Source organism: Haliotis rufescens, unplaced genomic scaffold (assembly GCF_023055435.1).
Source record: "Haliotis rufescens isolate VD_foot unplaced genomic scaffold, xgHalRufe1.0.p SCAF_16, whole genome shotgun sequence".
NCBI lineage: Eukaryota > Metazoa > Mollusca > Gastropoda > Lepetellida > Haliotidae > Haliotis > Haliotis rufescens.
In genome coordinates, this window is record NW_025963846.1 from 28459383 (window position 1) to 28747740 (window position 288358).

Consider the following 288358-nt stretch of genomic DNA (forward strand, 5'->3'; position numbering starts at 1 on the left):
AAGATCCCTGCTCCCTGTCGAATAACACGCCTGTACCCTATAGAATAACATTCCTGCACCCTGTCGAATAACATCCCTGCACCACATAGAATAACACTTATGCATGCACCCTGTGTCATAACATCCCTGCTCCCTGTAGTATAACACGCCTGTACACTATAGAATAACATCCCCGCTCCCTGTCGAATAACATCCCTGCACCCTGTAGAATAATACTTATGTATGCACCCTGTGCCATAACATCCCCGTCCCTGTCGTATAACATCCCTGCACCCTGTAGAACAACATCCCTACACCCTGTTGAATAACATCCCTGCACCCTGTAGAGAAGTCACCACACACTGTTGAATGGGGCCACTGCACCGTGCAAAATAGTCACCGCACCTTGTAATTTAACATCCCTGCACACCATAGAATAGTAACTGCACCCTGTCGCTTCACACAGTAGTATAAAATCCCTGCATCCTGTAGCATAACATCCCTGCACCCTGTAGAATAACATGTATGCGTGCATCCTGTACCATAAGATCCCAACTCCCTGTCGAATAACACGCCTGTACCCTATAGAATAACATTCCTGCACCCTGTCGAATAACATCCCTGCACCACATAGAATAACACTTATGCATGCACCCTGTGTCATAACATCCCTGCTCCCTGTAGTATAACACGCCTGTACCCTATAGAATAACTTCCCCGCTCCCTGTAGTATAACACGCCTGTACCCTATAGAATAACATCCCCGCTTCCTGTAGTATAACACGCCTGTACCCTATAGAATAAACAGCCCTGCTTCCTGCAGAATAACACGCCTGTACCCTATAGAATAACATCCCTGCTCCCTGTAGTATAACACGCCTGTACCCTATAGAATAACATCCCCGCTCCCTGTAGTATAACACGCCTGTACCCTATAGAATAACATCCCCGCTTCCTGTAGTATAACACGCCTGTACCCTATAGAATAACATCCCCGCTCCCTGTAGTATAACACGCCTGTACCCTATAGAATAACATCCCCGCTCCCTGTAGTATAACACGCCTGTACCCTATAGAATAAACAGCCCTGCTCCCTGCAGAATAACACGCCTGTACCCTATAGAATAAACATCCCTGCTCCCTGCAGAATAACACGCCTGTACACTATAGAATAACATCCCCGCTCCCTGTCGAATAACATCCCTGCACCCTGTAGAATAACACTTATGTATGCACCCTGTGCCATAACATCCCCGTCCCTGTCGTATAACATCCCTGCACCCTGTAGAACAACATCCCTACACCCTGTCGAACAACATCCCTGCACCCTGTAGAATAGAGCCATTGCACCCTGTAGAATAGAGCCATTGCACCCTGTAGAATAGAGCCATTGCACCTTGTAGTTTTACATCCCTGCACCCTGTAGAATAGTCACCACACACTGTTGAATGGAGCCACTGCACCCTGCAAAATAGTCACCGCATCTAGTAGTTTAACATCCCTGCACACTATAGAATAGTAACTGTACCCTGTAGAACTGAATCACTTTTCTGGGTCCCTGAGATACGTAGGTACATGTCTATCACGTGGTCCCTCTGCATGGCTCTCCTATTCTACATCAACACGACAGGCAAGAACATTTCAGCAACGTGAAACCAACGGCCTCCCATTAATCCATCTGTGGATTTCATACAAATGCTGTAATTTGTTTAGCGTGCGTTTAAAAATGCTGTGACCTTTCAAAGCCCTCAAGACCGTGCTATTTCAGTCCCTGCTATCGATTAATGTCATTCATAGACAGCTTGTCATCGGGATGAACCACTGATGACGTCACAGTGGCCCACATGATTGACGGACACGCGCACACATGGGCTAGCGTGGGTTGCGAGACACGTGAGTATGAGCTGAGGTGCTGATGTCGACTATTGTCGACAACGCTGCCACTCGACTGCCACACGCGTATATCACTCTATCATTACTACAGATGTTTACATGAATAGTGTGCCTCTTTGTCTCATTTCCTTAAAACAATCCAGTTATTTGTAAATTACAAATTCAGTGAGTGTGTGAGTGAGTGAGTGAGTGAGTGAGTGAGTGAGTGAGTGAGTGAGTGAGTGAGTGAGTGAGTGAGTGAGTGAGTGGGTGGGTGGGTGAGTGAGTGAGTGAGTGAGTGAGTGAGTGAGTGAGTGAGTGAGTGAGTGAGTGAGTGAAAGGAGGACCATATTATCTGAAACTGAGACATTGTTTTCGAGTAAGCCAGGCACAGGTGGCCCAGTCGTTTAATTCACTGAATAACAGTTTGGTCCCTCAGAAGTGCAACCAACCACTTGCTGGAGAGAAACCATCAGCGATGGGTCCGACTCCTAGATCTGCCTGCTTATGTTTCTAGGTTTGTCAGCATCTATCCGTGATGGTCGGTTTCACAAAAGTGGTAAAACACCTCCATCACTTTGGGAAAAATTCAACCGTTAATGGGGTTTTTCAAAGCATGATCGGGAGTAAACAACTGATCTGTAAAACATGAAATTTCACATTATTGGAGCAATGAACTTTGTTTATATGATGTTCTGGATGAACACCCGGATGTCGTGCAGATGGTCAGTGGTGACGTCAAGTTCAATATATGTTATGACCATAACCGCACGGAACCGTCTAGGCATTGACGGTGTTAGTCTCTGAATTCTGGCCTGGGGAATCCTTCTCCATTCCTCCTGCAGTGTTCGATACAGTTCATGAAGTGCCGCAGGCTGTGGTTGACGCTGTCGTAGACGTCGGCCGACTTCATCCCCAAGGTGCTCAATTGGGTTGAAATCTGTCGATCTCGATGGCCAAGGGAGAACATTTACGTTGTTATTGGCTAGCGTTATCATGTTGGAAAATCTCACGCTGGACGTCAATGGCAGAAAGGTGTTGCTGCAAAATTTCTTCCATGTAGCGTGAAGCCGTCAGATTACTCTCTACGGGAATAAGATTCGAACCTAGTGTGTAGGATATTGCTCTCTTCACCAAATATGTCCACTTGACGTACACAATAACGGGCAAAACGTTCGTTAACACGTCTGTACACGAGAACTCGGTCAGCACGTCTTTGTCAAAGAAAACGGGATTCATCACTAGACCAATGTCGCAGATTCCAGATCTAAATATTAGAACACCAACAAACGAGCTAAAGTCGGTGATGACGTAGTAAGACGTCGCCAAAGTAAGGTCTCCTGGCTCTCAATTCAACCTGGCGAAGACGATTCCGTACAGTCTGGTCGAATATCCTTCGTAGTCCTGGCACGTTGCCAGCTGTGTGTTCGACCGTCCGATCACGTAAATGTAGCACCCGGATGTACCGCTCTTGGGAACGCGCAGTGACTCGTGGTCGGCCGGAACGTGGACAGTCATTCGTTGACCAAGAATGTTGAAATCGTATAACGAGACGTGAAATTGTATTTTCGTTGACACTTAGACGACGGGCAACTGATGCATGAGACTCTCCAGCTTGATTTATTTGTTTGTTTGTTGTTTAACGCCGCACTCAGCAATATTCCAGCTATATGACGGCGGTCTGTAAAATAATCGAGTCTGGACCAGACAATCCAGTGATTGACATCATGAGCATCGATCCACGCAATTGGGATCGATGACATGTATCAACCAAGTCAGCGAGCCTGACCACCCGGTCCCGTTAGTCGCCTTTTACGACAAGCAACGTCGCCTTTTACGGCAAGTATGGGTTGCTGAAGACCTATTCTACCCCGGAATCTTCACGGGTCTCTCCAGCTTGAAGTCGGCCTATGGCGATATTGCGTGCTGCAGTCGAGCCGCGGCATAGTTTCAGTAAAAATTGAAATACCATATAACAAATCTGTGTTATAGCCAGGTAGAGCCTGTACGTTTTCCATGATTTGCACGTGTGAAACGTTCAAGGTGGCGTTTTGGCGACATGTTTTAGCAGGTTGTGAACAACGCACCAAAAGTAATTTCAAAACCAAATTGAACAATTTCCTGTACCAAATACTCATATCCGTATATGTAGATGATCCATTTCGTATGTCAACAAATTTGAAGCCACTTTGGTGAAAGAAACAATATTCATTGTAATACAATCGGTTATGCGTTACTGTTTTTGGAGAGTATATATCAACAATAAGACACGAGGGTCAAATTATATTTATCTCTCCTCGCCACCCCCCCCCCCCCCCCCCCCCCCCCCCCCCGCTCCCCCCCCCCCCAAACTTTTCAGTTTGTAAACACTAGCAGTGCCTTGAGTGTCAAAAGTACAGGTAACATCTTCAGCGTCAGAGAGATTATTGACGTCATTTGATTGTGACGTCACGTCACAATGGTCTACAAAGCGCCGCGATTCAAATGTATTGGAGCAATATCACCTGGTAGTGGATGATAAAATAAATATCTTTCTATATAGAACAAATACAATCACTTCCAAGTATCTTGTTTTTGCTGACTCGCTGGATCTCTGACTGTTAAACACACAGCTTGGAGGTGTTATCCGAGCATGACCAAAACTTGCAACAAAAGTTCCTAAATAATTCATCTTTGTACTGCCGGTCATGGGAAAAAAACATTTGAAAAAAATACTCGACTTGAAGTAATGATTCATCTATCTGGGTCAATGAATAATTGAACTTCTCAGTCAACGGATCGCGCATTGAGCCCCATAACACTAAATAAATCGTGTGAGTCAACCCTATCGATCGCATTGTATGACTAAGCCCAAAGCCATGAATAATTAGATTTTCGAATTCCATTCGGTTACATGCATTGCGTGTATGGAACAAGGGAGGTAACTGCTCGGGGGTAACGTTTGAGGGGTTTTTTTCGGTGACATATCCACAACAAAACTTACCCATTGACAAAATATCCACTAGGTATGTAATTGACAAGTTTGAAAGGATGAAATGCATTGAAGGGCTTTAAGGAACGCCTTGAGCCTGAGTGTACTGATGGATACGATGTATAGTGATCGAATTGGTTTCGGATAAATACCGAACTGGTGTACTTGCGATGTGTCACCTATTATTCAATATTCGCTGTTGCCGGTCGTTAATTCTGTTAAGTATGACTTCCCCTCGAAAACGTTTTAGTACCGACGCGAAAGAGATTTTTCTCTTGATCTCAAACTAGAAATAACAAATTTAAAACATTTTGCCAAAGTAGATGATTAAAGAAAATGCAATGTAATACGTAAAAAAAGTACGGGAATTTGTACTTTATTGAGAAAGTGCAATGACAAATATAGTAGACTACGGTTATAACGAACACGCTTATAACGAACTGACGGATATAACGAACATACTTTTTTGGTCCCTACTACTTGCTGAAGTTATGCTGTATATGTGTTTATAATGAACTACGGTTAGAACGAAATAAAATTTGTAGTCCCTTTGAGTTCGTTATAACCGTAGTTAATGCTTTAAAGTAATAAATGGTCCCGAGTGGCGTGGATCGTTGATCACATGGACAATCATTGGATTGTCTGGTACAACTCGAACAGGCCACGTTCATGTGGATGGAATATTGAGTGCGGCAAACTCACCATCTATTAAATTTGTGGTCTGTTCTCAACCGCAGATAAATATATCAGTCAACTCATAGGTGTGCATGTCGTAAACTATCCTCCATGTTGTTGAGAGGAAGTTGACCTTTACGGACACTCCCTCCGGGGATATTTGTGTATGTCGGATAATTCATGTCAGGCCCACTGCAGAACATTGACGTGGATTACTTTGAAAGAATTGTAAACACCTGTTGGGGCAGAACCACTAGCGGTATGCAAGTAGTCGGCGTAGGAATACATGTACCAGGTGCTGGCAAGGTGATTAGGTACCGCACGTGTAACCTAGCACTGTAGGTCAGTGTGTCTGATTTTGTTGGCGCAGGAACAATGGTCGTCTGCCATGTGGTTGTGGTGGCGTCACAACAGCAGATAAAGCTCGGGAAATGGTCACTTTTTTTAAATACGAGACCGGTAATTACTCAGCGGGACTGATAAGGAACACTGTTGTTCGAACCATTTAACCTGCCGCACTAGCAGTGCATGGCAAGGGAGGTGGCGTCTATTATAGGATTATGCCTCGTCTAAACATACGCTTAACGTAGGACGTGGAGTGGTACAGCGTGTTCTTGCCCGCATCTAGTCTTGCAATTTGGGATTCTACAATTTTCTGGGAGTTTTAATACACTACCGTGTTTCCTCCGCATGCTAAGCAACTTTCCGTTGATGTACAAAGTGCACACGAAGCTGCGGCATGAACGTTGGTACACGACTCAAGAAATAATTCCTAACCAAAACTGATAATCTTTCGGATATTTTAAATTAAGCTGTAAATATAACGCATAAATTTTTTTTTTCCTGAGGCATTTTTTTCAACTAGTCAAGGGAAACTGGTTTTATCCAAACGTGTTTAATCAAACTTGACACGTGCGACGTTTAAGTTAAAGTTTTTAAGCTGCGTATTTCTAAAAATGTGTTTGAAGCCGAATGTGTTGTCATGGCTACGTCATGCACTATGTGGTCATGTGTCTGCGATACCTGACAGGTTTGGGAAAAATAGTTTGTGAGTGAGACGGGTTTTACGACACTGCAACAGTGCAACAGTGCAACAGTGCAACAATATCAACCCTGAAAGGAAATCCGGGGAATAAGTAGGTTCCAGCATCTGCTCATGATATCAATCACTTGGTTGTCTGACCCAGACAAGATTATTTCCAAGCCGCCATGATAGGGTTGACACATTGTTGAATGCGGTGTTAAACCACATTCACCTTTTCACGGTGGTGAAAACTAAGAATGGACTTCACACAATGTACCATTGTACGGAAACGAAATCGTGCCTCCGCGTGACAAGTGAACGCTTCAACAACGAGGCTATCTCGCTGCCTACTCTACAAGCTGAATCTAATGTTGTACCATGTGCCACACGAAGTGATATTGCACAACTCATTGTAGCTAAAACATTGAAATGTCAGGGCCATCATGTTTTCACATCCATTAGAACATATTCTCCTAATCGTCCTGCGGTGGTGGATGGTTTCGCATAACAGTCGCTGCGACATCGCTGTGTCACTAAGATAGGAATGTTGGCATCATCTCATGTCTGACTTACAACTGCTTTGATAGCATAGTATGCACTATGCTAGCTAATATATGCTCTACTATATTCGTAGCGTTAGGGTGACTGAGTGAGTTTGGTTTAGCGCCGCTTTTAACAATATTCCAGTTATATCGCGGCGTGTCAGCTTAATGTGGGAGGAAAGCCCGAAGTGATGCAGGTCTCAGACGTTTACCACTTCGATGAAACCCACGAGCACGGGTATGGTGCTGACAAACCTAGAAACATAATCGTGGCGAACCGTGATTCGAACCCACAATCATAGGTTTCTGGCGTGCCCAAGGGACGCAACTCTGCACAGCGAATCGCGCTTTAGAGGACTGGGCCACCCGTGCCCCCCGTAGCGTTAGGGAAATGCTATGATCAGCGACGCATGCGCAGAGATCGAAAAGAAAGTTACAGGGGAAAACAAAAAGTCACAACTATTTTGAAAAGAAATATTGTTGGTCTTAAGAACGTCCATGTCGGTAGTGTAATGGTCAAAAACTAGAAAGCTCTATATACCATATTATTTAGAAGCCGATCCGGGGTGGAACAGGTCTTCAGAACCCATGCTTGCCGTAAAAGGTGACTATGCTTGTCGCAAGAGGCGACTAAAGGGATCGGGTTGTCAGCCTCACTGAATTGTAATCTTATCCTAATTGCATAGATTGATGCTCATGATGTCAATCACTGGACTGTCTGGTCCAGACTCGATTATTTACAGACCGCTGTCATATAGCTGGAATATTGCTGAGTGGGGCGTTATACAAACAAACTACCTGAATGTGTTAATGTGAACCTGCTAGCCCACTAAGATACCATGCCACAGATTAACATGAATACCCCACTGAGAAACAGCATATTGATTCCGAGCCTTGATCTTGTTTAAGCCCCTTAATGCCCAGCGCCAGGCAGGGTAACAAGTCTGTAACGGAATTGGGTGGTCAGGATCTCTGACTTTGTTGATGCATGTCATCGTATCCAAATTGTGTGGATCGATGCTCATAGTGTCAATCACTGGATTGTCTGGACCGCCGTCATACAGCTGGAATATTGCTGAGGGCGGCGTTAAACAACAAACAAACTTAGAAGCCAGTTTCACAAGGAGAAATTATCAGAAAACATAACATCAGCTGACTTAGGTTACCAAATTGTGACCCTATTATCAACAATTATTGTGTTTTTATAAGACAAAACAGATCAAATGTCCACAGGCAATTGGTGTTTGTAGAGCACGAGAGAGGCTATGTACTCAATTAACCAATACGAATCAGAGGCCATGTACTCTCAGAGGCCATACTCTCCTAATTAATTATATAAACACCTTTGTGCAATAATACAAACATGGTATGTATTCTACAAACTAAACTTATATGTCTGTTAATTAGCTGATAAATGTAAGTTACATATATTTTGTTCTTCCTACATTCATGTCCACCATGGTCTCAGAATAGGTCTTCAGCAACCCATACTTGCCGTAAAAGGCGGCTATGCTTGTTGTAAAAGGCGACTAACGGGATCGGGTGGTCAGGCTCGCTGACTTGGTTGATGCATGTCATCGATTCCAATTGCGTGGATCGATGCTCATGATATTAATCACTGGATTGTCTGGTCCTGACTCGATTATTTACAGACCGCCGTCATATATTGCTGAGGGCGGCGTTAAACAACAAACCAACCAACCCAGAACCTCGTCCTGTTCCATCCCATTCTCAGCTCTGGACAGCAGCCTGTGTTCATCGCCCTTTCAACTCAATCAAGCAATATGTGAGTTCCTTAAAACGTGAGGGTTTCCCACATGGGTACATTGTGTGAAGCCCATTTCTGGTGTCCAACGCCGTGATATTGCTGAAATATTGCGAAAAAGCGGCGTAAAACCATACTCACTCACTACTTCTCGAGTATTCACAACTTGTATATATATAGGCCCCGAATAAGTTGTGTATAAGGCTGAATATAATATTCCAGATGAAATTTTAAATGTAACGGTATATATATGTAATAATAACTGTTTGTTTGTTTGTTTGTTTTTTGTTCTTTAACGCCGCACTCAGCAATATTCCAGCTGTGACGGCGGTCTGTAAATAATCGAATCTGGACCAGACTATCCAGTTCGATTGCCTACATTGTACAATGTGTGAAGCCCATTTCTGCTGTTCCCCGCCGTGATATTGCTGGAGTATTCCTAAAAAGGGCGTAAAACCATACTCACTCACTCACTCGATGTAAGATCGCCTCCGTTGTTAAGTGGTAGAGTGTCCGCCCGGAGAGCGGCAGCTCGGGGTTCGATCCCCGGCCGCCTCATACCAAAAGACGTTAGAAGATGGTACTTGATGTTTCCCTGCCCTGCGTTCGGCATTAAGGGGCTAAAACTAGGACTGGTCGACTCGGAACCAGTATTCTGTGTCTGAGTGGGGTATTCATGTTAAACTGTGGTATGGTATCTCAGTAGGCTAGCATTACAAATTTGGCATTAGTCCGGACTAGTACAAGCACGCACGCACGCACGCACGCACACACACACACACACATGTGCATTCACCCGCTATATAAGTGCAATAATCGTTCGATAAAACTGAAATACCGTTTGTTTTAGAAGGCGTTAAACAAAACACAGTGATGTCATAGTTTCAAATCAATCGGGTAACACATATTTTTGAATAACAAAAATGATGTTATAATCAATATGAATGTGCAACCGTTCCATAATGAACGACTCGTTATTAATATATTTTGTTTACTGGTTGAACTGTCGACAGCACTGAGTCCAGCGCGTCGCCATCAGTCACCCGCCACGGTCTACACGAGAACAGTGTCACAGTGCGAGTCAATGCATAATGAACACTCTGCTAGATTGTCATAATTCCCCAGAGACCGTGTTTGTGCAGTGAAGCCTGCTGTCTCAGAAGGTGCAAACCTCTGACTGGTAAGTGTTCTAGTGTAGCATCCCTGGGTGACTGGTCGTCGAGACCTGCTTGACACCTGGTCGACTGGAAGCACCGCCCGGCGGGTATGCACGCACATGCACGCGCAGGTGCAATGAGTGCACGTGTCATGCATCTGTGTATACATGCACTGTGTATTCCGCCTGTAATTCTGCTGTTGAGTGTGTGATGTGTGATCTGGAAGTTTTAGACAATGACATGATGAAGTTGATTAATGTCTACTGTTGGTGTGAGTGAGTAAATCTTGTTTATCGATAGCTGTGCAGCTGTTAGCTACGAACGATTAGTGATGGCGACTCCAGGTAGAGGTGGTCCTAAAAGTGATGGTGGAGACTCCAGGTAGAGGTGGTCCTGAGAGATTGTGGAGACTCCAGGTAGAGGTGGTCCTGAGTGATGGAGACTCAGTGTAGAGGTGGTCCTGAGAGATGGTGGAGACTCCAGGTAGAGGTGGTCCTGAGTGATGGAGACTCAGTGTAGAGGTGGTCCTGAGTGATGGAGACTCAGTTTAGAGGTGGTCCTGAGAGATGGAGACTCAGTGTAGAGGTGGTCCTGAGAGATGGTGGAGACTCCAGGTAGAGGTGGTCCTGAGTGATGGAGACTCAGTGTAGAGGTGGTCCTGAGTGATGGTGGAGACTTCAGGTAGAGGTGGTCCTGAGTGATGGAGACTCAGTGTAGAGGTGGTCCTGAGAGATGGTGGAGACTTCAGGTAGAGGTGGTCCTGAGTGATGGAGACTCAGTGTAGAGGTGGTCCTGAGAGATGGTGGAGACTTCAGGTAGAGGTGGTCCTGAGAGATGGTGGAGACTCCAGGTAGAGGTGGTCCTGAGAGATGGTGGAGACTCAGTGTAGAGGTGGTCCTGAGTGATGAAGGAGGCTCCAGGTAGAGGTGGTCCTGAGTGATGGTGAAGACTCAGTGTAGAGGTGGTCCTGAGTGGTGGTGGAGACTCCAGGTAGAGGTGGTCCTGAGAGATGGTGGAGACTCCAGGTAGAGGTGGTCCTGAGTGATGGAGACTCAGGTAGAGGTGGTCCTGAGTGATGGTGGAGACTTCAGGTAGAGGTGGTCCTGAGTGATGGAGACTCAGTGTAGAGGTGGTCCTGAGAGATGGTGGAGACTCCAGGTAGAGGTGGTCCTGAGAGATGGTGGAGACTCCAGGTAGAGGCGGTCCTGAGAGATGGTGGAGACTCCAGGTAGAGGTGGTCCTGAGTGATGGTGGAGACTCCAGGTAGAGGTGGTCCTGAGAGATGGTGGAGACTCCAGGTAGAGGTGGTCCTGAGAGATGGTGGAGACTCCAGGTAGAGGCGGTCCTGAGTGATGGTGGAGACTTCAGGTAGAGGTGGTCCTGAGTGATGGTGGAGACTCCAGGTAGAGGTGGTCCTGAGAGATGGTGGAGACTCCAGGTAGAGGTGGTCCTGAGTGATGGTGAAGACTCCAATTAGAGGTAGTCCTGAGTGACGAAGGAGACTCGAGGTAGATGTCGTCCAGGGTAATGATGGAGAGCCAGGCATGAGGCATTGGGCCTTCAGTATCCCTACATCCCGATCTCGAGAGGTATGTGTTGTGATGTTCCCTGTGTGAGAGCCAGTGCACCCCGACCGCCAGGCGTACACACAGGGCACATCACACCTTATACCCCTCGAGATCGGGATGCAGGGATCCTGAAGGCATAAACATCGGTTCATTTGAGCTCAACGATACTTATGCGAGATAACAAGTTGCCGAAGGTGGGTAACGATTGATTTCTTAGCGGGGTAAATGAGCGGGCAACATGGAAAATTATTGCCCGCTCCTCTACCAATCAGAAGCTAGTATTTTAATGTAAGGTGTGATAAGAGATCTTCTCAGCCCTGGAATCCCAGGTATTGGGGGCCTACTCTGCCCTGGAATCCAAAGAGGCAGACAAGCACGGAGACGGGGGATCTACTCTGCCCTAGAATCCCAACAGGCAGACAAGCATGATGTACTGGGGATCTACTCTGCCCTGGAATCCCAACAGGAAGGCAAATATGAGATATCAGGTATTTATTCACTCTGCCCTTGAATCCCAACAGGAAGGCAAGTATGAAATACCAGGGATTTACTCTGCCCTTGAATCCCAACAGGAAGGCAAGTAGGAAATACCAGGGATTTACTCTGCCCTTGAATCCCAACAAGAAGGCAAGTATGAAATACCAGGGATTTACTCTGCCCTTGAATCCCAACAGGAAGGCAAGTATGAAATACCAGGGATTTACTCTGCCCTAGAATCCCAACAGGAAGGCAAGCTTGAGATACCAGGGATTTACTCTGCCCTTGAATCCCAACAGGAAGGCAAGTATGAGATATCAGGGATTTACTCTGCCCTAGAATCCCAACAGGAAGGCAAGTATGAAATACCAGGGATTTACTCTGCCCTTGAATCCCAACAGGAAGGCAAGTATGAGATACCAGGGATTTACTCTGCCCTGGAATCCCAACAGGAAGGCAAGTATGAAATACCAGGGATTTACTCTGCCCTAGAATCCCAACAGGAAGGCAAGTATGAGATACCAGGGATTTACTCTGCCCTAGAATCCCAACAGGAAGGCAAGTATGAGATACCAGGGATTTACTCTGCCCTTGAATCCCAACAGGAAGACAAGTATGAAATACCAGGGATTTACTGTGCCCTAGAATCCCAACAGGAAGGCAAGTATGAGATACCAGGGATTTACTCTGCCCTTGAATCCAAACAGGAAGGCAAGCTTGAGATACCAGGGATTTACTCTGCCCTAGAATCCCAACAGGAAGGCAAGTATGAAATACCAGGGATTTACTCTGCCCTAGAATCCCAACAGGAAGGCAAGTATGAGATACCAGGGATTTACTCTGCCCTAGAATCCCAACAGGAAGGCAAGCTTGAGATACCAGGGATTTACTCTGCCCTTGAATCCCAACAGGAAGGCAAGTATGAAATACCAGGGATTTACTCTGCCCTAGAATCCCAACAGGAAGGCAAGTATGAAATACCAGGGATTTACTCTGCCCTAGAATCCCAACAGGAAGGCAAGTATGAAATACCAGGGATTTACTCTGCCCTAGAATCCCAACAGGAAGGCAAGTATGAGATACCAGGGATTTACTCTGCCCTAGAATCCCAACAGGAAAGCAAGTATGAAATACCAGGGATTTACTCTGCCCTAGAATCCCAACAGGAAGGCAAGTATGAAATACCAGGGATTTACTCTGCCCTAGAATCCCAACAGGAAGGCAAGTATGAAATACCAGGGATTTACTCTGCCCTTGTATCCCAACAGGAAGGCAAGTATGAGATACCAGGGATTTACTCTGCCCTAGAATCCCAACAGGAAGGCAAGTATGAAATACCAGGGATTTACTCTGCCCTAGAATCCCAACAGGAAGGCAAGTACGAAATACCAGGGATTTACTCTGCCCTAGAATCCCAACAGGAAGGCAAGTATGAAATACCAGGGATTTACTCTGCCCTAGAATCCCAACAGGAAGGCAAGTATGAAATACCAGGGATTTACTGTGCCCTAGAACCCCAACAGGAAGACAAGCATGGAGTACGGGGATCTATTCAGCCCTGGAGTCCCAGAGGCAAGCATGAGATACTGAGGTTTTGGTTTTGTACTGAAATGTTTCAATGTTTGATGCTTCATGTTGCGCTATGTGTGAGTCACCGCGAGTGTGCCAGGTCTATCCCATCCCACGTGTGGTATACTGAATACTGTTCAGGTAGACGAGATTACAAGTCTGTTAGTGATATGTGATTACCTAGACCGCTTCGGGATTAAAAAGCTGTCAATCAATTATATACGTAATACGATGCAATGAATACTGCCGTCGGTATCGCCCTGGGTTATGAAACGTTTATGAAACTCCAAACACCCCAGACACACATCCCGATTACAATGCTGGTTTCATTATCTGGGTTGTTGAATGCAGATATGCCCCATTCACTCAGGGAAACAGCTTATTCCGTTATTCACATAACACGTCGGAACTACTCGGGTCAACTCGGCTTATTCCGTTATACACGGAAATGGACGTCGAGCTGCACACATTTTCATCGTTAAAGACGCACTTATACCACTGTGAAACTGTTTCACAGAAGTACCGTATGAAGTGATAATAATGACTGATGAATAGCAGTTCTTTGTGTAGAGGTGAGTGGTGGCCTGTAAATATTGAATTGAGACCAGGAAAAACAGAGACGATCCACGCCATTGGGGTGTAATGGCACACATTGACCCAAGACACCAAGCATCCTCTTTTGTCAGCTGTTAAAACAAGAAGGGGTGCTCGGGGATTTTTGGTAGCCGTTATCCCCACGGGAACCTGTTTGGAAGGGGAGAGGTGAGGTGAAATGGGGTTTAACGTCGCGTCCAAGATTATTGCACTTATATAGCGACGTGAGGCACTTGTGTGTGTGTGTGTGTGTGAGTGTGTGTGTGTGTGTGTGTGTGTGTGTGTGTGTGTGTGTGTGTGTGTGTGTGTGTGTGTGTGTGTGTGTGTGTGTGTGTGTGTGTGTGTGTGAGTGAGTGAGTGTGTGTGTGTGTGTGTGAGTGTGTGTGTGTGTGTGTGTGTGTGTGTGTCTGCTTGTACTAGTCCGGACTGATGCCGATTTATAGTGCCAGCACACTGAGATACTATGCCGCAGTTTAACATGAATACCCCACTCAGACACAGTAGACTGAGCCGGCCAGTCCTTGTTTCAGCCCCTTAATGCCGAGCGCCAGACAGGGTAACAATAAGTACCATCTTTTAACCGTCTTTTGGTGTGACACGGCCGGGGATCGAACAACCGGCCTTCCGCTCTCCGGGCGGACGCTCTACCACTAGACCACGGAGGCGGTCGGGTAATGATTGGCCTCTCTGGTGACACCAGCACAAGTCCCGTGAGGATTCGGGATTCGAACTCACAATCCGCGGATCCTGGCACAGAGGTGGAGGGAGGTGATAGGGGCACCTCCGGGTTCACTCGCACACAAAGGTGGACGTTTTCTAAAATATATGTTTGTTAAAGCCCTGATAATCAAGCACCGATCAAAGGACCGCGAATACCATACATGTTGGTTAAATATACGAAGATTTTCTCATATTCAAGAGATTTTAGATTGGTTCTATACATAAACGAACATACCGACGCCCATGAATGCATCACGTGTGACGTCAGAGATCCATGACTCTAGATGCACCATTTGTCTTGTGCAGGATTAGCGTGTAAAGTTTGGAAATCCCGTGCAGCATATCGTGATAAGAATAAAGTCACTCTGTGGTAGTGAGTGAGTGAGTGAGTTGGGTTTAACGCCGCTTTTAACAGTATTCCAATCATATCACGGCGCGTTAGCTTAATGTGGGAGGAAAGCCCGAAGTGATGCAGGTCTCAGAGGTTTACCACTTCGGCACGGGTATGGTGCTGACAAACCTAGAAACATAATCGGGGCGAACCGGGATTCGAACCCACAATCATGTGTTTCTGGCGTGCCCAAGGGACGCAACTCTGCACAGCGAATGGCGGCACCTAAGACGACTGGGACATCCGTGCCCACAACTTTGTGGTAACACTTGATTGATTGTTAGTTTTGTCATTAATTGGTACACACTGGAAACATCTCTTCTTAACGTACATACTTCTCTATATGCCTCCATGGTTCGCATTTCTTTTGGCGGTGAGTATGTCACGTGAGTGACAATAATTCCAACATGGCTTCCGATCAGCGCCTACCGAGATATCGATGTATCTGATTGAGGCCAGCTGAATGCTCAAATGTTTGTTTGAAATATATATTGAAAATAGTTCAGTCATTTCAAGTGACCAGAAGCAATTGTTAAGCTCTCCACTCAGTTGGCTTATAAAATTCTATGGTATATTCACGTGATTATGTGATCCTTTATATTCAGTGAACACTTGTTAACTCGAAGTCCTATACATTCAGTAAACACTCGTTAACCCGAAGTCCTTTGCATTCAGGGAACACTCGTTAACCCGAAGTCCTGTACATTCAGTGAACACCCGTTAACCCGAAGTCCTTTGCATTCAGGGAACACTCGTTAACCCGAAGTCCTTTGCATTCAGGGAACACTCGTTAACCCGAAGTCCTGTACATTCAGTGAACACTCGTTAACCCGAAGTCCTTTGCATTCAGGGAACACTCGTTAACCCGAAGTCCAGTACATTCAGTGAACACTCGTTAATTCGAAGTCCTGTGCATTCAGGGAACACTCGATCCTTAACCCGAAGTCATATACAATCAGTCAAAATTCGTTAACCTGAAGTCCTGTGCATTCAGTGAACACTCGTTAACTCGATGTCCTGTACATTCAGTGAACAATCGTCAATTCGAAGTTCTGTGCATTCAGTGAACACTCGTTAACTCGAAGTTCTGTGCATTCAGTGAACACTCGTTAACTCGAAATCCTGTGAATTCAGTGAACACTCGTTAACTCGATGTCCTGTACATTCAGTGAACAATCGTTGACTCGAAGTCCTGTACATTCAGTGAACACTCGTTTACCCGAAGTCCTGTACATTCAGTGAACACTCGTTAACCCGAAGTCCTGTACATTCAGTGAACGTAAGTTAACCCGAAGTCCTGTACATTTAGTAAACACTCGTTAACCCGAAGTCCTGTACATTCAGTGAACACTCGTTAACCCGAAGTCCTTTGCATTCAGGGAACACTCGTTAACCCGAAGTCCAGTACATTCAGTGAACACTCGTTAACTCGAAGTCCTGTGCATTCAGGGAACACTCGATCCTTAACCCGAAGTCATATACAATCAGTCAAAATTCGTTAACCTGAAGTCCTGTGCATTCAGTGAACACTCGTTAACTCGATGTCCTGTACATTCAGTGAACAATCGTCAATTCGAAGTTCTGTGCATTCAGTGAACACTCGTTAACTCGAAGTTCTGTGCATTCAGTGAACACTCGTTAACTCGAAATCCTGTGAATTCAGTGAACACTCGTTAACTCGATGTCCTGTACATTCAGTGAACAATCGTTGACTCGAAGTCCTGTACATTCAGTGAACACTCGTTTACCTGAAGTCCTGTACATTCAGTGAACATAAGTTAACTCGAAATCCTGTGAATTCAGTGAACGTAAGTTAACCCGAAGTCCTGTACATTCAGTGAACACCCGTTAACCCGAAGTCCTGTACATTCAGTAAACACTCGTTAACCCGAAGTCCTGTACATTCAGTGAACATAAGTTAACCCGAAGTCCTGTACATTTAGTAAACACTCGTTAACCCGAAGTCCTGTACATTCAGTGAACACTCGCTAACCCGAAGTCCTGTACATTCAGTAAACACTCGTTAACCCGAAGTCCTATACATTCAGTTAACACTCGTTAACTCAAGGTCCTGTGCATTCAGGGAACACTCGTTAACTCGAAGTCCTGTACATTCAGTGAACACTCGTTTACCCGAAGTCCTGTACATTCAGTGAACACCCGTTAACCCGAAGTCCTGTACATTCAGTAAACACTCGTTAACCCGATGTCCTATACATACAGTGAACACTCGTTAACTTCATGTCCTGTGCATTCAGATAACACTCGTTAACCCGAAGTCCTGTACATTCAGTGAACACTCGTTAACTCAAGGTCCTGTGCATTCAGATAACACTCGTTATTCCGAAGTCCTGTACATCAGTGAACACTCGTTAACCCGAAGTCCTGTACATTCAGCGAACACTCGTTAACCCGAAGTCCTGAATATTTAGTGAACCGCGACAGTTTATTCATTAAAAGATGTTATATTCTTCTGTTAAAAAACTAAACCGTCATACTATCAGATAAATCATGTCGACATTATACACGGCATGTACAGCCTGTTATTGACAGAAATCCAAACATTTCTTCACAATCTGCTGTCGTTTAGAAACTCACTAATACACCTGCCACTCGGCTTATGCCACACTATTAACAAAATCAATACTGGCGGACATTCGGAGAATTTGTTTTATTCGATGGCAATATGAGATAGAAACGTATTCAGGTGCCACCTGTCAAAACACGAGCTGAAAATATCAGCATGCATCACAGCATAGCAGAAGTACATATCAATGTTTGTATTGTGTTTATTGACGTGACACCGACACTATCTTAGTGGGTGAACAAACAGCGCGTCAACAGGAGACAGCTCTTCCATTGTAGTGTAAGTGATGGGTTTGGTAATAACTACTTGAATATGAACTCCTAAGCTTAAATTCGCTAATGACTTGGTGTTCTGTGTTATATGAACACGACCTAACCGTGTTCTGCGTTATATGAACATGCCCTGAAAGTGTTCTGTGTTAAATGAACCTGAAGGTGTTCTGTGTTATATGAACATGACCTAACCGTGTTCTGCGTTATATGAACACGACCTGCAGGTGTTCTGCGTTATATGAACATGCCCTGAAGGTGTTCTGCGTTATATGAACATGCCCTGAAGGTGTTCTGTGTTAAATGAACCTGAAGGTGTTCTGTGTTATATGAACATGACCTTAAGGTGTTCTGTGTTATATGAACATGACCTGACGATGTTCTGTGTTATATGAACATGCCCTGAAGGTGTTCTGTGTTATATGAACAGGCCCTGACGGTGTTCTGTGTTATATGAACACGACCTGACGGTGTTGTGTGTTATATGAACATGACCTGAAGGTGTTCTGTGTTAAATGAACCTGAAGGTGTTCTGTGTTATATGAACATGACCTTAAGGTGTTCTGTGTTATGTGAACATGACCTGACGATGTTCTGTGTTCTATGAACATGCCCTGAAGGTGTTCTGCGTTATATGAACATGCCCTGAAGGTGTTCTATGTTATATGAACCTGAAGGTGTTCTGTGTTATATGAACATGACCTGAAGGTGTTCTGTGTTATATGAACATGCCCTGAAGGTTTTCTGCGTTAAATGAACCTGAAGGTGTTCTGTGTTATATGAACCTGACCTAACCGTGCTCTGCGTTATATGAACATGCCCTGAAAGTGTTCTGTGTTAAATGAACCTGAAGGTGTTTTGTGTTATATGAACATGACCTGACGATGTTCTGTGTTATATGAACATGCCCTGAAGGTGTTCTGCGTTATATGAACATGCCCTGAAGGTGTTCTGCGTTATATGAACATGCCCTGAAGGTGTTCTATGTTATATGAACCTGAAGGTGTTCTGTGTTATATGAACATGACCTGAAGGTGTTCTGTGTTATATGAACATGACCTGAAGGTTTTCTGCGTTATATGAACATGCCCTGAAGTTGTTCTGTGTTAAATGAACCTGAAGGTGTTCTGTGTTATATGAACATGACCTAACCGTGTTCTGTGTTATATGAACACGACATGCAGGTGTTCTGCGTTATATGAACATGCCCTGAAGGTGTTCTGCGTTATATGAACATGCCCTGAAGGTGTTCTGTGTTAAATGAACCTGAAGGTGTTCTGTGTTATATGAACATGACCTTTAGGTGTTCTGTGTTATATGAACATGACCTGACGATGTTCTGTGTTATATGAACATGCCCTGAATGTGTTCTGTGTTATATGAACAGGCCCTGACGGTGTTCTGTGTTATATGAACATGACCTGAAGGTGTTCTGTGTTAAATGAACCTGAAGGTGTTCTGTGTTATATGAACATGACCTTAAGGTGTTCTGTTATATGAACATGCCCTGAAGGTGTTTTGTGTGACATGAACACGACCTGAAGGTGTTCTGTGTTATATGAACATGTCCCGAAGGTGTTCTGTGTTATATGAACCTGGAGGTGTTCTGTGTTATATGAACATGACCTGAAGGTTCTGTGTTAAATTAACATGACCTGGAGGTGTTCTCTGTTATATGAACATGACCTGAAGGTGTTCTGTGTTATATGAACCCGAAGGTGTTCTGTGCCTTATATGAACATGACCTGTAGGTGTTCTGTGTTATATGAACCCGAAAGTGTTCTGTGTTATATGAACATGCCCTGAAGGTGTTCTGTGTTATATGAACATGCCCTGAAGGTGTTCTGTGTCATATTAACATGAACTGAAGGTGTTCTGTGTTATATGAACATGACCTTAAGGTGTTCTATGTTATATGAACAGGACCTGAAGGTGTTCTGTGTTATATGAACACTACCTGACGGTGTTCTGTGTTATATGAACATGCCCTGACGGTGTTCAGTGTTATATGAACATGACCTGAAGGTGTTCTGTGTTATGTGAACATGACCTGACGGTGTTCTGTGTTAAATGAACATGACCTGACAGGGTCCTGTGTTATATGAACATGACTTGAAGGTGTTCTGTGTTGAATGAACATGACCTGAAGGTGTTCTGTGTTATGTGAATATGACCTGACGAGGTTCTGAGTTATATGAACATGCCCTGAAGGTGTCCTGTGTTAAATGAACAAGACCTGACGGTGTTCTATGTTATATGAACCTGAAGGTGTTCTGTGTTATGTGAAGATGACCTGACGGGGTTCTGGGTTATATGAACATGACCTGACGATGTTCTGTGTTATATGAACATGACCTGACGGTGTTCTGTTATATGAACATGCCCTGAAGGTATTCTGTGTTATATGAACATGACCTGAAGGTGTTCTGGGTTAAATGAACATGACCTGAAAGTGTTCTGTGTTATATGAACATGACCTGGCGGTGTTCTGTGTTATATGAACATGCCCTGAAGGTGTTCAGTGTTATATGAACATGACCTGACGGTGTTCTGTGTTATATGAACACGACCTGAAGGTGTTCTGTGATATATGAACATGCCCTGAAGGTGTTCAGTGTTATATGAACATGAGCTGAAGGTGTTCTGTGTTATATGAAGATGACCTGACGGTGTTCTGTGATATATGAAAATGACCTGTAGGTGTTCTGGGTTAAATGAACATTACCCGAAGGTGTTCTGTAATATGAACATGACCTGACGGTGTTCTGTGTTATATGAACATGACCTGAAGGTATTCTGTGATATATGAACATGACCTGAAGGTGTTCTGTGTTATATGAACATGACCTGAAGGTGTTCAGTGTTATATGAACATGACCTGGAGGTGTTCTGTGATATATGAACATGCCCTAAAGGTGTTCAGTGTTATATGAACATGACCTGGCGGTGTTCTGTGTTAAATGAACATGACCTGACGGTGTTCTGTGTCATATGGACATGACCTGAAGGTGTTCTGTTATATGAACATGCCCTGAAGGTGTTTTGTGTGACATGAACATGACCTGAAGGTGTTTGTATCAAACGAACACATCTTCCCGGGACAAGGGAGTTAACTGACTATAAAAGTAGATGCAAAGCCAGGGCACAATGAGTTCCTTGATCGCAACATGCAAACTGGACTTTTATAGTCAGTTAACGCCCTTGCCTCGGGAAGATGTATGAACATGATCTTAATTTATTTTTTTAATTATATGTACCTGAGCGAAGGTGTTACGTATTGTATGAATGACCGAACCCTGGCCAGTATGTGACAGCATCGTCTACAACGCCGCCGGACTGCTAGCACGCCATGTAACCACCTAACTTTCATTTGTCGACGCCCACGACAAGCACGGGGTATTGGCGATCCAGTCTGTCCCATATCCCCTAGGGGTTAAAGACCCCGACCCAAGAGAGAAAACATCATTTTAGAATGGTTTGGCAAGTCTAGAAATTAAGCATTGTTCCGGGCGCCATTTGGATTTTATGTTTTTCTTCATTTTGTAGATATGTATTTTAAAAAAGGACATTATTTCTGGGACTAGTATGTTATCATAATGTCTTATCTAATTACCCTGCGCCAGATGACGGCCACGCCCCCCACCCCTCCCCCTTTGCTCTACAGCGTCGCCCAGAACATACTGCACGAGGGTGGGGTCGTGTGCCGTACATGCACTATATGCGAGTATATATACCTGTATACCGTCACTTGCCAATATCACAGACAAATACTCCTCCGAAACCCGTCTTTGTATTTCTCCACACGAACATATCGCTGGGCCCCGTGCCCTTGACGTCAACGGATAAACATCCACACAAGCTCTAGTTTATTTTGGCACAACTTGTGTGATTTCCAGAACCATTTCATATCGATAAACCGTATGTGTTACGTCAGAGACCGCTGTCTGTGTGCTGATCCCTCCGTTCGCCGAGTCAGTCGATCGTATTGCTCAGAGCTGCTTGCGTAGTACCTTCATACGAGCTTTGAGGAGAGAATATCTGGGGATGTAAATGAACGTTTTGAATTCCGGACCGTGTGAATCATTATTAAGTCTGAAGAGCAGTTTGATATCCAGAACAGCCTGTGTCGCAAATATAAAGTCTTCCTGCTTGTAAGAGGCGATTAACGGGATCGGGTGGTCAGACTCGCTGACTTGGTTGATACATGTTATCGTATCCCAATTGCGTGGATTGATGCTCATGGTGTCAATCACTGGATTATCTGGTCCAGATTCGATTATTTACAGACCGCCGTCATATAGCTGGAATATTGCTGAGTGCGGCGTTAACATCAAACAAACAAATAATCAAACCACCACATCTACCTCCATATATACCTATCTATATTTTTTTCTTCTCATACCACCCCGTCTACCTCGATATATACCCGTATATGTCTTTATCTTCTCATACCACCCCGTCTACCTCGATATATACCCATCTATGTCTTTATATTCTCATACCACCCCGTCTACCTCGATATATACCCATCTATGTCTTTATCTTCTCATACCACCCCGTCTACCTCGATATATACCCGTATATGTCTTTATCTTCTTATACCACCCCGTCTACCTCGATATATACCCATCTATGTCTTTATATTCTCATACCACCCCGTCTACCTCGATATATACCCATCTATGTCTTTAGCTTCTCATACCACTCCGTCTACCTCGATATATACCCATCTATGTCTTTATCGTCACATACCACCCCGTCTACCTCGATATATACCCATATATATCTTTATCGTCACATACCACCCCGTCTATACCTCGATATATACACATATATATCTCTATCTTCTCATACAACCCCGTCTACCTCGATATATACCCATCTAAATCTTTATATCTCATACCACCCCGTCTACCTCGATATATACCCATCTATATCTTTATATCTCATACCACCCCGTCTATACCTCGATATATACCCATCTATATCTCTATCTTCTCATACCACCCCGTCTACCTCGATATATACCCATATATATCTTTATCGTCACATACCACCCCGTGTACCTCCATATTAAACGAGAGACCACCCGGCTCTGTATTTTACGATGCCGAGTATATCGGTTATAAGTGGATGTGATTACAAATTAGTTAACCCACATGTCGAAGTTCTGGGTGAGAAATGAAACTGTTCACAAACTATAACCTACTTCTGTCACCTCCCTTCACGCTGACGTCATTATCACCGCTGCACTACAAGCGATGCCTCATTACCTTTAGTAAAAGCACAGACACGCCGTGACATCAAACAGTTTCAACACTACTCCTCTCCCCCTCCCTTTGACGTCAGATCCAGGTTTCCTGCAGACCATTTTCCGTTACATGTGAGACTTGGAGTCGTTGTAACATTCCACCAAACCAAGGATTATCTGAAGCGCTTTTGATGAGATCTCGCCATGTGCCAAACATATCTCGCGATATTTGCGTGAAAGCTCAACCGGTTTGTACTGGGTAGCATATGCGACACATGGTACTTTGGCGCAACAGGTACTTGGCATGTGGCTTTTAGAAATAACTGCAGGAAACCCCGTTGTTTTGACATATGATAGTCCAATGTTCTCGGGAGATAGCGCCAACTGATTCAATGTCAAAGAGATCGCACCCTGACATTCGCTCGCACACACAGGCTCCGGCGCAGTGATGACTTCGCATTTCGCCATTGCCACAAGCTAATTTGCATATCACGTGACTTTCCTCTTTCGTAAACAAACGCTGCTCATCGGATATCAGAGCAGTTAGGTTTAATAAAAAGCCTTTCAGTGCGTTTTTCATGTTTTGCATACTTTTATAGACATGCATCTACAACTGCTGCAGTGAGGACTTTATATGGCACCATACCTTTTTTTATAAATTATAGGGGGCGGTCGGGTAGCCTTGTGGTTAAAGCGTTCGCTCGTCACGCCGAAGACCCGGGTTCAATTCCCGACATGGGTACAATGTGTGAAGCCCATTTCTGGTGTCCCCCGCTGTGATATTGCTGAAATATTGCTAAAAGCGGCGTTAAACCATACTCACTCACTCACTCTAAATTAAAGTAACCGTACCATTACCTCTCCCGTAGGGCGTCGATGACAGCACGTGTCGTACAACCAATGTGCTAAATACACAAATGGAAAAAAAAGTTTCACATTTCAAGAATTTTTCAATGAAACTTAATCATTCCTGACATATGTTTGTCAGCGTGTAGACTTTTCATTAATAAAATAATGGAACACATGTTATTTGTTGAATGGACCGTGAATCACGCTGGCCTGTGGCAGAGGGTGACCGCATGGAACTCTGGGTATATACGCTGTTCCACGTTGTGGCGGAACGATGACGTCAGGGATCCTACTCGGAGCGTTCTCGTTTCTGTGCAGCGGTTGAACCTTCTCCCACCCACTTCCGGGTTGTGGAGCACTCGACTTAAATACATTTCCCTTTATTAATTTGAAGCAGCTGATCATAAGTCTCCACATCGCTGCAGGGTCAGTTTACTTCTTAAATCATGTCCCTTAGTCGCAGTTTCAATATTGAAAAGATGAAATAAAAAAATATGTTAAATTCAGTTATCATTCAGACTCGTATATTGTAATGAAATGTACATATTGAAAGCCCCTGACATTAATGAGAGCATCAGTTCGTCCCAAAGATGGAGCTGATTGTCAGAGTGTCTACATCAAGCAATATCCACTTTTGACAGGGTTAAATAACCTACTTACTTCCCAAGCCAAAAACCCAACAAAAAAACAAACAATTGCCAATATTCTTTTCTATCATGTAACACTAGATTCATCGCGGTGTGTTTTTTAATATCTAGTCGATCTTTTTCTTCTAAATATTGATTTTGCTGTTTCGTTTGCTGTTCGCTTTGATAGGTTAATTAGCAAGGATTATATTACAGACTGCGTCCGTCAATTAGATAAAATAACTCGAGATTGTTGTGCTAAGTATTGAATTTTATATAAACATCGTCTGTGCCCAATCATAAACGTATAACCTATTAATCCGCTCTAAATATATGCTCGTAAAAGGTTTTCTTCCCATAAAATAACGTGGGTAATAGATTAAAAAGACACCGTTCGTGTCGTATTGAATCCACAAGTCTATAAAAAACACAAAATCCGATACGGCCGAGATTTTATGAATTGTATTAACTTGAGTTTGTGTATTTTTGATATTACAAGACACTCGGGGAGATGTGTAAATTCGTCAAACAACTCAAACAAGTAAGATGCAACACCTTCCTATAACACTTACTGCTCTGGGAGTATGATAGGGGGAAGCACTACCTTCGGATCGTGGATCGATGCTCATGATGTCAATCACTGGATTGTCTGGTCCAGACTCGATTATTTACAGACCGTCGTCATATAGCTGGAATATTGCTGAGTGCGGCGTTAAACAACAACTAAACAGACAAACTACCCCTTAGTTGTCCATTGTTGCAATTCATACTTTCTTTAGAGTTTTAGGAGGGCCAAAAGTTGAGATGCACTAGAACACAACAATCTCTGGAATTGACTTCGTGATAGTTGTCTTCCAAGGATGATATCACACGGACTTCTTCAGTTTAACCTACTACAGTGACCTAGGGAATATTTTCCGTAATGAATTTCTTAAAATCGATTCTTTTATCATTTCAGATCAGACGATATACAGTATTGTCCTGTTGTGGCCAACAGGAGAGTTTATCTCCAACTGTATTTACAATTAATAAAGCGACAAAACCCCTTCCATATCCAATAGAAATCTGAACCAAAAGCAGAGTCGATTTATGATTCCGACTATATCATGAGCATGTGTTTATGAATCACTATCAAATAGTAATGATACCAGGTGTGCGCGAAAATGTGAGTGCATCCTGCCCCACCGGTGGCACTCGTCACAAACACATGCAAAGACAAGTCAAATCTTCACCTTAAAAAGCACGGGAAGTTATGGTACAAGTCAAAATAGGGAATTGCATTGGACATCATTTTAGTCACTAAATGCCCACCACATGTTACCATAAAACCTTTGGAAAGCTTCACTGAGGTCTTGAATGTTGTAACCTTGATCAAACAACTTCGGAGCAAGAGTTGAAAGACAGACCACAGTGTGTGACTGACACTTGTCTGGTGCAGAAAATCAATCATGCTGGATCAAGCAGTGGCAAACTATTTCCCATTTTTAACAGGAACATTTGCGCTGCCTTCGTAAAGTTGACTATATAGGACTTAATCAACAATACGGGGGATCAAATAGACCCCCACAACATGCCCTGGAGGCCATGTGTTGTTTTGAAATATTTTTTTTCTAACTGACGAAACTAGAGCATGTCGAGTTATGTAGAGGCCTGGGACGCCCGGATCAGTGACACCAACTTGTGAATGGAAGAAAACCTTCGTCTTAGGTTTTTCAAAACTTCGTCACGACGTCGCCTAAACAGGACGAGAGAGAATCTGCTTGCCCGCTGCCATCCAAAACAAGCTTTATTTTCAGAAAATCAACAACATGACCTTCGAAATAACAAAATATTGACCCAACCTGTGTCGTCGTGTCGTCGTGTCACAGGATGACGATGGGGGTCGGGGTGACACGGACGCAGCTACAACCGCGGTGGAATCACGTTGACATGTTCGTCTGCCTGCATATCGACCGCCAAGGGTTGGTGCAAGAAACTCGGCAAACCTCTTGACGATTTGTTTGAGAAAAAAAGTGCGACAAACTCACGGATTCCCCCTAAATTTATTTTGTCGTCCATGGTGATAAATACGCCCCCCCCCCCCCCCCCACCCCCCCCCAGGGTCCGTGACTCGATGGTGTCCTGTGACATCTGGCATAGGGCTGACTTCTAGCAATTCATCCGCCGGCGTTGAAATACAAACAGGAAGAGGAAATTAGTTTGGGACTATTTTTTTAAAAGATCTGCTGCGGATATCTTCGTAACATCCTTCGTGGTTTGATTATTAGGTCTTTTTTAATAGTTTTTTGAAAAAGTAACTAATATGTCAATCAGGATATTGCGTGAAATTCTTTTCAATTTTGACATGATATTTTCATTTTTTTGGTATCTTAGAATTTTCTTTTGATTAACTGTGGCTGTCAATAAATATGAGTTTAATATTGTGTTCGGCTGGGAATCAATAATAGCCCAATCTTTGAAGCCGCAGAAATCACATTCTGTAATATCAAGGATAATGTCGAGTGAAAAAAGAAACGTCGGTACATGTAGTTGAAGGAAATAATGATGTCTTGTTTTTGCTTGTTGATCAACGTCTCACTCAGCAATATTCCAGCTATATGACGGCGGTTTGTAAATAATCGAATCTGGAACAGACAATCCAGTGATTGATACCATGAGCATCGTTTTCGCAATTGGGATACGATGACATGCAACAACCAGGTCAGCGAACCTGACCACCCGATCCCGTTAGTCGCCTCTTACGACGAGCCAAAGTCGCAAATGATGACATGAGGTGAGGTGAAATGGGGTTTAACGTCGCGTCCAAGATTATTGCACTTATATAGCGACGTGCATGGACGTGTATGTGTGTATGTGTGTGTGTGGCTGCTTGTGCTGGTCCGGACTGATGCCGATTTATAGTGCTAACACACTGATATACCATGACGCAGTTTAATATGAATACCCCGCTCAGACACAGTATACTGACTCCGAGCCGATCAGTCCTTGTTTTAGCCCCTTAATGCCGAGCGCCAGACAGGGTAACAACAAGTACCATCCTTTAACGTCTTTTGGTATGACGCGGCCTGGGATCGAACCCCGGACCTTCTGCTCTCCGGGCGGACGCTCTACCACTAGACCACCAACACCATGTTGACCTGTAGATGATCTGCAGGCATGCTTGCCGGGTGATTGATACAAAGAGAGCAAGTATCAGTTGTACACGTGACAGTCACTTTTAGAGCTGAGGGTCAACATCCGGTCACATGTAGAGCTGAGGGTCAACATCCGGTCATGAGCGCTGAGGGTCAACATCCGGTCACATGTAAAGCTGAGGGTCAACATCCGGTCACATGTAGAGCTGAGGGTCAACATCCGGTCACATGTAGAGCTGAGGGTCAACATCCGGTCATGAGCGCTGAGGGTAAAAAATCCGGTCACATGTAGAGCTGAGGGTCAACATCCGGTCATGAGCGCTGAGGGTAAAAAATCCGGTCACATGTAGAGCTGAGGGTCAACATCCGGCCACATGAAGAGCTGAGGGTCAACATCCGGCCACATGAAGAGCTGAGGGTCAACATCCGGCCACATGTAGAGCTGGGGGTCAACATCCGGTCACATGAAGAGCTGAGGGTCAACATCCGGCCACATGAAGAGCTGAGGGTCAACATCCGGCCACATGAAGAGCTGAGGGTCAACATCCGGCCACATGAAGAGCTGAGGGTCAACATCCGGCCACATGAAGAGCTGAGGGTCAACATCCGGCCACATGAAGAGCTGAGGGTCAACATCCGGCCACATGAAGAGCTGAGGGTCAACATCCGGCCACATGTAGAGCTGGGGGTCAACATCCGGTCATGAGCGCTGAGGGTAAAAAATCCGGTCACATGTAGAGCTGAGGGTCAACATCCGGCCACATGAAGAGCTGAGGGTCAACATCCGGCCACATGAAGAGCTGAGGGTCAACATCCGGCCACATGTAGAGCTGGGGGTCAACATCCGGTCACATGAAGAGCTGAGGGTCAACGTCCGGTCATATAAAGAGCTAAGGGTAAACATCCGGTCAAGAGAAGAGCTGAGGGTCAATATCCGGTCATATAAAGAGCTGAGGGTCAACATCCGGTCACATGTAGAGCTGAGGTTAACATCCGGTCACATGTAGAGCTGAGGTTTATATCCGGTCACATGTTAAGCTGAGGGTCAACATCCGGTCACATGTAGAGCTGAGGTTAACATCAGGTCACATGTAGAGCTGAGCGTCAACATCCGGTCACATGAAGAGCTGAGGGTTCACATCCGGTCACATGTAGAGCTGAGGGTCAACATCCGGTCTATAAAGAGCTGAGGGTCAACATCCGGTAAAGCTGTAAAAGCTCGAAATGAAATTGATCTTAGACGAAAGAGTCCAACGAGCACTGGTATGGTGCTTACAAACCTAGATTCAGAGATTCGAACCCACGATCACATTCTGGTATGTACAAACTCTTCCCAGTGTATTGCAGCCCCTACAACGACTGGACAATCCACGACCTGTAAGGAGCTCTTATATATTAGGAAGTTGGCATGGTGATATAAATATTGTTTATGTCATGTATGTGACTAACGTTTTCACGGTTTGATTAATGTTCACCTACTATTACAACCGTCAAAGTTGCCATGGAGCCTTCGCTGCTTGTGTGGGATCGGGTGAGTAAATTAGGTTTCCATCCATTTGCGGAATACGTTCGGTTCGGGAAAAGTCAAATCAGTGTTCTATAACGAGGAATCGGTCCACGCTGTCGGGGTACAATGACACACAATCACCCAGGCTACATTCCCAGATAGCACACACCAGAAGCCATTTTGGACAACCAATCTACATTAACAGTTGGTTGTTTGAAGCTTACTTACATTTTTATTGCTGCACCCGTGAAGGTCCGGGGTAGAATATGTCTTCAGCAACCCATGCATGCCGTAAAAGGCAACTATGCTTGTCGTAAGAGGTGCCTTACAGGTCAGGCTCGCTAAATTGGTTGATGCATGTCATCATATCCCAATTGCATGGATCGTTGCTCATGCTGCCAATCACTGGCTTGTCTGGTCCAGACTCGGTCATTTCAAGACCGCCATCATATGGCTGTAATATTGCTGAGTGCGGCGTTAAACAACAAACAAACAAATATAATTGATGTTGATACAGATCGCTGATTTAAATAATTATCTTATGAGTATGGTTTTGACCTCTTTTACCAAAGGTTCATCCAAACACGGCGGTGGATGGTTGCATACATTGTACCCACGTGGAGAATCAAAACCCGGACCTTTTTCGTGACGAGCGAACCCTTTAACCACAAGACCACCCCACCGCCCCCTACAATCTAATGAATCCCAGTAACCTAAGCTTACCGTAAGGGGCGATGGATAGATCGATTTTTTAGGTTCGATCACTCGCTTGATTCCGTGCAATCGGACCCCGACGGCGTGAGATGGTGTTCTTGATATCAGTCACTGGTATAACTCGTTAAGTTACAGGTCACAGGTCACTTAGCTATAATTGCAATAATGCTGACTGTGAAGTAAACTAACAAACAACCAAACAAAATACAAATAATCTAAAGAAATGAATTCATTTTAAATGTCCTTGCTTTGCCTATACCAACCGTCCAAATGAGATTACCAAGGCTAAATAACAAGCGATGTCTCACGATCAGAGATATAATTGGATTAACTAACCTAGATTCCAGGAGATTAGATTACACGTGATTCCTATGTGGTTGGTTCGGCCCTTTTAACAATTAGTGGTGTACTGTTATAGAAAGTCGTTTAATTACGGATGAGACAATGGCCCGACTGGCTGGCGATGGTGGGGAGAGTATTGACTGCCCACTGTAATTACATTGCTACAATTTCTGGACAGGCTGACACTCGCTCGCTGCTGCCCGGGGCGGCATCTGCTGGGTCAGTGTACCAGGGGTCAGGGGTCACTCACTGTGACCTGTGGAGAATCTGTGCCAGCAAATGATACCGTGTGCCCTTTAGTCTGTCTCACAGTCGCTGATCCATATTATTTTCCCTTCCGAAAGGCAGTTAATGTATTGATTACACTTTGTTATTTAGAAAGTGGTCAAAAGTCCCATCCGGGATTCGAACCCACAATGGCAGAGTAAGGCAGTACATAAATCGCCAGTAGATAAAGTCAGCGATGACTAGAATCTCGTTACTCAGAAAGAGTTATCCCAAACATAACATTTATTACTTTACTGTATTTTTATAGATATAAATGAAGCAAGTCTAAATTTTTCAGGTTCAGGTTCTGAATCCCCCATCTCACTGTGACTCTTATTTACTCTAAAAGCAGGCGCAGCTCTATGGAATGCACTGCCCATTGATGTCAGTGGATCTGAAGATGTCAACACCTTCAGATCAAAACTCAAGACCATGCTCTTCAAAAGAGCATACGACTGGGCGCTCTTGAGCAGCGAGTATATCTGGATAAGTAGCGCTATATAAATGCTTAATTTAATTTAATTAGCTGCTTGTTTGTGTCAAAATTACATATTTTCAAAGACTAAAGGTAGGTCTAGGTGCCAGTGACAGACTAGGTGTAAGTCTAGGTCACTGTAATCATGTGTTCGGACTGACGTAGCTGCATGTTCTCAGAATGAGTTCAATCAAGTGGCACTGTACTCGTGTGTTCGATCTCTTCAACCTAACGATCACCGTCCCTTAAAGAAAGTATCATTTTCACAAAGTGCTCTAATTGCAAGGCCCGGTTGCACAAACCCATTTAATGCTAAGACTATCGTCACGTCCATAAGATGTACTTACAACATTGTAGAACTAAGGTCACTTGGTACAATCATGAACCACAGCGGTCATGACACTGCTGTAACAAACAAAGGCCTTAACGTAGAGCAAAGGTCACTTGGTACAACTATGAACCACAGCGGTCATGACACTGCTGTAACAAACAAAGGCCTTAACGTAGAGCAAAGGTCACTTGGTACAACTATGAACCACAGCGGTCATGACACTGCTGTAACAAACAAGGGCCTTAACGTAGAACTAAGGTCACTTGGTACAACTATGAACCATAGCGGCCATTATACTGCTGTAACAAACAAGGGCCTTAACGTAGAACTAAGGTCACTTGGTACAACTATGAACCATAGCGGCCATTATACTGCTGTAACAAACAAGGGCCATAACGTAGAACTAAGGTCACTTGGTACAACGATGAACCACAGCGGTCATTGCACTGCTGTAACAAACACGGGCCATAACGTATCCACACTGTCTCGGAAAATATAGGACTTGTATAGAAACAAGTCACCACATTCAAACTGAAAAGGAGTCCCAGTGAGATGGGAACCTGTGGAAAATCTGACCACCCGATCCCCTTTGTCGACAAGCATTGTCGCCTTTTACGGAAAGCATGGGTTGCTGAAGACCAATTCTACCCCGGATCTTCATGGGTTGATTCAGTAAGAATCAATATAGATGTGCCTACAATTTGCCACATGTCAGAATGTTGGTCCTCGTTGCGCATGGCGTGAATCGTTGCCTATGCTTATCAACCACGAGCGTTTGCATGGCCAAGATTTGATTAGTCGCTGTGCAAAGAATTGCGCCCCTTGGACACGCCGGAAACCTATAATAGCGGGTTCGAATCCCGGTTCGCCCCGATTCTAGCTTTGGCAGCACCATACCCTTGCTCGTGGGTTCACCGAAGTGGTAAACGTCCGAGACCTGCATCACTTCGCCCCCCCCCCACACACACACACATTTTTGACACGCAGAGATATAACTGGAATACAGTTCAAAGCAGCGTTATACCCAACTCACTCACTCACATAGCAGGAATATTTCTGACTGCGGCGTAAAACAACATCCACCCCCCTCTCTACGATCCGGCAATGTACATGGCCAGTGCTGTTTTCTCAGACAGTGGGTAATGCGAACTGAAGGCAGAATTAGATTCTTTCCAAAGCCGGGCCCGAGGAAGCAAGTGTCACCGTAATGAGTCTAAGAAGTACATTACTTCTCGACATAAATCGATTTAAAGTCAATAACACTTCCCGGCCGCTTGAGGGCAAAGGTACTCCAGTGGCAACCAGACCTTTGATGTTCTGAAATAAAAGTTGAAAGACTTGAGTGAAATGGTAGATAGTGCTCCCTGAAATGGTAGATAGAGCGGCCTGAAATGGTAGATAGTGCGGCCTGAAATGGTAGATAGTGCGGCCTGAAGTGGTAGATGGTGCGGCCTGAAATGGTAGATAGTGCGGCCTGAAATGGTAGATAATGCGGCCTGAAATGGTAGATAGTGCAGCCTGAAGTGGTAGATGGTGCAGCCTGAAGTGGTAGATGGTGCGGCCTGAAATGGTAGATAGTGCAGCCTTAAATGGTAGATAGTGCAGCCTGAAATAGTAGATAGAGTGGCCTGAAATGGTAGATAGTGCGGCCTGAAGTGGTAGATAGTGCGGCCTGAAATGGCAAATAGTGGGGCCTGAAATGGTAGATAGTGCGGCCTGAAATGGTAGATAGTGCAGCCTGAAGTGGTAGATGGTGCGGCCTGAACTGGTAGATAGTGCGGCCTGAAATGGTAGATAGTGCGGCCTGAAATGGTAGATAGTGCGGCCTGAAGTGGTAGATGGTGCGGCCTGAAATGGTAGATAGTGCGGCCTGAAATGGTAGATAGTGCAGCCTGAAGTGGTAGATGGTGCGGCCTGAAATGGTAGATAGTGCAGCCTTAAATGGTAGATAGTGCAGCCTGAAATGGTAGATAGAGTGGCCTGAAATGGTAGATAGTGCGGCCTGAAGTGGTAGATAGTGCGGCCTGAAATGGCAAATAGTGGGGCCTGAAATGGTAGATAGTGCGGCCTGAAATGGTAGATAGTGCAGCCTGAAGTGGTAGATGGTGCGGCCTGAAATGGTAGATAGAGTGGCCTGAAATGGTAGATAGTGCAGCCTGAAGTGGTAGATAGAGTGGCCTGAAGTGGTAGATAGTGCAGCCTGAAGTGGTAGATGGTGCGGCCTGAAATGGTAGATGGTGCGGCCTGAAATGGTAGATAATGCAGCCTGATATGGTAGATAGTGCAGCCTGATATGGTAGATAGTGCAGCCTGAAATGGTAGATAGTGCAGCCTGAAATGGTAGATAGTGCAGCCTGAAATGGTAGATAGTGCAGCCTGAAATGGTAGATAGAGTGGCCTGAAATGGTAGATAGTGCAGCCTGAAGTGGTAGATGGTGCGGCCTGAAATGGTAGATAGTTCAGCCTGAAATGGTAGATAGTGCAGCCTGAAATGGTAGATAGAGTGGCCTGAAATGGTAGATAGTGCAGCCTGAAATGGTAGATAGTGCAGCCTGAAATGGTAGATAGTGCAGCCTGAAATGGTAGATAGAGTGGCCTGAAATGGTAGATAGAGCTGCCTTAGATGGAAGAAAGAGAGGCCTGAAATGGTAGATAGTGCGGCCTGAAATGGTAGATAGTGCAGCCTGAAATGGTAGATAGTGCAGCCTGATATGGTAGATAGTGCAGCCTGAAATGGTAGATAGTGCAGCCTGAAATGGTAGATAGAGTGGCCTGAAATGGTAGATAGAGCTGCCTTAGATGGAAGAAAGAGAGGCCTGAAATGGTAGATAGTGCAGCCTGAAATGGTAGATAGTGCAGCCTGAAATGGTAGATAGTGCAGCCTGAAATGGTAGATAGAGTGGGTGGTTGGTCGAGTGAGTGAGTGACAGAGTGAGTGACATGGGGACTAAGTGTGTGAGGGTGGGTTTGTTGGTGGATGTTTTGGTGGATGTGCGTTGGTGGATATGATTTGAAGGAGTGCGTGAGCGAGCGAGTGAGTGGATTTCAGGATGGTTTTGAGTGAGTGTTATATTCAGCAATATCCCAGCTATGTCCCCGAGCTGTAAATATTCGAGTGTTAACAAGACAAACAAGTTGCTGCAAGTATGGACGACATCGCCATGGTGCCAGAGTGACAGGCAATCAGCCGAGTCACCGAGCTTGACCAGACGGACGGGACACTGGGGACTGGTCATCTGCCATCACCGTAATAGTTCTTGACCATGGTAAGTCATGTGTTCATCTAGGTTTAAAGGCCCGAGTATTCTCCCATGGGAGACAAATATTAACATAAGCCATTCCCACCAACGGAGAGGAGACTGAAATATGAGCCGGATAGCGTCTCTGCTTTGACCGCGTGGCTGTGAGGGCTTTCTCTTGTGACACCTTGGTAGAGTGGTTAAAGTGATTGCTCGTCACGCAAAAGGTCCGAGTTCTATTCTGTAAAATGTGTCTACAAGTGCTTCGTGGGTATATGTGTACTAGTATTGTCATGGTTAACCCCTTTGTATGTGATTTAAGGTAAGAATGGAGATGTGTCGTCAAGGGTAAATCAAGATTTGAATGTGTTTTATTGCTTAAGCTGAGGTTGATGTACGGGCAGTATATACAGCGAATCTAATCTGTAAGGTATGGTGAGTGTATTTCATAAATTATCTATTTTATATATATGCTTTGTGATTGTGGTCTAAGGTGAACAGTTTTATAAGTGAGGTCTAAGGTGAACAGTTGTGTAAGTGAGGTCAAAGGTGAACAGATGTTTTAAGTAAGATCTAAGGTGAACAGATGTTTTGTAAGTGTGGTCTGAGGTAAACAGATGTTTTGTAAGTGTGGTCGAAGGTGAACAGGTGTTTTGTAAGTGTGGTCGAAGGTGAACAGATGTTTTGTAAGTGTGGTCTGAGGTGAACAGATGTTTTGTAAGTGTGGTCTGAGGTAAACAGATGTTTTGTAAGTGTGGTCGAAGGTGAACAGATGTTTTGTAAGTGTGGTCTGAGGTGAACAGATGTTTTGTAAGTGTGGTCGAAGGTGAACAGATGTTTTGTAAGTGAGATCTAAGGTGAACAGATGTTTTGTAAGTGAGATCTAAGGTGAACAGATGTTGTGTAAGTGTGGTCTAAGGTGAACAGTTTTGTAAGTGTGGTCTGAGGTGAACAGCTGTCTTGTAAGTGTGGTCTGAGGTGAACAGATGTATTGTTAGTGTGGTCTAAGGTGAACAGATGTATTGTTAGTGTGGTCTAAGGTGAACAGTTTTGTAAGTGTGGTCTGAGGTAAACACATGTTTTGTAAGTGTGGTCTAGGGTGAACCGATGTTTTGTGCTTTTGATCTAAGGTGAACCGATGTTGTGAAAGTGTGGTATACGGTGTACAGATGTTTTGTAAGTGTGGTCTAGGGTGAACCGATGTTTTGTGCTTATGATCTAAGGTAAACCGATGTTGTGAAAGTGTGGTCTAAAGTGAACAGATGTTTTAAGTAAGATCTAAGGTGAACAGATGTTGTGTAGTGTGGTATAAGGTGACGCGATGTTCTGTAAGTGTGGTCTAAGGTGAACAGATGTTTTGCGCTTGTGATCGATGGTGAGCAGATGTTTCATAAGGGTGGTTTAAGGTGAAAAGATGTGTTGTAAGTGTGATTTAAGGTGAACAATTGTATTGTAAGTGTGGTTTAAGGTGAACAAATGTTTTTATTGTGGTCTGAGGTAAAACGATGTGTTGTAAGTGTGGTATAAGGTGAAGCGATGTTCTGTAAGTGTGGTCTAAGGTGAACAGATGTTTTGTGTGATCGAAGGTAAACAAATGTTTTGAAATTGTAGTCTAAGGTGAACAAATGTTTTTTAATTGTAGTCTAAGGTGAACAAATATTTTGTAAATGTGGTCTGAGGTGAAAAGATGTTTTGTAAGGGTGGTTTAGGGTGAATAAATGCTTTGTAAATGTGATCTAAGGTGAAAAGATGTTTTTCATCTGTTGTATTTCAGTTATCAGAGATGAAGACGGCACAAGTCAAAGGGGGAGATGAAGGGGAGGTAACCCTGTCTTCATGCACTGGACATGCAGACATGTGATGTGTTCTCATTGAGGACTTGTGAGTACACATGCAAGATGTATGAGAATATGATCGACTGACGCTTAGTCTCTATAAATATATGATATTGATAGGAAGGAACAACTCCATTTAATTTCAAAAGGAGTCCCAGGAGTCTAGACTTGCTTTATTTCGGTGGTAGTGCACAGTCTGTCATACAAACCCAGATACAAATATATCCAATACAGCCCTTGCAAGTCTATAGTAATGGAAAAGTCCAGATTACTGCAGTATCAGAAAATAAGATAATTTATAAACTTTTTTTTCTATAGAATATGTTCATTTCAGAGAATAGATGTTAGGCTGGGTAGGGCATAACAGGGGGAGATGTGTGGAAGGGAAACCAATGTGGTTCAGGGATTGTGAGACAGACTTGAGATCAGGACTACATGCGAATACGCTGGGGGCATTTACACGTGAGTGCTCAACAACACAATATTACACTCATGGTCTAGTAGGGTTGTTTGAGGCGGTGCAATTCTTTGTGCAGAGTTGCGTCCCTTTGATTGGTGGGTTCGAATCCCGGTTTGCCACGATTATGTTTCTAGGTTTGTCAGCACCATACCCGTGCTCGTGGGTTTCACTAAAGTGGTAAACGTCTGAGACCTGCATCACTTCGGGCTTTCCTCCCACATTAAGCTGACACGCCGAGATATAACTGGAATACTGTTAAAAGCGGCGTTAAACCCAACTCACTCACTCACCCAATAGTGTAGTCTAATATACGTTAAGCATCGGGTTTGGGAACAACATCCATTGATGTAAAGGTTTAGGATAATGATAAAGATAAGTTTTATTCCATCCTGAAAGACATCAGGCCCATAGTACAATTCTGTTTTCGGGAGTGGTTGCCGATATGTTTAACAGGTCATATTCTAATTAACATAGCATGATACATGAACATTGATAGTTTTTTAGAGAATCTTTATCAATTGTTGACATGATCGATATATATATATTTTTTGAGTGGGATGCACATAAAAAGGCAGTTCTATATATTTACTTTTCGATGGTCGTATTTCGGACAGACTAACAGAAAATGAAACTCATCTTTAAGCACATTTAAACCACATTGCTCACATATTCTCAATTCTCTGGCTCTGTTTCGTGTCTGCCTACTTCGATCCTAAGAAAATGAGAGCTACATCTAAAGGTCTAAAGGTTTAGGAATAACATTCATTGATGTAAAATTTGTAGTATAAACTGAACCGCTTGACCAAAATGCTTCGTCCTTATAGAGCTAGTTATCAAGACCAGACACAACACAGCAATAAATAAATTATAAGAACCAGTTCCCATGGCGGTGGCAACAACTTGACATTTGCGTGTGGTGCGTGCAATATTTCATAATGTTAATGAAGCAAGCGCTCTTGAGTCAATTGTAGAACGTATTGCAGCGCCGACACGTGACCGCTGTCTCCCTGTCACATGACACGGCTCAGTGGCTTGGATCACACGCTGCAGCCAGACCAGAACCCATTAAATAACACACGTAATGGGCAGCCCTGGCCAATCAATCTAATCTCTTAAAACCACTTTCTGATACACGAATTATCAGTCGAGTAGGCTAACAAACGTAACGATTGTATCGACAGGGGGCGTCCATCTTGTCGTCCAATCAGAATGGCAGAACATCATTTTCATCCAATCAACTGAACGCATCAATTTTGTCTGCCTCGGCTTTTCAGACAGTGATCAATGTTATTGTTTGAATTCAACCAGATAAATTAATACTCCTGGCACCAATTGTCTAGAGAAATATCACACTTGACTTGCTGTTTTCTTCTATTAATCGAATCACAACCAGCCGAAGAAGCAATAAAAGCATCCACACTTATTACCTCCTGAATGGCTGCGACCTACTCGAGACACGACCAACTTGTCGAAACATACTTGTTGAGCACATAGAAATCCTCATTTCGGGCAAAACATGTTAGCCCTGACGCCCCGATCAAGCATTCGGAGAGTTTCGACGCATGCTTGATGTGATGCTCATATATACACTAACTAAGGGCCAGCCTTGTCAACATGGGCCCCTCATCGAGTATTAACATCGTTGTTAGGTCAGAGCGACTGAGTTAAATATTCGCCAAAGTCAGCAGCCTATTTTGGTAGTCTCAAATGTCAAATTCCTTCGTGCGAGGTGCAAGGGTCTAACAGTGTGAAGTGGTGTCGGGGAACTCGCGCTGCCTTTTACGCTCCTACATCATACGCCAGATGTCTTTTGAAAAAAATACCCATATTTCAAAATATCCTTTTAAGGGAATCCTAATTACGTTTTACAAGCTTCAAAGGTTAAATGTTTTCTAAAATAGGCATCCCTCTTAACCAGACAACAGGGTCGAGTCATGATGTCTGAAAGCCTTTTAATGTCAATTTATTTCCCATGATTCCTTGCTCCAACTCTCACGTTGAGTGACGCGCATGCGTAGAGTTGCACTCAATCTTAATTATCAGAACATCATTTACATTCGTGACCAACTCGTGTTATTCCGGGACAAGCCGAATAGCGACTCGTGCCCCTCATATGGCCATTTTTGCGACCGGGTTCCGTCTTAGCGCAAACGGGCATACCTAAAACAATTGTCAACTCGTTGCGTAATGGTTCACGTACATTTCCCAATATTTTTTATATGTTTCAGATGCAATTTAAATCATATTTTGACATGCGGAATTATACAGTATGATTGAACACATTTAACTGTGTCTTAGATGCAACACATATGTAAAATCAAAAATTATTTCTGTGGGATTCTTTGACGAAGAACTTGAAATCATACGCGCATTCTGATTGGTTTGTCGTATTTTCGCACATAACATTCATCGATAGGTGGACGAGTCTTCTTGCAGGTTACGGAAAGGGGCGAGCGGTGACGAATGCATCACTTAGTGTTGAAGTTTAAACCAAAGCACCTTAACAGACACAGAGGGACTTAAAGGGGTACGTCACAGCCATCGATCAGACAATCAATATGTGTTTATAACGCCGTGATAATGTTCCACGCGTATTTAATTTAATAATTTGTCACGAGTTTACGTTATGGAACATCTATTTGACTCAGCTTGTTAGCGACAACCTCTATGCAGCAAAACCCCGTTAATCCGGACGGAGCCGTCCCTTGTGATCTCGTCGGGAATAACACATTCCAAACTGTAAGTGTCCGGGTTGCGGGGATTCCGGATTACCGGGGTCTAGACTGTCGTCAATTTGTAAATTTCTTTTAAAGGCGTATAATACCCAGTACAATTACTTCACATTACTGTTGGCTTAACAAAGCATTTAATTCCATCTGGAGAGACGGTCTACGTTGCAAGATACTGCAACAAAGTATGTAAGGCAAGGTTTACCATCTACTCAGTAATATGTACTCAAATAAACATTCTGTAATACAAACTTCAAAAGGGATATCACATATTGGTATTAAACAAGGAACTACTTCGTTCACTATTTATGTGAATGACTTACAAGATTACCTTGAAGCAACAAGGCACAGTGACCTTCCAACACTATCTGGCAAAACCATCACCTACTTACTGTTGGCACGAGACGATATATTCATATCGCTTTCTCGTCTCGTGCAATCGCTTTTTCGTCTCGCGTTATCGGTGTCTCGTCTTGTGTTATCGCTGTCTAGTCTTGTGTTATCGCTGTCTCGTCTCGTGTTTTCGCTGTCTCGTCTCGTGTTTTCGCTGTCACGCCTCGTGTTATCGCTGTCTCGTCTCGTGTTTTCGCTGTCTCGCCTCGTGTTATCGCTGTCTCGTCTCGTGTTATCGCACTCTCGTCTTGTGTTATCGCTTTCTCGTCTCGTGCTATCGCTTTCTCGTCTCGTGCTATCGCTTTCTCGTCTTGTGTTATTGCTTTCTCGTCTTGTGTTATAGCTACATCGCATTCTCGCGGCCGTAACTGAAGGCGAGAAAGCGATGTCCCCTCTCGGCCCCCACGATGTCGTGGACCGCCGCACTCAGGACTATTCCAACCAAATCACGTCTGTAAATAATCGACTCTTGACAAAGCAAACAAGTGACAGAGAACACGAATGAGCCAATCCACCAGGACAGAGAGACACGCAATGTCAGCCAGGTCATCGGACCCGAACGCTTCATCAAGTCGCCTCTAACAAGTGCTAGCGACCTCAAACTCGTGTCCACAAAGTGTGGGTCAGTTTCCATGTGTGTACTCTCCAGACTCTTACACTGCATCCCCCGCGAGGACCCCGACAGACATGCGTGTCCAGTGAGGACCGGGGACACATTGTGTGACCTGGATGTTTGTGTGACCTGACTGGTTGTGTGACCTGGCTAATTGCATGACCTGGCTGAGTGTATGACCTGGCTGGTTGTGTGACCTGGTTGAATGTATGACCTGACTGGTTGTGTGACCTGGCTGAGTGTATGACCTGGCTGAGTGCATGACCTGGCTGGTTGTGTGACTTGGCTGAGTGTATGACCTGACTGGTTGTGTGACCTGGCTGGTTGTGTGACTTGGCTGAGTGTATGACCTGGCTGGTTGTGTGACCTGGCTGAGTGCATGACCTGGCTGGTTGTGTGACCTGGCTGAGTGCATGACCTGGCTGGTTGTATGACCTGGCTGAGTGTATGACCTGACTGGTTGTGTGACCTGGCTGGTTGTGTGACTTGGCTGAGTGTATGACCTGGATGTTTGTGTGACCTGGCTGAGTGCATGACCTGGCTGGTTGTGTGACCTGGCTGAGTGCATGACCTGGCTGGTTGTGTGACCTGGCTGAGTGTATGACCTGACTGGTTGTGTGACCTGGCTGGTTGTGTGACTTGGCTGAGTGTATGACCTGGCTGGTTGTATGACCTGGCTGAGTGTATGACCTGACTGGTTGTGTGACCTGGCTGGTTGTGTGACTTGGCTGAGTGCATGACCTGGCTGGTTGTGTGACTTGGCTGAGTGTATGACCTGGCTGAGTGTATGACCTGGCTGGTCGTGTGACCTGGCTGAGTGCATGACCTGGCTGGTTGTGTGACCTGGCTGAGTGTATGACCTGGCTGAGTGCATGACCTGGCTGGTTGTGTGACTTGGCTGAGTGTATGACCTGACTGGTTGTGTGACCTGGCTGAGTGCATGACCTGGCTGGTTGTGTGACCTGGCTGAGTGCATGACCTGGCTGGTTGTGTGACCTGGCTGAGTGCATGACCTGGCTGGTTGTGTGACCTGGCTGAGTGCATGACCTGGCTGGTTGTGTGACCTGGCTGAATGCATGACCTGACTGGTTGTGTGACCTGGCTGAGTGTATGACCTGGCTGAGTGCATGACCTGGCTGGTTGTGTGACCTGGCTGAGTGCATGACCTGGCTGGTTGTGTGACCTGGCTGAGTGCATGACCTGGCTGGTTGTGTGACCTGGCTGAGTGTATGACCTGGCTGAGTGCATGACCTGGCTGGTTGTGTGACCTGGCTGAGTGCATGACCTGGCTGGTTGTGTGACCTGGCTGAGTGCATGACCTGGCTGGTTGTGTGACCTGGCTGAGTGCATGACCTGGCTGGTTGTGTGACCTGGCTGAATGTATGACCTGGCTGGTTGTATGACCTGGCTGAGTGTATGACCTGGCTGGTTGTGTGACCTGGCTGAGTGCATGACCTGGCTGGTTGTGTGACCTGGCTGAGTGTATGACCTGGCTGAGTGTATGACCTGGCTGAGTGCATGACCTGGCTGGTTGTGTGACCTGGCTGAGTGCATGACCTGGCTGGTTGTGTGACCTGGCTGAATGTATGACCTGGCTGGTTGTGTGACCTGGCTGAGTGCATGACCTGGCTGGTTGTGTGACCTGGCTGAGTGTATGACCTGGCTGAGTGTATGACCTGGCTGGTTGCATGACCTGGCTGGTTGTGTGACCTGGCTGGTTGTGTGACCTGGCTGAGTGCATGACCTGGCCTGTTGTGTGACCTGGCTGAGTGCATGACCTGGCTGGTTGTTTGACCTGGCTGAGTGCATGACCTGGCTGGTTGTGTGACCTGGCTGAGTGCATGACCTGGCTGGTTGTGTGACCTGGCTGAGTATATGACCTGGCTGAGTGCATGACCTGGCTGGTTGTGTGACCTGGCTGAGTGCATGACCTGGCTGGTTGTGTGACCTGGCTGAGTGTATGACCTGGCTGGTTGTGTGACCTGGCTGAGTGCATGACCTGGCTGGTTGTGTGACCTGGCTGAATGTATGACCTGGCTGGTTGTGTGACCTGGCTGAGACTGTGTTACTACGTGGGCCGATGCTCATGCGCTCAACCACTAGATTGCCCGCGTCCAGTTGTTGTACACAAAGTGATCTGCAATACTTCTGCATGCCTTAACTCCCATTTGTTAACTCAGACATTCGATAGTCGTAGAGCTTCAATCGGTCATCTTCCCGAGGCAAGGGCGTTAACTGTCTATGAACTTCCAGTTTCCACCCTTGTCGAACTAGGCTGGAATTATGGAGTAATATTATGACTGGATTAACGAGTTCATGCATAGTCCAATCAAAATCGCGTAGCGAAATCGACATCCGGTTCGTAAACTGCCATGAAGATTTCGGTCGATTGCAGGATTTGCAAAGCATGTGTACCGCCAACTCGGTACCAGCAGATGTTTTCCAAATCTTTTCATGTATTTAGTCAAGGTGCTCACGTGCTTTGATGCACTTCGCGAAGTAAGACCCGTTTTATTACAATATAGTATTGATTATCGGTCAGATAGTCTTGACTGGGCGCCGCCATTTTGTTTGAAGCAAATGCAAGTGATATGAGAGGTGGAATCTGATTGGTCAATAGGAGGGTCATAGAGAGGCAGGGACCAAGGCATTTACATACCCAGCGTGTACTCCATTTGGCTTTAACCCTATCATTGACCAGATGTACATCGTCATTGTCTTATTGTTAGTGTTGGGACAATGCAGATGTCCATCTGCGGTTAATGATGTAAGAATAGGTCTTCAGCAGCCCATGTATATCTTAAGAGGCAACGAACGGGTCGGGTGGTCAGACTGGCTGACTTGGTTGATGCATGTCATCGTATCCCAATTACGTAAACCGATGCTCATGATATCAATCACTGGATTGTCTGGTCCAGACTCGATTATTTACAGACCGCCGTTATATAGCTGGAATATTATCGAGTGCGGCGTTAAACAACAAATAAACTATTGTTGGTGTTACCATTGTCAGCTCATCGGCTTCCTCGTTATATTGTTATCTTTGTACATCCTACCTCGTGTAAACACATCAGCATGCGTATACTAACTCAATACGCTTACGGCATTTCTCAGAAGGCCGCAAAACACCAATCCAGTATGCTGATGATATATCCCACCTTAATTGAATTCTGACATAATCATGATGTTATTGTTGTAAGAGTGAGTGAGTCGGGTTTAACGCCGCTTTTAACACGCCAGTTATATCGCGGCGTGTCGAACTATTCACCTGATGAAGGAGCAAGAAGTAACCCTGAAAAGCCGTTACAAAAAAAAAAAGAACAATGCTGAATATTTTATCCATAAACGTGTCCTGCTTTCAGGTCCTTCACGGGGAAGTCGGTACTTGTTTCCCCCGGCTCAGCAGGAAGTGTTGGTGCAGCTAGGAGCGTGCGTCATGTCTACAGCGTGTTGTGTTTGTTGTTTCTCACTGCCACAGTCAGCAATACTGCAGCAATACGTCGGCGGCCTGTAAATAACCCGGGCCAGGACAAGCAGTTATTGACACGAGATGTCATTTGCTGATTACAAATATACATAACTTCCCATTATACAGGACAAACAACACAAGCCAGTCACGCACTTAACGAGTTCTGTACAAGTTACACGTCTGTGCTTATAGGACATATGACACATTTCCTATGTTCAACCAGTAACCAGACTTTCAGATTACATTGCCATCGAGTCCAAAAAAATAGTTCCCGGTCATGTGATCAAAGCTTGACATCTTACAGGAAGTTCGTCATAATAGACAATGAATTTCCTGATTGGTCCAAAACAGGGTTCGTGAATATTGATTAGGTTTCACGAAACGTTTTAAAGTAAGTTCTGATCGAATTTGAAACGAAGCAAACGATAAAATGTTGATCGATTATTAGCCATGCTAAGTAAATAAATAGCTGATAAGGATAAAACTCTTTTTGATAATAAAACAAACACATATACAAATGAATACACAATGCCATTTAGAAAGTGGTCAAATGTAACAAATGTTATATTTGGGATAACACTTTCTTAGTAAAGCACAGATTCTCGTACTTTTTGGGGTTGAGTCCCGCCCGCTTTCGGCCATTGGAGCCGTGCCAATTTACACTTGTCAGAGGGGTACTCAAAGTACGTGATCTAGACTACCAGTTGTCGGACTTTCATTTTTGTGGAAGCCTCGGTGGCTGAGTGGGAAAGATCGCTGACTTTGTGTGCTGGCGATTAGGTGCTTCACTCTGGCAAGTGTGGGTTCGAATCCCGAAAAAAAAAAAAAAATAGCAAAAGTACGAGAATCTGTACTTTACTAAGAATACACAAATATACATATTATTTGCTGAAAAACGGAGGTACAATTGCAAATGTACTGTACCAAAATTTAATGTAAAATACCACCAAGCTATCAAGAGGTGAGGTGAGGTGAAATGGGGTTTAACGTCGCGTCCAAGATTATTGCACTTATATAGCGACGTGCATGTACGTGTGTGTGTTTGTGCGGACTGATGTCGATTAATAGTGCTAGCTCACTGAGATACCATGCCGCAGTTTAACATGAATATCCCACTCAGACACAGTATACTGACTCCGAGCCGACCAGTCCTTGTTTTAGCCCCTTAATGCCGAGCGCCAGACAGGGTAACAACAAGAACCATGTTTTAACGTCTTTTTGTATGACGCGGCCGAGGATCGAACCCCGGACCTTCCGCTCTCCGGGCGGACACTCTACCACTAGACCACGGAGGCGGTCTACCAAGATATCAAGAAATATCCAGCCAATTTCTATAATCATGCGTAGCAGGAAGATATTTGCCAGGTCTCCAAGCACGTTCGTTAGCTGTATAATACACAAGTTTGTGAAAAAAAATGAAGCAACACTATTTGTAAACGTCACTCGGTGTTTTTTTATATATATTTTTTTCCATTATAGTACAAACATGACATAAATATGAGATATCTTTGTAAGTTAAATGTTTTCAAGAAGTACGTAAAGACTGTTTGGTATTTTAATTACGTTTTATACTGATTACAACTACCTCGTTTGTAAAAAAAACCAACAAACAATACAATATTCAGATCTAGAGTTTGCACCTTACAGTGGAGTATTATCCCCATGAGATTGTTCTCATGGTTTGGTTTCGTCACTTCAACTTGAGCTTTATAAAGTATTAAGAGAAGTGAAAGTGAAAATATTATTTACATTGTACAGACTGCAAATTGATTTCTGATATAACTGTGGGCGAACAGGAAAACAATTAGAAGAAAAAACATTGATTTTTGCAGTATTTTATGGCTACATATTATAGCTTGCACAGCAAGAATCTGAAAAGGGGCTTTAAGCAGAGCAAATATTTAAGCAAAGGACCAAATTAAGGCTGACATTGTTTACGTACAGTACTGCGCATGTTTCTTTACCATTGTATTTTATAAACTCCTCATTTAAATCGTTTCACAGAACAGTTTGTTCGGTTTTTTTAGTTTTCACCAATTTCCTCTTGTTTATTATTAAGCTAGAACCGAGAACTAAGATGCATATGGTTTTACTCGACTTACACCCGTTTACTCCACGATGATGTGGAAATATAATTTTCAAGTAATATATATACCCACGTAGATCTATATGAATAACTGATACGTTTCAGTAAAATTGTCAAACCTTCTAACAATCTACATGATCGTAATTATTTTGATTGGCCACGTGCGTTACAAAAATAATGCACTGAATAGGTCATTGACACTCTTAGTGTGTCAATTAGATCTATCCAACTAAAGTCTTTTCTTGTCCCAAGTTGAGTTTCTAAAAATGTAGAAGCAGTTGTACTGAAATATGACCTTGTGAGACCTTCAAAGATGATAAGAACACGGCAAAGTGGTCCAAGGGAGATCACTCTAAAGTATAGGTCAATGCTGCCTTGGTGGAGTTCCTGCTTGTGTCGGTGGTGGAATTGAAATAGCATACTCAGGTACAATTAATGCACTTTTTGCGATATGGATAATTATTGCAGCATGTTGTTGTTGCATAGTGTGATTCTCAAGTTAGGGTTGAATAAAAAGTGCTTAGTGTTTGGACTTAGAATACTGTCTACTCAACCGTGTAAGGGTTGTCCAGTTTTCGATCAAATGATCTTTTTTACTACAAGAGTAGTAAGACTTAAAGAGATTACTGCCAACAACTTGATAATTTAGTAGCGATTATTAGGTCTAGCACTAAAGAAATATACAACTACCGTATATGTCCCCTGTCTTCTCTTAATGATCTACTAATGAGTAAATATGAAAGTTAGTTTTTATGTCTGTATGTATGTGTGCGTGCGTGCGTGCTTGCGTGCTTGCGTGTGTGTGATTGTGGATTACAGTCAACTTTCACTAAATTTTAAGGTAGTCGAACACTTATTTAAATTAGACAGGAGCATAATAACTATTCATCATAAATCCTATTCAGCGGTAGAAACTAACATTTTTAGTCCACTAGTCCTTATAATGATAACATGTAACCATACTCTTAAAAATGGAAAATTTCTACGTATCCTTATGATACCTTAACTATTGGGCAGTTTGGCAAGGACTACAGGACTAGTGCCGATTTCTAACGCTGCTTGTTGATATTTTTGTTCTGGAGAGTAGACGACACTCACTAGAATCTACACATTACCGTATTTCCTCTATTAGACGCCTGGGCTTCTATTTATTTCGGACAAGCCTTTGACCCGGCGTCTATTGGAGGCCTGGCTTCTATTAATACCCCCATTTCACTATGACCTTTTTCAAATGTTAAGTCAAAGCCACGCACTCGTGACATATCGGATCGAGGACCGTTTTCCGACAAACGTGGAGAAAGGGGGTCCTCATTATGTAATATAGGTCCCAAAAAGAGATCATTAATTGTATCAGTTGATCGATCCGGCGTCTATTAGAGGCCCGGCTTCTATTTTTTGCACTGAACAATTGACCCGGCATCTATTAGAGGCCCGGCGTCTAATAGAGGAAATACAGTTATCAGAGTTGAGTCAGCATTATTCAGTGTCCTTGTTGTGTTGCAGAGAGAGTTTGCCATGATGTCGGTGTTGGCCGGGAGACAGCTGGCAGGTCACTCCAGGGTGCTGTCCTGTCTCCTCCCTGTCACTGCTCAGGGCACCTGCTATCACTGGTCAAGCTGCCAGGGACATTCTGACCAATGGGCATCAACAAGAGGACAGGTCAAAGACTGGAAGCATGCCCCCAAGAACCATCTAATTCCAAACTATGTAAATGTCCACACATCAAGTAACTCTCTCATATCAAGACATTTTGAACATGGGAAACATCCATTAAGACGAATTCCTTATCAAGACTTGAAGAACAGTTTATCAGTGGAGCATGGATCAAAGATGCAACTGAAAAAGTTTAGGGCGATGTCACCAGCCTTGGGACAAGATGTCTCAACCTCTTCTCCATCGCGGGCGTTTCATTCCCTGCGCCGCCCACAGCAAGTGTTCCAGCCCCATCCACTCCTGAACACACGACACGGATTGGTCAGTACAAGACGTCCAATCAGCTTCACCACCTCCATCCTCGAGTCCTCGCCGCAGTCGGTAAAACCTTACCTGAGGCTCATCCGCTTTGATAAGCCTATAGGTAGGGCATCAGGTCATACTAAGCTGATACTTCTGGTTACTTAGTGAGTGATATATTACATGTGACAAGTCAGTCATCAGTTATCAGTGGATCATTCCCAATATTGATGGACCCATGAAGATCCGGAGTAGAATAGGTCTTCAGGAACCCATGCTTGCCGTAAAAGGCAACTATGCTTGTTGTAAGAGGCGAATAACGGGAACGGGTGGTCAGGCTCACTGACTTGGTTGATGCATGTCATCGTATCTCAATTGCATGGATTGATGCTCATGATGTCAATCACTGGGTTGTCTGGTCCAGACTTGATTATTTACAGACCACCATCATAAAGCTGAAATATTGCTGAGTGCAGCGTTAAACAACAAACAAACAAACAAACACAATATCAAGCACTGGGTTGTCTGGTCCAGAATCGATTATTTACAGGCTCGCCGTCATGTAGCTGAAAAGTTGCTGAGTGTGGCATTACCATGATTAAACAACAAACAATCAAATCCTCAAGTATCCATTGTATTATACAGAGATCTCCGTTCTTGTTTGATTTATACCCTGGACCCAATTGCTACCGCTGCTTTGTTTTTTTACTGACTCGAACAGCACAACACTAAATATAGCCATCCAATCAAGTTACGCTTATGAGCGAAAGAAATTGAGTATGAAGTTATACATAGTAGTGATGAAGGTGGCGACGTGACTTCCAAGACGAAGCTATGGTGGGAAATGGAGTATTTATCATAATAGAATGGAGGAATATGATACAGAGGATAATTGAGGATGCAGTGTTATGTGTTTTGTGAGCTTTACAAAACCAATAATGACCAACTTTACTCCTGTTTACACTCAATATAGACTTACAATGGTCTTACACTATAATTGTCGTAACTCGATCAGTGTCCGGAATAACTGCCTGTCTGCGGCTGGTGACTTTTCTGTCAGGCTGCATGAAATTTCCCTCCACCTGCCCGAGTGTCTGTCAGATAATTTTGGAACTAATTACATATTCAGTATTCCTTGTAGATTCTCTAGTAAGTGTTTGAATTATTTCAACTACCGTATTCAACGAAAATAAGCGCCCTGCTCGAATAAGTGCCCACAATCCCAATTAGCACCCCTTTCGATTGATCAATGTACACAAGACTTAATTATGGGAAATTAAATTCTGGAAAAATATATCTGTCGTATATAAACATTTCAGGCTGTCAGCATAAACCACAAAATTTACGATCTTTCAACTCTGTTGTTTTTCACCAAAATAATATTCTAATATGAGCTTCCTATTTCAAATTATTATGTTGAATACGGTAAATCAAGATGCAGTTAATAGTGGATGAAACTACGCTTTCATTGGTCAATCTAGTTTTAATTTAAGTGTATTGGGATTGATATTAAGACACATAATCAGAAATACTTCTTAGGGTCTCTATGCATTTAAATTCATTAATGTCTGAATGCGGGCAGGGAATTGAACATGGGCATATAACATTGATGGGTCACCTGCCCGAATATCTTTTTTTGTTTTATTATTATTTCGAACACTGAACTCTATACTTTCCACAAAGCGATCCTAGCTCTAAGACCATCATTGGTCCGATTCTTTAGCTGAGACTTGCAGTAACTCCAGCAGCTTCTACAGTTGTTGGGCTCTGGGGTGGCCTAGTGGTTAAAGTGTTCGCTCATCACGCCGAAGACCTGGGTTTGATTCCCCATATCTGTACAATGTGTGAAGCCCATTTCTGGTGTTCCCCCGCCGTGTTATTGATGGAATATTGCTAAAAGTGGCATAATACTATACTCACTCACAGTTGCCAGTGTCTGTGAAAAGAATGCCTCTGTCCCATGCAGAAACCTTAGACTTATTATTATGAAAACAGCAGGTACCTATCTCAACCCATATTTGAACCCAGGACCAAGTTGTCCATCTTCCCGAGGCAAGGGAGTTAACTGACTGTAAAAGTGCAGTTTCCACCCTTGCGGAACTAGGCCAAAATTTATGGGTTCGATCCTAGCGCCACTAGTGGCTATTATGAGTTATGTCCCTTCTGTGTCCCTCCTATTGACCAATCAGATTCCACTTCTCATATCACTTGCATTTGCTTCAAACAATATGGCAGCGCCCAGTCAAGACAATCTGATCGAGAATCGAGATCTATATTGTAATGTAACGATCTTCCTTGGCGAAGTGCATCAAATCACGTGAGCACCTTGATTAAAATCATGAAGAGATTTGGAAAATACCTGTTGACGCTAAGTTGACGGTACACCTGCTTTCCTAATCCTGCAATCGACCGAAATCTGCCTGGCAGTTTACGAACTAGATGGTAATTTCCCAATGCAGTTAGATTGGACTATAACTCATTACTCCAGCTAAAATATACCTCCGTAATTCCAGCCTATTTCAGCAAGGGGGGAAAGTGGACTTTTATGGTCTGTTCACTCCCTTGCCTCGGCAAGATGGGGTGTCGGGCAGGGCCATCTTTGTAATGGACGTGTCTGTGTGCCTGCAGGGACCTACCTGCTGTACTGGCCGTGTACGTGGAGCATCGCTATGGCTGCTGACCCTGGTCACCTCCCTGACCCCTACTTCCTGGTCATGTTCGGAGCAGGGTCCTTCCTCATGCGGGGCGCGGGCTGCATCATCAATGACATGTGGGACAAAGACTTTGACAAGATGGCGAGTTGTGTTGTCTTATTATTCTTAATAATAATCACATTATTATTGATCTCTTGAATTGGGGTGGTGGGGTAGCCTAGTGGTTACAGTGTTCGCTCGTCACACCGTGGACTTGGGTTCGATTCCCAAAATGGGTACAATGTGTGAACCCATTTCTGGTGTTCCCGCTGTGATATTGCTGAAATATTCCTAAAAGCGGCGTAAAACAGTACTCACAAATGCCATGAAGAATCCTAGGGTAGCATCTGCTGGTCTGGGTTCAAATCCCAGCTTCCACACTTGGACTGTCAGCACCATTCTCATATGGTCATATGAGTTTATGCTTTTTTCTCACACCGAGCTGACAACATCGTTTCAAAACCTAACTCACTCACAGATTTTTTAAATAGCACATTCAACACAATTAGCAAAAAATGTTGATGTTTATTTAGGATTAACAAGTAATTCCTGAGGACCCAATCTTGCACATGAATAAAATTTTCATAATGCTAGAAGAAGCTATAAAAGGAAAACATATAAAAAAATAAGTAAATGAATCGACTTTTGATTAATGTTTGCAGGTTGAAAGGACAAAGACTCGCCCTTTGGCATCAGGAGAGCTAAGTTCTTTCCAGGCGTTAGCATTGCTTGGAACTCAGCTTGGTCTGGCCCTTGGTATCCTGCTACAGTTCAACACATACAGGTAATGTTCACATTGAAGCATAAGACTGCCTCCGTTGCCTCCGTTGTCTAGTGGTAGAACGTCAATCTGGAGAGCGGAAGGTCGGGGTTTGATCCCCGGCCTCGTCATACCTAAAGACTTGTTACCCTGCCTGGCGCTGGGCATTAAGGGGCTAAAACAAGATCAAGGCTCGGAATCAATATGCTGTTTCTCAGTGGGGTATTCATGTTAATCTGTGGCATGGTATCTTAGTGGGCTAGCAGGTTCACATCAACACATTCAGGCATGTTCAGGTAGTTTCTTTGTACAATGCCGCACTCAGCAATATTCCAGCTATATGACAGCGGTCTGTAAATAATCGAGTCTGGACCAGACAATCCAGTGATTGACATCATGAGCATCAATCTATGCAATTAGGATAAGATAACAATTCAGTGAGCCTGACGACCCGATCCCTTTAGTCGCCTCTTACAACAAGCATAGTTGCCTTTTACGGCAAGCATGGGTTGCTGAAGACCTATTCTACCCCGGATCTTCATGGGTCACATACAGGTAGTGTTCACATTAACACATACAAATGAGGTTCACATTAACACATACAAATGAGTAAACTGACTGGTGGGGGCTTCACCAGTAGATATGTAGCTATAGGAAGCAATAGTAATAGTAACTAGTTTCGTGCGGCTTGCGCTCATCAGACTGATTGCTTAGGGGCGTGTGCGTCCTTAAATACCTGAATATACCGGCGAGGTCGTTTATTGCATGATGTGTAAGCCTGTCATTGGTTGTTATGACGGATAAGCGGTGTGTTATAGTGACATGCCGTTAGTGGGTCGCCGGTGGTGTGGCGTAAAATGTAGTTGCCGGTATTGGCGATTGACGTGTGCTCCCGCGAATAGTGGTCACCGGTGGTTGTATGTGGCTTTGTAACTGTATAATGTGTTTAAAGACTGGTGGGTCGCCGGTGTAAGTATGCTTGTCGTACCAAATTGATGTTTTGGTCGCCGGTGTTATTGCCGGGTAAATGAAGGTGGCCTGGGTAGGTCGCCGGTGGCGGTCGTAAGTGGTCGCCAGTTTTGTGAAGAAGTGACCGGTGGCTTGCCGTTTTTTTTATCAGACGCCAATTTGGTTGTGAGGGTAGTTAGTAGAACACTGATTTGTTCTAAGCGACACAGTTATTTATTAGCAAAGCTATTATTAGGCAAGGATACGAGATTGTATCCTTGGTGAACATAATGAATATTAATTGTTCGACATAGTATGTTGTAAGTGTCATACTGGTGATAAGGAAAACGAAACATTTGAATAAAAGGTGAAATAAACAATGTACAAATAATGAGTCCCGAATTGGGGTAAGAAGGACATCGGTGGGGCACACTGAGTGAGTCTCAAACATGTGGTTGAGTATGCTGGTCACTGGTAGCTGGAACCGACAGTGTCAGTAACATGCTAGTGTTAATAATGTCCGTGTGGGTGGCTCCGGGTTGGAGTTCCCTAAATTCTTCTAAAATAGTATCTAGTTCGGCAGCTATGTCACCGGTTTGGCTTTTTGAGGTGTTCCCGGTTCTGTTGAGGGAACACCTTCCACGGTTCTGTGTCCAGGTCGCCCCCTGCAATCACATAATTGTCCCATTTAGTGAATGGTGGCACCGGTATCCAGGGAAATGGAAAGCGATGGGTAGTTGTGTAGGAATTTTCACTCACGTTATTGTTGTGGCAGGACTGTCCTCTGGATTTCTTGATTAGAAAATCACCCGTAGTGTAATTGGCCTCCAGGTAGGGTCCATGTATACGCTTGACGTGTGCCCTGGCATCGTCGGGCCTCTTGAAGGTTTTGGTGCAGATTGTGCACTGGATACGTATGGAAGAGTGGGTGGCGCTAAAATGGCGGCGCAAACTATCCCTTCAGGTGTAGTTTTTTCCACATGCAGCGCAAGAGTGTATGACCGACATCTTATTAGGCTGATTGTTTACAGACGATAGACTGTTCGTCATGATGTGATGACGTCACGTAGCCTGGGTGTGTTGGTGTAATTGTGACGTCACAATGCGTGATTGGCATTGTTGTGTGACCGGCTTGTGCTAGAATTGTCGACTGAGAATGGGGCTGATTTATCAGAAAGTAAAACAACAAGTTGACCAAAGGGGGGAATTAATCAGCCAACCATTCTGTCATTGAGACCGTGCGGGTGGAACGTTTTTAGCTCAAATATCCAGCTCAGTTCGAGTGCTCTCCTCTAAACTGTGGTGTCAGTAGACTCAGGGTTTTCCTTGAGCTGTGCTATGATGTTATATCTAACATCTTTGGTGCTGTGATCATCACTATTGAAGTGATAAGCTACAGGTTTGTCTCTCTTGTAGCTGATGTCTGCAAAGTGTTCTTTCAGTCTAGTCTGAAATTCTCTTTTGGATTCTCCAACGTATTGTTTCTTGCATTTGTTACAAGTAAGCAAGTAAACTATCTTTTTACTTGTACATTTAAACTTGTGGGTTTTGAAATTTTTGCCTAATGTCGATCTGCGAAACATATGTGTTTTGCTTAAGGAGTTGCAGATTTTGCATCCTTCTCTTTTGCAACTCGCATTTACGAAGTTGACTACCTTGCCGCTAATCTGCGGTTTGGTGGTGGGTAGTGTAGTACTGTCCTGACTAGGTAATCCTTTATGGTAGGGTTCCTTCTGTAGGCCGAGACATGGGGAATTGAGAAGCAACTTTTGCAAGTGTCAGAACCGGTGAGTAAATGCCACCGGTTTCTGATGATCCTGTTGAGCTCCATGTTCAATGGATTGTAATCGCTAATGAGCACCTGTTTCCTGATTGGAGCAGGTTTGGGTTTGGTTGCTAAGAGTGATTCTCTTTTGCAAGCGTCTGCCCGGCATTTATTTTGTTGTAGTGTTTTATTAGGGTAACCCCTTTTGAGGTAGTAGTTGATAAGATTTCTACTATGTGTATCATAATCTGATTCAGAAGAGCAGATTCTCTTGGGTCTCAGGAATTGGCTGAATGGCCCGTTCGTTTTGATATGACTGGGGTGACAAGACGTGTACAACAGATAGGAGTGTGTGTCCGTGGGTTTGTTATATAAAGTGAACTGCAGTTTGCATTCCTTTTGGTTGAAAGAAACCCACATGTCCAAGAAGGCCACTTTATTCCTGGAAAATTCTGCGGTGAATTTAATGGAATGGTGTGCATTATTAAGAAAGTTAATAAATGCAGCTAGGCGGGTTTCCCCTAGTGTCCAAATAATGAAAATGTCGTCAATAAATCGGGCGTAGAAGTCCGGCTTATCATGGTGCCCAGATAGGAGTTGAGTTTCCAATTCTCCCATAAAAATATTGGCATAGGACGTGGCGACTTTCGTCCCCCATAGCTGTGCCTCCAACTTGTAGATAATGTTGGTTATTGAACACAAAATTGTTATTGTGTAAAACGATTTTTAGTAGAGAGAGTAAACCGGTTTGGCGAAATTTGCCAATCTGGTTTAAACTTACGAATGGCTTGTGCAACGGCTCTAAGGCCTTTGCCGTTTGGAATGTTGTTGTACAGCGAGGTGACATCCATGAAAATGTCGTCAATATATCGGGCGTAAAAGTCCGGCTTATCATGGTGCCCAGATAGGAGTTGAGTTTCCAATTCTTCTTACCCCAATTCGGGACTCATTATTTGTACATTCTTTCTCCTTTGTCAAATAATAAAACACAACACGTGTTTATTTCACCTTTTATTCAAATGTTTCGTTTTCCTTATCACCAGTATGACACTTACAACATACTATGTCGAACAATTAATATTCATTATGTTCACCAAGGATACAATCTCGTATCCTTGCCTAATAATAGCTTTGCTAATAAATAACTGTGTCGCTTAGAACAAATCAGTGTTCTACTAACTACCCTCACAACCAAATTGGCGTCTGATAAAAAAACCAGCGAGCCGCCGGTCACTTCTTCACAAAACCGGCGACCACTTACGACCGCCACCGGCGACCTACCCAGGCCACCTTCATTTAACCGGCAATAACACCGGCGACCAAAACATCAATTTGGTACGACAAGCATACTTACACCGGCGACCCACCGGTCTATAAACACATTATACAGTTACAAAGCCACATACAACCACCGGTGACCACTATTCGCGGGAGCACACGTCAATCGCCAATACCGGCGACTACATTTTACGCCACACCACCGGCGACCCACTAACGGCGTGTCACTATAACACACCGCTTATCCGTCATAACAACCAATGACAGGCTTACACATCATGGAATAAACGACCTCGCTGGTATATTCAGGTATTTAAGGACGCACACGCCCCTAAGCAATCAGTCTGATGAGCGCAAGCCGCGCGAAACTAGTTACTATTACTATTGCTTCCTATAGCTACATATCTACTGGTGAAGCACCCACCAGTCAGTTTATCTATTTATTTCTGCGACACCTTTAGGTATGTCGACCCTTATCACGCCGGCCCCGTCCATCTCGAATTTCGAGAGCTCTACTTCCATCACCACGGAAATAGAAGTTGATGTCCATCTAGACCAAGATGGAGGCAATCCTTTAAAAAGGAAACGGATCACATTCGGTAACATCCCCGCCAACACCGGCGTTGGGACCAAAGCAGTGTCTTTACCCCCGGATCTTATGCAATCATACAAAGATCATCTTAACGCAGTCAGCAAACGTGCACGCACCCAAGTACAGTCAGAATACTTAGGTGCTTGTATCACAGGTGGACTGGTACCAGACCAGTTTCTTCATCATACCACCGGCTACACAAACCACGTACCCCATGGATCTCGCCCTTCAGCGCAGCAATGCTGTTAAGACTTGTTGTACCACACTCATGAGTACACAAAAAGAACTTTTAGAACGCCAGCTTGTTTCCGTCAACGAATCAGTGAAACTCTTGGAAGATAAAATTATCTCCAAAGCGGATCAACACTCTCAAAACATCATCAACACTGCTTGTCAAGCAGTCAAAGACAGAGAGCACAAGTCCACACATGAAAAATTCAACACCAGATTTGTTAGCCTACAACAGGCGGCAATCAAATCTGACCCCTTCGCCGCCAAACTATACATGCAAGGGACCCGACCCAGAAACGGGCCAAATCTCCCAAGTTTCGCCGCTCGAGACAACCATGACGTGATCGAGCTCGTGGACTACGCAGACCACGACAGAACTTCCGCCCCGACAGGGGCAACCAAGGAAACAATTCTCGTGACCTCAAACAGGCCCTAGAGTTGTTGTCGAAACACCTCAACTTCAACAACAACAGTTTGTGCAATAAACTTTCTAACCTGAATCTGAACAACAACTCAGATAATAAAACTGGTGAATCTTATCAGGACAACTTTGTTATCAATCTTTCCGATTATGACCTTAATCCATCTGAATTAGAGGTTCTTAACAAGGGACTCACTTTTAGCCCCACCCCTAGATTTACTGACAAAAGTAAAACCTTTTCCGACCTGAAACAATTTTTCCCAAAATTACGTCTCACTCACTTTTTCCATGATTCTTCCATTAATGGCACTTCACACCCGCTCCAAAATACACTGGATCGCAAATTCGGTCCCAAAAGCACTTGGACCCCTAGACCTTATACCGACCCAACACTAGAGTCGTTTATCAAAGCCGTCTCCAATGATTTTTACAAACTTGGTAATATAAAATTCAGACGCCAAAACATTACCGGCGCGCAAAGAACTGCACTAAAACAGCTCAAATTTAATAGTGAAATCATCATTAAAAAAGCTGACAAAGGTTCTGCAGTAGTAATACAGAACACTACTGATTACATCAAAGAGACAGAAAGACAGCTCTCTGACACTAAGTTCTATGTCAAATCAGACTATGATCTCACAGAAAGATTTTCTGAAATCGTTGCCGAAGAACTAACCAATCTGTTCCTCAAAGAAGAACAATCACACAAATGTTTTACGGGACTTTTACCGCAAAACGCAAAAGCAGGAAGATTTTACCTGCTCCCCAAAATACACAAATGTTTATTACCAGGAAAAATACCGGGCCGTCCCATCATCAGTGGGAATGGTACACCTACTAAAAACATCAGTAGCTTTGTAGACGAACACGTCAAAGCATTTGTCAGCAGATATCCCAGTTACCTCAGGGATACAACACACTTCATACAGAGATTAGAATCACTGAATCTCCCCAACAACCGAGACATCATGCTTGTTACTATGGATGTCACCTCGCTGTACACCAACATTCCAAACGGCGAAGGCCTTAGAGCCGTTGCACAAGCCATTCGTAAGTTTAAACCAGACTGGCAAATTTCGCCCACCGGTTTACTCTCTCTCCTAAAAATCGTCTTACACAATAACAATTTTGTGTTCAGTAACCAACATTATCTACAAGTTGGAGGCACAGCTATGGGGACGAAAGTCGCCCCATCCTATGCCAATATTTTTATGGGAGAATTGGAAACTCAACTCCTATCTGGGCACCATGATAAGCCGGACTTCTACGCCCGATTTATTGACGACATTTTCATTATTTGGACACTAGGGGAAACCCGCCTAGCTGCATTTATTAACTTTCTTAATAATGCACACCATTCCATTAAATTCACCGCAGAATTTTCCAGGAATAAAGTGGCTTCTTGGATACGTGGGTTTCTTTCAACCAAAAGGAATGCAAACTGCAGTTCACTTTATATAACAAACCCACGGACACACACTCCTATCTGTTGTACACGTCTTGTCACCCCAGTCATATCAAAAGGAAAGGGCCATTCAGCAAATTCCTGAGACCCAAGAGAATTTGCTCTTCTGAATCAGATTATGATACACATAGTAGAAATCGTATCAACTACTACCTCAAAAGAGGTTACCCTAATAAAACACTACAACAAAATAAATGCCGGGCAGACGCTTGCAAAAGAGAATCACTCTTAGCAACCAAACCCAAACCTGCTCCAATCAGGAAACAGGTGCTCATTAGCGATTACAATCCATTGAACATGGAGCTCAACAGGATCATCAGAAACCGGTGGCATTTACTCACCGGTTCTGACACTTGCAAAAGTTGCTTCTCAATTCCCCATGTCTCAGCCTACAGAAGGAACCCTACCATAAAGGATTACCTAGTCAGGACAGTACTACACTACCCACCACCAAACCGCAGATTAGCGGCAAGGTAGTCAACTTCGTAAATGCGAGTTGCAAAAGAGAAGGATGCAAAATCTGCAACTCCTTAAGCAAAACACATATGTTTCGCAGATCGACATTAGGCAAAACATTCAAAACCCACAAGTTTAAATGTACAAGTAAAAAGATAGTTTACTTGCTTACTTGTAACAAATGCAAGAAACAATACGTTGGAGAATCCAAAAGAGAATTTCAGACTAGACTGAAAGAACACTTTGCAGACATCAGCTACAAGAGAGACAAACCTGTAGCCAATCACTTCAATAGTGATGATCACAGCACCAAAGATGTTAGATATAACATCATAGCACAGCTCAAGGAAACCCTGAGTCTACTGACACCACAGTTAAGAGGAGATCACTCGAACTGAGGTGGATATTTGAGCTAAAAACTTTCCACCCGCACGGTCTCAATGACAGAATGGTTGGCTGATTAATTCCCCCCTTTGGTCAACTTGCACATACAAATGAGGTTCACATTAACACATAGAAATGAGGTTCACATTAACACATAGAAATGAGGGTCACATTAACACATACAAATGAGGTTCACATTAACACATACAAATGAGGGTCACATTAACACATACAAATGAGGTTCACATCAACACATACAAATGAGGTTCACATTAACACATACAAATGAGGTTCACATTAACACATACAAATGAGGTTCACATTAACACATACAAATGAGGGTCACATTAACACATACAAATGAGGTTCACATTAACACATACAAATGAGGGTCACATTAACACATACAAATGAGGTTCACATTAACACATACAAATGAGGTTAGCATTAACACATACAAATGAGGTTCACATTAACACATACAAATGAGGGTCACATTAACACATACAAATGAGGTTCACATTAACACATACAAATGAGGGTCACATTAACACATACAAATGAGGTTCACATTAACACATAGAAATGAGGTTCACATTAACACATACAAATGAGGGTCACATTAACACATACAAATGAGGTTGACATTAACACATACAAATGAGGGTCACATTAACACATACAAATGAGGTTCACATTAACACATACAAATGAGGTTAGCATTAACACATACAAATGAGGTTCACATTAACACATACAAATGAGGGTCACATTAACACATACAAATGAGGTTCACATTAACACATACAAATGAGGGTCACATTAACACATACAAATGAGGTTAGCATTAACACATACAAATGAGGGTCACATTAACACATACAAATGAGGTTCACATTTAACACATACAAATGAGGTTCACATTAACACATACAAATGAGGGTCACATTAACACATACAAATGAGGTTCACATTAACACATACAAATGAGGGTCACATTAACACATACAAATGAGGTTCACATTAACACATACAAATGAGGTTAGCATTAACACATACAAATGAGGTTCACATTAACACATACAAATGAGGGTCACATTAACACATACAAATGAGGTTCACATTAACACATACAAATGAGGGTCACATTAACACATACAAATGAGGTTAGCATTAACACATACAAATGAGGGTCACATTAACACATACAAATGAGGTTCACATTTAACACATACAAATGAGGTTCAGTTTTAACACATTCAAATGAGGTTCACATTAACACGTACAAATGAGGTTCACATTTAACACATACAAATGAGGTTCAGTTTTAACACATACAAATAAGGTTCAGTTTTAACACATACAAATAAGGTTCAGTTTTAACACATACAAATGAGGTTCACATTTAACACATACAAATGAGGTTCACATCAACACATACAAATGAGGGTCACATTAACACATAAAAATGAGGTTCGCATTAACACATACAAATGAGGTTCAGGTTTAACACATACAAATGAGGTTCAGTTTGAACACATACAAATAAGGTTCAGTTTTAACACATACAAATAAGGTTCAGTTTTAACACATACAAATGAGGTTCACATTTAACACATACAAATGAGGTTCACATTAACACATACAAATGAGGTTCACATTAACACATACAAATGAGGTTCACATTAACACATTCAAATGAGGTTCACATTAACACATACAAATGAGGTTCATGTTTAACACATACAAATGAGGTTCAGTTTTAACACATACAAATGAGGTTCACATTAACACATACAAATGAGGTTCAGGTTTAACACATACAAATGAGGTTCAGTTTTAACACATACAAATGAGGTTCACATTAAAACATACAAATGAGGTTCACATTAACACATACAAATGAGGTTCACATTAACACATTCAAATGAGATTCACATTAACACATACAAATGAGGTTCAGGTTTAACACATACAAATGAGGTTCAGTTTTAACACATTCAAATAAGGTTCAGTTTTAACACATACAAATGAGGTTCAGGTTTAACACATACAAATGAGGTTCAGTTTTAACACATACAAATAAGGTTCAGTTTTAACACATACAAATAAGGTTCAGTTTTAACAGATACAAATGCGGTTCACATTTAACACATACAAATGAGGTTCACATCAACACATAAAAATGAGGTTCGCATTAACACATACAAATGAGGTTCAGGTTTAACACATACAAATGAGGTTCAGTTTTAACACATACAAATGAGGTTCACATTAACACATACAAATGAGGTTCACATTAACACATTCAAATGAGGTTCACATTAACACATACAAATGAGGTTCATGTTTAACACATACAAATAAGGTTCAGTTTTAACACATACAAATGAGGTTCACATTAACACATACAAATGAGGTTCAGGTTTAACACATACAAATGAGGTTCAGTTTTAACACATACAAATGAGGTTCACATTAACACATACAAATGAGGTTCAGGTTTAACACATACAAATGAGGTTCAGTTTTAACACATACAAATAAGGTTCAGTTTTAACACATACAAATGATGTTCAGGTTTAACACATACAGGGCAAGTAAATATCTATTTTAGGCTACTTCAAAAGTTAGTCTACACCTTCTTCTCCCCAGCATCCTCCTCGGGGCGGCGTCCATGGGCCTGGTGATCACCTACCCCCTGGCCAAGCGGTACACGTACTGGCCACAGCTGATGCTGGGTGAGAACCTTCAGCCTTCATGCGGATGTAGTCCACGTTTTACCGTTACACTATCCATACTATTGATCGGGGGATTTGTTTGTGCAAAGTAAAAAAAATAAATTATATTTCATAATAAAAGATCAACATTAGTTTGATTGTTTGTATGATTTGTAATAATCCAATGTTGGTTAAAGCAATATTTAACAGTTTTCATATGTAACAACTCAGTGTATCTGTCGTAAATTGTTTGCAGTATTTTGTGACGTTAGTCTGTGTCATTGTGGATATAATCTGCCAGAAACTGCCAATACGGTATATAAGCCTACCGTTATCTACTATTAGATGTTAATACTGTATGTAAGCCTACTGAATTTCACTTTGTAGAGTTATGTCCCTTTGTTGTGTTAGGGTCTGCTGATCATTGGATCAAATCATACTTTAGCAATTTTAAGGTAAATTGTAATTATGTTAATCAGCACATCGTTTAAGGTTTGAATTCTGTGTGTGCAAACGTCCTGTAAGTTTGGGTTATTTTTCAATATTCATAGTATTGATATTGATGTTAGCAATGATTCATCAGGTTTATACTCTTATGTCCACTGTAATGGCATTAGCTAGACTAACCTCACTATGGCTTCAGGCATCAATACACAGGGTGGACATCCCAGTCATCTAATGTATACTTCTCAACTCTTGATAGGGATATTTGTATTGTCACAGGCTGTGGAGGAATGCTCGACGAGAGTATTCAAGATTGCCATTGAACTGGCACATTTTCCATTTCACCTCATAAAATGCATTATAAATTATTATACATCACTAATTGTTGACCTCAGGATGTTGATTTTTTTTTTCACTTTTTCAGAATTTATTATTGGTTCATTCATAAAAGAAATGGTTTGGCCTAATGAGTTGGTTGGTCGGTTGGTTTGTTGTGTAATGCCGCGCTCAGCAATATTCCAGCTATATGACGGCGGTCTGTAAATAATCGAGTCTGGACCAGACAATCCAGTGATATAATATCATGAGCATTGATCCACGCAATTGGGATCGATGACATGCATCAACCAAGTCAGCGAGCCTGACCAACCGATCCCGTTAGTCGCCTCTTACGACAAGCATAGTCGCCTTTTACGGCAAGCATGGGTTGCTGAAGACCTATTCTACCCCGGATCTTCATGGGTCCCTAATGAGTTGGAAGTAACATGTTTAAGATGTTGGAGGATGTTTGTTTGCAAGTAAGCAACGGCCAGCCACTCTCATTCCTTGTGTTTCAAGTCTGACTTTTACCTTTTAGCCTTTTGAAAACAATGTAACAGGAATAATTGTGTCTTGTAACCATTTATCTCAAAATTTACAAAGTTACATTGACAAAGTCATCACCTGAAGCTAAAGAACAGAATTTTTGCCCAACCAGATGGCTGCTAAAATGCTAGTGTGTGGAAAACAAAAAAAATAAAATATTGTAATAGATGCAATACAATAACAAATTTAGCCATTTTGATTAAAATATGGTTTTAATTCGTGTTTTCCACATTGTAAGTCCTTAAGACAAGAATTAAATTGGACTGGCCTAAAATGAAGTTTTACTGATTCAAAATTTGGTCCTGTTAGAGAAATGTGTGTGCCGGTCTGGGACGTCCATTAGTATCCCTGCTTTCCTTGTGTGACAGGTTACCATGGTTACTGGTGTTGTAGTCTAGGCAACCTGCAGAGTGTACCACACCTTCCTGTGTGCATGAGTAGACCAACACACTGATAACACTAACAGTACAATACAGCTTATTTGGCTGTGCAGGTGTCTGTGCATCTTCCTGAGGCAAGGGAGTTAGTTGACCCTAAAAGTCCAGTTTCCATCCTTGCTTGACTTATGGAGTTATGGAGTCTATGCATAGTCCAATCAATATTGCTTTATGAAATCGACATCCGGTTTGTAAACTGCCGTGGAGATTTCGATCGATTGTCGGAATGCAAAGCATTTCTACTGTCATCTTAATGTCAACAGATATTTTCCAAATCTTTTCATGTTTTTGATCAAGGTGCTCACGTGATTTGATGCACTTCGCAAAGTAATACCTGTTTTAATACAATATTGATCTTCATTACTGATCAGATCGTCTTGACTGGGCGCCCCCATTTTGTTTGAAGCAAATGCAATCTGATTGGTCAACAGGAGGGACATGGAAGGGACATAACTCGTAATAGCCTCTGGTGGCGCTACAATCAAGCCCAGAAAATCCAGCCTAGTTTGACAAGGGTGGAAACTGGACTTTTGTCGTCAGTTAATTCCCTTGCCTCAGGAAGATGGTATCTGTGTCAGAATGAAAGTGTATTGAGCAGGAAGATGAAACTAAGGGAAACATGTTCAGTCAATGTTGGGAAGTGTATTTGATGACTGGCTATTCAGTGGAATCTGTCCAATTCGGACTCGGTTGGGACTTGTAAAAAGGTCCATACACAGATTACAAAAAGACAAAACGAAATGCAACGATCATTGATCTTTATTCGCAAACATTGTTGTTGGTTTGTTGTCTAACGAGTGCCGCACTCCGCAATATTCCAGCTATATGACGGCGGTCTGTAAATAATCGACAATGCAGTGATTGACATCATGAGCATCGATACACACAATTGGGATATGGTGAAATGCATCAGCCAAGTCAGCGAGTCTGACCACCCAATCCTGTTAGTTACCTCTTATGACAGGCATAGTCACCTTTTACGGCAAGAATGGGTTGCTGAAGACCTATTCTAACCCGAACGTTCACAGGTCTTATTCGCGTACACATTCATTGTAATGAAATATTAACATGAGCAGCATTAAATGCACTTTAGTAATTATAATTTGTTAAGGAACTGAGGGGACCGGAGTCTGCTTCACCGAAATCCAAATTTGACAGAGTCCGATTTGGACAGATTCCACTGTATAATATTGGTTGGTTTGATTAATGTATTGCTTATCATTATGGTAGTTGATGTTTATATCGGATTTCACATATTTTAAATAATGAATGAAGTGTGGGGATGGTCGTATGTTTTCAGGTGTAACATTAAACTGGGGTGTCCTCCTGGCGTGGTCGGCACTCCGCAGCACTCTGGACCCCACCATAGTGCCGCTATACCTGGCGTGCGTTGTGTACACTGTATTCTATGACACAATCTATTCGCACCAGGTACTTGCAGACCATCTCGTTACTTATTTATGTTGTCTCCGTGATGGCCTCGTTGGAAGGTGGTTGAGAATATTTGGTAGATTGTGTTTCTTTTCTTTATTATATCTTATATATTTTGTATATTTTATATATATATATATTTTTTTAGAAATAGAAATTGTAGATGCCGTTTTTTGCCTTCTCATCTATCATGTATGTGAAAAGGAAATGAACTACATTTTGGTACTCAGGAACTACTTTTTGGTAGTAAAGAACTACTTTTTGGTACTAAAGAACTACTTTTTGGTACGTACTCAGGAACTACTTTTTGGTACGCAGGAACTACTTTTGGGTGGTAAAGAACTACTTTTGGGTAGTAAGGAACTACTTTTTGTAGTAGAGAACTACTTTTTGGTAGTGAAAAAATACTTTTGTGTCATTGGGATGTCAAGGCCTGAAAAATTATTATACTCTATATTTTTTAATGCCTGAACTTGTATTATTGTGTTGATATTTATAGATGGTTTCCTTTTTTGCAATAGAGGTATTCTAATTTAATTTTTTAGAAATTATATGTGTTTCCACATATCACTCCTACCAAACATTCTTAATGACCCTTCAAGCCTACACCCAGGGACTGACTGCATCATTAGATGGATCTGCCAAACTTGAATAACAATCCAAACAATAGGAACAGTTGAACTGTAAGGCCTGGAAGCTGTGCTCGGAGTACGCTGCCATCCCGCTCTGCTTGTCTGCTTCCTGCATGCTCCGCACCCACACACCAGCCCGGGTCGTCATGGTTACTGATCCCTGATTTGTTCGTTGATACTGACTTTTTGAACCGAGATGGCAGACCCCACAAAACTGTCACACTGGTGTTGTGTTTGTTTTGTTCAGAATACTTATCCATTTACTTCTCCCGCTTGGTATGTGATCCTACTTCCATTGAACTCAATGTAGGAAACAGAATGACATGCGACAGGTCAGGTCAACCGACGTTGATTGTTTTAGTTCCAAGTGTTACACAAGTCAGATCTTAAACTCGCATTAACATTTTCAGTTTTTGGTTTATATTTTTCGAAAGATTTGTCTTGAGATGTAGAAGTGCGTCTTAAATCCGTAAAGCACAAATAGGCAGACTTTTGTAACGGGTCGAACGGTAGCCCCTGCTAGTGATGTAGAGATCGGCTGATGATGATGCACAAATGAGGGGATCGGTAACCACGGCTACTACTCGGGGAGTCCATTGTTCCTTCCCTTCTCTGCACTCGTCTCTTCTGCGTGTTTTGTGTCTCAACCTGTCAGTCTCACATGTTTGTGCTTCGACCTGGTGCATGTAGTGTACTTCTGTGTCGGTGAGTTCACATTCAGTTGCTATATTTACGAATGAAAATATGTGATTCAAGTAGTAGATTAGAAATGCATGAAAATCGTATGTAGCACTTTGCCATGGTTTCGATGGAATGAGCTGTTACCTTGGTTACTTTGTTGTCAGTTCTATTTTTAGACATGCGAGGACACAGATGCATTAAGTACAGATAGAGAGGGTTGTCGTCAAAAAAATAAGATCAGATTGACAAAAAAGTTGAAGAATTCAATCAGTTATTGGGAAAGTCAGAACAATTATCCATTGTCTATAGTTTTATAAATGATGAGGCTTCAATCAATTCAGTTATGTTTCCTCATCTTTAAGGGACATTGTGGACAATGAGATGATGTTAGAGTACTGTTTGGTGGTGAGGCAGGCAGGTTGAAAAATTAATTAATTTATTGTGAAGAAGAGATTTTGTTTAGGAAACTAGTATTTGGGGGGGGGGGGGGGGGGGATCTCATGGCTGTAATATGTTTCCAGTGTGAGCTGGTTGTGGTACATCAGGGAACAGACCTGATTCAGCTGCACTCGGCATCTTCATAGGCGGCCATTGACTGCATGGAGGTGTAGGTGTCACCCTATCTCATTAAAATCAGATCTTAGTTCTCGCTACCGCTAAACAAAGATCTGAGGACATCCCATTACGGGTCACGTCAGACTGACCTTGCGCCGCGAATTTGACCGACTAATGGAATGACCAATCAGAAGGCAGCTTCCTCGTGCCTTACGGCAGTAATTTCAAATTGGCGACTACGCCTTGAAACTTATTTTGACAAATTCTCGATTACAAATTTGAAACCTGAACAAAAGAACATTCTGGAATGACTAATAGATGGTCTAGATTGTATGGATTCAGTCGTTAAACTCTTAACTATCGTTCAGAGTTAAAGTTTTCGAGGTTACATGATCAGAAATCACATTCCAACTGTCTCTTTCATAATCTGGTAAGCGATGCTCTGATTGGTCGGATGAAAGGTCGTTCTGACGTGACCCCTAATGGGATGTCCTCAGATCTTTGTTTAGCGGTAGCGAGAACTAAGGTTTGATTTTAATGAGATTGAGGTGTCACCTTGGTCGTATTATTTCATGAACGGAAACTTATTACAACTAGTAACTGATCAACTGACATCTCTGATCATTGATATAAGTACAAGTCTGTGTATCGTTATGAAGCAATGATTGGAGAACGCCTAGCACTAGCAACATGCATGCTAACATACTTACTAGAATATAATGGTACTTGTTTTTTTGTACAGATTTACGCACAGCTTGTCTTTGAGTTTACAACTAACATCACCCCATCTCTACCCAGAATTTACAGTTTGTGTTTCAGATGAAAATTTTACATCATTTAGAAGAGGCAGTTACATCTTTTGTGCTGGTCTGCAGCCAATCACTCACAAGGGTTATGTCCCTTTGGTTCTGACTGCAAGACGACACTTTGAATTTAACATTCATGGAGTATCAAATTCTCAACTCTTTGAAACTAATAATCAATGTAAACATTTAGCATTTTGTTTAATTGTAGCATTCCAAATAAGGATGTGACTTGATGATTCAGAAAATAGGTCTACCGGTATATCTGTATCGCCATGGACACTTAATACTCTATATTAAGGGTCCATGGTATCTCCAAACAGTTAATCCCCAAGTGTTGTCTTGTGAAGACACCCAAATGGATGTTACCCACCTTCAGTGTGAATATAGCTTTTCCTATTTCACAGACAATTTTTGGTGTCCCCGCTAGGTTTCACCTTCAACTACGGCGTGCTGTTTGGGTGGTCCGCAGTGAAGGGCTATACCGATTGGTCGGTTTTAGTGCCCATGTACGCAGGCAGTATAGCATGGACACTTATATATGACACCATCTATGCTCACCAAGTGAGTATTGGTACTTGCAACGATCACCGGGTGTGGGGACTCGGGGGGGATGGGGGTGCCAATAGCTTTGGGTTGCAGTAGTTGGTTTAGTTGTGATTTCCTCTTCCACTTTTGTCAAGAGCAGCAACAAGTCAGGGTTAGTGATTAGGTCTGTTTGTCCAAAATAAAATTTAGGAAGAACTTTCCTTTTGGACTATTACCTTTGATTAGGTAGATGGCCTCTCTGTAGCAGATTAATTTTTGGGGACAGGTTGCCTGAATACATTCAGTGACCAGTCTTGGACTGGCAAATAAAAATATGCATTAAACTGCCATGCAGGTTTAGAAATTATTTTATATTTTATATTTTCAATATAAAATAATTTAATCTAAAATAACCCCTGCAGGGTTAAAAATTATTTTTTATTTAATATTTTCAATATGAAATAATTTAATTTAAAATAACCCATGCAGGGTTAAAAATTATTTTATATTTTGTATTTTCAATATAAAATAATTTAATCTAAAATAACCCCTGCAGGGTTAAAAATTATTTTTTATTTAATATTTTCAATATAAAATAATTTAATCTAAAATAACCCAAGCAGGGTTAAAAATTATTTTATATTTTGTATTTTCAATATAAAATATTTTAATTTAAAATAACCCATGCAGGGTTTGAAATTATTTTATATTTTCAATAAATAATAATTTCTGACCATGTATGGCAATTAAATGCAATTCTTTTATTTGCCAGTTTAAGACTGGTCATAGAATGTATTTAGGCAACAGCGCAAGTCACAAAGTTGAATAATGCAAGAAAACGAGGTAGTTCTGAAATTCTGCAATCATTCAGTTGAAGTCAGTTGGGACTTGTTATTCAGGACTTGGCAGCTCAGTACCTACCTATTATTGCTCAGATATTCTGGAAATGTTGGATAGCAATCTTCAGGCCAAGACTGTTGTAACCCCTATTAACCCCAGGAACACTGTTGATTCATTAAGACAGACTCTGCTTTAACTTGACTAAGACTGTGTTCCTTCTTATACTAAGACAGTTATGATTCTGCTGCTTTCTATTCTTGTTGTCCTCATCTTCCCGAGGCTCAGGATTCCACTAGCCTATATCAAAGCCTAGTTTCTACCCTTGCCACATCAAGCCCACGCCACATCAAGCCCACTTTTCCTGGCCCCACCCTTGTGCAGCCACGTAGATAAAGAGTTGGGGGGGCACGGGTGGCCCAGTCGTCTAAGGCGCCGCGATTCTCTGTGCAGAGTTGCGTACCTTCGGCACGCCAGAAACCTATGATTGTGGGTTCGAATCCCGGTTCGCCTCGATTATGTTTCTAGGTTTGTCGTCACCATACCCGTGCTCGTGGGTTTCATGAAAGTGGTAAATGTCTGAGACCTGCATCACTTCGGGCTTTCCTCCCACATTAAGCTGACACGCCGCAATATAACTGGAATAATGTTAAAAACGGCGTTAAACCCAACTCACTCACTCACTCACTCACTCACTCACTCACTCACTAGATCATGAGTTGTGACCCTTGTAATGAAAACACGATATCCAATCAGATCACTGTTCTTATCTCATATAGCTTCACAAAGATGGCGACTGCCGTAAGCGACAACCTAGTCGATCAGATTACGAAAACATTCCCAATTTTATCCCTGACACAAAAACATAGGCAATCATTGGTAGGTTTAGAAGAAAAAAAAAGACATATTCGTGTCAAAAAAGGCATCCAGCGGTAAATCACTTTCATACGAAGGTGTACCAGTCGTGGATGTTGATTTTGTGAAACATTCTCTGATTGGACTATCGATTTGTGCCATAGTCCAATCATATTTAGCACAGGAAAGTGGGCTTGATGTGGCACGGGGGGAAACAAGACTTTGATAAAAAGGCTAGTGGACGCTCTTGCCTCAGGAAGATGTATTGTCTGATGCATGAAAAACTTCGATATCATGTGTTTCCACTAATATTAAGTGAGGCTTGTATCAAAAGGGGAGGTAATTATGGAAGACTCATTTTGATATTTCATTGCATTAATACAAAACATTTAATGGCGAAATTATTTCCCAGTTTATCATATAAAAAATCAGTTGCCTCTTTCAGATAGTGACAAAAGCTCTTTGACACAATTTCAAAATTCATCTGTTGGGGTGTAAGGTGCTGCAATTTACTGTGCAAAGTTATGTCCCTTAGACATGCCAGGATCTTCTTGTTTTAGTCCAGATTTGTCTGCTCTGTCAGCACCATACCATACGTGTTGGTCTACAATCCACCAGCAGACAATTCACACCTGGTGATATAACTGAAATACTGTTCCAAGTTGCATCAAATCACACACTCACTCTCTCTCTCTCTCTCTCTCTTCTTGATAATGACCAAGTGAAAGAGCAGAGCCAAAGAACTAAAACTGATTGGGGAAAAATGATGATTACATAGTTTGCTTCACTGTTACCATGGTTACCCTGTTATCATAAACTAACAACATTTCTCAAATGTTCATGTACCAACACTTCTTGTCAAAATTAATTAATTTAATACCGTATTCGATGTAATAAGCGCGCACAGCGATATTTGCTAATATATTGGCTAGTTAACAATCCCAATTAGCACCCCTTCTGATTGATCAATGTACACAAGACTTATTTATGCACCTTTAATTATGGGCAATTAAATTCTGGAAAAATACATCTGTCGTATATAAACCTTTCAGGCTGTCAGCATAAACCACGAAATTTATCTTTCAACCCTTTTTTTTTCACCAAAATAATATTCTAATAAGAGCCCCCTATACCTAATTTTGAGAGCGCCCTGGGCGCTTATTACGTCGAATACGGTAATATCTTGTAAATTTGCTAACATGCTGAATTTCAATGACCAGAAACCTGAGCACAGCTCAAGTTTAATCAACAAGTTTTACTTTGGCATTCTTTTGATTATAGTTGTATTCTTCAATTTCTGCATGCATTTTGTTGACTTTTGATTTATTTCAAAAAGGTTGTATTTCTTACATGTATTTGTAATTTTACAAGTTTTCTTGACGCAAGCTTTCTAGAATGACTAGATTAGTTCTGGAGTCTTAGCAGTGCTTACAGCAAGCTATGCAAAACATGGTGCAGGAACACCCACTGACATTCCCCACATTCCCCGCATTTTGAAAAGAATAAATTTGATGTTACCAGTGATTAGTTTCTTCATGGTAGGTGTAGCATCCCTTACATATGTTGTCATCCTGTCCCCCCTCCCCCCAAGTGACGTGTCAGAGGAAGTCCTCATTCCTCTGTGCCAGCTAGGGGAACGGGTGGCCCAGTCGCTAAGGCGCCGCGATTCGCTGTGCAGAGTTGTGTCCCTTAGGCACGCCAGAAACCTATGATTGTGGGTTCAAATCCCGGTTCGGCCTGATTATGTTTCTAGGTTTGTCAGCACCATACCCGTGCTCGTGGGTTTCACCGAACTGGTAAACGTCTGAGACCTGCATCACTTCGGGCTTTCCTCCCACATTAAGCTGACACGCCACGATATAACTGGAATACTGTTAAAAGTGGCGTTAAACCCAACTCACTCACTCTGTGCCAGCTAGACATATTGCTTCGTCAGCAATTTTGTAAAGGGCCCTGTACTAAATTTAACTGAAAATGTAATGGAGAAAAATAATAATGGGTCATGTTACATATTTGAAATCTGTGGGAAATTCATAATGGCCATGTGTGAGGGTGAATCATCAGGCATTTAGGACATTGGTTAAAAGTAATCTGAAAATCTTGTGAACACATCAAATACTACAAACTTATCAGAGTAGGAAAATTGTTGGACTTGCCATATGTCATCCCCGTTTCTGTTGTATTCCTTTCCAAATCTAACTAAGCTCTTCATTCTTGTAACATATCCCAGCACAAAGAAATTACATATATATTAGTTGACTGCCTCCGTGTTCTAGTGGTAGAACGTCTGCCTGGAGAGCAAAAGGCCGCGTCATACCTAAAGACGTTAAAAGATGGTACTTGTTACCCTGCGTGGCTTTCTGCATTAAGGGCTAAAACAAGGACTGGTCGGCTCGGAGTATACTGTATCTGAGTGGGGTATTCAGGTTAACTCAGCGGGCGATAAAAATTAACATTAGCCCAGACTAGTACAAGCAGCTCCCCACACACACACGTGCATGCATGTCGCTATATAAGTGCAATAATCTTGGACGCGATGTTAAACCCCATTTCACCTCACCTCATATATATTATTGAAGTTCTCAAAAAACGTGTGTTGTCAGGATATAACAATATGATGTAAGTCGGTAAAGCATCTTTAAGATTAGTGATCACGTTTCAATATTGTATTCTTGCATGGCCATCACCTCTCGACATTCTTGATGTAAATCGTTGTTGTTTCTGTGTAGGACAAGTATGATGATATGTTGATCGGCGTGAAGTCGTCGGCCCTGAAGCTGGGGGATCAGACCAAGCCGTGGCTGGCGGGGTTCTCCAGCCTGATGGTCAGTGGCCTGACTCTGTCCGGCTACCTGTGTGACCAGACCTGGCCCTTCTATGTGGGCGTGGCAGCCACAGCAGCCCATCTCACGCACCAGGTGGGTACTGACAGGTGTCCGCGGGCGTCATTGGAAGCCCGCGTGGAACAAGAAAGCAACGCTATCACTATCCCCTGCCATTGGGCACTTAGACCTTGAGGTGTTTACCTTAAAGCTGATTATCTAAAAGCTTGCACTGCAAACAGGATGCACAAAATCTAAAGCATGGATAAAGGGAAGATAGCTCCGGAAAAAAACAATAACTATGGCATTTGTTTCTTAATTCTGTCTTGACAAGTAAGTCTTAGATAAGCATGCAAAGATTCAACTTCAGAAGTTTGTGAGAAAACTTGTCCACAATGCAGCCTCTATGCACTAAGTAAAACAAAGAAACACGAAAAATAGAAAACATTTAGAAATACAAAAACAGTTCAGCATGTGTTTGATACATATGCATAGTTTCATAATAAAACAATGTTTTTCGGAGTTATGCTCGGGAAACGAAACCTGACGTAAGAACAGCGGCCATTCCTATATCCCCTTCCCACCTTGTGATGGGGGATAATAACGTGTGCACAGCTAGCATCTCTGTAGACCCTGGACATGCAGATGGGAATAGATGGCTCAGTGGTCCAAGATGTCTTTATGGGCGAGGCAGAGTTGTTTTCCTACTGAGCTACCGGGGCAGGTCATGTCATGACTCCAGCTAGTCGATGCTTGTACATGGTTTTTCTCGCACGCTTTGAACAAATTCCTTATATACCCAATGCACTGTTTTATTTTACTATAAGGTATGTTGATGTTTCCTTATTTTTTATTTTTTTAACCGCCACCGTGGTCTAATGGTAGAGCGTCCGCCCGGAGAGCGGAAGGTCCGGGGTTCGATCCCCGGCTGCGTCATACCAAAGACGATTAAAGATGGTACTTGTTGTTACCCTGTCTGGCGCTCGGCATTAAGGGGCTAAAACAAGGGCTGGTCGGCTTGGAGTCAGTATACTGTGTCTGAGTGGGGTATTCATGTTAAACTGAGGCATGGTATCTCAGTGAGCTAGCACTATAAATCGGCATCAGTCCGGATTAGTACAAGCAGCCACACAAACACACACACGTACATGCACGTCGCTATATAAGTGCAATAATCTTGGACGCAACGTTAAACCCGATTTCACCTCACCTCACCTTATTTTTTTTAGGTTTTTCTTGCATTTAGCCGGTTCATAAGTTTGATAAAACACGCCTCCATGGTTTTGGTTGGAAGTGTTAAACCTTGAAAAGCCCTCGGGCGTTCCCTTGCTTGCGGTTTTACATTTTCAACCAAGACCTTGGAGACGTGCTTTATCCTACACATCAGCCCCTGCCTTTGTTCCAGCTGTACACAGTGGATCTCGATAACCCTGACGACTGTGCCGCCAAGTTCCGCTCCAACACCCAGATCGGTGTCATCATGTTCATCGCCATCATGTGTGGGACGCTGCTCAGAGAAGACAAGGCTAAACTAGCCCAGACTGACACACGCGCTGGGATGACACCGTGACACATCTTTCAGAATCTACTTGGTGTGCTTTCTTGTTGATGAGTCTATTGCACTTAGCGATGTTAGAAAAGATGAAAAGATTCCATGGTCTTTCAATTTTTTTGAAGACTTTTTTTTATATGTATGAAACTATAAAATGTCTTGCTTACAATGACATATTTGTCAAATGTCACCTGCATGTTTTTTTGTATAAGACATATTGATGCAATAAAATATGATGCATTTACAAAAAGTTGTTGTTTTTCAACCTTGGGAAAACAAAGATAACCAGTTAAATCTGGAGTGATGAGTGTCTCACTTAGCATATTATATGCTCTGAAAACTGAGCAGTTTTTGCAGAATATGAGATTACGCAATCATACAATTCAGATCAATTCTTTATTATATCTTATATTTGTGATGTACCGGTTAGAGCAGATCCCCATTTTTAGAGGCGACTTGGTTGTCAAAACTACTGGTGCACCGATGATCAGGACCAAAGTTCTTCATAAACGTGAGATATGACAAAAAAACTACTGGTAATGTTTTGGTCAATATTTTATTATTTCCCTCTGCACTGGTGACAGCCAGATGCAACTGTACACTGATAAATATGTTGCCATTATATGGTGGCCCCCCAGTCATTTGTACATATTTACATACATACAGCCTCAACAAACAGGATATAGAAAACAACTGTGTCAAAAGTTACATTCACACTGACACAAATGAACAGGGTGTACAGGTACCTTCATGAGTGAGTGAGTGAGTTTGCTTTTACGCCGCTTTTAGCGATATTCCAGCAATATCATGTCAGGGAACACCAGAAATGGACTTCACACATTGTACCCATGTAAGGAATCGAACCCGGGTCTTCGGCGTGACGAACCATTAGGCTTTAACCACTTCGAACCACGACGAACCACTTCGGCTTTAACCACTAGGCTACCCAACCTTCATGAAGATATACAAGCACATATACCAAAACACTGCATTGAGAGAGAAAAGAAGTTGAAACCCATGAGCTAACTCTGTCTTCATTGATACTACAGCTTCGAATGCCAGACAACTGACAATATGGTCCTAAATAGAACTTGGATGTCAACAGTCTGTCTGCCTGCCTGACAATGTCATTGATAAAGGTAGTTCCATACACTTGGAATAATTTACACCAATATAGAGGACCTACATTGTAATTCAAAACTTGATAAAATTGACATGTATACAATAATTTTATGTTAACACCCAGGAACTGTCACTACGGTCCTGTTTCACAAAGTGCTCACACTGATAGGACACTGTAACTTCTCCCACTTGTAGACGGGACATCACGTCGTCCCACATTGTCCGATGGCCCCTGATCTTGGTATCACCGCTCATGGAACTTAATCCCGAATATTGCCCAACATTATGATCCCGTCAACGTCCCCATCTGATCCCCGGTCTGCAGGGCGGGGTCATGACCCGGCCCCATGCTGCAGGCCCCGTTGTAACAAGTCGACCATCACCGGGTAGATGGGGGCGTACTCCTTGCTCTGTCTCTGCCGAACAAGCTTGGTGTAGGCTTCTAATGTACCCCTGGGAAGAAAAACACAAAATACTTTGGTGAAATCCTGTTATTACAACGATTTTAGAATTAGTGAGTTAAAATTTTACATTGGATCGGCAATATTGCAGCCATATCGCAATGTTTAGAATTAGAGAGAAACCATACCTCTTGTACTCTGTTGTTGATACGGAACCCATTAGGACCTTATCATTTAAGTTTTTTCTTGAAAATTCACAATACCGTGTTTGTACTTGAAATTTGAAATTATTATATTGATATTTCAACATAGTATCATGAACTTTCAACATAATATCTTGTAAGGATAAGATATATGGATGAACAACTTCTTTATTACAATTGCGAGCGAGTTTCGGTGTAGGTTCTAACACCGTTATTAAGCAAGTGACACCGAGAACCTACACCAAAATGTTGCTCCCAATTGTAATAAAGAAGTTGTTCATCCATATATCTTATCCCTACTTAGTAGTTCAACTTCTAAATGCCTCTCAAAGAAGTTATAATATCTTGTAATTTCAACATGTCATCTTGAATATTCAAGGATGTTCAAGAAAAAAGAAAAAAAGTATATGGGCCTAAGGAGCTTCCATCTGTTAAGGCGTTTGTTCGTCACAAGTCATTACATTAGCAACTTGGCCCTTGTCATGGCCCTAAGATGGTGCTTATGTATAGAGAATCTCACCCTCATGTCTTCATATGAAATATATCTTCAGTGTAAAAACTACAGGGAACCAACTTCAGCAATCTCAGTAAAATCAGATCTTAGTTCTCACTACCGCTAAACAAAGATCTGAAGACATCCCATTAGGGGTCACGTCAGAACGACCTTTACATCCGACCAATCAGTGCGTCGCTTACCAGATTGTGAAAGTGACAGTCGGAATGTGATTTCTAATCATGCAATCTCGAAAACTCTAACATGGGGTATTCCGAACGATAGTTACGGGTTTAACGACTGAATCCTTACAATCTAGACCATCTATTAGCCATTCCAGAATGGTTTTTTTGTTCAGGTTTCAAATTTGTAATCGAGAATTTGTCAAAATATGTTTTGAAGCATGTCTCCAATTTGAAATTTGAGCAGTAAAGCACGAAAAAGCTGCCTTCTGATTGGTCAGTCTAAGTTCACGCAAGGTGGGTCTGACGTGACCCGTAATGGGATGTCCTCAGATCTTTGTTTAGCGGAAGCGAGAACTAAGATCTGATTTTAATGAGATAGGGTGAATCTCACCCTCATGTCTTTTCACATGAAATATCTTCAGTATGAAAACTACAGGGAACCAACTTCAGTGGCAGAGATATTTGTGATGTAATTTCATAGGGACATCTTGGCAACCAATGACATCACAATGGTCTGCAGAGCACTGTGATGCAGTTTCATTGTTGATCTCGCCCAATTATATCTCTTGTGGAGCCAGTATTGGATGATAAATAGGCCTTAAATCCCACTCAGATATTCCAAATCCCAATGACAATTCCTGCTCTACATATTCATATAGAATGTCCCCTTACAACTGGAAGCGATGCAAAGTACTTGTGACCATGCAAAACGGAGCATTTTCCTAGTGTTTATATTGTTGACAGACTGCCTACTTACTTGATGAACTTCAGTCTGTCGGCCTCGTCAGGGTGGTCATCCAGCCACTGTGAGTACCGGCTCAGTGACCAGTCGGACGCCTGCAACACAGCATTGTGGGATACTACAGGTTTTGGTTTGTTTGTTGTTTAATGCCGCACTCAGCAATATTCCAGCTATATGACGGCAGTATGTAAATAATCGAGTCTAGACCAGAAAATCCAGTGATTGACATGAGCATCCATCCATCGGAAAATGACATGCATCAACCTTAGTCAGCCAGCCTGACCACGCAATCCTGTTAGTCGCCTCTTACAGTTACAACAAGCATAGTCGCCATTTACGGCAAGCATGGGTTGCTGAAGACCTGTTCTACTCTTTATCTTCGGGATACGGCAGGAGGAACAGGTATATGTGTGGGAGGACTACAGTATTTGGGTCCCCAAACCTGAACAAACGTTTTCATGTTATACGGAAGTTGATGAATGAAAAACGTTCAACTCATGCACATTTCGTTATGTACATTCGAAGCGAGAGGATTTGTAGGGGTTCTGTTAGGGATGATAGACCACCCATTTTTAAGTTGGGTTGGTTTGGACGAGGCCTGGATTAGGTAGAATGCACAGGAACTTGATGATAGTGTGTATAACATAATATACTCGTTTAGAAAAAAATCACACCCCTCTATATACGTAGAGACATTAGTTATCCGTGATTGACATCATAATCTGTGGATGACATTAGTTATCCGTGATTGACATCATAATCTGCGGATGACATTAGTTATCCGTGATTGACATCATAATCTGTGGATGACATGAGTTATCCGTGATTGACATCATAATCTGTGGATGACATTAGTTATCCGTGATTGACATTAGTAATCTGTGGATGACATTATTACCTGATGTGGAGATTTGAGTTCCTGGGGTGCCCGTGCAAACAGGAAGTGTATGGCCGTGCTGTACGGGATTATCTCCCCTAGAGCTGGACTCTGAGCAATATGCTCTTTGGTTTGGAACAACAATGGCCTGTGGGGAAAAAAACCACTTCTAATTAAAACATGTCCTTCCAAAATATAAATTAATGATAACGTAAAAGGCATGTAACAGTGACCTATGGCAAAATAACCAAACAGCTTTCTGAACAAAACAATTTCCACAACATGACTCAAAAGACTACGTCTAGGTATGAGAGTTATAGGTGCATAGACCGGTGTTGCTGAATATAATCGGGCCCCAATGTGATGCAGTTGCTACAGCGACAAAGCAGGGCTCATCATCAGTGGGATCTTGGGTATCGAACCCACAGTGCATGCACACGTAGATGAAAATGACAACACCTTACGCAAAATTAGTCAAAACGACTCACGAGCCAATTACTCTGCTTCCACTCTGGCAATCGGGGGCCCATTCCACAAAGCGGCCTTAGGTCTAAGGTGATCCAACTCCTATACTTCAACCACAGCTTACAACAGCATAGGGTGTGCCCAGCACCTTACTCTAATCCATATTGGGTTGTGTTCCTACCTGAAAGACCGGAGTAGTTTGTATGCCTTGCCGAGATCGGACACCCTTCTGCAGAATGGTGAGATCGCTAGCTCCATCTGTGCGAAGTCGGCAGCTAGTCGCAGCTTTCCCCCCTCACCGAGAGGTCGCGTGAGACTGGCGTGCCGGATAAACAGGTCAGCACACCGACAGGCAACAGGGTGGATGCTGGACGGATAGAATATACAAGGATTCTTAATTTATGATAAAACATAATAAACAGGGATTCCATAGCGTGAATGAAAAGAAATAGGTATTGTCCAACAATTCTATTTAGACTCTCTGAACAAAGTAGGCTATGACGACTAGTGTTCCCGTTTACCGTAATTACCTGTTTTTTTAAATTTAGGCTTGGATTGGTAAATCATGTAACTGCCAGTCCCTGTGGACTGGCAAATAAAGTACTTTATAAATCTTTGTTGTTGAACAAAACATCAGTGATAATGAGTAAAGTGGTCTCAAATCAAAGTGAAATATTCCGGGGAAAAGTGAAAATTGTGACTGAAGTTGTGTGAATGACAAGTAAGTCTCACAAAGTTACTTCAGAGATGACGTCATTGAATTTTTTAGCCATGAATGTTCACAGCATTGTTGATGATGTTGAAAGAATGAAAACTAGGTAACAGACGGACCTTATTCTAGTTGTACTGCTGTGTGACTCACCTGTCCATTATGAAGTCTCGACACCGGAACTGTGAGAGGTAGTCGCCCTGGCATCGTAACACGAAGCCCTGCAATTCCCGCATGTACAGAGAACACTGAGCCTCAGTCTGATTGTCACTGGGGGCGGGGCTACAAGACAGAAATAGAGAGGACAATATATAGAGAACACAGTATCTCAATCTGGTTGTCAGTGGGGGCGGGGCTACAAGACTGACATACAGGACAATATATAGAGAACACTGAGCCTCAGTCTGGTTGTCACTGGGGCCGGGGCTACAAGACAGAAATAGACAAGACAATATGTAGAGAACACAGTATCTCAATCTGGTTGTCAGTGGGGGCGGGGCTACAAGACTGACATACAAGACAATATATAGAGAACACTGAGCCTCAGTCTGGTTGTCACTGGGGGCGGGGCTACAAGACAGAAATAGACAAGACAATATGTAGAGAACACAGTATGTCAATCTGGTTGTCAGTGGGGGCGGGGCTACAAGACTGACATACAGGACAATATATAGAGAACACTGAGCCTCAGTCTGGTTGTCACTGGGGGCGGGGCTACAAGACAGAAATAGACAAGACAATATGTAGAGAACACAGTATCTCAATCTGGTTGTCAGTGGGGGCGGGGCTACAAGACTGACATACAGGACAATATATAGAGAACACTGAGCCTCAGTCTGGTTGTCAGTGGGGGTGGGGCTACAAGACAGAAATAGACAGGACAATATGTAGAGAACACTGAGCCTCAGTCTGGTTGTCAGTTGGGGCGGGGCTACAAGACAGAAATAGACAAGACAATATGTAGAGAACACAGTATCTCAATCTGGTTGTCAGTGGGGGCGGGGCTACAAGAGTGACATACAGGACAATATATAGAGAACACAGTATCTCAATCTGGTTGTCAGTGGGGGCGGGGCTACAAGACTGACATACAGGACAATATATAGAGAACACTGAGCCTCAGTCTGGTTGTCACTGGGGGCGGGGCTACAAGACAGAAATAGACAAGACAATATGTAGAGAACACAGTATCTCAATCTGGTTGTCAGTGGGGGCGGGGCTACAAGACTGACATACAGGACAATATATAGAGAACACTGAGCCTCAGTCTGGTTGTCACTGGGGGCGGGGCTACAAGACAGAAATAGACAAGACAATATGTAGAGAACACAGTATCTCAATCTGGTTGTCAGTGGGGGCGGGGCTACAAGACTGACATACAGGACAATATATAGAGAACACTGAGCCTCAGTCTGGTTGTCAGTGGGGGCAGGGCTACAAGACAGAAATAGACAGGACAATATGTAGAGAACACAGTATCTCAATCTGGTTGTCAGTGGGGGCGGGGCTACAAGACTGACATACAGGACAATATTTAGATAACACTGAGCCTCAGTCTGGTTGTCAGTGGGGGCGGGGCTACAAGACAGAAATAGACAGGACAATATTTAGATAACACTGAGCCTCAGTCTGGTTGTCAGTGGGGGCGGGGCTACAAGACAGAAATAGACAGGACAATATGTAGAGAACACTGAGCCTCAGTCTGGTTGTCAGTGGGGGCGGGGCTACAAGACAGAAATAGACAGGACAATATTTAGATAACACTGAGCCTCAGTCTGGTTGTCAGTGGGGGCGGGGCTACAAGACAGAAATAGACAGGACAATATTTAGATAACACTGAGCCTCAGTCTGGTTGTCAGTGGGGGCGGGGCTACAAGACAGAAATAGACAGGACAATATGTAGAGAACACTGAGCCTCAGTCTGGTTGTCACTGGGGGCGGGGCTACAAGTCTGACATACAGGACAAACATGATGTGCCACCTACCCGGAGAAATCCTCCTGGTGTATGGTGAGGATGATGGCCTCTAGGGCGTCCGAGATGGAAGACAGCAGCGGGTTGATGGCGGCACCCATCAGGGCCACGACTCCCTGAAACAACAGACGCCTTCTACAACACCCAGTAGCACTGAAGATGTGGCGCTAACGAGACGTACCTGTACAGCTGAATTGTGACACTAACGAGACGTACCTGTACAACTGAAGATGTGACACTTGCAGGACATACCTGTACAACTGAAAATGTGACACTTGCAGGACATACCTGTACAACTGAAGATGTGACACTAGCAGGACATACCTGTACAACTGAAGATGTGACACTAACGAGACATACCTGTACAACTGAAGATGTGACACTAACGAGACATACCTGTACAACTGAAGATGTGACACTAACGAGACATACCTGTACAACTGAAGATGTGAGGCTAATGAGACATACCTGTACAACTGAAGATGTGACACTAACGAGACATACCTGTACAGCTGAAGATGTGACACTAACGAGACATACCTGTACAACTGAAGATGTGACACTAACGAGACGTACCAGTAGCACTGAAGATGTGACACTAACGAGACATACCTGTACAACTGAAGATGTGACACTAACGAGACATACCTGTACAACTGAAGATGTGACACTAACGAGACATACCTGTACAACTGAAGATGTGACACTAACGAGACATACCTGTACAACTGAAGATGTGACACTAACGAGACATACCTGTACAACTGAAGATGTGAGGCTAATGAGACATACCTGTACAACTGAAGATGTGACACTAACGAGACATACCTGTACAGCTGAAGATGTGACACTAACGAGACATACCTGTACAACTGAAGATGTGACACTAACGAGACGTACCAGTACAACTGAAGATGTGACACTAACAGGACATACCTGTACAACTGAAGATGTGACACTTGCAGGACATACCTGTACAACTGAAGATGTGACCCTAGCAGGACATACCTGTACAGTTGAAGATGTGACACTAACGAGACGTACCTGTACAGCTGAAGATGTGACACTAACAGGACATACCTGTACAACTGAAGATGTGACACTAACGAGACATACCTGTACAACTGAAGATGTGACCCTAGCAGGAACTACCTGTACAGTTGACGGATGACAAGGTAGACACAATTTTTATGGATAACAACTTCTTTAATACTGTAAAAAGCGACGTTTTGGTATAGGTTCCCTTGTCAAGATTGTGTCTACCCTTTACAGCTGAAGATGTGGCGCTAACGAGACATACCTGTACAGCTGAAGATGTGACACCAACAAGACTTACCTGTAGAGCTGACTCTATGCTGTTCATGGCCTCCTTTGGGTAGGCATCCATTCCACTCATCACCTGGAAGTAGGTACAGGTGTTTACTCGAACACTTCAGGGCTCAAATTGTATATAAGATAGAATTACATATACGAGTGAGAGAGCAAGTGATATTTCTTGCCACTTTATTCATTACCAAGCAATAAGAATGGGCTTCACACATTATATGGAGATAGGCAACTGAACCCGGCTCCTATGATAAGCAAACACCTCAACAACTGGGCTATTATACCCCAACCTGTAGTAATATGATTCAGTTTACTTGTTTGTTTGTTTGCCACATTCTGCAATATTACAGCAATATGACGGCAAATACGGCAGCAAATAATCTCATCAAACCAGACAATACAGTGAATGATATGTGCAAACATCGATGCTATCAGGGTACAATGACATGCAATTGTAGCAGCCATAACATTTCCGAGTCCTGTGATGGGATTCGAACCACGGACTTTCTGATCCAAGGTCGGACGCCTTGTCCACATGACCAAAGAGGTTAACCCCGTCAGCAAGCTGACAAGGTAAGGATGTCATCTGTGGGACGACTCCACGCCCTGCTACATTATAAACCAAGTCGCTTGATCCATTAGTCGCCTCTTGTGACCAGCATCGTTTGTTGAGTACTAGTTCTAACCGTGAGGGCCCAAGAACTATATTCTGGACAACTATAAGATACATTTGAACACACAAGGAGGGTTACCCTGAGAACGGCTTGGTGCAGCTGGTAGAGAGTGTTGACCACGCAGGAGTTCCTGGACTGTCCTGCTGTCGGCGCCCCGATCACCTGGCTGGCCTCGCCGTCCGTCGATAGCTGTGAAGACACGTGAAGCAATGTCATGTAAATATCATACACTTGATGAGACGAATAGTTTCTAAGTGTTGTGAGTGAGTGAGTGAGTGAGTGAGTGAGTGAGTGAGTGAGTGAGTGAGTGAGTTGGGTTTAACGCCGCTTTTAACATTATTCCAGTTATATCACAGCGTGTCAGCTTAATGTGGGAGGAAAGCCCGAAGTGATGCAGGTCTCGGATGTTTACCACTTCGGTAAAGCCCACGAGCACGGGTATGGTGCTGACAAACCTAGAAACATAATTGGGGTGAACTGGGATTTGAACCCACAATCATAGGTTTCTGGCGTACCCAAGGGACGCAACTCTGCACAGCGAATCGCGGCGCCTCAGACGACTGGGCCACCCGTGCCCCCCTCTAAGTGTTGTGATTGTATCAGTGAACAAAGCTATATGATTTGCCCTAGATTGCCATGATAAGACTTTGACAAATAAGGACTGATACTAGTCAAGTTGGCAAGTGCGGTCTCCTTTTGTTTCTCTAAACATCTGTGCTATCCAGGGTCAGTAGTTTACTCTTTCTTTTTTTCTTTTTGTGTCTAGGACATTTCCAAAATATCAACCAAACTTGGTATCATCACAGAGTGAGTGTGTGAGTTTTTCACCGCTTGTAGCAATATTCCAGCAATATCACGGCAGGGAACACCAGAAATGGGCTTTACGCATTGTACATTGTTTGGGAATCGAACCCGGATATAGGCGTGACGGGCTAACACTTTAACCACTAGGCTACCCGACCGGACAATATCATCACAGAAACAGCATATCTATTGTTATAAACTACTGGGTTTTCATGGTTTTCACCACCTGTGATCAACACGTGTGTCCATGTACTGGGAAATACCTACCACCTGTGATCAACACGTGTTTCCACGTACTGGGAAATACCTACCAGTTGTTCACTCTTCACACAGAACAGCTGCACAGTCTTGGCAACGTTCTTGGCCACGGTGACACTAAGCTTTCCGTCCACACTGGCCACATTCAGCTCACTGGCAACACAAAACACACCATGTAACACTGTACAGTGTAACACAAAACATGTACCATGATATACTGTACAGTGTAACACAAAACACACCATGTAACACTGTACAGTGTAACACAAAACATGTACCATGATATACTGTACAGTGTAACACAAAACACACCATGTAACACTGTACAGTGTAACACAAAACATGTACCATGTAACACTGTACAGTGTAACACAAAACATACCATGTAACACTGTACAGTGTAACACAAAACATACCATGTAACACTGTACAGTGTAACACAAAACACACCATGTAACACTCTACAATGTAACACAAAACATGTACCATGTAATACTGTCCGGGCGGAGGCTCTACCTTCAGACCACGGAGGCGGTCACCTTCATTTTGAACAAGTACTGAGCATCAGCCAAACATTACCTTGTTATTGTCTTGACAATGTTGTCCACCTCTTCGTGTGTTGGTGGGTTGGCCGTTCCGCTGGAGAACACCAGATTGATGGGGTCGAACAACCGCGACAGAGACTTGGACAGGTACGCATTCTCGAAGTGGGACAGAGTCTCTCTCAATGCCTTCTCAGAGCTAAAACAATGTGGCATGAGCATTTATCCTCACAAGGGGTTTTACAAAAACATGCTTGTTAGTTACAGCCTCCCTTTTACCTCAATACATGGTGTGCCAAGTACTGTTTCAGAAGAGTGAGTGAGTGAGTTGGTATGGTTTAACGCCGCTTTTAGCAATATTCCAGCAATATCATGGCGGGGGACACCAGAAATGGGCTTCACACATTGTAACCATTTGGGGAATCGAACCAGGGTCTTCGCCGTGATGAGTGAACGCTTTAACCACTAGACTACCACACCGCCCCAGTTTTAGATAAGTGTTTGTGTAATGTTTGTTCGTTTGTTTAATGCCGCATCCAGCAATATTCCAGCTATATGACCGCCTGTAAACATCGAGTCTGGACCAGACAATCTAGTGATCGTTATTGTGAGTAATGATCCACGTCGCCGTGTTATCAACCAAGTCAGTGAGCCTGGCCACCCGATCCTCTTACAACCAGCACCATCTTCCCTAGCAAGAGAGTTAACTGACTATAAAAGTCCAGTTTCCACCCTTGCCGAACTAGGCTGGGATTATGGAGTTACAATTTGCCTGGGCTAACGAGTCTATGCATTGTCCAATCAAAATCGCGCAACGAAATAAAAATCCTGTTTGTAAACTGTCATGCAGCGTTTGGTCGATTGCAGTATTTGCAAAGCATGTGCATCGCCAACTCGTTGTCAACAGATATTTTCCAAATCTTTTCATGTTTTTAATCGAGGTGCTCACGTGATTTGATGTACTTCACGAAGTAAGAACCACAAAATAGATCTTGATGGTCGATCAGATCGTCTTGACTGGGCGCCACCGATTTGTTTGAAGCAAATGCATGTAATACGAGAAGTGGAATCTGATTGGTTCATTAGGGAGAGGCATAGAATAGAATGGTTGTAATAGCCACTGGTGGCACTATGATCGAGCCCAGGAATTCCCGCCAAGTTTCGGCAAGGGTGGAAACTGGACTTTTATAATCAGTTAACTCTCTTGCCTCGGGAAGAAGGACCAGCACAGGTTACAGGGGATCTACTCTAACCTGAGCCTCCATGGGGCTATCTGTAATGGACCAATCAGGCAGGGCTATGACTTAAAACTCACTCGTAAGCATTTTCCTTGTTCCTGGCAGTCTGTACGAAGAAGTCTACTTCTTTGGCGTCGTCTATCGAGGGGACGTCCGGGGCAGCTGTCGGGGTCACCATCATGTTGATGCTGAACTGATGTAGTCGCTTCCACAGATCGTTGTACAGACGCAACAGTTTGGGATATTCACCCTCAAACGCTTGCTTCAGGAACATGGAGGCTGGAGAAGATGGCAAACATCAAACCAATCTCATTAAAATCAGACCTCAGATCTGAACAAAGATCTGAGGACATCCCATTACGGGTCACGTCAGAACGACCTTTCATCCAACCAATCAGAGCATCACTTACCAGATTATGAAAGTGACAGTCGGGATGTGATTTCTGATCATGCAGCCTCGAAAAACTTTAACTCCGAACGATAGTTACGGGTTTAACGACTGTATCCATACAATCTAGACCATCTATTAGTCATTCCAGAATGTCCTTTTGTTCAGGTTTCAAATTTGTAATCGAGAATTTATCAAAATACGTTTCGAAGCAAAGTCTAATTTGAAATTAGTGCCGTAAAGCATGAGAAAGCTGCCTTCCGATTGGTCATTCCATTGGTCGTCAAAGTTCGCGCAAGGTCGGTCTGACGTGACCCGTAATGGGATGTCCTCAGATCTTTGTTTAGCGGTAGCGAGAACTAAGATCTGATTTTAATGAGATTGACATCAAACAATAGTTATCATTGTTAATAATTCTAAGAATACTACCTCTATTACATCAGGAGTACTTCCACCTACCTCCCCAATTCATCTACCTCTAGTGGCTAGACGTTGGAAAGAAGTAGGTTTTCCCGCCATGACGCACGTCATAGCTTGGGTTGCTATAGTGCTATTTGGGAACAACTAATTGTGTGTAATTGACAGTGAAGAGGTTGCTGTTTCCAATCTGAAAATTTAGTTTTAGTTTTAGTGGGAACTGGGGCCTTATCCAGGTCCACAGTGACTTCATAATGAAGTAGATCCCAGTGAAGGTTATAACGGTCGGGGAATGTGTTAAGGCAGGAAATGTGTGTGTTCCCAACTTACTTTCAGCTGCACCATTGAACTCTGTCTTCAACATGTTGGTAACACTCTCCCAGAACTCCTGGATTATGTTCACGTCTCCATGACGATGCTGCAAGAAGATTAACCCTGATATTTTTCTAGTATTCTGTATTATGAGTTTATCATACCCCAAACATCTTGGCGTCAACACAATACAAATGAGTCAAGTCGTGTCAAACAACTTCAATCCATAAAGATTTCATGATTGAATGGAAGAAGAGAATCCCAAATTTCAGGCCACAATCACGACACAAACTGAATTTGTAGAATTATTGAAATGAGGAAACTAGCACATCATGTATCGTATCATAGGATGATGAGTTACAGTGAATAATCATGACGCAGCTCAAAAATATTCAGTTATGCTCAGACTATGTCAAGTATATGTTAGTGACCCCTCCAAGATGATATGGATTTCAAAGCTTGAGGTTCTTACTTTACTTACTTACTTTGGTGATTTAACGTGCGCTTTCCGACTGATGCGTATTTCGCACACGGGCCCGGCCAGGCCATTTAATGTTTCCGAAAGGGGCGAAGGTGGTCTGTGCAACCCAAGAGGGGGGTTTTAGGGGTTGCTTATATAGAATTTGGGAATTTTGAGATTTGGAATAGATGCCGATTGGATTTGGGAGGAGAACTAAGGGAGCTGGGTATGGTGGATGTTTGTTTGTTTATGTGATTTTGATTTGGTAGGTTATTGTGTTTTTAGATGCGTTTTATTAGTTCCGTTTTTATTAAGAATACGCCTAAGGCCTTGAAGTTTTCTAGTTTATTTTGTGGGTTTAGTATTGCTTCTAGAGTTAGAGCTTTGTTTAGATTGAGGGTGGTTTGTAATGCGGTTCGATGTGTTAGGTAGTGTGTGCAGTGGATGAGTGCGTGTTCTGGGGTTTCTGGTTGTTTGCAGTGTGGGCAGTTACCTGTAGTGTGTTTTTTAAATTTTTTTAGGTTCGAGAGTGTTGAACCTATATATCAGCCGCAGAGGGGGTGCCAACCTACTGGCTACGAACACGATGCATTTTACACAAAAATGCAAAACCCTCAAAATGCTAATGGTCACTGCCCCACCCCCAGCTGACTACTCCCTGATGGTCACTACTGCCCCACCCCAAGCTGTCTACTCCCTGATGGTCACTACTGCCCCTACCCCAGCTGACTGCTCCCAGATGGTCACTACTGCCCCACCCAGCTGACTTCTCCCTGATGGTCACTGCCCCACCCCCAGCTGACTGCTCCCTGATGGTCACTGCCCCACCCCCAGCTGACTGCTCCCTGATGATCACTACTGCCCCACCCCCAGCTGACTGCTCCCTGATGGTCACTACTGCCCCACCCCCAGCTGACTGCTCCCTGATGGTCACTGCCCCACCCCCAGCTGACTGCTCCCTGATGGTCACTACTGCCCCACCCCCAGCTGACTGCTCCCTGGTGGTCACTGCCCCACCCCCAGCTGACTGCTCCCTGATGGTCACTACTGCCCCACCCAGCTGACTGCTCCCTGATGGTCACTGCCCCACCCCCAGCTGACTGCTCCCTGATGGTCACTACTGCCCCACCCAGCTGACTGCTCCCTGATGGTCACTGCCCCACCCCCAGCTGACTGCTCCCTGATGATCACTACTGCCCCACCCAGCTGACTTCTCCCTGATAGTCACTGCCCCACCCCCAGCTGACTGCTCCCTGGTGGTCACTGCCCCACCCCCAGCTGACTTCTCCCTGATGGTCACTACTGCCCCGACCCCAGCTGACTGCTCCCTGATGGTCACTACTGCCCCACCCCCAGCTGACTGCTCCCTGATGGTCACTACTGCCCCTACCCCAGCTGACTGCTCCCAGATGGTCACTACTGCCCCACCCAGCTGACTTCTCCCTGATAGTCACTGCCCCACCCCCAGCTGACTGCTCCCTGATGGTCACTGCCCCACCCCCAGCTGACTGCTCCCTGATGGTCACTACTGCCCCACCCCCAGCTGACTGCTCCCTGGTGGTCACTGCCCCACCCCCAGCTGACTTCTCCCTGATGGTCACTGCCCCACCCCCAGCTGACTGCTCCCTGATGGTCACTGCCCCACCCCCAGCTGACTGCTCCCTGGTGGTCACTGCCCCACCCCCAGCTGACTGCTCCCTGATGGTCACTACTGCCCCGACCCCAGCTGACTGCTCCCTGATGGTCACTACTGCCCCACCCCCAGCTGACTGCTCCCTGATGGTCACTACTGCCCCTACCCCAGCTGACTGCTCCCAGATGGTCACTACTGCCCCACCCAGCTGACTTCTCCCTGATGGTCACTGCCCCACCCCCAGCTGACTGCTCCCTGATGGTCACTACTGCCCCACCCCCAGCTGACTGCTCCCTGATGGTCACTACTGCCCCGACCCCAGCTGACTGCTCCCTGATGGTCACTGCCCCACCCCCAGCTGACTGCTCCCTGATGGTCACTATTGCCCCACCCCCAGCTGACTGCTCCCTGATGGTCACTACTGCCCCACCCCCAGCTGACTGCTCCCTGATGGTCACTACTGCCCCACCCCCCGCTGACTGCTCCCTGATGGTCTCTACTGCCCCACCCCCAGCTGACGGCTCCCTGATGGTCTCTACTGCCCCACCCCCAGCTGACTGCTCCCTGATGGTCACTATTGCCCCACCCCCAGCTGACGGCTCCCTGCATCCCTACCTTGGCCAGCTCCTCTATGAAGCACACATGGGTGACGGGGTCTCGCTTCTTCACAAGCACTTTCTGGAGATGCTGAATCTGAACAAACAAACATGCCAGATAACGTGTGCTTAACACCTGGTTGATAAAGGTACCAACATCTGATCCAAAAGTCAAAATCTAAAAGAGAACTCTGTCTTCATTGAACTTAAAAACATAACTGCCACATGATATTGTAACATGTTTAGTGTCTCTTCTGTGCACAAAACACAGCCTTGGGACAGACTTATAGGGAGGCTGAGATGTGAACATTTAAATATCCCCAACTCAACCATCTTCCTGAGGCAAGAGAGTTAACTGACTTTTCCACCCTTGCCGAACTAGGCTGGAATTACTGGGCTCGATTGTAGCGCCACCAGTGGCTATCAAAAGTTATGTCCCTTCTAAGCCTCTCCTATGGACCAATCAGATTCCACCTCTTGTATCACTTGTGTTTGCTTCACACAAAATGGTGGCGCCCAGTCAGGACGATCTGATAGATAATCAAGATCTATATTGTGATAAAACGGGTCTTACATCGCGAAATGCATCAAATCACGTGAGCACCTTGATTAAAAACATGAAAAGATTTGGAAAATATCTGCTGACAACGAGTTGGCGGTGCACATGCTTTGCAAATCCTGCAATCGACCGAAATCTGCACGACAGTTTACGAACGGATTTCGATTTTGGTGCGCTATTTTGATTTGACTGTGTATAGACTTGTTAGTCTAGCAAAAATGTAACCCCATAAACCCAGCCTAATTCGGCAAGGGTGGAAACTGGACTTTTATAGTCAGTTAACTCACTTGCCTCGGGAAGATGCCTCTCAACACTCCCGTACTCCTGTGATATCTAAATGTTACAACCATTGCAGGTTATGGTTTAGAACTTAATAAACTGACATATCTTCAAGTGTTTATAACTTTTCTGAGAGTCGTCAGAATGTAATAACTGATACTTATGGGTAACATATAGCATGGTTATTATTTCAACAGACAACCTTCACTGTATCCATCACATAGTCAAGTAACACCTCACACATGTAACTTAACATAGAAGTTGTTACGAGAATGATAAACACAGCTAAAATAGCTCACCCTGTCACCCCCCTCCTGGTTAATTCCCCCCCCCCCCCTACACACCTGGGCACACGAGGCGTAGATGCTGTCCATCAGCTGCTCCATGTTTGTCCACAGTGAGGCTCTCATGGCGGCCGTGTTGCCTGGTGCCGGCATGGCAGCTTTTCCAGGACCTGCAGCACAACGTCAAGAGCTGTAGAATACTGTTCAAGTCACACACTGTATTTGTTCTGCAGGTAACTCTGGACTAGATAATGTCAGGAACTTAACAACTAACTTAATATAATATAAATATAAACCCTAGACCACATGATTAGTTATCTATAATCTATACAAATCTATTACTTAATAAATATAATCCTCATCATATTAACCACCATAGACTGTCATGCTTATTTAGGAGATAATGGGTAAATTAGATGTTGATGTTTGTAGTTATACTATATATATGTCTAACCGCTGCTAGCTCCCTGTGCTATATACATGTCTAACCTCTGCTAGTTCCCTGCGCGTGTGACAAGGTCTGCACGTTGAGACAACTCCTCACACTGCCGTGCAGTGCCTCCTTGCTATATACATGTCTAACCTCTGCTAGTTCCCTGTGCGTGTGACAAGGTCTGCACGTTGAGACAACTCCTCACACTGCCGTGCAGTGCCTCCTTGCAGCCGTTGATGACTCTCTCCACCACTGTGTGGAGACTGGCCAGGTTGTGGAACACCTGCAGGGCTGTGGCCACCTGGGTCTGGTTCTGTGGAGCATGGCAGTCATGTAGTGGACATTTACACAGGTGAACACAATACACGGATAAATCATTCGTTTCAGTGAGTTTCAAAGAGTCCACAGCGTAAACCCTCTAAGTTCGTTTTTTTTGGTAGGGCGCCAAACCTAAGTTTTTTGGAGTCAACAAATATCTTAAACAGATATTGTTGTCAGTTATGTTGACTTTCTGGTAGCCAAATGGTGAGCAGTAGATAAATTTAGGTTGCCAATCATCGATTTAAGGCATTTGGCCACCAAAATGGTCGCAACTTAGAGGGCTGAATATTACTGCAATCATCACTAGATATTTAGCTGACAGAGAGGTGTGTGAGACAGGTGTGGGAGACAGGTGTGAGAGAGAGGTGTGTGAGAGAGGTGTGTGACAGGTGTGGGAGACAGATGTGCAAGACAGGTGTGGGAGACAGGTGTGTGAGACAGGTGTGTGAGACAGGTGTGTGAGACAGGTGAGCGAGACAGGTGTGGGAGACAGGTGTGTGAGACAGGTGTGTGAGACAGGTGTGTGAGACAGGTGAGCGAGACAGGTGTGGAAGACAGGTGTGTGAGACAGGTGTGGGAGACAGGTGTGCGAGACAGGTGTGCGAGACAGGTGTGGGAGAGAGGTGTGGGAGAGAGGTGTGTGAGACAGGTGCGTGAGACAGGTGCGTGAGACAGGTGTGCGAGACAGGTGTGGGAGACAGGTGTGCGAGACAGGTGTGCGAGACAGGTGTGTGAGACAGGTGTGTGAGACAGGTGAGCGAGACAGGTGTGTGAGACAGGTGTGTGAGACAGGTGTGTGAGACAGGTGTGTGAGACAGGTGAGCGAGACAGGTGTGGGAGACAGGTGTGGGAGACAGGTGTGTGAGACAGGTGCGTGAGAGAGGTGTGTGAGACAGGTGTGTGAGACAGGTGTGCGAGACAGGTGAGCGAGACAGGTGAGCGAGACAGGTGTGGGAGACAGGTGTGGGAGAGAGCTGAGCGAGACAGTTGTGGGAGACGGGTGTGGAAGAGAGGTGTGTGAGACAGGTGAGCGAGACAGGTGTGGGAGACGTGTGCGAGAAAGGGTAAGCGAGACAGGTGTGTGAGACAGGTGTGTGCGACAGGTGTGGGAGAGAGCTGAGCGAGACAGGTTTGGGAGACGGGTGTGGAAGAGAGGTATGTGAGACAGGTGTGTGAGACAGGTGTGTGTGAGACAGGTGTGGGAGACAGGTGTGGGAGACAGGTGTGGGAGATAGGTGTGGGAGAGAGGTGTGTGAGACAGGTGTGGGAGACAGGTGTGTGTGAGACAGGTATGTGGGACAGGTATAGGAAACAGGTGTGTGTGAGACAGGTGTGTGAGACAGGTGAGTGTGAGACAGGTGTGGGAGACAGGTGTGGGAGACAGGTGTGGGAGAGAGGTGTGTGAGACAGGTGTGGGAGACAGGTGTGGGAGACAGGTGAGTGTGAGACAGGTGTGTGAGACAGGTGTGTGAGACAGGTGTGGGAGACAGGTGTGCGAGACAGGTGTGGGAGACGGGTGTGTGAGACAGGTGCGTGAGAGAGGTGTATGAGACAGGTATGAGAAACAGGTGTGTGTGAGACAGGTGTGGGAGACAGGTGTGCGAGACAGGTGTGGGAGACGGGTGTGGAAGAGAGGTGTGTGAGACAGGTATGGGAGACAGGTGTGGGAGACAGGTGAGTGTGAGACACGTGTGTGAGACAGGTGTGTGAGACAGGAATGGGAAACAGGTGTGTGTGAGACAGGTGTGTGAGACAGGTGTGGGAGACGGGTGTGGAAGAGAGGTGTGTGAGACACGTGTGTGAGAGAGGTGTGTGAGACAGGTGTGAGAGACAGGTGTGCGAGACAGGTGTGTGAGACAGGTGTGCGAGACAGGTGTGTGAGACAGGTGTGGGAAACAGGTGTGTGTGAGACAGGTGTGCGAGACAGGTGTGCGAGACGGGTGTGGGAGAAAGGTGTGTGAGACACGTGTGTGAGACAGGTGTGGGAGACAGGTGTGTGAGACAGGTGAGTGTGAGTGGCACTGTTACCTGAGTCTCCATCCCCTGCTCCAGCATCTTCTGTGCCTGTGTCTCCACCTCCTTCCTCGCCTGCTTGATGAACCGCCGGTCCGTGTCAATCACCTCGATACCACTCAGGTCCACTCCTTCACACACATAATCTGTCAAGACATAAACATTCTGTTTCAGCGACTGGTCAACAATCTACAAACATTCCTTGATGCAGCCTATCATCATTGCAAATCAGTGCAACCGAGCATCATTGCAACCGGTCATCAGTGCAACCGATCATCAGTGCGACCGGTCATCAGTGCAACCTGCAATAACACCCTGTCAGTCTGGACCCAGTAGCCTTTGAATGGCATTTAGAAGTCATTCACATAAGGAAGAGAACTTATGGATATCAACTTTTTTATAATGAGGAACACAACATTTTGGTGTAAACACTTACTCCTTCATCAGGTGAATTGAGTATATACTCCAAAACATTGTGTTCCTCACAAACAAGAAGTATATACTGTGAAACGTTTTGGTCCTCATAACATCCATAAATTGTTTTCCTCATGGACTTAGTGATACCGTGGCAATCTGGTTGCTCAAATTGCTAGTTTAATTACTTGACAGTGTGTAGTCCAAGTCATTGTCTTCAGAGCAGTATTTCCCAACGGCAATGACTTGGACTACTCACTGTCAAGTAATTAAACTGGCAACTTGACCAACCAGATTGCCACGGTATCACAGTTTTTAAACATGGATATATTATTCCTCTTAACATACATTTGAACTTTGATTGAATTGTATGGTTTCATCAATTCGATAAAAACAAACAACAATGTTTAAAAACACCTACTACCGAATTTTTGCTTTCAGAAAAAGTGTGCTTCGTATCAGATTATTATAATTTCTTGTCAACTATCTTAATGTTCCACTTTACACTTGTGACACTTCAGTCACCCATCTTTGAGATACAATCGCAGGTCTTGAGATACATTAAGTTTTGTGTACAATGGTCAATCGGAAGGGGCACTTATTAGGATTGTTCACTTGCCCATACATAAGCAAATATTGCTGTGGGAGCTTATAAGAGTGGGGTGCTAATTACGTTGAACATGGTACATGACTGTGACAAATCCTACCCAGTTCATTGAGACTCTGTGCAGCCTTGGTTATCTCCCTTGAACCACCTTGCAGCTGGGTGTGGAGGCGCCGGCTGAGGTACATGATGCGGATGATTCTACGCAGCAGGTCACACGTCTCCTGCGGGGAGGAGCATATCAGTTATGTCAGCCTAATGTGAGTGAGTGAGTGAGTGAGTGAACGAGTGAGTGAGTGAGTGAGTGAGTATAAATTGATATTGCCATGCAACTCACTGTCGCAGTTGTAGTAGCATATCTATATAATTATGCAAAACAATATGTAAAGCGCCCCCAACTACTTGCATTAGTCCGACCCAATACTCTCCAACCCATACCTGTAAATGCCTGAGCTGGATATCAATACTCTCAAACCCATACCTGTAAATGCCTGAGCTGGCTATCAATACTCTCCAACCCATACCTGTAAATGTCCGAGCTGGATATCAATACTCTCCAACCCATAACTGTAAATGCCTGAGTTGGCTATCAATACTCTCCAACCCATACCTGTAAATGCCTGAGCTTGTTATCAATACTCTCCTACCCATACCTGTAAATGCCTGAGCTGGGTATCAATACTCTCCAACCCATACCTGTAAATGCCTGAGCTGGGTGTCAATACTCTCCTACCCATACCTGTAAATGCCTGAGCTGGGCATCAATACTCTCAAACCCATACCTGTAAATGCCTGAGCTTGTTATCAATACTCTCCAACCCATACCTGTAAACGCCCGAGCTGGCTATCAATACTCTCCTACCCATACCTGTAAATGCCTGAGCTGGGTATCAATACTCTCCAACCCATACCTGTAAATGCCTGAGCTGGGCATCAATACTCTCCTACCCATACCTGTAAATGCCCGAGCTGGCTATCAATACTCCCCTACCCATACCTGTAAATGCCTGAGCTGGCTATCAATACTCTCCAACCCATACCTGTAAATGCCTGAGCTGGGTGGTCCGTGCCAGTATCTTGCTGTACGGCTCCGACACCTTTGTCCTGATTCTGAAAAGCAAATACGCTTTATAAGTTTCCGTTTATAATGCTTATGACTAACTCATGTCTCGTTACCTTTTGGAATCACTATAACGATATATTTTAGAGCACTTAATGCGATTATCTTAACCTGGAGTTCATTATTAAAAAATAATATGTAAACTTTGTAACCTGTTGTACATAAGGTCTCAGTGTCCTTTCTCAACCATTGTTTTCAGATTGATTGTTGTTTAATGAAGCACTCCGCATTATTCCAGCTATATGACGGCGTTCTGTAAATTATTAAATCTGGACCAAACAATCCAGTGATTGACATCATAAGGATAGATCTACGCAATTGGGATATGATGACATGCATCAACCAAGTCAGCGTGCCTGACAACCCGACCCCGTTAGTTGGCTCTTACGACAAGAATGATTGCTGAAGTCCTATTCTAACCCATGACAGTGTTAAATACATGACAGTGTTAAATACATGACAGTGTTATATACATGACAGTTAAATACATGACAGTGTGTTATTTACACAGCCTGACTCACCTATCCATGGCTGCAAGGAGAGACTGTGTACGGGTCTGCATCATCTGCAGAACTCCTGCAAATAACAGAGTGGTCACATCAACAACAGAGTGGTCACAATAACAACAGAGTGGTCACATCAACAACAGAGCAGTCACATTAACAACAGAGTGGTCACAATAACAACAGAGTGGTCACATCAACAACAGAGTAGTCACATCAACAACAGAGTGGTCACATCAACAACAGAGTGGTCACATCAACAACAGAGTGGTCACATCAACAACAGAGTGGTCACATCAACAACAGAGTGGCCACAATAACAACAGAGTGGCCACAATAACAACAGAGTGGTCACATCAACAACAGAGTGGTCACATCAACAACAGAGTGGTCACATCAACAACAGAGTGGTCACATCAACAACAGAGTGGTCACATTAACACCAGAGTGGTCACATTAACAACAATCTCATTAAAATCAGATCTTAGTTTTTGCTACCGCTAAACAAAGATCTGAGGACATCTTATTACAGGTCACGTCAGAACTACCTCTTGCAAACTTTGACGGATCAATGAAATGACTGACAAGAAATCGACATTAGCCAATCAGAAGGCAGCTTTCTCGAGCTTTACAACACTAGTTTCAAACTGGCGACTGCGCTTCGAAACATATTTTGACGTATTCTTGGTTAAAATTTGTAAAAATGATAAAAAGAACATTCTGGAATGGCTTACAGATGGCCTAAATTGTATGGATATAATGATAAAACCCATAACTGTCGTTCAGAATACCCTCAGTTAAATATTTCAGGGTTGCAGGATTAGAAAACACATTGTCTGTCACTTTCATGATCTGGTAAGCGACGCTCTGATTGGATGAAAGGTCGTTCTGAATTGACCCGTAATGGGATGTCCTCAGATCTTTGTTTAGCGAAAGCGAGAACTAAGATCTGATTTTAATGAGATTGCATTAACAACAGAGTGGTCACATTTACAACAGAGTTAAGTCTTTGGTAGGCATTTAGAAGTTGGAATAACACGAATACATGACACTTTTTATGGATAGCAACTTATTCTTTGTCACGACGTTTCAGAGCTACTTCATCAGGTGAATCAGTGTTATTCACCTGATGAAGGAGCAAGGAGTAGATCTGAAACATCTTGACAATCCTGATGAAGATAACTTTACCTTCGAGGGTTTCCACACTTGTAGCTTGTGACAGCAGGTCTTCATGGTGCTCCACAATCTGAAAACAGGGATTCCTCACATATCAACACTTGCCACAGATAGCCTCACAACTACTTGATAACCTTACAGACACTGCCTCCGTGGTCTTGTGGTAGAGCGTCTGCCCGAAAGTGGGAGGTCCGGGGTTCGATCCCCGACCCCGCCATACCAAAAGACGTTAAAAGATGGTACTTGTTGTTACCCTGTCTGGCACTTGGCATTAAGGGGCTAAAACAAGGACTGGTCGGCTCGGAGTCAGTAGACTGTGTCTGAGTGGGGTATTCATGTTAAACTGCCGCATGGTATCTCAGTGAGCTAGCTCTATAAATCGGCATCAGTCCGGACTAGTACGTGCAGCCACACACACACACACGTGCATGCACGTCGCTATATAAGTGCAATAATCTTGGAACACAACGTTAAACCCCATTTCACCTCACCTTACAGGGTACAATGTTTCATTCTGTTTTATCACCTGCACAAGGAGCAACAAAGTAAATTAATTGGGTTGCACCACCAAAATATTGGCTGCACGACTTTATCATAAATTGAAACACTGTATTTTCGTTTATTTTGAATATTAAATAAATTCAAAGAGAAAGTAAACTTGAGGATGTGATTCAGTGTTTTATTTTGAGGAAATCTATATATGGCTTTTCACACCTTATATCCAGTAAACAACTGAAACAGAAGTTTCAAATTGATTGTTTGTTGTGATTGTAACCGCATGAGTGACTGTTCATCATGTTCATGTGGTATTTGTGAAGAATTAGTTCTGCAAGTTCGCTACATTCAGACATGTGTATTTCAGTATTTTAAGGAATTTTTGTTTCCTGGATTCGAAAAGATTTGCAGCCAGTTCTTAAAGATTTCATTTTTCCACTGTAATCAAATATAATTGCTGCTGTGCAATTGTGGTTGGTTAAGTTACCTGCACTGGGTGCAACCTGGCAATAATGGTTACCTGCACATGCAAAGTTTTGCCTGCACTGGTGCAGCTTGGATATAACAAAGACATATGTGAAACCGATCCCTGCCTTAAATCAATGTTATCCAATCATTGATAATGATATTCCATTATTTGGTGGGAAATAAACACTTGCTATGAAAAATGATCAAAACTGTTCCATTCAAGTAACTCTGTAATTTTGATAATGTGAAACATGTTTAACACATTATTTTTTGTCAATAATTATATGTATCCTGTCTTTTGGAATTTTGAAAAAAATGGTTTATCATAAGCAAATAATTTGTTTTTGTTGACCTTACCTACATGATTTGTGTAATTTGTCATGCTTATCATTGCTTGACACGAAGTACTCTACTTTACCTGTGAATGTATTTCCTTGTCTAACAGTGAGATGCCCTCTGCTAGCTTCCCCAGCTGTTCAGAGATAGCAAGGCCTTGTATGGCTCGGTTAGCGTGGGCCTTGACATCAAAGGACTCCTCCAGAAACTTCTTGAAAACATCTGAAACAACAAGAATATTTCACTCACCTGACCAAAAAATGTTTGATCTTGTTGACAGCCAGATATGTAAAAATTGAAATCTTAATCATGTTAATTTTCACCAAAGGCTTTGATACCAAATAAATGCAAAATCACTAAATAATCTCAACTGTTAGTGTCACCAGGGAATAATACATGATTAACATGGATTAATTTATCTAGACCTGCTCAGAGGCTGATATTAGCCCCCATGTCTGAAACAAATATCAGTAAAAATTCCCAAATTGGAATAAAAAACATAAATAAGTAGCGGCCATACAATTTCTGAGTCCTGTGATGGGATTCGAACCATGGACCTTCTGATCAGAGGTTGGACGCCTTGTCCACATGACCAAAAAGGTTAACCCTGTCAGCAAGCTGACAAGGTAAGGATGTCATCTGTTGGACGACTCCACGCCCTGCTACATACTTCCCTGTCAACAGAAGGCGTGTCCGGGGCGGCATAGTAGGGTATTGAGACTTATTTTGCTCAAATTTATTATGTATTATGAACGTGCTCAGCCCCACGTTGGGCGCTAATGTTGCGGCCGTAAAACTCCAAGTCCCATGATTGGATTTGAACCACGGACCTTCTCATCAGCTGATCAGAGGTCGGACGCCTTGTCCACATGACCGAAGACAAGGTAAGGATATCATCTGTGGGATGACTCCACGTCCTGCTACAAATACATATCATCATATTTAACTGCAGCATAAAGGAGACACTGCCCAATGACCTTGTGATTACCGATACCTAGTTCCTAGTAACCTATCTAGTGAGATGACGTGCATTAAACAGATACAATGATTTGAGAACCACAAAAATGAGCTTGCACTGGTGTAGTCATTTCTCACATAAAGTAGGCTACATATGGGTTCATTTACCTTGATCACTGTTTTTCAGATTTTCATTGTCATGTATAATTAAATGAGCTCATTAGATTCATAACTACCTAATTCTGTAGAGTGTAAATCTTTAGAACATGTCCGCAAAGGGAGATAAATCTGCTAAAATATGTAAACACTCTCCCTGTCAAAATTCACAGGCTATATCAGATGAATTACGATTGCCACACTCAGAATGCTTTTGCAGACATCTTCTAGAGCATAAAGGTTTAAATCGACGATGAACTTAATGTGCATCAACATGGAATTATCCCGTAGTCAAGATACTTACCATCTCTTTCCAACAAATGTAACACGTCGGCATCCATCTTACTTCCGTGATTCCGAATGTAGCCGGAGTTTGCCGAATTACACGTTTATTGTATTATACAATACATTTTGTCAATACCGGTCTTTCGTGTCATGCAATCAATTTAAACAAATTATGAAGATAACATGTTCACACAGAAAACATCTATGCGTTCCCTGAAAAAGATTTGTCCGTGAAGGTGAAGGACGTTTCTAAAAAGGACAACACAACCATGTGGCCTGCAGTTCCTCAACTGCAGAAACGTTATCTGATCATAATCTGAATCAACTTGTTTGGAATTTGCAGTTCGTTACTATAGCTCCACATATTAATGTAAGATAAAGTTCGAAATGTACTCTTGCCGATGTCTCTTTTTTTTGCACGGGGGCTATAACTGCCTCATACGACAGTAGAGTCACAGCTGATCACTGAATCAGGAAACTGGGACTTGGCTTTACGAGTGTCAAATTGCCAAAGATGTTTACCTGGCTGATATAGAACTTGCATATATTTGTTTTAATTTCATTTCAGGTTTGTACATATATGTATTATGTATAATTAGTTGTTAGTTTCATCAGTCAGTTATAACAGTGTATCACCTGTTTTACCTACTAATTGCCCCATGGCCAGTAGGATCTGTTATGATCTATCATTCGGGAGCAGGTAAAAAAATCCATTTAATGGACGAGGTCCAATGGTCCTAGTTGTTGCAATCAATAGCATTGTCAGTGAGTTCGAATCGCAGAGGTAGTGTCTAGGGCTGGGATGGGTAACTCAGGTACTCGGGTCAGGTGGGTCCTGAGTAGGATTTGGCAGAGACCATATAATAGATTATCTATTATATGGACTCTGGACTCGGGTACCCACAGGACTACCCAGACCCATTAGTCACATGATATATTGTTTAATGACAAAAATTATCTTAAAACTCTATGGTTACACTACAAGTCACTAATGTTCGAGGACCATTTCTTTCTGACAATGCACCCATTCCTTCCGACTTTTATATGTTTGAATAAAGACAAAACTTCATGCTGTAAACTTCAGTGTATGCATGACCAGATCGTTTTACACGTGTAACTAAGTACATTTTGCCAGGGCTACAGTCAAACTTTTCCAAATCGGTCAGTTTGTACCTATCTCTTAATATCTACAACGGGGACCTGGGTAGGGTCAGGTAATAGAGTGGTGGTTACCCGGGTAGTAAATTTGGACTCGTCCCAGCACTAGTAGTGTCCATGATGGCATGGTATGTCAGCACAATATTATTCATTTGTACGTGTATGATATTCTGATTACTGTTATCTAAATTTGATATATATAATTGATTATTAAATTTGGTATAATTTTGTAAGGTGGCTATTGTTCAAATGGGGCTTTAGTTGTGCAAATGCTGGTGTTGGTATGACAATTTGGTTGCCTGTTAAATATAGAGAGGTCCAAAGCCAAATTCTGCCAAATCTTTACGCAAGGGGAGTGACAGTATCTTTGGTTTGGGTCCTGTCTGCCTTGCTCGGCGGTGGAACAGCTTGACCCACGATAGGGACTGTAAACGTGTAATGGGTCTGCGGTAGGACCATTGCATGGCGGCCCTTGCCTGCATCATTCACACTGTGCCCTTTAATCCCACAAAACATCTTTGCTTTAAATTTAAGTTTAATTATATTTTCCTTCTATGGTAGGCTGGCCATACTAGACATGTTGAACCTGATTCACTTATAAGTAATACCCGTGAAGACCCAGGCTAGAATAGATCTTCAGCAAACCATGCTTGCCGTAAAGAGTGACTATGCTTGTCGTAAGAGGCGACTAACGGGATCGGGTGGTCAGGCTTGCTGACTTGGTTGATACACGTCATTGTATCCCAATTGCAGGGATCGATGCTTATGATGTCAATCACTGGATTGTCTTGTCCAGACTTCAGTATTTACAGACCGCCCTAATATAGCAAGGATATTGCTGAGTGTGACGTCAAACAACAAACCAACAGCAACACTTGTTAATCACTTCAAGCTGTACATATGCTGTAACTGTGTCCGACTTCTGTCTGTGACAGTCTATGTCACCACTTGCACTGCAACTTAGTGAGTGAGTTGGGTTTAACGCCCTTTTAACAGTATTCCAGTTATATCGCGGCATGTCAGCTTAATTTGGGAAGAAAGGCCGAAGTGATGCAGGTCTCAGACGTTTACCACTTCGTTGAAACCCACGAGCATGGGTATGGTGCTGACAAACCTAGAAACATAATCGTGGTGAACCGGGATTCGAACCCACAATCATAGGTTTCTGGTGGGCCCAAGGGATGCAACTCTGTACAGTGAATCTAGCGCCTTAGACGACTGGGCCACATGTGTCCCCTGCAACCTACTGAAGCAATGTGTTTTGTGTTGCTGCAGGTGTTACAGATGACAGGTGTTCCGTGTGATGGGGAATGATTGAGGGGGAACATGAGGAAGACGTAGACAACACCTGCTCCAGTAGTCCACCAGTATGGAAAATTTGAGGACAGAAATGTCCGCTGTCACCCTGTGCTGTGACAATGGTAACCATGGTGATCTGGAAAAAGAATTTACATGGAAGAAACCACTTGAACTGTTTTCTGAGAAGAAAGTGGTCAAGATGTGTGCCCCCATGGTCAGATACTCCAAGTAAGTATTTCTGTCATACAGCATCTCCTTTACAGTCTAGGATATTTACCATCCCCAAACACACAAGCGTGATAACCTCTTTCTCATATAATGTCATTCTTTAATTCTGTGCTTCAAAATCGCTTTCCCTCTCTCACATACATAACCGAAACATTGCGAGTTTTTCTGGAATGCGCGCATTAATATTTATTACGTCACAGGGTAAGTGATGTGTCAGTCGGACAGTGACAGTAGCCAATATAGTTCCAACTGAAATCTGTTTCTTATACAGTGGCGAAGCAACATATATGCAAAACAACAATTGTTTTTAATTGCCTTTCGCGGCAATCCATCTGTCTGTCCGCTAGAGTAACTGCCCTTTGTCAAAGGGAAGCTACTCTAACCTTAGTCTATGAGACGTCACGGCCACGGTCAGTCGTTGTTGACAGTCGGTCTGTCCTGTCATAACGTTAAGAAGTGTAGTCAGATGTACACACAGCGACAAAACGAAAACAAGGTAACAATTCAAACACATTTCGGACAAATCCAACTATTTTAATTTGTGGAGAAGGTTTCAAGCCGCAGAGGTCTACAAGCACAGATATGGCTACTGATCCCGCTTGGCTAGGCCTCGTGCCCTCGCAAAATTGTTTCGAAATTTATATCTCTAAAGTTGCCCAAACTCATAAAATGCCTTAGCTACGTCACAGTTAGAGACTGATTTCAGTATATTAGACTTCTTTTGATAATGATAGCAATTATCCCTGTAGTTTATCCAGATTCCCGATGGTTAATTCTGACTCGATCACCGAATGATTAGGGCGACGCCATGTTTGTTTATAAACAGTGAAAGTAGTCCCTACTTGACCTTTGATATTTGCATCTCTATCCGCATATGACCCCAACGGATATCGTTTTTATCCGTTGGCTTTATCCTGCCGAGAAACCTACCCATTATATGATAAACTACAATATCTGAAAAACCATCGGACCTACTTCATTCAAAGTTGGTATGAGATTATTAAACACTCATACATAACTGGATATCACATTTAAAGACAATCGGTGCATGAATAAAAAATCTGTCTATTTAGCTATCACTATATTTCATCAACAATCAGACCTGTTCGTCACGGGTGGAACGAGCATTCATTAAAACAGCCATCTGCATAATGCTACCCCTGCATCACAGGGCCATATGACACAGTTGAACCAATCAACTCAACTCGAAAGGTTGCACGGGAATCACGCATGTTGAGACGCCCAACGATAACACCGTATTCGTGCGTGCGTGCGTGATTCCCGATAATCTCATACCAACTTTGACTGGAGTAGGTCCGATAGTTTTTCAGATATTGTAGTAAACGTCGGTACCTTAAATTACCTTCCAGACTATAACTGGTCTTATCTTAAGTGGGAAACATGTATACCTACAATTACCTCACATCTCAAGGTGGAATCACGGTTATAAGAACTGTTATCCAATGTATTGATGTGTCATCCTCCCCGTGTTCTCAGACTCCCCTTCCGGCTGCTGGTCAGGAAGTACGACTGTGACGTGGCCTTCACCCCCATGATCATCTCCGAAAGTTTCATACAGTCCCAGAAGGCCAGGGATAGTGACTTCACAACGTGTCAACGTAAGTCTCAGTGACAAATTATTTGACCATTTAGAACCTATATTAGAAACTTGAAATGTCAACACAACAGACACGTGAAGATCCGGGGTAGAATAGGTCTCCAGCAACCCATGCTTGCCGTAAAAGGCGACTATGCTCTTCGTATCAGTCGACTAACGGGATCGGGTGGTTAGACTCGCTGACTTGGTTGATGCATGTCATCATATCCAAATTGTGTGCATCGATGCTCATGATGTCAATCACTGGGTTGTTTGGTTCAGACACGATTATTTAAGACCGCCGTCATATAGCTGGAATATTGCTGAGTGTGGCTTTTAACACAAACAAACAAACAACCAACCCAACAGATAAACTTCACTGAAGCCGGTCCATTGTTAACATGATGTGTTATCAATTTTTCGATGCTGTGGACAATGGATGACATCATATGTTGTTTTCGACAAGACGTCAGTGTGACGTTATATCCCATGTGCTTTATCCGATCATGACACTCAGGGACGGTGGGGTAGCCTAGTGGTTAAAGTGTTCGCTTGAAACACCGAAGATCCGAGTTCGACTCCCCACATGGGTACAATGTGTGAAGCCCATTTCTGATGTCCCCCATCGTGATATTACTGGAATATTATAAAGTGAACACAATTTATGGATAACAACTTTATTTACTATACAGACGACATGTTGGTATAGCTCCTTATGCCGTGCTTGACAACTGCATACAGATCTATACCTAAACGTCGCCTTTACTGTAAGGAAGTTGTAATCCATAAATTGTGTCTACTTTGTCGTCCGTCTACTTCTAAGTAATGCCGATCAAACAATGCTGGAATAATACTAAAAGCGGTGTAAAACCATACTCTCACTCACTCACTCACTCACTCACTCACTCACTCACTCACTCACTCACTCACTCATGACACTCGACCTTTTGACCCTTAATGATAACATGCTACTGTCGTGAGTGCATTGTGGACGGAGGGTGTGACAATGTTGGCCAAAGGTCTCTTTTTCTACCCGGGTGACGAATATTGTCTGTGAAGTTGAAATTTAATATACATGATCGATACACACGATGTCACCCTTTCCACAAGCAATTGCTCGTACATGATGTTAGTTTATTTAAGTGCATATAAGTTGAAGTATTAATATTGTCATTGCATCCTCGATTGTCCTTTGTATTATCATGATTATGTCTCCATTATACTTTGATGAATACACAGGACGTTAGGGCTGCAACGATACACCTAGGTCATGATACAATACGTATCTCGATACTTACATCACGATTAGATATGTATCTCGATACTTACATCACGATTCGATATGTACCTCGATACTTACATCACGATTCGATACCTATCTCGATACTTACATCACGATACGATACGTATCTCGATACTTACATCACGATTCGATACGTATCTCGATATTTACATCACGATACGATACATATCTCGATACTTACATCACGATTCGATACGTATCTCGATACTTACATCACGATTCGATGCGTATACCGGTACTTACATCACTTTTCGATGCGTATCTCGGTACTTACATCACAATTCGATGCGTATCTCGATACACATAGTGCCAAGAGGAGACAGGTGATAAATGAATTAAACTTAGTTTATTAAAATGAAAAATTAAATAAAAGTGAATGAATGTTCATGAATCATAAAACATATATATACTGCAATGAGTATTTTAACTTAATGAATCATCTGCCATTTGGTAGATAAGTACCAGTAACTTGCCATTTTCACTGTATGCCCTAGTGGTTTCTCTAGCTAAGGACAAGTGTCTGCTTTTTCCGACATGTTGGAGTTAGAGACCACTCAGCCAATCAGAAATCTTGAACTGCTACTGATATACAATGCTAGAATAACTGCTGTGTTTTCGAAGACTCGATTCGAATTTGAAATTCATTTAAAACACATTTAAAACGTATCTGTGATAAAAGTTTATTGAAAAAAACATATCATAAAAAATCTAGATAAAGCACCTGACAAATCGTGCGCCGTATCGTATGGAGTGAATCGCGATGCATCTGTGTCCTGGGATATCGTTTCAGCCCTACAGGCTGAGGACTCATTCTCTGAATGTGCCATCGCCACTTTGCCACTTCTATCAATCCTTTCTAAATCTGAGCACAGGACTACTCACGCTTTCGAGAGTAAGTTGAATGAGTGCAATCCGTATTGCCCTGACAGTCAAATCAGACTCATCACTGGGCTATCACGGCCAATGAGCCCAGGGTATTTAATTACATAGAGATATAATACCCTGGATCACTGAAGATGATCTCGTCATCTATGTCACTGATTGTGTTTTGCAGGTGACCGCCCCCTGATTGTACAGTTTGCAGCAAGTAAACCCAAAGATTTTGCTGATGCTGCAGAAGTCGTCTCCCCGTATGTATCAATGTTGAGTGTGTGTCAAGGTGCCACTGTGTACCGTCTGTAGATGTTAGACAGAACACTTCATAAGGCACAAGTGCTGTCATGTACCCTGTTTGATGTGCAGTGTTGTGCACATTTAAAGGGGGACTCCAGCATGGTGCATGTGTACCAAAAGCAGAGCACATTTAAAGGGGGTCTCCATGGTGAACATATCGAGTCCAGGTCTCGACCTGATAGTTAATGTATGTTATCCTGAATCTGGTCACACTGTAACATTATACTGATTTATTTTCCAAATGTTACTCAAAACTGTTAAAATAATTGTCAAGTTTGGAATGACGGGGATGGGCCGGTTCTTACACTTTGTGCAAGATTGACCCATTTTGAAATTTGAAGTGACTTCAAGATACAAGACTGACTGACGAGTCAGATCCCTGTAGAAATGAGTTACCTTTTTTGATCATACAACAAGTCATACAGAAGTAAAACAGTGTTACAACTTGTATAAGCGGGGGGGGAGGGGGCACGGGTGGCCAAGTCATCTAAGGCGCCACGATACGCTGTGCAGAGTTGCGTCCCTTGGGCACGCCAGAAACCTATGATTGTGGGTTCGAATTGCGGTCCGCCGGTCTAGGATTGTCAGCACCATACCCGTGCTCGTGGGTTTCACTGAATCGGTAAACGTCTGAGACCTGCATCACTTTGGGCTTTCCTCCCACATCAAGCTGACACGCCTTGATATAACTGGAATACTATTCAAAGCGGCGTTAAACCCAACTCACCTCACTCACTCACTCACTCACTCACTCACTCACTCACTCACTCACTCACTCACTCACTCACTCACTCACTCACTCACTCACTCACTCACTCACTCACTGTATAAGTGGGAGATAAAACAGTCATATAATCACACACTATCCACTCCAGAATAGTCAGCTGTGTTCACAGAAATTGACCAATCAAAATCAAGTATTTAACGGAATTAAGGTAGAATAATTTATCAAATGAGGCATTATCTGGGTCATCTGATTATTTTTATATCTGGTAATTTATAAGAGTGATGATAATATGCGGAATTCCCAACTACATGATCGTTGATTTTTGAAAACAAAGAACAAAGACACCGTGTTGCGTGGGAGGCGTGATCAGTGATGATATAAGTGAGTAGAACTCTTGTCTTGACCCCAGCAGTGACAATTCACAGGATGTAATTAGTGTTTGAATGACATTGTTTATATACTTGTTACAAGTGCTGCTCATTAAACAGTGATGTGGAATACATAGTTGTTTGTTTTCAGCATATGTCTAAGTTGGTATTTCTGCTATCCAAAATGTCTTATTGTTGATATAAATGCGATGTTTAATAATGCGAGCAAAGACACTCGCATTTTTCGCATTTAATTCACACTCGCGTTAATTTCAAGGTTTATAGTATATAGCATCATTACTTTCGAAATGTTTAGTTCCAGAGTAGGATTTTGTATTGACCTTTGCTGCAGACTTGGTGCCGAATATCGGACTCTGATCAGATGTAGATAAATCCCTGGATATGGACTAGTTCCTATATGCCTGGGTGGACATAACAAACCACCTTACAAGACAGGCTTCGGAAGCTGGATGCTGTTTTTCGTGGTTTTACTGTGGGGTCAGGAACAAAGTTCCATGGTCACTCCGACCGCCTCCGTGGTCTAATGGTAGAGCGTCCGACCGGAGAGCGGAAGGTCCGTGGTTCGATCCCCGACCGCGTCATACCAAAAGACGTTAAAAGATGGTACTTGTTGTTACCCTGTCTGGCGCTCGGCATTAAGGGGCTAAAACAAGGACTGGTCGGCTCGGAGTCAGTATACTGTGTCTGAGTGGGGTATTCATGTTAAACTGCGGCATGGTATCTCAGTGAGCTAGCACTATAAATCGGCATCAGTCCGGACTAGTACAAGCAGCCACACAAACACACATACACGTGCATGCATGTCGCTTTATAAGTGCAATAATCTTGGACGCGACGTTAAACCCCATTTCACCTCACCTCACTATGGTCACTCCTCAAATGATGCCTCTCCCTCCCAGCTGTTGTGCATCTTTTAATGGGAATAACTGACAGGAAAGTAGTCTGTGTCAGAGTAAACAACAGTAAGAACACTTTAATTGCAAGGCAGAACTTAGTCAAACTTTAGTTGAATAATAAAACTGAAATTTATGGAGATCTGTCTTGAGCTCAGTTTGTGACTAGTAGTATGCTTATCATCTTCACAGAGAACAGACCAGTGTTGAGGTATGTGCGTATGAAGAGACACAATGTGAAGAACCTGTCACAGTTGCAGGGTATTACCTTGACTGACAAAAGTGGGGTCCAGGGAACCCCAATAATTAATTTTAAGGGTCCTTGCAGGCAATATGAGGGTCCTGTTAAGTAACGAAAAGGCATAGTGTACCATATTTTCTTGAGTATAGTGCGCACCCAAGTATAATGCGCATCCCCCTCTAGCGGATTCAGTATTTTGAAGACACGTGAAGATCCGGGGTAGAATAGGTCTTCAGCAACCAATGCTTGCCGTAAAAGGTGACTATGCTTGTCGTAAAAGGCGACTAACGGGATCAGGTGGTCAGGCTCGCTGACTTGGTTGATACATGTCATTGATCCCAATTGCGTGGATCGATGCTCATGATATCAATCACTGGATTGTCTGGTCCAGACTTGATTATTTACAGACCGCCATCATATAGCTGGAATATTGCTGAGTGCGGCGTTAAACAATAAACAAACAAATAAACAAACATTATTTTGAAAAAAAAGAAATTTGAATATTATGTGCAGAAAAAAATACACTGTACACCTTCAGCGAATTCTGGTAAACGAACGAGTGATGAGAAACTTGGTCAGTACAAATATGAAATTTGAGATACAAATTACCAGGTGTGTTGATCTTTCATTTAAGTTGTATTTTTTTGTTCTGCTTGGATCTGCTGTGTTTATGTATAACGTTCCTGTGATGGTTTACTGTTCAAGATATGCTGATGGTGTTGATCTCAACTGTGGCTGTCCTCAAAGGTAAATATGTGTGGATTCCATCTGTGGCAGACGAAAGGTGCACGACCTGCCTGCTGTTTATTCTGATTCAATTGATTGTTTGATTTTCATGCTACATTTAGTCGAGATGTTGTGATTTTCATAAACAATTTTACATATTATATTCCCTGCTACACTTAATGTTGGCATGGATCATGCTTATGCTTTCAAGAAATAAGTTACTGTATTTGACGTAATAAGCACCCCGCTCTTATAAACGCCCATGGCGATATTTGCTAATATATTGGCTAGTGAACAATCCCAATTAGCACCCCTTCTGACTGATCAATGTACACAACGCTTATTTATTCGTGTATAATACGCACTCATGTGTTATATGCACCCTTAGTTATAGGCAATTAAATTCTGGAAAAATATATCTGTCATATATAAACATCTCAGGATGTCAGCATAAACCACGAAATTTACGATCTTTCAACTCTGCTTTTTTTACCAAAATAATATTCTAATAAGCATGATAAGAGCCACCCTATTTCTAATTTTGAGAACGCTCCGGGCGCTTATTACGTGGAATATGGTACTTCTAACTGGACGAGGGCCGACAATGTGATTAGGATTCACATGTTTTAAGTTGTGCTGTTACAATCATTAAAGTTTCATGTTTTTGTGTTCTTCCAATTTCTAAATGTTTATCAAAGACCTGGGTGACATTGTTCTCCTCCAGATGGGCGATGGCTGATGGCTACGGAGCCTGCCTCATCAACAAACCCGAGCTGATGTGTGACATCGTGAAGGAAGCAAGAGCCAGGGTACCTCAGGAAGAATTTACAGTGTCAGTGAAGATACGAATCCATAAAAATATCAGGTAATTTGAGGAGTTGTTGTCTGTCCGCACTTAAACCCACAATGCACATGGAACTGTGTGTCATGTCATACCAAGTCATACGATGTCATTCATGTGTGAGAAGTTACTCAATACCTTGTGGGGAATATGACAACCTAAATTCATCCTTCTTGATAGTATGGTTTTCGGATCTTTTGGAAACAAAATATTGGTGGTATTAATAATGTGTTGTCGGGTGGATGATGAAAGGAGAAAAAAAGTTTGATTTATTGTGAGATTTGAGTGCATGCCAGAGTGTTCCTTCCATTCATTCCCTACAGTTGTAAATAATATTGTTATGATAAAATATGTATTTTAAATATTACTTTGTATTCATGAATCAATTGTATATATATCAACTTGTTCTCGCCGCCAATGGCTAAAATATGCCGATGAGGCGTAAAATTTTTAATTCACTCACTCACTACATGCACTCCTCTTTGACAGACTGGTTTGAGTCTCCGTAAACAATAAACTCATCTGTAGAGTTCAGTTGAGACAGCTAGCAAATGATTAGGTTCTGCATTATGGCAAGTTTGGATTGCTTCTAATTGGAAGTTTATATCGACCATCGTGACCACGTACATGGCTGTTGGTCACTGACCTGCCTGGGATATACCTGCAGGGTTTTACCTTGATTTTCAAAAGTCGGGATCCAGGAGTCCTTGTAAGCAATATGATGCAGAGCTCCAGATAAGCTGCGTATCTGCGTGAAATATGCATCAGAAATGCAGAAATACGCAGTAAAATATAATCCAAGCGTATCAAATACGCAATGAACTTTACAGATACGCTACAAAAATAAAACTTGTGCGTATCATCAAATATTGTGAAGTAACCCTGCGTATTCAGTTAGCAAATCAGCAACTTATTTTGAAATTATAAACGGGCATTCCGTCAACCTTACCAAACTCCACGATGACAGTTACATCATGATCATTTGCCATCACACTTTCGTGTGGAAGTATCGTGGTATTTTTGAGTCCTATAAAGCTCTCGACCCCACACGACACCAGTTTGCAGGGACTAGATGAATAGTGTTTTTAAATATTTAACTTAAATACCCACATGTGTAAAAACTAGTGGGTAACAGAAATTTGAATACCCAGATAGAATTACTGATACCCAATGATTTTAAAATGCATGGGTAAAATACCCACAACACCAAAAGCTTATCTGGAGCTCTAATGAGGGTCCTGTAAAGTAATGGAATGATGTAGTGTACAGTATCTTTAGATCATTTCTTTAGAGCCTGGAATGAATCAATGATCATGTGGACAGTGGTCATGATTGAGGATGAAATAACAGACACTCTAACTGCTCTTAATGTGATGTAGGTAGAATGAATGTTATTATGCATCCCTCGGGAGTTTGGACGGAGTATATAATTTTTCTGCTTCCACTCTCTACATTTGAGCGTCTCGTTAAACCTTGTGCCTTCCTTCCCAGGGATACAGTGGACCTCTGTCAGAAGGTGGAGAGAGCCGGGGCCTCATTCATATCCGTCCATGGTCGTACCAAGGATGAGCGCTGCCAACCTGTCCACTACGACGCCATCAGGACCATCAAAGAGAGCGTCAACATACCTGTGGTTGCCAATGGCGACATCAAGTCAATGGATGATGTGTTGGATGTCTGTGACAAGACAGGAGTAGATGGTGAGTTGATGTCTGTGACAGGACAGTAGATGGTGAGTTGATGTCTGTGACAAGACAGGGGTAGATGGTGAGTTGATGTCTGTGACAGGACAGTAGATGGTGAGTTGATGTCTGTGACAAGACAGGGGTAGATGGTGAGTTGATGTCTGTGACAGGACAGTAGATGGTGAGTTGATGTCTGTGACAAGACAGGGGTAGATGGTGAGTTGATGTCTGTGACAGGACAGTAGATGGTGAGTTGATGTCTGTAACAAGACAGGAGTAGATGGTGAGTTGATGTCTGTGACAAGACAGGGGTAGATGGTGAGTTGATGTCTGTGACATGACAGTAGATGGTGAGTTGATGTCTGTGACAGGAGAAGATGGAGAGTTGATGTCTGTGACAGAAGTAGATGGTGAGTTGATGTCTGACAAGACGGGTAGATGGTGAGTTGATGTTTGTGACAGGACAGTAGATGGTGAGTTGATGTTTGTGACAAGACAGTAGATGGTGAGTTGATGTCTGTGACAAGACAGTAGATGGTGAGTTGATGTCTGTGACATGACAGTAGATGGTGAGTTGATGTCTGTGACAAGACAGTAGATGGTGAGTTGATGTTTGTGACAAGACAGTAGATGGTGAGTTGATGTCTGTGACAAGACAGTAGATGGTGAGTTGATGTCTGTGACAAGAAAGTAGATGGTGAGTTGATGTCTGTGACAAGATAGGGGTAGATGGTGAGTTGATGTCTGTGACAAGACAGTAGATGGTGAGTTGATGTCTGTGACAAGACAGTAGATGGTGAGTTGATGTCTGTGACAAGACAAGAGTAGATGGTGAGTTGATGTCTGACAAGACGGGTAGATGGTGAGTTGATGTTTGTGACAAGACAGTAGATGGTGAGTTGATGTTTGTGACAAGACAAGAGTAGATGGTGAGTTGATGTCTGTGACATGACAGTAGATGGTGAGTTGATGTTTGTGACAAGACAGTAGATGGTGAGTTGATGTCTGTGACAGGAGTAGATGGTGAGTTGATGTTTGTGACAAGACAGTAGATGGTGAGTTGATGTCTGTGACAAGACAGTAGATGGTGAGTTGATGTCTGTGACATGACAGTAGATGGTGAGTTGATGTCTGTGACAGGAGTAGATGGTGAGTTGATGTCTGTGACAAGACAGTAGATGGTGAGTTGATGTCTGTGACAAGACAGTAGATGGTGAGTTGATGTCTGTGACAAGACAAGAGTAGATGGTGAGTTGATGTTTGTGACAAGACAGGAGTAGATGGTGAGTTGATGTCTGTGACAAGACAGTAGATGGTGAGTTGATGTCTGTGACAGGAGTAGATGGTGAGTTGATGTCTGTGACAGGAGTAGATGGTGAGTTGATGTCTGTGACAAGACAGTAGATGGTGAGTTGATGTCTGTGACAGGACAGTAGATGGTGAGTTGATGTCTGTGACAGGAGTAGATGGTGAGTTGATGTCTGTGACAAAACAGTAAATGGTGAGTTGATGTCTGTGACAAGACAGTAAATGGTGAGTTGATGTCTGACAAGACGGGTAGATGGTGAGTTGATGTTTGTGACAAGACAGTAGATGGTGAGTTGATGTCTGTGACAAGACAGTAGATGGTGAGTTGATGTCTGTGACAAAACAGTAGATGGTGAGTTGATGTCTGTAACAAGACAGTAGATGGTGAGTTGATGTCTGTGACAAGACAGTAGATGGTGAGTTGATGTCTGTAACAAGACAGTAGATGGTGAGTTGATGTCTGTGACAAGACAGTAGATGGTGAGTTGATGTCTGTAACAAGACAGTAGATGGTGAGTTGATGTTTGTGACAAGACAGTAGATTGTGAGTTGATGTCTGTGACAGGAGTAGATGGTGAGTTGATGTCTGTGACAAGACAGTAGATGGTGATTTGATGTCTGTGACAAGACAGGAGTAGATTGTGATTTGGTGTTTGTGATGTGATGATGTTGTGACGTTGATGTTGTGATGTTGATGTTGAAAATGTTGTTGCGATGCTGTTGCAGGTGTGATGTCGGCGCGGGGCATGCTGTCTAACCCCGCCATGTATGCCGGCCACAAGGAGACCCCCCTGCAGTGTGTCAGGGAGTGGGTAGGTGTCCTGGTCGCACTGTCATGGTTGCGGTCTCCAATATGGAATATGTTGCTTTGGTTGGTTGGTTGGTTGTTTAACGCTGCACTCAGCAATATTCCAGCTATATGACGGCGGTCTGTAAATATTCAAGTCTGGACCAGACAATCCAGTGATTGATATCATGAGCATCGATCCACGCAATTTGGATCGATGACATGTATCAACCAAGTCAGCGAGCCTGACCACCCCATCCCGTTAGTCGCCTTTTACGACAAGCATAGTCGCCTTTTACGGCAAGCATATATTGCTGAAGACCTTTTCACCCCCGGAATCTTCACGGGTCTATGTTGCTAAAGACCCAAACATGCCGAAGATCCTCAGTAGGATAACGCTGTTGTTCATCTCAGTGATGTCGATGTCCAGATGTCGTATTCTGGGCTCCATCTGTACTCTAATGCAACACATATTGCTCTCTCAGATACATTTACTCATGATAACAATCACAGGATTGTCTGGTCCAGACTCGATTATTTACAGACCGCCGTCATATAGCTGGAATATTGCTGAGTGCGGCATTTAACAACAAAGAAACAAACAAACATTTGCTCACTTGTTGCATCCCTCAGGATGTTTCTCGCCTTGGAGGGAAATACATTTCTCAGCGGGCGATTAAATCCCTTTTACCCCGCCACGAGCAAGTCAGGCTGAACGTGGTTTTCTGAGAGCAGAATAAATCCTTTAACCCCGCTTCCAAGCAAAAGGACCCGTAAAGATACGGGGTAGAATAGATCTTCAGCAACCCATGCTTGCCGTAAAAGGCGACTAACGGGATCAGGTGGTCAGGCTCACTGATTGGTTGATGCATGTCATCGATCCCAATTGCGTGGATTGATGCCCATGATATTAATCACTGGATTGTCTGGTCCAGACTCGATTATTTACAGACTGCCGTCATATAGCTGGAATATTGCTGAGTGCAGTATTAAAGAACAAACCAACCAACCATCCAAGCAAAAGGCTGTGCGTTTTTTCAAAGTCAATGTAAGTCATGTCATATAGCACAAGTTTACCTCAACTCAATCGAACAGCTGCTTTCTATCAATTTTTAGTTTGTTTTAATTCTTTTTCAATGTCATTTTAAAATGTGTCGGTAACGAGGGACGCATAAAACCCCATGTACCCCTGGTGATGCTGCTGCAACTTACAGTGTCTGCTTGTAGGTGGACCTGGGGCTGAGTCTGGGAGCACCGTTCTCCAACTTCCACCACCACCTCATGTACATGCTTGAGCAGAACCTGTGTCGGGCGGAGCGGCGCTACTTCAACTCCCTCACCAGCATGTCATCCGTCCTTGACTTCCTCAACACCAACTACAGCGTCTCCTGACACCAGCTACATCTCCTGGCACTACTACGGGTTCTGGCACTACTACGGGTTCTGGCATCAGGCTTCTGACGTCATCCACAGCGGGTCCAAGAACAACTATCCTAGGTCCAGAAGCTGACTACAATAGGTTCTGACACCAACTGTGGCGCCACCAGGCAACCACTGTGGACACTATCCTGTATTTTGATAACTGGTGTCGGAAGTGCACCATAGTTTCCTCCCATTGTTCAGGGTAATGACCGAGGACTTGAATCGAAAACACTGTAAACTTGAAATTAATTCATTCTGGAGAGTAGTAGCGTAGCACCAGAATATAAAACTGTTCAGGTCACTGTTAATCAGCCACTGTTCAGATTGTCTACGTTGTGACAGAGAGTCAGCCCTCGCCACTCTTAATAGAATGACGAAATATTGATTAATTAATTAATGAAGATAGCTTCCTGTGTGCAAATACCTAAGAAGTGATAAAAAAATATCTCCTTCACAACTGTAAGTAATATGCCATATCGTGGGAATGGCTGCTTTTCACTCTATAAGTATTACCACACATGCAGCGACCTTCGTTTGGACATAATGTTTGGAGTTGAATGGATCAAGGGAATTATGTATCTTGTATAATGTATATATAGAATACTAAACGAGCTTCTGTGTAATACCAATTTTATGAAACGAGTGAATCGTTGTCGTATCTGACGAGCGAAAGCACGTCAGATTCCACAACTATTCACGAGTTTCATAAAATTGGTATTACTCAGAAGCTCGTTTAGTATTTTATTTATTACTTGCCATTTATATTGTTTTTTTAATTATACTGTTGAGTATGAATAAGCTGACACCTACATGATCAACGGCATAGTCCAATTGAGTTTAACAGAATAATACTTCAAACATGTCAAAAGTTGAAACGTATGAATTTAATACCATACAACGGTCCACCTTTAGAATTCACAAAATTATCGTAGGGCTAAGGCTATCGCAACTCACATACTTAACAGACTAATGATTGTCGTTGCGCTACAATATATCGCCTTCTGGAACGGGCCTTGCACCTCAAAGTTTACAATAACGTCACAATACCCAATGATGACGTAATTTGTGGAATTTTGTTGCAAGATCAGTCGGCGAAACAATGCCATGAGACGTCAGCCTAGCAACCAGGTTGCTGGGGTCATCGAGTGTGCATAAGCTCCTCTCAGTGATCTATCAACTCCACACGCAATGTTGTTGAATAAGCCAAGGGATGTTGAGAGCTTTCAATATTTGTTCATGAAACGTGTTCCGAGAGTACATAAGCACACGTTTTGGTATTACACAATGTGTAATACAGCTGTATGTTTATTAAACGGGTGATCTCTTCACGGGCAAGTAATAAAGATGCATATGATTTAAACGAATCATTACTATTTCACAGTCATTCATGCTCACGATATAGTCAGAATTGTACAATGGACTGCCGTCAGCAGAGATTTCTGATGGATATGGAAAGGGCTTTGTTGATTTTATGATTGTATGGTCATAGACTAGCAGGATGTATGGCAGATTTTGGGTGTTAGGGCTAGGACGAGTCTAAATTTACTATCGAGTCCCCATACCCCTATTTCCCTACCTTACCCGGATACCCGCTCTCAATTAAGAGATAGGTACAAAATCTCCATACTGTGAAAAAATCTATTCAGATGTACACGTCTTAGTTAAATGATTTGTTAATGCATACACTGAAGTTGACAGAAGATGTATATTTATTCAAACATGAAAGTCAGAAGGAATGTGTGCATAGTCATAAAGAAAGGCAAACATTAGTAATTGTAGTGTAACCATGGAGTTTTAGATAAATGTTGTCGTTAAACAATATATCACGTGACTAACTGGGTAGTCCTGTGGGTACCCTGGTCCTACTCGGTACTCCCCCGACCTGTGTATTCGAGCTACCCCTCGCAGCCCTATCGGCCCTATCGGGTGTTGTCACTGACATAAGATCATTCTATTGTTCACATTTTAAAAACATTGGTTTGTTTTATCAACTTCACTGCTATTTATGTTCTCTTTTCATGTATAAATGTTTACATGTTATGAACAGTGTGTGAGTGAGGGAGTGAGTTGGGTTTAACGCCGCTTTTAACAGTATTCCAGGTATATCACGGCGTGTCAGCTTAATGTGGGAGGAAAGCCCGAAGTGATGCAGGTCTCAGACGTTTACCACTTCGGTGAAACCCACGAGCACGGGTATGATGCTGACAAACCTAGAAACATAATCAGGGCAAACTATATATGTATATGTTGTGAGTATAAAAAAATAGTAATCAATTCTTGTTTTATTACTTCTTTTCTGGAAAAATCAGTTGTGGATGGCCCAATATGTCCCCAGGCGTGTCAGTATGTGGTGGTTCTGGGTTCGAATCCTAGATGTGGTCCTTGGTCTGTCAGCACCATGCCATTGCTTGTTCATTTTAGAAAACGTGTACAGGTCCACCAGTGCTCCAGATAAGGTTCGTATTTGGGGAATACACACAAAATGAATTACACAATTCATTTTGAGTTGCATTATTTTTTTCTTTTTAGGGGAACATAAGCTCTATTCTAAAATGAATTTGGAAATTACTCGATTCTGATTGGTCAAACAGGGGCTATTAAATCACAATAAACCCCCTCTGATTGAAACCGCTGGAAGCTAATGTTCCTAGAATAGTACTTTTTTTCAGTCATTGTCAGTAGGCGTATTTAAATAACTATACCTACAATTATAGGTTACAAAATGCAAAGTTGTAGTTACTACAAAATTCAAAGGATGCGTGGCAATACATTTTGTGCAGGAAACACGATAGAAATCAACAGAGAGATTGTATTTACGTTTTGGGGACAACAGAGAACTTTGAATTTGGCGCTTTACTGACAGTGACTGACGTTATATGTTTGGCGTCACCATGAGCGATATGACGTCATAATGGTGACGTTGGCATCACAATGAGTGATATGACGTCATAATGGTGACGTTGGCATCACAATGAGCCATATGACGTCATAATGGTGACGTTGGCATCACAATGAGCCATATGACGTCATAATAGTGACGTTGGCATCACAATGAGCGATATGACGTCATAATGGTGACGCGCGGTCTAGAACGAAAGCTTTGCAAAGCTTGCTTAGTTTTCTTTATGGGAGCCCACATCATGTTAGCTTAAGAAGTTGCTGTGCTTATATGCTTTCAATGCCTGTCACATGTTCACGTGACGTATTACGGTGTAAACAAACTGCTTGAGCATATACAGCACCATATTTTGTTTGAAGGATGTTGGCGGTGAATCCGTAGTTCAAGTCGACAATCTCAAAACACTGGACTCAACCCATGCCGCTTCACTCAATATATTTGCTAGCACCAAAGAGTTCGCGTTTTATTTAGTCATGGTAGAATGGTGTTTTTAATGTAGAGCTAGGTTACGTGTAGATTTAACCTTGCTAAATTTAACCTTTGAAACATCACGCTGCTTCAGAAAAAGCTTGGTTTGGACAAAGTTCGTGACCACGATTAGATGGTATCTCAGTGTGCTAGCACTATAAATCGGCATCAGTCCGGACTAGAACAAGCAGTCACACATATACACGTGCATGCACGCCGCTATATAAGTGCAATAATCTTGGACGCGACATTAAACCCCATTTCACCTCACCTCACCTCACCTTCCTCCTAGGTTTGAGATTTTAGGGGGTAAAACCCTTGAATACTCTCTTGAACCGCCTCATAACTCCACGTCATCAGGTCCGAGATTGGTCGCAAGGCTAAAAATGGTGTACGTGCGTGCTTTTATAGCTTGAGCTTTTGATGGATTTAGATATGCACCTTATGTGGGAACGAGGTCTCAGGGGTGGCATCTCTATGATATCAAAGTATATCAAGGCGTATAATCCATGTCTGACTCTGTGTATATTTTTTTTTGTCTAAGATAGATAGTACGATTTTAATTACAACTTAATCGACTCGTGAAGATCCCGGGTAGAACAGGTCTTCAGCAACCCATGCTTGCCGTCAAAGGCGACTGTGCTTGTCGTAAGTGGTGACTAGCGAGATCGGGTGGTCAGGCATGCTGACTTGGTTCATGCATGTCATCGTATCTCAATTTCGTGGATCGATGCTTATGATGTCAATTACTGGATTGTCTGGTCCAGACTCGATTATTTACAAACCGCCGTCATATAGCTGGAATATTGCTGAGTGCGGCGTCAAACAAACAACCACAACTACAATTTGATCACAGAAAGGTATGACAACAGTTCTCAGTTTCCTTTCACAGACACCACTTCTTTGTGTTTGTTTGTTTGTTGTTTAACGCCGCGCTCAGCAATATTCAAGCAATATGACGGCGGTCTGTAAATAATCGAGTCTGCACAAAACAATAGAATAGAAACCATACACGTATTAAAAAAAAAGTCAAAGCTGACATATGTTTCCAAACATGCTCAACATTAATACGTGTTCCAAAATATATTTATCTACAGGTGTTTTTTTAAAGGTATTGTAAGGCTTTCTCCATTATCAGTGTTTAAATGTCATGAAGTAGTCTGTAGGCTTACGTACAGATTAAGCCGTCTATTTAAACCACAAAGTACAGCAAAATGTGATATGCATTTGTGGAAATAATCTTCATAATGTCTCCATGGAAACAGTTATATGTAAGCGAGTGAACGAATGAGTGTGGTTTTACGCCGCTTTTAGCATTATTACAGCAATATCACTGCGGGGAACACCAGAAATGGCCTTCACACATTTTACCCATGTCGGGAATCGAACCCCGGTCTTCGGCGTGACGAGCGAACGCATTAACCACTAGGCTACCCGACCGCCCTGTCTTATGTAAGTGTTGTCAAGCAAAACGTCACTGTTTGCGACACATATATTATCGTTATATATAAGGAATTATTAAATTAAAGATACAATGTTACTGTCTAGCTTCGATACAACAGTATATATAGTTCCAAGCTCTGTGTTCTAAATATCTCTGTAGGCCCAAACTGCCAAAGACTTGTTTTGCGGGGGGTTACTCCCATATCGCCTACACTCCAATTCGCCTACGCTTCAATACGCCAATAGGTTTTATGTAGGCGATTTGGCACACCCCTATGTCAAAAATAGACTGTCCCGATATTTCATTAAAACATTTCACAGTAGATAAGACTACAAAAAATGACTGTTTATACAGCTTAACTCACAGTAAATAATAAATTACAGCTATCAGTTTGAATAGGGAACAATTGATCTGATCCTATGTCACTGGACAATGGCACGCCGCAAGGCAGCATTATAAGCCCAACCCTGTTTAACATCATGATCAATGAAACTTTTGACCATGTCAACTCTCCTACCCAAACTTCTAAATTCGCTGATGACGGAGCAATATGGGTAAAGCACAGAGATATTTCACAAATCAGAAAAAAAACTCCAGTCAGCCCTGGACGGAGTAGATCAATGGTGCAATAAATAGGGGTTCACCCTTTCAAGTGAAAACTGTGGGAGTTCTATTCAAACGCCGGGGGAAAGATGCTATGATACCCTGTGTCTCCTTAAAAGGCAAACCAATCAAATTAAAAAAATCCGCAATATTTCATGGGGTGATCCTTGATCAACACCTCACTTCACGCAAACATATAGAATATGTGGAAAACAGATGTCAAAAAGACCTGAACGTATTACGGGCAATTTCAGGCACATCTTGGGCACAACAAGGGACACTCAGCTGGGCCTCTACTCAGCCTTTCACGTAGCATCAAATACTGACTTGAGCCGCCCAGACAGAATACAATAGAAAGCCCTAATGCTTGCCACAGGTGCAGCAACAGGCACCTCACTAGAAGCACTACAAGTAGAAACGGGAGAACACCCATTGAAGCTAAGGTGAGGTGAAATGGGGTTTAATGTCGCGTCCAAGATTATTGCACTTATATAGCGACGTGTATGTGTGTGTGTGTGGCTGCTTGTACTAGTCCGGACTGATGCCGATTTATAGTGCTAGCACACTGAGATACCATGCCGCAGTTTAACATGAATACCCCACTCAGACACAGTATACTGACTTCGAGCCGACCAGTCCTTGTTTTAGCCCCTTAATGCCGAGCGCCAGACAGGGTAACAACAAGTACCATCTTGTAACGTCTTTTGGTATGACGAGGCTTCGGATCGAACCTCGGACCTTCCGCTCTACCACTAGACCACGGAGGCGGTCCATTGAAACTAAGAAGAGAGCAGGCAATATTATCGTTCTGGGGACGAACATCAAACCCTTTGGTTAAAAAGATATGGCAAGACAAAAACACTCGAGATGAAGCCCTAGCTCGAAAAAATCCCTCACTAAAGCCATCTGGGATATTTGTACGTGAACTCATTCGAAGTCACAATTGTGATGACATTCAGCCTCCAGAAAGTCACTACTTCTGGCTTTAACATCAGAAGTCACTAAAAAAGAAACCCCAACCCTACCACGATCAGTAGCTATCATTAAAATGCTAAAAACTACCTGGGACAGCTGGGCCCATATATACACTGATGGATCCAAGAATCCTATCAACAACAGTGCTGGTTACGGGATCCATCCACAGCTCCAAACCCCAAGCACATTCAGTTCGCCTGCCTGATGGTCAGTCAGTATTCACGGCTGAATTGGAGGCAATTCATCATGCACTCAAACTCATACCGGAACTTCCGGAAGCAAAGGCAGTCCTATCAGACTCGCTAAGTGCACTTCAAGCCATCAGACTTCAGGTCTTCAGAGGGCGGTCGGGTAGCCTAGTGGTTAAAGCGTTCGCTCGTCACGCCGAAGACCCGGGTTCGAATCCCGACATGGGTACAATGTGTGAAGCCCATTTCAGGTGTTCCCCGCCGTGATATTGCTGGAATATTGCTAAAAGCGGCGTAAAACCATACTCACTCACTCACTCAGGTCTTCAGCAACCCATGCTTGCCGTTAAAGGCGACTATGCTTGTCGCAAAAGGCGACTAACGGGATCGGGTGGTCAGGCTCGCTGACTTGGTTGATGCATGTCGTCGATCCCACATGTGAGTGATGTGGACGTTTAGAATCTCTTTACATTGTTTACAAATACAATATAAAAGGAAGAACAAAGACATAGACTGTTGAAATATTATTTGTACATTTGTAAATCTGACTTCCATGTTCTGTTTATCTGCGATGCCTTTGCTTCCCCAAGAAAGAAATATTTTCCACATTCAAAAATACATATGTAAATCACCAAGTGATGTACACTTTTCTCCACTCAAATGATGTACATACTTTTAAGTCAGTAGCCATTTTATCAAACACTAATTCTACAAGATTTAAATGAGTTGCTAATTAAGCAAATCCCCTGTCAGTCACATAGCTACCAACTTTGTTCTGTTGACTGTATTGTACTTTTGGCCACAAGGCCGAGAAACTGAATAAACGCGCCTATCTGTCTGTTCTACAAATGTTTTTATTTATACTTAGAGACCTACATACAGACATCGCATGTTGTTTATCTCAGGTTAAAACACATCTGTGACGTCATTCCATTGTTTGAACGCTCCATTATTTTTCAGGATAAAACTCCAGCTGTTGCTTGGCTGGTGGGATTGGACTTGAGGACGCTCAGCATGTTTGGGTAGGTGTTGGAAGAAAACTACATTTCTCTCGAATGTTACTCTAATGATGTACATTATTTTATCAAGAACTAATTCATTATACAAAAGTAATAAACACTCATGACCACAAAACTTTATTGATGAAATATTTCTTTTTCGTGGCCATTCGTGATTATCCATAGTAAATCTATTTTATTAAGGCATAAAGATTTCGCTTTTAAACCGATTCAAATGAGGCGTTGAATGATATATATACTGCAAGGCAAAAGAACGTATATGATCGAAAATTTGATTTGACAAAAAATTACAAATGCTATCAAAACGTTACAAGGCTGAAAAACAACCCCGTTGGTTTGGATCATGCACGTGCAGCAGTGACCCCCCCCCCCCCCCCCCCCCCCCCCCCCCCCCCCCGCTAGTTGAAGGAGCCGACAACACTCACTGTAGATACTAGACCCACCTTGGCCCCCACAACCCCCCGCTAGTTGAAGGAGCCGACATCACTCAGTGTAGATACTAGACCCACCTTGGCCCCCACAACCCCACGCTAGTTGAAGGAGCCGACATCACTCAGTGTAGATACTAGACCCACCTTGGCCCCCACAACCCCACGCTAGTTGAAGAAGCCGACAACACTCAGTGTAGATACTAGACCCACCTTGACCCCCACAACCCCACGCTAGCTGAAGGAGCCGACAACACTCAGTGTAGATACTAGACCCACCTTGGCCCCCACAACCCCACGCTAGTTGAAGGAGCCGACATCACTCAGTGTAGATACTAGACCCACCTTGACCCCCACAACCCCACGCTAGTTGAAGGAGCCGACAACACTCAGTGTAGAAACTAGACCCACCTTGACCCCCACAACCCCACGCTAGTTGAAGGAGCCGACAGCACTCAGTGTAGAAACTAGACCCACCTTGGCCCCCACAACCCCACGCTAGTTGAAGGAGCCGACAACACTCAGTGTAGAAACTAGACCCACCTTGACCCCCACAACCCCACGCTAGTTGAAGGAGACCACAACACTCACTGTAGATACTAGGCCCACCTTGGCCCCCAACAACCCCACGCTAGTTGAAGAAGCCGACAACACTCAGTGTAGAAACTAGACCCACCTTGGCCCCCACAACCCCACGCTAGTTGAAGGAGACCACAACACTCACTGTAGATACTAGGCCCACCTTGGCCCCCAACAACCCCACGCTAGTTGAAGAAGCCGACAACACTCACTGTAGAAACTAGACCCACCTTGGCCCCCACAACCCCACGCTAGTTGAAGGAGACCACAACACTCACTGTAGATACTAGGCCCACCTTGGCCCCCAACAACCCCACGCTAGTTGAAGGAGCCGACATCACTCAGTGTAGAAACTAGACCCACCTTGACCCCCACAACCCCACGCTAGTTGAAGGAGCCGACAACACTCAGTGTAGAAACTAGACCCACCTTGGCCCCCACAACCCCACGCTAGTTGAAGAAGCCGACAACACTCACTGTAGAAACTAGACCCACCTTGGCCCCCACAACCCCACGCTAGTTGAAGGAGACCACAACACTCACTGTAGATACTAGGCCCACCTTGGCCCCCAACAACCCCACGCTAGTTGAAGAAGCCGACAACACTCACTGTAGAAACTAGACCCACCTTGGCCCCCACAACCCCACGCTAGTTGAAGGAGACCACAACACTCACTGTAGATACTAGGCCCACCTTGGCCCCCAACAACCCCACGCTAGTTGAAGGAGCCGACAGCACTCAGTGTAGAAACTAGACCCACCTTGGCCCCCACAACCCCACGCTAGTTGAAGGAGACCACAACACTCACTGTAGATACTAGGCCCACCTTGGCCCCCAACAACCCCACGCTAGTTGAAGAAGCCGACAACACTCAGTGTAGAAACTAGACCCACCTTGGCCCCCACAACCCCACGCTAGTTGAAGGAGACCACAACACTCACTGTAGATACTAGGCCCACCTTGGCCCCCAACAACCCCACGCTAGTTGAAGGAGCCGACAGCACTCAGTGTAGAAACTAGACCCACCTTGGCCCCCACAACCCCACGCTAGTTGAAGGAGACCACAACACTCACTGTAGATACTAGGCCCACCTTGGCCCCCAACAACCCCACGCTAGTTGAAGGAGCCGACAGCACTCAGTGTAGAAACTAGACCCACCTTGGCCCCCACAACCCCACGCTAGTTGAAGGAGACCACAACACTCACTGTAGATACTAGGCCCACCTTGGCCCCCAACAACCCCACGCTAGTTGAATGAGCCGACAGCACTCAGTGTAGAAACTGGACCCACCTTGGCCCCCAACAACCCCACGCTAGTTGAAGGAGCCGTCAACACTCAGTGTAGAAACTAGACCCACCTTGGCCCCCACAACCCCACGCTAGTTGAAGGAGCCGACAACATCAATAATGCTCAGAAAGTCCCAAATCCTCACCAGCCACTGGAATCCCTGCTTGTTTCAGCTTGGTGTGGATCAGCGTGTTGGCAGTCAGTTTTACAGGTATGTCTATCTCAGCAGTTGATTTGGTCATTGGGGAACCATCTCTAGTTATGCACGGTGAACACAGATGTTTGGTAGAGTGGAAACGGTGAACACAGATGTTTGGTACAGCGTTAACGGTGAACACAGACGTTTGGTAGAATGGTAACGGTGAACACAGATGTTTGGTAGAGCAGGAACGGTGAACACAGATGTTTGGTAGAGCGGTAACGATGAACACTCATGTTTGGTAGAATGGTAACGGTGAACACAGATGTTTGGTAGAGTGGTAACGGTGAACACAGATGTTTGGTAGAGTGGTAACGGTGAACACTGATGTTTGGTAGAGCGGTTACGGTGAACACAGACGTTTGGTAGAGTGGTAACGGTGAACACAGATGTTTGGTAGAGTGGTAACGGTGAACACAGATGTTTGGTAGAGCGGTAACGGTGAACACTGACGTTTGGTAGAGTGGTAACGGTGAACACAGATGTTTGGTAGCGTGGTAACGGTGAACACAGATGTTTGGTAGAATAGTAACTGTGAACACAGATGTTTGGTAGGGTGGTAACGGTGAACACAGATGTTGGTACAGCGGTAACGGTGAACACTGATGTTTGGTAGAGTGGTAACGGTGAACACAGATGTTTGGTAGAGTGGTAACGGTGAACACAGATGTTTGGTAGAATGGTAACGGTGAACACTGATGTTTGGTAGAGCGGTAACGGTGAACACAGATGTTTGGTAGAGTGGTAACGGTGAACACAGATGTTTAGTAGAGCAGTAAAGGTGAACACAGATGTTTGGTAGCTTAGTAACGGTAAACACAGATGTTTGATAGAGTGGTAACTGTGAACACAGATGTTGGGTAGAGTGGTAACGGTGAACACAGATGTTTGGTAGAGCGGTTACGGTGAACACTGATGTTTGGTAGAGCGGTAACGATGAACACTGATGTTTGGTAGAGCGGTAACGGTGAACACAGATGTTTGGTAGAGTGGTAACGGTGAACACAGATGTTTGGTAGAGCGGTTACGGTGAACACTGATGTTTGGTAGAGCGGTAACTGTGAACACAGATGTTTGGTAGAGTGGTAACGGTGAACACAGATGTTTGGTACAGCGGTAACGGTGAACACTGATTTTTGGTAGAGTGGTAACTGTGAACACAGATGTTTGGTAGAGTGGTAACGGTGAACACAGATGTTTGGTAGAATGGTAACGGTGAATACTGATGTTTGGTAGAGTGGTAACGGTAAACACAGATGTTTGGTAGAGTGGTAACGGTGAACACAGATGTTTGGTAGAGTGGTAACGGTGAACACAGATGTTTGGTAGAGCGGTAACGGTGAACACAGATGTTTGGTAGAATGGTAACGGTGAATACTGATGTTTGGTAGAGTGGTAACGGTAAACACAGATGTTTGGTAGAGCGGTAACGGTGAACACAGATGTTTGGTAGAGTGGTAACGGTGAACACAGATGTTTGGTAGAATGGTAACGGTGAATACTGATGTTTGGTAGAGTGGTAACGGTGAACACAGATGTTTGGTAGAATGGTAACGGTGAACACAGATGTTTGGTAGGGTGGTAACGGTGAACACAGATGTTTGGTAGAGCGGTAAAGGTGAACACTCATGTTTGGTAGAATGGTAACGGTGAACACAGATGTTTGGTAGAGTGGTAACGGTGAACACAGATGTTTGGTAGAGTGGTAACAGTGAACACTGATGTTTGGTAGAGCGGTTACGGTGAACACAGACGTTTGGTAGAGTGGTAACGGTGAACACAGATGTTTGGTAGAGTGGTAACGGTGAACACAGATGTTTGGTAGAGCGGTAACGGTGAACACTGACGTTTGGTAGAGTGGTAACGGTGAACACAGATGTTTGGTAGCGTGGTAACGGTGAACACAGATGTTTGGTAGAATAGTAACTGTGAACACAGATGTTTGGTAGAATAGTAACTGTGAACACAGATGTTTGGTAGAGTGGTAACGGTGAACACAGATGTTGGTACAGCGGTAAGGGTGAAGACTGATGTTTGGTAGAGCGGTAACTGTGAACACAGATGTTTGGTAGAGTTGTAACGGTGAACACAGATGTTTGGTAGAATGGTAACGGTGAATACTGATGTTTGGTAGAGTGGTAACGGTAAACACAGATGTTTGGTAGAGCGGTAAAGGTGAGCATAGATGTTGGGTAGAGCGGTATCGGTGAACACTCATATTTGGAAAAATGGTAACGGTGAGCACAGATGCTTGGTAGAGTGGTAACGGTGAACACAGATGTTTGGTAGAATAGTAACAGCGAACATAGATGTTTGGTAGAGTGTAACAATGAACATATATGTTTGGTAGAGCGGTAACGGTGAACATAGATGTTTGGTAGAGTGTAACAGTGAACACAGATGTTTGGTAGAGCGATAACGGTGAACACTCATATTTGGTAAAATGGTGACGGTGAACACTGATGTTTGGTAGAGTGGTAACGGTGAACACATATGTTTGGTAGAGCGATAACGGTGAACACTCATATTTGGTAAAATGGTGACGGTGAACACTGATGTTTGGTTATGTTGTGACGGTGAACAAACAACAAACAAACAACACAGAAGATGTACTCGCTTTTTCTACTTTCTTCAGGTGTGTTCGGGGACGTCCCTCATCGGCTGAGGTATGTACTGACGTTGTGACGAGCAACTCACCCGTTTCGTGGACAGTTAGCACCAGAGATCTGGATCACCCTCTCTCAGCCAGCATCTGTGTACAAAGGACTCATTGTCGGGTAGCCTAGTTGTGGTGTCCCCCGCCGGGATATTGCTGGAATATTGCTAAAAGCGGCCTAAAACTATACTCACTCACTCATTGTACTCTTGACTATAGGACGAATATATTGAAGTAAGTGAGTGAGTGATTTTATTTGAACGTCGGTTTGTACAATATTTCAGTTATATCACGAACTATCAGCTTGATGAGGAAGGAAAGCCCTAAGCGATGCGGGTCTTAGAAACCTTCAACGGAAGGATGCTGACAAATATAGAAACAAAAAGAGCGAATCTTGGCGCGAATCACGACCATAGGATTCTGGCAGTGCGAATGCAAAATTACATGTTTACCTCAAAACAATTGTGTATACAGTAGTTAAAAACTGCAAAACAATTGGTAAATTTACCTATTCCGCCGTCCTTAAAAAATGAAACTGATCTTTTATATTGTGACGAATGCAAAATTACATGTTTACGTCAAAACAATTGTGTATACAGTAGTTAAAAACTGCAAAACAATTGGTAATTTGTGGGTAACCATGGACACAAGCTACAACCAGTCACCGCAAGGCAACATATTCAGAAAACATTTTGAAGAACAAACAAATAATCGTTATGTAAATCTAAATCTAAATCAAAATATTTTCCCGTCTAAAGATCGGGATTTTTCACACGAAAATCCGTAAGCCAAGAAATTGAAGTCTGACTTGTAAATGTCTTGATCCGAGAGCTGTGTACCCGTGAAGATCCAGGATAGAATAGGTCTTCAGCATCCCATGCTTGCCGTAAAAGGCGACTACGCTTGTCGTATGAGGCGACTAACGGGATCGGGTGGTCAGACTCGATGACTTGGTTGATACATGCCACCGTATTCCAATTGCATGGATCGATGCTCATGATGTCAGTCACTGGATTGTCTGGTCCAGACTCGATTATTTACAGACCGCCGACATATAGCTGGAATATTGCTGAGTGAGGCGTTAAACAACAAACAAACAAACAAAAGCTGTTGTCTGTTGATCACTATGTTCTTTTACACATGGCGGAGTAATGGATGCGCAAGAACTAGTCCTTGGGGCCGTTGTACAAAGCGATTTAGCACTTATGTGATCATAACTGCCATACCTTAACATAGACTTACGACAGTCGTAGAGCTAAGGTTGTCTTGTACAACGACACCCTGATCAATCTAGCCATCAATGACACTATACTCATGTATTTTCACGATCAGCCCTGAGGACCGCGAGACGCTGCTCCGCCTGGGGTCACCCCGAGCATCTCTCCCCGCGGGCTTCAAATACAAGTATGTGGGTAGCGGAGGGGTCATCAAGAACACCACATCCTCCGGCCACTGGTTGGAGGTTGCCGCGAGTCCCAATACTACCGAAACTGGGCACTATGAGGTAATATAACACCAGGTGTCTGAACCTTGGCATTATGATGTAATATGGCACATGTGTCTGAACTTTGGGACAATTAGGTGATATAAAACCAGGTGTCTGAACCCTGGCACCATGATGTAATTTAACAACGTGTGTCTGAACTAGACACTATGAGGTAATATAACACCGTGTGTCTCAACCCTGGCACTATGAGGTAATATGACACAGGTGTCTGAACCTTGACACTATGCGGTAATATGACACAGGTGTCTGAACCTTGGCACTATGAGGTAATATGACACATGTGTCTGAACCTTGGCACTATGAGGTAATATTACACATGTGTCTGAACCTTGACACTATGAGGTAATATAACACCGGGTGTCTGAACCTTGACACTATGAGGTAATATGACACAGGTGTCTGAACCTTGACACTATGAGGTAATATAACACCATGGGTCTTAACCTTGGAACTATGAGGTAATATAACACCGGGTGTCCGAACCTTGACACTATGGGGTAATATAACACCGGGTGTCTGAACCTTGGCACTATGAGGTTACACGACACAGGTGTCTGAACCTTGACACTATAAGGTAATATGACACAGGTGTCTGAACCTTGACACTATAAGGTAATATGACACAGGTGTCTGAACCTTGGCACTATGAGGTAACACGACACAGGTGTCTGAACCTTGGCACTTAGAGGTAATATGACACAGGTGTCAGACTTTTGCCACTATAAGGTAATTTAACACCGGGTGTGTGAACGTTGACACTATAAGGAAAAATGACACAGGTGTCTGAACCTTGACACTATAAGGTAATATGACACAGGTGTCTGAACCTTGACACTATGAGGTAATATGACACAGGTGTCAGACTTTTGGCACTATAAGGTAATTTAACAACGGGTGTGTGAACGTTGACACTATGAGGTTACACGACACAGGTGTCTGAACCTTGAAACTATAAGGTAATATGACACAGGTGTCTGAACCTTGACACTATAAGGTAACACGACACAGGTGTCTGAACCTTGGCACTTAGAGGTAATATGACACAGGTGTCAGACTTTTGCCACTATAAGGTAATTTAACACCGGGTGTGTGAACGTTGACACTATAAGGAAAAATGACACAGGTGTCTGAACCTTGACACTATAAGGTAATATGACACAGGTGTCTGAACCTTGACACTATGAGGTAATATGACACAGGTGTCAGACTTTTGGCACTATAAGGTAATTTAACACCGGGTGTGTGAACGTTGACACTATGAGGTTACACGACACAGGTGTCTGAACCTTGACACTATGAGGTAATATGACACAGGTGTCTGAACCTTGACACTATAAGGTAATATGACACAGGTGTCTGAACCTTGACACTATGAGGTAATATGACACAGGTGTCTGAACCTTGACACTATGAGGTAATATGACACAGGTGTCTGAACCTTGACACTATGAGGTAATATGGCACCGTATGTCCCAAACTGGGCACTGTTAGGTAATATGACATCCAAGATGAGCCCAGACCTTTCCCCAATTGCACACGTCTGGGACATGACAGGGAGAAGTGTGCCGTCCACTGTGACTGAACTTGGCCAGGCGCTGCAAGAGGAGTGGGACAGACTCCCTCAAATCGCCACTTAGAGACTCACAACCAGTACGCCACGTCGAGTGAATGAATGTTTGACAAATCGTGGCGGTGTCAAGCACGACTGATTGAGAAACGTTAACTAAACGTGAAATTTCCCACCATCCTTCAAAATCGTTGGCGCTCATGACATCTGCCATACTTCACTACTCGGTTGTAACGTGTTCCCAATTCGTTCATTATTACCATACAACTATTACTAGAAACTAACGTCTCTTACAATTGAGGATATTTTAAGTTATTTCCGAGTATCCCTTCTTTCTTAAGAGTATTAATACTCAACAACAAAGTTCCCGTGACACCAATATTTGAGTGTATTTTTCAAACAAGTAAAGTTTTGTTTTCAATATTGTAGTACATGTATGGAATCAAGTCACAAAAACGCAACTGCTACATAAATGCATGCATTCCATGCAAAAGTTGCCTTTATGCATGCCCCATGCTTTTACTACCCAAGAATGGGTATAAAAACATGTTAGTTAACGGGATTCCATATGCATTGTTTAGCATCGTGCTGACAACAACCACTCAGAAAAACAATAAAATTACGCAATTATTCAACAATATGAAATGCCACGCCTGTCGGACAATGAGCGACTGCGAGCCATTGGCATGCTTGAAGCGGGATCGAGTCAACGTGATGTTGCAAGACAATTTAACGTTCACAGAAACACCATTTGGTGTTTATGGCAACGTTGGCAACAGACGAATGCAGTCAGAGACCATCCTCGGAGTGACAGGCCACGCGTAACCAATAGTCGACAAGACAACTGGATTCGAACTACACACCTACGAAATCGATTCCAGCCGGCAACAGTGACTGCAAGAAGCATCCCTGGCCTTTGACGAATATCTTCACAAACCGTACGTCGTCGCCTCAGATGTGCAGGGATTGTCGCCAGACGTACCATTTTTACCGTAAACCACCGTCAAGCACGTCTACAGTGGTGTAGACAGCGTCTACGCTGGACCAACATGCAGTGGGGACAAGTTCTATTCACTGACAAGTCTCGTTTTCACCTCAGCCACAGCGATGGACGGATTCGAGTGTACCGAATGTCGAGGTGAATGTTACACCAATCATTGTGTCATGGGAGAAGATCGTTTCGGGGGCGGCAGCGTTATGATATGGGGTGGGATTACAGCAAGACAGAGGACCCGTTTGATAGTGGTAGAGGGAAATCTCAATGGATAGCGCTACCCCGACGAGATCATCGGCCCTGTTGTTCTACTATTTTTGCGTCGTCATGGCCCAGGCATTACCTTTCAACATGACAATGCCTCACCTCATATTGCTCGACTTGTTCAGGATTCTCTTCAACAAAACAACGTGAATGTCACCCCCTTGCCGGCTCGCTCCCCTGATCTCTCACCAATCGAGCACATGTGGGATAAGATGGATCAACGCCTTCGACGTCAACCACGTGTTCCACAGACACTCCAAGAACTTCGAAACATGCTCCAGCAGATATGGACAGATATCCCACAGGACTTTGTGCGACGCCTGGTCCATTTTATGAGACGAAGATGTGTTGCTTGCATCGCAACCAGAGGTGGACACACACGCTATTGATTTGTAAATTGACATTTTGGCATGTTCATGTGTTTTTGTTTTTTTATGAAATCACGCAGTCAGTATGGCAAATTAAACCATTTGAACACTTACAGGAGTCTTTTATCTGTTGCAAACCGAAATTGTTTCAGATTTGGTAAAAAACATAACGTTGCATTAAATCTTATTCAATGTCACAGGAAATTTTGTTGTTCAGTGTATGAATATTACATTTCCACGTAGGCGGCACTGATCGTGAGTAAAATGACACGCCACATGCCCTCGGTAGTCTTCGCCAAGCTCTCCGCGGGTGGGTCTGTGGGGGTGTTCACACGGACAGAGACACTCGCCATCTACCCGGAATACTATGGACTGAAGGACACGCCCGCCTGTAATGGTAACCCCTTTAAATTCATAGAATAATCTTTCGAAACCTAACGCCAAATACAGACTACTTTAATGCTAACTTTTAAATCTGGAATTATATTTAAAAGTTTAATTTTACGAGTTGAAGTAGTTTGGTAACTCTGTGCTTGCTTGTTGTTGTTGTTTTTTCTGTTTTACTGATCTGCCATAGAGTGAGTGAGTGATATTGGTTTAAGGTCGCTCTAGGTAGTATTAAAAATACATGCCAGCTGAATATGGAAGGAAACGTCACTGCGTTATCACAATGGAGAAACCCATTGATAGACCACTGACCAATCGCAGGCCGAATCCGTGCTTCTTACGTCATCAGCGGATCCTGAAACAGCTAAGGGCAGCAACACAGCGTCTCATACCACAGTACAAGCCGGTCTGCCGTAGAACAGTTACCTGGGTTTCTCCTAATATCCGCAATTAGTGACCTATGAGCCTTGAGTGTTATTAACCGTTATTGCTGCTTTAAAATTTTCAGGAAGCTGCGCCGGACATTGTTCTGCTTCCTGTACGTTTGACGGCCGGAAGTGGAGCACCGTTGCTGGAGCCGGCGGAGCGAGGGCCGTGGTCCTTGACGACAACGTGATGTGTACGTCACGTGACCCCTATAATCACCATGAGAACATACTGGTTCACGAGTTCACCCATACCATCCACCACCATGGCCTTGATTCCCGACACTCCAGGGAGGTATTGATTCCTACCACTATTCACATGTATTGATTCCTACCACTATTCACATGTATTGATTCCCACCACTATTCACAGGTATTGATTCCCACCACTATTCACAGGTATTGATTCCCACCACTATACACAGGTATTGATTCCCCACCACTATACACAGGTATTGATTCCCACCACTATACACAGGTATTGATTCCAACCACTATACACAGGTATTGATTCCCCACCACTATACACAGGTATTGATTCCCACCACTATTCACATTTATTGTATTGATTCCCACCACTATACACAGGTATTAATTCCAAAAACCATACACATGTATTGATTCCCAACACTATACACAGGTATTGATTCCAAAAACCATACACAGGTATTGACTCCCATCACTATACGGGTATTCATTCTCATCACTATTCACAGGTATTGATTCCTACCATTATTCACATGTATTGATTCCTACCACTATTCACAGGTATTGATTCCCACGACTATACACAGGTATTGACCCCCATCACTATACACAGGTATTGATTCCCACGACTGTACACAGGTATTGACTCCCATCACTATACACAGGTATTGACTCCCATTACTATACACAGGTATTGATTCCCAACACTATTCACAGGTATTGATTCCCCACCACTATACACAGGTATTGACTCCCACCAATATACACAAGTATTGATTCCCATCACTATACACAGGTATTAATTACCACCACTATACACAGGTATTGATTCCCAACCCTATTCACATGTATTGATTCCCATCACTATACACAGGTATTGATTCCCACCAATATACACAAGTATTGATTCCCATCACTATACACAGGTATTGATTACCACCACTATACACAGGTATTGATTCCCACCACTATTCACAGGTATTGATTCCCATCACTATACACAGGTATTGACTCCCATCAGTAGACACATGTATTGATTCCAACCACTACTCACAGATATTGATTCCCACCACTATTCACAGGTATTGTATTGATTCCCACCACTATTCACAGGTATTGTATTGATTCCCATCACTATACACAGGTATTGATTCCCACCACTATTCACAGGTATTGATTCCCACCACTATTCACAGGTATTGATTCCAAAGACCATACACAGGTATTGACTCCCATCACTATACATGGGTATTTATTCTCATCACCATTCAAAGGTATTGATTCCTACCACTATTCACATGTTTTGATTCCTACCACTATTCACAGGTATTCATTCCCACGACTATACACAGGTATTGACCCCCATCACTATACACAGGTATTGATTCCCACGACTATACACAGGTATTGACTCCCATCACTATACACAGGTATTGATTCCCACCACTATACACAGATATTGATTCCGAACACTATTCACATGTATTGATTCACTCCACTATTCACATTTATTGTATTGATTCCCACCACTATACACAGGTATTGATTCCCACCACTATACACAGGTATTGATTCCCACCACTATACACAGGTATGGATTCCCACCACTATACACATGTATTGATTCCCACCACTATACACAGGTATTGATTCCAAAAACCATACACAGGTATTGACTCCCATCACTATACATGGGTATTGATTCTCATTACTATTCACAGGTATTGATTCCTACCATTATTCACAGGTATTGATTCCCATCACTACACACAGGTATTGATTCCCACCACTTTTCACATATATTGATTCCTACCACTATTCACAGGTATTGATTCCCACCACTTTACAGGTATTGATTCCCACCACTATTCACAGGTACTGATTCCCCACCACTATACACAGGTATTGATTCCCATCACTATTCACAGGTATTGATTCCCACCACTATTCACAGGTACTGATTCCCCACCACTTTACACAGGTATTGACTCCAACCACTATTCACAGGTATTGATTCCCACCACTTTACAGGTATTGATTCCCACCACTATTCACAGGTACTGATTCCCCACCACTATACACAGGTATTGATTCCCATCACTATTCACAGGTATTGATTCCCACCACTATTCACAGGTACTGATTCCCCACCACTTTACACAGGTATTGACTCCAACCACTATTCACAGGTATTGATTCCCACCACTTTACAGGTATTGATTCCCACCACTATTCACAGGTACTGATTCCCCACCACTATACACAGGTATTGATTCCCATCACTATTCACAGGTATTGACTCCCACCACTATTCACAGGTACTGATTCCCCACCACTTTACACAGGTATTGACTCCAACCACTATTCACAGGTATTGATTCCCACCACTTTACAGGTATTGATTCCCACCACTATTCACATGTACTGATTCCCCACCACTATACACAGGTATTGATTCCCATCACTATTCACAGGTATTGATTCCCACCACTATTCACAGGTACTGATTCCCCACCACTTTACACAGGTATTGACTCCAACCACTATTCACAGGTATTGATTCCCACCACTTTACAGGTATTGATTCCCACCACTATTCACATGTACTGATTCCCCACCACTATACACAGGTATTGATTCCCATCACTATTCACAGGTATTGACTCCCATCAGTATACACATGTATTGATTCCAACCACTACTCACAGATATTGATTCCCACCACTATACACAGGTATGGATTCCCACCACTATACACAGGTATTGATTCCCATCACTATACACAGGTATTGATTCCCACCACTATACACAGGTATTAATTTCCACCACTATTCACAGGTATTGATTCCCATCACTATTCATGGGTGTTGATTGTCACCACTATACACAGGTATTGATTCCTACCACTACACACATGTATTGATTCCCATCACTATTCACAGGTATTGATTCCAACCACTATACACAGGTATTGATTCCCACCACTATTCACATTTATTGTATTGATTCCCACCACTATACACAGGTATTAATTCCAAAAACCATACACAGGTATTGACTCCCATCACTATACACGAGTATTCATTCTCATCACTATTCACATGTATTGATTCCTACCACTATTCACATGTATTGATTCCCACCACTATTCACAGGTATTGATTCCCAGGACTATACACAGGTACTGACCCCATTCACTATACACAGGTACTGACCCCATTCACTATTCACAGGTATTGATTCCCAGGACTATACACAGGTACTGACCCCATTCACTATACACAGGTATTGATTCCCACCACTATACACAGGTATTGATTCCCCACCACTATACACAGGTATTGATTCCCATCAATATACATAGGTATTGACTCCCATCACTATACACAGGTATTGATTCCCACCACTATACACAGGTATTGATTCCCACCACTATACACAGGTATTGATTACCACCACTATACACAGGTATTGATTCCCATCACTATACACAGGTATTGATTCCCACCACTACACACAGGTATTGATTACCACCACTATACACAGGTATTGATTCCCATCACTATACACAGGTATTGACTCCCACAACTATACACAGGTATTGATTCCCACCACAATACACAGGTATTGATTCCCACCACTATACACAGGTATTGATGGCCGTGTGTCAGATGGATTATGTGCTAATATGTCTCAAGCTTAATCTATATCTAGTCTCTGAAATGAACTGTTCTACAGAAAAACAACAGTTGTTTAATGATAATTTATTAAATATAATATAATTTAAAAATATGAGCCCAGAGACTTTCTTCATCCAGATACTGCAGTAACCTAAACTTGCCAAATATTATAGACTTGCACGGGCTGTATTGGATATATTTGTTTCAGCGTCTGTATGACAGAATTGTATGATCTTAACTTCGCCCCGATTATGTTTCTGGCCACAAGTTGTCAGCGCCAAAGCCATATCGTGGGTTTCACGAAAGTTGGTTGGTTAGTTGGTTTGTTGTTTAACGCCGCACTCAGCAATATTCCAGCTTTATGACGGCGGTCTGTAAATAATCGAGTCTGGACAAGACAATCCAGTGATTGACATCGTGAGCTGCACTTCTTAGAGTTAAACAGCTGAAACAATGTTCTAAGCCGCGTCAAGCGACGCACGCACTCACGCACTCACGCACCCACTCACTCACTCACCTACACATTCACGCTGTTTTGTGTAGGCGTGTATTTTCACCTCCCAGTGGCGTCTTCTCTGAGAAAAGAGGACGTGTAAGAGTTTTCGTGAGCTTGCCACATGGACAGAAGAGCTAATGGTGTAAAAGCATACAGGTGTATTATTCCTTCCAACACGAGACCGCCTCCGTGGTCTAGTGGTAGAGCGTCTGCCCAGAGAGCGGGAAAAGATGGTACTTGCTGTTACCCTGTCTGGCGCTCGGCATTTATTCATATTAAACTGCGGCTTGGTATCTCAATGTGCTACCACTATAAATCGGCATCCGTCCGGACCAGCAAAAGCACACGCACGCACGCACGCACGCACGCACGCACGCACGCACGTGCACGTGCACGTACGTCGCTATATAAGTGCAATAATCTTGAACGCGGCGTTAAACCCCATTTCACCTCACCTCACCTCACCTCACCTCACCTCACCTCACCTCACCTCACCTTCCAACACGAATAATCCAACGACTAGCTACCGAAATAAGCATCAAACAACTTAATCATTTGGTGACACATTCAACAAAAATAATAGTTACGTGATAATTTCTTGACTAAACAAATGCATTCCCGGCCGGGTTCTAATTCCATTATGTATTCTATTTTAAAACAACACACCCTCCTCTTCAAAAAAGCTGTGCACTTAACTACCACACCCCACACAATACACCCCACAACCCTACTACACATACTCAACACACACACACACACACACACACACACACACACACACATACACACACACACACACCCTCCTTCCACATCACCACATTCCCCACCCCTCCACCCACCCGCCAACTCAACCAACTATATATTCCGTTGAACTAAAGTTTGCCACGAAGATCACACATCTGTTTTCGTGAATCCGGCAGGTCATTGCGGCCTACAACCACGCTAAGTACGTGAACCTGTGGGTGCTGTCGGCGTACGCCATGGCCGACCGTGGGGAGTACTTCGCGGAGGGCGCCACAGCTTACTTCAACGTCAACCAGGAGGCCAGCGCTGCAGGCATGAACAAGTGAGTGAGTGAGTGAGTGAGTGAGTGAGTGGGTCACGGCTTACTTCAACGTCAACCAGGAGGCCAGCGCTGCAGGCATGAACAAGTGAGTGAGTGAGTGAGTGAGTGAGTGGGTGGGTCACGGCTTACTTCAACGTCAACCAGGAGGCCAGCGCTGCAGGCATGAACAAGTGAGTGAGTGAGTGAGTGAGTGAGTGGGTCACGGCTTACTTCAACGTCAACCAGGAGGCCAGCGCTGCAGGCATGAACAAGTGAGTGAGTGAGTGAGTGAGTGAGTGAGTGGGTCACGGCTTACTTCAACGTCAACCAGGAGGCCAGCGCTGCAGGCATGAACAAGTGAGTGAGTGAGTGAGTGAGTGAGTGGGTGGGTCACGGCTTACTTCAACGTCAACCAGGAGGCCAGCGCTGCAGGCATGAACAAGTGAGTGAGTGAGTGAGTGAGTGAGTGAGTGGGTCACGGCTTACTTCAACGTCAACCAGGAGGCCAGCGCTGCAGGCATGAACAAGTGAGTGAGTGAGTGAGTGAGTGAGTGGGTCACGGCTTACTTCAACGTCAACCAGGAGGCCAGCGCTGCAGGCATGAACAAGTGAGTGAGTGAGTGAGTGAGTGAGTGGGTGGGTCACGGCTTACTTCAACGTCAACCAGGAGGCCAGCGCTGCAGGCATGAACAAGTGAGTGAGTGAGTGAGTGAGTGAGTGAGTGAGTGGGTCACGGCTTACTTCAACGTCAACCAGGAGGCCAGCGCTGCAGGCATGAACAAGTGAGTGAGTGAGTGAGTGAGTGGGTTACGGCTTAGTTCAACGTCAACCAGGAGGCCAGCGCTACAGGCATGAACAAGTGAGTGAGTGAGTGAGTGAGTGAGTGGGTCACGGCTTAGTTCAACGTCAACCAGGAGGCCAGCGCTGGAGGCATGAACAAGTGAGTGAGTGAGTGAGTGAGTGAGTGAGTGAGTGAGTGAGTGGGTCACGGCTTAGTTCAACGTCAACCAGGAGGCCAGCGCTGCAGGCATGAACAAGTGAGTGAGTGAGTGAGTGAGTGAGTGCGTGAGTGAGTGAGTGAGTGAGTGAGTGAGTGAGTGGGTCATGGCTTAGTTCAACGTCAACCAGGAGGCCAGCGCTGGAGGCATGAACAAGTGATTGAGTGAGTGAGTGAGTGAGTGAGTGAGTGAGTGAGTGGGTCACGGCTTAGTTCAACGTCAACCAGGAGGCCAGCGCTACAGGCATGAACAAGTGAGTGAGTGAGTGAGTGAGTGGGTCACGGCTTAGTTCAACGTCAACCAAGAGGCCAGCGCTACAGGCATGAACAAGTGAGTGAGTGAGAGAGTGAGTGAGTGGGTCACGGCTTAGTTCAACGTCAACCAGGAGGCCAGCGCTGGAGGCATGAACAAGTGAGTGAGTGAGTGAGTGAGTGAGTGAGTGAGTGAGTGAGTGGGTCACGGCTTAGTTCAACGTCAACCAGGAGGCCAGCGCTGCAGGCATGAACAAGTGAGTGAGTGAGTGAGTGCGTGAGTGAGTGCGTGAGTGAGTGAGTGAGTGAGTGAGTGAGTGGGTCATGGCTTAGTTCAACGTCAACCAGGAGGCCAGCGCTGGAGGCATGAACAAGTGATTGAGTGAGTGAGTGAGTGAGTGAGTGAGTGAGTGGGTCACGGCTTAGTTCAACGTCAACCAGGAGGCCAGCGTTGCAGGCATGAACAAGTGAGTGAGTGAGTGAGTGAGTGCGTGAGTGAGTGCGTGAGTGAGTGAGTGAGTGAGTGAGTGAGTGGGTCATGGCTTAGTTCAACGTCAACCAGGAGGCCAGCGCTGGAGGCATGAACAAGTGATTGAGTGAGTGAGTGAGTGAGTGAGTGAGTGAGTGAGTGGGTCACGGCTTACTTCAACGTCAACCAGGCGGCCAGCGCTGCAGGCATGAACAAGTGAGTGAGTGAGTGAGTGAGTGAGTGGGTCACGGCTTAGTTCAACGTCAACCAGGAGGCCAGCGCTGGAGGCGTGAACAATTGTGTGAGTGAGTGAGTGAGTGAGTGGGTCACGGCTTACTTCAACGTCAACCAGGAGGCCAGCGCTGCAGGCATGAACAAGTGAGTGAGTGAGTGAGTGAGTGGGTCACGGCTTAGTTCAACGTCAACCAGGAGGCGAGCGCTGCAGGCATGAACAAGTGAGTGAGTGAGTGAGTGAGTGAGTGAGTGAGTGGGTCACGGCTTACTTCAACGTCAACCATGAAGCCAGCGCTGGAGGCGTGAACAATTGTGTGAGTGAGTGAGTGGGCCACGGCATATTTTACCGTCAACCAAGAGGCCAACGCTGGAGGCATGAACAAGTATGAGTTGGCCAAACAGTAGAAGTAGACTGCAATGATTGATGAAGCCACGTCAAATACTCTTTTGGAGCAAAATAGGCGCCAATGTGAGCTCATTTCTTCATACACACCTGTGTAACTTGTATCGAACATATCTGTGAGATTAATTCCAGACCCGTGATTGGCTAATCCATGGTGATGACCTGAGGTCAGATTATGACGGACTACGTTCCTTATCGCACAGTCATTGATAAGTTAGTCGTGCTTCAGTCGAATGTTCACCAACGTCTGTGTTAACCCCCAGGAGGCCAGGGGGGCATGGATGTCCCGCCTCTTCAACCCTTGAATAACATTACTTATAAACCTCAGAGTGTTCATTTGGATTGATCGTTAAGTTTCTTCAAACTTGAGAAAGACCCACATGAGGTTTTACTTGCGTAGAAAACCCGGGGACTTGATTTTCATCGTTATTTATAAACCTATTCATTGGGATCGCTATTAAGTAAGAGTCCTGGGTATTTTAGTAATATAACTTCCGTTCAGATTGTAACATGTAATGAAATGTAAAATCAAATGACAAATGTTTTCTTTATATTCACGAGGATCGAACTCGCAACCTTCATATCTGTAGCCCAGTGAGTGTACCACGAGGCTACAGAGGTGTTGATAAGCCTCACTGGTTTTTAGAATGTCCTTTTCAAGATCCGTACGCCAGCAACAGATATTTTACGCGCGTTTTCTAAGGTTCATGGACAATATGTTCGAAACATAAAAATGTTGATAAATGTTGATTTAAGTTTCTTTTTTTCGGTTTATAAGTCAGATAAAACACTTATCCTCGGTTTTGGTTGAAAATGTAAAACCCGCCTGGTCGGAAAGATCTTCCCTCCAAGGCGGGTTTACATTTTCAACCAAAACCTCGGACCGTGTTTTATCCTTCACATCACGCACACTAATACACTTCACCACTTTGAATTCTGTGGGAAATTCCCTCCTCTGTGATATCCTCCACTGTCATTTTAGGCAAATCAAGATTATTGAAAATGTTCTCAGAAACTAAATCACCCTTCGCTTGTTAGATACCAAGAATTGTAAAACAAATGGTATTTGACAGGCACGAGTGCAGTAATCTCGTTCTTATACATAACACAACGATCATGAGTACTGCTTACTACCCAGAAATATTGTGACACTACACATAACAGTATCTGTGGATTATGAAGGCGATGATATGCTAAACCAAACTAGATAAGACAAAAGCACATGAATTTACCCGCTGTATGCCAAGTTTATAATTTTCACCTGCAAGAAATTACAAAATGTTTACTTCCGCATGACATCACTACCGGTGACTACAATTACAAAATAGCTTTTGATGTCCCATTGCGATCATGAGAACAGAAAAAAACTGCATCGATTCCATGATAAAAACGTGCGATATTAAGATGTGTAAGAAGCAGATTACTGCACTCGTGCCTGATACCATTATCTTACAGCTTTCGCTCGTTAGATCGGTTTTGAAACAACTCGTAAGATAAATGATATCTGATAGACACTCCTGTAATATCCCAAGAGGTATCTTTATCATCGGCCCTTCTCTCCTCTCACACTGAAAAAAACTCTGCTCCTAAGAAAAAAACAACTGTTGAACATATCAGCCTCATCTGAATACAATTTCTACATGTTCCTGGACCCGTGAAGATCCGGGGTAGATTAGGTCTTCAGGAACCCATGCTTGCCGTAAAAGGCGACAATGCTTGTCGTAAGAGGCGCCTAACGGGATCTGGTGGTCAGGCTTGCTGACTTGGTTGAAGCATTTCATCGTATCCCAACTGAGTGGATGTCAATCACTGGATTGTCTGGTCCAGACAGATTATTTACAGACCGCCATCATATAGCTCGAATATTGCTGAGTGCGGCGTTAAACAACAAACAAACGAAGATATCTCATTTTAGTGTATGTCTCCTAAACTTGGTAGGTTCCAGGTACTTCTACAGGTGAGTGAGTGAGTATGGTTTTACGCCGCGTTTAGCAATATTCCAGCAGTATCATGGCGGGGGACACCAGAAATGGGCTTCACACATTTTACCCATGTAGGGAATCGAACGGCGTGACGAGCGAACGCTTTAACCACAAGGCTACCCGACCGCCCCTGGAGGCGGCAGTTGCAATATGTCGATGTTGTAGTGATGACCCTTTTGATTAATACGAAGTGTTGGTTGCATTTTGAGTTGATCTGAGATTTGAGAAGGAGATATAATAAATGAAAGACTTTTCTTATATTAAACGAGGAACGCCGGACGATGAAAACACATCCATTTAAAAAAACCACATTAGAATCAACACCAGAATTCAAAATGGCAATCGCCAAATAGATAGATACTACATATTATCTCTTACTTTCATGTGAAACTTTTGTGAAACTTTTGTGAAACGCAATGATGGAGTGCTATTGGTTCGTAAAAATGTTGATCTTTTCCAAACCTATTAATAATTGGATGGTAAATAACTACTTTATTGAAGGGAAGGATTTTTTCATGTCATGTTCACTGCACGTGCGACTTTAGGCCCAAATAGATAGAATGCAAAGTGTCACATTATATCTGTACAAAGTATCTAAGTAATATTATCAAGTGTCAGGAAGCACCTTAATGCTGAGCGCCAGGGTAACAAAAGTACGATCTTAACGTTTATTGGTATGACGCGGACGGGGATCGAACCCCGGACTTTCCGGTCTCCGGGCGGACGCTCTACCATTAGACCACGGTGGCGGTCGCTTATAAGAAATACATGGGAGGTGTACAATCGTCAATTTTGACAACAGGTGCGACGGGACCCACTACTGCACCAGTGAGACTGCGGCTCGGAACTACCTCAAACTCCACGACAACAGCCTGTACAACGTCCTCACTTACGTCTTAACCAACAACCATCCCGAGACGCCCAGCCAGCTGGCTGTGTGCCAGAGGAGCTAGGGTGAACTGGTCAGGGGAGCGAACCTATTACACGGGATTCTTGGTGGTTCCAATAGCAAATAAATATCATTGATATGTACAACCTGTTTTTTTCATTTAATTGAGTGAGTTCAAGTAGCGCATCCTGTCGCCAATGTGTCATCTTCCCGAGGCAAGAGAGTTAATTGACTTTAAAGTCCAGTTTCCAACCCTGCCGAACTAGGCTTGAATTCCCGGACTCGATCGTAGCGCCACCAGTGGCTGTTACGAGTTACGTCACTTCTATGCCTCTCCTATGGACCAATCAGAGTCCACCCCTCGTATCCATTGCATTTGCTTCAAACAAAATGGCCGGTGTATAGCTGGATTATTGCTTTGTGCGGCGACAAACAACAAACAACAACAACAAGATGAGAGAAACATGATATTTCACGAGAAACATGGAATATCCTATTCATTATATGTTTTTTGTGCAGTTTTGAACTGGAAAATTATGTTCAACTTTGAAACGTAGATTCTCCATACCTTACACGCAGTGACGTTTCACCACCCTTGTAATTGCGACTTAAAAAGTATCAAAAAATATTTAGGGTCATGGAAATTCTTTATCGTACATTTAGATATGATTATATACAAAATCAACTTTAACAAAAATATTCTTAAAAACTACGAGACAGCTGTTGGAAGCGTAAAATACAAGCTGGTCAAGTAACAAAATGCTGCTTTGCGACACGAACAATCTCGATTGACGAGTAAAATGAGAAGTTTACAGTTTATAACGAAACATTTTCAAGAGAATAACAAACGGCAAAAAGCGATATTAACTCCATAAATGACCATCTGATATTTTGCCTTGTCAATGTAGGACTAACGTTAAAAGAACGTCAAAACAGTTTGTGTACTGGCTAGACACTTACGATAAAGGGAGACAATTTGAGTGGAGGTAACTCTTGTATGACAATTGTTCCGTCAAAGTGTTATGTTCACTGCAGTGAAATATCAAGTGTTATGTTTACTGCAGTGAAATATCAAGTGTTATGTTCACTGCAGTTAAATATCAAGTGTTATGCAAATCCTTCAGAATGCGGGAGTCAACGTCATGGACTGGCCGTCAAGGTCTACCGACCTCAATCCCATCGAACACGTCTGGGATGCTCTTGGCAGAAGTCTGCGCACTCTCCAGAACCAACCACAGAATTTGCAAGATCTTGGCACCATTTTGCAGCAACAATGGCGTCGTCTTCCCAATCATGTGTTCACAAGCATCACAAGGTCCATGCGGAGGCGTTGTGTGGCAGTTGTCAACGCACATGGTGGCCATACACGCTACTGAACTTGTGTGCCATCAGATTCTCGTGCTTGGGACTTGATTTAAACTGTTGATGTTATTACCGAATACCGTAGGTGCTTGGAACAAATTATGGTTACCACCGTTAATTATATTAAAATCCTTCTTTGGACATTAATGATTAATAATTACCTTCTCTGATACATTTGTCCGTTGTATATCATATATGGGATTACTTTTAAAAATGTGAAGTTTTTAATTTGAAATTATGGAGTCCCAAAGAGGGACAGGTCAGCCGATACTGCTTAGGCAGAAGGCGACCTCTTAAACACTTACTGCAACAACAACATGTATTTAGTAAACTAGAGATAAAAATCAAAATCAAAGCCTCTATAGCAGAAAGATAACAAGCTCAATGGGACTCAAGTAAGATCGGCAGATGGCTATACAACATTCAACCCAAGGTCCTACAAAAGCCATCATCATACTCAAATGAAAGGAAAGCTGAAATTGGCATCTTATGCCCCAGACTCGGTCACGAAAAGCACTGTGACAAGGTTTGTTCATCTTGCAATCAGGCTGAAACCATTGCTCACGTGTTACTAGAATGTCAAGACCATGCCCCAGCCCGGGCTAGGTTAAAACAAGAATTGCAGTTAGATCCGCTATCTGTCATAGATCTCCTAAAGCCAAGAGATGCAATAGCGAAGGCCAAACTAACTCTATTTCTGAGAGATGGACAGCTACTCGAACGTAAACTGACGTCCAAAAGAAACTTTACCAACTGAAAATATAAATTTCAGACAAAGTATAATTTTTTTTCGATGAAGTCTATCTAAAACACATAACCTAAATACAACAATAGTGTATGCAGAAAATGTTAATCGTATGTTACATGTTTGCGAGATAACAAGCGAAAAAGTGAAAAACATGTGCACCACGGACAACTGCAAATGCACGTGCGGGTAAGGGTATGAAACGATTGCAACGGCAAGTCAGACATCCACAGTGATGAAAAAAAGACCAAAAGAAATGCTACGACTCACAGTCGAACAACGTGAACGAGCCCTGGGTATGGTACAGATGGGAGCAACCCACGCCCATATTGCACGAACCTTCGGTTGCTCCCGTGTTGCCTTTACCAACTTGATACAACGTTACAGACTGACAGGGCGGCACGCTGACAGGACAAGAACAGGCAGACCCAGGGTGACCACGCCCCATGATGACCGATACTTGCGTACCTTGCACCTCCGAAATCGCTTACTGACAGTGACGTCATCGGCGACAAATGCCTTAGGTCACAGGGTTAGTCGACAGACAGTGGCCAGGAGACTCAGGGCTCATGGAATCAGGGCTTTTAGACCATACAGAGGACAGCTATTGACAGCGCAACATCGTCGTCTGCGATTGAGATGGGCCCGGACTGTACGACGCTGGCAACGACGTGACTGGCCGAGGGTTGTCTTCACTGACGAAAGTCGATTCTGTATTTTTAGGGTTGATGGAAGACAACGTGTTTACCGCCGAAGGGGTGAACGAACGGCGGCGTGATGCGTGCAGGAGGTCGTACCATATGGTGGAGGGAGTGTCATGGTGTTGGGAGGGATCTGTGGGCAGGAGAGGACACCGCTGGTCATCGTTGACGGAAACTTGACAGCTCAGCAGTATATGGATAACATTCTTCGTCCAGTTGTCCTACCATTTCTCCAACAGCAGCCACGTGGTGTCATTTATCAGCATGACAACGCTAGAGCCCATACAGCCTGAATTGTCACTAACTTCCTCGCAGCCAACAACGTCAACGTCCTGCCGTGGCCTGCACGCTCACCCGACATGTCCCCCATAGAACACCTCTTGGGCTTGATGGATCGTCGTGTTCGACAACGACCACACTTTCCAGCCAACCGGCAAGAACTGATCTTGGCCCTCTAAGAAGAATGGCGTCAAATCCCTCGTGACCTCATCAGACGACTGACTTTTTCTGTGCGTCAAAGAGTTTTTGCGTGTATTGAGGCATTTGGTGGTCACACACGCTACTAATGACTTGTTATTGAACGTGAGCGATTGTTTATGTACTCTGCCTATTGTCCATGATTCTGAAAGCTCGAGTTTTGTACCACACCCAACTTTGGGGGGCTCTGACGTCATTCTCGGTCGCGGTATGATTGTCATTTTCAGTGTTGATTATGTTGATATATTGATCTTCTCAATACACTTTACGTCATGCATGTATGTTTTGTTGTTTTTGAGCAAGAGTGATTTCAAACTCTGGTAAAGTTTCTTTTGGACGTCAGTTTAAATAAACAGAGCCGCCAAAGATAAAATTGAAATTATATCAATATACGAAAATAGAAATCATATCAATACAAGTACAGAAATTCTGTATACCAAACTCGCACACAAGTCTCAAAGAGGGACAGGTCAGCCGAAATTGTAAAAGGCGACCTCCTAAACACTTAAAGCAACAACAACAAACATGTATTTCATTTCACTATGGCGAACCTTCAGCGAGATGAATACATAACTCCACAGCGTGGTGGTCAACAGTTCCTACATGATGGCTTTCGCTATCGCGTGAACGTCCGGCGTCAGCTGGCTGTCCATTGGAAGTGTGTCTTTGGTAGATGCAAAGGTCGACTAACTACCATTGGAGATCATGTCTCCTCAGTTCATGATCACAGTCATCCATCGGTTGAGCGTGAAGAACAGTTACGACTCATCAGCAGACTTAGGCAACGTGTGGAGGAAGACACAACATCCATTCAGCAGATCTACGAGGACGAAGAGTCAAAACTCGATGCTCCTTCAGCTGCCACCGTCGCTCCTTAGACAGCATGAAGTCCGGACTCTACCGACATCACAGAGAGGTTCTACCTCTATTACCAAAGACCCTCTCAGTAAACAAGATCCCCGCGTTCGCCACAAAAGAGATGCTGGACATTCTCTCGGACTCTATACACTGTCTACTTGGATGGTGCCTTCTACACATGCCGAAAAGACATATGAGATTGTGGGAGCACCTTGCCACTGAAGAAAGACACCACTTCAGTCCCTTGATGCTGCCGGCCACTATTGAAGTTTAAATGACTTTGTGTATGACTAGTGATTTGAACTATTGTGACTTGCTCTCTGTTAGACCATGATCATTGTTGTATATTTATTTTATGCATCATAAAGAATAAAATATCTTACATTAATACCCACTGTTTGTCTTCTTGTCTAATACCACATGATCCCGTCCATTCTTCACAAACGGTAGACGTGTGTGTGACTATCAGACAATAACTTATTGTTATAAGACTGTAGGCAACGTGGGGGGTAGGCTATATGATACCAATCCTTTGCTGTGCCTTTATAGACTTTAAGAAGGAATTCGAAATGGTAGACAGAAAAAAACTTTTGTAACTTTAAAAAAGAGCACGTATGAGTCAGTGGCTGCATGTGTGAAAGCTAACGCTGGTACGACATGACGGTTAATACCACATCAGGTGTGCGACAGAGCTGCGTCCTGAGTCCACTACTATTAATTTTCTTTATAAATGAACTTGTTGATGTTATATATCAGAAATGCAGTAATGGATATTTGTAACTCAAGAAGTTAATGATTTACTTTTACTTTTATTTGCTGGTGATATAGTTATGTTTTCAATGTCCTGTGAATGGTCTACAAAAGCAACTGAACGCCCTACAGCGGTTTTGTGACACTTGGGGGCTAGAGCTTAACCTAGACAAGTCAAATATACTTGTATTTGGAAATGAAGGTAAAGATGTGCAAAAGGAAAAATGTTCGTTTCGTAATGTAAACATGACTTGTTTCCTATTATGATTATTAAGTTTATTCTTATTTCATTGCGGTTAAACTGGTCAATGGCCTGCAAAACGCTTTCTGCTCAGACCAAGAAAGTTCTGCTTCTTAATTTATTTGAAGAAAACAAGTTCGTTACATTTTCAACAGCCAGTATCCGTTCTTAAAAAAAACATATCACAAATTCGTGTATATGGTGCAGAGTTTTGGGGCACCAGGAATTTTGAAGAATTTGAAAAGGTTCATGTGTCATATTTTAAAATATTTCTTGCTGTTGGAAAGTTGGCTTCAAATAAAACTATAGCACTAAACTGGTATCTTTAGATAAAGCGACAAAAACATTTCCACATCCAATAGAAATATCTGCATAAAGCGTAAAGCGGAGTCGCTTGTATACCATGAGTATGTGTGTATGAATCACGATCAAAGAGAAATGATACCAGATGTTCGCGAATAGGTGAGCATATCCTGCCCAACCGGTGGCACCCGTCACAAACACACGCAAAGGCAAGTCAATATTTCTAAAAATAAATGACAAACATACATGGGCATCTGATATCAGAACACTATTATTTTCCTGTGTGCTTTCCTTTGTTTTGGATTGATCAAGATGTTGAGAATAAGATATAATTCATTTCTACCTTTAAACAAGGACTCGTTGATATTTTCGTTCAAAACTGGTCGAAAGGAATTAGATCCCCTCAATTTCTTTCACATTATGCTTCCATTAAATTTGTGTTTGAACCTGAGAAATATTTGATATCAAATGATAAATCCTTTCTACGAGTGATGTGGACGTTAAGAATCTCTTTACATTGTTTACAAATACAATATGAAAGGAAGAACAAAGACATAGACTGTTGAAATATTATTTGTACATATTGTAAATCTGACTTCCATGTTCTGTTTATCTGCGATGCCTTTGCTTCCCCAAGAAAGAAATATTTTCCACATTCAGAAAATACATATGTAAATCACCAAGTGATGTACACTTTTCTCAACTCAAATGATGTACATACTTTTAAGTCAGGAGCCATTTTATCAAACACTAATTCTACAAGATCTCAAAGAGTTGCTAATTTAGCAAATTCCCTGTCAGTCACGAAGCTACCAACTTTGTTCTGTTCACTGTATTGTACTCTTGGCCACAAGGCCGAGAACCTGAATAAACGCGACTATCTGTCTGTTCTACAAATGTTTTTATCTATACTTAGAGACCTACATACAGACATCGCATGTTGTTTATCTCAGGATAAAACTCCAGCTGTTGCTTGGCTGGTGGGATTGGACTTGAGGACGCTCAGCATGTTTGGGTAGGTGTTGGAAGAAAACTACATTTCTCTCGAATGTAACTCTAATAATGTACATTATTTTATCAAGAACGAATTCATTATACAAAAGTAATAAACACTCATGACCACCAAACTTTATTGTTGACTTTCCGAAAAAGATCAAATATTTCTTTTTCGTGGCCATTCGTGATTTTCCATAGTAAATCTATTTTATTATGGCATAAAGATTTCTCTTTTAAACCGATTCAAATGAGGCGTTGAATGAAATATATACTGCAAGGCAAAAGAACGTATATGATCGAAAATTTGATTTGACAAAACATTACAAATGTTATCAAAACGTTACAAGGCTGAAACATGTCGAAAACACAACCCCGTTGGTTTGGATCATGCACGTGCAGCAGTGAAAAACTTCTGAAGATTTTTCGGGTACCATTAAAATGCACTTGCAGAAACAGTATAAAATGCCCGATGCTAGTTGAAGGAGCCGACAACATTCACTGTAGATACTAGACCCACCTTGGCCCCCACAACCCCACGCTAGTTGAAGGAGCCGACAACATTCACTGTAGATACTAGACCCACCTTGGCCCCCACAACCCCACGCTAGTTGAAGGAGCCGACAACATTCACTGTAGATACTAGACCCACCTTGGCCCCCACAACCCCACGCTAGTTGACGAGCCGACATCACTCAGTGTAGACACTAGACCCACCTTGACCCCCACAACCCCACGCTAGTTGAAGGAGCCGACATCACTCAGTGTAGATACAAGACCCACCTTGGCCCCCACAACCCCACGCTAGTTGAAGGAGCCGACAACATTCACTGTAGATACTAGACCCACCTTGGCCCCCACAACCCCACGCTAGTTGACGAGCCGACATCACTCAGTGTAGACACTAGACCCACCTTGACCCCCACAACCCCACGCTAGTTGAAGGAGCCGACATCACTCAGTGTAGACACTAGGCCCACCTTGGCCCCCACAACCCCACGCTAGTTGAAGGAGCCGTCAACACTCAGTGTAGACACTAGACCCACCTTGGCCCCCACAACCCCACGCTAGTTGAAGGAGCCGACAACACTCAGTGTAGACACTAGACCCACCTTGGCCCCCAACAACCCCACGCTAGTTGAAGGAGCCGTCAACACTCACTGTAGATACTAGACCCACCTTGGCCCCCACAACCCCACGCTAGTTGAAGGAGACCACAACACTCACTGTAGATACTAGACCCACCTTGGCCCCCACAACCCCACGCTAGTTGAAGGAGACCACAACACTCACTGTAGATACTAGACCCACCTTGGCCCCCACAACCCCACGCTAGTTGAAGGAGCCGACAACACTCAGTGTAGACACTAGACCCACCTTGGCCCCCAACAACCCCACGCTAGTTGAAGGAGCCGTCAACACTCAGTGTAGACACTAGACCCACCTTGGCCCCCACAACCCCACGCTAGTTGAAGGAGCCGTCAACACTCAGTGTAGAAACTAGACCCACCTTGGCCCCCACAACCCCACGCTAGTTGAAGGAGCCGACAACATCAATAATGCTCAGAAAGTCCCAAATCCTCACCAGCCACTGGAATCCCTGCTTGTTTCAGCTTGGTGTGGATCAGCGTGTTGGCAGTCAGTTTTACAGGTATGTCTATCTCAGCAGTTGAGTTGGTCAGTGGGGATGTTTGGTAGAGCGGTAACGGTGAACACAGATGTTTGGTAGAGCGGTAACGGCAAACACTGATGTTTGGTAGAGTGGTAACGGTGGACACAGATGTTTGGTAGAGCAGTTACGGCGAACACAGATGTTTGGTAGAGCAGGAACGGTGAACACAGATGTTTGGTAGAGCGGTAACGGCAAACACTGATGTTTGGTAGAGTGGTAACGATGGACACAGATGTTTGGTAGAGCAGTTACGGCGAACACAGATGTTTGGTAGAGCAGGAACGGTGACCCCAGATGTTTGGTAGAGCAGTTATGGTGTGCACAGATGTTTGGTAGAGCGGTAACGGTGAACACAGATGTTTGGTAGAGTGGTAACGGTGAACACAGATGTTTGGTAGAGCGGTAACTGCAAACACTGATATTTGGTAGAGCGATAACGGTGAACACAGATGTTTGGTAGAGCGGGAACGGTGAACACTGATGTTTGGTAGAGTGGTAACGGCGAACATAGATGTTTGGTAGAGTGTAACAGTGAACACTGATGTTTTGTAGAGTGGTAACAGTGAACACAGATGTTTGGTAGAGCGGTAACGGTGAACACAGATGTTTGGTAGAGCGGTAACGGTGAACACAGATGTTTGGTAGAGTGGTAACGGCGAACATAGATGTTTGGTAGAGTGTAACAGTGAAAACTGATGTTTGATAGAGTGGTAACGGTGAACACTCATATTTGGTAAAATGGTGACGGTGAACACTGATGTTTGGTAGAGCAGTAGCAGCGAACATAGATGTTTGTTAAAGTTCAACAGTGAACACTGATGTTTGATAGAGCGGTAACGGTGAACACAGATGTTTGGTAGAGCGGTAACGGTGAACACAGATGTTTGGTAGAGTGGTAACGGTTAACGCTGATGTTTGGTAGAGCGTTAACGGTGAACACAGACATTTGGTAGAATGGTAACGGTGAACACAGATGTTTGGTAGAGCGGTAACGGTAAACACAGATGTTTGGTAGAGCGGTAACGGTAAACACTGGTGTTTGGTAGAATGGTAACGGTGAACACAGATGTTTGGTAGAGCGGTAACGGCGAACATAGATGTTTGGTAGAGTGTAACAGTGAAAACTGATGTTTGATAGAGTGGTAACGGTGATCACTCATATTTGTTAAAATGGTGACGGTGAACACTGATGTTTGGTTATGTTGTGACGGTTAACAAACAACAAACAAACAACACAGAAGATGTACTCGCTTTTTCTACTTTCTTCAGGTGTGTTCGGGGACGTCCCTCATCGGCTGAGGTATGTACTGACGTTGTGGCCGAGCAGCTCCCCCGTTTGTGAGTGCCAGTATAAAGATATACTTTCTATGGTCTCGATATCTACCGTGTGTACAGTGTATAGGGAGGGAGACGTACATTGAACGCTACTTACCTGGACACACACTGGTACATGCATTACTGGATCTGATCGGCGACATAGCGTCTGTGCAGTGAACATGGTGGCAAGGGCGGTTGGGTAGCCTAGTGGTTAAAGCGTTCGCACGTCACGCTGAAGGTCCGAGTTCGATTTCCCACATGGGTACAATGTGTGAAGCACATTTCTAGTGTCCCAAGCCATGATATTGCTGGAATAGTTCAGAAAGCGGCGTAAAACCATACCCACTCACTCACGCACAGATATCAAAGTAGTAAAGCTATCCACATTAAGCACATAGTGGACTTATGTTTCTAAAGGAGATGGCATATATTCAATTTACGTTTATGTGTTAAACGGTTATCACTTTCAGAAAAATAAGTCGACTTACTTTATAGTCAAAACAGAGCAGTTCATTTCAGTGAGACTACACAATTCTAAGTAGAGATTTTCTTTTTTGGTTTACCTATTCCGCCGTCCTTAAAAAATGAAACTGATCTTTTATATTGTTCAAATGCAAAATTACATGCTAACCTCAAAACAATTGTGTATACAGTAGTTAAAAACTGCAAAACAATTGGTTAGTTGTGGGTAACCATGAAGACAAGCTACAACCCGTCACCGCAAGGCAACATATTCAGAAAACATTTTGAAGAACAAACAAATAATATTTATCTAAATTTAAATCTAACTCACAAATATTTTCACGTCTATAGATCAGAATTTTTCACATGAAAATCCGTAAGCCAAGAAATTGAAGTCTGACTTGTAAATGTCTTGATCCGAGAGCTGTGTACCCGTGAAGATCCAGGATAGAATAGGTCTTCAGCAACCCATGCTTGCCGTAAAAGGCGACTACGCTTGTCGTATGAGGCGACTAACGGGATCGGGTGGTCAGACTCGATGACTTGGTTGATACATGCCACCGTATTCCAATTGCGTGGATCGATGCTCATGATGTCAGTCACTTGATTGTCTGGTCCAGACTCGATTATTTACAGACCGCCGACATATAGCTGGAATATTGCTGAGTGAGGCGTTAAACAACAAACAAACAAACAAACAAAAGCTGTTGTTTGTTGATCACTATGTTCTTCTACACTTGACGGAGTAATGGATGCGCAAGAACTAGTCCTTGGGGCCGTTGTACAAAGCGATTTAGCACTTAGGTGATCATAACTGCCATACCTTAACATAGACTTACGACAGTCGTAGAGCTAAGGTTGTCTTGTACAACGACACCCTGATCTATCTAGCCATCAATGACACTATACTCATGTATTTTCTCGATCAGCCCTGAGGACCGCGAGACGCTGCTCCGCCTGGGGTCCCCCCGAGCGTCCCTCCCCGCGGGCTTCAAATACAAGTATGTGGGTAGCGGTGGGGTCATCAAGAACACCAAATCTTCCGGCCACTGGTTGGAGGTCGCCGCGAGTCCCAAAACTACCGAAACTGGGCACTATGAGGTAATATAGCACCAGGTGTCTGAACCTTGGCATTATGATGTAATATGGCACATGTGTCTGAACTTTGGGACAAGAAGGTAATATAAAACCAGGCGTCTGAACCCTGGCACCATGATGTAATTTAACACCGGGTGTCTGAACTAGACACTATGAGGTAATATAACACCGTGTGTCTCAACCCTGGCACTGTGAGGTAATTTAACACCGGGTGTCTGAGCCTTGACAGTATCAGGTAATATGACATTATTAGGTGTTCCAAGATGAGCCGAGACCTTTCCCCCATTGCACACGTCTGGGACATGATAGGGAGACGTGTGCCGTCCACTGTGACTGAACTTGGCCAGGCGCTGCAAGAGGAGTGGGACAGACTCCCTCAAATCGCCACTTAGAGACTCATAACCAGTACGCCACGTCGGGTGAATGGATGTTTGACAAATCGTGGCGGTGTTACGCACGACTGATTGAGAAACGTTAACTTTGAAATTTCCCACATCCTTCAAGATTGTTGGCGCTCATAACATCTGCCATACCTCACTACCGGTTGTAACGTGTTCCTAATTCGTTCTGGGGCACGGGTGGCCCAGTCGTCTGAGGCGCCGCGATACGCTGTGCAGAATTGTGTCCCTTGGGAACGCCAGAAACCTATGATTGTGGGTTCGAATCCCGGTTCGCCCCGATTATGTTTCTAGATTTGTCAGCACCATACCCGTGCTCGTGGGTTTCACCGAAGTGGTAAACGTCTGAGACCTGCATCACTTCGGGCTTTCCTCCCACATTAAGCTGACACGCCGCGATATAACTGGAATACTGTTAAAAGTGGCGTTAATCCCAACTCACTCACTCACTCCTAATTCGTTCATAATTACCATACAACTATTACTAGAAACTAACATCTCTTACAATGTTGGAAATATTAAGTTATTTCCGTGTATCCCTTCTTTTTTAAGAGAATATATGTAAATATTACATTTCCACGTAGGCGGCACTGATCGTGAGTAAAATGACACGCCACATGCCCTCGGCAGTCTTCGCCAAGCTCTCCGCGGGTGGGTCTGTGGGGGTGTTCACACGGACAGAGACACTCGCCATCTACCCGGACTACTATCGACTGAAGGACACGCCCGCCTGTCGTGGTAACCCCTTTAAATTCATAGAATAATCTTTCGAAACGTAACGCCAAATACAGCCTACTTTAATGCTAACTTTTAAATCTGGAATTATATTTAAAAGTTAAATTTTACGAGTTGAAGTAGTTTGGTAACTCTGTGCTTGCTTGTTGTTGTTTTTTTTTTCTGTTTTACTGATCTGCCATAGAGTGAGTGAGTGATATTGGTTTAAGGTCGCTCTAGGGAGTATTAAAATAACATGCCAGCTGAATATGGAAGGAAACGTCACTGCGTTATCACAATGGAGAAACCCATTGATAGACCACTGACCAATCGCAGGCCGAATCCGTGCTTCTTACGTCATCAGCGGATCCTGAAACGGCTAAGGGCAGCAACACAGCGTCTCATACCACAGTACCAGCAGGTCTGCCGTAGAACAGAAACCTGGGTTTCTCCGAATATCGACAATTAGTGACCTCTGAGCCTTGAGTGTTATTAACCGTTATTGCTGTTTTAAAAATTTCAGGAAGCTGCGCCGGACATTGCTCTGCTTCCTGTACGTTTGACGGCCGGAAGTGGAGCACCGTTGCTGGTGCCGGCGGAGCGAGGGCCGTGATCCTTGACGACAACGTGATGTGTACGTCACGTGACCCCTATAATCACCATGAGAACATACTGGTTCACGAGTTCACCCATACCATCCACCACCATGGCCTTGATTCCCATCACTATTCACAGGTATTGATTCCCTCGATTTTTCACAGGTATTGATTCCCATCACAATTCACAGGTATTGATTCCCACCACTGTACAGAGGTACTGATTCCTACCACTATACACAGGTATTGATTCCCACCACTATACACAGGTATTGATTCCCACCACTTGACACTGGTATTGAATTCCGCGACTATACACAGGTATTGATTCCCACCACTGTACAGAGGTATTGATTCCCACCACTATACACAGGTATTGATTCCCACCACTATTCACAGGTATTGAATTCCGCGACTATACACAGGTATTGATTCCCACCACTATACACAGGTACTGATTCCCACCACTATACACAGGTATTGATTCCCACCACTATTCACAGGTATTGATTCCCACCACTATTCACAGGTATTGATTCCCACCACTATTCACAGGTATTGATTCCCCACCACTATACACAGGTACTGATTCCCACCACTATACACAGGTATTGATTCCCACCACTATACACAGGTATTGATTCCCACCACTATACACAAGTATTGATTCCCACCACTATACACAGGTATTGATTCCCACCACTATACACAGGTATTGATTCCCACCAGTATACACAGGTACTGATTCCCCACCACTATACACAGGTACTGATTCCCACCACTATACACAGGTACTGATTCCCACCACTATACACAGGTACTGATTCCCACCACTATACACAGGTATTGATTCCCACCACTATACACAGGTATTGATTCCCACCACTATACACAGGTATTGATTCCCACCACTATACACGGGTATTGATTCCCACCACTATACACTGGTATTGAATTCCGCGACTATTCACAGGTATTGATTCCTACCACTATTCACAGGTATTGATTCCCACCACTATACACAGGTATTGATTCCCACCAATATACACAGGTATTGATGCCCACCACTATCCACAGGTATTGATGGCCGTGTGTCAGATTGATTAGGTGCTTAATATGTCTCATGCTTAATCTATATCTAGTCTCTGATATGAACTGTTCTAGAGAAAAACAACATTTGTTAATTGATAATTGATGAAATATAATATAATAAACTGAAGTACAAAAGAAAGTACACACCCCTAAAATATCATATATTACGCATATGGTTGAAAAAGTTGTTACATTTTTGGCGCTATCGTAATGTAATGAACAAAACCATTGAGAGCATATCGCAGAAACGTAACCTTGACATTATGATAGGCAACAAAAGCACACATTGTGAAAATGGCAATTTTCTCCATTTGCACGTGCAATGTGCGTAGAAACAGCATAAAAGGCAGTGGATTCTATCGTTCATTACACATTCAACGAAAAAAACACAAGACAAATGCCACGTTTAACAGCAGCGGAGCGAGAGAGAGCCGTGGGAATGTCCCAAGTGGGGGCGTCGAACAGTCACATCGCAAGGACCCTTGGCTGCACCAGGCAAACCATTATCAGACTCCTTCGTCGTGTCAACCAGACTGGCCAGACATCCGACCGCCCAAGAAGAGGAAGACCGAGAGTGACGACCCCTGCAGAAGACCGGTACATACGCACATTACACCTGCGCAACAGGTTCCTCACCATGGCATCAACAGCGTCGACAGCGTTAGGTCACCACATCAGCAGGAACACAGTCATGAGACGACTACGAGCTGCCGGTATCCGGGCTTATCGACCATTCCGTGGGATGACCTTGACCGCTCAACACCGTATCAGCCGTCTTCGCTGGGCAAGAAGAGTCAGACGCTGGCAACGTCGTGACTGGTCACGAGTCCTCTTTACCGATGAAAGTCGATTCAACCTCTACCATGCTGACGGTAGAGTGAGAGTCTACCGACGTAGAGGCGAGCGACTGGCTGGAGCATGTGTCCAACAAGTTCATCCTTTTGGCGGGGGCAGCGTTATGGTTTGGGGAGGCATTTGCGGCGTACAGAAGACGGATTTGGTCATTCTCCACCAGACCCTGACAGCCCAGAGGTACAGGGACCAAGTGTTACAGCCGGTGGTGATCCCCTTCATGCAAGGGCAAAGGCAGGGGTTTCTTTTTCAGCAAGATAACGCCCGACCACACACCGCTAGACTCACTATGGACTTCCTGAACCGTCAGAACATTCAGCTTTTGCCTTGGCCGTCACGCTCTCCGGACTTGTCACCCATTGAACACCCGTGGGACCATCTCGGTAGACAGTTGCGACGACGTGCACAGCCACCAACCACCATACCACAGCTGGAACAGGCTCTGCGAGAAGAGTGGCAGCGTATCCCTAATGACGTCATCCGACGGTTGACCTTTTCCATGAGAAGGCGTGTCCTGGCTTGCATTAACTCAAATGGGGGTCATACGAGGTACTGAGACAACTCGCATGGCCTTCATACCTGGGACTGTCATCATTTCTACAGGTGTGATTTTTGATGAGTGACCGCCTATGGACGTTATTGTCAACTGAAAGGTTTTATGTGGCCACAAATCTTTAAATCCATTCTATACATGTTTGAAAATGACTCAACAATGACATTAAACATTACAATCACAATAAAGTTTGCCCTGTCTTCTTTTACTGTCAGAATAGTGGGGTGTGTACTTTCTTTTGTACTTCAGTTTATAATAAAAGTAGCCCAGAGACTTTCTTCATTTTCAGATACTGCAGTAACCTATACTGGCCAAATATTATAGACTTGCACGGGCTGTATTGGATATATTTGTTTCAGCGTCTGTATGACAGAATTGTATGATCTTAACTTCGCCCTGATTATGTTTCTGGTCACAAGTTGTCAGCGCCAAACCCATATCGTGGCATGGTATCTCAATGTGCTCGCACTATAAATCGGCATCAGTCCGGACCAGTACAAGCACACCCACGTGTGCATGTACGTCGCTATATAAGTGCAATTACCCCATTTCACCTCACCTCACCTCAACTCACCTCACCTTCCAACACGAATAATCCAACGACGAGTTACCGAAATAAACATCATACAACTTAATCATTTGGTGACACATTCAACAAAAATAATGGTTACGTGATAATTTCTTGACTAAACAAACGCAATTCCGGGCTCTAATTCCATTATGTATTTTAATTTAAAACAATTAAACAAATTCACACCTTCAAAAAAGCTGTGCTCCTAACTACCACACCCCACACAATACACCCCACAACTCTAATACACATACTCAACAAACAAGCACACACAACCCCCCCCCCCCCCCCCCCCATCCCCCCCACACACACCCCCCCACACACACACCCACATCACCACATTCCCCACCCCTCCACCCACCCACCAACTCAACCGTATATATTCTGTTGAACGAAAATTGGGTTTCCCCCGAAGATCACGAATCTGTATTCGTGAATCCGGCAGATCAATGCGGCCTACAACCACGCCAAGTCCGCGAACCTGTGGGTGCTGTCGGCATACGCCATGGCCAACTACGAGGAATACTTCGCGGAGGGCGCCACAGCTTACTTCAACGTCAACCAGGAGGCCAGCGCTGCAGGCATGAACAAGTGAGTGAGTGAGTGAGTGGATGAGTGAATGAGTGAGTGAGTGGGTCACGGCTTACTTCAACGTCAACCGGAAGGCCAGGGCTGCAGGCATGAACAGGTGAGTGAGTGAGTGAGTGGGTCACGACTTAGTTCAACGTCAACCTTGAGGCCAACGCTGCAGGCATGAACAAGTGAGTGAGTGAGTGAGTGTGTTGGTGAGTGAACGAGTAAGTGAGTGAGTGAGTGAATGGGTCACGGCTTACTTTAACGTCAACCAGGAGGCCAGCGCTGCAGGAGTAAGTGAGTGAGTGAGTGAGTGAGTGAGTGAGTGAGTGAGTGAATGGGTCACGGCTTACTTTAACGTCAACCAGGAGGCCAGCGCTGGAGGCATGAACAAGTGAGTGAGTGAGTGAGTGAATGGGTCACGGCTTACTTTAACGTCAACCAGGAGGCCAGCGCTGGAGGCATGAACAAGTGAGTGAGTGAGTGAGTGAGTGGGCCACGGCTTACTTCAACGTCAACCAGGAGGCCAGCGCTGCAGGCATGAACAAGTGAGTGAGTGAGTGTGTTGGTGAGTGAACGAGTGAGTGAGTGAGTGAGTGAATGGGTCACGGCTTACTTTAACGTCAACCAGGAGGCCAGCCCTGCAGGAGTAAGTGAGTGAGTGAGTGAATGAACGTGTGAGTGAGTGAGTGAGTGAGTGAGTGAGTGAGTGAGTGAATGGGTCACGGCTTACTTTAACGTCAACCAGGAGGCCAGCGCTGGGGGCATGAACTAGTGAGTGAATGAGTGAGTGAGTGAGTGAGTCACGGCTTACTTCAACGTCAACCAGGACGTCAGCGCTGCAGGCACGAACAAGTGAGTGAGTGAGCGAGTGAGTGAGTGGGTCACGGCTTACTTCAACGTCAACCATGAAGCCAGCGCTGCAGGCATGAACAAGTGAGTGAGTGAGTGAGTGAGAGGTTCAAGGCTTACTTCAACGTCAACCAGGATCGCCATCATATAGCTGGAATATTGCTGAGTGCAGCGTTAAACAACAAACAAAAAAGGTTATCTCATTATAGTGTCTCCTAAACTTGGTAAGTTCTAGGTACTTGTAGTGAGTGAGTATGGTTTTACGCCGCTTTTAGCAATATTCCAGCAATGTCACGGCGGGGGACACCAGAAATGGGCTTCACACATTTTACCCATGTCAGGAATCGAACCCGGGTTTTCGGGCCTGACGAGCGAACTCTTTAACCACTAGGCTACCCGACCGCTCCCTAGGTACCTGTAACTATGGTGAGTCAGTTGATGACGTAAGGGGGGCCGTTGGAGGCGGCAGTTGCAATATGTCGATGTTGTAGTTATGACCCTTTTGATTGATACGAAGTGTTGGTTGCATTTTGAGTTGATCTGAGATTTGAGAAGGAAATATAATAAATGAAAGACTTTTCTTATATTAAACCAGGAACGCCGGACGTAGACAACACATCCATTTGAAAAAACATTAGAATCAACACCAGAATTCAAAATGGCAATCGCCAAATAGATAGATACTGCATATTATCTCTTACTTTCATGTGAAACTTTTGTGAAACGCAATGATGGAGTGCTATTGGTTCGTAAAAATGTTGATCTTTTCCAAACCTATTAATAATTGGATGGTAAATAACTACTTTATTGAAGGGAAGGATTTTTCCATGGCATGTTCACTGCACGTACGACTTTAGGCTCAAATAGATAGAATGCAAAGTGTCACACTATATCTGTACAAAGTATCTAAGTAATATTATCAAGTGTCAGGAAGCCCCTTAATGCTGAGCGCCAGGGTAAAAAAGTACGATCTTAACGTCTGTTGGTATGACGCGGCCGGGGCTCTCCGGGCGGACGCTCTACCATTAGACCACGGTGGCGGTCGCTTAGAAGAAATACATGGGAGGTGTACAATCGTCAATTTTGACAACAGGTGCGACGGGACCCACTACTGCACCAGTGAGACTGCGGCTCGGAACTACCTCAAACACCACGACAACAGACTGTACAGCGTCCTCACTTACGTCTTCACCAACAACCATCCCGAGACGCCCAGCCAGCTGGCTGTGTGCCAGAAGAGCTAGGGGTGAACTGGTCAGGGGAGCGAACCTATTACACGGGCTTCTCGGTGGTTCCAATAGCAAATAAATATCATCGATATGTACAACGTGTTTTTTTCATTTAATTGAGTGAGTTGCGTATCCTGTCGCCAATGTGTCATCTTCCCGAGGCAAGAGAGTTAATTGTCCAGTTTCCAACCCTGCCGAACTAGGCTTGAATTCCCGGATTTGATCGTAGCGCCACCAGTGGCTGTTACGAGTTATGTCCCTTCTATGCCTCTCCTATGGACCAATCAGAGTCCACCCCTCGTATCCCTTGCATTTGCTTCAAACAAACTGGCCGGTGTATAGCTGGAATATTGCTTCGTGCGGCGTCAAACAAAACAACAACAACAAGATGAGAGAAACATGATATTTCACGAGAAACATGGAATATCCTATTTATTATATGCTTTTTTGGAAAATTATGTTAAACTTTGAAACGTAGATTCTCCATACCTTACACGCAGGGACGTTTCACCACCCTTGTAATTGCGACTTAAAAAGTATCCAAAAATATTTAGGGTCATGGAAATTCTATATCATACATTTGGATATGATAATATAAAAAATCAACTTTAACAAAAATATCCTTAAAAACTACGAGACAGCTGTTGGAAGCGTAAAATACAAGCTGGTCAAGTAACAAAATGCTGCTTTGCGAAACGAACAATCTCGATTGCCGAGTAAAATGAGAAGTTTACGGTTTATAACGAAACATTTTCAAGAGAATAACAAGCGGCAAAAAAATCGATATTAACTCCATAAATGACCATCTGATGTCAATGTGGAATTAACGTTAAAAGAACGTCAACAGTTTGTGTACTGGCTAGACACTTACGATAAAGGGAGACAATTTGAGTGGAGTTAACTCTTGTATGACAATTATTCCGTCAAAGTGTTATGTTCACTGCAGTGAAATATCAAGTGTTATGTTCACTGCAATGAAAATATCACTTTTCTCAACTTCAGAAAACTCAGTCTTCCACACTGAAGTATATAATAAATATTCATTTGTTTGTCATACTCCTCCTTGTAAAGGATATATTCACTATTGGACAAAATAATCTGTAAATCGTTCTGGAAGACTTTCATTGGCTTTGACTTTGAACTCTAGGTCGTCACCATGCCGGACACTCTGAATATGATCGGCCATCTCCGCTGAAAATGGGCCTCCTAGGTGACTCGTGCCCAATGTTTCGACCTCGCTAGCACATCGCCGTCATCACTGTTGATGTTAACACCCCAGCTTGCAGTCGACAGCCATGAACGCATTGTCGGACGGAGAAGCCGCATAAATCTCGACAGCATCCTTGTACCTTGATCTGTTTGAATTCAAATTTCATTCCAATGCATGTGTATTATATTTAGCAAATTCAATGACTATATGTAGTTCGTAGTTCAATGCCAGCTGGAACTGTAACAGTCGTTCTGTTGTTTTAATATGCAGGCCTTGTTCAAGTAAGACATCAGCCAATATCGAGTGTGTCCACTTTCGGCGTTAAATACCTCGACACATCGTTGGGGCATTAAGACGTATACCGTCTCCCTGTTGATGTCTGTCCACATCTGGGCATGGCCTTAAGGCAAGTTCAAGGTCGTTCGCTGTTTGCATCGCATCGTCTTTGCATCTCATCCCAGAGATGCTGTCTGTGGTTGCTGTCTTGAGAAGGAGCAGGACTTGCCTGGTGATTGCCTGGTGCAACCTGTCGTCATAGCTGGAATATGGTGAGTTCGACATCGTAGATGTTTGATATGAAAGACCGCAAAAGCAATTTCAAGCTAGCAATCATTGCAATCACCAGTGTCCTTTGTGACCACGCTGGACTACACTTGTCTATTGTGGCCAAATGCTCCTCGAGTTCTTAACATAACTGATATAGTAACTTTGGATGTCTATGAATACTCAATGCCATTCAGAAAGTGGTCAAATGTAACAAAAGTCATATATAGGATAACACTTTCTTAGTACAGTTCGGGGGGCACGGGTGGCCCAGTCGTCTTAGGCGCAGCGATTCGCTGTGCAGAGTTGCGTCCCATGAGCACGCCAGAAACCTATGATTGTGGGTTCGAATCCCGGTTTGCCCCGATTATGTTTCTAGATTTGTCAGCACCATACCCGTGCTCGTGGGTTTCACCGAAGTGGTAAACGTCTGAGACCTGCATCACTTCGGGCTTTCCTCCCACATTAAGCTGACACGCCGTGATATAACTGGAATACTGTTAAAAGCGGCGTTTAACCCAACTCACTCACCCACTCAGTAAAGTTCAGATTCTTGTACTTTTTGGGGTTGAGTCCAATCCGGGATTCGGATGTCCAGTGGATGTTTACCTACACAAACATTTGGAAATGTGACAAGGGTCGTCTAGTTAAATATTACACCACATCAAAGCAAGAGTTCATTCAGGTCTGGGTGTACCGTCCAGCAACGCCAGAGCCACACATACTGTATACAGAAATATACACAAATACACAATATATGCAGAATATATGCAGAATATATGCAGAAATCTCAGAGCGAGATGGTCCGCCAATTAACTCCAGCCAAGGCCCACAGAATACGTGACAGGCGATGATGTAAGGAAATACACTGACGGTTGTCCGTCTCCAGGGACACCTTCGTCAGGCTGATGGCCATATCATTGGTTCCTATCTTTCTCCATGGCGATCCCTTCCCGAAGGTAGTTTAACTGTTGTCAACTCGTGTTGATATATTTGATAGCTAAAGACATCTGGGGGATCACTTGCTTGATAACGGTGTTAGAACCTACACCGAAATGTCGCTCCTAATTGTAATAAAGACGTTGTTAATCCATATATCTTATCCTTACTTAGTACACCAACTTCTAAATGCCTCTTAAAGAAGACATTCGGTAGAGATTCTCAATGTTTCCAGCCACGTGTTGTTGACCCTCTCACGTGGAGTACTCATCGGAGTGAAAGACCCTGAACTGTTTCCGGTATAAAATTGAATTAACCCAGAAATAAATCTGTACGTATTATAATTTAGTGTGAAGCCAACAAACAAACAACAAAAGGTATACAAACAACAATTGTTTTACTCAACCAACTAGGTTTTACAAATCAGTACAATTTACTGTACAGCAATTGCAATAGCAGTATGCAGTAGGGTACAATAATCAATGGCAATATGTAATATGATAGGTCAGTATACAAAAACAGTGATGATGGCAAAAGTCAGTGATAATAATATATTGACTCAGCAGCAGTGGTCAAGCTTCCGAGATAGGCATGCGCTGGGAATCCGGGATGATGAATGATCTTTACATAAAAGCTGGTCTTGATGAAATGTCAGATGACTTGAAGGGACCCGTTACACTTATATAGTAGTCTGACTAGCTTTCAGCACTTTCCACACAGTGCTTGACCAGTTCAGTGTCACTAGAACATCACAGAATATTCGACATGTTTGTCTAACGCTTGACATCCATCCATGCTATTCCGGACGTTAAAAGACAATTGAAGCATCTAAATATAATAACTTCCTCACCACCGTTTACAATAAATAGTACTACATTCCTGACAACTAATACAATGCAGGAATGCAATGAAATTCAAGTGCTTGATAACGGCGTTAGTATGTACTCCGAAACGTCGCATTCATTATACTAAAGAAGTTGTATATCCATAGAACTATCTCACTTGTTCCCCATACGAACGTCTAAGTGCCACTAAAGAGTATTATAGCTAAAATATAGAGAATTTGTAAAAGTAGGTCAGTGACAATCGTTGGGCGTTGATTTCAGTAAATGTTATTGTTTTTAATTTTATTGATAACAAATTCTTTCAATTTAAGCTATTTTAACGGTGACGCTATTTTTCAGAGCATTATCATTTGCAGAAGCCCTCAGTCTTCTATTAACTGCCCGAACTCAAACTAAATATATACTGAACCAAATTAAAAACTTATTGTGTATTTAAACAGTAATGGCCACGTATTGTCTTCAGATAACACCCGTTTTAGTGCAGGTGAATCGATCAAAATCATGTGCACAGCACTATTGTGGCAAAAGTGTTTTTTCAAGTGCAACTGGTCACAGCCATAATACCGCACGTGTTTTCAGCCATACTTGTTAGCAGTCATTAACAAAAAAAGAAAAACACAAGAAAACAAAAGTCTTTACGGCCATTTGTCATGCCACGCCTTTCAAATGTGCAACGTGAACGTGCCATCGGCATGTTGCAGACGGGAACGTCCGTAGCTGAACTCGCAAGGACGATGGGTTGTAGTCGACGGACTGTTTATGATTTACAGACGCGTCTTCAGCAAACGGGTACCACCGCTGATCGCCCTCGGCCAGGTCGACCACGTGTAACGTCACATGCAGAGGATCATCAGATTGTCTTACGTCACCTCCGTAACCGATTGTTGACGGCTACATCAACCAGAAATGAACTGTTTAGGGGTAGACTGAGTGCGCAAACTGTTCGAAACCGTCTGAGAACTGCTTACCTTCACGCACGACGGCCATACTGCGGGCCGATTCTGACTCAATTACACAGACGTCAACGTCAATTGTGGGCACAGCGACACTTACGATGGACTCAGAGGAATTGGAATCAAGTCGTCTTCAGTGATGAATCCCGATTTAATCTTCGATTTGCTGATGGTTTGGCGAGGGTGTGGAGGCGCCGTCATGAACGTTACGCCCAGTGTTGTGTACAGCAAGTTGACAGATTTCGAGGTGGAAGTGTCATGGTGTGGGGTGCTTTCTGTGGCAATGCACGTTCATGGCTTCTTGTCATCCGTGGCAACCTCAACGCTGCTGCTTACCGCGACCAGGTACTGGCACCAGAACTTCTGCCTTTTATGGCAGCACATGAACCCGGTTTGATCTTCCAACACGACCATGCCAGACCCCACACAGCAATTTTGACAAGGAATTTCCTTCGGAATGCGGGAGTCAACGTCATGGACTGGCCGTCATGGTCTCCCGACCTCAATCCCATCGAACACGTCTGGGATGCTCTTGGCAGAAGTCTGCGCACTCTCCAGAACCAACCGCAGAATTTGCAAGATCTTGGCACCATTTTGAAGCAACAATGGCGTCGTCTTCCCAATCATGTGTTAATAGCATTACAAGGTCCATGCGGAGGCGTTGTTTGGCAGTTGTCAACGCACATGGTGGCATACACGCTACTGAACTTGTGTGCTATCAGATTCTCGTGTTTGGGACTTGTGATTTAAACTGTTGATGTTATTACCGAATACCGTAGGTGCTTGGAACAAATTATGGTTACAACCGTTAATTAAAATCCTTCTTTGGACCATTATGATTAAAAATTACCTTCCCTGATACATTTGTCCGTTGTATGTCATATTACTTTCTAAAATGTGAAGTTTTTAATTTGACTCAGTATATATAAGTATTTGTAGACAAAACTTCAAATTCTTCATTTCTGCCATGTTCGTTGTACAAAGTAGTTGTATAATATATATAGAATAAGAAATAATACGTAAATTTACTCTTCCGGTCTGAATGATCACTTTTGTTTGAACATACATTTGTCGGTAAAATACGCCTTTGTGCCACCGTTTGTGGTTCCATAAGAATAAAGAATTCGACCATGAATTGTATAATGGCGGCCTATCAGAAATGGAATGTTGACCAGGGAAGTCAGTGACTGCAACATGAGCGGCGGCCAACACCGTCGGGAAGACACCACAACATCATTCCGGTCACCTGACCAGGTGATGCTCCTCAGTAGGCACACAGACAAGCACTGCATGCTGGGAACTTTCCCTTCGACGGAAACCACACAAGTTTGTTTTAAATGGAACGTGGATGAACAGATGGCACATCTGTTGCAAGAGTATGACACTAATCGACAACGCCCAGTGCCATTTTGATAAAAACAAAACATTGACGTTATCTACAAGTCACGTGAAAGGTGTGTTAATCAGCGCTGATTATCAAGATAGACAGATCTGCCGGAGTCGTTCAGCATGGAATGGTAAATACTCATCTCAAAAATGTCTTTTTTTGTCAGTGAAAGGATGCACAGTATGTTTGGTTATGTGTCATGACATTAGCTTTTGACATAATTGCATGTTAATTAAAAGACGTTTTACTGGTAAATGCTTTATGACATAATGTGATGAAATACTTTGGAGATGTTTCACGAAGACACGCTGGGAAGAAACATGCTTAAGCGTTCAGTCTCAAGTAAATTTCACCTATCTATCTATCTATCTATCTATCTATCTATCTATCTATCTATCTATCTATCTATCTATCTATCTATCTATCTATCTATCTATCTATCTATCTATCTATCTATCTATCTATCTATCTATCTATCTATCTATCTATCTATCTATCTATCCCTCCCACCCGTGAAGATCCGGGATAGAATAGGTCTTCAGCAACCCATGCTTGCCGTAAAAGGCGACTACGCTTGTCGTATGAGGCGACTAACAGGATTGGGTGGTCAGGCTCGATGACTTGGTTGATGTCACGGTTTCCCATTTGCATGGACCGATGCTCATAATGTCAATCACTGGCTTGTCTGGTCCAGTCTCGAGTATTTACAGACCGCCGTCATATAGCTGGAATGTTGCTGAGTGCAGCGTCAAACAACAAACGAAAAATATATCTGTCTATCTTATCTCCACTGTTACATATACATTAAACATTAAACACTGTTACACGTTTATATAAGTGCAAGGTCGCTGTTATACTTTAACATACACGTAGAAACAGTGTTACACTTTACCACACATATGTGAACACTGTTACGCTTTTATATAAGTGTAAGGTCGCTGTTATACTTTAACATACACGTAAAACACATAACCACACGTTTGAGAACATCATTCCACTTTAACATATGTGTGGAACAACAACGTGACACTTTGATATGTGTCTAACAACACTGTGACACTTGATATGTGTGTAACACCGTGACACTTTGATATGTGTGTAACAACACTGTGACACTTTGATATGTGTGGAACAGCACCGTGACAATTTGATATGTGTGTAAGAACACTGTGACACTTTGATATGTGTAAGAACACTGTGACACTTTGATATGTGTGTAACAACACCGTTACACTTTGATATGTGTGTAAAACACTCTGACACTTTGATATGTGTCGAACAACACAGTTACACTTTTATATGTGTGTAAAACAATGTGACACTTTGATATGTGTCGAACAACACTGTGACACTTTGATATGTGTCGAACAACACCGTGACACGTTGATATGTGTGTAACTACACTATGTCACTTTGATATATTTGTGTAACATTACTGTGACACTTTAACCTTCTCTGCTAATGGTTTCGTTGTCTGTTGCAGGTTGCTGATTGTTTGTGTGCTTCTCGCCACCGTTGCTGGTAAATGCCTGCTTTTCTTTAGATCGTGGTTAACATGGTCGTCGTACTTGCATGGTCGGTCACAATTTGAAAGTTGGACGGATTAGAATTAAGACTGAGAAAGATATATTTCAACACTTTTACTTTACTTTTCCACGTCCATTAAGATATAAGGTGTCAATCGCTTACGCATACACATTAATACATAATTGGTTGTTGAATACTGACGAAATGTTATGAAAATATGAATGCATTTATATTTTTTTTTCATTTTCTCATATAGGTACTTTGACGCAAGGTTTACCGAGACTCAGGTGAGACAAAACATATTTTTTCCCCTTTGCTCAAGAAGGACGGGTGTTTTTTTTCAAATTTATGCATCGATAACCCTACGGAGTGTGTACATTAGAGAAGAAAATATAGTTTGTTTTTTCTGGTGTTAATTTAATCTACATTTTCTGTAACGTATTTATTAACTTGATTGACGTCTTCCATGTTACGTTTTAGTTCAGAGGACTACACATTTCTGGAGCGCCTTCCTTCACCTCGTGTAGCACTTCCGGCAGGGTTCAAGGTCAAGTATGTCGGTGAAGGCGGGGTCATCAAGGACTCTAAACAATCCTCTGGTCACTGGATTGAAATTGCAGGTAGTCCACACTGTTCGGACAGTGCAGTATATGAGGTGAGGTCTGTGCGTGTTCCCGCACATGGTGGTCGGAATTACCTGTTCTCTGTTCCCCTTTGCTGTGAGGTGTCACTCCAGATACCTGTCACTCGATCTATGATTGAACACTCATTATTGATACCTGGTTCTTGTATATTCTATTTAATACACAATTACATTTAGAAAACGGTCAAATGCAACACGCGTTATATTTAGAATAACACTTTCTTAGTAAAGTAGAGATTCTAGTATTTTTGTGGGTTGAATCCCATCCGGGACTCGAACCCACACACCTTATCGTCAGCACACACAGTCAGCGATCTATCCCACTCTGCCATCTCGGCTTCCACAAAAATGAAAGTCCGACAACTGGTAGTCTTGATCACGTACTTTGTGTACCCCTCTGACAAGTGTATGAGTAACTATGGAACTATGAATACACAATGCCATTTAGAAAGTGGTCATATGTAACAAATATCTGGGCCGATTTGATATGGCACTTCGCTTGGTTGACACTCATTTCTGTACCGTCCAGCAGTACAGAACCATCAACAAAATTAACATTGACATTGAGATAATGTTCCACATCCTTGGCTCGTTTAAGAAAACAGTGGAATGCCTTGTTCATCATCCCTTGACATGCTTCACAGAGGATCATCAGACAAATAAATGTGTGCAATAGTGCACAATACAATTCTATCATAAAGAGTCTCCACGTTAATCAAACCACGCCCTCCCATTATGACTGGAAAATATAAGCGATTTAGGGAACAGTGAGGGTATTGGGACGTTGTTTGTTAGTGTTTTTGTTGTTGGATGTTTATTTTGTTGGTTGTATGTTGTGTGTTGTATGTTGTTGTTGTTCGTTGTTTATTGTTGTATATTGTTTGATTTTGTTCGTTGTTTGTTGTGTTCTTTGTTTATGTTTGTTGTTGTTCGTTGCTTGTTTTATGTTGTAGTTGGTTGTTGTTGTTGTTGTTTTGTTGTTATTACGTCCATTCTTTGTGCTGGCAGGCTGCACTGATCATCAGCCTACAGTCCCGTCACATGCCGACAGAGGTGTTCTCAAGACTCGCCGGGAAGTCCTCAGTTGGAGTTTTTACAAAGGCAGAGAAGATTACGATCTACCCCGAATTCTATCATCTAAAAGATACACCCGACTGTAAAGGTACTATATACATGTCCGACATTCGAATTCTAATGCCAATTCTATGAGTGAGTAGGGTTTTATGCCGCTTTTTGCTACAATCCAACAATATCACATTAGAAATTGGCTTCACACATTTTACCAACGTAGGGAATCGAACCCGGTCCTTCGGCGTGAAAAGGTAACATTTGACCACTGGGCTACCGGACCAAGCTATACCGTATAAATATAAGTAATACCGAATCAATTTTATGGCAAAATGGTATAATGTTTGTCAAGTACAAACTCACTAAGAGATGTTATGTATATTAAACAGTGCACAGTTGTGCCCGACTATCATAATGATAAAAGTGTCACACTGCTACACTGAAACATTATCTTAACGCTAAGGCGATCGAAACTCCCATACTTTAACACTGGCTTACGATAGTCGTAGCGCTAAGATCGCTTTGTGGCACGCGGCCCTGGTGTGTGACTATCATACCCTGGGCTCTGTGGTACGAGAATACAGCTGACCTTGCAATCAATGTTGGCTCACACTGCAGGGACATGCGCTGGCCACTGCTCTCACACCTGCACGTCTGACGGACGGAAGTGGGAGTCGCTCGGAGGGGTTGATGGGACCGGAAGGGCCATCGTCCTGGACGACAACGTCCTGTGCACTCCCCAAGATCCGCACCATCACAGAGAAAACATCCTGGTCCATGAGTTTGGGCACGGCGTTCAGAAATATGGCCTTGATTCCGCACGTATTCAAAAGGTGTGTAACTTGAGTTTCATATTAGTAATCAACACTTGTGTCTGTTACCTGCAGGAGAAGGACGGAGGAGACGGGTAACACGTATAATACATGGGGTAACATCAGTGGTAACGATAACACCTCTCCTGCCCGACAAAATGTAGTGTGCAGATTGGGTTGTTAGCTGCGTCCGTCCATCCGTCCGTTGGCACTGGACTAACAGCGCTTCTTCAAAACTACTGAACATTTTAATATCGTATTTTCCTAACATGTTTACATGTTTCTACCTCGGGGATTTCTGTTTGATTGAAAATAGTATAAGTCAGCTCTTCAAGTGAGAGAGTGAGTATGGTTTTACGCCGCTTTTAGCAACATTCCAGCAATATCACGGCGGGGGACACCGGATAATGGGCTTCACACATTGTACCTATGTGGGGAATCGAACCCGGGTCTTCGGCGTGGCAGCTCTTCAAGTCATACAATTTTGTTTTAAAAAATTAAAGGCGGCGCCAATATTCTTATTTCGACCCACAACTTATTATTAAGTTGAACATCGAACCCTTAAATAGAACGATTACTTTTGGGAATTGAACCTGAAGGCAAATAATTTTTTCCAGCTTTTTCGGGATTATTGTTTTCAAACGATTAACTGACAATTAAATCTAACATGTGTTTTGTCAGACAACTGAAACATGGTAACATTTCCTCAATGTCCGTCACTTCTCGTCCAGGTCATCGCCGCCTACAACCACGCTAAGGCTGCCCACCTGTGGACACACTCGGCCTATGCTATGACAAACTACAAAGAATACTTCGCGGAAGCGTCTACCGCCTTCTTCAACGTCAACCAGCAAACCAGTGCAGCCGGCATGAACAAGTGAATCTAAATAGTTTTATATTCGGATTTTATAAAAAGGACGTATTTTCATAAGAGCAGATTAAGTCAAACTTGTTTGGAGAGGGACTATGCTGCATGGTCGGGCAACCTTTTTCAGACAAGGTCTAGATTGGAGTCTTGTTTCTGTCTAGGTCTAGACGGGCACCTTGTTTCAGTCTAGGTCTAGACGGGCACCTTGTTTTAGTCTAGGTCTAGACCGAAATATGTATAGTATACCATAGACGTTATAGGCCTACCCTGGATGCGGCTACGGTTTGTTCCGGAAATGGGGTTTCATTGTTAATTTTAGGTGTTGTAGACAAGATGTCCCGTGTGAATTTATTACCCAAATGATCTCAAGGTTGCAGACTTTACAGGAAGGGGGAGGGGGACAATTTTCATTATGAATAATGTTTTCAATTCATTTCGTTCCAGATGTGGGCATGGCTATTATTGTGACACTGAGGCGCATGCGCGAGCGTGGCTGAAGCGGCACGACCCTCAGATCTATGACGTTCTTGTTTATGCTTACACCAACAACCACCCCGAGATCGCCAGCCATCTGAAGATATGCCAATCACACTAACAGACATTATAGCTAAAATGGATAGAATTATCATTAAACTGCCCGCATGTTATCAGAAATAGCCGCCCACTGTAACTTGATAATGCCCTCATGTTGCTTGACGACGGGCCATTATCACGCCCGTTTTTAGGTGGCGTCATAGGAATAGGGATAGGTGACGCAAAGTTCAATAGTGACGTCATCTGGTTTGTTCTATGACGTTTCCATATTTGTAAAAGTGGGTCAGTGACATTCTTATTGATTGCAGTACATGTTTCTAAACCCATATTGTTGTTTATTACTTGCCCGTGAAGAGATCCCCAGTTAAATAAACATATAGCTACGTTACACATTGTGTAATACCAAAACGCGTGCTTATGTACTCTCGGAACACGTTTCACGAACAAATATTGAAAGCTCTCAATATTCCTTGGCTTATTCAACAACATTGCGTGTGGAGATGAAAGATCACTGAGAGAAGCTTATGCACACTCGATGACCCCAGCAACCTTGTTGCTAATGACGTCACATGGCATTGTTTCGCCGATGGATCTTGCAACAAAATTCCACAAATTACGTCATCGGGTATTGTGACGTTATTGTAAACTTTGAGGTGCAAGGCCCCGTTCCAAAAGACGATCGTATTGTAGTCGTAAGTCTAAGTTAAAGTATGTGAATTGCGATAACCTTAGCGCTATGATAATTTTGTGGAACGGACACCTGAATTCTAAAGGTGGACCGTTGTATAGTATTACATTCATACGTTTAAACTTTTGACGTGTTTGAAATAGTATTCTGTTAAACTCAATTAGATTATGCCGTGGATCGTGTAGGTGTCACACTCACTCACTACTCAGACTCCACAGTATAATTCTAAAAACGTTACAAATGGCAAGTAATAAATAAAAAACTAAACTCGCTCCCGTGTAAAACCAATTTTATGAAACTCGTTCTTTTTATTTGATAACAAATTCTATCCATTTTAGCTATAATAACGGTAACGCTATTTTTTAGGGCATTATCATTTGCAGAAGCCCTCGGTCTTTTCAACTGCCCTCCTTAGTCGGGCAGTTAATGGAAGACCCCGGGCTTCTGCAGATGATAATGCCCTGAAAAATAGCGTTACCCTTCTAACAACCACTGTCTGAAATAAATTCTGAAAATGAATAGTGACTTTATATGTGATTCTTCAAATGAATTTTGTTGTAGACAGCAATGCCCTAGTATAGAATCGAAACTTTCGTAAATTACAAGACAAAAATCAGAATTTCACCCGAGAGTCTTTTGAAATCAAATATCAACAAGAGTTGAAAATAGTTTAAAACTCCGCTTACCGGTAATGAATTTAAACCAAAATTGTTCCTATTGTTTTCAACATGCCTGTTTTGATTAAATATTTGGGGGAAATTGTTTTATTGTAAATATAATTTGACGAACAAAGAGTTTGAAACCGTGTTGATGCTTCGCATCAAATCTTTTCTTCATTTCCTGTTTTTCATCTTAAACAATGTTTTTGACTTCTATGCGATTACCTCCCTTTACATACTGAACAATACATGAGCGCAGTAGCATCTTCAGGCCCAAACTAGGTCAAGCCGCATTCCGCTTGTGATAAAATGAAAATATTACTGACCACCGAACACATGTTACAACATATCGAGACTTTCAAGAACTAGTAAACTAGTAGACTACAAGTAGAAAATGGCATGTTATAAACAATTGTTTAAAGATAGAAATGCACAATTAGCCTGTGATGCATTTCAGGGTTTAAATAAAAAAATAAGCTAAACATCCAACAAAATATCGAGAATTTTAAGAACTGCTAGACCAAATGGGACAATGTTATTAACAAATGTTTTGAAAAATAGAAATGCATGTCGCTAATTCCCGTACTTCATAAATTCATGACCTGCGTTGGAGTGAGTGAGTGAGTTATATCATGGCTAATGAGCTTAATGTGGGAGGTAAGCCCGAAGTGATGGAGATCTCAGACTTTTACCACTTACGTAAAACCCACGAGCTGACAAACCTGGAAACATAATCGGGGCGAACCGGGATTCGAACCAACAAACATAGGTTCCTGGTGTGCCCAAAGGACGAAACTCTGAATTATGGGGATTCGTAAAAAAAAGAACTGAACAGCTAAGAACATAACGGGATGTGAAAAACACATATACCAAAACTGAATGTTACAGACAATTGTAGGTAAAGTTAGAAGTGGACATATTTCCTACACAATTACCCATAAACCCCTATGTCCCCCCACATACTTTTAACAAAACTGTTACAAATAGAACACGGCAGCATGGCCGCTATGGAATAACCAGCTATACGGCGGAGATTTGTGATGTGAGGCAGTTCCATTGCAACTATATCTCCAAGGAGATCTGTCGTGTGAGATATCATGCCTCTCTCATCTCGTGGCGGGGCAAAGGGGATATTTTCCACCGTCACGAGATGAGAGAAGCATGATATTTCACGAGAAATATGAAATATCCTATTTATTATATACTTTTTGTGCAGGTGTCTACCGGAAAATTAAATTAGTTCATTTGAAATGTAAAACCTTGAAACGTAAATTCTCCCTACAGAACACACAGGGACGGCCCACCACCCCTTGTATTTGAGACTTAAAAAGTAGTTCCGTGTTTGCACAATCTTAAACAAAATAAACAAAATTATCAACGGTGTTGGAAGCGAAAGAATACACTATGGTAAAGAAAAAAAAACGAATTGACGAGTAAAACGTGAAATTTTCGAGAGTTTAAAACGACAATGCATGTAAGTAATATTAACTCCATAAATGACCATCAGTCATTATTTTTTCTTGCCTTTGTGGAACTAACGTAAAAAGGATGCCAACAGTTTGTGTACGGGCTTGAAACTTACGATAAAGGGGGACAATTTAAGGAGAGGTAATTCTTGCATAACAATAGTTCCGTCAGTGTCATGTTCACTGCAATGAAATATCGAGTGTTATGTTCACCGAGTGAAAATCTCACTTTTCTCAACTTCAGAAAACTGAGTCTTTCACACAGAAATATATATACATAGAGGATATTTCATGTGTCGAGTGAAATATTTTGTTTCTCTTATCGAGTGACAGGGAAAGGAGAGATTTTCTGCGCCCTGTCACGAGATGAGAGAAATATGATATTTCACGAGACATATGGAACATCTATTTATTACATACTTTTGTGCAGTTGTTTATCGAAAAATTAAATTATTTCAGTACAAATGTAAAGCTTTGAAACGTAAATTCTCTCTTCCTAACACACAGGGACGTTTCATCACCCCTTGTACTTGTGACTTAAAAAGTAGTTTCGTGTTTGCAAAATCATACAAAAGTAACAAAAAAATATCTAGGATCACGGAAATTCTTTATTATACATTTGGATATGATTACATACAAAATCAACTTACACCAAAAATATTCTTGAAATCTACGAGCGAGAGAATACACGCTGGTCAAGTAACAAAAAAAGTATATTACAGAATATTTTCAAGAGAATAACAAACGGCAAGAAGCGATATTAAATCCATAAATGACGAGCTGTTATTATTTTGCCTTGTCAATGTGGAACTTATGTTCCAAGGAAGTCGACAGTTTGTGTACGGGCTAGATATTTATACGGCGGCCAAAGCGTTAAACAACACACAAGCTTTAAAATTCAAAGATTTAAGGTGTTAAGAAAAAAGGAAGAATGACAATCTTATCAACTAATGTAAAGACATGTAGCTGAGTACCCACTACGTGCCAGATATAACATAGCTTCAACTGATTAAATGTTGTGGAAGTAACTTACTAACTCTTACAGGTTACATAATCAGAATATTTGTACGTTACCCATTTAGGTAATTTAAGACCTATAATATTTGATACATTTAGTTTTCTTTAACAGTTTCTGTCAGTATTTTATGCTGGTCTGTTAACGATAGCTTTCATTTCTTTAACAAATTTCTAAATAATTCATTCTAATTTTATACATCTAACAATGTATTGGTTCAACTAATGGTTGTGTTTGTATCACATGAAACATATACGAGCTCGTAAGTAGCTAAAAGCAGTAGTGTACAGGGTAAGCGTAGGTTATTAAGGGTCGTGTTAATGGAGAATGAATGCACAGGCCTTCAAGTGTTACTCTTGTATTGTGTGTATTTCACGTCGATGGACACCAATGATGGGATTCACACGTTGAACCTACGTGGTACATCTAGTCAGCCAGGAATGATAAAATCACACCATTTATCATTATGAGTCTGAATGATGTATGGTCAGCAGCTACCCAGTTTTCGTGGCGAAATGGCCAAAGGTGCCACAGTTTACAACGTGAATGTCAGATACTTTTCTTTGCTGCTGGGTTTCAGCAATCTGAAATCTGCATGATCTGAGCAGGACCGGCTAATGGAAGGCTTTGTTAACAAACGTAAATAACCAAGTTCTAGAATATTTTCTCAAAGGAAGTTAACCATTTCACGACCTATGTTTCTCTTAATGTGTCTACAGACTCTCTTGTCTGTGGCAGAAGTACAGGGATGACCGCAAAAAACGCTGGGGTAGGAGAGAGTGTACCCGCCCGTGGTTACAAACCGGATGACTGCAAGCGGTTATATTAAGCAGTGCGTGCATCTCGAACTAGGTCAATGGCGCTTTAAGGTCATCTGTACATTTTTCTTTATGAGCACCAGATGTTAAGGTTACACACAACCAAATGTTTTCCCATAGACTTCTATAGTAACGTTATATATTTTTTTTAAATAACTAAGCATTCAACAGCTATTACCTGTACGTGTGTGCACAGTTTGGCCTTAGAGCAGCAATAAAAAAAATAAAAAATGACTAGCTTAGCCAGCTCCTTTTCCGAGTACAGGAAGCTAAACACACCACCCCCAGTTTCGCACCAAATGTCACCTACTTGAAAATAGCTGTGGTCACATTCAGCATAAGTCATCATGTTGAAAAAGACAGTACTAAATATAGAAAAACATGGTCAGTTTTAATAACTGGATGGATGTACATTTGAAAGACATAACAATCTTACAGAATATCCTCCAATCACAGCCTGCAGATATCTCTCGATCTGCACTGAAGGCTACGAAAACGAAGGCTACGAAAACCGCACTGTCCCAACTGGTTCTGATTTGGTGTAGTAGAACCTTAAATGTAGTCGGATCGTGACGGATAGTATGTTATGTATGGCCTAAAGAGGCTCGTTGAAGCTGAAAGCGCTCGTCTATAAATAGATTAATTATCTTTCAAGGTTTTTTAAAATCTTTATACTGTCTGAGAGATGAATTTTACAAACTTTGTGTATAGATACAGCTAAAGATCGTAGCATATGATCCTCATTATGTGTCAATATATAATAGTGTTGCAAGTTAACCTATATGTAATAAGAACGTTTTAAGAGTGAGTGAGTGAGTGAGTGAGTGACCGGCTATGGTTTTACGCCGCTTTTAGTAATATTCCAGCAATATCCGATGGACACCAGAAATGTGGTTCACACACTGTATGTATGTGGGGAATCAAACCATGGTCTTCGGCATGACGAACGAACGCTTTAGCCATAAGGCTACCCAACCGCCCCTAGAACGTTTAGAGCAGTGGATGTATGATAACCCAGCTATGGTGCAGACTGTCATATTCAGTTATACGGGGACTTTAACGCCCGAGTCAGCTGTGGAAATCAGCCTCCTGTTTCTGTACATAATGAAGTGTACAAAAAAAATAATTTCAAGATGAGTCTGTGCCTTTATCAATATACCGATAATCAAGTGATAGTTGGGTTAAAATCATTCGGAAATTTACTTGAATATTTTCTAACATATTTAGAATGTAAATATGCAATGGGCGTGTTGTCGGAGACAGTGGTGGTTCTTTAACTTTTATCAGTTAACAAGGATGTAGTGTGATCGGTTGAACTTTTCTGTTACAAAAACAAAATATCAGTAGTCAACAGCGTCGAGACTAATCATATGCCTCTAATCTTATATCTCATAGATGATGTAAAGGGTACCATACGATTAGAAAATACACCATTTACTGTCAAGTATGAATGGAATAACTGGCATGTTGAAACTGTTATAGCCAACATGATAGCAGGTTACGGAGAGTGACGAGTTGTGACGAATGTCGTGTGACCTATACAGAAACGTACCGCTAAAAGCACATATGAAACGTCTTCCTTACAGAAACCGAAATTGCGCGAAATACGAAATCAATAAAATAAATGTTTAGATTGGATCTAAATTCTAAACATTCATATCCCGTGCACACCTGTGGTAAACAGTTTCGTAAATTTACTGAAGACATATTTGTTTTATTTTTGTTTTGTCTTCTGGTAGGGGTACCAAAATTGTTTTAAACCTCTCAAACCTAGAGACGGATACACAGAAAGGTCTTTTGAGTCAGGAGGAAAACATGGATATTCGGCGTCCGGGTGTCACACGTGACATTAGATTATTTAGGAGAGAAGATTGTGCAAGCTCAATAATGAGTGTTCGCTGTTTCTCCATGGACTATTGTGCAACATTGATAGGCCAACCGAAATTGCAGCTTCCTTATCTATTGCTATTTAAACACACGATCGAAATCATGCTTCCTGATGACAGCAGCTGACGCCACCCCTGCCTTTGTACAGTAACTGGGTTATCATGGGGGTACCAACCCCACTTTTGGTACACTGGATATCGCAGTGCCTTAAGCACGAAATGTTTACCTGGTACGCGGATGCCGGTATGTCCATGTTGAAATTGTATTTTCGTAATATTGTTAATGATGCAAAGAGTGACAAAAATATATAAAATATATAACCCTAAGCTCATAAGATCGCATGGTCATGCATTTTATATGAAAATCTAATTTACTAGTACCAGCTGTGTACGTGGATAACAATCAAAGAGTTCTTAAATTGGATGCCAAGGCATAATTAAGTGGTATGCCGGATACCGGATGCCGGATGCCACATGTGGTGGGTGGGCACCCTCTATCATTTGGAACACCTGCAACTCATTCTTTCACTTGACCATGAATACGGAAGGTAAGACCATTACAATGAGAAATGGCCCGTCTCAACTGAAACTGAAACATTTTTAAGACTAACTCCATAGAGAAGTGTCGCATCTCAACAGGATCTAAAACATTTAAAAGACAAACTCTTTATAGAAGTGTCGCATCTCTACCGGATCTGAAACATTTAAAGACAAACTCTTTATAGAAGTGTCGCATCTCTACCGGATGTGAAACATTTAAAGACAAACTTTTTATAGAAGTGTCGCATCTCAACCGGATCTGAAGCATTTAAAGACAAACTCTTTATAGAAGTGTCGCATCTCAACCGGATCTGAAAGATTTAAAGACAAACTCTTTATAGAAGTGTCGCATCTCCACCGGATCTGAAACATTTAAAAGACAAACTCTTTATAGAAGTGTCGCATCTCCACCGGATCTGAAACATTTAAAGACAAACTCTTTATAGAAGTGTCGCATCTCAACCGGATCTGAAACATTTAAAGACAAACTCTTTATAGAATTGTTGCATCTCCACCGGATCTGAAACTTTTAAAGACTAACTCCTCATAGAAGTGTCGCATCTCTACCGGATCTGAAACATTTAAAGACAAACTCCTTTTAGAAGTGTCGCATCTCTACCGGATCTGAAACATTTAAAGACAAACTCTTTATAGAAGTGTCGCATCTCTACCGGATCTGAAACATTAAAGACTAACTCTTTATAGAAGTGTCGCATCTCAGCTGGATCTGAAACATTAAAGACTAACTCCTTATGTCTCAATCGGATCTGAAACATTTAAAGACCAACTCCTCAAAAAAGTGGCTTGTCTCAACGGGATCTGAAACATTTAAAGACTAACTCCTTTTTGAAGTGGCGCGTCTTAACCAGAAGCTTAGAGCTTTGTAATAACTCTCAATATATGTGCAAAAGGGATCAGACTTCCAGACGACCTCAGCTGACACTACAACTGCCTTTCTACGGTAACTGGGGTATCATTGGGTGTGGACAGCACCCGCAACTCATTCTTACACTTCACCATGAATGCGGAAGGTTATACTTTCCCTACTACTCGGAACATTCTGACCAGCAAAATACACCCCTATATCTACTGACCACATTCTTCACAGAGAAAGTCCAGCATAGCATAGCTTTCTCAGAATGGAGCCCACGTGACCACGGACAGTTGCAATGTGTGACCCATGTCCAGGCACCTTGGTCGTCTGGGTATAACCTACAATTGTAGAAGGACATGTTTACATTCAGTCAAAGTCACCGTGACTACAGAAACTATATGGAGTTAAAGAAGCGACGAGTTTAAATCATAATACTGAAAAGATGATTGGACAGGAAAATATTCTGCTTCGTCTAAGTTGCGCGTCTCAAATGGAACTCAAACATTAAACTACCAACAAATAATAATAATCGTAATAGGATCTGGCGCATCTCAACTCAATCATTTGAGAGCTTCACATTAAACTAGGAGGTGGCGCATCTCACAGGAGCTAAAATATTAGAGAACAACGCATTGCAACTGGAGATAGCTAAACCAGAGCTGAAACATTAAAGACCAACTCCTTATTGAAGTGGCGAGTCTCAACCGGATCTGAAACATTTAAAGACTAACTCCTTATAGAAGTGGCGCGTCTCAACTGGATCTGAAATATTTAAAGACTAACTCCATATAGAAGTGTCGCATCTCAAATAGATCTGAAACATTTAAAGACTAACTCCTTATAGAAGTGTCGCATCTCAACTGGATCTGAAACATTTAAAGACTAACTCCTCATAGAAGTCATTATATGAAGTAGCGCATCACAACAGGAGCTGGAACGTTTGAGACCAAGTCATTATATGAAGTAGCGCATCACAACAGGAGCTGGAACGTTTGAGACCAAGTCATTATATGAAGTAGCGCATTATATTTGGAGCTGAAACACCAGAGACCAACTCAGCATATGAAGGGGCGCGTCACAACTGGTGATGAAACATTAGAGAGACCAACTCATTATTATAGAAAGTAATGCGTCTTAGCTGGAGCTAAAAAAGACAGACTCATTATAATATGAAATGGGGCGCCTCATTAAAATACCAACTCAGGGCAAGAACATTTTTTTAAACATAACTTGTCCTGCAGGCAAGTAGATATTATTTTGTATCGTCCTGCGATGTTTTCACTTCCCCTTATAATTTTTATAAAGTTTCATTTTCTTGGTTATTATTACCATTTTCTGCAATTAACCTCTATTTAGTAAAAATTAACAAATATATTCAGCGGTTTTGCATAATATTGTGCTGACTGAAGTTAATTCATAACTTGTTCATATTCACAGCATTGAACATATTCCTACTTTTGGGGGCGGTCGGGTAGCCTAGTGGCCTAGCTCGTCACGCCGAAGACCCGGGTTCGATTCCCAACATGGGTACAATGTGTGAAGCCCATTTCTGGTGTCCCCCGCCGTGATATTGCTGGAATATTGCTAAAAGCGGCGTAAAACCATACTCACTCACTCACTCATTATTCCTACTTTTCCCTTGAAAGTTTAATTTTTAATTTCTGAACTTATTGTTCAACTCAATCACCAGTCAAGAATTTGGATCTGATAGTTGATAAGTTCATAGTACCCGCCATCCAGTCATCTTCACTAATTTGCTTACAACAGAAATAATGAATATAATTATATTTCTTTTAAAATTTATGTCTATTTCTTTAACAGACAGTTGCCAAGTTTGCCGTCTATTAATAATATGAGTGGCGTGCATACTTATTATTTCTAAGAACGTGCGAGAGATAAACGATATTTTAGGCTAGAAATTATCTTGCATACTGTTCTTTGTTTCTAACCTGCACACTTTAAAAAAAATACACAGCTGTCTAGAGAGGGGTGCGCAATATAAAATATACGCCATCATAATTTGTGATGTTTTTTCCCCCCCAATTCAAAGACATTACCGTGAGCACGTTACACTGGAAATACCATGTCAAGAAAGCCGTACTGAAGTACGCAAATTAATTATGTAATTATACTGTCTGGTTATAAAACGGTTCATTGTTTATCTGAACTTATGTTTTTAACCTATTTCATTATTTGTATTAAAAAAATAATTCACTTTTGTTTTCATTAATTTCGACGAAATCGTTTGTGAAGTGATCGGTTGATCGCACAACTGACCGTTATTTACAGCAACCATGGTCAAATTACCGGTATTGACCCCCTGAAACGAACTGTTTGACAGAGAATGGATATCTATATATCATAAATGTCATACTTTGACTCGATCAAAGTTATATTTGTTGTAGTTTGACTATTACATGTCAACATAAAGTTTTCTCGATCAGAAGGGCGGGAGCCTCGACGGTGACTGGTCAAATTATTCCATACGTAAAAATATCCGGCAACAGCGATCAACCTATGAAAGTGCTTCACTTATGATTATTATTTTAAATGTATATTGTAAAGCTGAAATGAAACGAAATGAGAATATATATATATATATATATATATATATATATATATATATATATATAAAAATAAAAGTTAATGTCTGTATTTGCGCCGTCTGAGAGATCTAGATGGATCCCAACTTGAGCTTAAACATTAAAAGTACATCTCATTTCAACAGTAGGTGGCGCGTCTAATGGAACAAATACATTAAAAAAAAATAACTCGTTTTTGTAGGAAGTGGGATCATATGTCACAACTGAAGATAAAACATTTGAGATGAACTTATCATGATTTCAAGCATCTGAGCTGGAGCTAAAACATTAAAAGACGCACTCATTATCATTCATTTATTCACATTATGTCATGATATAATCGGCCGTAGCAAGTACTAGCAGTGACAGCAACATCCTGGCATCCACATTAGTACAACACCCTTACCATGTTCAATGAAAATTTTAGCAGAGTCGATTGTGTGATTCCGACTTTATATGAATATGTGTTTGTGAATTACTCCAGAATAGCAAAGATACCAGGTGTTCGCGAAAAGGTGAGCGTACTGTATATTGCACCACCGGTGGCTCCCGTCACAAACACATGTAAAGGCAAGTAAGTTAATTGTTTACCTGAAGAAACACGGGAACATCTCCCAAGCAGCCATGCTGAGATTAATATTAAATAGCAGCAAATTGCAAAATTGCAAAATTGCTATTCCAAATTGTAAATCTTTTGGTCATCAATCCCTTTACACTCGACGTATTGCTAAATGGCACAATTTCTCTAACTCGACTCATTCAGACAAAATAAGTTCAAGGATTCATAAGGCCATTGCAACTTTAAAAAAACAACCGAGGACCTTGACAACTGATCTTTATATCAGGATCACTAACAAACTTCTGTTCGAGCTCTATATCAATATATAAAAACAATCTAGCTTTACTCTTTAGACCATTTAATGCATCGGCAGTATTCTCGGCAATTTCAAATTTCATCAAAATATACAGCAAACATTTTAGATTAATCTATGACAAAACAAAACTCCAAACCAACCAATTGCCAAAACAACATTTCTCCATTTCGGATCGGGATGGAAATTATCTCCACATATTGTGATATTCGTTCATATGGTAGAGCGTTTGCCAGGAGAGCGGAAAGTCGGGGGTTCGATCACCGGCCGCGTTATATCAAAATACGTTAAAAGATGGAACTTAAAATTTATCCTGTCTGGCGCTCGGCATTAAGGGCCTAAACAAGGCTCGGAGTCAGTATACTTTGGCTGAGTGGGGGTATTCATGTTAAACTGCGTCGTGGTAACTCAGTGGGCTAGCACTATAAAATCGGCATTAGTCCGGACACACACGCAGGTAGCCACACACACACACACACACACACACACACACACACACACACATACGTGCATGCACGTCGCTACATACGTGTAATAATATTGAACGCGACGTTTAAACCCCATTTCACCTCACCTATCTATGAATCTATCCAACTAGATTATACAACCAACTGATCTAGGTTAGCACTGCCATCAGCAGCCGCCTTACCCCGCCTCCCAGCCAAACGTTTTTTGCGCAACAGCAACAATGATTGATCTCCTTTTTCGTTATTTATAGGTGTATTATATTAATACCAGCTTAACTGATACATTTTATTTTATAATCTTTCTATTCTATAATTCATAGTTTTAATGTTACACATTGTTTGTACAGCTAGTATTAGTCTTTGTTTACTTTGTTTTGCTTTTGAGAGAATGAGACCGAGAGAGAGATATATTTATTATTTACGTGTCACGATATATATAATATGCACAAATTCATGGTAAAATTTCATTGTGATGTATAAAATAGTGCCACGGTATTATATAAATAGAACTGTACAATCACATAAAGAAAAATATAAAGATTAATAGCTGCGTGTAAAGATGTTATAATGTTATATTCTTGTACATGAATAGCAATGTTCTTGATAATAATTATACTAAACTATCATTATGTATAATGTATATTAACTTTTCACAATGTAAAGATTGTTAAACTTCGGTACCATATTATTTATATGTGACAAAAGTTCATTTCTTAAGTCAGAACAAAAAGGACATGAAATAGAAAAAAGTGCTTCTCATCTTCAACAGTGGGAACATTACATATACTAAAACGATTTGTGCAAATTATATCATTTATAAGATTTGGTTGGTTGGTTGTTTTACGCCGCACTCAGCAATATTCCAGCTTTATGACGGCGGTCTGTACATAATCGAGCATCGATCCACGCAATTGGGATGATGACATGCTTCAACCAAGTCTGACCACCCGATCCCGTTAGTCGCCTCTTACGACAAGCACAATCGCCTTTTACGGCAAGAATGGGTTGCTGAAGACTTATTCTACCCCGGGTCTTCACGGGACCCATTTAAAAGAAATGGTGGTCTACTATAACGGCCGGGTTCTACTGCAAAGGGGAGGGAACCACAACTAAACATGGCTACAGTTGGCGCTGGTCTCTAAACCTAACATTATCGAAAACAAACGACCCAGAATTGATTTGAAAAATGTAATTAGGCTTCAAACTTTTTGGAAAAAAACTAAATTGTCTGACACAACAATTTAAAAATATATATTTTAAGCTCAACTTTTCCTAAAATAGCTGCTTTTGCATCTGTAGCTGAAAAAATCCAGTCTCCATACATGCATCGCTGTTGAGAGTTTATGTGACACGCGTGGCTGCACATGAGCAGATATCGATCAAACACAGACGTTACTTGAAACACCATTTCAAGCATAATTATTTTTCCAATAATGCCTACTCAGTCGTTTGAATATACCCAATAGACTGGGTCCAAGGGAGTTAATTATATAAACTAGAGGAAGAAAACGTGCAATACCCAATATGAATTATAGCACGTGAGAAAATACGTCAAAAGACAAAACTAAAAAGCATATTATTTATTCTAAACATAAATATATAAAATGTTATTGAATTTAAATTCGGTTTCTAAAATCTTTGTATGTATGTAGATGTCGGCCAATGGGTGCAAGGGTTTAGCAAAGTCTTACCTTGTGAGCATTTGTTGATAAAAATATAGTGCTGAATGAAAACATGACACCTATTTACAGCGGACCAAACGACTAACCTCGTCGGAGTAAGACTGCTGAATCGGCGGAGCTAAACTCGTTTTTGTTGCAATAAATACTAAGTTTTATTGACAGTAAATCAACAGCTTGCAGATTTAACAAAGAAAATAGCATGTTTTGCTGTTATTAAACCTTTCACGGCGGAACTGGACAAGATAGAGCTGCGGGGAATGGATGGTTAAAACGGCCATTCATGTTCTTATACCTATGTCGTTGGTGTTTTCAACTTTACCAACTACGCCATTATAATTATTTGTCATTCACACATTTGTGTGTTTGTTTATTGTTTAACGCCGCACTCAGCAATTTTACAGCTATATGACGGCGGTCTGCAAATAATCGAGTCTGGACCACACATGTGACGAACGAACATTTTAACAACATGGTTTCTCCAGACAACACCAGTGATGTCAACAACAGAAAACAGTTTCGTTGCCGTCGTAACGGCTTCTTCAACACAATTATGCTCGTATATCATTTATCAGTTTCTTTGAGGTAAGGTAAATATATTGAAAATCCTAGTTTAGGATAAAGTTTATTTCGCATTTTGGATCATTAGTGATAGTATTACAAATACGGAACTACGATGTCAGTTGAAATAATAGTGGCTGTAACTCTCTTGTTTTTCCTATGATAAAAATAACAATCGCAATTGTTTCTCAAGGTGTACACAGGCCCGTGGGAGTAGTACTACACACACACACACCGAATTATTCTTTTCAACAATATTTCACAAGGAGAGTATTGTCCAACGCCTCCACACATTGGCCAACATATGCAGACATACAGAGTATTTGCTGCGAAACAGAATTTAGAAAAAGTAGTTTCTATGTATATGCTGTTTGCTTACATTCAATAATATGCTTTAAATTCATTGACGACATGGGACAATGCCCCCCACCCCAACCCCCAGCCCCACCCCATTCCACACACACACACACACAGACACAAACACTGACTGAGAAACGCTCCAAGAGGCCTGGTCCCCATGACATATGCTGTTTTGTATCGAATATAACATCACATCATCTGTGAATCGTTACAGCCAAGCAATTATACTTTATCATAATTATAAGTTCACCAACAGATTGTTTAATTACATATTGCTGCACTTACCTTGTCGTTCTGTTCAACGTCCTCTCCAGAGTGAAAACATACGGCAGGGCAGGAAAGTCTTCATAATGCACATGACATACACCCCCCCCCCCCCCCCCCCCCCCCCCCCCCGAAAAGCAGCGTTCACCGTAGCTGTTAATAAACATGAGAAATTTTCCATTGTAATCTCGATTTTAAATGAATTCTAAACAGCTTGTTAAATTAATTTAACAAGCACCGGTACACTCGATAAAGTTAGCGTCGTCTGCTTCGATCCATGGAGTCTGGTTTACGCGCATGAAAAACTCGTGCAACGGAAGTGTTTCCCGATTGGCTTAACTCGTAACCATGCCGTCACGTGACTATTCTGGTGAACACCTGCATGAAATGTACAACACTTCTAACCTGATTTGACATTTGTTTATATAAATAATCTTAACCGACAAAGACATTGGCGGTGGAGTTTGTCCAGCGAGGTTAAAGTGTTGACTCGTGACACCAGTTCACCACATGGATACACCATGTAGAGCCGATTTTGACGCTCCTCTCCGTAATATGGCTTTGATTTTGTGAGTCCCAAATTTCGCACATGCTTTTTAAATAATAAATGGTAATTTTTCAGCAGTATTCATCATAACAGAATGGAGATACAATACAGTGGATAGTCAAGCATATGTTGACAAGCGCCTTAACTAAATGCAGTTTAATCATTGTGACGATTATGAATAAAAAAATATTAAAGAATTATGAACAATATGTATAAAGTACCACACGAGCAAAAAAGATATTGACTGAGGGTCAAAAGAAAAAAATACCGAGTTTGTTTTTTTATGTAAAGGAAAATTGAAACAATTGTTGTTAAATTTGATAATGTCTTCTTAACCATCACTCATTCCTGCAACAGTTTGTGAAATGTAATCTGTGGCTGGATAATTTGTGTAAAAATATATTGGTTCAATGCAGACTTGGGTTGGAAATGAACTTGCAACAACATGACTCCTAACATTTTTTAAATGTGATAAATATATGCCGAAAAGAGCAAATTTATTGATTTTGCAAGATAAGATATCTTAGATACCCATCAACAGTTGTGTATTATGTGAATTAATTCTTTTAATTTTTAAAAGTTCGAAATCAAATCATTTTAAAAAAAATAAAACCATGTTGGGGCATTGTGTGAGTGCTGACAAATCTTTTGGGGTATGATATCGCTAACTTAAGATATCTTTAATTGAAAATCAAAGATATGATAAAATCCACTGAGATGTATTATTATTCCCCGCCCAACAAAGTTGGCGGGGGATATAAAAATGGGTTCCGTCCGTCCGTCCGTCCATACGTCCGTCCGTCACGTTTCGTTTCCGGAGCATAACTCAGAAACCGTTCAATATGTTTTCATAAAACTTTGCAGGTCTGTCAAGTTGTTGAGCTGGTGCCTTTTGCTATTTAGAAATTTTAGAAATTTTAATTCTTTATGTTTCCATGGCAACAAGATGGACTTAGGTTCCAAACTCTTCTTTTGTTACAATATACATGACAAGTCCCACCTCGGTTTAAAAAGGTTAGGGTTTGTTTAGATTTAATTATGTCATAAATTCTGCAACAGGGGCGGGGGATATAGCCACGTTAGTAGCAAACTCTTGTTTCCTTTGTTCCTCAGTATATATTTGGAATGCAACGCAGCGATGGAGCAACTACGTGGCACAACAAGCGCTCACACTTTGTTTCTGGACGACCCGGTGTGGAAATTGTCGTTTATGAGTTGACTTGAGGCGTTGGGGTAGCCTTTAGGCGGTTAAAGCGTTTGCACGTCACGCCGCAGTCTGGGTTCCATTCCCCACATGGGTACAACCCGTGAAGATCCGCGTTAGAATATGTCTTCAGCAACCCATGCGTGCCTTAAAAGATGACTATGGTTGTCGTAAGAGCCGTCAAACGGCATAGGGTGGTCAGGCTCGCTGACTTTGTTGATGCATGTCATCGCATCTCAATTGCGTGGATCGATGCTCATGATGTCAATAACTGGAGCTTGGTTGGTTGGTTGGCTGATTGTTGTTGATTAACGCCACACTCAGCAATATTGCAGTTGTATAACGGCGGCCCGTACATAATCGAATCTGGACCAGACAATCAAGTGATCGAGATCACTGAGATCACGACGTCGAAGTACGCTGACACGCAATGTACCAAGTATTCGAGTCTGACCACCCGATCCATTTAGTCGACTGTACGACCACCATAGGTAACTGGGGACCTATTCTAACCCGGAAACCAACAGGGCATTGAGAGTGTTTGGATGAAAGGGGACGAAACAACTTCAGGTGTATGGTGGTTATGGGTTAGCAGTGATACATACAAAATTGTTTTGGTGTTTTGGTGGATGTATACATGTATGTATGTATACTGTTGACGACATGTATATGTTTGTTCTCGGAGTGAAAGTCTTCACAAGAGGTTTTTCCAAAGAGTTCACACACACGCAACATCTGTGGTGATTATGTTTCAGGCAAGGGTGTATGGATAACAGAATTTGTTTGGTGACTGAAATTCAGCATGGCTTTCATTACCACCATGTTTTAATGAGATTGGAATTCTCTTCGAGTTAGAGACGGGATATTTTTCTCCGAATGCTTCAAAACATAAAATTTCCTACTTTGAAAAGGATAACTAAACACTATACACGACAAATTGTATATAGGATATCCACTGAACAATTAACTATTGGAGTAATCTTTTCCCAGGTTCTCGGTGGGAAAATTTTGTTTGTTTGTTTGTCGTTTAACGCCGCACTCAGCAATATTCCAGCTATATGACGGCGGTCTGTAAATAATCGATTCTGGACCAGACATGGTCTACGAGTCCGATTCATCTACGCCAGCCAATTTCCCTAACTTCAAGATGAAGTCAAGGTATGGGGATGAGGAGGAAACAAGCTCCGAACCATCTACGCAGCAACCGACGAGAGGTAAGGTGAAAAGGGGTTTAACGTCGCGTCCAAGATTATTGCACTTATATAGCGACGTGCATGTACGTGTGTGTGTTTGTGTGGCTGCTTGTACTAGTCCGGACTGATGCCGATATATAGTGCTAGCACACTGAGATACCATGCCGCAGTTTAACATGAATACCCCACTCAGACACAGTATGCTGACTCCGAGCCGACCAGTCCTTGTTTTAGCCCCTTAATGCCGAGCGCCAGACAGGGTAACAACAAGTACCATCTTTTAACGTCTTTTGGAATGACGCTGCCGGGGATCGAACCCCGGACCTTCCGCTTTCCGGGCGGACGCTCTACCACTAGGCCACGGAGGCGGTCCCACTGTGGTAAGAATAAACTAGGCCTAAATATCTCATTACAGCTCATTGTACTACATTTCCAGAAGCGAAACGTATTCTTAGAGATATTTGTCCTTTCTGGTAACCCACACTCTTCTTTAGGTATTCATCATGTTCAATCCTGTTTCGATTCTATGGCAATGTCGTACAATCCCAGCTTATCAAAGATGTTTCACTTTCCGGCTTACCTTTAGAATACAGTACCACACACTTTTCAAACACGTGACAATACCCTATGAACGTAATCCTCGTAAGTGTCCGTCACCTATTCGACCCTTTTCGTTCAGTTCCGTAACGTCATAGGCATGACGAGGTAAATTTGCACTTAGTTTCACAGTTTGGACGTAGCTCAGTCGGTTAGCTGTCGGGCTAACAATCCGAAGGTCGCGAGTTCACGTCCGAAGGATTCTCGCAATGGTACTGTATTCTAAAGGTGCTCCTTTACCGATTTGAAACATACTCAGGGTTCCAAATTATTAGTGCCATCACACCTAAAACTGTAACGGCACATTTATGGCATTGGTCCTATTGCCCAATAGTTAGAGAATCATAAGGTCTAGTGGATTAAAAATGTTTGCTGTATTTATAGGATGAAGCTCGTATTTGAACACGTGTCTGCAAAAATACCCTTATTGTGCTTGCATATTTCAAATTAGCAAGTCATGTATGGTATTTAATATTTAGATAAGTTTACTTTGTGGGTTTTTATATACTAAACATTTGTATTTTGCAAATTTTCAAGATTAAGTATTTCCACCATTGACATCAGTAATGATCTGATAAAGAAATTTAATTTTGTTTACAGGAAATATACCACCTTTCACTGATCAACCATCACCCAGAAGTTCTGATGAAGAAAGGCCACCCAGTACATATCGTTGGGAAGGTTTGACGAGCCATCCACTTTCCCCATCACCATCACGCCACATCTCGAGGAGACGTCCTCCCTCACCATCACGCCACATCTCGAGGAGACGTCCTCCCTCACCATCACGCCACATCTCGAGGAGACGTTCTCCCTCACCATCACGCCACATCTCGAGGAGACGTTCTCCCTCACCATCACGCCACATCTCGAGGAGACGTTCTCCCTCACCACCACACCACATCTCGAGGAGACGTCCTCCCTCACCATCACGCCACATCTCGAGGAGACGTTCTCCCTCACCACGCCACATCTCGAGGAGACGTCCTCCCTCACCATCACGCCACATCTCAAGGAGACGTTCTCCCTCACCATCACGCCACATCTCAAGGGGACGTTCTCCCTCACCACGCCACATCTCGAGGAGACGTCCTCCCTCACCATCACGCCACATCTCCAGGAGACGTTCTCCCTCACCATCACGCCACATCTCAAGGGGACGTTCTCCCTCACCACGCCACATCTCGAGGAGACGTCCTCCCTCACCATCACGCCACATCTCGAGGAGACGCCCTCCCTCACCATCACGCCACATCTCGAGGAGACGTCCTCCCTCACCATCACGCCACATCTCGAGGAGACGTTCTCCCTCACCATCACGCCACATCTCGAGGAGACGTTCTCCCTCACCATCACGCCACATCTCGAGGAGACGTTCTCCCTCACCATCACGCCACATCTCGAGGAGACGTCCTCCCTCACCATCACGCCACATCTCGAGGAGACGTCCTCCCTCACCATCACGCCACATCTCGAGGAGACGTCCTCCCTCACCATCACGCCACATCTCGAGGAGACGTTCTCCCTCACCATCACGCCACATCTCGAGGAGACGTTCTCCCTCACCATCACGCCACATCTCGAGGAGACGTTCTCCCTCACCATCACGCCACATCTCGAGGAGACGTCCTCCCTCACCATCACGCCACATCTCGAGGAGACGTTCTCCCTCACCATCACGCCACATCTCAAGGGGACGTTCTCCCTCACCACGCCACATCTCGAGGAGACGCCCTCCCTCACCATCACGCCACATCTCCAGGAGACGTCCTCCCTCACCATCACGCCACATCTCGAGGAGACGTTCTCCCTCACCATCACGCCACATCTCGAGGAGACGTCCTCCCTCACCATCACGACACATCTCGAGGAGAAGTTCTCCCTCACCATCACGCCACATCTCGAGGAGACGTCCTCCCTCGATCACCATCACGCCACATCTCAAGGAGACGTTCTCCCTCACCATCACGCCACATCTCAAGGAGACGTTCTCCCTCACCACGCCACATCTCGAGGAGACGTCCTCCCTCACCATCACGCCACATCTCGAGGAGACGTCCTCCCTCACCATCACGCCACATCTCGAGGAGACGTTCTCCCTCACCATCACGCCACATCTCGAGGAGACGTTCTCCCTCACCACCACACCACATCTCGAGGAGACGTTCTCCCTCACCATCACGCCACATCTCGAGGAGACGTCCTCCCTCATCATCACGCCACATCTCGAGGAGACGTTCTCCCTCACCGTCCCGCCAACTCCCTCACCAGAGGTTGTGAGAAGATCGCCCTCTCCCAAGCTGAAACCATCCACGAGAAGAGGTGCAGAAAGGAGAAAGCCCAAAGCAGTTTTTCCCATGTCCGACTAAAGTAAGATTTAATTTACCCCTGGGTATTATCATTTCCAGTTTGTTCTGTTAGCACCTTAAATGTGATGTATTTTTGTCCTAATTACGTTGCTTACACGGTTCGAAATTATTATAGCCATCGTGCCGAGGGCACACCTAAAATTGGCACGGTGAATTCCTTACCTGCGTGCCCCTATGGCACACTTAATTTCTCGATGAAAGTGATTCGAAAAGTAAGTCTGTTGATTGTAGCTGCCAAAGATCGATTGTAACTTTGATTGTTCTGTGCAAGTGGGCCCAGAAGATGGACCACACCCTATGGACCCAGAACAGCTACAACTGTAACTGATCAGTGCACAGCTACTACCAGTTGTGAACAGTCGCTCTTAAATCTTGGGACTATTATAATTGGTATTGCAGTATTTAACTAAGATTCAAAAGCAACCATGCAGTAACCAGAAAATAGTAACTTGAGTGATGTGTGTATGAATTTTCTGATTGATCATTCATTCTAAGTATAATTTGACTTGAATAAACACTATGACAGTCACTTGACTTGTATTTGAATTATGATTAATCATTAAAACAGTTTAGAAGCCAATGTATTTCCTAGCACTCCTAAAAATGTGATGCCACACTTAATTTGGCATAACTGTGCCTATTGGCACACTTGAATAAATATATTTTGAACCCTGATACCGAAAAGATCGAAACCACGTGTTAACCTTTCCAGATCTAAGAAATAATATTTTAGATCCTAATTCATATTCAAAACAACTGTCATATTCCTGTTCCACCGGCTGTCCACTCTGCACCCGTTGTACGCGACTAGCTCCTTTTGAAATGTACGCCCAGATGAGTCCCAATGGGGGAAAGGTCAGGACTGAGTGCTGGCCATGACATGGATGCTTGCTGTTGGAGAAACTGGGTCACAATCCTGCACAGGACTTTCAGAAACCTTTCTTTGGCATTTTATTAATAATGTAATGATAATATCGATAATCTAAAAAATATAACGAATTTGATATCTGCGGCCTTTCGACGACATGGGGTTTTCTATAATATTCTCAAACACCTGGATATATGTTCTGTGGTAACAAATCGATAAATTATGGTACAGGTATATCTAATTAGTTTTTCTTCAGCTTCTCCTAATATACATCTCAGAACGTGTTCACCCTAACATCAGTGTCTCGATCGCTCTCACTACTTTCGCAGATCTTCACCGTCTCGAGACGGTCTGTGCGTCAAAAAAAGTGAAACTCGGAAACGGCAAAGTCGAATTTAGCACTTGCTAATAATTCACCAATGTATGTAGGTATTGTTGAAGTTGACATATAATACGCCATAATAATACTTTAATCAAAATAAGACTATAAAGGTTAAAATAAAATTTGAATGGACAGTTTGATAGGCCCATTTACGTTTTGTGCCATTTCGGAACTTGCCATTTGGCATTTACCGTTTCGCCCAGAAGCTGCCTTCGGAAATGCAACATGGCAGCACAAAGTTATGGGAAACGCATGGTTTGTATCGTGATTGGTCTCTCTTTTTGAAAGTTAATTATTGTATTCACGGTGATGCTTGTCTCATATCATGCTCCGAAGACACACATTATTTCAAGATTTCTTACACGAACGAAATAGTCGGCTTATTTCCTTTTTGAACTTGATTGTGCCAGAGACCATATATCGGTATATGGTCTCTGTATATGGTCTCTGATTGTGCTGATGGGGTCTAGACGACGTTTTTGGTCTTGATCGTTGATGTACATGCAAACAGCTTATCTCGGCGCAGCCTGTTCATTCTAGATTTAGATGTACATCTAGTCGTTCAGCAGATAGGAACAAGTAATTTATTTACCACTTCGGATCGGTTTCGGCGAGTCCGTCCCAAACATACCAACTTTGGTCAAAACGGCTCACATTCAGAGAGGCCCAATATCCAGGAGATATGAGGGGCAAGTTGTTCTTTGGACTAAGATTTGGTTTTGGTTTGTTGTTTAACGCCACACTCAGCAATATTCCAGCTATATGACGGAGGTCTGTAAATAATCGAGTCTGGACCAGACAATCCAGTGATTGACATCATGAGCATCGATCCACGCTATTGGGATACGATGGCATGCATCAACCAAGTCAGCGAGCCTGACCACCCGATCCCGTTAGTCGCCTCTTACGATAAGCATAGTCGCCTTTTACATCAAGCATAGGTTGCTGAAGACCTATTCTACCCTGGATCTTCACGGGTCCTTTGGACTAAGACTTTGCATGAACAAGCTGACATTGTAGTATGTTCAATTTGAATTTTAGAAATCAATCTGACATTCTACAATATCTGAGATCATTATCATAATATATGTATATTTATGCTACTAGGCCTATCTATTGTGAAAACAATATACACTTACCCATTGTATAGAAACAGGCCTGTTGATTCTAATATTTGAACCCTATCCTACCAGAGCCCTGGCAAAAACTACTAATACACACATATAACGATCTGATCATGCACATAAAATAAACCATTTATACATGCATACACTAAAGTTGACAGAAGGTTTGATATTTACCCAATGCGACCATTTAGCATCTTGAAGTGTAACCATGGAGTTTGATTGTTATTGTCATTAAACAAAATATCACGTGACTGAACAAAGGTCCGGGTAGATCGAGTAATGTGGGTACCCGGGTCCTACTCATGAGTGGGATGTGAAATCTCCGCGGAAACGCGGAAAATCGCGTTTTTTAAAACATAGTCCTCGGAAAAAATCATCTTCCGCGTAAATTAAAAAAAAAAACACTCCGAAAAATATGATCGAAAACCGGACAATTGCCACGGATTGTCCTGTTTTCGATCAGAGCTTTCACCAGCATAGGTTTTCGGACATCATACGTTTTCTGTCACGAATACTTGCACTATAACGTGGGGTGTGGCGTCACACAGAAATTGTAAATACTCAGAGTCAGCTGATGGCTTGTTTTTAAGATAAAGTTCTCTTTTAGCCTGTAAGTGAATGAGATGTTTTACAGTTGTTCATGTGATAAGCGAGAAAACTATGAATGTTTCTTCAGCGTCCAAAACCCCATGTCATGGGGATATATGTTGTATTAATGTCTTATGTTTGCAATGGAGTTTTGTTTTTTTCATCAAAAGGTAAGTAAGTACAAGGTAAGTTTTTTTCAATATGCTTCAACATGGGGAAAGGGTCAGACATTGCACGCTTGTGACAGTTGTCCTTGTGTCTGGGGGATGGGGGTTGAAGTTTATGGCAGTATTGCTCCCAGACCTGGTGGGTAGCCAGGTACGCGAAAGCTATGCCCAATTTTTTAAAAGTACTGATTTAACTTCGAAATTTTACTGCATCTGCAATCTTGTTTATTTGACTTATTGACTTTGGCCATTGACTTATTACATTTCTTGGTGTAAATGTTGTCCAAACTGCACGAAATTGCTTAAAATGCAATCAAATGTTTTAAAGATTTCTGGGGGGGCATGCCCCCAGACCCCCCTAGACTTTTCCTCTTTTTTTCGGGAAAACCTGCTCACATCCCTGCATGATGATGATGACCCGCCCGAGTTGCCCATCCCAGCCCTAGTTATCATGTTGTGAGTTAGAAATGTGAATATTTATTATTTAATTCAACATATTTAAAGCAGTCATATATTTCATGATGTTTTCATAGACCATTTTGACAGACTTAAATTTGCAGACACACCTAGACATGTTATTGGTAGGCCAATAGGCCAACTTGGACCCTAATCTCCGCGCAGGGATATATTATGGGCCTAAAAAACTGTAATTTTGTTCAAATTTGGATTTTCTTACATTCTTTTCTTTCTTAAATTCATTCAAAGGAAAAATGCAAACATTAAGCATTAAATGAGATTGTGATCAATGAAGATTCTACAAAGATAGTACAAAGGGCGCATGTAAATGAGTTTCTTCAATCTAAACAAACCGACAAAAAGAATGGTGGTGGCTCATAAGATGTTGTTGTATTGAAATACCCTTGATGGCTTTAGTTAACAAAAAAATTATCCTTGCAGCGAAAGCATTTTTGGATTTTGGATTTTGTAGAATACAATTGCAACTCCCTTGTTGTCATCTATGTATTAGGGCTGGGACAGGTAACTCGGGTACCCGGGCCGGGTTGGTACTTAATAGGGCCCGGATACCCACAGGACTACCCAGACTTCAGTGTATGAATGAACAGATTGATTAATACATGTATCTAAATACGTTTTGTCAGGACTATGCTAAAAATGTTTCCAATCGGACATTTTGAGACATCTGAGACCTACAGTGGGTACCCGGGTAGGGTCGGGTAATAGCGGGGTGGGTACCCGGGTAGTAAATTTGGACTCGTCCCAGCCCTACAATGTCTCCTGGTATAACCCTACACCTGTGTATTTGTCGTCATTCACTTGATGCTCAGTTCATGAATTTATTGCAGGTATAATTAGTGGAAGCGCCACTCAGATTCCCTGTGCCTGAGGTAATTATTCAATCTTAATCCAGGTTTGAAGTGGGGTAAGATGTATGTTATGTTATATGCACGCCCGGTACAGTGAAGCAAGAGAGGAATGATCACCTGAGTTAAAAAAGACACCTATCAATGGATTAACCCAAAATATGTTGATTGATAAATCACTGTTATCTTGCAAAGTGGATTTGTCAGAATTAAGTGTTTACATGTGTAGGTTTACTAAATCAGAAGGAATACACCCATATCTGGGCATGAAGTGCCTATGTAAAAACAACATACTTTGTTCATCTAAAGTGGCATTTTGACCAGCTGATCTGAGTCCAGTGTCTCCAGTGTATGATCGACCACCCTCCTTTTCCCTCACTACCCCCTGTAGAAGTTGTGGTACTTGGACACGTAGGTACATTTGGTACATTAATCTCAACCCCTCCCCCACTCCAGTCGAGGCCCCAGTCCAGCCAAGGCCCCAGTCCAGTGAAGGCCCCAGTCTAGTGAAGGCCCCAGTCTAGTGAAGGCCCTAGTCCAGCCAAGGCCCCTGTCCAGTCAAGGCCCCAGTCCAGTCAAGGCGCCAGTCAAGTGAAGGACCCAGTCAAGTCTAGGCCCCAGTCCAGTTAAGGCCCCAGTCCAGTCAAGGATCCAGTCCAGTCAAGGATCCAGTCCAGTGAAGGCCCCAGTCCAGCCAAGGCCCCAGTCAAGTCAAGGCCCCAGTCCAGTCAAGGCCCCAGTCCAGTCAAGGCCCCAGTCCAGTCAAGGCCTCAGTCCAGTCAAGGCCCCAGTCCAGTCAAGGATCCAGTCCAGTCAAGGATCCAGTCCAGTCAAGGCCCCAGTCCAGTCTAGGCCCCAGTCCAGTCAAGGCGCCAGTCAAGTGAAGGACCCAGTCAAGTCAAGGCCCCAGTCCAGTTAAGGCCCCAGTCCAGTCAAGGATCCAGTCCAGTCAAGGATCCAGTCCAGTGAAGGCCCCAGTCCAGCCAAGGCCCCACTCCAGTCAAGGCCCCAGTCCAGTCAAGGCCCCAGTCCAGTCAAGGCCCCAGTCCAGTCAAGGCCTCAGTCCAGTCAAGGCCCCAGTCCAGTCAAGGATCCAGTCCAGTCAAGGATCCAGTCCAGTCAAGGCCCCAGTCCAGTCTAGGCCCCAGTCCAGTCAAGGCCCCAGTCCAGCCAAGGCCCCAGTCCAGTCAAGGCCCCAGTCCAGTCTAGGCCCCAGTCCAGTCAAGGCTCCAGTCCAGTCAAGGCCCCAGTCCAGTCAAGGACCCAGTCCAGCCAAGGCCCCAGTCCAGTCAAGGCCCCAGTCCAGTCTAGGCCCCAGTCCAGTCAAGGCCCCAGTCCAGTCAAGGCCCCAGTCCAGTCTAGGCCCCAGTCCAGTCAAGGCCCCAGTCCAGTCAAGACCCCGGTCCAGTCAAGGCCCCAGTCCAGTCAAGTATCCAGTCCAGTCTAGGACCCAGTCCAGTTAAGGCCCCAGTCCAGTCAAGGCCCCAGCCCAGTCAAGGCCCCAGTCCAGTCAAGACCCCAGTCCAGTCAAGGACCCAGTCCAGTCAAGGACCCAGTCCAGTCTAGGACCCAGTCCAGTTAAGGCCCCAGTCCAGTCAAGGCCCCAGTCCAGTCAAGACCCCAGTCCAGTCAAGGACCCAGTCCAGTCTAGGACCCAGTCCAGTTCAGGCCCCAGTCCAGTCAAGGCCCCAGTCCAGTTAAGGCCCCAGTCCAGTTAAGGCCCCAGTCCAGTTAAGGCCCCAGTCCAGCGAAGGTCCAAGTCAAGTCAAGGCCCCAGTCCAGTCAAGGCCCCAGTCCAGTAAAGGCCCCAGTCCAGCGAAGGTCCAAGTCTAGTCAAGGCCCCAGTCTAGTCAAGGCCCCAGTCTAGTCAAGGCCCCAGTCCAGTCAAGGCCCCAGTCTAGTCAAGGCCCCAGTCTAGTCAAGGCCCCAGTCCAGTCAAGGCCCCAGTCCAGTCAAGGTCCAAGTCTAGTCAAGGCCCCAGTCCAGTCAAGGCCCCAGTCCAGTCAAGGCCCCAGTCCAGTCAAGGCCCCAGTCCAGTTCAAATTCACCTTCTAAAAAATGTGACATTGTGCTACTTTACTAAGTTATCTCCCCTGTTTAGTAAAATGCATTGTATGTTTCTGTCCCCTATAGGTTCTACTACACCAAATCAGAACCAGTTGTGACTGGGAGCCTTCAGTGCAGATGGAGAGATATCTGCAGTCTGTGATTGGATGATATTGTGTAAGATGTTTTTGTCTTTTAAATGTACATTTCTATATTTTTTCTATATTTAGAACTGTCTTTTTCAACAAGATGAATGCTGAATGTGACCACAAATATTTTCAAGCAAGTGACATTTGGTGCGGAACTGGGGGTGGTGTGTATAGCTTCCTGTACTCAGAAAAGCAGATGGCTAAGCTAGTCAATTTTTTGTTTTTATTGCCACTCTAAGGCCAAACTGTGCACACATGTACAGGTAATAGCTGTTGAATGCTTAGTTATTTTAAAAATAAATATAACGTTACTATAGAAGTCTTTGGGAAAACATTGTGTGTAACCTGTAGGGTGAGTGCACATTTCAGTAATTCATACTTGATAGGCTTTCCTGTTCATATTTCACCATGGTTACATACTGGCATGAATGTGGAGGCAAAAAGTAATGACAGTGAAGTTGGGGACAGCTTGGGTTGAATGGAGCAGTTGGATGGCCTGGAAATGAATGTTGCTTCGTATTGTGGTCGAACTCGGCACGAGCCCCCCCCTCTGTCCATCAAGAATTTGTTGAAACTGATGAATTTGACAACAATTTCTGTCTCTATGTTAATCGCCTGCCGGTCAAGTTACATGATGTTGGTATCTTGAGTATGAAGCGTGTACACTGCTGACAGCAGAATATGTCACAAACCCCCTTATTTAATGTAAACAATGTAGCATACCATCAGTTCTTTCTGTTAGGTGCTTTTGTGTGAATGAATGATGCTATTTTTCCCTTAAGTTTCTTAAAACCGACGCGTCATACCAAAAGACGTTAAAAGATGGTACTTGTTGTTACCCTGTCTGGCGCTCGGCATTAAGGGGCTAAAACAAGGACTGGTCGGCTCAGAGTCAGTATACTGTGTCTCATAGGGGTATTCATGTTAAACTGTGGCATGGTATCTCAGTTGTCTAGCACTATAAATCGGCATCAGTCCGGACTAGTACAGGAGCAACACACACACACACACACACACACACACGTACATTCACGTCGCTATATAAGTGCAATAATCTTGGACGCGACGTTAAACCTCATTTCACCTCACCTCACCTCACTAATATGACTTTACAATAGTTTTTTTCCCTCAAGAACTGTCTCCTGACTTATATACAAAGTGGTTTGACATTTAATATTGTCTCAACACTGTTTTCACCTTTTAGCATGCCTGATGTTGACTGGGGAGGTATATGTGCACTCATGCAGAAGAAATAGAAGTTTTCACATCTAATTTCGCATTTGGAGAAGCTGATCTGAAGTCCGGTGTTGGCAGTGTGTGATCGACAACCCTTATTTTGCCTCGCTGCGCTCTATTACCGTGTAGAAGTTGTGGAACTTGGACATGTAGGTACAGTAAGTACATTTAAGAACCCCAGTCCACTTGAGGCCCCTCTGTTGTTCACTATCAAGTTCCATCATAAGATCACCCTCATGCATTAGAAATTTCTGACAGTGCTCCCTTAATGCAGTTTTTCAGTTTGCAAACATGAAGCAAGGGCTATACACCAGGCCCAGAATCTGCTAAGATGAAAATAATACCCACTGGCTCTTCTGGAATGTAACATTAGGGTTCTGAAATCATCTGTAAAGAATGTGATAGTGTTCTACATTACTAAATTATCTCCCCTGTTTAGTAAAATGCATTGTATCCTTCCATCCCCCATAAACCCGTAAATTATTGGAGAGAAACACTTTTTTAAGCTGTTATTGCAAGACACTGTTTATTGTGAATAAAAAGAATTACATTTTTGTCAGGATAAGCTGTACATTTTCTAAACTATATGGAATTTTGACTTTGTTTCCTTGAAACTGGCAAATAACTGAAATAGCCACCTTGAAACATTAAAAAACAGTAAGTATTTTTTTATTTCCTGGGAGTATTTTAAAGTCTTAACTAAATCAGTAGAGTTAAGTGTAATTTCCTATTATGTTGTGATTTCAAAGAGCTTTCTCCTAATTAAGGGTCCATTTCCATTTCTCTGCTTTAATAGGCGGTATTGTTCACTGGTCAGTGTTTGAGATTGCTGGCAACAATCCACCCCTTTACTTCCTATTTTCTGGTAAAGTTCATTATCCATCCTTACATATATGATGACTTTAAAGCTGCTTAATGTGTCCCTTGCCAATTTTTGGCCTAAATTCCATGCTCTCTGTCCAACTTTGAGATTTTTTTCTGATTCCTTTCCATGTGTCCTTATGTCTCCAGCTTATATCATAGGTGCTTAAATACTTGATTTTTGGAATAAATGAAAGCACAAACATTTGCGATAGCCCCTCCATAGATGATTAACCAAATGCTGACAGTAATTTGAGTGTTTAATCAAATAAACAATGCAGGCTGTGAGTTCGAGCAATCTCAAACAATATCAATCGCATCATGTCATGAGTGTCAAAACCAGATTCGTTTATTTTTTATAGTTGAAAATATTTTTGGGGTGAAATGATCTAGGTGGCATCAACCATGTAGGGAACTGATCCATGAGCCCCTTCTATTATGAAACATGAATAAACTCCCATGGTCAGTGTTTGATTGTAGTTATTTCTTATTAATACAGAAATACATTTTATAAAACATTAATGAAATATATATCATTTAACTCTTACAGCTCTTTCGGTACATCAAAACTTTGTATTCTGCTGCCATATAGACATGTTGGATAAGTTAAATCCAATTTTAATTTTTTTCTGAGAAGCTACATATATATACATTACAAAACATAAGTCAAATGTTTTCTAATTTGTCAGCAGGTCCTACAACACCAGATCAGAATTTGTCGTTCAACAAGCAGATTTCATTGAGAGTCATTTTGAATCGTCTTGCAGCTGTGATTGGATGATTTTGTGTAAGATTTCGAGTTTTTTGTAATGTATTTCCATCCAGTAATAAAAACTGACAATGTTTTTTCTATATTTAGTGCTGTCTTTTTTAACATGATGACTTATGCTGAATGTGACCACAGATATTTTCAAGCAAGTGACACTTGGTGCGGAACTGGGGCTAGTGTGTTTAGCTTCTTGTACTCGGAAAAGGAGCTGGCTAATCTAGTCATTTCTTTTTCTTTTTATTGCTGCTTGGAGGCCAAACTGTACACACATGTGCATTTATTAAATGGCTTCTGAATGCTTAGTTATTTAAAAAATAATATAACGTTACTATAGAAGTCTGTGGGAAAACATTTGTTGGTGTGTAACCTCTATCATGTTAAATCATGCCCTGATTGTGAACTGTATAAACTAGCAAACCCCTTTCTTTTTCTAACACTACACCTATCTGTTCTGATATAATGTATATTGCATTTACCACTTTGGCTTTGGTGTTTTCACAAAAAGACATTTGCGAAGACTACCTTTTGGAATATTGAGGGAGTCTAATAGATGAAGAAAAGGCAAAGGAGTTGCTAGAGCAAAGGAAAAGTGCTACCTGTTCTATTTCACATTTAAAGAAAAGAAAACATGTTTTTTGCAGATTTTTGGCATTTTTATTTGTCTCAAAAGGAAGGTGTAGGTGTCGTTTACGGAGCACAACTTGAAAACTGTTAAAGACTTTTCATCCAAACCAGGTACATGTATTAACCAAGGCGTGAAGTTGTGCCTTTTGTTATTTTAATTTAGGAATTTTGCAAAATTTGATTTTTTCCCCTGTTTCCATGGGAACAAGTTAGACTTAGCTGAAACACTGGTAGGTGTTGTTTGGGAGAGAACTAAAAAACTATTCAACATTTTTCATCCAAACATGGGGTGTTATCATCCTCTGATGACTCTTCTCTAGTTTATTAATGTAGCAAGGGACTGTTTTTCAGCTGTACAGTATGTTCCAAAACTTGAAGATATATTATTCACCCGGAAGTTGCGTAGCCTAGTGGTTAAAGTGTTCGCTTGTCACGCCAAAGATCTGGTTCGATTCCCCACATGGGTACAATGGAATATTGCTTAAATTGGGGTAAAACAATACTCACTCACTCACTCGCCCGCCCAATGATGATATTACTTGAATATGTTGCTTGACAGATGTTCCTGTAAAGCAAGTTGAGCATACATGTCACCTCTCTTTTTGGGGAACTCCGCAAGCTCCGACTTCCATACAGTTTGGCCCTCACTCTGGCAAGGTTCAAACTCCAATGAACTCACACAAAGTTGAAGTAATTTCTTAATTGTATGTATGTGGGAATTGTATGTATGTAGGTGTCATTGTATTGTATGTAGGTTTTTATAGAAGATGAAGTGTCTCAGCTGAGCTCCAGTTTATGCCTTGTATTGTATTGTGTTTATTGTGTGTGAAGTTTTGCTAGAGTGTGGAAAAGCGGCTAAAGTCTGACACTTGTTTCTTTAAAATTTATGCAGCTCTTAAGCTGAAACTTTTTCAGACTTTGTGGCAATCAGAAATGTTAATTGTTAATTAAGGTAACCATATTGCAAAACCAAATAGTGGCCATTAGTCAGACAATGTTGCAGATAATAGAATTAAACGTTATGTTAGAATGAAGTGTTCTGTAGATAGATAGATCTGTATGTGATAGTTCTCCCAAATCTTACCGTCCATACTATGTTTTATTGATAATTACATATTCAAAACACTGTGGTTTAATAGATTTATTTTTTTATTGGTGTTTTTTTCTTTTTCCCTAACTTTATTTCGTTTTATTTTCGTTGACCCATGTATGTTGCACTGTTTGTCCACACGACACGGGCATGCTCAAAGTGCACACAAATTGCAAGACTATCAAATGCAGTTTACTCTGAAAGTGCTTATCATCAAGATCTGCAGAGTCAATGGGAATAGCACTGGAAGATGTGTGTTTTACACCCAGACTTCGGGGAGTGAAGTGTTTGTCCTGGTTTCAGTGTGAGAGTGAGTGAGTTCCACAAAGAAACGACAGCAACGCTTTACGATCTGGGACCAAAGGTCTTTAACTTTGATTTTGGAACCTGCAGCCGCAATTGCTGATTTTGCCAAAGCATTCCTGCAGGGATATACTGCCTTGTGTGATCTTTAAGATATGTGGGGGCAGTTCCATGCACTGCTTAATATGCCATTGAAAGAAGCTGGAAATAAAGTCAACAATACCCATAGTCAAAATTTAGCACATCTGCCTTCCAGGCCAGCAAACATGATGGATTTTTGTTTGGAGACATATTTTTTTTCAGTCATGCCATATTACAAATGGGTGTTTCAACATTGTATTTATGGAAATATACATATTATCATACCAAGTGCAGACTGTTAATTCTAACCATTGGATGTGGCCAGCCTGGCTGCATATTTTTGTGACAATTAAACACTACCGCAGTAAAACTATGAATTGTTATACTGTGATGCTGCACACCAGTAGAATGTCTCACAGTCCCTGAACCATGTTATTTGCCCTTCCGCCCAGCCCTTTCTGTAATGCAAAAGCCCTAAATGAAGCAAGTCTAGATTTGTCTCAGGTTCTGGAATCTCCCATTTCACTAGGGCTCCTTTTCAATTTAAACAGAGTTATTTGTTTCTATAAAAAGTATATATTTTCAGTGACTAAGAGTTAGCTTAGCACATCAGCAGCTATCTGAGTTTCGAGAATGTAGTAACAATAGATCTCATTTCAAGGAGATGGATGTAGAAGGTATTTTACTGGCCAGGCCAACATCTTGAACACATAAGTAACAAAAGGGTGACATAAAATGAGCGTTCATTGGAAGACACACACTTATATATACAAGTTGGGTGACATATGTATATAATACTGTATTCAACATAATAAGCACCTGCTCTAATAAGCGTCCATTTGGTCAAATATGGTATATTAAATAAGCAACCATTGAAATACACACGCACGCACACGCACACACACACACACACACCAGATTTCCATGGATCAGATTAGCCCAAGATTGCAGTAGAGCGGAACATCCCCTAACATTCTTACTGTATCAATCACATGATCATTGATAGAAATTCAAACTGACAAAGAAAATGGGGTAAGAGTATTAGGCGTCCCGACAGTCATACATGCATGGTTGTGGCCCCTGTCACAGTGAGGAGCTTTGGTGGCAGCGATAGTACAGAGAGCTCCCCGAAAGGGCTGTGAGGAGCTTGAGACATTTACAAAAACGGGGGACAATTTGCTGGTAAGTAACTCTTGTATGACAATAGTTTCGTCCAAGTGTAATTTTCACTGCAGTCAAATATCAAGTTTTATGTCCAATGCAGTCAAATACCAAGTGTTATGTTCACTGTAATGTAGTATACATGTGTATTATAAATCGCTTGATCTCACGCAAGCCACGTCTCCTAAAGAAGCCAGTTTCAGTAGACAAACTCAATTTATCAGTTTGTGCAAACCCACATTAAATGCCCACCTGTTAGTTTATTAAAAAAGACTCTGTTACCCTGATTTGTGTAGTGTTATTTGTAAAGACAGGTTGGATTACCAGCAGCTATGCGCCGAGTCACGCACCAGATGGACAGCCTTGGAGCGAACAGCCACAGTCATTCGTCACCACTCGCCCCTTTCCGTAACCTGCAAGAAGACTCGTCCCCCTATGGATGAATGTCAGGTGCGAAAATACGACAAACCAATCAGAATGCGCGTATGATTTCAAGTTCTTCGTCAAAGAATCCCTCAGAAATATTTTTTGATTTTACATATGTCTTGCATCAGAGACGATCTATTATATGGTCTCTGCTTGCATCTAAAAACATAGCCAAGATACAGTAAAATATGTTCAATCATAGAGTATAATTTCCGCATGTCCCGATGTGCTTTAAATTGCATCTGAAATATATATATTTTATGGGGAAATATATGTAAACCATTACGCAACGAGTTGACAATTGTTTTAGGTATGCCCGTTTGCGCTAAGACGGAACCTAGTTGCAAAAATGGCCACGAGAGGAGCAGGAGTCGCTATTCGGCTTGTCCCGGAATAACACGAGTTGATTACGAATAAAGCCACAGTGTGTGCACAGACGATGGGACAACGTTTGGTTATTCTGGCGTACTCCACATCTCCAAATGAGACTCCATCATCGTAATTGGACGTATTTCCTGTCAATCTGTCAAAAGTCGTTTGTTTGGTAGCAATAATACAGTCTGTCACTGAAATCTATTAAACAAAGTCGAACCTCGTATCGAACAACGACGAGGACCCTGGTTGGATTCCCGACATGGGTACAATGTGTGAAGCTAATTTCTAGTGTCTCCCGCCGTGATATTGCTGGAATATTGCTGAAAGCAGCGTAAAACCAAACTCACTCAATAGTATCGAACACTAGTGACTTAATTTCTTGATCTCTAAATATTGTAACAGGATATTGTATATATAGTTTTTAGGAATATAGTTTTAGCTCTTTTCATTTCAAGTAGTTGTATACATCTTCATTAGTTGTAGTACAAAATGTATATGCTTGGGTTAAGAGTCCAAGCGGTTGGTCCAATTTTATTGAAGGGTGGACAGGTTAGTCTATTCCTGTCCCTTTGTCACCAACTCTCTAGCTTGTCAATACAATAGCTTTCAGCTTCCTAGCTGATTAACATTATCTAACTACAGCTTTCCTCCCTAACATTTGCACACTTTTTATTCACTCTGCTTATAACTCTGCACAGACAGGACATGGACTACATATAGTTCAGGAATGCCATAATCCTATATGATGTGGGTTTATAGACACACCCCGGTGTCACCCACAGGGGTTGATTGATCAATTGTGATTGAAATAAATGTCACCTCAACAAACAACCGCAGCTTGTCATTTTTCAAAATGAACCACCCCTGCTACAATGGAGCCCCCAGTGAGGAACTGACATTTCCATAGAGGACACCCACATCTGTTTGTGATATTCGTGGACATTCGTGGATATTGTGAGTTGCGCATTCCTTGACACTATAATTTCCTCCCCAGTTTATATACTTGTGCAGTAAGCAGTGACCTTGAACTTTGAACTTTCACCTTGTTGTGAATTTTATGACTGTATTTACAGTTTCCGATTCGTGATTGACTATTCTTGTTCAAGAAACTGTAACAGACTTTATGGAAGCTTCCTTCATGAACAGTTGCTGCTGATTGTCTTCCATTCTGTGATATTGCTACTCCATTATTTTTGTAATTGTAAATACTCATTCCTAGCAGAAGCTAACCTACTTCTTGAAATCAATTTTTTTTTTAAATGTTGACTTGAGAAGTGAGTGAGTGAGTTGGGTTTAGCGCCGATTTTAACAGTATTCCAGTCATATTGCGGCGTGTCAGCTTAATGTGGGAGGAAAGCCCGAAGTGATGCAGGTCTCAGACTTCGCTTAAACCCACGAGCACGGGTATGGTGCTGACAAACCTAGAAACATAATCGGGGCGAACCTAACTTGAGAAGATTCTCACAATCATTGATATAGTAGTTATCGTAATACTGGTACATGTGATCTATCCGGAACGGATGTGTCGAATCACGGATGACTCGGGGAGTATGTCCCGTCCGCCGTGTACGCCGACATGTGATTGTATGTCACGAACCATATGTATGACGCATTTTATACAAGACTGTGTTGGGGTAAGTGGTTCGACGATCCACCCTTACCGCCACCCCACTCCGAAAATGACAAATAAACCACAGTGACCTGTAACACATATGGTTGTTTTGGCTGTGTTCTTGTACCAGAACGGGGTGGATCTCGTGCTTTCGGGTACTGACTAACGTCGCTCCTACTCGTTCCGGGGGAACGGAAGGCCCAGTCGTCTAAGGCGCCGCGATTCGCTGGGCAGAGTTGCGTCCCTTGGGCACGCCAGACACCTATGATTGTTTGTTTGAATCCCGATTCGCCCCAATTATGTTTCTAGGTTTGTCAGCACCATACCCGTGCTCGTGGGTTTTACCGAAGTGGTAAACGTCTGATACCTGCATCACTTCGGGCTTTCCTCCCACATTAAGCTGACACGCCGTGATATAACTGGAATACTGTTAAAAGCGGCGTTAAACCCAACTCACTCACTCACTCACAGTAATCCAGTTTATTAGGTAGAATTATATTGGCGCTGAACAAATCCAAATGTCGCTGGTGTTAGGGTAGTTACCCCGAACTCTATTCACTCTGTCCTGATAGCGTAAAATAACATTCACTCACTCACTCGCACACATTGACGTGTTTACAGTATCTCTAGATCGGTTATGTTTCTGGTAAATGTCGTGATATTGACTTGAGTCCTACGCGACAAACGGGACCATGTGGTCAGACTCGCTGATTTAGTTGATGCATGTCATCGATCTCAATTGCGTGGACCGATGCTCATAATGTCAATCACTGGATTATCTGGTCGAGATTCAATTATTTAACAGACCGTTGCCATATAGCTGGAATATTGATGAGTGTGGCGTTAAACAACAAACAAAAAAACCTATATGTGTCATAGTCGTGACAAGCTGATAGCTGTCTCCAACAGCTGTCGTGTATTCCAGTCGGCGCTATCTGCTGCACTTACGGTGTTGACAGAGCCATGACAACCTGGTGGGCAGCTTGTGTCTTGGCACTGGTCAGTCTGACCACTGCTTCCTACAAGAAAGGCGCGGCAGTCTCGAAGACCAACTACCAATGCGGCGACACCGACGCCTTTACCAACATCGCGTGGTGGTGAGACAGGATTATGTTCATTTGTGTTTCAGTACTCTACCTGAAGTGTTTGTAGCTATAGTTGACCATCTTCCCGAAGCAAGAGAGTTAACTGACTTTAAAAGTCCAGTTTCCACCCTTGCCGAACCAGGCTGGAATTCCTGGGCTCGATCGTAGCGCCACCAGTGGCTATTACTGGTTATGACTTCTATGCCTCTCCCATGGACCAATCAGATTCCACCCCTCGTATCACATACATTTGCTTAAAAAAAAATGACAGACAGACAGACAGACAAATTTATTCGGTACTTCAGGCCACCGGCCCATAAACAATGGAAATTTACTGTATATATATCTGCATGCTGAGTAGATTTAATAATGATTTACCGTTCAACACTGTGTTTCCGTTCGAATGTTCATGACTTGGGAGAGAAATTTACCTAAGCTTTTTATGATTTGTTCGTTTTCAGCTGATATAAGTTTTATAAAATTCTCAATAGAGGGAGGGGTAACGAGACGCTTGGGAAAAGAGTTTCTTCTTGCTCTAGAATACTGGTCACAAATCATAAGAACATGGAATTCATCTTCAACATGGTTATGTCCCTTCGCAAAAAAGAAAGTGCAGACACGTTCATTATATGGGATGTTGTTGTGACGCCCCAGTTCAACAGCAAGTCTGAAATTATTACATCGGAACATGGCTATAAGTCTTCATTGGTAAGAAGACATATCACAAGTAATATACGATTCCACATTTAGTAATGACTTGAGCTGTGAGTAGTAATTTCATTTCGTTGATGATGTCAGGGAAAAGTGTCAAATTGAGTGAGGCAGTCGTAAAATCTTCGTTTAAAATCTGTCATGAAATGTTGACTATTACCAATGTCTTGGCTTAGCCAAACAAAACCAATTCCAAACTGGAATAAAATCATTCTAATATGTGATGCCCATGTAATTTTACCATTATCATCAAGAGATTTTAGTATATAATAAGCTTGGATGGGTAGCCTGTGTTGTTCCATCTGAATTAGTCTGCACCAGTACTTGACTGCTCTTGACATGTAGTTATACTGTAGGGGGATCCTACCACAGTCTCCTAGAACCATGTTGTTGTTGGTGAACTTATATACTTTCAAAAAGGGTTTGCAGAATCTGTTATGGACACTCTCAATAATGTTACAGTAGCTGGTTCCCCAGATCTCTGATCCATAACATAGCATTGGTGAAAGCATAGCATCAAAAATATTAAAAAGATCATGGTGATTAATGTATCCAAATTGTTTTTGATAATTATATATTGATAGAAGTGCTTTCTCTGCCTGGGCTGCTAGACATGCTTGGGCCTTGGTCAAAGATAACTTTGGTGAGAAAATAATTCCTAAATATCGGTACATGTTGACAGCTTCTATCTGTTGACCATTCAAAAACACTTTTCATAACTGCGAAGAGGACCTCCATTCCGAAATACTAATATTTTAGTCTTATTCACATTGACTTTCATGCCAGTAACATCACAGAATTTCTCCAGGGTCTTTATTTTCTTTTGAAGCTGTAAAGCAGTATCAGAGACGGTTGACACATCATCAGCAAATAACAGAGCAAATACATCAGGGATATGAGTAGATGTAAACACACCTTTACCACCTTCTTCCTCCAACATTGAGACTAACAGATTAATAAATATGATGAAGATCTGAGGGCTTAAGATACACCCCTGACGAGTACCCATGGTACACTTGAAGTATGGCGATAGTCCACAATCAGTTCTCACACATGCACATAGTGTTGAATACATCTGAATTATAAACTTGAGAAATTTACCTTCAACTCCCAGTTGAAGGAATCTGTTAAGTAACATTTTGTGGTTCACACTGTCAAAAGCTTTTGAAAAATCTATAAAAAGACAAACAAAATGGCGGCGCCAAGTCAGGACCATCTGATCGATAATCAAGATCTATAATGTGATAAATGGATCTTACATCGCGAAGTGCATCAAATCACACGAGCAACTTGATTAAAACATGAACAGATTTGGAAAATATCTGTTGACACCGAGTTGGCGGTGCACATGCTTTGCAAATCCTGCAATCGACCGAAATCTGCATGACAATTTACGAACTGGATTTCGATTTCATTGCGCGATTTTGATTGGACTATGCATAGACTCGTTAGTCATGCAAAAATCTCACTCCATAATACCAGCCTAGTTCGGCTGACTACTTTTATAGTCAGTTAACTCACTTGCCCCGGGAAGATGTATTTTACCTACTCATCGTATCACCGTCACCTATCGACAATTTCATGCCCATATTCTGCACGTAGAGTGGTTCGATCCCCTGGCTGCTTCATACCAAGAGACTAATTATGAAACTTGTTACCCTGGCTGTCGCTCGGCATTAAGAAGCTAAAACACGGTCGGGTCGGAGACAGTATTCTGTCTGAGTGTGGTTTCCGTATGATACTGCAGTATGGTATCTCAGCAGTATGAAGCCAGTATTTACTAAGTCATTACTAATGCACGCGTGAGCGCACGTACGCATGCACACACGCACACACACACACTCTTGCATACATGTCGCAATAGAAGTGAATAAACTTCAACGCGTTTTCACCTCACCTGGGGTTAAAGCGTTAGCTCGTCACGCCGAAGACACGGTTCGATTCCCTACATGGGTACAATGTATGAAGGCTATTTCTGGTGTCCTACGCCGTGGAATATTGTTAAAAGCGGCGTAAAACCATACTCACTCACTCACCTTACATTCACTGTCGCGCAGGTTGTGATGTGAAGCGTACATACAATCACTGACGTTGTTGTTTGATGCTCGCCTCTTACGTCTCTTGGACCGCCTCCGTGGTCTAGTGGTAGAGCGTCCGCCCGGAGAGCGGAAGGTCCGGGGTTCGATCCTCGCCTCCATGGTCTAGTGGTAGAGCGTCCGCCCGGAGAGGGGAAGGTCCGGGGTTCGATCCTCGCCTCCATGGTCTAGTGGTAGAGCGTCCTCCCGGAGAGGGGAAGGTCCGGGGTTCGATCCCCGCCTCCGTGGTCTAGTGGTAGAGCGTCCGCCCGGAGAGCGGAAGGTCCGGGGTTCGATCCCCGCCTCCATGGTCTAGTGGTAGAGCGTCCGCCTGGAGAGCGGAAGGTCCGGGGTTCGATCCCCGCCTCCGTGGTCTAGTGGTAGAGCGTCCGCCCGGAGAGCGGAAGGTCCGGGGTTCGATCCCCGCCTCGGTTGTCTAGTGGTAGAGCGTCCGCCCAGAGAGCGGAAGGTCCGGGGTTCGATCCCCGCCTCCGTGGTCTAGTGGTAGAGCGTCCGCCCGGAGAGCGGAAGGTCCGGGGTTCGATCCCCGACCGCGTCATACCAAAAGACGTTAAAAGATGGTACTTGTTGTTACCCTGTCTGGCGCTCGGCATGAAGGGGCTAAAACAAGGACTGGTCGGCTCGGAGTCAGTATACTGTGTCTTAGTGGGGTATTCATGTTAAACTGCCGCATGGTATCTCAGTGTGCTAGCACTATAAATCGGCATCAGTCCGGACTAGTACAAGCAGCCACACAAACACACACATGTACTTGCACGTCGCTATATAAGTGCAATAATCTTGGACGCGACGTTAAACCCCATTTCACCTCACCTTACGTCTCCTGGTTTGGTTATGTGAAGCTTACATACAATCTCCACTGCTTCACTGTATCTCTTCGTGTCTGTGGATGTTGATCGACTTCTTGAAACAGCTTCTGAAGATTACACCCTCGATTTCCAAACTGGAACAATAAGATCAGACAGAAAATTATACGTACAGTAAACTACGGTTATAACGAACACGCTTATAACGAACTAACGGATATAACGAACTAACTTTTTAGTCCCGACTTTTTGCCGTAGTTATGCTGTATATATGCTTATAACGAACTACGGTTATAACGAACTAAAAATAGTAGTCCCTTTGACTTCGTTATAACCGTAGTTTACTGTAACAGAAGTCAATATGGAACGAACAAACAACAAAGAAATGTTGTAAATTAACAATTGTATTATAAAATCAACTAGGTTTACAAATGAATACAACATTAATGCAAAGTAATTACAACAGCAGTGCACAATAGAGCAGCAGTACAAAATTCAATTGCAGTGCAATTACAATGGTAAGCTCCGACGTTCATACAGTTTGTCCCTCACTCTATGTAGGTTCATACTCCAATCAGTGAGTGAGTGAGTGAGTTTGGTTTAACGCCGCTTTTAACAGTATTCCAGTTATATCGCGGCGTGTCAGCTTAATGTGGGAGGAAAGCCCGAAGTGATGCAGGTCTCAGACGTTTACCACTTTGGTGAAACCCGCGAGCACGGGTATGGTGCTGACAAACCTAGAAACATAATCGGGGCGAACCGGGATTCGCACCCACAATCATAGGTTTCTGGCGTTCCCAAGGGACGCAACTCTGCACAGCGAATCGCGGCGCCTCAGACGACCGGGCCACCCGGCCCCCCCATACTCCAATGAACTCACACAAAGTGAAGGTCAATTCTGAAATAACACTGCCATATAACCGTTTGTTACAACTAAGGAAGTGCTGTTCAAAAGTATAACCTGTCTAATTGTAACTCAAACATGTCGACACGCGGAGATCCGGGGTAGAATAGGTCTTCAGCAACCCATGCTTGCCGTAAAAGGCGACTATGCTTGTCGTAAGAGGCGACTAACGGGATCGGGTGGTCAGGCTCGCTGACTTGGTTAATGCATGTCATCGTATCCCAATAGCGTGGATCGATGCTCATGATGTCAATCACTGGATTGTCTTGTCCAGACTCGATTATTTTACAGACCGCTGTCATATAGCTGGAATATTGCTGAGTGTGGCGTTAAACAACAAACAAACAAACAAATCAAACATGTCTATAAAACTGATTATGTCACATATCTTTGAGTGTGCAGGGTTGTCTGCAAATGAACCCCAATGTCGTTGTAGGTATGACTGGAACCAGACCCCCTGGTACCACGCCAAGATCGGGCACTGCACGCACAGCATCACCAGACCGGGGAGAGTACCCATGGTGTGGGGTTGGAGGAAGAACATTGACCATCCGCTTTACTTCCAGTAAGTTTATTTCACTCCTTCTTATCACCCAGCGTACAACATTTTGTCCTTACTTACACCCGTGAAGATTCCGGGGTAGAATAGGTCTACAGCAACCCATGCTTGCGGTCACGCCGAAGACCCAGGTTCGAATCCCGACATGGGTACAATGTGTGAAGCCCATTTCTGGTGTCCCCCGCCGTGATATTGCTGGAATATTGCTAAAAGCGGCGTAAAACCAAACTCACTCACTCACCCATAGGCAATACAAACAAACAATATCGATCACTGGATTGTCAGATCCAGACTCGATTATTTACAGATCGCCATCATATAGCTGGAATATTGCTGAGTGCGGCGTTAAACAACAGACACGCAATTTTAATTGTCTCATAGGCATTACAAACAAATATATCTATCACTGGATTGTCTGATCCGGACTCGATTATTTACAGGCCGTCTTATAGCTTGATTATTGCTGAAACCAACCCAGCTGGGTCAACTTTCTTCTTCGGAGGACACGTCACATGTTTACACTGTTATGTGCTCAACACACATTTATTCTTTCAATTCATTGTTTGGGTCGCTTTGTCACGGCATGTGCACTTCATAGCTTTTTTGTTACCACGAACATTGCAGGCTTTTGTTATGTGAACCGACAACCTTTTATCGTGAGTGAGTATGGTTTTTACGCCGCTTTTAGCAATATTCCAGCAATATCACGGCGGGGGACACCAGAAATGGGCTTCAAACATTGTTCCCATGTCGGGATTCGAACCCAGGTCTTCGGCTCGACGATCTATCCCTTTAACTAGTAGGCTACCCGACCGCCACCAACCTTTTATAGTTAATTGGTACTTCCATATAGAATAATAAACCTTGCGAGGGGTCCTGGCAAGACAAGGTCCCAAGTACCCATGCCTTTACTGCATGTCATCGTACCTTGATACTGCATGTCATCGTACCTTGATACTGCATGTCACCGTACCTTGGTACTGCATGTCATCGTACCTTGATACTGAATGTCACCGTACCTTGATACTGCATGTCATCGTACCTTGATACTGCATGTCATCGTACCTTGATAATGCATGTCACCGTACCTTGATACTGCATGTCACCGTACCTTGATACTGCATGTCACCGTACCTTGATACTGCATGTCATCGTACCTTGATACTGCATGTCACCGTACCTTGATGCTGCATGTCACCGTACCTTGATACTGCATGTCACCGTACCTTGATACTGCATGTCACCGTACCTTGATACTGCATGTCACCGTACCTTGATACTGCATGTCACCGTACCTTGATACTGCATGTCACCGTACCTTGATACTGCATGTCACCGTACCTTGATACTGCATGTCATCGTACCTTGATACTGCATGTCACCGTACCTTGGTACTGCATGTCATCGTACCTTGATAATGCATGTCACCGTACCTTGATGCTGCATGTCATCGTACCTTGATACTGCATGTCACCGTACCTTGATACTGCATGTCACCGTACCGTGATACTGCATGTCACCGTACCTTGATACTGCATGTCATCGTACCTTGATACTGCATGTCACCGTACCTTGACACTGCATGTCACCGTACCTTGGTACTGCATGTCATCGTACTTTCATACTGCATGTCATCGTACCTTGATACTGCATGTCAGTGATCTCACCGTACCTTGATACTGCATGTCATCGTACCTTGATACTGCATGTCATCGAACCTTGATACTACATGTCACCGTACCTTGATACTGCATGTCACCGTGCCTTGATACTGCATGTCACCGTGCCTTGATACTGCATGTCATCGTACCTTGATACTGCATGTCAGTGATGTCACCGTACCTTGATACTGCATGTCACCGTGCCTTGATACTGCATGTCACCGTGCCTTGATACTACATGTCAGTGATGTCACCGTACCTTGATACTGCATGTCATCGTACCTTGATACTGCATGTCAGTGATGTCACCGTACCTTGATACTACATGTCACCGTACCTTGATACTGCATGTCACCGTGCCTTGATACTGCATGTCATCGTACCTTGATACTGCATGTCATCGTACCTTGATACTGCATGTCATCGTACCTTGATACTGCATGTCATCGTACCTTGATACTGCATGTCGCCGTACCTTGGTACTGCATGTCATCGTACCTTGATACTGAATGTCACCGTACCTTGATACTGCATGTCACCGTACCTTGATACTGCATGTCATCGTACCTTGATACTGCACGTCAGTGATGTCACCGTTCCTTGATGCTGCATGTCATCGTACCTTGATACTGCATGTCACCGTACCTTGATACTGCATGTCATCGTACCTTGATACTGCATGTTACCGTACCTTGATACTGCATTGCATCGTACCTTGATACTGCATGTCATCGTGCCTTGATAATGCATGTCATCGTACCTTGATACTTCATGTCATCGTACCTTGATGCTGCATGTCAGTGATGTCACCGCACCTTGATACTGCATGTCATCGTACATTGATACTGCATGTCACCGTACCTTGATACTGCATGTCACCGGACCTTGATACTGCTTGTCATCGTACATTGATACTGCATGTCATCGTACATTGATACTGCATGTCATCGTACCTTTGATAGTGCATGTCATCGTACCTTGATACTGCATGTCAGTGATGTCACCGTACCTTGATACTGCATGTCACCGTACCTTGATACTGCATGTCATCGTACCTTCATACGGCATGTCAGTGATGTCACCGTACCTTGATACTGCATGTCATCGTACCTTAATACTGCATGTCACCGTACCTTGATACTGCATTTCACCGGACCTTGATACCGCATGTCACCGTACCTTGATACTGAATGTCACCGTACCTTGATACTGCATGTCATCGTACCATGATACTGCATGTCACCGGACCTTGAAACTGCATGTCATCGTACCTTGATACTGCATGTCGTCGTACCTTGATACTGCATGTCACCGTACCGTGATACTGCATGTCGTCGTACCTTGATACTGCATGTCACCGTACCTTGATAATGCATGTCATCTTACCTTGATACTGCATGTCAGTGATGTCACCATACCTTGATACTGCATGTCATCGTACATTGATACTGCATGTCACCGTACCTTGATACTGCATGTCACCGGACCTTGATACTGCTTGTCATCGTACTTTGATACTGCATGTCATCGTACATTGATACTGCATGTCATCGTACCTTTGATAGTGCATGTCATCGTACCTTGATACTGCATGTCAGTGATGTCACCGTACCTTGATACTGCATGTCACCGTACCTTGATACTGCATGTCATCGTACCTTGATACTGCACGTCAGTGATGTCACCGTACCTTGATACTGCATGTCATCGTACCTTAATACTGCATGTCACCGTACCTTGATACTGCATTTCACCGGACCTTCATACTGCATGTCACCGTACCTTGATACTGAATGTCACCGTACCTTGATACTGCATGTCATCGTACCTTGATAATGCATGTCACCGGACCTTGATGCTGCATGTCATCGTACCTTGATACTGCATGTCACCGTACCTTGATACTGCATGTCACCGTACCGTGATACTGCATGTCACTGTACCTTGATACTGCATGTCATCGTACCTTGATACTGCATGTCACCGTACCTTGACACTGCATGTCACCGTACCTTGGTACTGCATGTCATCGTACTTTCATACTGCATGTCATCGTACCTTGATACTGCATGTCAGTGATCTCACCGTACCTTGATACTGCATGTCATCGTACCTTGATACTGCATGTCATCGAACCTTGATACTACATGTCACCGTACCTTGATACTGCATGTCACCGTGCCTTGATACTGCATGTCACCGTGCCTTGATACTGCATGTCATCGTACCTTGATACTGCATGTCAGTGATGTCACCGTACCTTGATACTGCATGTCACCGTGCCTTGATACTGCATGTCACCGTGCCTTGATACTACATGTCAGTGATGTCACCGTACCTTGATACTGCATGTCATCGTACCTTGATACTGCATGTCAGTGATGTCACCGTACCTTGATACTACATGTCACCGTACCTTGATACTGCATGTCACCGTGCCTTGATACTGCATGTCATCGTACCTTGATACTGCATGTCATCGTACCTTGATACTGCATGTCACCGTACCTTGATACTGCATGTCATCGTACCTTGATACTGCATGTCGCCGTACCTTGGTACTGCTTGTCATCGTACATTGATACTGCATGTCATCGTACATTGATACTGCATGTCATCGTACCTTTGATAGTGCATGTCATCGTACCTTGATACTGCATGTCATCGTACCTTGATACTGCACGTCAGTGATGTCACCGTACCTTGATACTGCATGTCATCGTACCTTGATACTGCATGTCACCGTACCTTGATACTGCATGTCATCGTACCTTGATACTGCATGTTACCGTACCTTGATACTGCATTGCATCGTACCTTGATACTGCATGTCATCGTGCCTTGATAATGCATGTCATCGTACCTTGATACTTCATGTCATCGTACCTTGATGCTGCATGTCAGTGATGTCACCGCACCTTGATACTGCATGTCATCGTACATTGATACTGCATATAACCGTACCTTGATACTGCATGTCACCGGAACTTGATACTGCTTGTCATCGTACATTGATACTGCATGTCATCGTACATTGATACTGCATGTCATCGTACCTTTGATAGTGCATGTCATCGTACCTTGATACTGCATGTCAGTGATGTCACCGTACCTTGATACTGCATGTCACCGTACCTTGATACTGCATGTCATCGTACCTTCATACGGCATGTCAGTGATGTCACCGTACCTTGATACTGCATGTCATCGTACCTTAATACTGCATGTCACCGTACCTTGAAACTGCATTTCACCGGACCTTGATACTGCATGTCACCGTACCTTGATACTGAATGTCACCGTACCTTGATACTGCATGTCATCGTACCATGATACTGCATGTCACCGGAGCTTGAAACTGCATGTCATCGTACCTTGATACTGCATGTCGTCGTACCTTGATACTGCATGTCACCGTACCGTGATACTGCATGTCATCGTACCTTGATACTGCATGTCACCGTACCTTGATAATGCATGTCATCTTACCTTGATACTGCATGTCAGTGATGTCACCATACCTTGATACTGCATGTCATCGTACATTGATACTGCATGTCACCGTACCTTGATACTGCATGTCACCGGACCTTGATACTGCATGTCAGTGATGTCACCGTACCTTGATACTTCATGTCACCGTACCTTGATACTGCATGTCACCGTACCTTGATACTGCATGTCACCGTACCTTGATACTGCATGTCATCGTACCTTGATACTGCATGTCATCTTACCTTGATACTGCATGTCATCGTACCTTGATACTGCAAGTCAGTGATGTCACCGTACCTTGGTACTGCATGTCATCGTACCTTGATACTGCATGTCCCCGTACCTTGATACTGAATTTCACCATACCTTGATACTGCATGTCACCGTACCTTGATACTGCATGTCACCGTACCTTGATATTGCATGTAACCGTACCTTGATACTGCATGTCATCGTACCTTGATACTGCATGTCATCGTACCTTGATACTGCATGTCAGTGATGTCACCGTACCTTGATATTGCATGTCACCGTACCTTGATACTGCATGTCATCGTACCTTGATATTGCATGTCACCGTACCTTGATACTGCATGTCATCGTACCGTGATACTGCATGTCACCGTACCTTGATACTGCATGTCATCGTACCTTGATACTGCATGTCACCGTACATTGATACTGCATGTCATCGTACCTTTATACTGCATGTCACCGTACCTTGATACTGAATTTCATCATACCTTCATACTGCATGTCACCGTACCTTGATACTTCATGTCATCGTACCTTGATATTGCATGTAACCGTACCTTGATACTGCATGTCATCGTACCTTGATACTGCATGTCATCGTACCTTGATACTGCATGTCAGTGATGCCACCGTACCTTGATACTGAATGTCATCGTACCTTGATACTGCATGTCATCGTACCTTGATACTGCATGTCACCGTACCTTGATACTGCATGTCACCGTACCTTGGTACTGCATGTCAGTGATGTCACCGTACCTTGATACTGCATGTCACCGTACCTTGATACTGCATGTCATCGTACCTTGATACTGCATGTCATCATACCTTGATACTGCATGTCACCGTACCTTGATACTGCATGTCATCGTACCTTGATACTGCATGTCATCGTACCTTGATACTGCATGTCATCGTACCTTGATACTGCATGTCACCGTACCTTGATACTGCATGTCATCGTACCTTGATACTGCATGTCATCGTACCTTGATACTGCATGTCAGTGATGTCAACGTACCTTGATACTGCATGTCACCGTACCTTGATACTGCATGTCATCGTACCTTGATACTGCATGTCATCATACCTTGATACTGCATGTCATCGTACCTTGATACTGCATGTCACCGTACCTTGATACTGCATGTCATCGTACCTTGATACTGCATGTCACCGTACATTGATACTGCATGTCATCGTACCTTGATACTACATGTCATCGTACCTTGATACTGCATTTCATCGTACCTTGATACTGCATGTCATCGTACCTTGATACTGCATGTCACCGTACCTTGATACTGCATGTCATCGTACCTTGATACTGCATGTCACCGTACCTGGATACTGCATGTCACCGTACCTTGATACTGCATGTCACCGTGCATTGATACTGCATGTCATCGTACCGTGATACTGCATGTCATCGTACCTTGATACTGCATGTCATCGTACCTTGATACTGCATGTCACCGTACCTTGATACTGCATGTCATCGTACCTTGATACTGCATGTCACCGTACCTTGATACTGCATGTCATCGTACCTTGATACTGCATGTCACCGTACATTGATACTGCATGTCATCGTACCTTGATACTGCATGTCACCGTACCTTGATACTGCATGTCATCGTACCTTGATACTGCATGTCACCGTACCTTGATACTGCATGTCATCGTACCTTGATACTGCATGTCACCGTACATTGATACTGCATGTCACCGTACCTTGATACTGCATGTCATCGTACCTTGATACTGCATGTCATCATACCTTGATACTGCATGTCACCGTACCTTGATACTGCATGTCATCGTACCTTGATACTGCATGTCATCGTACCTTGATACTGCATGTCATCGTACCTTGATACTGCATGTCAGTGATGTCAACGTACCTTGATACTGCATGTCACCGTACCTTGATACTGCATGTCATCGTACCTTGATACTGCATGTCATCATACCTTGATACTGCATGTCATCGTACCTTGATACTGCATGTCACCGTACCTTGATACTGCATGTCATCGTACCTTGATACTGCATGTCACCGTACATTGATACTGCATGTCATCGTACCTTGATACTACATGTCATCGTACCTTGATACTGCATTTCATCGTACCTTGATACTGCATGTCATCGTACCTTGATACTGCATGTCACCGTACCTTGATACTGCATGTCATCGTACCTTGATACTGCATGTTACCGTACCTGGATACTGCATGTCACCGTACCTTGATACTGCATGTCACCGTGCATTGATACTGCATGTCATCGTACCGTGATACTGCATGTCATCGTACCTTGATACTGCATGTCATCGTACCTTGATACTGCATGTCACCGTACCTTGATACTGCATGTCATCGTACCTTGATACTGCATGTCACCGTACCTTGATACTGCATGTCATCGTACCTTGATACTGCATGTCACCGTACATTGATACTGCATGTCATCGTACCTTGATACTGCATGTCACCGTACCTTGATACTGCATGTCATCGTACCTTGATACTGCATGTCACCGTACCTTGATACTGCATGTCATCGTACCTTGATACTGCATGTCACCGTACATTGATACTGCATGTCACCGTACCTTGATACTGCATGTCATCGTACCTTGATACTACATGTCACCGTACCTTGATACTACATGTCACCGGACCTTGATACTGCATGTCACCGTACCTTGATACTGCATGTCATCGAACCTTGATACTGCATGTCAGTGATGTCACCGTACCTTGATATTGCATGTCATCGTACCTTGATACTACATGTCACCGTACCTTGATACTGCATGTCACCGTATCTTGATACTGCATGTCACCGTACCTTGATACTGCATGTCACCGGACCTTGATACTGCATGTCATCGTACCTTGATACTGCATGTCAGTGATGTCACCGTACCTTGATACCACGAATTGCTGCTCATGCCATCAATCACTGGTTTGTCTGATCCAGAATCGTTAATTACAGGTCGCCTGATATAGCTTGCACTTCAACATTGACTTAGAGTAAACTACGGTTATAACGAACTCAAAGGGACCACTAATTTTAGTTCGTAATAACCGTAGTTCGTTATAAGCATATATACAGCAATACAACAAATGTCTGGGACTAAAATATAACGTTGTTATATCGGTCAGTTCGTTTTAAGCGTGTTCGGCGCGGTCGGGTAGCCTAATGGTTAAAGCGTTCGCTCGTCACGCCGAAGACCCGGGTTCGATTCCTGTCATGGGTACAATGTGTGAAGCCCATTTCTGGTGTCCCCCGCCGTGATATTGCTAGAATGTTGCTAAAAGCGGCGTAAAATCAAACTCACTCACTATAAGTGTGTTCGTTATAAACGTAGTTTACTGTACTTACTAATATTATGAGCTGAGGGTTTTTTCAGTAACGACACGAGCAAATACGTCCTCGGCTTCAACGAGCCCAACCACATGCACCAGGCCAATCTGACACCGGCAGAGGCAGCGACAGCATGGAAGGTGATCGAAGCAAGAGCTGACAAGCAGAACCAGCTCCTGGTAGGCCCGGCCGCCATCCGATGCAGCTCCTCACACTGTCTCATGGACGGCGTACAGTGGTATCGGGAGTTCTTCCAACACTGCAAAGGATGCCGGGTAGATTATATTGCCACGCATGCGTACTGGTGCACAGCTGACACCACCTTGAACTTCCTGAAGGAACTCTGGGACAATTTTAAGAAACCAATATGGCTGACTGAATTTGCCTGTCCAAGCAATAATGTCGACCATGTGCTCAGCTACATGAAGGAAATCCTTCCGCGTCTGGAGCGGGCTGACTACGTGGCGCGGTACTCGTGGTACGCCAGCAGGGTGGCTGGTACGGGGGCAGCCAAGTCCCAGGACAGCTTGCTGGAGCTCACCTCCGCCCAGCTGTCAACTCTCGGCAAGTACTACAATAACTTCATGTAGACACAGGCACGTGTTTTCCATGTGAAGTTGTGATTGGAAAGATGATAATAAACTATCAATAAAATCAACACAAGAAAACATGTTTTTTTTCTGCGACGTCTTCAACCACTGAACCTTTCTGCTGAATTCTACTCACTACTATGAAATACAGTAATATCACATTTCAAGACTTTCTATGCCATGAAGATGAATATATACTCAACGCTAAAAGAAACGCGTACCATTGAAACATATAGTGAGTGAGTGAGTTAACGCCGCTTTTAACAGTATTCAGTTATATCACGGCGTGTCAGCTTAATGTGGGAGGAAAGCCCAAAGTGATGCAGGTCTCGGACGTTTACCACTTCGGACCAATCCTATTCATTGTCCAACAATCTGGGAGATATAATGCACATGGCCTGAAAAGCAGGCAATAACACAGAAACCGACCCAATCAGGGTACAATACGATCTCATGGAAACAGAGGACACAGATGGCGTGGCAGGTTCATCAGTTTTATTATATCTGTCCGCAGCATTCGATACGACTGACCATGAGAGAATGATATCATGTCTTGTATCCTGTATTTGTGTGACCAGAGAAGCCCTTCGGTGGTTTTGCTCTGATCTTACCAATCGATTTCAATCAGTATAATTGTATTGTATATGGTAAATCAAATAAGACAGAACTTGGTGTGGTGTTCCACGGGGGTCACTGCTCGGACCAATCCTATTCAGTGTTCGCACAATGCCAGTCGGATACATTGCGAGGAAATACAACCTATCGTTTCTTCTTTACGCTGATGATACTCATCTGTGTCTCGGATTCAGATCTCTGTTTTGAGCCTCGGTTGAGAATACACACCAAGCCATCACCAAGTGTATAAGACCCGTGAAGATTCCGGGGTAGAATAGGTCTTCAGCAACCCATGCTTGCCGTAAAAGGTGACTATGCTTGTCGTAAAAGGCGACTAACGGGATCGGGTGGTCAGGCTCGCTAACTTGGTTGATGCATGTCATCGATCCCAATTTCGTGGATCGATGCTCACGATATTAATCACTGGATTTTCTGGTCCAGACTCGATTATTTACAGACCGCCGTCATATTGCTGGAATATTGCTGAGTGCGGCGTTAAACAACAACCCAAACCAAAACCAAACCAAGTGTATAAATGACATCAGACTATGGGTGCGTAACAATTTTCGTAATCTGAATGAGAATAAAGTGAAGTGTTGATTCTCAGTTCCAGGCAGGTTCAGTCAAGGGTAACTCACCCAAATCTGGAGGTAGGCAGTTCAGAAGTCAAACTAAGTTGCCATGCCAGGAATCTTGGTGTAATCGTGGTAACCTCTGGAGAGGCATGCGATCTCCATTACCAAACCAGAAACATCAGCTACCTCAGTCGTTACATTGACAGGTCCTTGATTAAAAGTCTATTAAACGCTATAGTAATACCTCAGCTAGACTACTGTAATAGTGTGCTTCTTGGTATCCAACAGAACCAGTTAGACAAGTTGAATCGCGTCCAGAATGCAGTTGCCAGGCATATAACACACACAGCTAAATATGAACACATGACACCAGTCCTGGAGAGCCTCCATTGGCTCTCTGTGGTTCAAGCAATGGTCTTCAAGACACTGCATTGTACGGCACCAGTGGATCTGCAAATACTAATCGCCATCTACAAGCCAAAGAGAAGTCTTTGGTCAGGAGATGAAGCACAGCTTACACTTCCAAGAACATCCAAGACCTACCGCGACAGACCGTTACAGAAGCCGGACCTCTTCTGTGGAACTTCCTTCCATTTGTCATCACAAACTGTGACAACCTGGACTCTTTCAAGACACAGCTGAAACCTTTCTGTTTGTACACCCTATGACTCAAAGCGTTTTTTAAGACAAGTTTGGAAATTGCACGATATTATTATATAATTTCTTATGATTATTATTATTATTATTATTATCGAACTGGTTGTCACAATTTTCTTAGGAACGTGAAGACCCGTAAAGATCCGGGGTAGAATAGATCTTCATCAACCCATGCTTGTCATAAAAAGCGATTATGCCTGTCGTAAGAGGCGACTAACGGGATCGGGTGGTGAGGCTCGCTGACTTGGTTGATGCATGTCATCATATCCTTATGGTGTTGATCGATGCTCATGCTATCAATCACTGGATTGTCTGGTCAAGACTCGTTATTTACAGACCGCCGTCATATAGTTGGAATATTGCTGAGTGCGGCGTTAAACAACAAATGATGAAAAAGAAAAAGAAACGTGAAACCAAAATCACGTCATGGAACTGAAGAGTGAGTGAGTTGGGTTTAACGCCGCTTTTAACAGTATTCCAGTGATATCACGGCGTGTCAGCTTAATGTGTGAGGAAAGCCCGAAGTGTCACAGGTCTCAGACGTTTACCACTTCGGTGAAACCCACGAGCATGGGTATCATGCTGCCAAACCTAGAAACATAATCGGGGCGAACCGGGATTCAAACCCACAATCATAGGTTTCAGGCGTGCCCGTGGCCAAGGAACGCAACTCTGCACAGCGAATCGCGGCGCCTTAGACGACTGGGCCACACGTGCCCCCGGAACTGATGAGACTCAAACCTGGGATTCATGTGCTCGACAAATAAGCACATCGTCCATTAACCTCTCCAGCGCCCTCTTCCGATATGAGGTAGAATATTCAAATAACAAAGGCCGAGATTTGACTGCAAAACGACATTTGCTTAAGGCTGATGTATTTCTATAATTGAACACACGACTTGATAAGGCAAAGCTATAGTCGTTTGACATTTTTTTTTATCCAGTCACTCCCCTACATTGTTACCAAAGCCATCGAGTGCGTCATATCTAGTAAACAAACCTGTGTACGCACTGGTCCCCCGATGGTCTCGGCACCCCTCCACGGGCAACTCAGCACAGCCCCGTGTCCAACAACTCGCGTTTCTAATCCCTAATCTGGGCTGCCGAGTGCAGCAGCGCTGTGACAGGGATAATCTCCCCTGTCGCCTCCTTTATCCCCACAGAGATTACAGAGCGCCGGATTAACCATCACAGCTTCCCTTGTCACAGGTTCGCCGCCAGGGGGCGCCGGGAGAGAAAAGGTTAAGAAGGCACCGCAGGGTGGCGCTAGTTTTGTTCATACGTAACAACGGGCTAGTGATTTTTTTCGTCCTACCAACATATCTCTTTGTTATAATAATATGTTTATGCTGAACCTAAATCACAGGAACAATGTGTTTTCCATTATGTACTTGTACATATGTAGTTCTTAAAGTGAAGCGTTTTTTTGCCCGACCATGTGCCATCAACGCTTGTATCCCAGCTCAGTGCCAGTTTTATCCCCAAAATGAAAACGAGTCAATAATAGTGCAAACTGCAAGCACACTATCCTTCAGACTATTGACATGAAAATATTGTACCTTGTTCCCTCTCACGTCTTTTTCAGAATTGTCTGCCGTTTTATCAGGGTTGACTACGCGATAAGAGGAGTAACTCTCGGTGCATCTCAAAAGGAAAGCCAGGGCATGAGTTATGCCCCTTGGTCGTTTGCATTCTGTGTATTTAACCATGAAGGGGGAAAAGGGCAAAGTATATTTTGCGCAAAAAAGATAAAGAAAAACTCATGGTTTTGGCTAAACAGTTTTACTTGAAAGAGCCGTCATTATGAAATTATTGTTTTTCAATATTAAAATAATACCGAATTAGCAAATACCGGAACCTAGCATTAACTCCCTTCCCCAAAACTAAAGCCACATCCTTACATATCCTTCAGAGAAGTCCGAAAATATTTTAAACATTTCAATTTCCAGACAAATAATTCAACAAAAATCGATTTATGAGCAATTAACCAATAATAAGTAGGACAGATGACAAGCCTAAGCGGCGATTATGACAAGGATGTGACGGTGAGTTCAAGAGATTACACCCAGATCGGAGAAGGAATTTAAACTAAGTTCTATGGTATCGTTATTGGGATAGAGGGATTGAATTTCATAGAGTGCTACCTTTGATTCCAAATCTCTGTGTGGGGATTAGATTGACTCTTGACACATCGCCTGTCACAGCCCCCTCTCCACACCGAGTGCGTTCTCATCGATCTGTCAGTGTGTAGTCCTAAGATTTGGAACAACAACATTCGGGTAGGGTGCCTCTGTTGTTTTATGGCGTCCTATGGTTCGAACATGTTTATTTACGTGTAATCAACAACCCCTATAAATATAGGGGTGGTCGGTATATTTATCAAACGAGACTTTTAAGTGTTTACTTTTGAATATATATATTGACTGGTTTTAGATTAATTAGATCCTGTATTTGAGCTCTGTGAAGCTGTTTATGTGATTTTGTATAACTGTAGGTATAATAAACTCAGAGTAGTTTAACGCCAAAATATAAGGTGAAACAAAGACAACAGGATGCGATAAGGCAAGGGCGTGAATACACCAACATTACAGCTGTGACAACAGTATTGAGTTATTTATATGTGGTGTGTTATTGTGTTATTTATATGTGGTGTGTTATTGTGTTATTTATATGTGGTGTGTTATTGTGTTATTTACATGTGGTGTGTTTTTGTGTTATTTACATGTGGTGTGTTTTTGTGTTATTTACATGTGGTGTGTTATTTACATGTGTGTTTTTGTGTTATTTACATGTGGTGTGTTATTTACATGTGTGTTTTTGTGTTATTTACATGTGGTGTGTTATTTACATGTGGTGTGTTATTTATATGTGGTGTGTTATTTATATGTGGTGTGTTATTGTGTTATTTACATGTGGTGTGTTATTGTGTTATTTACATGTGGTGTGTTATTGTGTTATTTACATGTGGTGTGTTTTTGTGTTATTTACATGTGGTGTGTTATTTACATGTGTGTTTTTGTGTTATTTACATGTGGTGTGTTATTTACATGTGTGTTTTTGTGTTATTTACATGTGGTGTGTTATTTACATGTGGTGTGTTATTTATATGTGGTGTGTTATTTATATGTGGTGTGTTATTGTGTTATTTACATGTGGTGTGTTATTGTGTTATTTACATGTGGTGTGTTATTTATATGTGGTGTGTTATTGTGTTAGTTATATGTGGTGTGTTATTGTGTTATTTATATGTGGTGTGTTATTGTGTTATTTACATGTGCTGTGTTTTTGTGTTATTTACATGTGATGAAACACATTCCCCCCCCCTCCCCCCCCCCCCACACACACACACCCACACACACACCCCAACCCACCCCTCCCTTAGTCAGCACTCAGAGAATAATTCTAAAAGGTTTTATTGTTTTAAATAGTATTTTATTCAAAACGTTTAAAAATGAATTAAAAAAATATTCACATAATACACAATTGCTAATGTGTATCTTAGAAATATTAACTTATTTTATTTATTTACATGTGTGGTGTGTTATTGTGCTGTTTACATGTGGTGTGTTATTGTGTTATTTACATGTGTCGTGTTATTGTGTTATTTACATCTGTGGTGTGTTATTGTGTTATTTACATGTATGTTATTGTGTTATTTATATGTGTATTGTGTTATTTACATGTGTAGTGTGTTATTTATATGTGTGGTGTGTTATTGTGTTATTTACATGTGCGGCGTGTTATTGTGTTATTTACATGTGGTGTGTTATTGTGTTATATACATGTATTGTCTTATTGTGTTATTTACATGTGTATTATTGTTATATTTACACGTTGGGTATGTCATTGAGTTATTTTCATGTGGTGTGTTATTGTGTTATTTACATGTGTGGTGTGTTATTTACATGTGATGTGGCATTGTGTTATTTACATGTGTGGTGTGTTATTGTGTTATTTACATGTGATGTGGCATTGTGTTATTTACATGTGTGGTGTGTTATTGTGTTATTTACATGTGTGGTGTGTTATTGTGTTATTTACATGTGATGTGGCATTGTGTTATTTACATGTGTGGTGTGTTATTGTGTTTTTTACATGTGTGGTGTGTTATTGTGCTCATGTGAAAGGAAGCAAGAAACGCATTATTAATGGACGAATAATGTTCATATCCCCTGGTAATATCACATTAGTACTGTTCAAATGGATTATAGCTCCAGCGAAATGGCGTTTACTAACATATCTGTATTTATGGATAATGTTTCATGATGAATATTGATGAATCACATCCCTCCCTCAGTCCGCACTCAAAGAATAATTCTCAAAGGTTTTATTGTTTTAAATATTATTTGATTTAAAACGTTTAATAATTAATTTAAAAAATATTCACATAATACACAATTGATGATAAACATAGGGGTCAAATATAGTAGGGGTTATGTGGTTGCAAATTCATTTACCGAGTCTTCATTGAGCCAGTGTATTTTTACACAACACTACCCGGCGTCAGACTACTATTTACAAACTGTTGCAGGAATAAGTGGTGGTTAAATAGACATTATCAAATTTAACAGTTCTTTTAATTTTCAATTACATAAAAAAACACGGTATACTTTTTCTCTTGCGTCTCAGTATATGTACGTGCCCCTGTTTTGGTCCTGGGTGTAATATTAATATTTTTCGCCTTTCTTCATGGAGTGAATATTGATTACTCTGGTCTAACTGTGTGGCTGGGTAGCCTCGGACAGAAGGTGTACTTTTACAAGGCGTCACCCGACCCGTGACGATCCGGGGTAGAATAGGTCTTCAGCAACTCATGCTTGCCGTAAAAGGCGACTAACGGGATCGGGTGGTCAGGCTCGCTGACTTGTTTGATGCATGTCATCATATCCCAATTGTGTGAATCGATGCTCATGATGTTAATCACTGGGTTGTCTGGTCCAGACTCGATTATTTACAGACCGGCGTCATATAGCTGTAATATTGCTGAGTGTGGCGTTAAACAACAAACAAAACAAAACAAAAAAAGGCCTCACACAGAGCCACTATTAAAAATAGTCACTTAAAATTACAAGGCTGAGCGTTTATTTTACCACCAATTATTAATTAGGGTTCTTTGCATATAAATTTAAATTTTCCACTGTTGTGAAACAGTATATACCGGTTACGGTGTCAGCTTATAGTGATATGTACATCGCTTTGATTGACAGTTGTTATACCGCCCTGAAATGAACACGGGTATGCGCAGAGTATGAGTCAGTGTGCTATCAGAGGCGGGACTGACTGTCTGTGTTTATTGTCACAACACACAACATGTCACCCGTCACATGAAGGATGAGCTGACTGACGTCTTGTGTTGACAAGAAATGGACACGACCAGTCTCCTCGCGTACACGCATATACTGACACTGGCACTAGAAAACGGCAATTGTTCTCTGAAATGTTCATGCATTCTTTTATTTATCATTTGTATTTTCTATTGAGATATGATAGAAATCAGTAGATTCACTCAACTTACTTATTCGATATAACTGATATTTCGAGATATAGATCGTACATCAATGCTTCAATAACCCCACCCACCAACATTTCCGTTGTACTTGCGTGTTCGCATGCGTTCGTGCGTGCGTGCGTGCGCGCGCGCTCGTGTTTGTGTGTGTTGTTTAATACCGCACTCAGAGATATGGCGGATGTCTCTAAATAATCGGAATGGACCACACAATCCAATGATTGTCATCATCATCATCGATCCACGCAATTGAGATATGCTGACATGCAATCAACCAAGCCTCTGAGCCTGTCTACCCGATCCATTTAGTCGCCTCTCACAACAAGCAACATGTTGCTGGGGGCAAATAATCTCGCCCGGACTCCCTACGGAGGTAACATCTCTGTAGTGATACGAAATCCCGCCATTCCGGACCGGGTGCTCTTGTGAAATGTTTCGCATTAACACATTTCCAGGAATACGAGCCATAGTTTGTTATTACTGTTTCTTGCTAAATAGGTAGAATTTATAGTCCGGATTAACGGGGGTCCTGACTGTCACTTCACTGTATCTCACTGGATGTCAGCTGAGAGAAAGTCAAAGGTGATGCAGGTCGCAGGATGAACGACGCGGGCTTCAGAGCCTGGCAAGGAATAACACCCATCTTGGAAGCTTAACGTCGCCGGGCGACTCATTCCCTCGAACGTAAAAAAACATTTAATCAGCTTTTTTATTTCTTCATATAGAAAAAATGACAGGATGTAATGTGTCTAATGTGTATTTTTATTACCAGGATTTTTTGCCATTGTATACTTGGATATATAATTTTACGTTTGATTACGTCCTGATCGCTTCAGTGATAAATAATTCGTCGAGCGAGAGTTACCATAAGGAACAACATATTGTCTAAGCTGACCTTAGCGAGCAAAGCTCGGAGTTTTGCCACTTTAATCGACTGATGCTGATATATTTCATATTAAAAGACACCCGAATTTTTTTATCTATTTCTAGTGTGTAGTTATGTAGTGTGTTATTTATATGTGTGGTGTGTTATTGTGTTATTTACATGTGTAGTGTGTTATTTATATGTGTGGTGTGTTATTGTGTTATTTACATGTGTAGTGTGTTATTTATATGTGTGGTGTGTTATTGTGTTATTTACATGTGCGTTGTGTTATTGTGTTATTTACATGTGGTGTGTTATATTCATGTTGTTTTATTGTGTTATTTGCATTCGTGTTGTGTTATTTAATATGTGGTGTGTTATTCTGTTATTTACATGTGGTGTGGAATTGTGTTATTTACATGTGTGGTGTGTTATTGTGTCATGTACATTTGTGGTGTGTTATTGTGCTCAAAATCTTTTTTTTTTATCTATTTCTACACATAGCGCAAATTATAAACATAAGATTTGACTCATGGGGTTGGACAAACATTCATCCTATGTTTCGTGTGATTGTGCTACGCCTATTGATCATTTCTATAACAAATATAAATACGGACTATATCCAAAGCACTTCCGATATTTTATTAAATAATGTATCATAATGAGTGTGAGTGAGTATTGTTTTACGCCGCTTTTAGCAATGTTCCAGCAATATCGCGGCGGGGGACACCAGAAATGGGCTTCACACATTGTACCCATGTCGGGAATCGAACCCGGGTCTTCGATGTGACGAGCGAACGCATTAACCACTAGGCTACCCGACCGTCCCGTATCATAATGATCTTTAGTAATATGCTAAACGCACAAACAATTAAACAGGTACTTTATCTTTGGAAAGAAAATGTTTACATATAAACGTCGTGGCAGGCTTACTTTTGATTCTCAATCTTGTATTAAGAACACATTTATTTTAACATTTTACTCCCAAGATAATACAGTACAGATCACGATGGCGAATGCGTATTGTATAATTCGTTTTTACAATATGATAATCATAATCCCGTGGCGGCAGGATCAAAGATATGTGCCTCATCACGCCTGCCGTATCATATCACTCCGCCTTGCAATCAACGATAAGAAAACATATCAAGATAATCATATATTTACATGTCGCCAAATTGGGTTGAGGGCCGTGCGAAATCGCTCGTAAGCGGAATAGAAAAGCAATTAAAGATTTAATCATGTCTCCGACGTAATGTTTCGGGCAGGGGTCATCTCCCAGTAGCCTGTGGTCAACCAGGAATCTGTTGATAAAGATCGTCAAGTGACCTGCGACATAGCTGGTCAGTCTGGTAACCTCGGCAGTCAAGGGACAGAGTGTGTGAAACGCTCAGAACGAGGCTCCTCCATAATGTCGTGGCCATGTTATTCCACTGTCTGTTGTGTGTATTTGTTTTGATTTATGGATATCCAAATGTGATTTGCGACCAAGAAGTTTAACTTAAGCTTCAGGTACATCGATGGTCTGATATATTTCAATAACCAATTTTAGCCCATTCCCTTCCACTAATTAACCCACCCGAACTAGAAATAAAAGCGACCAGAGTACCCGCCTCATCTGTTTCATATTTAGATCAATGCGTAAATATTTTTCAGAGTGACGAAATCGCTCCACAAGAATGTTTGACTGGAGGGATGACTTCAAATTTTCCAATAATCAACTTTCAATATATGTCGAATAATAATACAGCCTTTAGTGTTTACATTTCATAATTGGGGTACAATCTTGCATGCCCTTTTCCACCAAAACTTCATAGAGCGTCATACGACTTTTGTTTGTTTAATCAGTACACAAAAAGCCTCAGCATAGTTTTCAAATTTTATTATGGAACACACGTTGAGGTCATTTACAAATTTGACGATTCAGTGATAAAAATGATGTCCGATGCAATTTGTACACAAACCATATATTCCCGTTTTTGTTTACAACTGTACAATTGACTTTCCTTTGCATGTGTTTGTGACGGTTGCCTGATATAGTCGGAATCATGCAATGGACAAAGGTTTAAATCACCTTTTGTCACAATTCTAGTTGTCTCAATTCTATCCGGTGGAAAATAAAAACTTCAAAAATCTAAAAGTGTACCTCGAAATTGTCTTTAGGAAAACGTTTTAGTAAATTGTGTGTTAATAAATTCTTGTTTTAATATTACATGTTTTTCAGATATTGAATATTGTGATGCATGCACACGACCATTCAACTGAGGCTAATGGCGTCTGGCATAGCGACAAGCTACATGTAGCGCTTAAAGTAAAGCTAACTAGCGGAACCTAAAGCTAGGGTTCATATAGTTTGGAAATTACGGAAACAGATCTAGAGAACTGATTTTATAATTCATATTAATTCCCATTGCCATCAGGACTGATATGTTCATAAGCGAAGTTTCTTTCATTTAATTAATTTTAATTTTATTTAATTAATTATTGTGTTTTTAATTTTGGTGAAATGACGAAGTAGAAGTAATAACGACATAAACTCTTTCCTTTGTTAATCATGCAGATACATGGGTGTATTTCGTTTTCTAAAATACTTATACACAAATATGCCCTGGTTTAATGGTTTAATATCTGGTTTAATGCACAACCTACGCCCAGCGGATTTTCATTGGAATAATTTGATACATCGTTTATTTACGAGATTTCAAGTATTACGCAAGGTTTTGATTTTCAGTGATTCATTCATATAATGTCCCCCGCTGTTTTGCCCTTTACGCTCAATGGAATCTGTTTCGTCGGATAATCGTTGTCGATTTACATATAAGGGAGAGAATGTATGGATGTCAACTTCTTTATTATGAGGAACACAACGTTTCGGAGTATATGCTTACTCCGTTATCAGGCGATGAAGGAGTAAGCATATACTCCGAAACGTTGTGTTCCTCATAATAAAGTTTACATCCATATATTCTCTTCCTTATGTGTATCACTTCTATATGCCTTTCAAAGACATGATCTACATATGCATTTAATATACTGTATAGAAGTTATCTACAAACGCTAAATTTGTTGACGTTTATGTCCCTGCGGTAATATCATAAGCATAAATTCTGTTAAAAAACTCGTGAAACCAGTTTCAATATCGCGACATTCTAAATACATATCTTTATGCTTTTAGAAGCCGGTGTTTGATTTGACTTGACTAGGACTAAGGGCCACGAGACATCTCGTGGCTTTCTTTAAGGCGTTTGGGCCTTTCGTCCACATCAACTGACTAAGGTAGCGCCAAAGCACCTTTAAATAGTGATCCTATAATCTCCAACCACCATTTTACATACATTGAGTTGATAAAGTTATTAGCACTATACTATATTATTTTGTTAAATATGTTTGCATATTTTATTACATCGTACGTATTACATTATTGTTTGCAAGAATAATTATTTCAATCATTAGTTTGAGATAAACAACATTATCAAAAACCAAATCATATTAAAATAAGTTGAGTTTGTGTGCCTGTTGCGTAGAAGTCAATTGGCAAAACACAGAACATGGCCTACACATTAATTATGACTGCATACTATTTTCACTTTTTTTCACCAAAAATATTTAAAAGTCGTGTTTTCTTTATCTGCTTTCTCATTATGTACATAATTACGTGATCAATGACAGAAACGTGCCGCCAATCAAGGCCGCACAACGTTTAACTTAAACAGAGTTTTTAAAATCATTTCAGGTCAGTTGTTGATGGGAGCAATAATACCCCATTCCTTCTGTCACAGCGTGAGCCTAGTAATGAGCAATGTTCATATCGAAAATACGTGAGACGTCTGCAAAAGGTACACAGTTTTGCCGTGTCGTAATTTGCCTCTTTAACCTTTGATTCCCGATTAAGACACGCGTGTGTTTGAAACAGCTACCTGTCGACATTCGAGAAATAGTCAAACAATGGAACTCAATACTTGATATCGGTTCAGTTAAACCAAAGACCACGACAGTTAATTAAAGAAAAATCGGGATCAGAGGGTATTTACAAAAATGCTTGAATCTGACGAAAGGTAAATGATGCTATCTATTTTGCAATTAATTTCTGATTTACGTAATCACAGTTGCAAAAATTCTCATCTTAGTCTTTTTGTTTCACGGGCAAAAACAGAAACTCGTGTGAAAGAGTAATTGCCTTTGGAATTATTGATCAAAATGCTTTCACGGCAAATTAAACTTTCAAGAAGCGTGTTTATCTTATCAAGTATTTTCTGAGGGGATATGGAAGACTTCGCCTTATAGCTGCCTTATCTGATTGAATTTTCTGTTGTTGCCACATTTCAAATGATCAATAGTATTTTGTAGAACTTTAATGCGTTGTTTTATTTAACTCAGTAGACGATATTGATTAAAAATGAGATTAGGATGTCTGGAAATAAAATAAACATAAAACATTTCTCGGGAACCAGAACAAGCAAATTAGGTTCAATATTCCCACTTGAAGACAGTGTACAGTTTGATTAAGTTCATCCGCTGCTCGGTGGCAGTGATGGAGAACATTTTAATGCCTGATTAGTTCTGATCGGAGAATGGCTTTTCATTGTATTTACTCGCGCCCTTGTTTCTACGACAAGCCGGTATGTATGATATTATTCGTACAAACAAAAAAATTCGTTTTTCGGTTATTTTATGCAACCTTATATTAATCACAATGATGATAGCAGCTGAATATGAAATCTCTAGTTACATAGATCATTGTACTGATGGTATCGACATATTGGAAATATGCCCCAGTTATCATAGTACTGCTTAGATATGTGAAAAAGCTGATTTCTTTTAACCTCAAATACAAGTCCGTGACCCCATCATGTGTTTTAATTTGTACTTATTTTTCTTAGAAAATCAACTTGAGAATGCTTCATGAACACGTCAGGTGTCGGCATGTGTGACATTACCGAGCCGTGCGCCTATATTTGGCAACAGGAATAGCCAATTCTCATTCATATAATCACATCTGATAACTTTCATAACGACTCCGAAAAGTTTGCTAATATCTTAAGATACGCTTGAGTGGGCCCAAAAAGGTCCTCTTCACACCTCGCCATTTCATTAACTGTAATTACAAATAAAGAACTCATTTGTTCATATGGCTTATAACTAACCGCTGAAGACACCGTGAGTCCATTACATAGCATTCTCAAATCCAGTGTTTGTTTGTTGTTTAACGCCGCACTCAGCAATATTCCAGCTATATGACGGCGGTCTGTAAGTAATCGAGTCTGGACCAGACAACCCAGTGATTGACATCATGAGCACCGATCTACATGATTGGGATACGATGACATGCATCAACAAAGTCAGCGAGCCTGACCAACCGATCCCGTTAGTAGCCTCTTACGACAAGCATAGTTGCCTTTTACGGCAAGCACAGGTTGCTGAAGATCTATTTGTTTGTTGTTTAACGCCGCACTCAGCAATATTCCAGCTATATGACGGCGGTCTGTAAGTAATCGAGTCTGGACCAGACAACCCAGTGATTGACATCATGAGCACCGATCTACACGATTGGGATACGATGACATGCATCAACAAAGTCAGCCCCGGATCTTCACGGGTCCTAAAATCCTGCGATGCTTGCACTTTTCACTCTAAATAAAACGGTTTAATGGTGCAAAGCATTATTTCTTGCGCTGCGTGAGTGAATGTATTTTCTAATATATATCAAATATACGAGGGGTGACTGAACATTTTGAGCTTAACTATATTGGAGTGCGTTGTTGATATGATGGAGTTGGTTGCTTAACACACACACACACACACACACACACACACACACACACACACACACACACACACACACACCCTTCTCAGTGGTGTAGAAACTCAACCACAGCAAACATAATGTCGTCATCAGTTGTCTAATGCTTACCAGACATTTCTTTCTTCAATTTTGGGAATAGGTGGAAATCTGACGGTGCCAGGTCTTGTGTATATGGAGGATGTTCAATGGGTTCAAAGACACACACACACACACACACACACACACACACACACACACACACATACACACACACACACACACACACACACACACACACACACACACACACACACACACACACACACACACACCCTTCTCAGTGGTGTAGAAACTCAACCACAGCAAACATAATGTCGTCATCAGTTGTCTAATGCTTAACAGACATTTCTTTCTTCAATTTTGGGAATAGGTGGAAATCTGACGGTTCCAGGTCTGGTGTATATGGAGGATGTTCAATGGATTCAAAGCCACACACACACACACGTAGTCAGTATACTGTATGAGTAGGGTATTCATTTTAAACTGCGGCATGGTATCTCAGTGGGCTAGTACTATAAATCGGCATCAGTCCGGACTAGTACAAGGATCCACACACTCACACACAACACACACACAAAACACATACATACACACACACACACACACACACACACACACGCGCACGCACGCACGCACGCACGCACGCACGCACGCGCGCACGCGCACACACGCACACACTACCCGAAGACGAAGCCATCATCTTGCCACTTAACTGAACACACTTTGCCCCCCATCTTTGGAGAAGACGTTGGATGTTTTCACTGATTGTTGCTAAGTCTCTGGCTGATAGGAGTGAAGCCTCATCCATGGTTATATTTCGCTCAACACAATCAGCTGGGTCTGCTTCAAAACGAAGTAGCTTCTCATGAAGGATGACAAACCTGGAACGTTACTGATAGTGTCAGACGTCTTGGAACCTAGCGTGCAGAAACATGTGTTATGCCCCGTTCATTACTCAGAGGGGGCACGGGTGGCCCAGCCGTCTAAGGCGCCGCGATTCGCTAAGCAGAGTTGCGTCCCTTGGGCACGCCAGAAACCTATGATTGAGGGTTCGAATCCCGGTTCGTCCCGACTATGTTTCTAGCTTTGGCAGCACCATACCCGTGCTCGTGGGTTTCACCGAAGTGGTAAACGTCTGAGACCTGTATCACTTCGGGCTTTCCTCCGACATTAAGCTGACACGCCGTGATATAACTGCAATACTGTAAATGCGGCGTTAAACCAAACTCACTCACTCACTCACTCATTCCATAGAATGTTCTCATTTCTCCAGTGAAAGATGCCTGTGTATTGGCTACTTGTCGGTTGTTGAGTCGTCGATGATCCACACTCATATTATGTAGCATAAACATTTTACCTTAGTGTTGTCAATTGAAGGCCTTTCCATACTCCGATACCCACCTCATAACAGTAGCAATGGTATATTAAAAGGTCAATCGGTCTCGATCCTCCGCCGAAAAAGGATTCCATGAGACATCAGGCAAAATACCGGCGTAAATTACACGAATGGACCGCTGAAAATAAGTCATGACACCAGGTGTTCGCGAAAAGAGTAAGCATGTCCTGCTCTACCGGTAGCACCCGCCTCTCACACAATTCGCATAAAAAATTAAGCGTGTGTGTATTGCCTGAAGCAGCACAGCATTACTACCATAGAACGTTTTCAAAAGCTATTACTGAGGTCGTGCATGGTGTTACCTGATCAAACAACTTTTGAAATCCTCCTAGAAGGTGGCTACTCGATTGTACCTCAAACGTTGTGAAATGTAGACACCAGAGGCTGGAGCTTCTGGGATGCTGCCAAACATGAAGGGAAGGTTTATTGTTCCTTCCATAGCTACAATAACTCTCTGCCAACAGCAGAGTCGATTGTACAATTCCGACTATATCATGAGCATGTGTTTATGTATCACTATCAAATAGTGATGACACCAGGTGTTCGCGAAAAGGTGAGCGTATCCTGTCCCACCGGTGCACCCATCACAAACACTTCACAGACAAGTCAAGTCAAGTCCAAATATGGAATTGCATCCCATTATTGTTTCAGATAAAATTATTGGTCAACAGAACAGATTAGTTGCTTTCCAAGAATATTGTGATAAATGGGTTATGGAAGATAATATCATTGTTTTTAAAAATGGCGGGGCCCTTTCAATTTATGAAAAATGGTCATTGAATGGAAACTAGAAGTAGCTATACATATTTGGGTTTAATGGTTACCTCGAAATTAATTTGGACTATCGATGTAAGATTCTTTCATAACAAGCTAAAAAAACCTTTCCCTGTAGGATCTATAAGGAAGTTTGATCTGCTAAAAAATAATTCTTTTCAAATATTTGATAGGATAATATTCCCTATTTGACTGTATGGATGCAAAACATGGGGATTTGTTTATATATACTAGTATAGAAAGTATTAAATGTATCTATATTAAATGTTGAAAATTCCAATTACGGGTGGGGTACAGATTCGTATAAGCGGCAAGCTATGGGGTATCTTGGAGAATTCCTGTAAATTCTATTTATTATGTAATGTATTAAATATTGGTTAAGGATACCCTTTCCAATGTTATATAATGTGCAAAACATGTGATAGAAGGTACCAAACCTGGGCATCACATGTGAAGAATCTCCTCTTCAAATATGGTTTTGACTATGCTTGTATGGCACAAAGTGTTGGTAACTGAGATTTATTTATCAAGTTATTAAAACAACGTGTTAGAGATTGTAATGTTCAAGAGTGGCACTCATCAATGGCCTCCAACCCCTCTTTGGGATTCTAAACAATATTTAGTTTTTGATGTGAGAACTATATTATATCAATGTAATATCAATATTTCTAAGCATAGAACTGCATTGTTAACACTTAGAACTGGTTATAATATACTTGGCGTCCAGAAATACATAAGAAATAATTCGTCTGATAATGAAGATGCTTTCCTACGTCGATTACGTATATATAATGAGCTTGAAAATGAAGCGCACGTAATCTATAGATGTCCTCTGCTCTCAAATAAGAAGTAAATATTTGTCAAAGCATGAACATTCTAACATATTTTTAAACCGTGACATTGTAAGTGTTTTTGGTATGCATAATGATGAGATACATTTGAAAATTGCAAAATATGCTTATTTCGTATTAAAAGGAACTGTGTGTATATAAATTCACTCTAATTATGTTTTCAACATTCGCCATTGTTCAATATTGTTCATACCCACACTGTGAGTCACGTGACCTCATACATATATATACCTTGTGACTAACGGCCTTTATGACAATGATCCTTGAATCCTTCAATCCATTTTGGTCACTGGTGCTTTAAATTTAGAAATGTCCCCACATGTCTTCAATAAAACTTTTTGAAAACATAACTGTGGACCTAAATGTTAACCTTGATCGAACAAATATTGAGCAAGAGTCGTATGGCGCCCTTTAAATCTTCGTCGAAATATCATGCTCGATTATGCTTCAAAAGTTGTGAAATGTAGACGTTGAAGGCTGTAGCTGCTGGAACCAAACCAAGCAGAAGTTCCGACTGATATGCAGAACGAATAAGGAGCGCCAGTTGGTGCCATGGGGATGCCTACTTCTTGCTTACATGTCTTACCCCCAATTTTACATTGATGTTATCAATGAGGAAGTCCAGTATTTCACATATTGTTTCCTCAGTAAACTTCAGATGGCATTTGCTTTAATTTTTGACAAATTGTCAGTTTTATGTATGCAATACATCTATACCTGCACGTGCAATATAACGTAATAATATACATGTTATACCTCTAAACATGCACGTAAAATATATCATATACATGTCACGGGCAACATATCATAATTACACATGTAATATATCTATACCTACACGTGAAATATAGCATATACATGTCACGTGCAATATATCATATACATGTAATATCTCTATACCTGCACGTAAAATATATCATATACATGTCACGGGCAACATATCATAACTACACATGTAATATATCTATACCTGCACGTGAAGTATATCATATACATGTCACGTGCAATATATCATATACATATAATGTCTCTTTTTCTCCACGTGCCCTGTATCCTATTTATGTAAGCGCCTATACCTCCACGTGCAATATATTTTATATATAGTGAAAATGATTTGATAGTTAGTGATGCTATTGATAACCCTACAATTAGAACGAGTAGTATTACAAATAACATGAACCTCCTTAGCTGAAATGTATGTGGACTCAGAAACCGTTTAGAGTATAAAGAATTCAATACTCTGCTTAAAAGACATAATTGGCCTTCTAGACACAAAAACTGATTATTATAAAGTAAACCACGTTTATAACGAACTCAAAGGGGCCACTAATTTTAGTTCGTTATAACTGTAGTTCGTTATAAGCATATGTACATCATGTAACAGGCATATTAAAACCAATTTACAAAACTAAAGCAGATCCCTCTGACCCCAATTCATATAGACCGATAACATTATTGAGTTGCTTCGGTAAGTTATCTACAAGTATTCTTAATGCCCGATCATAACTTTTTTACAAGAAAATGCTCTCATAACATTAGCGCAAGCTGGCTTTAGTAGGAACAATTCAAAGATCGATTCTGTATTTGTTATCAATATGTTAACGCAGATGTAAAAACAGAAAACCCTCTACTGTGCCTTTATAGACTTTAAAAAAAGCATTTGAGAATTGGTCTCTGGGCCAAATTGTTGGAAACAGGCATAAAAGAAAATTTCTTTAAACAGGTTAAAAATAAGTATTTGAATATAGAAATATTGGTAGAATCAAACAAAACATTATCTGAGTATTTACCATGTGAATCAGGTGTACGACAAGGTGAACATCTGTCACCCCTTTTTGTTTTCAATTTTTCTTAACGACCTCGAATCTTTTTAAAACGGCAACGAATGCGAGAGGATACATACCGATTGCTTAACGGAGAATGAAACGCGGGTTTGGATACGTTTCATTTTACTGTCATATGTAGATGACGCTGTAAGTTTCAGATAAACTCCCGAAGGTCTACCAAACTTACAACATATGTTTCAAAATTATTGTTGAAGGTTGAAACAAAACGTAAACATATCTAAACCCAAAGTCTTAATTTAATAAAATGCCCTGAAAAAAGTAGCTACCTACACATGCTTAGGAATAAAAGTCCATAGAAACAGAAGATTCGTTATGGGAATAAAAGCTCGGACTGAGAGTGCAAGGAAATGATGTACTGTATATTAAAAGCGCTAGAAATGTAAACCTACCTCTCGATTGTCTTCTAACTGCTTTTGATACGATGGTTATTCAAATCCGTTTATATTGTTCAGAAATTTGGGGATTTTAAAAGTTAAAAGTAATAGAAAAAAATACATTTAGTATTTTTTAAAGTTGCAGTCGGATTAAGAAATTCAACGCTAAATTATATAGTATACTGGGAAATTGTTAGGGAAACGAATTTTGTATTAAACATTTAAACGTATGATAAGTTATTGGCAAAAACAGGCTTGCGCAAAATGTACCACATTTTTTTAACCGCTGCATGATCTCGAAGCTAAATACAAATCTAATTTTCCCTGGATTGTGTGTGAGTTATAGATATGTAATGATGTTGGACTAACTGAAATACTTGACAATAAACAAAAGCGACAAAAATCTCTGCCAAAACAGAGTCGATTGTACGATTCCCACTATATCATGAGCATGTGCTTATGAATCACTATCAAATAGTGATGTCAGGTGTTCGCGAAAAGGTGAGCGTATCCTGCCCCACCCGTCACATTTGCTCTACACATTGGCTATTCTCAACGGTCGAACAGATACTCAAAGATCAGTTTATACAAAAGTGAAGGGACGGCATGGAGTCGAGTCCAAATGGTATTTACTATAAACACTGTAAAGCAAATACCAAAATTTGTACATTATGTTTCCCCCAAAAGCAATGCATGCCGATATTAAAATTTCGTACTTCAAATCATAACGTTGAGACTGGCCGATGGCGGGATATACCAAGAGAATAAAGACTTTGTCATCTCTGAGATTCACTTTTAGTAGGAGATGAATCTTTTCAGATGCGAAGCTCTTCTCCAAGAAATAACTCCGTGTATTAAAAACAAATGCTACTTCTGGCCAAAGAGTTATAAATTCTGCAGAACGGCATCATCCAAAGGATTTAAAATATGTTTATGTAAGTTAATGAGAAAGGACCGCTGACTTTGTCTCCCGTCATGTTGCTATTTTTGTATTTTCGTACAAAATCGGTTGTGGTTGCTTTGAGAAATAACTGAAACGTATAATAGATGATTGAGCTTTGTCCCTTCACACAAAACACATATTACAATAATTATACATTTCTTTCTTTAAATGCACATTAACCTACAGGTGCTATCTCTTCAGATATTGAGATACAGAAGACATTGTCATATAGTAATCTGTCTCCCATGATTGTACATGTTACACCTCATTTCCGGTGTAAACTATTATATTATTTTGAATTATTGTGATATTTATTATCCTTGGTTGAGAGAAACGCACATTTCTTCTCACCCTTTGAAAGTAATCAAAGCTTTTGCAGCACTTTCTTGTAAGGCCGAAGCTGTATCCCTCTAATGTACACTGTACCAAACAGTAAACATATTCAGCGATTGTAACAAAAACGAAACGTACGGCGATTGGTATCAGAGTCAATTAAAATTATCACATACCATCCCCTTTATTAAGTCTTCGTTACGTCCCGCTAAGTCTCCCGTCCCCTACCGTAATCGCACTCCCAGCACGGTTCTCTATACCTGCTGCTTGTCGTTATCGTGGGAGGACGGACACAAGTCAAAGCTGGCGAAAGTGGGCGTTACAATCTCGCAATAATGGACGTTAAAGCCGTAAGCATTGGTGTCAAAGATAAAACTATCAGAGAGGAAAAAACACGGGGATTGCAACGGTATTAGTCAATGATTAGTGATATCTGGCGTCTGGCGAAGGAGCGATTTGCTCGATGGTTGAATTTACTTATGTCATTTCGTCAAGTTTGGAAGCAGTGATCTCGTTACGATATAGCCCTGCTGTTAATAAATTTATAACGTTCTAGTTTGTATGAACATTCACAACCAAATATGATGCGTGTTTAGTATTGTAAATTATGATTTCAATATCAAAGAGAAGGTTGAATAGTCATGATGAAAAGTCACATAATACAGTACTCACACTACATGCAATAAAATGATATAAACTTGATATACTTACGAGTATCTTTCAAATTTTAATAATTCTGTTCGTAATGACCTAAACATGATTTTCAGATTTCTTACTGAGTTCAGCAATAGCGACAAAGAATATGAAAGAACAATGAACACCTTATGCTTTCGTTCGTTCGATCGTTCGTTCGTTCGTTCGTTCGTTCGTTCGTTTGTTTGTTGATTAACGCCGAAATCAGCAATATTCCAGCTATATGGCGGTGGTCTGTACATAATCGAGTCTGGACCAGACAATCCAGTGATTGCCATCATGAGCATCAATCCACACATTTGGGATACGATGACATGCATCAACCAAGTCAGCCAGCCTGACCACCCGATCCCGTTAGTCGCCTTTTACGACAAGCATAGTCGCCTTTTACGGCAAGCATGGGTTGCTGAAGACCTATTTCCACCCCGGATCTTCACGGGTCGTCGGCAGGGGAAAGTACACACACATGTGTGATGATGGCCAAAAATGAAACAAACAAGAAATGTTTCACCTAGTGAAAGGCTAAGGACACCTAGTGAAAGGCTAAGAACACCTTGTGAAAGGATAAGAACACCATGGTGAAGGCTAAGAACACCTAGTGAAAGGCTAAGAACATCTAGTGAAAGGCTATGAACACCTAGTGAAAGGCTAAGAACACCCTTGTGAAAGGCACAGAAAACACATTGTGAAAGGCTAAGAACATCTTGTGAAAGGCTAAGAACACCTAGTGAAAGGCTAAGAACACCTAGTGAAAGGCTAAGAACACCTTGTGAAAGGCTAAGAACACCAAGTGAAAGGATAAGAACACCTTGTGAGCACTGTGTAAAAGACTAGGGAATACCTTGTGACAGATTAAGACCACATTGCGAACAGCTTGTGGAAGTCTCGTGAATCCTTCACAACAACATGTGCAGGTCTAAAGAAACACCTTGTGGAAACATACAGACACTGGAAGACCTGTCAGTACTCCCCGGAGTACACGGCCATGTCTATATACATGATGATACACACGGATACCCTTGTAATGATCTGCCCGTGTTGTATTGCATTACACCAGAAACTGTTAACAACATCATTTAGGAAACATCGCTCAATGTACAACTAGTGTTCTATCACAATTTAGATATTAACAGCACTGATACCATCTTACTAAAACATATGTCTGAAACTATTGCTATGCAACGCAAAACATCATACCATTCTCGTTATATTGAACAATGAATAAAATATTTGACTCTCACGGAAAGAACACTACATGAAGTATTGAAGTATTTCTGCCTGTCTCTGTGTATGTTTTGTCAGGGTTGCTTGTGTGTGGAAGCCTACTGAAGACTTTATGAACACAGTTTTAACGTCTAGCCAACAACCCATATACACCCTTTGAAGATAATACACATTATCTTGATACTTGCAATCATCTGTATGAGAAATAGATAAAATCAGATGTATGAAACAGCTTATCGTTTAATCCCTTACTTAAAACGCCGTCTCAACATTCACCAATTATGGAGACCTTTCTGTCCATATTAAACATCAAAATCCATATACACGAAAATATATAAAGTCGGTGCAAGAGAATAACCTGTCTTGATTATCCGCCGAAACATATTCTATCCGGCGTAAAGGTCACAATACCTGTGACAACTATATGAATGGACCACTAAAAATCAGGGATGACACCAGGTGTTCGCGATGCAGGCTAATGTAGTGACAGGATACGTATATGATGTCAATTGTTAAAACAGATGCGCCTTGTTGATCTCAAATTTCTGACATCGCCATTAGAAATATAAATAGGCAATGTAAGAGAATAACAAGCCCAGATTTTCTGCCGAAACAGATTCCACTTTGCGTAATAGCTGAGGAAATTATGTGAATGGACCACTGAAAATCAGTGATGACACCAGGTGTTCCGGAAAAGGATAGGTATGCCCTGCCTTACAGGTAGCACCTGCATGCCATTCATACAATTTGCATAAAAAGTAAATATATATTGCTTGACGCAGCACAGCAGAACAACTTGCCATGCAGCGTCAGCCTGTAAACAAACCAGACAATAAAATGGTCGATGAACCAGAAAATCCAGTAACACGAGAGTACGATTACTGATTTTGTTAAACTAATAAAAACGGTATGTTAATTTTGAACTACGTCTACTGTGTACAAGTGTAGAGATTCTGCTGCTTATAAGTAAAGAAAAACGTGTAGAAATATATTCGTTTTGCAACACAGTGGGGCACAGTTTTAATGTCTCGCCCCAAACATTTCTTTTGTAGTTGACTCAGCATTGATAAATGCTACTGAAACGCGTCCCCTTGTGGTCGCTATAGAAAGATAGCATGATGTACAGACTATAACAGGATCACATCTTCACAGTTTCTGCCCCATACCATGACCGTATCATACACTTGCGTCTTACTGCCGTGAAGCAACATGTTTAAGTTTCTGAAATGTCTCATCCAAGACGTCATCATGGACACACAACACAAAAACAACATCCAAACTTGTTCAACTGCTACCACAGAATCTCGACTCGATAGTTTGCACCTTCTATAACAAACCTGCCTCATTAACCTAATCTGGCGAACAGAGATGTATGACTTGTGAACCCCCAGTTTGTCAACATCCAATCTTAAGAAGGGAGATGGTCCATTCTTTATCTACGGACAAACCCTCTTTGTCAAGCTTAGATTGATAGAACCGGGGTCTTTAAACAGGGTATTGGCTAAATTAGTTTAAATGGCCATGTTTAGAGGTTTTAGACTTGTTGTATATACAGATAGCTGGCGTAATTATAGTGATACCCTGATGTTATGTCTTGTAAAGGTTAAAGGTCAAACGTCATATGATAACTTGCTTTTAAAACAACCGAATTATTACTTAATGTCTGTAAGCGAAAACATGTGACAGTGGTGAACTGAAACAGGTGTTTTCAATGAGAAGTATTTCGCTATGGGGTAAATAACGTGGTTTCCTTTTCAATGGTCTAAACATAGGTCATTATGACCATCTCTTCAGTGGTCGAGGCATAGCTCATCGTCACCATGTCTTCAGTGGTCCAAGTATAGCTCATCGTCACCAAGTCTTCAGTGGTCCAGGCATAGCTCATCGTCACCAAGTCTTCAGTGTTCCAAGTATAGCTCATCGTCACCAAGTCTTCAGTGGTCCAAGAATAGCTCATCGTCACCAAGTCTTCACTGGTCGAGGCATTGCTCATCGTCACCATGTCTTCAGTGGTCCTAGTATAGCTCATCGCCACCATGTCTCCAGTGGTCCTAGTATAGCTCATCGTCACCAAGTCTTCAGTGGTCCAGGCATAGCTCATCGTCACCAGGTCTTCAGTGGTCGAGGCATTGCTCATCGTCACCAGGTCTTCAGTGGTCCAAGACTAGCTCATCGTCATCAAGACTTCAGTGGTCCTAGTATAGCTCATCGTCACCAAGTCTTCAGTGCTCCAAGTATAGCTCATCGTCACCAAGTCTTCAGTGGTCCAAGAATTACTCATCGTCACCAAGTCTTCAGTGCTCCAAGAATAGCTCATCGTCACCAAGTCTTCAGTGGTCCAAGCATAGCTCATCGTCACCAAGTCTTCAGTGGTCCTAGAATAGCTCATCATCACCAAGTCTTCAGTGGTCCTAGAATAGCTCATCATCACCATGTCTTCAGTGGTCCTAGAATAGCTCATCGTCACCAAGTCTTCAGTGGTCCTAGAATAACTCATCTTCACCATGTCTTCAGTGGTCCAAGTATAGCTCATCGTCACCAAGTCTTCAGTGGTCCAATAATAACTCATCGTCACCAAGTCTTTACTGGTCGAGGCATTGCTCATCGTCACCATGTCTTCAGTGGTCCTAGTATAGCTCATCGCCACCATGTCTCCAGTGGTCCTAGTATAGCTCATCGTCACCAAGTCTTCAGTGGTCCAGGCATAGCTCATCGTCACCAGGTCTTCAGTGGTCGAGGCATTGCTCATCGTCACCAGGTCTTCAGTGGTCCTAGACTAGCTCATCGTCATCAAGACTTCAGTGGTCCTAGTATAGCTCATCGTCACCAAGTCTTCAGTGGTCCAGGCATTGCTCATCGTCATCAGGTCTTCAGTGGTCCAGGTATAGCTCATCGTCACCAAGTCTTCAGTGGTCCAAGCATAGCCCTGAGTCACTATATCTTCAATGGATGGTAGCAATACGGGTTGCTGTGGAAATATTGGGAATTTAATCCGCGATTGTCAGGGCCAAGTGTCTTAAAGGTCCGTCCCGGTTTCCTAATTTGATAAACGTCATCGTTGCAAAACAATCCCACAGCTAAACTCTTTAACGTGATTTCGAGGAAGTAGATCTGGGAGGGCTGCACTTACATGATTAAATTTTGTGATGTTATTTTCTGTGATAAACTGAATTATCTCTGTACTGATATAGCCGTGTACTCTGGAATGATACTCAGTGATTTATAAACATATCTGAACCATATAACAGTATTACACGTACGTAGCTGTCATGCTCGATCTTACCTATTTTCATTTTTAACTTCAGTTTTCCTGCTTTGGGGATGTGTGTTGACGGATGACCCATGATTCATGGAAGCCACACCAATTTTCAATACTGACAGAGTGTCTTTGATATAAACAGGCAGATTCCAGCAATTGGAACCCTAACCCTATCCTAACCCTATCCTAACCCTATCCTAACCCTAATCCTAACCCTAACCCTAACCCTAACCCTAACCCTAATCCTAACCCTAACCCTATCCTAACCCTATCCTAACCCTAATCCTAACCCTAACCCTATCCTAAGCCTTACCCTGACATTGTATGTATTGGAGACCGTTCTTCATCCTCGATATCCCACGGGAGAATATGGATGTCTTTCTCGCGCTTCCGAAATCAATATCTCTCATCAGATTCTAAATGCACACGTATTTATTATGCAATACCATTCATATTTCGCTTATTCAAAATCAGAGTGCATTTAACTTAAAGTTATGGCCCTATTTTCATAATTATCAACATGAGTAACTGATTTTCAATACGTGTTAATGAATACTGCGAGGTGCGTGCCGACTGGGACGCACCGGTCATGGATGCCAGTGTGTTCTGTGAGTGCCCTGACAATCTACGATCTGCATCAATTCTGGCTTTCCTCCCACATGAAGCTACCTTGATGTATCTGAACTACTGCTAACAGCGACGTTAAGCCCCGTTTACTCACGTATACTTGTACTTAAAGAAAAGTTCTCAAGTTATAAAATCTCTTCCAATGTAAATTTTATTGACATCGAACCAAACGCATGGATATTCATTTACTGATGCTTTGCGAGTGCATGAAAATAGGGACCGGGGTGTCATGTCCCCAGCATCCTCTTTTCAACATTATATTAATATGACATTTTCCCTAACAGATCATATATGTTGCTTGGCCTTTCTAGGATGATGACAGGACTCTGGTCATAATGTTTGCTTGTCCAGTTGTGTGGTGTTCGTCTTTCTTCATTGAGATATTCTGTTCCAATCTTATTGGTTTCATGGGCTGCCATAAAACGTCATGACTCAAGACGGAGAAAATCGGTACTCAATCAATCAAAAACATTTTTTTTTAAAGTAACCTATGAACACATGAACTATTGTATATATTCGTGACACAGCTTGTAAAATAATGTCCCATTTATACAACGATAAATAATTTATGTTTCAGATACCTTTCTGGAAAAATAATTCAGAATACTCATCATATGAGTACATAATTTTTTTTATTATTTTTAAAAAAATCTCTTTTTTTAAAATTTGCAACCTAATAGAGATATTCGTTCAGCATGATAACCGTGTTAGTGAGGTTTGCGATGGTTTATTGGTTTGGAGGGTACAGCGGTGCATCGTGCTAGACCATCGCAGACAGAGTCTACATCTCGCCGACATCTCTAATCCGTGGGTTTACACAAACACAGTGTAACGTATATCTCCAAGTTTCAGTGTTGACTTCTTAATGTTCTGCATATTTGAAAAGTAGTTTTTCATTTTTCACGCTTAATAGCTGACAAGGTGAACCAAACAGTGGAACAAAACGTGTGATATTTTTATTAGATTGAAATTTTCACATGTATGTGTGCTTTAAAAGTTTTCTAAGTAGAGATAGCTTGATTAGGGAAATACCGCTTCTATACATGTATTTTGATTTGATTATTTTAATCCATGGTTGTCCGAGTGCAACGATTATTGTGTCATTCAACCAAACAAGCTAAACATATACAGAACATCAACGTAAGTGAATAACTAGTATCGATTATCCAACGAAACAAATTTCAATGGGCGTAAAATGCTAAACAGAGATAAAAATGATATGAGTGGATCAGTGAAAATCAGTGATGACACCAGGTGTTCGCGAACAGGGTGAACATGTCCTGCCCTACCGGTCACCAGGCACTAAGAACATTTGCACAAAACATACACTTTGACCACATGAAGGCTGAGTCGTGGAGATTAACAAATCAAATATTATATAGTAACACCTGCCATCGTCAAATAATAACTCTCATAAAGAGACTGACATTGCATATAACGTATTCACATCTGATGTCGGGCATCTGAAGTTCAGGATGTATATGGTTCCGAGGGAATCTGCTTCAAGAGGCTGTCATCTAGCTAAGAGGTAAATGTTAAAATGATAGAGAAGTTTGTCGTTTGTTTTTGCGCCAAACTTTCGTCGGCGCCAACAGAAAGCAGTACCGTGAGTGCTGCATCCACGCTAATTTATCATGTGTTGGAGGTCTATTTCATAATCGGATTGCGTCACTAGCTCCTGGGTGCGTGGGAATGCATGTACACCAGCTGTTGTTAGCATGGAGAAGTTTTATAAGCTCTGTAGCGTCTGTGCGTGATAAATCAACGCATCAGTATTGTAATATTAATTAATTGTTAAAAAGAATTGTAATGTCCCATAATGGGTTATATTTGTCTCGATAAACCATCCGGCGTTTTAAATGTACGTGTTTCATTTAGAACTCTTCTTCTTAATCTAAATTAGGAAATAACGATGTAAATTAAACACAAGAATTCTTGTGAGGTAGTTGTTATCACGATACCACGCTGATATCCAATTAATCACATCGTATGCAACTATATATTATATTTTTTTACATTTTCTTAATGTGGTCACAGGACAGGCTGATTATATGGTCGGAATCGTACAATGGACTTTTGGTAGAGATTTGTTATGATTGTGGAAATGTTTTTGTCGCTTTTATTCAAATAGGTTGTATACAGTGAACTCATACCAATATTTTAGATACATAATTTGACAGCTGTAACACGAGTATTTCGGTGTTTAATACAAACAAATACGAAAGGAAAAGAGATCCGCGGGGTGCCGGTTTAAAGTTGGTCCCCAGCAACCTCTACTGCAAGAGGGGACTAACTAACCCGTGTGGCCAAGCGCGGCGACGTCGTTGCTTGTATGTCACTGTACCCCGACGACCAGGTCCTTACTCATAATATCAATCACTGGTTTGTCTGGTCCGGACTCGGTTATTTACAGACCGTCGTCCAACAGCAGGAATATTGAGGCGTGAACATCAAACAAAAACAAAAACAAGAATGAAAGGCGAAGATTGAATTTGTTAGTTTTGAAAATAAAAATAGTCTTTTATTGTATATGTTAAAATATACTTTTAATGCTGTCAAATTAAGAAACATCGGGAAATGTATCAAGATGTCGTATACAGGGAAACACCATTAAAAAGTGGTCTTGTTTCCTGTGAAGTGAATTAATGAATTGAAAAAGCGCGTTGAAGAAAGTATACACCCATGTTTCGGTGGCTAAAATGAAACAAACAAGAAATTGTTTTTCGATTGTGATGTATGTGATACGGGTATTACTGCTGTGTTTGGGCCTTGTAATGTTTAGGCAACTGGTTTCGGGCTAGCAACGTTGAGATAACGTTTGTAAATGTTTGGCCAAATCCAGTTTTCAAGTGTGCTCTTTCTTGTGCCCTGCAGTTATGGTTGCGTCGTAATATCTCTAAAATGTTACAACGCTTACAACAGACCACAGTCAGCAACGTGTTGTTAATCGGTGTACTTCTAAAACATGACGTGCTACATTTCCGGAGATACGGGTCTTGTACTTACTGTGAGTGACAATGACGAGCTTATTTAACTCATAATTGACTTATCTGTAATTTTAGATAATTGATATTTAAAACAAAGTTCAGATCAGTTAAACCCTTCACGTTTCCTTATAATGATGGTCAGTTTGTTAAGATCTATCGTTCCCTTATAATAATGGTCAATATATTTAGATCTAACGTTTCCATATAATAATAGTCAATTTGTTTACATCTATCGTTTCCTTATAATAATGGTCAATTTGTTTACATCTATCGTTTCCTTATAATGATGGTCAGTTTGTTTAGATCTATCGTTCCCTTATAATAATGGTCAATATATTTAGATCTAACGTTTCCATATAATAATAGTCAATTTGTTTACATCTATCGTTTCCTTATAATAATGGTCAATAAATTTAGATCTATCGTTTCCTTATAATAATGGTCAAGATGTTAAGATCTATCGTTTCCTTATAATAATTGTCAATATGTTTAGATCTGTCGTTTCCATATAATAATGGTCAAATTGTTTAGATCTATCGTTTCCGTATAATAATGGTCAATAAATTTAGATCTATCGTTTTCATATAATAATGGTCAATTTGTTTACATCTATATATATACGGCTGCACAGAAATTTCATTTAAAAACAAAGGGTTAGAGTGCTAAATATCTATTACATAGTAAAAAGTCCGACGGATTTGAAGCAGTCGGATGAAATGGTGTGTTTGATTGATAGATTAATTACATAGATACATATTATGCTGAATGTACGGAAAGGCCCGATGACGCGACACTCCGACAGTGTTGGACGTTGTTCATAATATCAAGTACTGATGTGTCTGGTACAAACTCGATTATTTACTGGAAAATTTTATTTGTTTGTTTATTTGCTGTTTAACGCTGCATTCCGGCTATATGAATACATTCCTGTGCATTACAAATTGAGCTTGATAAGCTGAGCGAAAGAGGTTATCATAAATATATATGTCGACTATGTAAGTCTACTGCAACTGGAACAAGTTTTATTATCGTTTTAAAACAAATAATCGACCTTATTTCTAATAAATGTATCATCAGGCCAAATGCGTTAAAATGTGTAAATTATGCAATTTATGTATCTTTTTGGACTTAAGAAATTTGACCAGATTTGTTCTTCAACTGTTTAGTAAAATTAAAAAGTTAAATAGAACATTATGCATATATCATGATATATATTTTGTATTAATTTATATGTATATACTCATGTACCACAGTGGTGGTTTGGAGAATAAACTTGATTGGTTGTAATACCGGCTACATTGACGATGAAAATCATATCAACCCCTTGTTTGGAGAAAGACTTAAATATAATTACAATGTAATTAGTCAAATATTAAAGATTCATGTTTATGTATCAAAAGTCTATTGCAGAAAAAAACTGGAGAATAATAATTTGTTTTCCAAATACAATGTTCGCTGGATCTCCTGTAAAGAATGTTTTGTGTAACGTGTGGTGGGTAAGGGGCTAATCATGCTCTTAAATTTGTTTTGAGAAACTCCTGTAATATTAAATTAATATGAAATATGTTTCGAGATTTCATAATTATATTCTTGAATTTGTATTTAGAAAATCCTGTAATATTAAATTGATGTGAAATATATTTTTGTTTTTCATGAATAAACATCATTAACCGTTTTCCCTGAATTGTTATATTTGTGGGGTTTGTACATGTATACGGACCATACCCGTATCTAAACACTATACACTGATATCCCGTTAGACCGAACACCCAACTTTAGAATGTACATGTAAACAAGGATATGACCCACACCAATGACTTAATAATTCGGACATTTGTTTATCCAAATTATATTACTCATGTGCAAGTTGATAGTCTACATGTATTCTGTTGAAACGGCGTTAAACCCTCATTACTCACTGACTGTCATCTACCAATGGGATTCTTGAAGACGATAATTAAAAATAAAAGCGACAAAACCCTTTCCATATTCATAAGAAATCCCTGCCGAAAGAAGAGTAGATATTATGATTCCGACCATATCATGAACAGGTGTTTATGAATCCCTATCAAACAGTGATGATAGCAGGTGTTCGCGAAAAGGTGAGCGTATCCTGCCGGCAGTCACAAACACATGCAAAGGCACGTCAATTGTTCGCCTGAAAAACATTGGAACAAGTCAAAACATCCTTCGTGTCACTGATTCGTCAAATTTGCAAATGTCCTCCACTTGTCTTCCATAAAACCTTTTGAAAGCTTTACCGAGGCCTTGAATGTTGTAACCTTGATCAAACACCTTCTGAGCAAGAGTCGTGTGTCGCTTTTTCAATTATTGGTATAATGAACATGTTCGATTGTACCACAAAATTTGCGAAATGAAGACACAAAAGGCTAGAGCTAATGAAAATTAGAAACACACCACATTAATATTCTCCTGGACTAGTTGTCGTTCTGTGATAGCGACAAATAACAATTTATATTTTTAAATGGACATCGGAAGTTGACAAATGGTGGGACATTCATAACACTTTTCACTATTTTCACACACCGGCGTTTTGTTATACTAGGTGGGTATCCTCGAACATTGAGAAAGTTTGTTTCATCTGACACTAGCTTAACAAACAAGAAACAAATAAATGACAATACTCATTTTGGGCCGGATTTGGTTCTGTCTATTGAAATTATAAAAAATATTGCTTGTCTACTTTTGGATAAATTTAGTTTCATGTGTACAGCGCTAGCCGTCTCTATATCTTTAATTCTTTGGTAAAACCATCAAATATGGAATATATTATTGGTGTTGAAAATACCTAAAACATGTCTATGTTAAAGATCACGAGCGGTTACAGTTTCATGCCAGAGAATTACATAGGGACTGATGTATTTAGCATGTATTTATAAATATTTGTAAACAGAGGTGATTTTTTCTATTAATTTAAATGTTAGGACTACAAAGATATTCTCAATGGTCTTTTCTTATGATCTCTGACAAGCTGTTAACTTTTTGTCAAGTCTATGCCAGCTTGTTTCTTTGTTGTCTGCTCATGGTTGTTTGACTATCTGACGAATGTACATACTTAAGTTTTAGGGCGCGGCTCTCTGATATTTCAAAATAGTACAGTGTCCATGCTAACAATGGGAGTTATAGAGTAAATGTTCTTTTCACAAGGGAGATGAATTTGTGCATTGCCATAATATTTTGTTGATAACAACCTCAGGTATTTCAGTACTAATAAGATAATAACTTTTGTTGCAAAAGGAAAAAAAAACTACTGAAAATACCTGCTTGTGTTCACATGTACGGTGGCCCATAAGGGACATGGAGTCTGTTTTTCAATATTTTGATGTTTCACTTACTTTTATCGTAACCTTTTGCAAATCAACACAATTTGTCATACAAATATGTGATAAATCATGCAGAAAAACAACCGAAAACATGGAAAATGTACTTTCAAGTAGCTATTGAGTCGCTGAAATGTGAAGCGAAAATGTCAAAAACTAAAATCATGGAAATGTCAAAAACCAAAACGAAAATGTCAAAAACCAAAACGAAAATGTCAAAAACAAAAGCGAAAATGTCAAAAATGAAACCACAGAAAACTATTTCCACCGCGGTGGAAATAGTTTTCTATATTTTCATTTTAGTTTTTGACATTTTCGCTTTTGTTTTTGACATTTTCATTTAGTTTTTGAAATTTTCGTTTTTGTTTTTTGACATTATCATTTTAGTTTTTGACATTTTCGTTTCATTTTTCAGCGATTCAATATCTTCTTTACACATGATTTATCACATATTTGTAAGACAAATCGTGTTAATTTGCAAAAGGTAACGATAAAAGTAAGTGAAATATCAAAATATGGAAAAACACACTCCATGTCCCTTATGGGCCACCGTACATATGACACCAGCTATACCAACTGACAAAGTTTCACTCCTTCACTCACTTAGCTGCTATGTCATCTCTACTGTTCCGTGTCAATGGTTAAATATCAAATTATTACAAAATCTCGCAAGTACAAGGTATCAATTTATTTTGGTCCTCGGGATTTCTTTTTCAATCAATATTAATAAAACGATAAAACTATTTCCATAATCATAAAACATATTTGCCGAAAGCAGAGTCCGTTTTACGATTCCGAGTGCATCATGAGCAGGTGGTTATAAAACAGCATCATTTAGTGATGATATCATGAGTTCGTGAAAAGGTGAGCGTATCCTGCCGCACCAGGGCCACTCGTCACTAACACATGACAAGGCAAGTCAAGTGTTCACCCAAAACACACGTGAGGTGAGGTGCAGTGGGGTTTAACGTCGCGTCCATGATTATTGCACTTATATGGCGACGTATGCGTGTGTGTGTGTCTGTCTGTCTGTGTGTGCGCGCGCGTGCGTGCGTGCGTGCGTGCGTGCGTGCGTGTGTGTGTGTGTGTGTGTGTGTGTGTGTGTGTGTGTGTGTGTGTGTGTGTGTGTGTGTGTGTGTGTGTGTGTGTGTGTGTGTGTTGGCTGCTTGTACTAGTCCGGACTGATGCCGATTTATAGTGCTAGCCCACTGAGATACCATGCCGCAGTTGAACATGAATACCCTACTCATACAGTATACTGACTACGAGCCGACCAGTCCTTGTTTTAGCCCCTTAATGCCCCTTAGTCCGGACTGATGCCGATTTAAAGTACTAGCCTACTGAGATACCATGCCGCAGTTGAACATGAATACCCTACTCATACAGTATACTGACTACGAGCCGACCAGTCCTTGTTTTAGCCCCTTAATGCCCCTTAGTCCGGACTGATGCCGATTTAAAGTACTAGCCTACTGAGATACCATGCCGCAGTTGAACATGAATACCCTACTCATACAGTATACTGACTACGAGCCGACCAGTCCTTGTTTTAGCCCCTTAATGCCCCTTAGTCCGGACTGATGCCGATTTAAAGTACTAGCCTACTGAGATACCATGCCGCAGTTGAACATGAATACCCTACTCATACAGTATACTGACTACGAGCCGACCAGTCCTTGTTTTAGCCCCTTAATGCCCCTTAGTCCGGACTGATGCCGATTTAAAGTACTAGCCTACTGAGATACCATGCCGCAGTTGAACATGAATACCCAACTCATACAGTATACTGACTACGAGCCGACCAGTCCTTGTTTTAGCCCCTTAATGCCCCTTAGTCCGGACTGATGCCGATTTAAAGTACTAGCCTACTGAGATACCATGCCGCAGTTGAACATAAATACCCTACTCATACAGTATACTGACTACGAGCCAACCAGTCCTTGTTTTAGCCCCTTAATGCCGAGCGCCAGACAGGGTAACAACAAGTACCATCTTTTAACGTCTTTTGGTATGACGCGGCCGGGGATCGAACCCCGAACCGCGCTCTACCACTGGACCAAGGAGGCTGTCAAAATGGAAAAAAACACGGGAACACATGGTACATGTCAAAATAGGGGTTTGCATCGAGCATCATTCTTGTCACTGATGCGTCAAATTTGGATCGATATGTGTTTGTAAGCTTCACTAAAAACAACACTAAATCATCAGCTATAACTTTTAGAAACCTATGTTGACATGTGGTAGTTAAACTCTATGTAGAGGCACGATCGCTTTCTGCAAGAGGGCCCAAGTGTTTCCTGTTCAAGAGAGGTTAAAGGATTGAAACTGATCCAGAATCAATTATCGATTTCAATGCGATGAGTGAATATTGGTTTACCCCTCTTTTAGCAAAATTCCAACAATGGGACGCGGGGCACACCAATAATGGATTTCAAACATTTTACAGATGTGAAGAAACACACACTGGCCTACAACGTTAACTTCGAATGCTTTAGTAGATATGATACGTCACCGACAGAGAACTATTGCCAGTCTATTTTATCTGCAGAAACGTTGCTCGTAAAGGGCATACCAGCAGTGAATATTTAAATGGGATTACTGAAAATCTGTGATGACACCAGGTGTTCGCGAAAAGGGTCCTGCCCTACAGGTAGCCTCCGTCATACACACTAGTTGCGTAGAGAAGTAAGTGTTTTGTGTTTTGCGTGTTTTGTAGTTCTGAGGCCTGTAGGGGCGGTCGGGTAGCCTAGTGGTTAAAGTGTTCGCTCGTCACGCCGAAGACCCGGGTTCGACTCCCGACATGGGTACAATGTGTGAAGCCCATTTCTGGTGTCCCCCGACCGCCTCCGTGGTCCAGTGGTAGAGCGTCCGCCCGGAGAGCGGAAGGTCCGGGGTTCGATCCCCAGCCGCGTCATACCAAAAGACGTTAAAAGATGGTACTTGTTGTTACCCTGTCTTGCGCTCGGCATTAAGGGGTTAAAACAAGGACTGGCTCGGAGTCAGTATACTGTGTCCGGACTAGTACAAGCAGCCACACAAACACACACACGTACATGCACGTCGCTATATAAGTGCAATAATCTTGGACGCGACGTTAAACCCAATTTCACCTCATCTCTGGTGTCCCCCGCCGTGATATTCCTGGAATATTGCTAAAAGCGGCGTAAAACCATACTCACTCACTCACTCTGAGGCCTGTAAACAATCGAGTCTTTTCCCAGACAAGTGATGAACCAGATAATCCAGTTACTGATTTTTGTTGAAACGAACTCTTTATTGCCAAAGCTTTCAAAATCTTTTATGGTAGACAACTGGAGCACATTTCCTAATTTGACGCATCAGTGACCAAACATATGTCCGATTCAACAGCCTGAAATGACTTGTACTATATGTTGTTGTGGTTAATTTTCAGGTGAAAACTTCACTTGACTTTGCATGTGTTTGTGATTTGTGCCACCGGTGGGGCAGGATACGCTCACCTGTTTTGGGAACACATAGTATCATAACCATTGCATGGGGATTCATAAACATATGCTTATTATATAGCGGAATCGTTAAGAAGCTGTGATTTTAGCTGAAATTTTATTTTGATAATGGAAATGCTTTGTCACTTTTATCAATTATTCAACAGGCAAGCTCACAGCTCACTCCATTTCTGCAAGGAAGAAGGAGTTCACCGAGACAAAGAGACAAACACAGAAGACTCGGATGAAAAAATTACATATTTTATTTCTGTGGTATAGAATCGTTAACATATGCATATATACACATGTATACATTTCAAAATATGTACAAATACAGATTGATTTTAAATACATCCACTCCCTTTTAAATATGTACATTTCTACATCATGTAATATCTCATACACAACATACTGCGTTATCAAGTGTAGGGTGGGGGGTTGCAGAATGTCTGTTAACTAGAATAAATTATCGTGACTCGTCAACTCCTGTCAAAAGAGACCCAAATGACAAATTAGTTCGTTACATCCAAAGTATGTTATTCGCATAGCTTGTTCTTCCCATGAACGCTAAAGATAATCGTCGGAGATCAGAGTTTCAGTCAGGATCGTGACAGCTGATTTCGATATGTCAAACTTTGGTATATCAGAAGTTGATGGTAAGAATCTATGTTGTATTTGAAATGAGACATCGTGTTTGGATAGACAGTTCAAAATATTCTGTGTATCTGCTCTGAATGCAATACCAATACCAAATACCATGTTCCTGGACCCGTGAAGATTCCGGGGTAGATTAAGTCTTCAGCAACCCATGCTTGCCGTAAAAGGTGACTATGCTTGTCGTAAAAGGCGACTAACGGGATCGGGTGGTCAGGCTCGCTGACTTGGTTGATGCATGTCATCGATCCCAAATGCGTGGATTGATGCTCATGATATTAATCACTGGATTGTCTGGTCCAGACTCGATTATTTACAGACCGCCGTCATATAGCTGAAATATTGCTGAGTGCGGCGTTAAACAACAAACCAACTAACCAACCAAGTTACTGTATAATTTCACAACTGATTCTCTTCTATGTCTACCTTTGTGTGGACGTTTACTGGGAATGTATTTCGCGAAGGGTTGACTCTGAACAGCGCAAGCCGACTGACGTCAACCTGTCTACAACTGTCCCTTGCTATACCGAGAAGACAATTATCACAGTCTGGCCGCTTCCCATAGCTTACAATCATGAGGGTTGTTGTATCGACAGGAAATACACTTAAACCCCGTTAATCCGGATGATACTTTCCGTATTAAAATCGGCCGGATTAACGAGTCTTTGGTATGTAGTAAGGTCCCTATGAATTACATAGACGTTCCAGAAGGTAACGAACACGATGACGGGGTGTCCGGATTACAAGGATCCGGAATAACGAGGTTCCACTGTATATTTATTAAATCACGTGTTTTCTTGTATCAAAGAGGTTACTAAAAATCTACAAGCTAAAACTGTGTATATAAAAATTATTTTGTATGAATATAGAAAGTAGTTTTGAATGACACATTGTCACTAATCGTTACATTTTCAATGATCATACATACATATTATTCATTTTGATAACAATCACTTACTCACTAAAACAACAATAAAAGCACCACTTTCATCTTGAATTTAGTCAAGTCAATTCGTGATTAAATTATTCTTAGTCCTTAATGTGTCAAGTAACGCTATACAACATTCTGTGGGCCTTTTGAGGTCCAGATCGACCCGTGAAGATCCGTGGTAGAATAGGTCTTCAGCAACCCATGCTTGCCGTAAAAGGCGACTATTCTTGTCGTAAGAGGCGACTAGCGGGATCGGGTGGTCAGGCTCGCTGACTTGGTTGATGAACGTCATCGATCCCAATTGCGTGGATCGATGGTCATGATGTTAATCACTGGATTGTCTGGTCCAGACTCGATTACATACAGACCGCCGCCATATAGCTGGAACATTGCTGTGTGCGGCGTTAAACAACAAACAAACAAACATTGTCCAGATCGGTTCATTAATTAGCACTAAAACATTAGTTAAACAAATCCACCATGGTGTTAGACTAGGTGTTCCTGTGTACTCAGATATCAGGGGAAAGCTCAACCCATCTGACAGATTCAGCCATACATAATCTCCCATCGGAGTCTATAGTCTCTCAATTATTTGATAACTATCTGCAAAAATAAACCCAGCAATCTCCGTCCGATGTGAACATTCCGCCCCCAGAGTCTGCTCGATAGCTGCCGAAGTATGCCGACATATACTGTCCGGGTTCCCACGAATCACAACCACCGCTGTGCAAGTGATAAATAACCTTGTTCGACTGAGGCCAGTTGACTGTCTGCCTACGCCGAACATCCAACGGGATTCATCCAGGAGTATTCGTCGACAGATGCTAATTACACACGGCGCTTTCAAGCGAACCCAGTCTGACCAACAAATCCCTTTTTTGTTGCTTGTAAGGTTCACATGAATTCAAGCGACCCCACTCGGCATTTCTGAATCAGCTGGCCCCATGTCTCACCTCAACCTTTCCCGACGTGCCTAGTCTTATCGGGGTATATCAAAAGCGCCGCCATGTCTGTTAGGGCAGGAGAAGCAGACGACCCCGTGACGTCACACGACAGCAGACGTAAACTCGCTCCTCGAGATCTCGTGTCCTTTTCTCAAATCAAAGGCAGTTGTTCTGAGATCGAATCCACCTTGCTCGTGGTCACCTATACTAAAGTGGGTGTTGAGTAGCTTCTGAAAGGAAAAGTAAAGAAACATTTTATAAGTGTTCTTTAAGCCTTTGAATTAATCATCCGAAGTATCTAGTCCACAGAGCCGCATGGCGCTGCTCCCGCCGAACGACGTCTAATCTCTTTGTTGACGTTTTAAGGCTCTGGATTTGTCGTACAATTACAATTACAGTGAAAAAACGGCGAATAGCACCGCAAAAGATGGCATGAAATACAAACGTTACATTAACATCAATGAACACAGTTGTCTTGGGTCATTTGAACAATAATTAATGAGAATTCTTGTTCTGGGACTATTGTCACATTTTTTTCTATAAAGCTTATTGTTCTATGACATAATCTGATAATAGTGTTTCGGCAAACAGGGGTACGTACGAATAGTCAAACAATCAAGGTCAAACACTGTCAAGCAATCGAATAATTGTCATACAGAGTAGAATTTTGTATAAGATTTTCCACAATATTGTCTTCACAGAGAAGACATTAGGTGACAATATGATTGTTCGGGTTAGTTTTGGGGCTTCTCCCTAGTCTGTATTCAATGGACATTTTAAACCACTAATTTGTGTTTAATATCTTCCACATTTGGCTTCCCGGAGTTTTGTTATTATTCAGGTAATAAATGTTACGTATAGTCAGAGTAGTAAATATATCCAGGATTCCTGGCACTTAACCGTAGCAAACCAGTATTGTGAAAACTGTTTTATTGGACTTTTACATTTCTGTAAAAGTATCGCTTCATCCGAATCCCACATTAAATACTTGCTTCATATTTATCTACCTTTAGGGTGTACATTATGTGGCGTATAATCAGCTTTTTTCGGTGCTGTGTCATTCGTGTCCAATATTCAATATTTTAAGACGCTATATAAACTGTCGGGCAAAATTTGTTTGTTTGGTGTTTAACGCCGCACTCAGCAATATTCTAGCTGAGTGACGGCGGTCTGTAAATAATCGAGTCTGGACCAGACAATCCATGGATTGACGTCATGAGCATCGATCCACGCAATTGGGATACGATGACATGCATCAACCAAGTCAGCGAGCCTGACCACCCGATTCCGTGAGCCACCTCTTACGACAAGCATAGTCGCCTTTTACGGCAAGCATGGGTTGCTGAAGACCTATTCTACCCCGGATCTTCACGGGTCGTCGGGCAAAGGAAAGTACACACACAAGTGTGAGGGGGCCAAAAAGGAAACAAACAAGAAATGTTTTTTCGATGCTGATGTATTTGATACGGGTATCATAGTATGTTTTGGACCTTAATTTATCAGTGCTCCGGTGACTGTTTTCAGCCTTATATAACGTTTAGGTAACGTTCGTAATTTAAAAAAATAAATAAATTGGTCGAATCCTTTTTTGAAGTATATATTTCCTTTTGTCTTCAGTAAGCTATATACAAGGAACACAAAGCAGGTATGTAATGGGGCGTTCATAGAATACTGATTTGACACCTTCCTAATAATCGGCAGGCAGCTCCGTATTTTTACATACACATACATTGCCTTTTCTTAGTCAAAATAGTTTTAAAACTTTAAAAATGATATCGAATTATTTTTGCATATTTTATTTAAATATATATGTCATCATCCAGGTATTTATATTGTGGGACAGTGTTCACATTGTGTTTGAAAATATCCATGGGGTTTCTCAGAGATGAGTTTGCGTCAAATAATATTTGCTCATTTATTTTTTTCAATTTTACGATATATTGCTACTTATACTAAGTCAACAATATACAACGTTAAATTATTGCTGGAGATGTGTAAATAGTGTATTTATGTAAATTATGTAAATCAAAATATTCCAGTACATTTGTACCTATACCCGGTGAAAGATATGCAGTGTCCAAGTATGCCTTGACATATCCGCTTCTCTCGACAAAAACTGTGTTTTATTTTACGAAATATTTTATCACAAACTTTGGTGTCACTCAACCTGGGCCCAGAAACTGACATTACTAATACTAACAACGATTATAACGAACTCCAAAAGACCTCTTATTTTAGTTCGTAATAACCGTAGTTCGTTATAAGCGTATATACAGCATATGTACAACAAATGGTCGGGACTAAAATATAAGTTCGTTATATCGGTCAGTTCGTTAGAAGAGTGTTCGTTATAAACGTAGTTTACTGTACTTGTATTTTTGTTTGATTGTTTCTTTCTTTCTTTGTTGTTTGACGCCGTACTCAGCAAAATGCCAGCTAAATGACGGCAGCTTGTAACAAATAGGCCAGACAATCCAGTAACTGATATTATGAGCGACTACCTGGCCGAGACTGACCACCAGACTCACCTGGTCGCCTCATAGGTATGGATGTTTTCTGACCCCCATTCCCCACGGGAATTAATATTAATTCATTAAATAAGAGACACAGGGACGCCGACATAAGTTGTATAGAGTTGCCTCCCTTATGCGTACAAGGATCCAATGATCATGGATTCGAATCCCAGATTATGTCCTTGATTTGTTAGCACTATACCCGTGGGTTTCACCATGTAGTAAACGTTAAGTTAAGACCTACATCAGTATTGACTTTCCTCCAGCGATAACCCGACACGCTGTGACACTTAAACCATCCCACTCACACACTATACGTGATCAATAACGATCATGACAAGGGAGGGTCTGCCCCACCGAACTTCCTCAACGAACACGTTCAGTCTCCGCGGTCGGCATGACGTCAGTAAGGCTGCTGATTAACAAATTAAGAATTATCCTGATCGTAAATCGTACACAAATTGGGCTCCCTCGTCGTGAATTTCAAGTGCCTTTGACGGGGTATTCATTTCGGGTTGTTTGTTTTGATCGGACCGTGTTGTCTTCGTCAACAGGCGAAGTTTATTATCGATCTGTTTTCAAGCTTGACCTTTGCACTATCCCAGCAATCACTTTACTGGTTCAGAGTAGATGTTAATGTGGCTAAGGGTAATACATGTCTCCATGCACGAAAACAGTCTACGTTAGTGAGGCGTGTAACTTTGCTAAGTAGCGTATCTCTTCAACCGGTGCACGACATGTACACGCCAATGTCCTAATACTATGCCAATACTAGGACATTGATAAATACCTTATATCACAAAGTAACACATTGCATTCACTGCGGAACAATAAATATACTGAAATAGTAGCTATTGGGTTTAAAATTATCATAAATAATTTTCACTAAACAGGATTCATTATTTAGGGGATTGTGCTGGATGATGAGATCGAATCATACATGATCTGATTATGATCATTTCTTGTCTCCCTGGGAGTGAGTGAGTGAGTGTTGTTTTACGCCGCTTTTAGCAATATTCCAGCAAAATCACGGCGGGGGACACCAGAAACGGGTTTCAAACATTGTACCCATGTGGGGAATCGAACCCGGGTCTTCAGCGTGACGAGGGAGCACTTTAACCACTAGGCTACTTCACCGCCCCTATTTTGCTGGAATAACTGCAAGATTGATAATGCGGCGTAAAACAATAATCACTCACTCTTTGGTCTGTGAGCACCACGGCACAGCATTGGTAAACATAAACGTTCTTCGTCATTTGGAACACTGTTCAAAGAGGTTCCTCACTCACTGAAGTCTGTACTCGCGAACAGGGGTGGTCGGGTAGCCTAGTGGTTAAAGTGTTCGCTCGTCACGCCAAAGACTCGGGTTCGATTCCCGACATGGGTATAATGTGTGAAGCCCATTTCTGGTGTCCCTCGCCGTGATATTGCTGGAAAGCGGCGTAAAACCACACTCACTCACTCGCAAACAGCAACACTAACAGTCCACAATACAAGCATTCCAGGGCGGCTCCGTATCACAGAGAAATGCTGAGAATGTGATAAATTCCCAATTCTCTTAGAGTCATGATGACTTCAGAAACCACGCAGCGACGAACGTGTTGGGAATTGTTTCTTTATCTCATCCACCAGTTTGGGGTCCTTCAAACCGTGAGATCGTAAGAGGTCCTGTCCAGTGGCCCGCCTCCTTGAGGGTAGTAGTAGGGGACTATCACCAAGGACTCACGAAATATCTCGCGAGGTTTTACGATAGCTGTGGGTTTATGAGTGGGAAGAATTCTAATGATCAAAGGCAAACACTTGGTCGTTCAGTACGCCTGAGCATAAACCGCTAATATCCGTGGGGTTGTGTACAGTAAACAACAAATTATCATCAGGGTGGGAGAGGAGAGAAAAATGATAACAATACTATTGGCATACACATGTACAATATGTTTGATTTATCTGTATTGTGATTGTTTTCGGTCATTGGTCTAGACTTCAAATATAAATTTTCATAACATTCACCCCTAACTATCCCAGTGACTCGGTTTACCGACATTGGGTTGTCCCGGTTCTCAATGAGAAGGCTAATTTAATAAATGTAATGTGGTGACGAGACGTTAATGGGCATCGTGTATGCTTACAGAAATTTAAGAATGTTTATTTTGCTGTTTTTTCATTAGACATCTAAAATATTTAGTTCTAGCTACAACCGATATGTTTATACCCCCATGAGACAATAAGCTTACAGCGGATTCTAGCTTCACGTGTTTGTCGAAATTCGTGTCGAGATCGTACGTTGTTACGTCAGAAAAATGTGCATCTTTATTAGACATATCAACTTTCTCCATTCACTGATGGGTGTCGTGTTGTTGTTGTCTTCAAGTGACAATTCTTCTGACAATACCAGAGAGTATTTGAGTTCAATAACATCCGCTATTATCTTAAACTCGCCCGGAATACCATCACGTCAGTGCTATCAACAATTCAGATGAGGCTTCCGCGTTTCTCCTCCACTGCATTTAGCCCTTTGCCTGTATCAGGTATATGTACGAACCACGGCCCGCACCCCCTACACCCCCCCCCCCCCCCCCTTAAACACCCTCCCCCCCCCCCCTCCCCCGCAAAAGTAATATATCAAACAGTCAATATCAAAGTTTAGCAAATGAAATATTTAAACAGTCTATATATAAGTTTAGCAAATGAAATATTTAAACAATCTCTGTATCAGTTTAGTAAATGTAATATTCAGACAGTCTCTATATAAGTTTAGTAAATGTAATATTCAAACAGTCTATATATAAGTTTAGTAAATGTAATATTTAAACAATTTCTGTATCAGTTTAGTAAATGTAATATTCAGACAGTCTCTATATAAGTTTAGTAAATGTAATATTCAGACAGTCTCTATATAAGTTTAGTAAATGAAATATTTAAACAATCTGTGTATCAGTTTAGTAAATGTAATATTCAGACAGTCTCTATATAAGTTTAGTAAATGAAATATTTAAACAATCTCTGTATCAGTTTAGTAAATGTAATATTCAGACAGTCTCTATATAAGTTTAGTAAATGAAATATTTAAACAATCTCTGTATCAGTTTAGTAAATGTAATATTCAGACAGTCTCTATATAAGTTTAGTAAATGTAATATTCAGACAGTCTCTATATCAGTTTAGTAAATGTAATATTCAGACAGTCTCTATATCAGTTTAGTAAATGTAATATTCAGACAGTCTCTATATTAGTTTAGTAAATGTAATATTCAAACAGTCTCTATATAAGTTTAGTAAATGTAATATTTAAACAATTTCTGTATCAGTTTAGTAAATGTAATATTCAGACAGTCTCTATATCAGTTTAGTAAATGTAATATTCAGACAGTCTCTATATAAGTTTAGTAAATGAAATATTTAAACAATCTGTGTATCAGTTTAGTAAATGTAATGTAAACAGTCTCCATAAGTATATTTACTAATCTATGGATGTTTGTTGTTGTTGTTCTATGTGTTAAACACTTATATGTCACCTACTGTTGTGTTAAACACTCCACATGTGTGATATTAGTTGCCTACTTCATGAATAAAGATACCCACGTCAGATGTCCCTGTTATTGTCACATAGTTCTAGTTTTCAATGACCAATGTGTTAATGTTCGTAACAAGCGTATGTATGTTCAACAAGCGTTAGTAAAAATATTTGACACCATGTTTGTCAGTAAAATATGTTAAATTCAAATCAACATAATCACAACACAGGCTTACAATTGGATATATTTGCCTTTTGGATGAAATTAAAAGAGAGTAAAAATAGAAGCGTAAACAACATAGAATAATCAGTCTCAAATATCTGCCGGAACAGATTCCAGTGGGCGTAAAAGGCAAAATAGCGATGAAAAATATATGAATGGATCAGTGAAAATCAGTGATGACACCGGGTACTCCCGAAAAGGGAAATCATGTCCTGGTCTACCCCAAAATTCGAATAAAAAAGTAAGTGTTTGTTTGTTGCCTAGCGCCGCACCGCATTTACTGATTCTGCTGAAACTACATGTGATATGTTAACTTTGAATTACGTCAGCTGTGTACATGTGCAGAGATTCTGCTGCTAGAAAGTAAAGAAAAGCGTTGAAGAAATATATTCGGGGGACGGGGATGTAGCAGTTTTAATGGATAGTGCATACCCAATGGGAGCAACAAATAACCGTCAATATAGGATAGTGATGGCTCCACGTTATCCACCTGTGTCAACGTTATTCTTCATCTCGCCGACAATATAAGTCATACAGACCCTGAAACAAATATATCAAATACAGCCTATCCAAGTCCATAGTATTTGGCAAGTCTGGATTACAGCAGTATCAGGAAAATGAAGAGAGTCTCTGAGCTCCTTTTTATTATATTTTTATAACTATTATTTAACAACTGTTTTATCTATGAAATATGTTCATTTCAGAGACTAGGTGTTAGTCTACGACAATACCTAACGTGCACTACATACTGTAGCAAAACACTGCAATAGACACAATATTTTCCGTGATACTTGATATAAACGTGTTTATTAACTGCTCACAAATTGTCTTCCCGTGAAGAAAATGTAAATTATAACATAAAGTGTGTGTATTTGTTTACGATTATTCAATATTTTTTCTAGTTTCGATTATATTCGTTTATGTCCAGCACATACATTTGTGCAGAAACTTGCATAAGCTTGACGTTTATACAATCGGATGCCACGCGGTAATTCCTACTGAGTATTGTGTTTTTCCAGAAGAAATATGCAACTTTTAATATTTTAGGTCATACATTGCTTTACACATGTGTACATGCGTGTGGAAATAGGCAATCGTTTTTTAATCATTTGCGCACTTTACTTCCATACATTAGGTGTAATATAGTGATAGAATTCGATCATTCTAATTGATGATCTGGTAACATTGAACAGTTATACCCATGCTACTTTCAACATGTAGCTATGAAAATGTGTAAGTGTTAAAATGTTCTTAATTCCTAGCATATTCCAAGAGATGTTTTTTGTCTTTGAAAGCCATAGAAGCGATACACATGAGGATGAGAATTGGTGGATATCAACTTCTTTATTAGGAGGTACACAACGTTTCGGAGTATAAACTTACTCCTTCATCAGGTGAAAAGATGAAGGGATATGTATTTACTCCGAAATGTTGTGTTCCTCATAATAAAGAAGTTGACATCCATAAATTCTCTTCCTTGAGATGTTTTTTTGGTTATGGAAATGTTTGTCGCTTTTAATTATTATTATCATCATACGTTCATTGTTAAGCTTGTATTGTGTAAATTATCAATTAATGTGAATATACAATTAAGACTAAATTAATTCATTTTAATGATTAAAGTAATTCTATTGAACATTCATACACACCCGGAAACTCAAATTACTTGGTTTATAAATATTCCTTCAATTTGTCCCATCGCGTATGAACTTTGTGTCCATGTATCAGTGTGTTCATGTCTGGTTTGTAGTTGATATTTAAGAAATAAACTACACGTGGTCGTTGTTATCGTACAAAAAACATTGAGGGAGAATTAACCATGAGGGGCGCAAGCTGGACATAGAAGAAGAAGAAGAAGAAGAAGAAGAAGAAGAAGCAGATTATTTTTTTCGGCGTCACACAATGTACATACGTATAAGATAATACAAAACATTCATCAATGTTCGTTGTCCGGCCAAAAATGGACTACGAGACACCAGAATACAAATATATTAATAATAAAAGCACGTGAGTGCTAAAATATGTAATACAATCACTATAAAAAAATAAAATATTCTACTGCGCAGAGAACTTTCTGCGATTAAACATTAGAGTAGCAGCAGCGGCGAGAGGAGAAATAAGCAGATCATTCTACAATATTCATATGGACATATAAACACAGTAGCGCCATGCTATCAATGCACGTGTACATTAGAGACACCTGTTTGCCTTGGAATCATTAAGGTGGCATTAGGCGACATAAATGTTAACAACACTTAGGCGATTGTGTTTAACTCATTCCTCATATTTGAAACAATCATATGATATTCGGATATTAAATTGTATTTATTTGATTCAATTGCATTATTTCTTACGAAAACATACATTCACATATATTCATAGAGTGAGATGTTTCTTGAAAATTGATAAATATGATAATATATGCTTATAACGAACTACGGTTATAACGAACTAAAACTAGTGGTCCATTTGAGTTCGTTAGAACCGTAGTTTACTGTACATTAGTGTAGAGACAAGAACATACATGTATTTGTATTTAAAAAAACATTTAGGTTTGGTTCAACAAATAAGATACTGTGAAACGCTATCTATCCTCCAAGATTATCAATATCTGATGATAATGTCTTCCGAAAGTCATCGGATAAAGTGCATTCGAAAAACACATGGGCTGAATGGCAACCACCAATACCTGTTGAAGGATATGAAGACTGCGCAACACAGCCGTCTTGTGCATTCCCCACATAGCTGGCCCTGTATTCACGGTGGAAAACCCGGACAAATTTATACAAGTACGAGAAATCGAAGTTGTAACTGCATATTGATATTAAACAAACTTTGTCACACAAGAAAGTAAATATACAAGCCTGTTGTAATTTTAGCAAAAGTTGACCTTTAACAATGCATATATTTGTCATATTCGATAGTGATTTATAAACAGATGCTTATGATATAGTCGCAATCTTACAATGGAGTCTGCTTTCAGAAAAGATTTCCTAAGATTATAGAAACATTTTTGTTACCTTTATAAATACCTACATAAACACCGCATATACTGTTATTTATAGAGAGAAATTCGTAAAATATTGGCTGTATTTAATGAACATTAAGATCTAAAGTTGTTTAAAGATAAAATCAGTCATGTGCAATGAGCAGAAAATAATAACACGATAACAACAACGGCGAGTACTAGTGTCTGAATAATAATATTTGATTCAATAAAGTTTTACCTCATCTTTAGTTTTACTTCCAATGTTTTATTGTAATATTTACAATGATAAGACTATACCTCTGGTTCATAACGATACTTTAGTTAGTTTAATTTTGTGGGTTTTTTTAAAAACAAAGTAAGTCAACATACGAGATCCCCTCCTTATTGGAATATAAAGACACTGTCATCAATTACATTGACACATGTTTGGCTTTATAACATCAGCATCACATGTGCAAATATATATGTACAATGTGCACTGGGGCTGAAAGTTGACAATTTAATAGTTACAACAGTGATAATTCAGCTAAGGGTTTGACAATGGAATAGAACGCTAAATAAATGCATTGTGTTGAAACATGGTCACAAAAAACATCAATTAGAAACAGTAACATTGGCGATCAAATGTATAACTACAGTATAAGACATTATTATTGAAATTGTTTAGTTGCTATAATGTATTTTGAACAGACTTAAAAGTAGTTTATTGGTCATCTAATACAGTTAGGCACTAAACTAAATCGAAAATGTTAATTTACTATATTTGCATTACTTTGAATGTGTGAAAACACAAATGGATTTAAACATGGCATCAATTGTAGAGGTGCCAATGTATATATTGACCATGCATTTGAGAATAATCTCATATGCCGGTTTAATTTAAAATAGAACTGACTTTATTCGTGGTTAAAAATCAATTACAAACATGAATATAGCAAACTCAATTTAAGAAATTCCATCACACAATATCATTAATAATATTGTTTAGGTCATCAACATATATTCTAACTTCAAATTAATGCTGCCAAATAAGTGATAATGACTTTATTCTGATGTCTTTCAACAAGTAAAATATGCCTTCACTGAAAACATATACAAATAATACATGGTACAATGCATAGCAACAGTATACTGTTTTCTGTATGCAAAATAGAATTCTCGTAATTTTTTGGAATTTGTAAAAAAGTAATATGGAAGTAGTAATGAAGCATATGGTGAGAATATATAGATCATTTAATTACTTCTAGGTATATATCCGGAGGGCGATGTCAGTGTGTTACACATATATTATTTATATCTGAGTAAAATTTTTGCTGTTTAGTGTGTTTTTCTTCACTATTTTGCTGTTTATGCCGTGTGGGATGTTCCGGCAGATAATCGAGACTGGTTATTTTCCCGTGTTGACGTTTGAATACATATTTTATTGATAACTGAGTCTAATTAGTCCGTTTAGATTATTTTTATTAAAAATGATATTTTTGAAACTAAACTAATATTTAAACAATTGTTTTGTCCAGTTCAGATTATGTTATCACATGTCGAGACACCTTACACGAGTTGTGTATTGAATATCGGTAACTACATGATAATCATAAGGAAGAGAATATGTGGATGTCAGCTTCTTTATTATGAGGAACACAATGTTTCGGAGTATATACTTACTCCTTCATCAGGTTCTTTATTATGAGGAACACAACGTTTCGGAGTATATACTTACTCCTTCATTAGGTTCTTTATTATGAGGAACACAACGTTTCGGAGTATATACTTACTCCTTCAGGTACCTGATGAAGAGTAAGTATATACTCCGAAACGTTGTGTTCCTCATAATAAAGAAGTAGACATCCATATATTCTCTTCCTTATGTGTATCACTTCTAAATGCCTTTCAAAGACCTACATGATAATCGTCTCGTAACGGATTAATACTGGTGCAATATGCTCGACAGTTCCCAGAAGTATATAACATATTTAAGACAGTTCGTTCTACAGAAGCAGAACAAAGTATATATTCAGTTTTCATGATGCAGCTCATTATAAATGTTTCATTTTCCTCACTCGAGACAATGAAAATGGCGCGTGTCTACAGGTGGCTTCCGATCTGGCATGGCCAATTTGGCTAACTACTTGATTAGATTATGAGATCCTTTCGCTATTAGCGGGACGAGAAGTGTGTTAACAGCAATCGAGGCTCAATTCCAGCGAAGGCCAAATCGACCGAGACCGATAACAGGCATCTAATTATCATTGGCAGGGATTTCAAGATGGCGTGTGACACTATCGCAGCCGACGATAATTACGTCATGATGACGTCAAGTGCCGTGGGAATGAAGAATGTTTGAAGACGAGGCTTACCATCAACTTCATGTTGTATGTTCAACCAAACAACGTTGTTTCAGATCGGAATTTAAAAATGACATAAAATCTTATAACTTAATAACGTGTGTTCCACGTTACATATGAAATAACCAGTACATTATAGGTACAGGTAGATGATCATACTTTAACAAATGTTTGATTAAAAAACATTGTGTAAAAATCAACACTCCAAAGTGGGAAAATATTATAAAAGTAGTAATATCTTTAGAGGACTGAGCAAACTATAACAGCATACCCTTCAGCATACGATTCATAATAATCTTCAGTGGTTTCAATACAAAATTCTACACCACTTCCTACCAACTAATAATATTTTATTAATAATAGGATACGTTGACAGCAATACATGGAGCCTTTGTGACATAGACACCACTGAACATTTGTTTCGGGATTGCAGCAAAGTAAAAACGATCTGGACATCACTTGAACTTTGGCCAAAACCCAGCGCCCAAATCAGAGCAAATATCACCAAACGACATGTGCAAAAACGTCTTTTTTTCTCACGTAATGACACAAAGCATATTCCATCATTCCAGATCTTCCAGAATGAACTGAAGCAGTATTACTTCATATCCAAATGTAAAGCACTTATGAGTGGGAGTTTAGACAGATTCTATAAATATTGGTCATCATGCCATACAATGATTTGTAAAAAAATATAAATGAAAAGATGATCATAAAAAAGAGGATATGGGTGTGATGTGAGATGTGCTAAGTGATGTGTTTCAAATCAGGATTCCATGTGATGCAGAAAGGTGCATGGTTCTGATACGACTACAGTTGCAATATATGTACACATGTAATATTCACACTGGCCACAATAGAATGTTTGATTTTAATACGTATACTAATTTCTCTTCAACATCTAAGATGTCATGAAATCATTTCTAACCAAATGACAAACATGACATCAATGAATATATGAATATATGAAATCGAGATCCAGAGATGGAGTGTTGTTGAGATATTATATAATAGTTCGTATCCAACCATCACACACAGACAGATAGTTTATTAAACTATCACCATTACAACTGATAAATCATCATGCTAAACATGGTGTTTTAAAATTGTAATGAGACTTTTTTTCTGACTCAGGAGAGACTATTTCTAAAATAATTTACAGAAAAATTATGACATACAGGAATAAAGTTAATCTGTAAAAGAAATATATTCTAAGTATACAATAATACAAACTATTTGTGTTCATATGGGACTAGCGGTGGCGTATAAAATATATTTTATCACATGCAACAATGAAGACAGATGGGAAAGTTTGAGAGCGGCTAATTCCTATTTTCCGACTGCGTGATGAAAATATAGAATTCAGTGTACAGTTTTTGTCGGACTGCGTGATGTAAATATAGAATTCAGTGTACAGTTTTTGTCGGACTGCGTGATGTAAATATAGAATTCAGTGTACAGTTTTTGTCGGACTGCGTGATGAAAATATAGAATTCAGGGTACAGTTTTTGTCGGACTGCGTGATGAAAATATAGAATTCAGTGTACAGTTTTTGTCGGACTGCGTGATGAAAATATAGAATTCAGTGTACAGTTTTTGTCGGAACTACTTTCAATCTGCTTCAGTGACACAATGGAGTAAGATCAGAATAAGTTCACAGTAAGATCAGAATAAGTTCACAGTAAGATCAGAGTAAGTTCACAGTAAGATCAGCGTAAGATTAGGGTAAGATCAGGAAGATCTGTAAGAAAGCATGTGGTATAATAAACACGACGAAGTTGAAATTTTCACTCGTGCCTGCGACACTAAAATATCAACTTTGTCAAGTCACTAGATGAGATAAACATGCTACATGAAAATACACTTATCCTGAGTATATTAACACTTGTACATACTATAAGGATTTGATATCGTGTGCTCAAAGGATTTTTTATTGCAAAAAACAAACGTAATATTTTCACGGGGGACGTTCAGCTTGTGCACTTTTATAACCACGACAGACTAACAGCTTGTACACTGTTATAACCACGGCAAACAAACAGCTTGTATACTAATGCAGTTTGTGTTGATTTATAACTAATACCTTCAAACCGTGTGGGCTTCAGTCACGTATTACAGCAGGTAATTATATCCCGTTTTAGGTTTAGAAAGCATAGCACGTGGAACATGCATCGGTAACAAATATGTCTCTTTTCCGGTTTTTTCTTCCATCCTGTATCGAATTGTCATTTTACTACATATCTAAAACCACAACTTCAGACACGATATATCAGATTGAACACGCCCCATCTGCGGAATGAAATCACCACACACTATAGTATGCCTACTGCCTACATCCCAAACGGCCCTCATAACAACAAGTCATGGTCTGTTAAATATTTGATTATTATTATGAACTAGGACTGTAGGGATAGTTCAAGTCGCCTTTAATGAGAAAATGCTATAACCCAAATGTCTGTTTCCCAATGTGCCCAAATCATGCCTACAACGATAGTATGGAGAAAGAGCGACAAGCGAGACACACTGTTCAACATGTGTTCAAGAATACAGGAAGCTTGCCCTACAGAGGAGGTTATACATGTCAACGCGTGGGGGAGTGATCAAATTGTCTGAGAAGAATTGAAACATTTTAGCTACAAACATAATTGGATAATGCACACTATTAATTTAACACGGCAATTAATACTATTAAATCGCTGTTACACTGCTTCATGTCCAACATGCCCGAACAGAGAGGTTATGTTTGTCTTTAATCAATACAGTATCAGCAGCACGTTTAGTTAATACTGGAATGAGGCTGCGGGATAGTAGCATGTCGTTAGTGGAAAAGTGAAACTCCGGTTCCGATGTTAGTGAAATTAGTATTATATCGTTATTATCGTTATACAATATTTCTTAAATAGTCGTATATGACGATGTGTGTTGTTCATTTATTTTTATGCAATTAGAAATCATAATAATGTTTTCAAATGATATTTAATTTACATTTCAATACTGCATGGTATTGTCTTGAGTGAGTTTCACATTCCGGCGTGACGAGCCGTAACCGTTTATGGAGATTCCGCGTGTTTAGGTAATATTATCCTTAAGACTATGTTTGTGCAATTACTAAAAGTAACTTACGCTTTCAGTTGAACCACCCCACCGTACAACACATCATGTTCGTCACACCAACAATATTAAGCTCGGGAGAGTGTATTCATGACACACAGTGTAAGTTGAGAAAAATGAAATTGTTAAATACCTGACATGCTACAAGAAATATATATGGTGTATTGCTATGTTCTTTTTGTGCTAAACATAACAAAAGGCTCTGTGCTTCGTCATTGTTTTTTTTCAAAACGAAATGACACATTGTAATTATATTGTCATCAATATTGTCCACGACGATGGAAGATTTCGCAAGCGCACTTTGTTGAATGAAGTTGGTATTATTACACGAGAACTCCGACATAACATGGCAGTTGACATCACTAATCAAACCTGACTTTCTTGTTATATAATAGTTCAGATGCGACTAGAAGACATTTTCACACTATCAACCATTGGGTAAACAATGTCATTGCAGATTTTCTGCAGAGGGACACAGCAGGAATATGTTAAAATATAGTTTGAATAATACAGCAATTTATACACAACATAATGGTTGGTTTAGTGAATAGAGCATATAAACCAGGCAGTATAACTACAAAGCTGACTAAAATACAGATAATATAATCAATAATGCTAAACAACGCCGAAATTAAACCTTTAATATTGCTTTGTGCTTAAAAACGCATCTATTGGTAGTTGTAAATATATATTATACTACAAACAGTAATTATAACCACAACACCTTCACACTATTGTCTAATGTTTCTGTGAAGGTACCTTATTACCGCCATACGCCGAGGATTTTGAAATAAATATATCATTTGGCCAAATCTGTTTATTGTGTAAATTATTCAATTTATGTAACGTTATGGACTCAAGAATTGGCCACATCTTTTTACAACTGTTGAGTAAAATTGAAAACATTAAAGAGAACCGTTTGCTTATATCTGCGCTCTTGATGTATATTTTGTATAAAAGGTTTACGTATATAGTCATGTACCACCGTTGGAGAATAAACTTGATTGCTGTATTTGTTACCTAAGTCAATGTGAATCAGGTGAAGACGCTTTATACTCCTAATTACTTAATTACGAAGCTGTGACGTCCCATCGCTCTGGTGCATTTTTATGTTGTCATATTCGAGACTATTATGCAATGGTTTCACCACACTAAGGGAAATATAGAACTTATGATCGTTTAAAATGACCATGCAAATGTAAGCATTCCAGTAATAATTATGTTTATGGTCATAGAGCATTTCGGTTAAAACAATTGAGAGTAGAATGAAATCATTCTCTTTGGTTCGTTTGTTGATATTAGTTTCATTTCGGTCCCATTCGTAACTGTACTTTATTTCTATTAGTTTAAGAAGCACATAAAATTGGTTTGAATAAAACTTCAAAAACCACAAATTTCACCCTATTTTATAATGAACAGTAATAACCCTAGCTTTGTTGATATGTGTCTTAGGATATGATAATGTTTCCTCAGTTGAATTTAGAAATAATACTTCATTTTCAGTATGATATTCTTATTATTTCAATTTTATATTTACTGAAACTAGTACTTGCAGCATGCCTACTAGCAATGTCTGAGTTGTGTATTCAGGTCGTGTCGATGAGTGTGAATGCCACCATACACAGAGACAAAACAATATCAACGTGAAGCATTCCTTTCACACTTAACGGTAATTCTACCTTTGTCATTGTGCATATAAATACCAGCATGAAGGTCGGGCACCGTCGTGTGGAACACATCTTTGTATGTGACAATGTAATGTACAACGAGGTAAATGACAAAGTCTATGGTATTTCAGTATTTATCCGGCATAAATATAATTAAAACAAACGTGGATGATGATATTGTATTTATTATTAATAAACATTTTTCCAATGTAAACATTATTATTTTTATTTTATTTTATTTTATTATTCATGTTTCTGCATCAGTTTAAATTATTTCGTTTTTTTCATCTTAAAATGAACACAAAATACACAATTGGCTTCTCAAGTTCCAACGAAAGTTTAACATTGCTGAAGATTGATGACTATGAATGTTAAGTAATTATGTCTGCTAGTTACATCAGCAAATATATGCTCCTGGACTTGTCGCTACCAATTGTATTTTTTTGTTACATTTTAAAAATATTTTATTTCATATCCGAACATGAGGCCCCGCAGGTATTACCGTTATACTATACATGCTACATGGGGTAGGGTACCTGTGTGGTTGTTTAACAAACATACGTACCTTGAGAAAGACTGGTACATGGACTGTGAAGTGTTGTCAGTGTAGCCCTGCCACTGCCCAGATCCCGTTCCATACATGCCGCTATTGCAAGATGTCCCGTTCGTCCCTCCGTAGTTACCATTGTGGTACCATCTCATAAAGGGATTGTTCATGCTCTGCCTCAACAATGCCTCGTCTAGTTTGTACGCGCGTCTCTCAGCTTCTGTGTAGGGCGAGTATATGGACTGGATGGTTGCAGGGTGGTTGAAACCCATCCCTGGGTTCAAGGTGGCGGGTGGGGTACCCAGGTAACCGTTAGTCATGGGGTACATCCCAAACTCTCCCTCCTTCTTCCTCCCTCTTCTTCTGGACCTCCTCCTCTGCCTGAAGTCCCCCCGCATGAAGTCTTGTATATTGGCAGGGTGGATGGCCCAGTAGTTGCCCTTGCCATCCTCGCACCTCCCTGCCTTGATGAAACAGTCGTTGAGGGACAGATTGTGGCGGACACTGTTCCTCCAACCTTGACCTTTGTTTTGGTAATACGGGTAGTTCTTCTCAATCCAGGAATATATGGAACCAAGATTCAGTCTTTTCTGAGGTGATTCTAGGATTGACTTAGCTATGAGTGCAATATAGGACAGCGTTGGTTTCACATCGGGGTTATTTTTACCCGTTTCTTCGTCGTTCTTTTCTGTTGCCTCCACCGTCACTTCTTCCTTCTTGTCTTCAACTAGCTCCTCTTTATTCATCTGTGTAAGTCGTTCTTCTGTCTGTCCATCATGTTGTTCCGCGGTGAGACTCTGGTAGCTTGTTTTATATTGATCAGGATCGTGTTCTAGCTTTGTGACCGTATTGTCCATCTCGTGGAGAACCTTCGGCTCCTCCACGTCATACCTTTGAACGAAGTCCAATCCATTTCCGATCGGGAGTTCGGGTTTTATCAACACCTGGTCATTTCTCTGTATGTCATACCCATTCAAATCCACCTGACGGCTCGGGACTTTGTAATAAGACGGACTGGAATTTGGCACGAATCCGGAATGAAAGAAAGTCGATTCTGCATATGTAGGAGGCTCTCGGGGAAGAAAGTTTGGCGACGTGTTGGGGGTGTTCATGTAATTTCCATAACACGACTCCGTCTCGGGATAGTGTCCATGATGCAGCTTAATGGTACCCGCATCATACCCGGGCGATGATCCGTATAGTCCTGTCTGATACCCGTTACCTTCAAAGGGAGAGTTCTGCATCGTGTGAGGAAAACTCGACAAGTTTTTCTCCTCTGTTTGAAAAACAGGCGGCTCAGACCTCCTTCGTGACTGAATAACGCCAGGCTATGAAATCGCTATATGTGAAGCACTTTCTTGGGATACAAACTCATACACAGTGGACAAACTCCGACAATCTCCAGTAATTAAGCCCTATCAAACCCGAGTCGCCATTAAGAGCTAATACTTCGCGACCCGTAAAGAGTTGGCCCTACCCTGAATGAAATGGGGCTGCTGATTGGCTGGCGGTGTAATCAGTTCCTTTCCTTCAAGGCAGAGCCGTACGTTGATTGGTTGTTGTTATCGTACCGTGAGCGTCATTGGGTTTAGTCAAAGGGGTGGCCACAAGGGGCGTGACTGAGATTACTGGGTACATATCGCGATAAGAGTGCTCAGTGCTTAACGCTTAACATAACAATAACACGTGGGGTGTATGGCGAAGGTGATTAATAGAGTATGTTGAAATTAGGTATCATTCGATAACAGTGATGTTGTTTTAGTTATCTGTACTTTATTGTTATTTGAATGAATGAAAAATGAAATGCATGGTGTATATCCTTTTCATAAAATTGAGTGTTTACATAACTTCGTTTTGGGACAAAATTATCCGTTTCTGTACTTTTGAAGGTGTTCAGAAGATTTTTATAATTTTAATAAAGATAATTTATTTATTATGTGTCATGTGTACATGCATCAATGAATATTATCAGCTATCCTTATAAGGTATTGCGAGTTACACGGAGTGGTTTTCAGCCTTTGTTACGAGGTGATTTCCTTTTTCAAACTCGGAATCAGTGGGTACAGAATTAAAGTTGTCAGTAAAGAGTCACACGAGGTTAACGGATAATCATTCAATTCTATTTAAACGCACAGTTTTAGGTTTACAATCAAAACTTACAATTGGGCTAATAAATGGCAATACTAATTAATGGGCGCTAGAGTTAATATTCGTGCACTCACGGGTGTTTCTAAATGTTCAAAATATATTGTCACTGTGGAGTGTTTAGAAAGACGCCTGTCTCCTTTCCTGAATCCAGAATAGCGTTGGAAACTGGTAGGATTTCGGTTGCAGCCTTTTTCAAACTGTCCAGTACAGTATAGGATGGATGGATGGATGGATGTTTAGGGAGGGTGGGGGTGTACTGTTATCGGTATATAACAGTTACTGTTTATACTACAGCCCGTAAACGATGTTTTAGTACGGTCCGTACATAACGGTTTCTACTACAGCCCGTGTACGAATATTTTACTGTTGTCCATATTTTACAGTTCCTAATAGAACATGCGCTCGAATACGAATGTTCTTATGTAACGGTTTATAGTGCAGCCCGTGCACGGATGTTTTACTTGTGAGTGAGTGAGTGAGTGAGTGAGTGTGAGTGAGTGAGTGAGTGAGTGAGTGAGTGAGTGAGTGAGTGAGTGAGTGAGCGAGCGAGTGAGTGAGTGAGGGTGGGTGGGTGGGTGGGTGGGTGGGTGAGTGAGTGAGTCAGTGAGTGAGTGAGTGAGTGAGTGAGTGAGTGAGTGAGTGAGTGAGGTATACCGGTATTTATCCCACGATCATAGGTGTCTGTTACGCCTCAAGGACGCAACCCTCATGGCATGTTGCTGACTGATCAAGGGCCAGGAACAGACCGACCACCCTCACTGAATCCGACCATCCAGATTAGGAACACACACACTGATGCCCTCGAGTGATCATAGGCTGCAGACATATGTTCAACACTTACTTGGAAGGGATCTTGCCTCATAATCGTCATGGTCCAAGATGCTCACTTGGCTGCATATTCTGTTATGTTATCATCCCACACCTGCAACACGAGTGTGAGTGAATACACCAGGTAAAGGAATTATGTATATTATGTTAGTGATGAAACACGAGTGATGCTGATCACACCAGGTAAAGGAATTATGTATATTATGTTAGTGATGAAACACGAGTGATCCTGGTCACAACAGGTAAAGGAATTATGTATATTATGTTAGTGATGAAACACGAGGGATCCTTATCACAACAGGTAAAGGAATCATGTATATTATGTTAGTGATGAAACAAGAGTGATGCTGATCACAACAGGGGAAGGATTATGTATATTATGTTAGTGATGAAACACGAGCGATGCTGATCACACCAGGTAAAGGAATCATGTATATTATGTTGGTGATGAAACACGTGTGATGCTGATCACACCAGGTAAAGGAATCATGTTTATTACTTGCCTGTGAAGAGATCACCCGTTTAATAAACATACAGCTCTATTACATATTGTGTAATACCAAAACGCGTGCTTATGTACTCTCGGAACACGTTTCACGAACAAATATTGAAAGCTCTCAACATCCCTTGGCTTATTCAACGACACTGCGTGTGGAGTTGATAGATCACTGAGAAAAGCTTATGCACACTCGATGATTCCAGCAACTTTGTTGCTAGGCTGACGTCACATGGCATTATTTCGCCGATGAATCTTGCAACACAATTCCACAAATTACGTCATCGGGTATTGTGACGCTATTGTAAACTTTGAAGTGCAAGGCCCGTTCCACAAGGCGATCGTATTGTAGCGCAACGACAGTCGTTAGTCTAAGTTAAAGTATGTGAGTTGCGATAGTCTTAGCCCTACAAAATTTTTGTGAATTCTAAAGTTGGACCGTTGTATGGTATTAAATTCATACGTTTCAACTTTTCACGTGTTTGAAGCATTATTCTGTTAAACTCAGTTGGATTATGCCGTGGATCGTGTAGGTGTCAGCCTATTCATGTTACAGTATAATTCTAAAAACGTTATAAATGGCAAGTAATAAATAAAATACTAAACTTGCTCCCGTGTAAAACCAATTGTATGAAACTCATGAATGGTTGAGGTATCTGACGAGCTTTCGCTCGTCAGATACCACAACTATTCACTCGGACTATAAGGAGTGATCCTTATCACAACAGGTAAAGGAATTATGTATATTATGTTAGTGATGAAACACGAGTGATCCTGATCACAACAGGTAAAGGAATTATGTATATCATGTTGGTGATGAAACACGAGTGATCCTGATCACAACAGGTAAAGGAATTATGTAAATTATGTAGGTGATGAAACACGAGTGATCATGATCACAACAGGTAAAGGAATCATGTACATTATGTAGGTGATGAAACACGAGTGATCCTGATCACAACAGGTAAAGGAATTATGTATATTATGTTAGTGATGAAACACGAGTGATCATGATCACAACATGTAACGGAATAATGTATATTATGTTAGCGATGAAACACGAGTGATCATCATTACTACAGGTAAATGAATCATGTATATTATGTTAGTGATGAAGCACGAGTGATCCTGATCACAACAGGTAAAGGAATCATGTATATTATGTTAGTGATGAAACACGAGTGATCCTGTTCACAACAGGGAAAGGAATCATGTATATTATGTTAGTGATGAAACACGAGTGATCCTGATCACAACCAGGAAAGGAATTATGTATATTATGTTAGTGATGAAACACGAGTAATCCTGATCACAACAGGGAAAGGAATTATGTATATTATGTTAGTGATGAAACACGAGTAATCCTGGTCACAACAGGTAAAGGAATTATGTATATTATGTTAGTGATGAAACACGAGGGATCCTTATCACAACAGGTAAAGGAATTATGTATATTATGTTAGTGATGAAACACGAGGGATCCTTATCAAAACAGCCGCTTTAAACATTTTTTCAGCAATAGTTTCACGGATATCAAAGAAAAACATAATATATATTATTGAATCAGTGAGAGTGAAATTTCGCCTCTTTTGTATTTTATACAACTGTGTAACGAAGTATTGGCCTCACATTGTTGGTCAATGTATCCGAGGTTAGAGCTCAGGGCATCAGTTTAAAACTATTACAAACATTAAGACAGCGTGGATAATTGTGTATGGGACGGTTACAATCACCTTAAACCTGATGCAGTGTTAACCACACCTGCAATACCTTCTCAAAACAGTTGCAGATCCGAGTATGCATGCAGTTGGAAACCCGAGTATGCATGCAGTTGGAGACACGATTATGCATGCAGTTGGAGACACGATTATGCATGCAGTTGGAAACCCGAGTATACATGCAGTTGGAAACCCAAGTATGTATGCAGGTGGAGACCCGAGAATGTATGCAGTTGGAGACACGAGTATACATGCAGTTGGAAACCCAAGTATGTATGCAGTTGGAGCCCGAGTATGTATGCAGTTGGAAACCCGAGTATGCATGCAGTTGGAGACACGATTATGCATGCAGTTGGAGACACGATTATGCATGCAGTTGGAAACCCGAGTATACATGCAGTTGGAAACCCAAGTATGTATGCAGGTGGAGACCCGAGAATGTATGCAGTTGGAGACCCCAATATACATGCAGTTCGAGACCCGAGTATGTATGCAGGTGGAGACCCGAGAATGTATGCAGTTGGAGACCCCAATATACATGCAGTTCGAGACCCGAGTATGTATGCAGTTGGAGCCCGAGTATGTATGCAGTTGGAAACCCGAGTATGCATGCAGTTGGAGACACGATTATGCATGCAGTTGGAGACACGATTATGCATGCAGTTGGAAACCCGAGTATACATGCAGTTGGAAACCCAAGTATGTATGCAGGTGGAGACCAGAGTATGTATGCAGTTGGAGCCCGAGTATACATGAAGTTGGAGACACGAGTATGCATGCAGTTGGAAACCCGAGTATACATGCAGTTTGAGACCCGAGTATGCATGCAGTCGGAAACCCGAGAATACATGCAGTCGGAGACCCGTGTATGCATGCAGTCGGAGACCCCAATATACATGCAGTTGGAGCCCGAGTATGTATGCAGTTCGAGACCCGAGTATGCATGCAGTCGGAGACCCGT

General features: G+C 42.1%; 9 protein-coding genes across 10 annotated transcripts; 7 read left to right on the plus strand and 2 right to left on the minus strand.

The window, feature by feature from the left end:
- The first annotated feature begins 11723 nt into the window (after positions 1-11723).
- LOC125380877 lies at positions 11724-29027 on the plus strand. Its single transcript, XM_048396635.1, has 4 exons — positions 11724-11747; positions 12228-13602; positions 28371-28696; positions 28761-29027. The coding sequence occupies exons 1-4, from the start codon at positions 11724-11726 to the stop codon at positions 29025-29027; spliced, it is 1992 nt and encodes a 663-aa protein (XP_048252592.1).
- A 17811-nt stretch (positions 29028-46838) lies between these two features.
- Positions 46839-74831, plus strand: LOC124113932 (4-hydroxybenzoate polyprenyltransferase, mitochondrial-like). Of its 2 annotated transcripts, none has more exons than XM_046474428.2 (8): positions 46839-46906; positions 47984-48557; positions 51062-51228; positions 51789-51910; positions 62082-62167; positions 65192-65322; positions 72943-73131; positions 74441-74831. In XM_046474428.2, the coding sequence occupies exons 2-8, from the start codon at positions 47996-47998 to the stop codon at positions 74603-74605; spliced, it is 1422 nt and encodes a 473-aa protein (XP_046330384.2). In that variant the 5' UTR covers positions 46839-46906; positions 47984-47995; the 3' UTR covers positions 74606-74831. The 2 variants fall into 2 exon arrangements, with proteins under 2 accessions (XP_046330384.2, XP_046330383.2); XM_046474427.2 differs by lacking the exon at positions 65192-65322 and adding an exon at positions 68424-68557.
- A 303-nt stretch (positions 74832-75134) lies between these two features.
- Positions 75135-100873, minus strand: LOC124152949 (conserved oligomeric Golgi complex subunit 5-like). Its single transcript, XM_048397085.1, has 22 exons — positions 100828-100873; positions 99493-99632; positions 98124-98181; positions 96954-97008; positions 96353-96422; positions 95416-95536; positions 94310-94440; positions 92111-92273; positions 91588-91697; positions 90425-90502; positions 87735-87822; positions 86677-86878; positions 85399-85560; positions 84873-84972; positions 83836-83946; positions 83094-83156; positions 81770-81873; positions 79938-80066; positions 79257-79442; positions 78632-78758; positions 77749-77828; positions 75135-76162 (listed from the first exon to the last, which is right to left on the minus strand). Exons 1-22 carry the CDS (start codon positions 100862-100864, stop codon positions 76042-76044), a joined length of 2436 nt encoding a protein of 811 aa, XP_048253042.1. The 5' UTR covers positions 100865-100873; the 3' UTR covers positions 75135-76041.
- A 170-nt stretch (positions 100874-101043) lies between these two features.
- On the plus strand, positions 101044-117253 carry LOC124152977 (tRNA-dihydrouridine(20a/20b) synthase [NAD(P)+]-like). Its single transcript, XM_048397086.1, has 9 exons — positions 101044-101178; positions 103242-103493; positions 104991-105112; positions 107448-107523; positions 110522-110563; positions 111267-111407; positions 112875-113083; positions 115103-115188; positions 116391-117253. Exons 2-9 carry the CDS (start codon positions 103336-103338, stop codon positions 116553-116555), a joined length of 999 nt encoding a protein of 332 aa, XP_048253043.1. The 5' UTR covers positions 101044-101178; positions 103242-103335; the 3' UTR covers positions 116556-117253.
- Positions 117254-124037: 6784 nt separating this feature from the next.
- Positions 124038-145642, plus strand: LOC124152975. The gene is made up of 9 exons (XM_048397088.1): positions 124038-124067; positions 124123-124184; positions 126652-126689; positions 129313-129343; positions 130666-130837; positions 134277-134430; positions 134929-135140; positions 140149-140294; positions 145413-145642. The coding sequence occupies exons 2-9, from the start codon at positions 124177-124179 to the stop codon at positions 145561-145563; spliced, it is 912 nt and encodes a 303-aa protein (XP_048253045.1). The 5' UTR covers positions 124038-124067; positions 124123-124176; the 3' UTR covers positions 145564-145642.
- Positions 145643-151865: 6223 nt separating this feature from the next.
- LOC124152979 lies at positions 151866-164003 on the plus strand. The gene is made up of 8 exons (XM_048397087.1): positions 151866-151951; positions 153543-153580; positions 154871-154901; positions 156310-156481; positions 157461-157614; positions 158114-158325; positions 161700-161845; positions 163773-164003. Exons 1-8 carry the CDS (start codon positions 151944-151946, stop codon positions 163921-163923), a joined length of 912 nt encoding a protein of 303 aa, XP_048253044.1. The 5' UTR covers positions 151866-151943; the 3' UTR covers positions 163924-164003.
- Positions 164004-169816: 5813 nt separating this feature from the next.
- On the plus strand, positions 169817-175639 carry LOC124152978. The gene is made up of 8 exons (XM_046526070.2): positions 169817-169915; positions 171269-171306; positions 171569-171599; positions 171793-171967; positions 172964-173117; positions 173642-173856; positions 174567-174712; positions 175148-175639. Exons 1-8 carry the CDS (start codon positions 169908-169910, stop codon positions 175296-175298), a joined length of 918 nt encoding a protein of 305 aa, XP_046382026.1. The 5' UTR covers positions 169817-169907; the 3' UTR covers positions 175299-175639.
- A 36346-nt stretch (positions 175640-211985) lies between these two features.
- Positions 211986-226670, plus strand: LOC124152971 (alkali-sensitive linkage protein 1-like). Its single transcript, XM_046526063.2, has 3 exons — positions 211986-212162; positions 217104-217232; positions 226059-226670. The coding sequence occupies exons 1-3, from the start codon at positions 212029-212031 to the stop codon at positions 226600-226602; spliced, it is 807 nt and encodes a 268-aa protein (XP_046382019.2). The 5' UTR covers positions 211986-212028; the 3' UTR covers positions 226603-226670.
- Positions 226671-264675: 38005 nt separating this feature from the next.
- On the minus strand, positions 264676-283658 carry LOC124152969 (forkhead box protein unc-130-like). The gene is made up of 2 exons (XM_046526061.2): positions 282226-283658; positions 264676-265534 (listed from the first exon to the last, which is right to left on the minus strand). The coding sequence occupies exons 1-2, from the start codon at positions 283449-283451 to the stop codon at positions 265507-265509; spliced, it is 1254 nt and encodes a 417-aa protein (XP_046382017.1). The 5' UTR covers positions 283452-283658; the 3' UTR covers positions 264676-265506.
- Between the last annotated feature and the right edge of the window lie 4700 nt (positions 283659-288358).

Coding starts and splice junctions, on each gene's coding strand:
- LOC124152978 (XM_046526070.2), top strand. Junction 171,307..171,568: donor GCTTCTCGCCACCGTTGCTG/GTAAATGCCTGC, acceptor TTTCTCATATAG/GTACTTTGACGCAAGGTTTA. Junction 171,600..171,792: donor CAAGGTTTACCGAGACTCAG/GTGAGACAAAAC, acceptor GTTACGTTTTAG/TTCAGAGGACTACACATTTC.
- LOC124152977 (XM_048397086.1), top strand. CDS start 103,336: ATGGAAAATTTGAGGACAGAAATGTCCGCTGTCACCCTGTGCTGTGAC. Junction 113,084..115,102: donor TGACAAGACAGGAGTAGATG/GTGAGTTGATGT, acceptor ATGCTGTTGCAG/GTGTGATGTCGGCGCGGGGC. Junction 115,189..116,390: donor TGCAGTGTGTCAGGGAGTGG/GTAGGTGTCCTG, acceptor GTCTGCTTGTAG/GTGGACCTGGGGCTGAGTCT.
- LOC124152971 (XM_046526063.2), top strand. CDS start 212,029: ATGACAACCTGGTGGGCAGCTTGTGTCTTGGCACTGGTCAGTCTGACC. Junction 212,163..217,103: donor TTTACCAACATCGCGTGGTG/GTGAGACAGGAT, acceptor ATGTCGTTGTAG/GTATGACTGGAACCAGACCC. Junction 217,233..226,058: donor GACCATCCGCTTTACTTCCA/GTAAGTTTATTT, acceptor GGGTTTTTTCAG/TAACGACACGAGCAAATACG.
- LOC124152969 (XM_046526061.2), bottom strand. CDS start 283,451: ATGCAGAACTCTCCCTTTGAAGGTAACGGGTATCAGACAGGACTATAC. Junction 265,535..282,225: donor ATGTACCAGTCTTTCTCAAG/GTACGTATGTTT, acceptor TTTTCCTTTCAG/AAGCTACTCAACACCCACTT.
- LOC125380877 (XM_048396635.1), top strand. CDS start 11,724: ATGCGAGATAACAAGTTGCCGAAG. Junction 11,748..12,227: donor GAGATAACAAGTTGCCGAAG/GTGGGTAACGAT, acceptor GAATCCCAACAG/GAAGGCAAGTATGAAATACC. Junction 28,697..28,760: donor GGGTCAACATCCGGCCACAT/GTAGAGCTGGGG, acceptor TCACATGTAGAG/CTGAGGGTCAACATCCGGCC.
- LOC124152975 (XM_048397088.1), top strand. Junction 129,344..130,665: donor GACGTCCCTCATCGGCTGAG/GTATGTACTGAC, acceptor TTTCACGATCAG/CCCTGAGGACCGCGAGACGC. Junction 135,141..140,148: donor ATTCCCGACACTCCAGGGAG/GTATTGATTCCT, acceptor TGAATCCGGCAG/GTCATTGCGGCCTACAACCA.
- LOC124113932 (XM_046474427.2), top strand. CDS start 47,996: ATGATGTCGGTGTTGGCCGGGAGACAGCTGGCAGGTCACTCCAGGGTG. Junction 48,558..51,061: donor CCGCTTTGATAAGCCTATAG/GTAGGGCATCAG, acceptor GTGTGCCTGCAG/GGACCTACCTGCTGTACTGG. Junction 51,911..62,081: donor CTACAGTTCAACACATACAG/GTAATGTTCACA, acceptor TCTTCTCCCCAG/CATCCTCCTCGGGGCGGCGT.
- LOC124152979 (XM_048397087.1), top strand. Junction 154,902..156,309: donor GACGTCCCTCATCGGCTGAG/GTATGTACTGAC, acceptor TTTCTCGATCAG/CCCTGAGGACCGCGAGACGC. Junction 161,846..163,772: donor AGCGCTGCAGGCATGAACAA/GTGAGTGAGTGA, acceptor TTTTGACAACAG/GTGCGACGGGACCCACTACT.
- LOC124152949 (XM_048397085.1), bottom strand. CDS start 100,864: ATGGATGCCGACGTGTTACATTTGTTGGAAAGAGATG. Junction 94,441..95,415: donor ACAGAGTCTCAATGAACTGG/GTAGGATTTGTC, acceptor ATGTCTTGACAG/ATTATGTGTGTGAAGGAGTG. Junction 79,443..79,937: donor CGAGACTTCATAATGGACAG/GTGAGTCACACA, acceptor CTATCCGTCCAG/CATCCACCCTGTTGCCTGTC.